The 208,572-nt window shown below is 39.8% G+C and overlaps 4 protein-coding genes and 3 non-coding genes across 11 annotated transcripts in view; 1 reads left to right on the forward strand and 6 right to left on the reverse strand.

Moving 5' to 3' along the window:
• Positions 1 to 8,241: 8,241 nt before the first annotated feature.
• LOC103174934 lies at positions 8,242 to 41,665 on the reverse strand. Of its 5 annotated transcripts, none has more exons than XM_042341491.1 (16): positions 41,519 to 41,665; positions 36,870 to 37,061; positions 34,030 to 34,071; positions 31,875 to 31,948; positions 30,855 to 30,934; positions 30,680 to 30,719; positions 30,132 to 30,212; positions 29,567 to 29,674; positions 27,587 to 27,696; positions 23,007 to 23,055; positions 21,851 to 21,971; positions 18,902 to 18,996; positions 17,559 to 17,624; positions 17,079 to 17,178; positions 14,711 to 14,863; positions 8,242 to 11,613 (listed from the first exon to the last, which is right to left on the reverse strand). In XM_042341491.1, exons 4-16 carry the CDS (start codon positions 31,938 to 31,940, stop codon positions 9,800 to 9,802), a joined length of 2,883 nt encoding a protein of 960 aa, XP_042197425.1. In that variant the 5' UTR covers positions 31,941 to 31,948; positions 34,030 to 34,071; positions 36,870 to 37,061; positions 41,519 to 41,665; the 3' UTR covers positions 8,242 to 9,799. The 5 variants fall into 5 exon arrangements, with proteins under 5 accessions (XP_042197425.1, XP_042197426.1, XP_007885777.1 ...); XM_042341492.1 differs by lacking the exon at positions 36,870 to 37,061 and adding an exon at positions 37,338 to 37,451; XM_007887586.2 differs by lacking the exon at positions 36,870 to 37,061.
• Positions 41,666 to 50,068: 8,403 nt separating this feature from the next.
• trnav-cac lies at positions 50,069 to 50,141 on the reverse strand. The gene has a single exon. It is a non-coding gene; the product is annotated as a tRNA-Val (tRNA).
• Positions 50,142 to 51,561: 1,420 nt separating this feature from the next.
• On the reverse strand, positions 51,562 to 51,634 carry trnav-aac. The gene has a single exon. It is a non-coding gene; the product is annotated as a tRNA-Val (tRNA).
• A 1,136-nt stretch (positions 51,635 to 52,770) lies between these two features.
• trnaa-agc lies at positions 52,771 to 52,843 on the reverse strand. The gene has a single exon. It is a non-coding gene; the product is annotated as a tRNA-Ala (tRNA).
• A 4,100-nt stretch (positions 52,844 to 56,943) lies between these two features.
• Positions 56,944 to 140,880, reverse strand: lrp5 (low density lipoprotein receptor-related protein 5). Its single transcript, XM_007887588.2, has 23 exons — positions 140,745 to 140,880; positions 128,628 to 129,021; positions 121,777 to 121,974; positions 116,826 to 117,022; positions 105,750 to 105,881; positions 101,082 to 101,478; positions 100,622 to 100,793; positions 76,154 to 76,370; positions 75,264 to 75,553; positions 74,695 to 74,921; positions 73,918 to 74,102; positions 73,055 to 73,378; positions 71,774 to 71,976; positions 70,886 to 71,097; positions 70,116 to 70,306; positions 67,137 to 67,346; positions 66,198 to 66,323; positions 65,238 to 65,474; positions 63,094 to 63,204; positions 62,084 to 62,320; positions 61,074 to 61,213; positions 59,816 to 59,913; positions 56,944 to 59,331 (listed from the first exon to the last, which is right to left on the reverse strand). Exons 1-23 carry the CDS (start codon positions 140,803 to 140,805, stop codon positions 59,061 to 59,063), a joined length of 4,830 nt encoding a protein of 1,609 aa, XP_007885779.1. The 5' UTR covers positions 140,806 to 140,880; the 3' UTR covers positions 56,944 to 59,060.
• Positions 140,881 to 164,769: 23,889 nt separating this feature from the next.
• Positions 164,770 to 191,844, reverse strand: LOC103174936 (uncharacterized protein C11orf24 homolog). The gene is given in 5 exon segments (XM_042341601.1): positions 164,770 to 166,065; positions 166,068 to 166,492; positions 167,858 to 167,980; positions 170,846 to 171,080; positions 191,766 to 191,844. Coding segments are annotated over 4 exon segments (1,347 nt in total). The 5' UTR covers positions 171,006 to 171,080; positions 191,766 to 191,844; the 3' UTR covers positions 164,770 to 165,426.
• Positions 191,845 to 202,260: 10,416 nt separating this feature from the next.
• Positions 202,261 to 208,572, forward strand: part of kmt5b (lysine methyltransferase 5B) — a 15,870-nt gene continuing 9,558 nt past the window's right edge. Inside the window, exons 1-6 of the mRNA XM_042341534.1 lie at positions 202,261 to 202,307; positions 202,950 to 203,116; positions 204,399 to 204,418; positions 204,768 to 204,904; positions 205,587 to 205,771; positions 207,106 to 208,511. Of these exons, the coding sequence (XP_042197468.1) occupies positions 203,005 to 203,116; positions 204,399 to 204,418; positions 204,768 to 204,904; positions 205,587 to 205,771; positions 207,106 to 208,511 (1,860 nt within the window). The 5' untranslated portion in view covers positions 202,261 to 202,307; positions 202,950 to 203,004. The remainder of the gene's footprint in view (positions 202,308 to 202,949; positions 203,117 to 204,398; positions 204,419 to 204,767; positions 204,905 to 205,586; positions 205,772 to 207,105; positions 208,512 to 208,572) is intronic.

The following is a 208,572-nucleotide window of genomic DNA, read 5'->3' on the forward strand; positions in this document are numbered from 1 at the left end:
GTTCTTCTTCTATCCGACTAATCCAGGGTTAAGGGTTTTACTACTGTGTTACACAATAGTTACCATCGCTTGGGTCACGTCCTGTGCCCACATTGACGACTGACGCACTCAGGGTTGATGTTAAGGTTATACACAGTGGATTGGAGGGGTTAAGAAACGGCGCCAGGAGGATTGAACGGCGGGATATTACCACAGACTCGTCTTGTCTGATATTTTGATGATCAAAAATGAAATAAAAGGAAGTCACAGCTCAGAACAAAAGAATACAGTTGAGTCTACGGTGCTCCCAAGAGTCTGCAGGACCATCTGAAGCTAATTTGATTCCCACTAATACAGAACTGCAGGATTTACAGAGAGAAAAGTCCTGAGAACTGCCTGAGAACTGCCTGCCAGTTTGAACCTTCGTGTCACCAGTCTGAGATTAATATCTAACTCACTCACCAGGGCAATATCCTCAAAAACATTGACCTTGTTGTGCAGTTGCGCTGGTCATAGACTTACTGATGCTTATAATTTTACATTTTAGCCCCGCTGCCACCCACCCATAGGCTGAACTATCACAAATGCATCACGGTTTTATTTATACTCAAATGCAGTTTCACGCAACGGATTCAAACGCCTTTTACGTGGATTCGTGCGATGGCTTTCAACGCTGCGTCGAGCAAAATAGTACACTACGTACTGCAGTCCTGACCTGTTCTGCAGTTTTGATTCATTTAGATTCCAGTGCCCACAGGGATGGCAATGATAGGTCTTGGAAGGAGATTAAAGAGCTTTAATCGAAATGTTCTACAGATGAAATGCTGGTAAATTGTTAAAATGAGGTGTCAGCCTGGCTCAGCTGCCAGCAATATTGCCTCCGAGTCAGAAGGTTGTGGGTTTAAGCCCCACATCGAGACTTCGAGTTCATAGTCTAGGCTGACACTCCAGGGTGGCCATCCGAGGTGTTAAACCGAGATCCCACCTGACTTTTCAGGTGGACGTTAAAGATCCCAAGGCACTGTGTGAAATGGGTTTCTCCTGCAGTCCATCCATCCAGGTCAGTAATCCCCAGTTAAAATTGTTCATTCACTTCAGAGCAGTTTGCAGGACATATCTGTGCGCATTCACCGACAAAATACAGTCACTACACTGTATGGTAAAATTCTTGGACATCTCGACGACTTGGATATAAAGCCCCTGTATCGAATACGGGGATTATTGTTTGAGATGATTAGGAACAGTGTCCATGCAGTGTTTTTGTTTTTAAATTGATTCTAACCATCAAGAAAACAAAGGTTGGAGTTCAAAAAACGATCTGCATCTCAGCACGTATTTTTTTTCCTCTTCGCTTATGTGTTTAAGTAATGTCACGTAGAAACTATGAACTATTGTTTCTATTGACATCACTGCGCCGAAAACAAATCCAAAGACGATTGCTGGAACCATGCTGCCATCTAGAGCTCGCTACCGTGAACCCGACAGGGACGAGGAGCGAAATAAATGATTAAGAGCAATAAATCAGCCTGGAGAGATCATTTCCAGTCAGCACGACTCTTTTGCTCAAGATTGCTGTGGTTTCTGTGTAGGTCCAAAAGGTTAGGCATTCTTCGGAACTGCGGAAAGCACTAAAAACAATTCAAGCTGGGCAAGGAGATAAAATAATCCGAAAATTCCCTGCCCCCAAACAAATCTGTTCGACGTGTCTCGCCTAAATCGCCCACAGACTCGAGCACTGCAATAACAGTGGGAGCGGAAGAACGACGACTGCATTAAGTTTTTCAGGCATTTCAAAAACCTCTTAATATTTCCCAGATTCCGAAAGGATCCAGGAAAAAGGCAAATGAGCGTTGTCGGAAAATGACAAATCACAATTATTCTACGCGACGATTCAGAGATGTCACGGATTTTAAGTGTCTCTCCTCCCCCTGCCTCCCACCAATTAAATACAATTTGCGTGCGTTCTCTCACGATGGAGTAAGTCAGCCTTAAGGAATCTATCTAATCCTGTCATTTCCAAGCGACTGGACTAAATAGGAGATTTCATTTTGCTGTGCTCTTTTGTACCTACGCAGAAATATATCAACACTGACTTTAATCCAGAGATAAGGCAAAATGTGACCAGAACTGGCAACTACAATAGATTGAAATCTGTATTTTACATTATTCTCCCCACAGTTAACCTCCTTCTACATTGTTCATCAGCAGTGAGAGCAAACGGGTGATTTCACTTCAAAATCTATGAAATTAAAGAATGCAACAAGAAAAGTATATTTATCTCATCAAGACCAATACACCACAGAACCATGTGCAATCTGAATTCTACACAAATTATTTAAACTCCCGAGGAAAAACTGCCAACATTTCTTCCTATAGATTCCAGAATAATTAAATAGAATATTATTTTGCAAGTGTGACAGTAATAGTCCAGTTGCCTTCACCTGGTGAAGCTTCTGGCTTCCTTTCAACACTTTATGCAGTGCTGCAGGTTTTACCATGAGATGAGCTGCATATGCTACAAGAATATGGCGCAGTTGGTTGAGTACTATCCTTTTGGCCACAGGGATCAGACACTGTGTGAGCAATTATGGATCCTAATAACCTTCAGTTAAAACGCATTTTTTTTTGATCTATTAAGACTATACAAAAGCGACACATTTGGTAACCCCAATTCCAGGATTGCAACAACAACTACAAGACCTACATGTTGAACGTTGAGTGGCTGAGTGAAGCTTCCTCTGAGGGTGGGTAGAACTGGAGAGCAAGTCTTGTGAATCCCGAAATAGCCAGTTACAGAGTAGGAATGACAAATCGTTCTTTGCTTTCTGTGACATCCTATATAAACTATGCAAACAATTCCCCACATGTAATTGCATAACGTTCCCTTTGACTAGGACCTCGCTAAGAATAGTCAATCATTTCCCCAAACCGAGCAACGTGCTTCTCCTGCAGCCACTTTGCAGATAGTCAGTTGCAGTCGAAACAATGAAGTTGAGAAATGCGGTGTCGGAGAGTAAGTAGTTGGATACCTGAGGCAGACGTCGGCTGAGTAATGAATTTATAAAGTTTTTTTGTCATATTTAGCAAAGTGCTGCGAGAATGGTGCCGCCAAGGGTCCCAGCTAAAGCAACAGCACTCAAGTTGGAGACAGAATTATGCATTCTGAAGAGTTGATGGGGCCGAAGGAAGTATTTTTACACAGAAAAGGAAATCAAGTTGTTTGAAGGCGGTTTTACCGTCACAAATTTATGTCAAAAAACTGTAAAAGTGTGCACTGAATACCCAAATCGAACTCATAAGGGGTTACCTCACAGTAGACTGCTGCTTGGAATCTTGGATCTAACACAAAACTCATTTTATGGACTTCTTAAAACCAGCTGGATATGCAATTTGTCTAGGAACATAACATTTTCATGTTAACTGAAGAAAACAAAATGTTTCATGGACAAGAACTCTGGGTTATATCTGTAATAAAAATCAATATATCAATTACAAATCTAATTTATCTCTTCATAGAATAAATGACTGTTGGCACATCAGTTACATTAACCAACCACTTGGGTGAAGAGAAATGTTATTGTTTTCATTCTGGTTGAAGAATCTTTGATGAAATAAGAACATTTTATTCTTTAATATGTTGTTGATGATGAGTATTTTACAGGCACCGTATGTCACTTAAAATAAAAGTTCCTTTTCAGTTATAGATTTCATGCTGGTCAATTGGTTTTGTTGGTAGTCTTTTGACATGCATAACCTTTAGACCATAAATTATTGAAATGTAAAAAATATTTGGAACTATTCAATAGACAGCAGACAGGGTGCTTTCAATTTGCCAAGTTTTACATTAGTGACTCAATTGCAGTAAACATTGGTGAAACTGACATTTCATTTAAGTATTCTTACAATAAAACACAATCTTCCTAAATCAATCTTGGTGACAACATGTCAGGTATTTCCTTAGGATCATTGACGTTATAAAACCACAAAAGTTGCAAAAGGTTTAAGAACAGAATTCAAAAATCATTCCAACAATAATTCTTTTCTCCCCTCTCCATAAATCGTTGTTAGTGGTTTTATTGTGTTTTTATGACTAATTTAATTTGCTAAACCTCAACTAATCATTAACATAAAAGTTTAGGATGGAGGGTCGGGGATCTCAGAGATAAAAGGCTGGTCTATTAACTCACTGTACTACACAGTCTCCAAAAGCAAGCTTTTCAATGTTGCTTTATGGTCCTTTTAAAAATCCCATATTCACTATCTATACATACTGGCAGACATGCCCACATTGAGTTTTAAATATAATATTCGGTTTAATCTACACGTGGTCAATATTTTGCATTAAGTAATTATTTTCCACGTATATTACGGGGGTGGGGGAGGAGGGGGGTGAAGCTTTACGCATAATATATTTTAAGAAATCCAGAGCTAATACTCCATTATTATTTATAAATGTCAATATATGAGGCTATGAATAAGCCTCTGAACCCATCGCCGCGTTGAGTGTTCAACATGTACCCAGAACAAGTGCGGGGAAGTGAGGTGGAAGCAGAAGAGCGCCCTCTTGGCCAAGTTTGGGCCTCGGAGCCAACTGCTGATTCACAAACACACTATATATACAACAATTTTATATTTACATTGTGCCTTTCATATAGGGAGGACGTCCCAAGGTGCTGGACAGACCAGCAATGCATCTAAGCTGGGGTTGCAGAGGGGGAAAAAATGACCAAGGGCATGGTCAAAGAGGAACATCTTGAGGTGGACCTTGAAGGAGGTGAGGGAGGGACTGATTCGTAGGGACACTTGAATGGAATTCCAGGGAGTAGGTGGGGGGATAAGATGAAAGAGTGACTGCTGATGGTGAGGCGGGGGGTGTGAAAATAGGTTGGTGTTAGAGGAGTGGAGGGAGCAGGTGAGTTTGTAGGGCTTGAGAAGGTGGCAGAGTTAGGGTGGGGCAAAAACCATGGAGGAATTTAAAGGTTGGGACAAGGTTCTTGAACTCAATCCGCTGGGGAATGGGGAGCCAGGCGGGGATGGGGGCGATAGGTTTGTGGAGCCAAGCGCAGGAAAGGACAGGAGCTGCAGAATTCTGGATAGTTTGTAGCTAGTGATGGTTTGGGTAGTCTGGTGGGCAAGGAGTACTGTTACAAAAAAAGACATGTATGGGAAAATTTGTCCATCAATATTTTCAAACCAAATAACGTGATAAAATAATTTTTAAAAATACTTACAGAATCGGAAGCCTAAGTGGATACACTCTTTCCTCGCCTATTCAGATGGAACAAATTGACTAACTTTCTTTCTGCCAACAAAAATCTTTTGGGTAATAGAGCAGCATTTATGACAAATTTGAAATATTTTGACATTTTAAGACTGAAAACTGGACAAGCATTGGTAAGGTGTGCAGTTTTGGCTAGCTAGACTCCAGCAGTACCCCAAAGTACACTGGATCCCCAAGCCTTAGCTCTTGCCAACCTGCATCTAATAATCTCTGGATTTAGGTAAGCAGGACATGTTTCTCCAGGAAGAGTGCAAAATACCTCGAGAATTTCCATGTATATAGGTGGGATGCACTGAACTCTGTTTGGTTTGGATCTTCTTAAGTACGATGATGGGTTTCCATATGGGTCAGACATCCCCCAAAAATAAGAATTCCAGATCTTTTGACTGAGCATTTGTTTCAATGTACTACAAGCCATGAGAAGGGGATAATTTAACATCTAATAAAAAGTTAGGCCAGTAAATCCAATTCGACAAAAGTTGGTCAAATGTAATTTAATGCGAACAAATTTATTGAACTGATTTAAAAAGATGTAACAAAACTGTTAATGAAGGAAATGTGAGATTATTCATCGGAAATGATTTTCAGAAATCATTTGATATGAGATCAAATGCATCAGATGAATGGCTAAAATGTACAATGAATTGACTAAATAGTAGAAAATAAGATAGTAGTTCATCATAAAGGTTCTTGTTGGGCAACTATGGATGGTTTTGTTTCCCAGAGTAACTGTTCCTGGAACTATTTCATATGTAATATTTATTAATGATCTTAATTCTAAGTATGTCTGTAGATGGCAAGCAGAAACGTATGATGTTTCAAGGAGACAAATTTTGATCAAGCAGATTTAGGAATGAAATCTATACACATCTTATGTCCTTATTGATCAAAAGAAGCAACTTGGGGAGAGGGGATCAATAAGGTGGGTATGGAGTTCTTTATATTCCATCAGAAGAGACGAGAAAGAATAGCTACACTGAAAACTTAAAATAAATATAATTTAAGAATTAACTACAGTTATTGACAATTAGAATTATTACCATGAAATTATTAACATGAAATGCCAAATTCAGATGTAGCCAAAAAAGATTTTATAAACACAGAATTCAGCTTCAGAAGACATCAGATGTAAAGCTTGATGCCAAAGTGAAATAAAACAATTTGAGGCTGGATGGAAGTCTGTAGCCAAAACTATTTCCCAAACTGGATCATTATCCTAAATAACTTTAAAGTATTTTGCTTCGGTTAATTTTGCAGCATAAATAAATGACAATTGTAAATAATGTTGGCTGCTCACAAATTTGAGTGTTTGCTACAAACACATGGTTTGAGAATTGTATTAGAATTGTTTCCATTCTGCTACCCATTTTAAAATGAATTTTCCTCCTCAAAGTACCTTGAACTACATAAGAATAGAATTTCCTTTGGTGTTTGGTTTCCTGCTTGTGTTTATTCAACAAGAACTTTGAAGCAAATTTAGAATGGTGCATTAGTTTCAATGCAGCTGTTTGTTCAATACTTGGACACTTTCCCAAATGGAAGCAGGAAGAGGATAAAGAGCACTCGGTGGCCTTGGCCATTTCACACATTGTATCTCAGTCATCTCCAATTTTACGACTTGGAAGATCTCAAATTGATGCCTTCTTAGCTCCTTGGAATTGCATGTTAAATATTATTGAGCAAAAGCATCAGTCATGGCATCATTTGCACTATAAAATATGTTTATTTAGATTTACGTAAGTACTGAATAAATTAAAAAAGTCTCTTTGTTAATTGCATTAAATTAATTGCAATAAAGTATGAAGGAGATGACACTTGAAGACAGAAATGAACACTGAAGATGTTTGAAAGGGTTGAGTTTTCTTAATTTCAAATATCTTATAGAGAACTTACCTTTCCCCCATCACTTCAAAATAGCTGTCATCACCCCATCTTCAAAAAAAAACTTCTCAAGATCATCTCCAATTGAATGTCAACAAAAGGCTCCCGTCAGCATCTTCTCACCTTAGCATCACGTTTCATGGATGCCCAACTCCAACTCACTGAGCCTGCACAGAAGCCGTGTCTTGTTCAACTCTCATCTGGCTTTAAACCCCATCTCCATGCCTTAACCCATTCAGTTTTCCCCCACCTCAGCCTGCCTTTGCCACTACCTCCGACCATGTCGCCAAGACACCTAGCCATGTTATCACCTCCAGGCTTGATTATGCTAACTCTATGCTAGCTGGACTTCCCAACTTTTCCCTCCACGAGCTGCAGACTATTTATTCAAAACTCTGCAGCTCTATGAGCCTATCACCTCCCCCCCCCCCCCCACCCCCCCATTCTCGTGCAGCTACACTGACCAGTTGGTCATGATAATGTTGTATGATGAACTGTGAAACTATTGTATAGGCTTGTAAACTGCAATATTTCAAAACCTATACAAAACTGCTATGATACCACTGAAAAGGGAGGGAGTCAAGAGGGCCTCTAAGAATTGACCTCGAGAGCGGGGGCCAAAATGGTGAGGCAGTTGGGATGGTGGGGGGGCAGACATAAAGCAAACTGGTGTTTGCCGGGCAAACGGCTGGGTCGAGAGATCGCAGGGGCAGCATGGGGACGTGTGGGAGGGAGGGATGAAGGGTGTAGAAGAGTTTCTCACGAGGGAAGGAGGCATTGTTAGAGCTATTGTCCTTCAGATGAGATGTTAAGCCAACGTCCTGTCTGCCTTTCATTAAAGATCTCATTGCACTATTGAAAGAGAGAAGGGTGTTTCTTTTAGTATCTTGACGAACAATTCTTGTTCAATCATTTTACAGGTTTTGGTTGATCTTTGCTGTGCGTGAAATGACTGCTGGAGTTACAGTCAACTTACTTCAAAACAACAGCTAATCTTGCAAACTAAATGTGAAGCGTTGAGTCATTTTGGTATTACACGCACTAAATCAAATGTCAGTATCACTCTTTAAAGTTGAACCTTGATATTTTCCTTATGTGGTACAAAAAGGAGAAAACATAATCTTTTAATTGTTGAGAATTTAAGTTACAAGGCAACACATCAAAATCTTTTTAAAGCTTTGTTTCCAATGTTGTTGGTGTTCAGAAACAACATCAAGCATGACACTAAATGTTTATACATTATTTCAAATTATTAAATCTGGTTTACAAATATTCAAATAAAGAGACATGGGCAACACCAATCCCCCGAAAAAGTAAATTTACAAAATTCTAACAAGTAGAGTAAAAACATTTTTCTGTTATCAATCTACATGGAAGCCTTTATAGCTTTTTAAGAAAAAAAGCAACTTGCCCATCTGTAACAGGCTTACAAAAAGTGCAAAATTAAGAACCGGTTTTACAAAAAAAAACTATGTACATCACACATCAGTTAAATATATTCATTCAGGGTTTTTTTTCCCCATTGGTTAATATTTTCTTCTACTAAAACATCTATTATTTACTTCCAAGCATTTTATGTGATCAGAGCACCGCTACAAATGTCCTCATCTGTTCACTAAAAATAATAAGTCTCCCATCGATCACCAAAAAAAGTCTCCCATTGGTTACCAAGAAAGAATGTCATATTCCTGAGTTGACCACATACTATTCTTGACAGTGACCGTTAAGTTTACAAAGAATAGTTAGAAGTGAGACAGGGACAATTCAATTATTTTCCTCAGTAATTACAGGTAGTTTCAGCACAAAATTATCAAATGTTTCCCCAAGATTTATAGTAAACATCAACAGCTACACCTCTGGTCCTTGGGCATCACATTAGAATAACTTAACTTAAAACATTTTCACCATCCTTAAAAAGCATAGAAAGTAAGTCATGTCAAAAAACGTTTAACTATCCACTGAACAGTTGTTGTAAAGAATGTAAAATTCTGCTACTTTTGTTAGAAAATAAATTTGTATATATTTACTCCTTTTTTTAGCTGCATATAAATGTTACAATTTTTCAACCAAATTATTATCTGTTTATGAGTCACACAGCTGTCTACTACTCTGTCAAGTTTAGGTAAAAACAACTCCTTAGAAATCCAATGAAAACTGAATCGGTTTAAGAAAATGTAAAAATTGTTTCTTACAAGCCTGCAAATTCTGCTGCTGCAATACACGGAATACTGTGAGCCTGCTCACACCTATTTAAATTTCTCACAAAATTTGATCGTGGTTGCATACCAGTTTAGCATCCACAAAGCACTCTGCCAACAAATTAGATATTTTGCTGAGAGATATTAATGGAAAAAATAATCAAAAGTATTTGATGTACAATGCCTTCATGTTTTCTGAGTGCAGAGTAACGTAAACTAAAATAATTTATAGCCGCGTTATACCAATTATATGCAATAATACAAGGTGCATGGATAAAATATCCATGCAGTTCTTAATAAACCATAATCATAAAAATATTTGAATAATTTAAAAATATATGCATTAACTATTATGGTATAAATGCTTACATGGTATTATGGAACTGAGATCATTGGTAAATCTTGTAGATGTATGTTGCAGTCGTAGATGTATGTTGCATTTAACTCTGCCTGGCTGCTATCATAACATAATAGATTCAGAATCCTGGATCTCTGCGCATGGTGGTAAACAGGTCTCTGCACTCAACTCTGTGGATTCAGCTCTCAGACTTTCTTGATGCATTTGTGTACTAGGAGTAGGATGTTCTGCACTGTATGTTGGTATTTTGATTGGGCTTACATCCTTATCCAACAATACTTTAGGAACTGAAACAGTGAATCCACTTGCAGCATTCTCTTGAATTGCACAAATCCCTTTTTCATCATACGTTGCAAGTAAATGTGGATCATCATCCTCTAAAGTCAGTGCTATATGCTTGAAGTTTAGAAAGTTTTGCTGAGCTGCACATGCCAAGTGAACTGGAGTTATAGACTTGACTATTTTACAGGAGCTATTTAAACATTGCCTGACTGGAGAAGTCTGTGTGATGGGAAGCAAATGTGCAGGATTCTGAGAATTTAAATTTCTGATGGGGTCCAACTCAAGCCCAGCTGGTGAAGATCTGGAAAGACTCTGGTGAGAAGGCATTATATGGTGTACAGGAGTGCAAACATCCCAGGACTGTTTATGTGTAAATGAAGCATGTTTGGTAAGCTGTGGTTTATCTGACAATTCTAAAGACATAAAAAGATTAGGTGTGCTGACAGAAGTGTTCTCTGCCTCTGTTAAAACATGCTCCTTCTGAGGCAGTGCATCGTTTTCATCTGTTACTTCAATAATTTTAATTTCATTTATTGGTTCTGAAATAATCTGATCATATTTATATTCTGTATCTGACAAATTGTCATATTCAGAAACATTTGAGGCCCGTCTTTCATTATGATGCTCTGCCACAGTTTTTGTGCCTTTGCTATCCATGTACATTGAAATTCCTTCTGGCAAACCTCCAAGGGATGGATTCTCTTCTCCAGAGGATGAAAACTGAACTATCGTAGGTTGTGATTGATTAATAGGGGGATGTGGTTCCCCTAGTTGAGGGTCTTTCAGATCTGGATAAATATCCGATGTTTCCAACACTCTTGGGTTTAACAAATGCATTTCATCACATAACATCTCTGGAGGATCTGGAAAATGTATTTCAATTTCATCACAATCCACCACTTCTCCATGACAACTATTTGGAGAAGGCTCATTATTTCTATATTCTTGATCCAGGGACTGTTCATCTACCTCCTCTGTAATAGGTGCCTTGAATTTTTCTGGAGAATCTGTTACATTTTCAATCACCTGAGTTTGATCAATTTCTGAAGAACATAATGGCTCTGTTTGTAGTGATTGGGTTCCAGATATTACAGTTGTTTCTGCAAATTCAGCTTTGCTCATGCTTATATAATTGATTATATTCTCTTCTGGAAAGTCAGCTGTTTCGCTTACTGGAAGTACAAGGTCAATATTTTCTAAACATAGAATTGGATCATTTTCTGCAATATGAGCCATACACTTTTGAGATGAAGTATCTTCCTCTTCTGGATACTGCTTTGTCCCTTTTGCTGGGAACTGAAGTGGGTCCATTTCTGAAGAAACAGCTTCACCTTCTTTTGATAACTGTATCTTGTCTTCTTTAGGATGTCTAGATACATCCTGCAGTGGAGGTTGATCTTTGTACATTTCCAATGTTTGTGCCTGCAACGTCTCCATGGAAGAGACCTTATTACTTTCCGAAGACTCAGGAACAGAAAGCTGGATTTGGCTTTTTTCTGCCTCTCTATCAGGCTGCAAATCATTTGAACGAGATTGGAGCATTGTATTCTTGCCGTTGACCATGACAGTGGTCATCACTTGTAATAAAGAAATTTCCTGCCCTAATGGTGTCTTGGGAAACTCGTCGGGTTTAGCTAAATAGAATAAAAGTGAAAGAAAATGGTGTTTAAGTATGAAAATCTTACAAAAAATTAAAGCAACAAACCGCTAAATAAATTCAATATTGATTCTTGTTATTCTCAATACTCTCTAGACTTAATTCAAACACGTGAAGCAAAACGAAAAACTTTCATGTCACATAAATCCAATGTGGATCTATGTTGGACAACAGCAACAAATTACATTTGAATAGCTCCTTTCACATTGGGAGGACAAGCTGAAAGCAGGTGTTATCAGCCAGAAGACTATAGCAATATTCTGATTTTCTTTCAGGTAGTGAGAATTACAACTGCTTCAGCTAGTGGGAATTATAAGCCATACCATAAGAAGCTTATTGAAAGATTATGCACTCATAACAAATGAAACCAAAATAGCTAACTAAAAACACACAGGAACAAATTGGACACAAGTGTAGCAAACATAATGCCCCACCAGATGTCAACGGAGAGAGATGAGAATGTCATTTGGACACAGGAAGACAGAAATCAACTGAGGAAATAAATGACAGAATAGATGATAAATTAATAAAAAATCAACAAGATTGATAGAGGTTATACAAAGGAAAGAGAAAGAGTGATAGAAAACAAAAAGAAAACAAAGCTCACAATTTTAGCAAATGAAACTCTAGGTTCATCATATGCTAAGTTATGAAAGCAATTAGGTTATAAACTAAATATATATAAAATAACTATTTTTTGATTCATTGTTTTTTGATTCAGAAGTGTGATTGGCAAATGGGCAAGATACAAATGCATCAAACTTTAAAAAGATTTTAAATGGAATAATTGCTCAATTGAAGCAATGCAAGAACTATTCGATTATTCCAAGGTCTGAACAAATGGATAGTAAACACTTTAAAATTAGACTCTCTGTAACATGCTGGAATAGCAACAACAACTTGCATTTATATAGCGCCTTTCACATCGGGAGGACGTCCCAAGGCAAGAAAAATTATTGTGACACACTCATGAACGACTTATGTCAAGAACTGCCTTATACAATCCTCTGTCGTTGTGCCAACATAAGCCAAAATGAAATACAACTTCTGACAATATTAACTGAACAGAGTTCAATGCTCTGAATGCTTTAAGTAGTGTAAAAGATGAACTTAATTTTTTTAGAACTTCTATTTCAAGAGTTTTGAGATCAGAAGAAAAGGATAAAAGTCAAAATGGGCAGCATAATTCATTAGATTGTAAAAGTTAAGCCTAAACAATCAAAAATCACAGCATAATTTGAAAAATGAGGCAGAACACTACAATATGACACACTTGAAAGATGGATGTTTTGTTTTGGTCAGACGGGAGTCTCTAAACCAAACAATTGACAGTTCCACATATAACTTTATTTGACTGTCATGGAGTGTGCACTTTCTCCAGAGAGACACACCCTACTTAACTGAACCCAGAGAGTTTAAGCCCATGTTGGGAAGTTATGTTCCAAGTTGAGACCAGAGCAGTCAAAGAGAAGGGAGAATTTAAAGTTCAAGTCAACATGAGGCCATCAGTTGCAAGATATAGAAGCTGACTCAAAGAAGAACTCAGGGCCTTGGGAGCAGTCAACCTGTTTGCCTTTTCAGCTTGGAGAATGCCATATGGCCTGCCAAGATGCGAAAGGAGAAGCAATGATATAAATGTGATTGAGAATACACACATAAAACTAATTTTCAGAATAAGTTGTGAATTTTTAGGTCTTGTGTTTTAGTTTATCCATTCAGCTAATTCCACTTCTTTGATCTTCCCCTCCTGCTTCTTCACCTCACCTACCTCAAAATCTATTATTATAGATGAATAATATGATCCATACTTTCTTCCCCATTCTTCCCCATAGTTTGTGTTACAACGTTAGTGGAGAAAAAACAAACAAGACTTACTGTATTGCCATCTAGTGTTGGAAAAGTGTTTCCTCCACTTGCTGGTAATTATTATCAAGGGATAGTTTTTTCCAATTAGCAAGCAGTGGTAATAGAACAGAGATGTTCCAGAGACAGTATTACAAGGTATTCTGTAAGAACTCACTGGAAGTGTGTCTGAAGATTTATACTTTAAAATGTATATAAATATGAATTACTAGTTCAATGGTAGAATAAACTAATTATGGATTTATTTGGGGGTATGTTTTATTGCCTTGAGTGGAGACTATCTTCAACTGTTCAACTTTAGCTGATTCGGAGGCTGATTTGCTCTAGCAATATCCTAAAGCAAAGAGGTGCATACCTAATTGATTTGCATTTTGGGGGTGAATTTGGATGAGGAAGCACATATAAACCAAGATCATTAGAAAGAAAGTTGAGATTACTTGGAAGGCAGACAGGTATATTGGCTGTCACGTTCATTGGCTGCCTCAGGTTGGCTTTGAACTCAATCATTGTGACAACTACTTTTACTGACCATGTATCTAAGCATAATGGCAGACAAAAGATCTCAATAACTATTTTTAAATGAAATACCTCACAATAACCACAAGATGGTGTCAGAATCCAAATTTTCAGCAAGTATTTCAGACATATGCGCAGGAAAGAGCACAGGAACGATTAAAAAAGCAGCTCTGGTTTATGACATATTTCACTTAGATACCTAGCTACATATATGAAAAATTCCTTTGGTGCTGTCTATCTGTTCTGCTGATATGGCAATATGAAAATGGCTGCTCAACAAAAATTGAATAGTTTGAGGCTTGATATAGAAATCAAAATTAACAACTTCAGAAATTTCTAATGCGCTCATTGAAGACTTATAGTGCATTCTGCAACCCCTACAAAAAATAGCCACTGAATACAGGTGTAATTGAAGTGTTTATAATAATAAAAATAATCCTTGCATTTGACATAGTGCTTTTCATATCTTCAAGATGCCTCAAAGCGCTTCACAGAATATACTGTAAAGTGAATTGACTGTACATTTTGTGGCCGAAAAGCGGCAGCGACAACGTGTTTTAGCTTGAAACAAAATAATTTGATTTGGTCTTTTGATGTCTTATTTGATAGGCTTCAGCTGTTGTTTTGGCTCTATTAGTTCCCGAGGAAGAGTTCAGTTTTTGAATCAACAAGGGGCACTCTATGAATGTGCATACCTGGTGGTGGAAGTTCAAGCCTTATTTTTCTTAGTTCAGACATTGACTCTTGTAGGTGCTCAATAACATAATCATCTTCATACTGAAAGTTTTTAGACATCAATTCCTGAAGGAATTCTCTGAGGTGTTCTAAAGACATTTTCAGCAAACGCTCTGAAAAAAAACCACACCTTTTGAAGTATCATTCTACTAATTTAATAAGTCCATTACACACATCATATAGATGCTGAAATATAAATGTGTGAATTGAAAACATCAGTTAACAATAGGTTGGTAAGAATAACTACACAAAATAAAACATAAAAGTTCAATGCAAACAAGTACCCGGATATCCCTAAACAATGTTGGAAGCTAGACCCTGCCTCCACCAACCCAATTTCCACTGACCCCGTTCCCCCAAGAAATTATAACTGGCCATAACAGTTTTAGGTTAGAGAAAGTGGAAAAAATTTCAGGCTTCCTGCTCCTAATCACTATGCATATAAAAAATCCTTTGCCGATAAGATGATTGGGGAAAGCATAGTCATAGAATTTTGAGGTCATGTCAAATCTTAAAAGATAATTTTCCCAAGACGACACAGTTAGATTTGGTAACTCTCAACATGGGGAGCTGTGAACTCAAACCCACATCCTTTCTCACTCTGATAACTGCACTCTGTGCCACTTCCTGGAGCTTTTGCTATCTAAAGGTTCAGTATTACATTTCAACCTTCTGAACCAGCAAATATCAGCACTGAAGTCAATTTATTCCACTCTGGTTAATGTTTTTGGCACATGGAAACCTAGGAAAAAAATTACTTATTTTGTAACGCTCTGTTTACTGGTGTGACAAAGAAATGTTCAAACCCAAAATACATTGCACTGATTTTAATTACAGAAATACTGGAAGTAAATATTGTATCTCCATAGCATCCTTCAAGTCCTGCCTCAAGACCCTCCTCTTCGACTATGCCATTGGTCACCCCCCTTCCCCTCACCTCCCTTCTCTCCCCTGACCCCAGCTAGGGTCTGAAATGCTGTATACTGTCCAGCGCCTTGGGACATCCTCCCGACATCAAAGACGCTATACAAATGTAATCTTGTTGTTGTTTTTGTTTTTGTAGCAAGTCTCACTCAAACCTTTGATTTTAAAAAATATATATTATACACATAGCCTTGTACATCTCGAATATTGCTTGGAGGAACACTAGCACAGGTCTGCGGGTTGTTGTCTCCTTTTTGTCAGAGTTTACATTTCACAGAAGACTAAAATGACAGGTATAACCCCACACACACACACACACCTTTTTGATATGGTTCAAAAGAGCAATGTTTAACTCAGAAGCTAATTTTTCTTTCAATACTCTGCTAAGTAATTGTGAGTCTTTAAGTCGTTAGCATTTAGCTTAATTTATGTACAAGATCTGGTTAAATGCCTGAATGTACATTGACACAGGATATGGTTACTGCCTGTAAAAGCTCACGCTCAATGCAGGATGTGTGATAAATAGTGAAAGATTCATTCCGATAGGGCTCAAATTGAGCTAGTTGTATCCATGATGAAATACCACCTATGATTTAGTGTTCATGACTGTTCAGTTCTTTGAATGTGAGAATGAAGGTTACAAAATGAAAGGATACAGTTTCTGTGAAATAATCCTATTGTGAAACATGTCTTGAAAGACATATCTTAACAACTTTTCAGCAGGCATATGTGTCCACAACAAATGTTGTAGTGTGAGATCCTGTTTGTTTTATCTTTGTAAGACAAGGAATTTTTACTAGAAGCAATCCAGATATACTGTAAATGTTAATCTGGGCACTATAAGAAGTAAGAAAAGAATATTGGGTTCAGGAGGGTAAAGTTATTTTCCTTCTTAGTTTCACAATGTTAAGAGATACTGAATTGGGAAATGTGCTTTCTTCCCCCTCCCCATACACAAATTTGTTTCCAACTTGATGTCTCATGCAAGATGCATATTCCTTCAGACGAGTCGTAAATGATCTGTAGATTTCTCCAGTCCTGTCAACATTGTTTTGGGAGTATTAAACATAACCTCCCTTTCTATATCATGGGACTGGAAATGGATTCAGCTTTTCCTTCAGAAACTGACCCATTGTCACACACTGCTCCCTCTTGTGGGCATTCTATCATTTAATGAATTTAAAATGTCTTCTACCACATAAAAAACCTACATTCTATTATTCCCCAGTAACACAAAAAACTAATCATTGAAAGCATTATTTTGGAAAAAAAGATTGTTCAGGCAAGATTAGATATCAATGATATAAAGTTTTCAAATAAATTTTTTGCACTGAAGTACTTTAGTTATGTGGAAAAGGGTTCATTTTCTGACATCATTTCAAAATGTAGCAGGAGTCATCTTACTTTTGTGCAGTTTCAGGATGGTGTAGGCCATAGCAGCAAGGACTCTCTCCCCCTCCAGAATGTAGATATCCCATAACCGCAGAGTGAGCGTGAATGGTGTCTATTTAACAATAAAAATTATATTAACATTCTGAGGGTGTGAATTTGTCCCTTTGGAGGAGCAATGTTTTTTTTAAAAAAATGCAAGAATTATTTTGTATAACAGAATCACCTTACATGCAATCTCATAGCTGATTTATTCAATTGAACTCAATTGAAGCAGAGGAAATCAAAACATTTTGTGAATAAAACATATAAACTTGAAACAACTAGCTGGCAATGGTATAAGTCTTCTGTGTAGTTTTGAAGTCTAAGCCCATTGTTACTAACCAGTTACCTCTAAACTCCTCTACCATTGTAAAGATATTATTCTATTTGAAGGCGCTACATAAATTCATGCTGTTGTTGTAGGAGTAAGACACAGTATAAAATTCAACTTACTCTTTCTATGAAACACTGTAGGAACCATTTGGTGGTATATATTCCTGTAGACATTTGTTCTTTGTCCTACAATACAAAGTTAAGAAAACTGAAATTGTAGCCAAGTACCACTTTCATTTAAAGGTCTGGTTCAGCTTGATTCAGATACCAACATCCTCAGCTCTGGGTCAAAAGGCTGATTGTGCATTGGTTTTGAGGTAATAGATTTGGCATAACTTTTAATGCAGCACTGGAAAAATTGATTGTCAGATGTACCATCTTTTGCATTAGTCTTTGTTAAACCAAAGTGCTGCTTATTCAAGGGCGTGATCTCATAACACAGGTAAAAATTAGAAGGGAGTTTCTTCTTCTATTCATTCATCTCATGGATTTGTGACATTTTGCATACAAAAATAGTCGCTACTCTTAACAGTAAATAGCATTTTATGGAAATGATATATAACATGCTTATGCGCTATTTATTTAAACAATCTTTGTTGACAATTAATTTTACATGACAAATTAAGTTCACCCATCTGTGCCCTATTCTTGTTCCTTGGAGGTCCAAAATGGAAATTTTAAAAATGTTAATGTTTGATCAAAGAACTCAATATTTTATATTGAAATTCCTCCTGCTTCTAAGTGATAATAATAGTAGCATCTTCACTCGCTACAGTAGAAAAGATTTTCTTGTTGTTTATGGTGACAGAAGTTGAAAACATTCTGTACTGTCCATTTGTTTGATTGGGTAGGTTTTCATAAATTGTTGAAAACACTGGAATCTGGAACATGGTAAAAGTAAAACATTCTATTCAATGGTTCAACCCAAAAAGATCCAGTAAGCCAAAATGAAGATGGGACAATAATAAGTAGAGATGCACAATGTCAGCAATACCTCAGCCAAATTATTCTATTATCATTGAAAAGCTATTTGTTGACTATTAGAATATTAGTTCCAAATTATTTGTTTGAAATAAAACTGACAATGAGTTTTGTTGCTTTGCATACTTGAATTCTATTATGATTGATAACCATAACTTTTTCTTTGAAGAATTTAAGTTAACAAATGCATACATGGTCCTTTAGGCTGGTGAAATACCATCATGGACTGCTGTACAATCCTTATATCTAGCAGACAATCTGCAGAGCAAATACTGTACATGTATTTCAATTAATTCAGCCAATTGTAACAAAAGTATTGTTACTCTATCCAAATATTAAATGCGCTAACCATCAAAATATATTGAACAAAATAAATGAATAATGAACCCGCTGTAAAATAAGAGGAAAAAAAAAACAATACAACTGAATGGTTTAATCAAAATTCCAGTCAAAAGAACAAATAATTATTTGTAATTTTTTACCAAATGTTTCTTTAGCTTTGGCAACAGTCGACTCAAAATCTGATCATGGTGTGCCTGAAACCTTTGAAGCTTTGGAAATCCAGGAATGAAAAATCCTTAAGAAAAAAGAACAAAAGAAAACGTATTATGTAAAGGTACTAGTTTAAGCAGACAGGAAGAAAAGTGAAGCACTGTTAAGACTATTCCTGTAGATGACATAATATAAGCATACTGTAAATTAAAAGGTCAACTGATGCTTAGAAAATATCATCCATTGTTACAACAACTTGCACTTATTTAACTCCCATCATGCAAATAGTGCTAACCAAATAATATTTACTACTAGTTCTTAATTTAAGGTTTATGCACCATTTTTACTGGACAGTATAGTTGGGTAGCACTTAGGATATTTATGTCATACTCCACATTTTCAGCTTCAGCTTTTATGCCCCACGCTCAGGAAGTCCATCCCGGAATCCCTCTGCCCCACCCCGTCCATTACCTCCTTCAAGACCCATTTGAAGACTTTCCTATTTGAATGTGCTTTCGATCACCCTCCCACCCTCTTGATTCCAACCCCTGGCTTAGGTGCAAACCCTCAACTATCCAGCACCATGGGACACCCTTCCAACATGAAAGGCGCTATATAAATATAATTTTGTTGTTGCTTTAATCTCCAAAGTTTTTAGTCAAAAGAGAAATGCAATATTTCCAAATGGTTAAGTGCACGTTATATGATTAAATTAATTGAAACATTTATAAATTTGAGAAAGATCAAATCTATCTTTAAGTGATGAATTTAACCCCTTTGTTCCTATTGCAGTAATGCATCATCCAAATGCTTTGATTAAATTCAATGCTTAGATGAGCAAAAACAAACTGCTAACGTTGCATTAAGTTATTACAAGTGACACATAAATCTGAGCTGCAATTCTGAAGCTGAAACAGTAGGAATGGGAAAGAAGGTTCTTTGTTGTTTTTGCTACAGAAATAGCGTTTTTTTTACACAATGTTCTTTGCTAATAACTAGTAAAAACAACTGCGAATATAAAAGGGAAATGCATGGCACAATAGATCAGTGTGCTTTATTTTCTACATAGTCATTGTTCCAATTTGCAGTCACTAGCCCTCAGCGACCCTTCTGTTCTAACAATTACACTTTGTAAACTCATCCTTAAATATATATATCTTGTGGGCGTGCTGATACTTTATTTCCAAGATGACTGAAATTTGGTTCTAATATTTTATTTGGAAGATCAGGCTACCTTAGTTTTTCACATATTGAAAAAATGATTATAAAATGTAGTGCTAAGCAAACTACAGAATTTGAAAAAATGAGATTCATTGTGCAAAGAATGTCACAATTGTGCCTGGGTACAACATGGCATTGACAATTGTATTTTATGCTAAAACCTGCACCTGGTGTTTGCACAGAATAAGAGAGGACTTAACTGTTTCAGTGGCATTCTTTTTGATTGGAGTATCATTTGATTCATACAAGTGAAAGGGTTCAAGATCCCTTGAATGTATGTAAATCTTATTTTGGCTATTGCTGTAAGATCATGAGATAACAAATAACTTTTTGTTTTGCCCACAAAATATAGTCAATTCACTTTAGAGTATATAAAGTATGTGAAGCGCTTTCAGATGTCTCAAAGACGTTTCACAAACGCAGCAGAGTAGGTGGAAATAATATATATGAAAAATGTGTTTCATTTAGATAAAGTACATCAAATTTTTAAAAATAATAATTTTACTTCATTTTGTAGGTGCTCATTTCCTTTACAGGCAGAAGTTTCTTTAGTTAATAGTAAAAAAAATCACAAAATTGACTTCAACGACTCAGCATTGAAAATTGGTATTGTATATTGCATAAAAGAGAGAATAAAAATAAACCACCTTACTAATTGGAGGAGACATTTCTATTCTATTCAAACATATTCTTAACACTGGGTGCAACAGACGCTAAAGTATCAAAACTGTGTGTACAACTGTATCAGGTTTGCCAGCTCCTGGTATTACCAACTGGGAATGCTGTGGCAACACCACTTGCTGTCCTTGATATCCTGATGAGATTTAATATTGGATTCCTATCAAATATTGAATCTCTATTCAGCTATAGTGTTTAACCCTTTACAGGATTTTTCCACTAAAATACAATTGAGATTACTTTGCAGTACTTGTACGGGAGAGTACCTCAATTTTTAATTACTGTATTATGAAGAGCAGGTACTTATACCTGGGCAATAGGCATGTATATTTTTAAAAATACATTACTTCTATAATATTCATGCAAGAAACTGTATTAATCCACCATTTCTGCAGTCCAAATTATTAAATGTCATATAGAAGGAATTTCTGGCAGAATATAGCCACCAACATTTTTTCCATTCTGCCCTGACGGTTTTTGAAAGAGTGAATACTTTGGAGGAAAAATAAAATATATTGACATCAGAGTTGAGAACAGATACACTTCCAAGAAATCCTTTTGACTTATGTTCCTCTTTTCCCCTACCACACAAATTTTCTAAAATGAAAGATATCATGGGGCTCCATGGAGGAGCCGTAACATAACAACTGGTGGTTTAAAAAAAAACTATTATTCATAGTACTTACCCAATGTTATCTTCCCCATTAAAGATGTCACAGAAAAAGGTTAAAAAGTTCAAAAGGATAAGAGGATATTGGTAAGAGTGAAAAAAGTCAATTTGCTGATAATTTTTTTTCACTTACTAACTATACTAAACTATTTTCATCTGATCAGCAATTATTTTGCGCTTTATAAAAACACAAACACTGCTCATATCGGAAAGTAAATATTTTTTAAATTTACAATCATTCATGCAATGTGAAGGACTAAAAGAGGGATATAAACTGATTTGAGTATGCAGAACATAGCACACAATGTAGAAGCTACATCGCTGATATCATCATCCTCGCAATAGCATCACGAGTGCTTAAGACGCTTACCATGCATTGAATGTTTCTTATTGGTCAGTAATTGAGACAATGCCCAGAAAGCATCCTCCTCATTTAAATACATCAGTAGAATAGCTGCAATCTGGCTCATTCCCTGACAGTAGCTCACCTCCTGCAATGAAGATAATTTTGGTTAATTCTCATAAAATACTACTTTATTAAGAATATTTCACACACCCAGAGAACTGGGTGCATTGCAGAGTACATGCAAAATTAATTTTATGTTCCCAGCCTCACCTCACTCAGAGGTATACCTGGCATTGCCCCTAGCACAATTCTGATCTTGCCTGCCTACGTTCAGCAATGGATGGTTCACTCCGGGAATTTTCATTGCAATGCTGATCAGTGCAAGAGGCTTTATCGCTTGGAAGGTTTGAATCTAAGACGGAGCTCTTGTTTCTTGTCTTCTGATCATCCCTTCATACCTGATCTGCAATTTTAATATGCTGCAAAAATGTTCCAATCTTTTGCCTGGTGGAGTGGAGCTGGGTGCAACACTGAGCAGAGAAGCTAACTCAGCACACACCAGGAATCAAACCAAAAATCCTATGGTTCATACTGGATTACTGCTACAGTAACTCAATCATAAGAGTTTACCACTGAGTTCTGGTGAACTGTTAATCTAATTCTCTCTTTCAAATGTTAATCTGCAATCCATTTCCATCAGTTTCTGTTTAGTGTACAAATATATTATGTATTTTTGGAAATTAATTTAATGACTACGTTTACAGTTTCATTCAAATATCTTACGTGGCTCCTGATAGAACCATTCCGAGTGCTGATATCAGCACTTCTCCAGCTGACATCGAGTATTGCTGTCAGCAAAGTGACGATGTACATCTCAAGCCTGCTGGCAGGAGGCATCCACTTAAGAAAACTAGCTGTTCTGGAGATGCATTGCTCCCCCTTCAAACAGAACCTCACCTTTCAAATTTAATAGCAGAGGAAATTTCCATGAAGCAAATGTTTGAAAATACTGACAAATATGGCTGCAAACTGAATCGTCCATAAGATGACTTAAATCCGTAGAGGCGTAACATGAGAGGTTTAACATTCAACAACTGAGTATTGCGCATTAGATTACTTGTATACTATTTATTATACTAATATCCTGCCTTATATTATGAATGTAACTTGATTTCCTTACCGTGTTGTATACTGAATAGGCGGCAAGTACATGAAATAGAGCTTGCTGTCTGTTCAAAAAAATATATAGTTAGATGGTATGCTATATGAAGAAAACACAGATAAAGATTTACACAATTGTCTGTTTCCTGCACTTCAGCTATAGTACATGAAGAACATACTGTACCAGTATTTTGAAGTTCTAAATGGTAATAGTCCAGTACAATGCATTTATCCCATTATAACATATATAAATAGAATGAAATCCAGCTGATAGTTGTCAAGTGTTCATGATTTTTGAAATATGAAAAATGAGTGTTCTCAACGACTGGTATTAGAATTTTAAAATAGATAGATCTGTAATGGTAATTTCTTCAGGTTCCAATCATATATATGTCACCTCATATATATCATAGGTACAAACAGGCTGCATACACTTATCGGAAACTTAATTTGCACAGTGATTCAGAATAACTTGTATCTCAACCTTTTACAGTCCCACAGAATTTAAATAAACTCAGCTGTGAAGGTTTCAAAGTTTGCTGAATAGTCTGAATTTCTCATTTACATTCAGGTTGCTTTCATTTAGACATTACTATTTTTAAACCAAGGCTTAACTTAGATCCATATAGAATTTCAGAAAAAAGGAAGTAGTAATTGGAACATTTTTTTAAAAATGGTGCATTCGACTCTGCCAAAATATTTGAAACTGTTGCCTCTAAGTGACCCTGGAAACCATGCCAAACAGATTAAGATTCCCACTTAGCATTTTGGCTGTAGCTGCCGAAGTGAAAAACTACCTTTAATTTTCAGTCACAATTTAAGTTAAAAAAAATTCACTCTTGACGTTCCCAGAACAACAAGGATATGGGCACATATGGACAAAAAAACTTTACAATCCATCAAAACAGAGTTATAGCACATTTGTTGTTCCATCTACTTTTAAACCAGCTGCTGAAATTCTCAAAGAAACTCGAGAGTGACGAATGTTCCTCCTACTTGGATTTCAGCTTGGCTGATATGTGACTGCAAAGGCCAGAATTTAGGTCATGTTGAGAAAGTGACAAGAGACTAGATATAGAGGGAGGGAGAAGAACGTATTTCTACCAATGACTTACAGAGTAAAGGCACTTCCTGACGTACGCACAGCCATACAAAAAGGGAAGGTTGTAAGGTTTTCTTGGCCAGCTGGGTGTCTGTCACACGTCGAAACCCATCATCGAACTTAAGAGTATTCAAACCAAACAAGGAGTTCCATTACAATAATAATAATCTTTGCATTTGCGCCTCATCACATTGGAAGGACGTCCCAAAGCACTTCACAGGATTTACTGTGAAATGGAGTGACCGTGAATTTGTAGGCAAAAGTGATAGCACAATTGCGCACAGCAAAGTCTCACAAACAGCTATGAAATGAGTGACCAAGTTTAGTTGGGGGATATTGACCAGGACACTCCCTTCTCTTTTCAAATATTCCAAGGGATTTTAACATCCACCTGAACAGGCAGATGGGAACTCGGTTCAACTTTTCACCTGAAGGACAGCACCTACATTCCCCCAATGCTGTACTGAAGTGTCAATTTAGACCAAGATGGGGCTAGAACCCTTCTGACTTAAGAGGCGAGAGCCAAGCTGACACGATGACAGTAGCTCCAGATTATCTTGCATGAATATCAGGATGGTGTTTTAGATTCATAGATTCATAGAATGTTACGGCACAGAAGGAGGCCATTCGGCCCATCGAGTCTGTGCGGCTCTTTGACAGAGCAAGTCACTTTCACTAACCCCAATCACCAGCTTTCTCCCCATAACCCTGCAAACCCGTCTTCCCCAGATACCTATCCAGTTCTCTCTTAAAAGCTGTTATCGAATCGGACTTCACTGCCCTTTCAGGCAGATCATTCCAAATTCGAACAACTCGCTGAGTGAAAAAATTCTTCTAACCTCCCCTCTGCTTCTTTTGGTAGATATCTTAAGACTGTGACCACGGGTCAGACACACCACACCTACCAGCGGAAACAGCTTTTCCTTATCTCGCCTGTCGAAACCTTTCATGATCTTGAAGACCTCTATCAGGTCCCCGCGTAACCTTCTCTGCTCTAATGGGAAAAGTCCTAACTTCTCCAGCCTGTCCTCATAGCTAAGGTTCTCCATTCCTGGTATCATTCTCATGAATCTCCCGTGCACCCTTTCCAGTGCCTTAATGTCCTTCCTGAAGTAAGATGCCCAGAACTGGACGCAGTACTCCAGCTGAGGCCTAACCATTGTTTTGTATAGATTAACCATAACCTCCCTACTCTTATACTCTATGCCCCTACTAATAAAGCTCAGTACACCAAATGCCTTTTTTACTGCCTTATCTACCTGCCCCGCTACTTTAATGATTCGCTTACTTGAACACCCAGATCTCTCTGTACGTTCACCCCCCTTAAGATTGAGCTCCAAGTCTATATTGCCTCCTATCATTTTTCCTACCTAAGTGTATCACCTCACACTTATCCACATTGAAATCCATCTGCCACATGTCAGCCCATTCCACCATTCTGTGTATGTCTGCTTGCAGTTGGTTACAGTCCTCCTCACTATTTACTACCCCACCTAACTTTGTATCATCTGCAAACTTGGAAATAGTGCTCCCTATGCCCAAGTCCAGATCAGTAATATATATTAGAAAGAGCAGTGGTCCCAATACCGATCTCTGGGGGACACCGCTGCACACCTCCTTCCATTTCGAGAAACACCCATTAACCACCCTCTGCTTTCTGACACTCAGCCAGTTCTTAATCCAAACTTCCACCATCCCCTTTCAGTCAGCTGAAAGCAAACAGGAAATTAAAAGAGGCCCCTCCAAATATAGCAGCTGATGACTGCAAAGCAGGTCATAGGTCTGTTCATACCCAAAATTGGAGGAGTAACTTTGGGAAACCTAGAGATATGTCATCAGCAATGACATATCTCTTACATGGCATCACAGAGCACTTGCCAGGTACTGTGCTAATAATGAGAATTTGAATTAAAATTGTAGATCCGAGTCTTGCTAAGGATATTCAATAGGCATAGTTAATGCATAGTTGATGAAGATTGCACAAATGCTTCTCATTTCTATCTTTCAGAGTCACATCCGTTACCAATTTACAAGAAGCTGCACTGATCACTAGCACAAGCAGCAGTGACATCTTTGAGGAGGATTTTGGTCCCCAGGAAGTGGAGGAATTAAGAGAAAGGTGACCTTGGGGTTGATGTCTGACTGACATCCTCCTCCCTTCTAAAGGCTCTGCATGAAACTCGAATTGCAGTAAACTGTACAACCAGTCAGATTAATGCACATCACAGGGCAAAGTAGGTGTTTGAGCAGTACGTGGTGAAGCCAAGCACCAGAGAGATGAGGAGAAAAGAGAGTTGGAAATATGCCTGCAAGTGCACTGTCACGATGGAGGTGGGAGGAAATGGAAGAAATGTCTCAAGTTATAAATATTGTACATTTATCCCTGAGATAACAAAATCTTTTTACCATTGCTCTTTGTTACATGGTTCCAACCTTTATCAACTGTTATTTTGTTTCACTAATGACGGATACTCTGACTTCACTGTTCTGCGGTGAGAAAATCTCAAAGAATAAAATCCCTACTTTGACGGGTTTCTTAAAAGCTAGCTTTTTAGTCACATCTACTCTTCTGCACAATCACTGATTCTATTCCCGGTTGTAACCTTTTGTCAATTCTCAACAAGTAAACCAACTACTCAAACAATAACAGATTTGTAGCAATTTTAAGTATTACTGCATATAAATAAATTACTCAAAAGGTGCAACACATCATGTCATTATAAAGTAAACCACAAAGATTTTTATTTCAAGTTGATAATGTCTTAGTGATTCTGTGACTGTACCACAAACCAATCTGCACTAAAGTACTATAAACCAATCAGTCAGAGCAAAAATAGCAGTGTGTTTTTCCTTTAAATGCTGCTGCTGTTTTGATAAAGCCACAAATACGTGGTTTACCTTTTAGAACCTTGTAACTGGCCACTTTTCACAAATATTAACAGCTGAAACTAAGCACACCATGCAAGACTAATATCCTGTTTAACAACACAGTTAAACATAGTTTTTTTAAAAAAAAGAGAAGCATATTTTTAAACCCCAGGCTTAAACAAAAATTATTAATCTCAGCATGCTTGTTTATTTAGACCAGGTTTAAATTGTTTGTTTCTGGAAATTCTAACAGATATATATCAAGGACTTTACAAAGATTCAAAAGCAGAAAGGTTTGTGCATTCAATATATCCCACTTTCTATCTCATATGTAAACGCACATCCTCATTTTAGATTCTTCTTGAAATGAGATTAGATCCCTTCCAATACATTTCAGATATTCGTCAAACAGTTGTTGGAGATCCACATTTTTAAGATCATAAATTTATGAAAAAAAAGCAAAAGTGGAACACAAAAGTAAAGCTATGCCTGAATCACACAAATTATCCAAAGATAATTATAATTGCCTAAAACATAAACAATCATAACACATCAGAAATGCACTCATGTTCCAGATGCTGAATTACATCTCATTATTAAACAGGAGCATTGAAAATTAAACCACCTACTTCACTCCGAATCGATCCCGAAACATGATGTGGTTTCTAAAGGTGCGATTTACATCAAGATCTATTTGTTTGATTTCTGTGGAAACAATTTGTGCTTGTGCTTTCATTTTCTATAAGAGACAAATATCAAATCCTTCAATTAATTAGAGCATATTTAATTGTCAGGAAGTTACAAAGCCAGGCAATGATATTAGGATAAAAAGGCCTTCAAAACAAACAATTACATCTATTCATAACCACACTGCAACCCCACACTTTGCCTTAATATGAGATTGTTTATAGCGTGTTTTAGGATGTGGAATGTGAACTCCTTGATTTACCCAACAAAAAAGTCCAAATGCATCCTGAAAGCTGGCTGGCCTGCTTAAAAACGACAGCCTGTTTTTTTTATATATAAAGTTCATTTTCAGAGTTATGAGTGAAAAAGGAAGAAACATTGGTGGCACCTTGATGAATCGGAATTTGGATTTTTTGAAAAAAATCATAGGAAGCCAGACACTGTGCAAAAAGCTGCCTGTCTTTCTTTGTGCTCATGCAGTGAATGCTGAAGCACTGACTAAGATTGTGCAATTATAATGCTGGTTGGGATTTTAAGGCCCCAGTCCCATGTCATAATTGGGGTTTTACTGTGTATGTGTTTATTTTGTTAGTTGACCAAAGTACTTAATAAATAAACAAAAGATTTCCAATTCCATTGGAGTGTAAACATAAAATAGTAACAAGTCATACAAGTTGCATTATGCAACAATAACCTGCTATCTGTCCACTCTGCCCCCAACCTCTGGAATTCCATCCCCCAGTCACTCCGCCTCGCCCCCTCCTCAGCCTCCTTCAAGTCCCGCCTTAAGACCCTCCTCTTCGACCATGCCATTGGCCAACCCCCTTCCCCTCCACTCCCTTCCCCTCCCAACCCCAGCTCGGGTCTGAAATGCTGTACTCTGTCCAGCGCCTTGGGACGTCCTCCCGACGTGAAAGGCGCTATACAAATTTAATCTTGTTGTTGTTGTTGCTGTAGATTTTATCTGATCACTGTAATGAAGCTTACTGCTATAGAATACACAGTATCCCCAATAACTTCACATTATGATGGGGCTTTCAGAATGACAATGTGGGGCCTGGTAAGGCATGAGTTACTGCAAAGGGTCTATGTACTGTAATTGAGGGTGACAGTTGGAGCCTGGGCAATATAAAAGCTGTCGAATGAACTGCTGACCACTCACTCTTTCCCCTGGGTCTGGATCAACAAAGGTCCTGAAGGCTGCCAGGTCAGAAAGAACAAAGGAATTCAGCAGCCTTGTCACATGGTGAGACTAGGTCTGCTATGGAGAAGGCCTATGGCTGTTGAGAGCTGTAGCTGAGAGACCAGGAATGCGGATTGAACGAGAGGGGTGAGAACCACGAATGAAAGTAGGTATAGAGGGTGTGCGTGGAACACCAGTCAACTGCACATTCGGGGTGTGGTAAAGCTAATAACTATTTTCTGTCCCTGTTGGGGATACTGGAGGATCCCTGTGGTTCCCCCTTATACCAATAAACCACTGATTTGTAAAGTAAAATAAAAACAGAAGTCACTAGGAAACCTTGCAGGTCAGGCAGCATCTATGGAAAGATGAAAGTGAGTTAATGTTTCAGGTCAATGAACTTTCATCAGAACAGTGCTGACGAAAGACCTACTTTCCTAACTTCATAGGTAATTGCTGTGTGTGGAGACAAAACTGTAAATGAAGTTTCACTCCATACACAGCAATTACCCATGAAGTCCTATGAGATATTTTGACCTTATAGCTGATATCATTGTTATCATTAACAAGTATTATCATTAATAATAGTCACTCATGTACTTTTTTTTACTTTTTTTTGATCCAACCTCTTCTACACAACACAGCTCCATTGTACAATGGTATCAACATAAATTTACATGCTGATCACTGAAAAAAATTGATGACAGCAAAAAAAAGTAAGGTGTATGCAATAATTTACCTCATATTTCCCCTCGTTTTCTGACTTCAACTTTTCTACATCTAATAAGATTGACCAAATCTGCCCCCGAAGCTGAAGTGGGATTCCCTTATAAATTCTGCGGATCATCTGGAATAAAGACACATGCCAGTGTTACGCATAATGAAAATAATAATAATAATTCTTCCATTTGATAGAGCACTTTATCACATCTTCAAGACATCTCAACGCGTTTCAAATATTTTGCACAACAAAGACTTTCTATGCAAGAATTTACCCTATACAAATATCATACTATCCAAGTCAGAAATTTCAACTTACTATATTAGTAAAAAGTTATTCTAAATCTGACACATGTGGAAACCCATCACCAAGCTCAAGAGTACCCAAACCAGTTAAATTGCGACATGATTATGCCACCTACACGTGGCAGCACTTGAAGTTGCAGCGACTAGAAACTGCAGAGTATTTCAGGTGCAACCTAATAAGAGTAATGTACAGCTAGATTGCAACATCTGAAACAACTGATTTGACAGTGTAGCCCAGCATAAAGGTAAAAAACAAGTCTATTGGTAATTAGCATTACCTTGTCGCTATTTCTGTACTTTTCCCATTTCTTAAGCATTTTGACCCATTTGTCTGTTCGCTCAACCTCCAAATGTTTTTGCTGTGAAAACACAAATTGGTTCATTCAAAAAGCTTGTTGTTTTCAGATGCACAAGACTTCAATTTGGTGACAATACAATATGATTGTATGATTGTTGAACAATTTTTGTTTAATATCTGGAAGAATGAACAAAATGACTTTAGCACTTCTTTGTCAACATGAAGCAATAAAATACACTTTTTAAATGTTTCTTCAACAACAATACCAATTAACAAAAACATTCCTATCGGTCTTAAAGATAAAGAGGTGGATGGATTAAGACAGGGAGTTTCAGATTTTGGGCACACAGCGGCTAAAGGCACGACCACCAATGGTTGTGTGGAGAGGTTGAGCAGTCTGAGCCCGCTGGGAAAACAGGATGGGCAGAGAAGTGGGACACAATACAAAGATTAACCAGTACATTATGATATCATTTGAGCAAAAATAGAGATTAATCAGCAAATTGAGGCAGGGGGAACAAATCTTACCTTTTCTTCCAGTGCACTTGGAGTGGGTAATTCTTTCTCACTGAAAACACATGAGAAGATAGCCATCCCTTTAGTAATACTGATAGAATACAACAAAAAGTAGAATAAAAAATTCTACAACTTCACTATTTCCAAAATATTCTTCATTTATATTCAAAGAAAGAGTATAACTTACTGCAGAAAGCCAAATCTGTCCACCACTTTGTATATATTGAAATCTTCCCAAGGATCAATTGCTGCCCCATCATGTCTGCCCTGTGAAAGTTTTACAAAAGATGCATTTGCTATTTTAGTTGGCAACATACTTTATTTTATAGATAGCAACAATGTTGATTACATTGCTTTCAAAGAGTTTGTAAATCGACCTAAAATGTTAACTCACTTTCCTCTCTCGATAGATGCTGCCAGACCTTCTGAGTGTTCCCAGCGACTTCTGTTCTTATGACAGAATTTACAACCTCCTGCTCTGTCATAATGTGACAGCGTACAAAAGGTACTCCTAAACATTGAGTAACCATAACTACAGAATGTGCATTTCTACAGAATGTGCTTGGGTATGATGGCAGAAATCAAAACTGTCAAAATCCTACTTGTACAAATAACAACTTTGCCTCATGATTTACAAAATCATAGTTAATTATAATGGGAAATCTAGACAGGGATATACAAAAATGATTTACGAATCATAAGAATGAGCAGATGCTTGTTCATTCCGGAGCTTAGATTTGTAGCTGTTAATGTGTTGAAATCACGCTGTTACTTTCCATTTGCAATATATTCATGCTGTTATTTTCCATGTGCAATCAATTCAAGCTGCTCTTGGCCAGACAAAAAATTGGAATTCTCATTAGCAGAAGATAGATAAAGGCACTTTCTTTTTCCTAACCATTCAAAAAGTTGAATCCTTTTACCAAATGAGAAGTTTCATATATAAATCTGAAAGAGCTAGCAGAAACAAAAATGCCAAGCATAATGAATAATTAAATATTTGGAGAATTTTTATACTACTGTATGTAGCATCAATTATTTAGGCTGCATATACTATGCTATTTTATAGCATTTGGAAGTGCTATAAAAGAAAGGTTAAATATTCACTATAAAATGATAAGGTGTAAAATAAAAGTAACCCTTAACAATTTTGCATTTGTTCTGCTCTATGTTTCCGTCTTAAATCATTTTATTTTTTGTACGTTACCTTGTTATATTTAGAAATTATTTCAGCTCGTTCTTCTGCAATTAACGACTCTAAATCTTTCTTCATGTCAAAAGCTGCAAAATAAATTTAAATCGTCAAAAATTCTCAGTAAATTATACACACATCCACAAGAATCAAATACAGATGAAAAACTTAGTATTAAAACATCTTCCAGATCTGTGCAGACTTTGCAAAATATTCATCTGCTATAACTTTTTTAATTAGTTAGTTGAAGTCTTTAAGTAGTTTGCTTTCTCTTAAATAAAGCTTAATAGCATTGACTTAATGATCAAAAACAGCATTTGATAAAAGCAGATCCATGCAATGAAAGTATAGAAGATGAAAACTGTAATGCAATTAATAATAATAATAATAATCCTTGCATTTGATATAGCACTTTTCACGTTGGGAGGACGTCCCAAAGCGCTTCACAGAACACACACTGTAAAGTGAATTGACTGTATATTTGTGGGCGAACGTGGCAGCCAATTGCGCACAGCAATGTCCCACAAACAGTCGTAGATTGAAAATGACCAATTTATTATTGTTTTTGGTTTTGGAGGTATTATTATTAGGCTCTGTGTGGAGTGAGGAAACTTGCCCAAGGTTTCGCCCTCTGCCTGGAATTGAACTCAGGTCTCTCGCTTTTAAAGCGAGTGCTCTAACCACTGAGCTACAAGACTCCACAAAGGTGATGATAGATTCAAAAAGGACGGATGAACACAAAGCCGAAAAGCATGTTGTTTGTTTGTTCAGGGGTATAAGTATTCGTCGCTAACTAGCCTGAAGTTCCTACAGTACCATTTAAAGAAAGAAGAAACTACTGAGAAGAAAAGATAAATAATACAATTGTATTCTGTTCTCCAGATCGGTAATTCTACCTTTCTGAATTATGCATACTGCTACATAAAAGTTATAAAAGTTAATTTTTACCTGTCTGTGTGAGATTGATTGTCTTGGGGTTGTGAACCACACAAAGATTAACAAACTTTGAGTCAACAATTTGATTTAAAATAAGTATAATTAAATATAGTGACAATTTGAGTCAACACACCTGAACAGGCACACACTTGGGATAAAGTCTCATCTGAAGGACGCGACTCCAACAAAGCAGCTCGCTCACCCCAGCACTGTATTGGAGTGTAAGCCTCCATAATACAAATTCAAAGCCCTGACATGGGGTGTGAACCAACAACTACTGACTCAAGAGGTGAAAAGGCTATCAAACTGAGCCAGGCTCGTCTCCACTACTCTTGAAACCACTTCCTCAAGGCACATTTTATTTTGGGCAGCCAGGTGTCTGACTCGTGCGGAAAATCCATTACTAGCAGCCTACTTTACGGAATTAGGAAGTGCATTCCATTACAACAATCTATCTCTGGAATTTTCGTGTATAGGTGGGATGCATGGAATTCTTAGTTTGGATACTCTTAAGCATGGTAATGTGTTTCCTCATGGTCAAGACACACAGCTGACCAAAAACAAATGGGTTTCTTCATGCATCAGAAACACAGAAAACCTAAAAAACCTGAAAGTTCATCACTGCTTTCTGGAGGAGGAAGTGTGAGAATACCTTCGAATCTAAATCTTGTGCCTTTGAAATCCTCATCCACCTTCATCACTTGCTGCCTCAATTTCTCCAGTACACTCCTCGCAGCTTTTCAGTCCCTTTGCTCTGAAATTCTGGAACTCCCTGCCTTGTTAAGAGGGCTGAGTGAAGGGTGCTATATAAATGAAAGCGGTTGTTGAATTGTTATTTTTCTGAATTTTTTTCTGCCTTTTGCTGTTTTAGTTGACTAATGCTTGTATTTGGTACATTTTATGGCTTCAGTAATTTATCGTAAGACTATATTGTAAGGTTAATGCTTGGGAAAAAATGTTTAAATACATCTGAGATTAATCTTTATGAAAATAAAGTCAGCTTTTATTTCCATATCTAATAAGTCTATGTAACATAACCAGTAATAAATAACCTCTCTGATCCATAAAGATCGTCAGCTGCTGCTTGGCCCCTATTGAAATAATGGACTGGGCTTTGTCTAGAACATGGTAAACCACAAGATTAAATCTTTTGGGGATATTATCAAATATAAACAAACAGTGGAAATAGACAATACACTGTACGTGCACTAATCAGTAAGCTCAGACTGCTCACCTGAATGCAGATTTCAATGGAAATGTTGACATTAATCCGTTTCTGCAATTAGAGAGTCCAAAGTAACAAATAGATCATGTTATTTGTAAAAAAAAGTTTCATAATCTCAAATATGAACTACAGTTTCAAAATAAAACTTTTACTTAGAAATGTACAATTTTGTTCTTCATAAAATTCAAAGGCTTTCCCCTCCCTCCATCCCTGTCCTAGCTCACCATTATCCTTAGTCCCACCTCCATTATCCACTGCCTTAATAACTAAATACTATAATATAATGATGTTGGTGATAAGGTCGAGACATTGTGCATTTTGTTGTATGGTTATTATCAGTTTTGTTCACACCTTTGTTTATTCAGTGGTTTGGTTTCTATTGTTTATTGTATTTTTACGATCTTTGTAAATTAAAACAATTTTGAAAATGAAACAAAACTTCAATTGAAGCGTCAGCTCTGAGCAACACAAAGTACAGTCATACATTAGTACCAATTATGGAAGATCATTGTAATGCATTCACTCTGTAAAGCGCTTTGAGACATTGTGACTACATGATAAAGCACTATGCCAAATGCAAGGATAATTAAATCATTTTCTTTCACCAAGCTTTATCAAGTCAATATTTCCCCAGTAATGAAATAAAACCTCCTCCTTTTCAATTGTCAAAATACATGCAAAATTAGGGAAAACACAGATTGGTATATTATGAATCAGAACTGTAGAAGTATGTACAATCAATGAGTAAAATTTTCATTCAGCACTTTTGGAATTTTTACCTACATGGGTATTTCTTAAAAGTGTATAATCTTGCATTTTTATTTTGATGCAGCACAGACAGATCGTTTATCTCACTGCTTGCACAGATCTCTTAAAATTGTCCCCTCTTCATTCCACTCTTGCAGTGCTATGACAACAGTCTTGTAAGAACTGTACAAAAACACAAACAAGAACTCTATGGGAAAAGTTGTATTGCTCAGCAACTAAGGATGGGAAATTAAAAACTTGAAATTCAACCTAAATGCAAGTTAATACAGTTTGCAAGTCGAAAATATTAGAGGCAATGTTTTACTCTAAGAGCAACATCCTCTTCCCATTTAAGATTATTAATAGTACTCTTATGATTCATATTATAGCAATGTGGGTGGGGAAATTCTAGTAGCTTGCTTCTAAGAGCAACCCAATTATGGTGCTTCACCAGTTAGCCATAGCAACCACACAAGGGGAGAGTGGCAAGCTGTTTTTTTGTTGTTCAGCCAGATGTCTGACCCATGCAGAAATCTATCACCATGCTTTAGAGTATCCAAACTTGCTGAGAGTTCCAAATCTACACATGGAAATTTCTGTGTCTGGAATGGAATGCAGACTCTCTCCCTGGAGGGATGCATCCTGTGCAAACCTAATTCCAGGTATTATTAGGGGCCCGGAGCTCAAACGCACATCCTTACCAATTGTGCAATACAATACAAGTCCGAAATCAGGACCTTTTTAATAATCTCCAAATGCTAACCTGGCCAATTTCAAAGGTGGTATGTCTTTTGCAAAGTGCAAAAAGAAAAAATATCTGCCCTCTATTCATTTACTACTAATCACACAATGCATTACATAATGCAGAAATACTGTATCAAGCCTGAGAAAAAGCACTTAAATACACTTTATTAGATACAGAATAGGAATCTGTATGGGAACTGGTGTATTCGACTTGAGCATGCAGTCCTTGCAAGAAGGCAGGCCAGCTCAAATTAATACAAGATCTTGAACAGTTCCAAAAACTTCAAAAATGCTTCCCAGCACTTTTAATAGCTATTGGCTACAATCACCAGTGCATCCTCATTCAGAAAATACAAAGCTATTGCAAAATAGTCATGCTCAGCATTCAACGAATGATAGCATTGGGAATACACATAGTCTCTGTGTCTGATCCTTGATGGATTCCTGATAAATAAAAAATAAATAACATAATCCTTGCATTTGATATAGCACTTTTCACGTCTAGATATCTCAAAGTGCTTCACAGAATATACTGTAAAGTGAATTGACCAAAAATTTTGTGGGCGAAATGTGGCAGCCAATTGCACACAGCAGTATCTCACAAACAGTCGAGGATTGAGCGATCAAATTATTGTTTTTTTTGAGGGATTAGTATCCCCAGAAAAGCAATCCGCCAATTGACTAACAACTGGGTTCCTACTTACTGCTAGGTAAACAGAGGCATATGGAGTAAGAAAACTTGCCCAACATTTCTCCCTGTCGGGAATAGAACTACAGGTTCTTTAGGTCCATTGAAACTTATATTTTAACCCACTGGAGATCTACTATCCTATGTACTTTTCAAAATGTTGTGATATTGACTTAAAATTAGTTCCTCTGTTAGTTAATTACAAACTGTATAATCCCCCACACCCAAAAAAAACATAGGATAGACCAGTCTTCATTTGCAACATGTTTGGAATGAATTAAAAATAGTTCCAGTTTGTTTTGGTAATAAAGGTTCCACGTCCTAAAAAGGTTCGAAGAGTTTTTTTGGTCAGCCAGGTATCTAACACATGTCAAAAACCCATCACCTGAAGAGTATCCAAACCAAATAGAGCTCCATTCATCCCAACTACACATGGAAATCTGTGTTTTGAAATGGAATATTAGGCGCAGTTTAGCACAAGCCGAGACTTGGGGACCCAATAATGTGCGCTGGATTACTGCTGGAATCAACCAGCTAAAACCACAGAGCTTGCATTAAAATTACTGTATAGCAAGCCTTCCAGCTGCTTAGCAGTAAGGACCAGCCTTCCTTTAAGGGTTTGGCTTGCAGAGTTGATCTGCAAAAAGAGCCCCAGTTCTGATAGAAATACCTTGAACAAACACATCAAATCTGTCCTCTTCAACAGACGACGACAAAATCAGGTGGAATCCAATCCTGATGAGGAGCTTGAACCCATAACTTATATCTGATGTGAACTTTGGAATTTGATCTGGTATATTACGAGACAGTTTCACACAAGAAGAAAGGTACTTCACTTCTGGGTCAGGTTCTCATTTAGTTCCTGTGACCGGAAATGAAACAGGAGGTTCACACTCTAACCAATAGATGATGCACTTCTATTTATAACAGTGGCACATAAATCATTTCAAAATAAGTTGCATTCTGCATACCTAAATGGATTTGTAAAACAAGTAAACCAGTACCAAAGTTCTAACCTAAAGTACGCTTTAAATGATTGAATTTTAAAATGCCAATTTTAATCAGTAGAAAATAAAATATCACGTGCTTTGAAAAATATCTTCTTAATGTAAAGATTTTTTAAAAAGTCCAAAATTACCTGATGTGTATGAGGCTTCAGTATATTGGTACATTGTACTAGACAGGTGGGACATAGATTCAAAATGTACAATTTTTTATAAATGAGTTCCTGGTCTCCACGAAAGTTGAAGAACTAGAAGAGGGGAGTGGGGGAAGACAATGACAAAATCAGGTGGAATCCAATCCTGATGAGGAGCTTGAACCCATAACTTATATCTGTATTCTGTGCAACTACCAGAGTGAAACTGGTGAGAAATTTACCCCTTCTTACTTTAATATCGAATTTTTTTTAGGATTTACTGTAAAGTGTAGTGATTGCATATTTTGTATGCTAATACAGCAGCCAATTTGCACACAGGTATATCATACAAACAGCCACAAAGTGAATTGTCAATTTTATCTGAAAGGAATTTTAGCCAGGACACCACGAGAAATAATGCCTTGGTATCTTAACATCCACCGTAACAGGCAGGGAGGACCTTAGTTTAATCTCTCATCCGAAAGATATCATCTCTAACAATGCAACGCCCTGAGGACTGCAATGGAGTTTCAGCTGAGACTGTGACTCCCACAATTTCTGATCCAGAGGCAAGTGTGGAACCAACTGAGTCAGGCTGACACAGAAAAAGCATGGAGGCAGTTGTCATCAAAACACGAGAAGGTTAAAACCACAAGTTATCTCCTTTTACTCTTACAATTTAGACTGTCCACTATTAAAGTGTACTTGAGGAAATAGCTATTAAATCATTCATTACAAAAAGTACAATTTGGCAACATTCCCACTCCAATTTGTGATCCTAGAAAAACATTAGATGAGGTTACTGCATCCAAATTAGATGTGAACTAGACTGAAGAAAGAATGACAGCGTCAGTTTGCAGCAAATGTGTTAAGTAGCAGAAATAAAAATATCATGTTAACGTATATTGCAAGGTGATCTATAATTAGAGCAATAAATTATGCAAATAACAGACATTCAAACAAGTACTCAAAATTTAAAACCATAACATCTTTTCCCAATGCTATCACTATGAAATTTTAATCAATTAAACTACATTTAAACTCAAATAATGCTTCTTGGGAAATCAAACATCAATAAGCAGATTTAGCAAAACTGAAAATAACCTTTTAAAAATAAGGCGACCAATATTAGACAGGCAGAAATCATACAGAATTACCAATTAGTCTCAAGTGAGGTCTGAAGAAACATCAATGCTGCAGAATACCATGCTAATGAATGTAGGCTTTTACCATAGTATTTACGGCTAGTGCCTCAACCAATCCAATCGTATTGATTAGTTTATAACATCTGCCATTAGGGAATTTATAGAAAGCAAAGGTCCGCAACAAATGAATAAAGATACACAATGGGTAACTACTGAGTTAAGGTATTTATTCTTTGATTTATAGATGGCAACATTTTCTGCAAAAGAGAATATATTATGTAGTTCCACACAATTCTCAATTAATTGTTTCTTTTAAAAAAAACAATGAATTTCTATTTTGCCAAAATGCTTAATCTGTTTAATGGAATATGAAGAAAGTCTCAACAAACTTGATATTGGATCCCAAAGTGTGCATTTTAAGAAAGCGATAATAAGCATATTATAAAATTATTAATTTGTTTTGGAAATCTTTCATGTTTTTTGTTAAATGGAACGCATCCCAAACAGCAAGTGTTTTTCAACCAAGAAAGTGTGAAGATGCTTCCAATATTTTCATCTTCATCTTTATTGATTGAGACAAAACTCCCCTTTACATGGTATGTTTCTATTGCAGAATACATTGAGAGATTGTCTAACAGTTACGAAAACGACACAACGATAATCTGTTGGAAGATTGACACTGCTGCATTTTTTACATGTACCATTACTATGGTTTATCAAAGGTTTTTCCATGTAGGGATTACAATTTGCTGTTTCAGAAACAAAAACATCTGAATAACACAATGAAAAAAACACTACTTCCTCCAGAACAAGAACAAATTAATCACTAAGTGGTAAATGAAAATATCACAAAGAGCACCGCAGATAGATGAGCTCACACAGAGTCATTAGATCAGACGAAAACTGGTGTGCCCTGGATCAGAATAATGAATAATCAGCAAGGTTTCAAAGGAATAGTGAAGAACTGAATGATCAGTTTTCAAGCCTCATCCTCCCTCAATACATCATTAGGATAGCCATATAACATTGTAAGATTCTGAATAATCTACATTCTTCATCTCAATTTTTCCCAAGAGAAGAATTCCCAACAGAGTAACTCATGTTAGATCCTGAGAAATTTTACAATACAATTATATTGCAGGCATAGAACTCCAAAATTATCAGAGAATAAGAGTGTTCATTAGAATATAAAATGAAAATAGATTCACCGGTTTAATACTTTTTTACAGGAATAATTAAATACATTGGGGCAACATATTATAATATATGTACCTCATAGTTTCCGAAATCAACTCAAAATGTTTCAAGAAATCTAGCGATTGTAATGCAAATGCTTTCAAACAGTGCAAACAGTGCTACAAATGTTTTCAAACAGTGCAGAAGTGCAAATGTTTTCAAACATCTATATCATTTCTCATCAACACAAAAAGCATATTAGCCATGAGTACCCAACGTGAGTTGCCATTTACAATAAACAACATCTCAAATCAGAATACACATCATATATTTTTCTCCAGAAAAAATCCTGAGGTGACGTCAATTCTGTGACATCATCTGTGTTACGATGTCAGTTAATGTGATGTTGTGACAGGTTACAATATCCCTTGATCAGATCGCAACCCTAAATTGACTGGAGACATCCATTAATTATGATGTAATATTTTAAATTTCAGGTGCAGTTTTAAGAATTACATGAATTGGTAAAAAAAGTAACACAGAAGTGTTGCTTGCTTAAAAATAAACATGCAATGGTGAACAAGACAGGACACACAAATTCAAATCTGTGAAAAGTGGTTAATTTCAATATGCACTTTTTAAAAATCATCCAATGGCTGCAAAATAAAAAAGGTGTTTGCTTTGCATTTGGAAAAATTAAGGCACACCAGCATTTTTGTTTAAATGTCTTTTTCGCTGAAAACTTGCTCACTATACTCCTGAAAGGGTCACATACAGTTAACCACATGATGCCATAAAAAGATAATGCGGTGTGTTATTGAGAGACACGAAAAAACAAAACATACATACACATATATATATATGTTTGAAAGCACTTTAAAAAGACAAGTGCAATAGTATAACTGCGGAAACAATTGGATAGAATTGAACAGAAATGTCACCCGGGGTGGGGTCTACGTTAATTCTTAGCATTACCGTAGTCCAGAATTTGGCCAATTCTTACACGAGGCCCTTAACATGTTGTACAAAAATATTTTAAGAATTACCCGAAGTTAAGACTGGATAATTTCAACAACTGCCGATTTCTTTTTTTAAAAGAGGGGGGGCGGGGGGGGGGGGGAGGGGGGGAAGTAAATCTCGACCCATTTTACCGAATTTGTTCCTCCAATATTGCATTGGCAAACGACCACTGACTGACAATCCAAGTGACACGATTACCGACTCCCGTCTCGGGAAAACAATACGGCCATCCACGGATGGAGAAGTAGCGGTGGTTCACATCCTCTGATCATTCTCTCTCTCTTTCTCTCGCTCTCTCTCTCTCTCTCTCACACACACACACAACACACACACACACAAGTCGACATCGACAGTCGGCTCTCGCACAGCGAAGTTCTCCCGTTTCCGAGACCGAAGATCTTTCGTTTGACATCGTGCGGCAACAAGCGATCAGCGCACGAACCGAGGCGAGGCGTCGGTTCACTTGCCTTGGGAGCGGCAAGCGGACGGCAACCTTTACCCAATAACACAGTGCCCAACACGAGCAGGGATGGGCTGATGGCCAGCGAACATCACACCACACACACACACGCCAATACAATAAAGTGGGACTCGAGTTGAAGGTCGAGGAGCCCTGTTTGCATACACACACACACACATACACAAACACATGCGGCCGTTTCTTCCACCGCCCGGAGCGTGACAGTCTCTCTTGTCCGCTGGGGTGGGGGTGGGGGGGGGGTCGCCTCCTTCTTGCGAAGGCGAAGCGGGGAAGAGATATCGAAGGGAGAGGAGGCGGTGTGTGTGTGCGTGTGTGTGTGCGTTTGCGGCGTGTGTGTGTGTGTTGTAGGGTCGGGTTACCTCGTGTCTGAGGGGCTGTGCTTCTTGTCGCTGACAGTGCGCCTCAGCAGCAGCTCTCTCTTCATCCTTCCTCGCGCAGATGCTGCTGCCGCTGCCGCGCTCGCGCTCGCGTCCGGCCAACTGTCACTCCGCCTCGCCCGAAACCTGCGCCGCGCGCGCAGGCGCACACATGTCTCCCCCCCACCCCCGGCTCGCGGCGCCAGCCCCGTCAGCCGTTGACTCGCTCGCGCCTCTCCGCCCCACGCGCGCGGGCACGCACGCGCAGGCGCACCCTCCACCTCTCCGCGCGCTGGCGCTCGCTGGTACCGGGCTCGTCGACTGTCAACCGCCGCGGCGTCCGCTCCAACGCGGTCAGAGGGCGGCCGAGGGATTCGGATACGCTTCTGGTTCATTTTTATTCGTCAAATACGTGTCCGTACACACACACGTTACAGGAATTAAAATACGTCTGTGGCCCAAAGTCAACCCCGATACTACTACCTCCTCCCTCCCCCCCCTCCTCCTCCTCCTCCCCCCAAAACAGGTAGCCCGGTGTGATACTGCGCTGCCTACTACTACTGTAATAATAATAATAATAATAATAATTCTTGCATTTGATATAGCGCCTTATCACGTCTTCAAGACGTCTCAATGCGCTGCACAGATTATACAGTCCAGTGAATCGACTGTATATTTGGTGGGCGAAACGCGCCAGCGAATCGCGCACAGCCGTCATGGGTTGATTGACCTTATTATTATTATTTTTTTTAAGGGATTATTTGACCCCCACCACCACCCACCCCACCCCACCCCACCCCGGAAAAGTGATCTGCCAATCGACTAACAACCGGGTTCGAACTCAACGTGGAGTAAGGAAACTCGCCCAACGCACAAACACTTTGCGGTGCATCGTGTGAAGCGCCTTTGGGGCGTCTCGACGCGACGCTTCAGTGGACAAAAACGAAAAAAATGTGTTTTGTGGGTTTACGTGTCTTTTTTTGTGCAAAAAATTATGAGGCATCAACGAAAAGTACACACCCAATTTAGGTGTGAAACCGCAACCCAATTTGGCAATAGGGCATCGCGCACGTGTGCGGCATCGCATGACTGTGCGGCCGCCTGCACTCCCCGGCCGTCTCTGTCTCTGTGTCCACCTCTGCCTGTCACTCACTCCTCCCCCCCTCCTCCACCTCCGCCTGTCACTCACTCCTCCCCTCCACCTCTGCCTGTCACTCACTCCTCCCCCCCTCCTCCACCTCCGCCTGTCACTGACCCACCTCCGCCTGTCACTCCCCCTTCTCCATCTCCGCCTGTCACTGACCCCCCTCCCCCTCCGTCTGTCACTCACTCCCCCCCCTCCATCTCCACCTGTCACTGACCCCCCTCCATCTCCACCTGTCACTGACCCCCCTCCATCTCCACCTGTCACTGACCGCCCTCCATCTCCGCCTGTCACTGAACCACTCCACCTCTGCCTGTCACTGACCCCCCCTCCACCTCTGTCTGTCACTGACCCCCCCTCCACCTCTGTCTGTCACTGACCCCCCCTCCACCTCTGTCTGTCACTCACTCACTCCCCCCTCCACCTCCGCCTGTCACTCACTCACTTCAACTCTTCAACTCCGCCTGTCACTGAACCACTCCTCCACCTCCGCCTGTCATTGACCCCTCCCCATCTCCGCCTGTCACTCACTCACTCTCCCCCCTCCACCTCCGCCTATCACTCACTCACTCACTCCCCCCTCCACCTGTCACTCACTCACTCTCCCCCCTCCACCTCCGCCTATCACTCACACACTCACTCCCCCCCTCCACCTATCACTCACTCACTCCCCCCTCCACCTGTCACTCACACTCACTCCCCCCCCTCCACCTCCGCCTGCCGCTCACTCACTCCCCCCACCCCACCCCCACCCCCTCTATGTTTATTCTCGCCTCGATCTATTTCGCCGTTTCCTAACGGTGTTAGTTTTATTTTTACTGACGCACACACAGGAAGTTTGTGTCATTTATTTTTTGCTTCTCATTCGACACCCCAAAGCAGTACCCCCGATGCTCGGCGCCTGTGACTGTGCACCTCGCCCAGACCGACCGGGACCGGGACCGGGACCGGGAGAGGAAGCTGGACCAAAGCTCCGGGGGGTTCTGTGTCATATTTTTTTTAAAAAAGAAAAAAGAAAACCAACTCGTCACATTGGCTTTTGTTCCACAGAGAGATGTGGTGCAAACGAAAGCCGAGCTCCTTTTTATCCAGGGATTTGGCACTGCGATCGATTCCACGTTAATTCCTAACCCAAAGAGCATTAGGAGGGGTGTCCGATTGCAATAGATAAAGTCACCCTCTGCAGCAATAAGCCGGAAATTGCTATAAATATAAATGCAGATGTACGCGCATTTAACACAGAGGGAAGGAACTGGTGATGTCGATCGAGATCGGTATAACAGACGGGGGGGGAGGGAGGGGGGGGAGGGGGGGGGGTTGTGTCTGGTCAGTGACATCTCGGTCGGCGGTGCAGCTGTTTTTTTTTGTTGTGTTTTATTTTTGTTGTGTGTTGCGTTGGGGAGCGATCCGACCTCCCAACCGGACTCTCGCTTCGCCGCGAGTCGCTTCGGTCTCGCGCACCGACCGAACCCGACTCCCGTTCCCCGCGCTCACGCGACGAACGCACGAGACGTCACGGAACAGGGCGGTCTGTGCCGCCCTCTGACGCGCCGGCGGGGAATTAGCTCAGATGGTAGAGCGCTCGCTTAGCGTGCGGGAGGCGGCGGGAGGCGGCGGCGGGGTCGATGCCCGCATTCTCCAGCGGGTCCCCCCCCCCCCCCCTCCTTTTCACGCATAATCGTTGCGTTCAATTGTTTAAGGTGTTTCTCCTGTATAAATGATGACTTTTACCGACCAGGAACATTTCTGTTAGGAACGCCTAATAATAATCCCTTCAAAAACCCAAAACAATAATAAAATTGGTCATTTTCAATCTATGACTGTTTGTGGGACATCGCTGTGCGCAATTGGCTGCCGCGTTCGCCCACAAATATACAGTCAATTCACTCGACAGTGTGTTCTGTGAAGCGCTTTGGGACGTCCTCCCGACGTGAAAAGCGCTATATCAAATGCAAGGATTATTATTATGATTATTATTATTTCAACCCCGGAAAACCCATTGGGAATCGGAGACGTCTTTTTTGGGGGACTCTTAGGGCGCAGTCTCCATGCACTCCCCACACAGTGCATTCCGTGAAGCGCTTTGAGACGTCTCGGAGTCGCGATGAGGCGCGGCGCCCAATGCGAGGATTGTTCGATGATTACCCACCGAATAATTCAGTCGGAATTCTCCGCCGTTCAGCCTTCACAAAAAAATTAAAAAAAAAAAAAAAAATCGGTTAAGAAATCTTTAACGCGGAAGACTTTTTTTTTTAGAAAAAATGATTTTGGAAAGCGGTTTTGCTTCTGGTTTTTGATTGCACCAATGACTGCTCCAGTCCTAAAATGATTCAAAGAGCTGTGCTTTCCACTTAAATATTTGCAACGAGTAACACATGCAACGCTGTGTACCAACACTGCTGCACAGTTCTCCCATTTAAAAACACTCAGCTGGTTCATAAACCAGAACCGTTGGAAATGTATTAACCAGTAACAACAGAAGCTTTAACCATAGCTGCAAATGTAAGGGTTGTCCCCTGCGCTTCCCGGTTTAAAGCTAATTGGTTTTTGTTTAACAGCTCGGGGACGTCTGCATGTGTTTTGGGGGAAGGAAGAGGAAGTAGGTCTTGCAACATGTTAACCTGAGATAAGTTACACTGCAGCATCTCTGAAACAAGTTGCAGTTGACTGACCGCTCTTCCAGGCCCACGTAACCTTAGCAAGTTTTGCAAAAGCCCCATCGGGCAGAACCGTTGATTATTTGTCTCGAAACCTCCAGATCTGCACAGCAACAAAGACGTAGACACTTCTCTTGCTTCATTTCGTCAGTGACCAGTTTGTGTCATGGAGGATGCATGACCTTTTTTAAATTGGCATCTCATTTGATTGCGGTGTTGATTAGCATTTTCTAAAAAAATAATTATGAACCTTTACACCCCCAGAAATGCAGAGTGCAGCATTATAGTTGTTGAGATCCTTTCTGTATATGAATAAAAGCTTTGTGGTTGTTTTTATTCAGTTCCAGTAAATACACTATATCACGTTTATCTCCACAGACAAGAAGACAACCAATGAAGCAATGCTGATTTGAAATTGTTTTGAGCAGTAATGTTTTGAATAAACCTCAGAAAGTTTCAAAAAACGACGAGTCGGAATTCTGTTCCAAAATTGAAACTGCCTCTGATTTGAACATTTGTCAGGAGACATTCTCGCACTCAAGGCGTTGGATAAATCAATATTTCCCAGTCTGTTGGTTTGGTAGGAAGAGTTGATAGCCCTTTGCATATCGCTGATAATAAATATCAGTGGTATTCAGGCGTGTGACTTGGTTAAGTAACATCCTATTACAGAGAAAATCGACTTTTTATTGTCTGAAATTATCCAAGCAAGGAACGCCTCCTGAGGCAGGCTAAGGTAAAGAGGGTCAGGCTGTAAGAGTGGGGGCAAATGCTTCAGATGAGTAACTGATTTCAGATTTTGCCCACAAAAATATACAGTCAATTCACTTGTATGTTCTGCGAAGCGCTTGGAGATGTCTTGAAGATGCAATAAGGCTCTATATCAAAGGATTAGTATTTATAACTCTAAAAAGGAGGGACACTCAATAGATATACATTGAAAGAAAATGCAGTTTTCATTCATTTTTATCCCCATAATAAATCTTAACTATTTTGAGGTAAGAAATATCTAAAATTGGGCAATACTTTATATGAAACTCTGGACTGCCCTTGGGACATCCTCCCAACATGAAAGATGCTACATAAATGTAAATTTGCTGTTTTTATAATACATTTGTATTCATAACTTAAAATGACAATGTGGTTATTTTTAGACATTACAAAATTAAATTCTTGATACGTACCAAAGAGAACAGAATAGCAGTTAGAGCATATCAATAAATTTCCCTGGAGTGCATGGAACAGAATAGTCCCCAATGAGATTTTCATGGTCCCAAAGCATTTATAATTAAAAGGAAATTTAGACAGTTATTCCCAGAAGGTTCATTTTGTGAATGCTAATTTCTTAGTGTGTCAGGAATTTCCTCCAAATTCGTCATTTTTAAAACAGAATCCTTACCCTCCTATTGTTTTAATAGATGTACAAGGCAAAAAAAAATCTCTATTTGGACTACTTGACATTGAATACTGCCACCTGACTATGTGAAATGTAAGTCAAGAATTGACACTCCACATGCACTCCTATAAACATCTTGTTACTATTGTGGTAAGGACCGCACTAACTATAAGTGTGGCACAGTTCCTGGACAGGATGTCTTGCTCAAAGGGAAATGGTGTCAATATGCTGATTGCTGATGTGCCAAACATTCAAGCATGTCATTGGAAGTTGCCAGACCACACAACAGTTCCAAAACATTTTGCAAAAAGGTTCTTAATAATCTTTAAATATGTTGTTTTACTTACATTTTAAAATAATTATTATACTTTTATGTTTGCTGACTAATACACGGTATACTGAATTGCAATAATCTGTGAAGCTCTGAAATCTTTCACCATTACAGGCATGCCAAGAATTATATTTTTATCATATTATCCACACTACCTATAAATTACAGTGGCTATTAAAGCACATCACAGAGTATCACTACTTTGTAGATGTTATGTGCCACATTTTACTAAATATATTTATGGTTGGTGCATTGAGGGTTTGCGAATATATGAAAATGATTCATTATCACAAAATGAGATCAATTCATTTATTTTATGCTAATACTGTTGATCGCATCCTACAACAAAACACTCCATAACATCTCATTTCAGAAACAATGATAGCTTTGCATTCTGATATTTTTTAAAAAGGAAACATCATTGCATTTCACTTACTCCTCAGAGTGAACAAATCACAAGTTTTATAAAATAGGATTCTTGGGTTGCCAGGCAATAAGAACCATGCCCATTTCAATAAGTGGCATTTTTTGCATGAGTAATTTTTGAGAAATATTCAGTGTTATTATTTTTCCAATTTGGTAGTGCTTTTCACAGTATCTGTGTGAGTGTGTGTAATTGTCAATGAGGAAAAAATGTTACATATAAAATAATGAAAGAAGAAACACCTGGATAGAGTGAGAGAGAAAGAGAGAAAAGTTTCCAGAGACAGAGGAGTAAAAAGACCCCATAGACTGTAAAGAGAAGAAACAAAGAATAAACCTCCAAGGGATAGCCCAGATCAGAGCTTGTTCAATTTGATGGAAGATTTTGTTTAATTTATTTCCTCAGAATTTGAACATTTACTTCAAGGATTTGTTTTTTATAATTTCTTCCCCGGATTAGTTAAATGATAATGATTATTTTTTTTACTCGCCCGGCTCTGCTGGTTCCCCATAACTCAGAGGATACAGTTCATGATCCTGGTCCTCATCTTCAAGGCCCTCCACGTCCTCACTACCTCTGTGACCTCCTAACTCCCTACCAACCTATCCGCTCCCTCCGCTCAGCGCGCTCCGGCCGGCTTCGCGTCCCCCGCCTTGCACACCCCACCATTGGTGGGTGGGCCTTCAGCCTCTCTACCACTCAGGTAACACTGAACAGTTCTCAAAAATTACACATGCAAAAAAAGCCACTTATTGAAATGGGAATGGAACTGCATCCCACAGTCTCTCCGCCTTGCCCCCTCCCTTGCCTCCTTCAAGACCCGTTTCAAGACCCTCCTCTTCGACCGTGCCTTCGGTCACCCTCTTACCCCTACCCTCCCCGCCCTCCACCCCTCCTGATCCCGACCACCAGCTTGGGTGCGGATCCCTGACTGTTCAGCGCCTTGGGACGTCCTCCTGACGTGAAAGGCGCTGTACAAGTGTTATTATTAGAAATGGTTGCTTGAATATTGAGATGAGATTAAACTTTCAGTTCAAAAAATTCACCATCAGTGACGTTCCGCTTAAGGTACTTTCTTGACTTTTCTTAAAACATATTGAATTGATCAAAATAATATATACCAGAAGTCGTCTAAACTGTATATAATCCGCACAATATGTTTTCTTTATATTTATTGGAGTTACTAATCATAATCACACATTGGTTAATTATAATAAAATATAACTATCAGATCTAAACCAATCTCTTGTCAAACTCTTATTACCCTGCAATTATCCCTTTTTTTATTATATATAAAAAATATTTATTGCAGAAAACATTCATTTCCTTAAAAGACCAATTTGAAGAATCTTCACAAGTACAAGTATGTGTTGCCATCTGCTGGTGAAAACCAGAAGTTTTTCACTTTGAGCAGTACTGCTACTTTCAGCAATTTTGAGCTACAGACGTTAATAGTTCTTGCATTTGATATAGCGCTGCATTTGAGATATCTCAAAGCGCTTCACTGAATATACTGTAAAGTGAACTGATTGCATATTTTTGTGCGTGAAATATTAAAACTAACCTAACATCAAGTAGAAACATAGAAACAGGAGTAGGCTATTCAGCCCTTCGATCCTGTTCCACTCTTTTATAAGATCGTGGCTGATATTGAATAACAATAATTCTTCTTCAGTCACTGAGTTCCAAAATACAATACAGGTTGTTGGGAGTGGGAGTTTTACTGTTTTTTTCACAGTAAAATATAAAGGTGCACAGATGTAACAAGTGGACAAAAAAAAAGGTTGAGACTACAGACAGTTTACTGTGATCCTGAAGGAAAGAATTAAAACTTTGAGAACAGCAACAACAAAATTACGTTTGTATAGCGCCTGTCACATCGGGAGGACGTCCCAAGGCGCTGGACAATCAGTGTCTCGGACCTGAGCTGGGGGTCGGGATCGGGGAGGGCGGGGGTCAGGGAGGCAAGGAGGTGACCGAAGGCACGGTGGAAGGGAAGAGTCTTGAGATGGGTCTTGAAGGAGGCGAGGTGGAGAAGAACAGGGCAAGAAGACGCCTGTGAGATCTCATATTCTCCCATATTGAGTTAGCTCAATAGGTTTCCGGTTTTACCCATAGAATGTACAAAGGAAATATTCTGATTTTAATCTGTTATGTACTGAAATATTGTTTTACCCACAGTTATAGAGTTAAATCAAAACAAATGCCACACTATATTACTAGAAATTGCCATTCAGACCATCAAATTCACAGCTTCTCTAATTTATTACTGACGCAATTTGGTTACTTTACCCCCCCCCCCCCCCGAAGTGCGGTTCTGCATAATTATTCCCAGATATCCGATTGTCATCAAGGAAAACACTCGTCTAATCTCCCTTCTCTCATGCCTCTACTATTCAATTCACTCCATAGACAAAGTCCAATCTTGTTCGAGTTATACTCAACGACACTGTACATTTACAAAGTACTTTTCTCAGCGGGATGGCCTCTCACAGGGTTTGTTTCACAGAGCTGCCTGGGAGTCTGAACTGACTGATAAATTCTCATTTGTATGGACTGAACAACCACAGAAGAAGTGAAAACCCCAAATAAAACTAAACTTGTTTCTGCCCGGTTTCGAACCGGGGACCTTTCGCGTGTGAGGCGAACGTGATAACCACTACACTACAGAAACTCAGATAGATTCTAGGTTTGCCTTCAGCTGTCATATATAATTATTAGATTTCTGAGCAAGGAATCCAATTTAATTGTGTATCCACAGTGGCCACCTATGCTCTGCGCTGCTATTCAAGCACAGCAGAGATTTTTACGGCCCTGTTTGCTGTAACCAACACGAATCACTGGATCCCATGATCTTTAATTTGGGATCTGCTTCCAGCGCCTATATTTTCAGGAATTCTGCGTTCTGTATGTTTGTTGTTAAGTGCAAAATTACTCACGTATTATTTTAAAGTTAGAGAAATGTAAGCTGAAACTGCTTGGAAAAAACTTCGCTTCAAATTGACCGGACGACATGTACAGTCTCTGATCGGGTTTTGAATTTGTTTTTTGAGTTTAGCTTTGAGACTTTCATATTGCATTTGGAATGCGAAAAAAAAACAAGATTTTTTTTTAAAAAAAAATGTTTAAGTTTCGTTAGCACGTAAACTGAAAACCCCGACAAGGAGAGCATGACTGCACAATCCCAATCAGCCACAAAATACATAGTCAATCCACTTTGCAGTATATCCTGTAAAGTGCTTTCAGGTGTCTTGACTATAATCATAATAATCCTTGCATTTCACATAGCGCCGTATCATATCTTCGAGATGTCTCAAAGCACTTTCGCAGAATATACTGTGGACTGAATTGACTATAATTGTGGGCGAAACGCGGCAGCCAATTCCGCGCAGCAGTGTCCCACAAACAGTCGCAGATTGAAGTGACCGATTTTTTTTTTTTTGAAGGAATTTTCAAAATTCCCCTGGAAAGGCAATCCGCCACTCGGCTAACCACCGGGTTCCCACTTCCTGCTGCGTAAGCAGAGGCTTGCGGTGTAAGGAAACTCTTGTGTTAAGGCGCGATATGAAATTTAAGGATTATTATGAATCGTACGAACCCATGTTCCGAGTGCAAAGAACAGAAATAAATCGCACGACTGTCAGGGTAGGTCGAATCTGGCCCTAATAAAAGATAGCATTTGTCATTTCACCGCCTGGCTGTTGGTGGTACGTCGCTGTTGCGTAATAAATTGGCGGCCGCCTGCGCCCGCGAATCGCACGGTCGCCAGACTTCACCGTACATCCCGTGAGGTGTCCTCCCAACGCGAATGGCCCCGTTAACAAATACAAGGATTGTCATTATTATTATTATTATTATTATTATTATATCAATTATTATTAATAATAATAATATTATTATCTCATGACGAACAATGTATCTTTTGGAAGATACGTGGAAAAAAAAATCTTAAAACAGGGATCTGCTCCCAACAGCTATTAATGTATCTTTTTTTTTGGGGGGGAAAAGACACATTTTACATGTCATGTCGCTATTCGGAAGACACATCGAAAGACCACATTTTTAATGTCATGTGTATATAAAAAAATCCCGACTGTTTCCGCCCGGTTTCGAACCGGGGACCTTTCGCGTGTTAGGCGAACGTGATAACCACTACACTACGGAAACTCACGACCTTCGCAAACAGCGCAGCGCCTCACACCTCGACTCCAGTCACGGGAGGGGGAGCCCAAGGCGGCCAGGGTTTGGGCGGGTTCACGCCCAATTGGGCGGATTCACGCCCAACTGGGCGGGTTTTGTTGTTGCTGCTGTGTGAGTGGGTAAAAAATAACTAACTTTATTTTTTTTAACGTGGTAAATTTAAACCTGCAACACATTGCCCCCCCCCCCCCCCTCTCCTCCACCCTCCCTTTTGAAGGTCTTACAGTTTCAAAAGCACTTAAAAAAAAACCCCACACCCCAAACAATAATAATAATAATAATAATAATCCTTGCATTTGATATAGCGCTTTTCACGTCGGGAGGACGTCCCAAAGCGCTTCACAGAACACACTGTAAAGTGAATTGACTGTATATTTGTGGGCGAACGCGGCAGCCAATTGCGCACAGCGATGTCCCACAAACAGTCGTAGATTGAAAATGACCAATTTATTATTGTTTTGGGTTTTGGAGGGACAAGCCCCCAAAGTAGCCCACCCACCACATTATATTGGGCTACTCTCAAGGAGGAGCATTTGAGTGAGTCGATGTTTGACTCAAAACTGGATTTAAAGTACAAGTGTATTTTAATTTCTGACTAAACCCTGGATTGGGTGTGTTTGCCGCCCCCCCATCCAGAGACCAGGGGGCATTTGCCGTGCTTAACGAGCCTCGGGCAGAACTAATCGGCAATAATCCTTGCATTTGATTCGGCGCCTTGTCGTGCTGTTGAGACGTCTCAAAGCGCTTTCACAGGACGCGCCGTCAAGTGAAACATTGAAAGATCCGCGCAATAAGGAGAGTGGGGGGAGGAGGGCGCCCAAATAATGTGACCTGAAGGCGAATCCAGCTGGAATAGGAACTGCTGGAGAAAGGACGTACAATAGACATTCGGCCCTGCACTCTCCCCCCCNACCCCCTCCCCCTTCTCAGTTTCTGTAGAGGGAAAACAGCCGGTTGCAAACGAGCTGCTGCTGTGGGAGATTGCATTACAGTGACTGGCTGCTAAAGTTTGCTTGCGTTGCAGCTTCCCTTTCCTGCGTTAGGTTTCGTTACAGCGGCCTTGCAAAGGTTACGCAACAACCGTGCCGAGTGCTAAAATGCTCTGGAGAATGCGGGCATCGATCCCGCTACCTCTCGCATGCTAAGCGAGCGCTCTACCATCTGAGCTAATTCCCCTGCTGTAAGGGCAGGCCCAGCTGCAATTCTCTTTCTAGACGTAGGCGTGCAGTGGGTAATCCTGCAAGCCAGAAGCTTAAAGGGTGAGGAGGCCCTAACTGAACAAGCAGCAGAATGTTTGCCGGGACAGTGCTCTCAGTGGCATGCTATGTGGTTTTAGATGATTGAACTCCAGCATCAGTGGCGGGAACGGAGGGGAGGGCGCGGGGACTGCTGAGGGTAGGCTCGATGGGTCTTAAGTGGCGCCACTTGTACCCTATCCAAAATTAGAAAAGCAGAGTACATTCCTCGAGGGAGGGAGTGTGCATTCCATTCCAGACGCCGGGAAATTTCCATGCGTAGGTGGATGTATGTACCTATGTGGAACTTAGTCTGGATATACATAAGCATGGTGATGGCATCTGCATGTGTCACATACTGAGCTGACAGAAAAAAATGCAGTGTGCATTCTCAAACAGTAATACTACTCTCAATACAGACACAGTATAAAGTGGAGGAACCCTAATTAATTAGCCTTGAATACATTTTACTGTGTTTCTACTGTACAGTATATAGAAAATCGACGACATGCTCAGCTGCAGGACATCATCTGTCATCGCCACTTCAGATGTGTTACTTTTATTAAAACAAAACCCTGACTACGTTCTTGCTTGGGAACACGACTATTTTCCGTGTGGAAACAGCCTGTGCAAAATTAATTTAAAAATTCTGCCACGTTATTGATCTCCATCAAATCATCACCTCTCCTTATTCTTAAATACTTTATCAGCTACAAATATGAGAACAATCTTTTCTCCCTAATGCCAATTAAGATTTAATTATTCAAGTTTACTTTACTTTGCTTCTTACTTGAATGCATTTCTTAATTTTTTTCTTCGAGGTTCCTTAAGCTTTACACTTAATTTATATAATAAACATTCTTTTCTGCAACATTTTCTTAAATTGCTCATATAATTCATTAATACTTTCCTAACTAAGGTTAATTTTTTCTTAAATTATTTGTTGACTCTTTTGGCTATTCATTTTAATGGTCTGTAACTTGCTTCCATTTTATGTAGTCGTTGAGGTTGCACAATTTTCTGTGAAATGTCTGCAGATTGAGACAGTGTGCATCAAATTCAGGCCCTCACACTTTCTCTCAAACATATAAATTCTGAATGGAGGTACCCTGCATTCCACTGACGGATTTCTGCGACAATATTTAGCAGTGATATTTTTCTAGATCCCAGATATCAATTTTGTGTCTGTGATTTTAGATCGAAGTGGGAGTGCTGCTCACGCAATGCATTAGTATCAGTAATTTGATGCATTCCAACCCTTGCCATTGTGCTCAAATCAGAGGAGTTCAAACTCATATCTGACTAGTGAGATCCCAATCCCCAGAGAATATGGGGGAGCTGACAGATGCTTGAATAAATTATGATTAATCCTTGATGCACTCGACTTTGTATGTTGATTTGTTATATATTGGGGTCAGGAATTAAAAATGTAATTTTTTCTAGCTATCGCAAAGAAGATTTGTTTTGTTCTCAGGTTCCATGGCAACTCCTTTGCTTTGATAAACAAAGGTTGTAAACCATCACCCATCAAAATAATAGTCATTAAAACTAAATCACATGTTAATGGCAAGAAAATGCGCATTTGGAGATGTTCAAATCTTGATTGCATGTAATTGCAGGTCATAGTACAATATTGCAATGTATATTCAACTTCAAAGCTCAGTACTGCAAACTCTATTCATTCTACTAGGAAAGCCAAAAGATTCAATTAGTGAAAGCACCGACATTCCTCACAGAACACTTCTTACAAAGCCTCATTCAATGTCTCAAAGCATTTTTCCCATCTGGAGGAGCACCGCTACAGCTCCTCCCTATATTCACCCTGTGATCAACGTCAAATTGCTGCACACATCAATAAAGCAGTGCTTCTTAGCATCTCATCAATTTGCTAATTCACAATTCTATCTTGATGCCTGAATATTTTTGAGTTACCATTTAACAAAAAGTTTGTGGTTTTGTGGTTCTCACATTCAAACTTAAAATGGAAAGTCATTTCATTAAGTAAATCCTACTATCTTAATGAATGCAATAAAATAACTCAGAAAATCACGGATCACTTCAACTGCAGCATAATATCAGTTCAAAATGGTCAAATAAAATGAAAGCCGCTGCTCTATCACATTTGGAAAAGCATTCTGCAATATGTGTGGTGGTGGTTGTGATGGGCGTGGAGCATTTTTCAAAGCAACATTAAATTATTCAAGTCCTTTCAGGAAATATACCATCATGGCACCATCAGAAACCCATTTCCCTTATTTAGTTCGTTCTAATTTTTAAAAAAATCATAAAGAAATGCACCTGAACATTAGTTCTGCGACAATAAATAAATCTTCCTGGTGGTCGAGCAAATGTGTATATGAGCAGAAGTGTTTTTTTAGGGGCAGAGTAAATAGCTGGTTCAAAATTATACCCAGTTTCTATTGTGCACTGCACAATTTTACCAGGATTTTGGTGCTCCTGGTCCTTCTTGAAGGATGGGGTGGTGGGGGGGGGGGAGGAAATATTCATGTCACGAAAAGTGCAAGTCTTTAAAATAAACATTTTATTATAAAAAATCAACAGCATCTTTATTACAAATGTAGCGATATGATGTCTTTTGCAGGTAGTTTATACACAAAATACAAACAAAGGTTTCGTTAGCGAGTACCAGCAACTGAAGGTGGGAACAGACCAAATGTTGGTCATAAATTTGAAACAGACACAAACTTTATTCGACAGAAAGAAAAACTTGTTGACTAAGGAAGTGAAGCGAACCCCATTGGAGCTGCCAGCGAAAGGTTAAAGAGGCAAAAGGTCACTTACTATTGTAGTCAGTCCATTATATTTGTGTCGAGCCACACAAAGCTGCCAGCTTGGGAAATTCCACGCAGCCAACTGGAGTTTTTGAAGATCAAGCCACATCCCTGATGTCATCCGATTTATCCGGCAATTACTTATGCAGGCGTTGAAAATTATTTGAAAACCTTCACTTTTTGTTTGATCTGAGTCGATGCCAACAACTGGAACTTTCAGGTCACTGATTATGGCACCGTTTTTTGATGGGGGTTGCAGTACCTGATTCCGACAGCTTAACTCAGAACAAATATCACATCAGATTATGTTTACCCACAGCTTATATTTTAAATGTAGTCAAGTCTTTAAATAGATGGATCCTTTTGCTCTAAGGGCTGAAAGTGCTTGAAGTCATTGCAAAAAAACAAATCTTGCCCACATATTTTAAGTTGAGCATTCATCATTGGGGAGACATTGACCTTATTTCTATAAAAACAAAGCTACAGAATTGACTTGTATTTATGATCTGACAAAACAGAAGATAGCCAACATTTGCGAGATACGGTTTTACTATCATCTCCTTGCAACTCAGGGAGTAGTGGTTTATTAAAACTGGAAGTTGGTATTCAACACAAATCAACTTTTAAACATAGTTAACATGGTTGTCCTGCAAACCATCACGATTGCAATTTGTGTTTACTGAGGCTGCTGGGGAGTTTGCCACGAGTTATTAATTCTTTCCACAAAGGCTCATATCTTTGGGTAGAGATCCATAATTAGGACTTTGCAGATCCGCTGGGCAAATTGTACAGTGAGCCAGCGATTAATATCCTATGACCTCAATAGGCAAGTGCTCCTGCTCTCAACCACTGAAACCCACTAACTGGATGCCAGGTGCTTCTCACACAGAGGGAAGAGCAAATGGAAGGGACTCACCCCAGGCTCTTCATTATAGCAGTTGAAAATAAGAGCAGCACTGACAAAAGCACTAACTGCACATGCCCTGTTGGTGCTTTGCTGGCTGTGGATCAGAGTGCTGTGCTTTGGACTAAAATGGTTGGTAATAATAAATATGAAAAAAAGGTATAATATTGCTGAATCATCCCATGCAAAGCATCAACTAGCCCGAGGTGAATGAAGGGCACTATATAAATGCAAGTTATTTTTGTTGCAAAGGGCAAAATGTTTCAACTGGCTTAGAAAGGCTGTTTTTTTTTTACAAGATGTAAATACTCAAATGTTAGGGTTTGAAACACTGTAAGAATTTAATGGGTTAAAACTTTCCCTTTTATTTTTCAAAGATCGGTTGAGGACAGGCAGCTGTAATTTATTACAATTCACAAAAATATACATTTTAATTCAAGGAATAAACAAGAGTGCAAATTGGATTCTTCAAATTGGTAATTGAAGAGTACAAAATATTTCTGTTTTCAGTGGCAAGAAAAAAATTATGGTACGTCAAAGGTGTTGATATTACACTTGCAACAGCATTGCAGACACATCAGGATTACATCTTTTAACATCTGGCGTTTTTTTTAAAAAGTTATGATATTTGTAATTTGTTTGTATATTGTTTCAACGTAAACTGATCAATGAAGACCAGAAGAGTTTCGTCAAAAGTACTGATTTGTTGAAGGGTCCAATATTTCAACATACAACACAAGCTAAACAGGCCATCATCTATGTGTTCTCCATTTGCATAAACTCTGCATCAGATTCTTTAAGCGGGCTTGTGTTTCTGATAAACCAGTACTTTGTGAATGAAAATAATTAATGAAACAAAAATGTCTAAATGGCAGGATTGAGTTAACAAACAGCACCATCTCTGTCGTATGAAATCCTGTAATAATCTTAAACTCCAGGGTTTCACATTTCTCTGCAGTACAATGTAAAGCATGCATGCGCGTACACACACACACACACACACACACAGACACACAAAGTATATTGCGTATATGAAGGAAAGAATGAAAAGGAGAAATAACCTGATGTGCCGACGCTCTGCCTTCATACACAGTGGATATGCAGTATTAATGGGGGGGGGGGGGGGGGTCAGCAGCATGCTCACATTTCATCCAACAGCAACAAGGCACGTTGTGAAACATAAGGACATAAAGAGTCCTCACCATAATAATTAGAACGTTAAAATAACCACAGCCAAAAGATTAAAACCTAATACAATTACAAATAAATAGTGTTCTACACATTTTAGGTGCTTCATCTAACCCAAGAGCACAATTATTATATCAAGATGATACAATATTTCAGAAAGAATGCTTTGTTTAATGCCTACTTGAATAAGGTTGATGCAATTGCAATGGATATAATGATTGAACTGGATGTGGGGTGTCGCTGTCAATGAATACCCACAAAATCTCTGAAAAATAGTATTTATAAATAATTATGAAATTAGTTAAAAAATGTTTGAAATTTTAAACTGTTAAAAAGTAAGTTCTTAAGATCAGGGAGCCCCACAACAGTTTAAAAATTAAATGGGAATTTATGCTACTTTTTCATGAATGGATATTTTTGGAATTAGTGATGCAGTCAGTACAACACGCAGTGCAGACCTTTGAATGTCTATTAACAGTTGCTAGCCTTAAATTCAACACTTGCCCAACAGGTTAATGGTAAGGACATGCACATTCAAACTGTGGCGTAATAAGGCGAACTGCTTTACAACAAAGTCTTAGTCATCTACCATCAGTACGCAAGTTACTTCACTCAAGTTACAAATGGGCACTCTACAAACATTTCAGCAGTGAGGGACTGTAACTAAGTACTCAAATGAAAGCGCATGGTATTAAATCACTATTCCACCCAATCCCCAGTATTTTCAAGAGATCTGATTAATGTTTCACGTAAATTATATTCCGAGTTGTGCGAAATTGTGTATGATTGAATGACGTGCATTAGGAAGAATACTTTCGCATTGTGCATGGCAATGTTGACTTTTAAAAGTATTTCAGTTTGCTTCTGCGGCACCACGATGTACCTTTAGAAACTGGTAGAAAGAGCTAACTTATGTTGAATATCAATAAAACACAGTAATCGTATAGTTTAACTTTTAATATGATTTCCCCAAACTTTATGGGTGTTTTATATTCTTGCTTTTCCATTTGTTCTGTACGCTAAACATATGGCACAAAGATGGAGGTGGTATTTACTTTAAAAATAATTGAATGTTATAAATACTTCCCCCTCCCCCCAAAAAACTGCACAAAATTCCATTGCCCCACATCCTCCCCCCACACACCTCACATTTTCTGTACAATGCCCTTTGGATCGTCCTACCCGTCTGTTATTTTAAAATCATAAAATATACTTTTTCTCTGTTTGTATTTAAAGCTATGTACAGAATTATAAACAGCATCCTTCCCAAAGGGTCATGAGGAATCTGTACAGGGAGAGGGAGGAGGAGGACAGAGATGAAAATAGCTTCGTTCCGTAGATGGCGAAGGTGGGCAACTTTCACAGTTCTCCTCTGCTGACATGTACTGGCTTCGAGGGGTTGGGGGCGGTGGGTAAGGATCCGAGTCAGAGTTCAGGTCCATGTAGTACTTGGGACTTTTCCATCGGCTTGTGGTGTAATCACTATCACACACATCGGTGCTGCAAGGGGTTGTAGGTGGAGCAATACCCTGCAGAATGTAATGTCTGCAGAATTGGGACAACAAAGTAGTGTAAATGATTGGGATTTTTTTCACTCCCCCATGCCACCCACCCCCTCCCCACTCCCGATTCTTTTAAGGTAAAAGCTGTCCAAGTCTGAAAGGTTCAGATGTTACTTAAACTGAGTTGCTACACACTGTGTCTTAAACTGTGGCTACAGTGAGTGAACTAGAAAGAAATTAAAAAATTCTTGCATAATTTTTTTTATTTTTTAATTTATCATTTAATTTCCATGCAACTCTCATCTGCCTGTGTCTCATTGTGCCACACACCTTTGCTGTACTATCGCATGGTGCAGTCGCACTTTTTCAATTTTGTTTTAAAAACTGTCAAAATATTCAGAAGTAGCGAAAGTAGCAAATCCTGCAATACTACTGACATTCACAGCTGCTATTTCCCTCACAGTATCGATCAGGAATCCGAGCTTTAAACACAAACATGAAGGCTTGGATAAGATCTTCATACACACCTGTAAGACCTGGTAGTGGAAGGGCTGTTCGAGGAGTAGAATACTTCTGTATTATAAAGAGAACGATCGGTGGCTGGAGATGGAGGTGGATTTAAAATCTATTAAAAGAACAAATGTATATTAGAAATGTTAAATATTTAGGAAGTCATTTGTGTTTGGTTTTTAGTTTCAGTTCATCCTTCAAACGCCCTAGTGGAGTTCAGGTGAATGCATTTTACCAGGCAGTTTGTCAATGTTATTCTAGACGTGGCCACAAGACAGTGTGCAAGAGCAGTCTCAGGTGACCAGCCTTTTAATTCTTCAATATAGAAGCAACGTTATCTGTGCCTTCTCCTGACAGAAAGGCAAAGGTCATATTGCTGCTTAATGACAGACACATCCGGTATGGAAAAGACATTGTGCAATTAAAATCTGGAAGCATCCAATCGGTGACTAAACTCAGTGTTCAAAGACACAGTGCCACAGTACGGTACAAGATCTGCTTTGTTAGCAGCTTGATTAGGAAATTTAGGCTCTACAGTTTCCAGAAACAATGGGGCTACATGAAACTTGGAAATCAGTGCTCAATCTTAACTTCAAAAGGATGCAGCCACCTGAGCCCTTATTGCTATAAAACACAAGCTTTTTAGGAAAGCCAGGTCCATGTTGGAGTACGGTGGGACAGACGAATGGAAACTGAAAACAGTGTAAACTTTAGGCTGTTCATAGCCTTCAGGTCGTCTTACACCACAGAGAGATGATATTCCCTACTTTAGGAACATTTTGTTTCCTCGATACCAAAGGAGGCTCTGCCTTCAATTCCGATTTGCAGGTGGATGCCTCTGAAACTGGCAAAAAGTTTGCAGTTTCGGTGTGGACAATATTAAACGATGATAACTTAATATTAATCCTTGCATTTGATATAACGCGTTATCACGTTGCTGAGACGTCTCACAGAATATATTGTAAAGTGGATCGACTTGTGTATTTTGTGGATGAAAGAAATTCTTCCAAGAAACTCCAGAGGCAGAGAAGTGTTAACTCACCACTGGGCTTCACTCATCTCTGCCTTTGAAACCCAAAGAACTCATTGAATGGGAGATGTTTACAAATGAAACTTCAAACATTTCAATGAAACGTAAGTGCTGAATTCATTCCATTGTTTAAAATGAGTGAAAGCAAGGTTGTGGCAGGAATTAGTTGGGGGGTGTGGGGTGGGGGGGCGGGGAACTTTCAAAACTTATTGTGAAGGAATAATGCACATCAGATAAGTGCACACCTGTGGGTAGAAAGTTCCTTTTGTACTCGATGAACTGCTGGATGAGGCTCCGGTCACGTGATTTCGATCGTACAGCGGGGCCCCACTGCTGCCTCCCATCAAACTCATGGAACTGATCACAGACTTGCCACACGACATGCCTGCACAGAGCAAAGTAAAGGTTACACACCCGCAGTGTGCACACAAGCTCTCACAGTCTGAAACCCACCCCTGTAACAGTGCAAAAAACGTAGAATCATACAGCCACCATCTCCTTCACTTATTGTTGACATTTGTAGGTTGACAAGCAGGAACAGTCATAGAATCATACAGCACAGAAAGAGGCCATTTGGCCCATGGTGTCTGTGCTGGCTCTTTGAAAAGAGCGATCCAAATCACTGTACTGTAAACAATACAATATAAAATTACATTTGTACAGGTCGTTTCATGTCTGGAGGACTTCCCAAGTCCCAATGCACTCGAAAGCCAATTGGAAACTTTCCCATTTAACTTTGCTGTATCAAAAAAAATCCCGTTTGTTCAAAAGAGAATCTCAAAAGCACACAAATTAATTAATACAGAAGTAGTACAGATTACTCCACTTTGATAAGCTATTTTCAATTCTAAAATTCCTAGCCTTATTACACGACTTCCCCCAACCAAAAACAAGACTTATTGCCCACTGAAAAAGAAACTGTAAACAATGGCTTTATATAAACCTGTTATTCATGCCGAATGCTATAAAACACTTGAACCCTCAAGCAAAATAGTCAATATCTGTAGATCAGGAAAAATGAAATGTAAAATTATGCGACAGTTTAACTGAACTCCTAGTGCTGTGCACAACTTTGGAAATTTGATATGGTAACATATAAATGATCACAATTCTATCTGAGAACCAGCAGATGGCATGTGCTAGCCAGCATATTCCAAACATTTGTCTCGACTATTCAGCAAAGCAAAATGAACACCGAGTTTAGGATTTTACAGTTACTCTCAAGAGAACAAACTAAACCTGAAGGAATCCTTACCAGTGAAAGTTCCGTGCTGGGAACTGCCAGGAGCAATGAAATTAAGGGGAACGTGTGGAGTTCCGCTGATATACTCGTGTGGAAAAGGTCCATTGGGTCCCTTGTAGTGGCGACAGACAACTCGTTGGCAGACAAAGTACATACCACCCAAAACAAAGAGTGAAAGTATTATACCAATGACTGGTCCAATTGCATTGCTATGAGAAGGCAACTCGTCCACTGGAGGTTTCGTCAATTCTGATGGGAAGAAAATAAATTATACTCTGAGAAGCTGCAGCAGAATCGGGTCAATACAATGGGAATCAGATCGTACACATTGATCTTCAATTTAGGCGACAAAAGTCATGAAACACCAAGAGCCACATTGCATGTGGGATTAAAAAGTTCACTTCAATATGATTATGCCCTCGGACAGTTAAAAGATGCTTCAACAAGTTTTAACCCTAAGTGTGCAGGACAATGTGAAGATTATATAGAATTCTTCACCGTCCCATTGCTGCCATAGATGTACAGATGAATGTATGAAATAGTGCAACATAAAATTAATTTGGATTAATCTCAACTGGTTTCTGAATCAATTGAATGGGAGCTCACAGCACAAAAACTCCTGTAACTTGTACAAATATGACATATCACAACTATGAAATATTGGTGGAGATGGAAGTGCTCTTCAGTGGAAGGAGCCGTTCAGAAGACAATTTCCACCCCATTACAATGGAGTACGACTTGATCCTGGGAACTGCCAGGAGAGCAATTAAATTATGAGAAATATGTATGGGTTCCCCTTGATACTGATGGGAACAAATATCCATTGGGCCCCTTGTAGTGGTCACGGATAACTTGTTGGCAGACAAAGTACATACGACCCGTGACAAAGAGTGAAAGTATTATACCAATGACTGGTCCAATTGCATTACTGTGAGACTGCAACTCATCCACTGGATGTACAGGTATTATATTGCGAGGCACAGAGATTTCTAGGACAATGCTGTAGGTAAACATATGCTAACCACAAATAAGCTCATCTGATCCATCGATGCAATCTGAAAATGAGTCACAGCGCTGCTTCTTCAAAATGCACCGGCCATTCCCGCAGCGAAACTGGTTGGGACCACAGACTTCTGGAATCAAAGGGAAAAACCAAATGATTTACTTACCGTAGAAAATTTTAAGAACTTGCGAAAGTGCGAAAGCAATTTGGGGTTTGATGAGTTAGGAGGAGGATTGGAAGTAAAGATGATCGGTTCAGATCAACAAGCGATTCAAATTCTTCACAAAATGTATCACAGTCAATTTGTAATGATAATAGCCATTCATTAAAAGGTGAATTAAATAATGGAATGTACCTGTTCACCATCTAAGCATTTTGCAGATGGGTTCAAGCTCACTAAGCTGACAGAGAATGAAGCCGCGCTCGTTCATGTTGATTTTAAAGCACTAATCAAAAAGAGAAGGGAATTTCTTCTGATGATGTCCTGGGTAACAATCCTCCAGATTAATTGGCGATTCACCTTGTGGCTATTTGTACGACCTTAATGGCACAAATGGCTGACTCCTTTGCAACAAAGGCAGTCACTGTAATTGATAGTACCTGCTTCTAAAGCGATTTAAGATGTTTCAACAGAGTAAGGTATAAAAATGTATTTTTTTTCCCATAAGATCACAAAAAACTAGTAGGTCATTCAGTCCATCAAGCCCATTCTGCCATGGCCCAAATACAACAAGCCTCTTCAATGCCACTTCTCTGACATATCTCTTAATATTTTTATTATCCAAGTAGAGTATCTAACCATTTCTTCTCTTTTAAATCCCTCAACTGTTTTCTCTTCTATGATTTCAGACCATGAATCCAGATTACTATCTGCGAGAAGAAATATTTCCTCAATCTCAGTCCTTAAAGGAGAGGGGAGGGGGGGGTTAAGAAGTCATTTGATATCTTACTTTATTTTCTAATCCCCCTGAGACTGGGTTTCTACAAGCAGCAATGAGCCCGTCAGCTGCTGGCACTGCTGAGACAAGTGATCAGCTCGTCTTGAAACACTGGGGATCAAGATCTTTGTGGACTCTGATCGGATGACATCTCAGCTGGCATAATTCTGCACTGCCGTGTAGTCACTCAGCACTTCTCAATTAAGTAAGGTCGAGGAAAGGCAGGGAAAGGATGGAGATTGGTGACATTTCCAGTGTAGCTGCTGCTGGGGAGGAGGTGTGTGTTAATGTGATCAAGGCTGCTGCCATTTTAACATTAGCTGAGGAGTTGACTCTGAAGAACACATCTGCGGGGACTGGAAGTAAACTTCTCCCTTATATTTGTTTGAGTGAATTATTAAATCTTTTTTGTTTTGCTCAGACGAAATGAGGACTTGTGTTGAAAGTATTCCCTATATTTCCTCAGCTTCAATAGAAACTTCAAATGGTAGATCTTGAAACTTATAACTGCCTTTACGATCAACTCCTCCAGAACTATCCCTATCAAGGGCTCTGAGTCATTATTATATGTGAAGAGCACGCTATAAATGCAAGTTGTTGTTGTGGTAGATATAAGAGAAAGGTTCCTGGAGCTGGTGAAGTTAAGACAGAATGTTGCAGTACTAGCCCTGTGTCACTAGAGGAACTATTTACGTAGGTTACAACAGGAGAAACTGGGTGAAATTTCTCTTCAACCAAAGTAAAGCGAGTTTGACAATTGCACAAAGATTTTTCCATTACGAGTAGACATCACCAAAGCCATATCCTTCGTGATAAAAGGAATGTATCACCACTAGCACTGTAAATACAGGCAAGAGTTGTTCTGCGGCTTTTTTCAGGATCTTACTCCATTTACATCGCAGGGTGGAATCCAAAGTATTGGCAGCAATGTTGGAACAGCTGTGTTTGTGTGAACCTGAGCAAGTGCACCCTTTCCCAAGTGGCGAGTCAGGACTTTGTGTTATTGGCCACAGATTTTTCCTGATTTCCGCACCCTACTCCCTCCAGCACAGAAAAACACAAGTCAGGCTCCAGGCTTTCGTGATGAATAAGTTGAAGAGAAACTTTGTCAATTGTCAATGGACTAAACTTGATTTCTGCTTCCTGCACGTGAAAGGTTAGTCTGCTGTGACCACTCCACCCAAATTACAAACTTTTAAAAAAAGCGCAGAAATGTAGCATTTACCATCACAGTGTTCCTCATCCGATTTATCCTGGCAATTGATTTCCCCGTTACATCGCAACCACGCATCAATACACTGGCCCTTCTCGCATTGGAAATGGTGGATAGAACAGATTGGGCAATTTTCCTCGTCGCTACCGTCGTCACATTCTGCAAAGCCATCACAGCGCCATTCCATCGGGATGCAATCGATGTCTCCGGTAGCACAGGTAAACTGGTCTGGCGAACAGGTGGGTGGTTCTGAAAACAAGTTGCGGAAATTTAAGTTAAAAAAGAAAGACATAAACATAAGAAATAAATAGAACCAAGTATTTCCTCGGGTCACAGGTGCCAAACCTGATAATATCTCGCCCGAGTGGTCAGGTATGGGCAGACTATTTGATCGGGAAAGGAGGGGGTGGGGGGGAGAAAGGAATCACAGTTGAGCACAGTCTGCCCACAAGCAGATTTTATAGGAGAGGTCAGCAAATTACTACTGGGATGCTCCTGTCTGATATTATCTGCTTTAATTCAGGAACAATGTCACAATCCTGCCCCGAGTTAACAAACTCATCCCAAATCCTGGTCCTTCCAGATTTGTACGGCTGAGTTGCAGATGTGTGCTCCGCTCAGGATGGGATACTTACTGAGAGCTAATAGCACTACCTGGAATTGTAGGAAGGGGATTTTAAGGCTTCGCTATTTGCTAAAGAAGCCAACGCACTTTCCAAGCAGGATTCAAGACATCCTGCACAGAACCAGCACAGGTGCAAACTAAACATAATGACAACAGGGAGAGTGGTGGTGCCCATTTCTTCGGCTCTCCCACTCTCGAGTCACCCACTCGCCAGTTGAAACCCAATCTAAACATAATATCCAACAAAGAGCAGCCATTAATCCAGACACTTCCCTGATCCACTTGCAGCGCAAATCCAAATAAAAGAGACTGAAAGCGAATAAAACTGAAAGTGAGATGATTGGTACCTCCGCACGTCAATAGGTTTTGTAAGAGCACCAGATGCACTGGGCATGAGCACCGCGGTGTCCCGTCACCCTTTGCAATGCAGATGTGGGAACAGCCACCGTTATCACGGGAGCAAGGATGTGAACCTGTGAATAAACAACACGTTAAGGTCCTTACATTCAAACTCTCAAAATCGCAATCATCCAGTCACAGTTGGCACACAGCCGCTGACAGTCAAATAACAGGAGCAGGATTGATTGCCCTTATATCACGATGACTAATAACTTATTCTTTTTTTTAATTAAATCACACCGCTTGTTAAACGAGCGGTCATAAAATAATTCTCATCATGAGACCTTTTAGAAACAAACTTTATAAATAACACTTTCTGAAGGTTTAAAACTTCTGAAGGCTGTAGAAACATATAGGTTGCAAGCGAGGATTTGGTAGTAAATCAAACCCCAAAATTTTGCATGCTCTCTTTATCCATTAACTGGAAAATTCATAGTTCACTCCCAAAAATGTTTGTGCTCACTGCATACAAATGGAAATTCACCACAACGAACCATCAACGATTGTACTGGCAGAGTGTGAAGTCCATAGGTATATAATGCAGTACACGTTTGTTGCAACACTGACAATTTAATATTTCACAAGGGGTTCTGAAACTCAGTACAGTTTAGTATACTTTTACCAGGTCCTATAATGCAGACTTTAAAGATTTTTTTTATTAAAATCTTAAAAACTGAAGATAAAAAAATGGCCTGGAGGCAGCATTTGTAAATGCTTGAGAAGAGAGACGGCACCTGTCAGCAACAGTGGGATTGCTTTTATTTAGGAAAGGTGGTTTCCAATATGTTAATACGTGCCTTACTGCAGGGAAAACTTGTGTTGCCACAGTTACACAGTCATTGTACACGAATGCTATAAACTTTGAAAATTAAACAAAGCAAACATACTAAACTCCTGCACATCCAGCTCTTCTACTGCGTGGATGCTAGTAAGATGTGCTATTCGTCCTTGAATTTTGGTGCGTTGGTCCCCACTGGATTTCTCGATACGTTCAATCATCTGCTGTTGGCGATCGATCCAGTAAATGTGGGCTCCAAGTACAGTGAGTCCCATTGGCTGTAGAATGCTGGAATCCTGCAATGTCAGCCTGTTGGCACCTAAGTGATTTAACAAAAGACGAGACCTTTTTAATGAGATCATATTCCTTCCCACAACTGTTACATAAAAGTAGTAAATATGTACATTCTGTGGAGTGTATTGCTCTCGGGTACTTTGGTGATTCATTTGTTATTGTCTTGGGCATTTGTAGGGACAAGCATTGAGCACTTTTACAGGTTATCATCTGTTCGTCCACCCCTAGCTATCTCATTCTCTCCAAAATCACTGTCTGTGGTTATAGTCGATGGCTATAACTCTTATCCCTTCACTCCAGGGGTTTTCCAGGCTCTGTACTCTCTTCCTCTTTGCTCTCTAGATCAATGACATTTTCCATTCCTGATTCAACTCTATCCATTCTTTTGTTGATTCGATTCTACCTTTGCCAACTTCCTTCAGATCATATGCCTCAATGCACACAACCATCACTCCTCACATTGCACTGAGTGAATCACTATACCTGGATCTCCTCCCCAATATCAACAGAGTAGACTTTCTTTCAATTCCTCAAAGATATGTGCCTTTCGCAAGTCTAACCAACTGCTACCACGCCTTACCTTTGATGACTCAACTCTTAATCTCCCTTCATCCATCGACAGTGCTGGCCTCAACTATTTCCTATGATCTCAAATGAAATTCTTACATTTTTTACAAAAAGCTCAGTTTTCTCTTTCCCTGCCAAATATGTACACTGTATTTCCCTTAATAATTCTTAACTCACCTACAAAAGCCCCAAATCACCCGACATTCATACTGTACTAATATCTGGAGACCCTCTTCTAAAACTAATCTGGGGGGGGGGCGGAATCCACCTCGGTCTAGATGTCCTCTGTGTTGCATGTTAGAGCATCGAAAATTTGGCAAATTGCCTTACTTTTGAAGTAGATTTTCTGTAGTTCTTAAAATAATTTTTATGCCGTTTTGCCCCCTGCTCTCTGGAACTCCATCCCATCGCCTTAACCCTTCCAACTTTTAAAATGCACCCATGTCTTTTCAATTGCAATAAATTGAGAGGGGATACATTTTGTAACGGGCTGCATTAACACTTGCTAATGAACAGTGAATGAATTTAGTGAACTTATGACCTTGAACACATCAATAGGCCCTCCTTTTGCAAATTTAAAGAAACTATATTCCACTACAACATCAGAGCCTTTCCTTTGAACAGTTCAACATCACACAAATTCCGAAAAGGGCAAGTTTTTCCACGTTTTTAACCCAAGGGAAGAAGGGGACGGAAAAAGATACCCGACTAACATGTGCAATGAATTGCTTCTGGTTTCTCATTTCTACAACTAACAAAAGACCAGATTACATTTACTTTGGTTGATGCAGGTTTAAAAAGGAAAAAAAATAGTGGGAGGTTCTTTATGTTCACCTGCATGCAAGGCTGTCCCAATGCTGGTGCTTTGGTATGCAGAGTGAAGAGCAATGTAGAATATAAGGTGTACTCCCGAGGCTATGAACACTCAATCTTTTCACACTGTCTTTGGCTGTCAAGAGTAAAGGGCGCCGACATCTGCCTAATACGAATTTAAGATTAAATCACGCTTCCTTTTGATCATTTTACTGAACAAAATCCACACAATACAGTTCATACAAAGAGTGGGGGAGGAGGATTTTACTTTTGGTTTGGAAAAATCCCTTTTAACATGAATCCTAAAAATACTTTGCACCACAAAATGACCGTTTGGGTTTCTTCCTCGATAATTTTGTCAGACAAGAGCATAGGAATATAGAATAAAATAAAACTATCAACTTAACAGGTACAAGCAACAATCCTCTCTTGGGTTTGTAAAAATATTTTTGTATGCAGAGATTTACTCTTGAAACGACCAGACTGGGAAACCACAGTCAGGTTATCAACAGAAATATTCAGCTACAAATCTCGGCTCTCACTCAGTTCTAGAATGGCATTGCCCACAGCGAGGAAGAATATTTCTCTCCCTCCCGGGACTGAGATTTAAAACGTCGCTGCTCAATAAGAAACTGAGCCAGGAAAACCAAGAGCGTCACAAGTTCAATCCTCAGCCTGTCAGCTGATCCCACCCGGAGTGTTAGTAGGAGTACGGCAATTGAACTCAACACCAACTGGGCCGGGCAGGGAAAAGGTTGAACAACAGACGGACAGGGTTTCCACACATAAGCAAAGTAACCACAGGATGGCCAGTACCCTTGGAACCATATCTCAGTACAAGTCCATGAATTTCTGTAGAAAATTAGAAGGCCAATAATTTTTTTTTAATCGTTACATCCTTCCAGGATGCAAAACAAACCATTTTAACTGCATCTTGGCAGGACAGCTCCTTGCAGCTGTAACACCGATGATGTGGTAGAATGAACATCTATTTTTAATATGAGCCTTGCCATTTTGAAATGGGTTACTGCTACTTTGCCTCCATATTGAACTGAATATACTTTTGTCTGCTTAACGCCGAACAAAAATTCAGGATTTCAAAGTGAAAAACATACTCATTCTCAGACAGCCCAAATTGCAAATGATTGCAATTAATGACACTAGGTTTGCCAGCAATGAACACACTGTCTAGCACTGTCAAACAATACCAGAAAGATCAAAGGCAGACAAATGTATTTCGATATTAATAAAAAGTAGGATTTGCTCTTTTAAGCTTTCACCGAATACAAATATAGCAACTCAGAGCTGGAAAACAATTTACATTTCATTGTTAAATAAAAGGTTCCAAGATAAAAGATTACGAGGGAAAGTGGGAGCTTACAAACCCACATTGCTGTGTTAAAAAAAAACTTACCAGACAAGTCGCTGCTTTCAATACGCTTAAGATCTGCATCAATCCAGAAAAGTTTTCCCAATTTGTTGTCAATTGCCAAAGCTACAGGCCGAATCAATCCAGTGGAAAATAACACTTCTCTCTCGGTACCGTCAAGTGCTGCACGCTCAATCTTTGCGGTCCTCTCCTGCATATTCGTGAAGTACAGATACCTGTATACAATTCCAATACAAAACAATATAAGAACTGGAAAATTCACATTAGGATAGAGAGATTCAAACCTAATGCAACCATAAACTGTTTTTCTTAAGAACTGTTTGAAATATTCTATGATTTGTCTTGAGTTATGATGCCCACACTGAACTATTCCCTTCTGCCAGCATGTGGTTGAACAAACAAAATATATTCAACAACAGATTACATCAATCTTTCAATTTCTCCAGCAAATGTTAATTGTATCTTATGAAAAGTAACTCAATGGTGAGGACATGAACACCGTAGAAATATACATTGTTATGTGGATCATCAAAAGAGAAGTAATTTTCATTGATCTTAATGTTCTTGCAAAATATAAAGTGTGATATCTGATGAGTTAATAGAAAAGAACAATCAATTATTTATTTATTAACAATAATCAAATCCTTTCATTCAGATTTTATTGTATATGGTGTCTGGTAAATATTTGTTGCTCTAATTTAAAATTAGGCATGTGAGTTTGCCTTTTGCTTAAGTTTTGACTCGTGGCTATTGAGCTCCATGTAGTGCTGAACATGCAAATAAAAACACATTACCCTCGTTCAGCATTCACCACAATGGCTCTTGGTCGGTCATGCTCTCCACTAAGAACAACCCCGATGGACTTGCCATCGAGCCTGTTAACATTTATGGTGTTCGAGGCTTCACAGGTCCAGTAAACTGTTCGGCTGTAGATATCGAGGTTCAGGTCATGAGGCTGTATATCTGGGTTTTGGCTTTGGTTTGACCCAGTCACAACCACAAAAGCCTAAATACATGAAACAATGGAAAAGCAAAATAAAAAGTGGTTCATAGGATGCCTGAAAATAAAATTGAGTTCCTCACAGCACTAACTCAATAGGCAAGCTTGTTCAACCCTGTAAAGAATTATTTATGAACGCTTAATGGCTAACTCTGCACACAAGTATCTGGTCTCCTTGCTTTATACCTTTATTATTTGCAACTAAATTCTCCGATAGAAATTGGGAATGATAGATTTTGTGCATAATTTTGCCTTCCCTGATATTAAGGTTGCGGAGAAATGCTTGCAATCCAATGTCTTTTCGTACGCCATTTGTCCCTTCAAGCCAGTTCTACCAATTTTTAGTTCGAGGCATATCTGTAAATTTCAGTTCCCTGCCTTTTTATCTATAGATCTAGCTTCCCAAGTATGTTATCTCACTTTTCAATATCATAATCTAGACTGCATCTACGACTTACTGAGGCCAGGCATTCCACATTCTCATAACCTTCTTAGCGAGGAAATGTTTTCTGATTACACTTCTAAGTGGATTAATTTTTTTAAAACTATGCCTCCTGGTTCTGGATCTCTCCACCACAAGCAATAACCAAAGGCACAGGAACGCATGTAAATAGATATGTAAATATTTCTTCATTGCAATTGACAGAGCACTTCTAAAAGATTCCAAGCGCACACGACTTGCCTGAGATCCATCGTCTCGAGCTCTTTTGATAACGTTTTGGCGGCCATCGACCCAATAAATTAACTTATCAACAGCATCATATTCCACTGCCTTCACATTTCGCAAACCATGCACAGGCAGAATAATATCGGGACTTTGTTGTTGATCCAACACCATTCGACTGATCGCAGTCTTCTGACTAAACAGCAAGAAGCTTATGGGTGCTGGGGGTAAAGATTTCCATGTTGTTTAATACAATCAACTGCTTCTGTAAGATCACTTTACAAATGTTATGACTGTTAATGGAGTCTCACTAGTAAGATAATATGGAAAGTGTTACAATTGATTTACAGCGGTTGTAAAATATTGTAATTATTCAAACCATAGATTTAAATTAGTAACTTAAACATGTTAAGACACCTTTCCAGGTATGCAAGTTTGCAAGTGGGGTAAAATACTCCCAGCGAACAATCTAACTTTACAGCAACGCAAGATAACCCAAGGTCACACTGCTGTGCACAATTGACCTCCACATTTCGCCCACAAAGTACACATCAATTTACTTTACAGTATATCCTGTGAAACGCTTTATGATGTATCGAAGACCTGATAAGGTAGTATATCAAACCCAAGAATTATTATTATTTATTATAATATCTCGAATGGTGGCTGCTTCCATAAGAAAGCTATATCTTTTCCAAAAACGTTTTCCTCTGTGTATGCTCCTTTGCCAAACTACCTCAGCTATCCTGATCTCTCTTTATTCTGTTATCTGATCCAATTTCATACTACAGTAAAACACGCATAAGTTTTATCTTTATAAATCATATCATCACCTAAGACGTACATGCACACAGTCCCAGTCAGTATGCATGGAAGAATTTAATTCCCCAAGATTCAATGTGATTTCAATGCTTATTAGTAAGTGTGCATTCAGAGCTGGGTCAAAACTCATTGAAACACGGGGAAGGAAGTCTTGACCCATCACCACATACACACTTACCTGCTGTAATGTGCAGTGTAGATTATTGATTAAATTGGAATTCATATGACTTATACAAGTTTGCCTGCAACTCGGACTTTGTCTAAGTCATATTAAGTGTCATGCTCCCGACTAATAGGACTTGTGTGTTTTATTGTATTAGCAAATAAGGTCAACTTTGACCGGTTAACTGCTTCCACTGTAAATGGCCCATCGTCGACAAAATCCTCTCCTTGCATCACCAATATCCTGCAATTATATTAACGGTGCAGAAGTACAACTAACATATAATTTTGAAAGCAATAAAAATAAATGCTTACAGCTGCAGGTTCTGTTGTTAGCATCAAGTGTGTAATGTGATGTACATCCACACATGTACCCATCTGGCACAGCGAGGCAAAGATGAGAACAATGTCCATTTGTTTGCACACATTTGTTCCAGCCATCTTGACGGGAAGAATGAAAAACTAAAATGTCCATCACATAATCCAAATGTCCCTGAATAAGCGTACGGTTCTGGCCATTGATTTTGTCAGCCCGTTGAATACTGCGAAGGTTCCAGTCCGTCCAGTAGATGTAATCTCGGTACTGAGTTAATCCAAAGGGATGAGGCAGATCATCAGCTATGACCTCACGCTGTGCTCCTGTTTCAGGAAAATACACAATAGAATTAAATCTGCTTTTGTTACTGCGCCATAGACCTCTAGGAGTCAATCTGCGAGGTCCGTATGGATTAATATTGCCCTGGATAGTATTTGGTTTCAACCAATAGACCAGGCATTGCCTAATGCAGTACTTGGTTATCAGAGGTTCCTAAACAGCTTACTTAAACCTTTAACAAGTTAATTTATACATTTCAGTGGAACAAGAGCCTCTAAAAGGACAGCAACAGAAGGACTGCTATATGTGATATGAAATGTCATACATTCTGCTGAAGAATGCTGAAGTGAAAAGAACATTGGTTCATCCATGAACCCCACCAACGTGTGGTATTTGAAGTCAGAATTCAAAACCTGAATTAAAATCTTGCCACTGTTTGTTTAAGTCAGAGACGACTTAAATAAATACATTACCATGACTTCAAAATGCATGCCTATATATACAATAAATCATTACAGATTAAATACTTGATTCACAAGTTCACATCAAAATATTCAGAGCCTAGGTTGGAGTTTTCTCTTACCCAGCATATTTGAAGACTCAATCATTGATGTGTCAAGGTCAGTCCAGTACAGTCTTTGCTCTGCATAGTCGATAGTAAGTCCATTGGCACGCCCCACTCTGTCCACCAAAATAAAGCTATTCATACCATCCATGTGAGCTCGGACAATTCTTGGTTTACCTCCCCATTCTGTCCAATACATGTATCTAGTTTGGGGAACAGATGCAAACACATTTGAGAAAAATATCTATGTTTTCCAAACAATCCTGTTTCGGTTAACAACCTGCAATTATGAGTAACTGTTGAGCGGAGACTCAAACAGATTTTGTAGTTCAACTATTCAACCTGTCTGAATATCCTCCACTTTTAAGAAAATGCTAATTCTTAATCTCATGTGCACGCAAGAGTTTTTTTCCTGTAAAAGAAAAGTATTGGTACAACCCCATTAACCAGCTATCAACTTTAACCCTAAACCCTAAAAAGAAATCCGAATAAGAAAGCTTCCTATTACATTATCTATTTTGTTTAAATTGCTAAATGAAAGACACGAATGCTGGGAAATGCAACAATTGGCATTTTTGGTATCTTATGTCCACATCAATCATTGCTGGGTTGGGCCACAGGACAGAAGCAGAGAAATATTTCCAATACTTTAATCAAACTATTTCCTCTCCCTGCCAAACTGTCTTATTGTGAATTTTCCAGTTCCCACGACAATGACCATTTATGGCCTTTCTTGCTGAGACAAACTCGGAAACTTTAATGATACTTGGTATCAAATGATAAGTGTTGTCTCACCCTTCAGATGGATCCAGAGCTAAGGCACGAGGATTGTCAAGCTCTTTCCATACTAAAACCTGTCGATATTGCCCGTCCAGACGTGCTACTTCAATCCGATTGGTGCCGGTGTCTGCCCAGTAAAGATTTTTGGCTAACCAGTCTACAGCCATGCCTTCCGGATAGTCAAGCCCAAACTCAATCACATGCTCAGAAGAACTTCCGTTCATGAAAGCGCGGCTGATAGTCTGTTGGGATAACAATAAAATGGGATACTATGATGAAGAAAACACAAATTAAGCAAATGTACAGCCTGTTTCATTTCAATCAATCAGAATTTACATACAAATATAATAAATAAATTGATGCACACAATTTTGGAAAAGTTTTAAATAATGCCCACTCCATTTCTCCTTCGTTTTACTGATTTTCTCTCCTGATGAGATTCACTTTTTCTTTCTGCTGAGATATGGTTCAACCAGCACCAATCACCGTCACTCCTAGTGCCTGTTATTTAGGTGTTAGCTTACACAATGTCAAGATCGTTGAGTGGAGAAAGAGTGGTTTCAAACCAGATCAATTCCCCATACCTTTAAACTAATGTCTGTCCAATAAATTCTGTTATCAGAAACTTCAAAATCGAGAGCGGATGCTTCCTTTACTCCTGTTAGTGGAATGGCCACATCATTGTTATTGGTTTCCAAAGAGATCCTTCGGATGTCTGCTCGGCTAGAGAACAGGAGGAAGGCTTCAGGTACAATGCAGGTTTTCATATCCCTGATTAACTCCAGGCCCATTGGGCAAGCACAGCATGGACCCTCAGGCCTGTACAAACACAGGTGGCTGCATCCTCCATTATTCTCAGCACAAGAGTTTGTTCCTGCAATAACAACACACAACAATGCCATTAGCTACAGAATTATTATAGTAAACAGGATGCATAGCAGTGAATTTCCTGTGAATACAGTTGCCATTCTTTTTCAAACTGTTCGTTAGTCCGAGGCTAGAATTGAAATTAATAGACTTTGATTTTAGGTACTTTTAAGGGTTAGTCTACAAAATCTAAATCTAAATAAAATTAATGGCAAAAAGGAAGATTAAAATTAAAGGGAAAATGAAGGATTCAAATAACTTATTCAATGTATAACAGAGTTTCCCAGGTATTGATTTTCTTCGCACAAATTCATTTATCTTTATCCTAGTTTACTGGTCAATGTTGCTTTGAAAAAGTCTTTACTTTATTTAGTTCTTATTTATTGCAGGAAGGAATAGTCAGTGGCTATTAACACTGAAAACTCCATTTATTAAGAACTGAAAATATTTTTTTAAATGAAATCTCCAAGTGAAGAATTCTTTTTTACATTTCCCATAAATTCAACTATATTTTAAACCAGCAAAGCTTCTTTCGTCCTCAAAAGATTTGGACACAGTGCACGTTTCAATCTCTAGCTGGATTGACACTCAAGTAAAGCTTACGCACCAAATGCTTTGGTTACTCTTGCTGCTTTGAGTCCCATGAGATCAGGTAGCTGATCGATGATGATCTCTCTCTTGGCGTGGTGCTTGTGAACACGTTCGATGCTTCGCCTCTGCCAGTCTGTCCAGTAGACGTAATCACCCAATAAAGTGAACCCGAATATGTGAGGAAGTTTATCCTCCACAAGTGTTCTGCGGTCAGTTCCATCCACATTGATTACCTATCGGAAACCAAGGAGCACATTTTTAATTAAGAGAAGGAAGAATTGGTGGGAATGAACCTCCCCGACTGACTGGGCTCAATACAGCACCAAATATCTTTTGTGCAGGTCAGAACATGTCCAGCAGCAATTCCTTCTAAAGGTATGCTCACAATTCAGAACCGGCAATAGACCTTTATTAAAGGTCTTTTCGATGAGCATTTTCAACTTGGCTGGCTTTCTTCAAAGAAAAAAAACTACAGAGATCAGAGCAGTCTCGGGGATCACTTCTCAATTGTACTGAATTTAAAATAATAATCCTTGCATTTGATATAGCGCCTCGTTTAAAACAGAGGAAAATGTGTAGGAAGGAGAGAGATTACGAAATGGGAACGGATACAGAATATCTGCTCAGAGTGGAAGCAGGTTTAAATGACAAGATCCATTAAGAAGCGATTAACAGTAAATGTTGAAGTATTAATTTATCGGAGGTTAAATCACCAAGAAATAATGTAGGAAAGTTTCCAAATTATTTAAACTTTTTCAAATAGGCTTCCCAATGGGTTTGGTCGTTTATAAGAATTTAATGCGACTGATACACACTTCTCTGAGGGTACATATTTACAATGCAGCTAGAAGCGGATGGATTTGCCAGCCTGCTCTGTTTCGGCACGCCATGCCTTGGGTGTGCAAGTTGTCAACTGTCTTCCTAAATTTGACATGGGGTAATAATATGTGGCGATTTCTCGTGACATTCCTTAATAAGAAAACTATAAGTGTGTAATCTGCTTTCAGAGCGGAGTTCCCAAAGGAATATGTCCAGTTAATTGAGAGAGTCCCTTCCCCCTACACACACACACACACACACACACGAGGAAAAGATACAGAACAAGAAACATTAAACTGCCCCTGACACACGATTATTACGTCAATCATTTAGCTCATTGATGCGGTCTCATCTCATTCAGTAGGGATGCCCCAGGCTTCTTTGTTGGTGAACAACAATTTCATTAGCATAGGATGACCAGGTACTCTGGGTTCAAAAGTTCACAAGAATGCTAAGATGCTGAGAACAGGTTAAATTAGATCCTCTAACAAAACCCTAACCCAGGGTTGAGGTCTGAATCACCTTTTCTAAAAGTCACATCATCTAACATACAATGAAAATATTATTCATACATTACAGTACTTTCTCTAAAATTGCCAAACACAAATTGCCGAGGATATCAATGTTCCAATATAAATGACAAACGAGTATATAAAACCTTGAATTTCTACTTAAACAAAACATTTGTTTAATATTATAACATGGATACCTCCAAGATGAAAGTGCTTCCTTACCAATTATGGATAAGATTCACAATTTATGGAACTCAAACATTTGTTAAGTTTCTCAACCTATCTGTGAGGCCAGATATCATTCACTTGACATCAATTTATCTTCATTTCATCTCCACTTACATTTCCGTTTCTCTTCCAATATTCTCCAAAACTTAATAATAATAATAATAATCCTTGCATTTGATATAGCGCTTTTCACGTCGGGTGGACGTCCCAAAGTGCTTCACAGAACACACTGTAAAGTGAATTGACTGTATATTTGTGGGCGAACACGGCAGCCAATTGCGCACAGCAATGTCCCACAAACAGTCGTGGATTGAAAATGACCAATTTATTATTATTGTTTTTGGTTTTTGGAGGGATTATTATTAGGCTCTGTGTGGAGTAAGGAAACTTGCCCAAGGTTTCGCCCTGACCTGCCGGGAATTAAACTCAGGTCTCTCACTTGCAAAGCGAGTGCTCTAACCACTGAGCTACAGGACTCCACTTCAACTTACTATAAGTTATAAAGGATACTCTGGACAACTTACAAGATCCCACATGGAAGATTAGAAGCTATAAACCTAATAAATAGTTATAAGTTTGTACATGATTTCTTTCCATTTACCTGTAATTCGCTGCTGTGGAATGCAACTAACGTATCTATAACGATGAGCATCTATACAGTGTTGTGATTTTATTCATTCTATTTCTAGGGACTGACATATTGTTTCTGTCGGGAGTTGTGAAATTTGCTTTCCAAGAAAGATCAATTGCTGTGCATGAAGCTTGCCAGATGCTTTCAACGACAAGCTTTGTGGTTTAAGCTGGTTAGACTCCGTCAGTACCCCCAATTTACACCGTGGGAGCCCCAAATCTTGATCCCTACCAATTGCCTAATACTCTCCGGAATTAGGTAAGTAAAGATGCATCCCTCCAAAGGAGGGGAGGGGATGTTAAGAGTACGCATTGCTTTTCAAATACGGGACTTTCCGTGTGTAGGTGGCGTGCATTAAACACTTTGTCTGGTTTGGCTACTTTTAAGCATGGTGATGGGTTGCCACATGCGTCAAACACTTGGAGCTGACCCAAAAAATAAGACTGCAGCTTCCTTACCTCCCACAGTTTCCCTGCCTTCTGTAATCTAATAGCTTTTAAAACCTGTGCTGGGTATCACCTTAACATGATTCCTCGATTAATGCTGCTTTCTCTCCTGTGCTTCAGACATGGTGGAGCTTTGAATCTGCACGTTGGTTTTACAACAGACATCACAAAGAACCCTGCTTCTTCATCCAATGTTTACTTATGTATGTTTTTAGAAGAAATCACAAGAGCAGAATCACTGATACAGGGCTCTGGAGCTAGCATCAGTGGTACTGTACCTCAAATCATATTAACATTGACCAGAGATGATATCTGGCCATTTCTGGTGTTTTTCGCTCAGTGGGTGCGTTTACCCAGTGAGTCATGCGGTGATCTGAAACCAGTTACTGTTAGTTGTCAAGTATTTTGCAAAACTATGTTACCTGATCTTCATTTCTTTTTCTCTTCCAGATGTCCCATCAATGTTTGAGTATCTAAACTGCAATCTTGTGTATGTGATATAGGATTAAATGATAAATAAAAGCATGGTATTGATTAAAAAAGCTTGGAATCTAATCTCTTTACAAGAGGCAGATTTACTACCTGTTGACTAAAGACACCTGTGCTCAACAGAAGACCATTTTCTCCTAGCCTGAAAGCATTGCTACATGCAAAATATTCTGATTAAAATAGTTACAAGTTCTAATTTACTTGAGGCTTGCAAACCTTGAAGGGAGTGTTACTTAGATACCCACTACGTAAACCATGTGTATCTGTTTGGACAGCAGATTGTGCCACTCTGGGTACGTTGTAAACAGAAGACTAGAACATTTTGGTCACTGTGAGCCAAGAAGTCATGGGAAACACACATTAGTACTCATAATAATGATAATAATAATTCTTGCATTTAATATAGTGCTTTATCATGTCTTCAAGACATCTCAAAAGTGCTTCATAGAATATACTGTAAAGTGAATTGACTGTATTTTGTGATAGAAATGTGGCAGCCAATTGCGCACGGCAGTGTCCTGTAAATAGTGGTGGGTTGAAGTGACCAATTCATTATTATTATATTTTTTGAAGGAATTATTACCCCCGGAAAAGCGATGCGCCAATTAACCAACAACCGGGTTCTTACTTACTGCTAGATAAAGAGAGGTGTGTAGAGTAAGGAAACTTGCCCAACCTTTCGCCCTGCCAGGAATCAAACCCAGGTCTCTCGCTGGCGAGGCGTGTGCTCTAACCGCTGAGCTCCAGGACTCCACATGCTATTAAAGTATTGTTTGACAACACGTGGTGTCTAGCTTGATGAACACACTCATTTCCCAAAGGCTCATTTCCCTCAAAATCCTGATATCAAAACATGTTTCAGTGGGACGACTTGTATTTGAAATTGGCTTCAAGTACTAAATATGACATAAAAATATCCAAAACATCTATTTTCCGACAATCTAATTAAGATTTACTTGAATAAAATGTTATATTTTGTTGGATCTAGGCAAATAATGATGGTAAATATGAAGAGCTGCCATTTGTTGAGCTGGTTAGAAAAAACGTAAGTTTGCTGAGGAGCTTTATACAGTAAATGAACAACAACAACAACAAAATTAAATTTATAGAGCACCTTTCACGTCGGGATCACGTCTCAAACCCACCAACGTACTCTGCTGAAGGAATCTTCAGCCTCCCTCCTGGAACCCTAAATCTCAGAAAGGTGGGATTGTGGCCTGTGACAGATGGATGAAATTACTGAAAATTTGATTATGGACCTCAATTTATTTAGAGGTTTCAGAACGTCTCAACCGCAGCCCACAAATAGAGACAGACAGACGGACAGACAGAAATGGGGCTGTGTGAAGGAGCAGTATGCTGAGCCAGGCCACAGAGTGGTTGGCTGCAAACGGTTTGTGCCTGATGTTTCACATACAATTTCTGATTTAAGTTATGGTAAATTACCAAGTAAAGCATTGAACCAAACAAAGGTCAGACACACCCTTCAGTCCACAGAGTTTTTTTTAAAACTAAGGTTTTACAAAAGCCCCTATCTAACTCTAGTTCTATTTTACTTTCACGACGTGGTCGGAAAGTGAGAAATTACATTTCACTTATAATATTATGTTACCAATTTTAAGGAGTGGATTTTTTTAAAAAAATTGGGATCAGACCAATATCCCCTTAGTAATTATTGACTCTGGTTCTCATTTCTTTCCTAAAGCAGTCACAGCTCGAAGAAAAAAAAGGGGAAATTCGCCAACATGAACAAGAATACTTTATGAAAGCAAGGAAATCTGCTCAAATTGCATTTCATTGGCTACAGCAAAATGTAGCCCCCACCCCCAAAAAAATCGTCTAGTGGAAACTGGCAAGAATAAAAGATTATGCTCCTGATTAAAAGAAACAGAACAGTAGTAACTTTGTGCAAAACGAGAAAGGAAATTCAGTGCATTTGCAATCAAAATGAGTGTTTTATTTTTAACTGTAGGTCGGTATTGCATCAGCTTGTGAACATCGGTTATGTCACCAATGGCGAAAACATAATGGTAGTCCAACACTCTTAGCTAGTCTCCATTTGCTTTCAATTATTTTGCAATATAAGATTTAACAGTGCACATGAAGAACAAAACCAATGGAAATGCCTCTTTCCCCCCAGCCCCCCGTCCACCCAAATTGAAGTACACAGAAGGACCCAATGAGTTCCTTCGCCCCCATGCAAATTTCTGGTTCAGTCTAGACCTAACAAACACTGATCCAAAGATTGCTCAGCACTTTGCCAAGAAACCTGGCGAAAACTTTTCGAAAGGTCTCATCCAAAATTGTAAATTTAATTGAACACCCAAATTCTTTGTGTCAGCTGCTATTCTCTTTAACATGCTTACAAGCACTTACCACAATCTGTAAATTTATATTTCAAAGTAATTCGGATTACCCTCAAGAGCCTAAGATTTGTTGCAGTGCATCATTGTGTCTTGGGATGGAATAAAATGTAGGTTTATAGTTGAGAGCAAGATCTTTTCTTAATCTATTCAAGATCTAAAAATATTATGTCGCCCAAGTTTTTTTTCAGGAATGCATCTGCGACTTGTTTGACTAATACAATAACTTTTTTGTACCTCTTGAGAGATGATTAAGAGAGTACTTTACAGAGGTTTTAAAGTTCTGAAAGGATTTGGCAAGATTGATACTATAGGCAGTTTCCGTTTGTTGATGAATCCAAGACAAGGGAGAAGATCTACCAGGGAGTTTAGGAGGAACTTCTTTACGCAGAGGGTGGTGAGAATGCGGAACTCACTGCTGTGGTTTAGGGTCAGAAATCACTAATATATTAACAAAGAGAGGGAGGGGTATGAAAGAGGGAATTTGGAGGGGTGGAGGCTTATGTGGAATACAAACAACAGCATGGACTTGCTGGGCTGAATGGCCTGCTTCCATGTTGCAATGTTCCTAAGGAATTCCATATATTACATAAAAAAGTGGGTATACAAAAACTGTCAGGAATACTAAGTTTGATTGTAAAACCTCGACTTTCTCTTCATTCCAAAATAACGCAGTAGAATTATCTGCTATTTTGAACTCCTGACAAGCTTCTGCGAGATTTTCTTTCAGTCTGGCAGAACTCGTGGTTTTAGGGAAAACAGTTTCAGCCGTCTGCAAAAACCTGACTTCAAGGGGAAGATTTTAAAATCAGAGGAAATTTACCATTTTAATTATGCTATTGAAACACGCGGAAGTTTGTTAACTCTGATAATCCACCTACTCACCCAATCCACCACAAACTTATTCCAGTTACCCGCAATTTAATGTCACAAAACAGCAGACACCAAAAAGTTGTTTTTAACACGGCAATTTCGTCACGACTATAAATGAGCAACTCAAACGTAGAGATAATTTTTTTTAATAAAACGCACATTGGGTTCATACAAATATATTTTCTTAGTCCCAAGAACAAATATTTCATTAAACCAAAATTACTGGTCTTCTACAAAAATTATCACCACAGTTGTTAAAATTTGGTTATTGGAAAGTTTTATCCTTATAATTTCTGCAGACGCTTTTGAACCTTCACAAGTTTGGAGTAACGAGACCAGACATATTATTTTCCAGGACTCTACTGAGTCACGGAAGAAAAATTAGTCGAAAATATGGTGCAAAATTACTTTGTACTTTTTTTTAAAAAAAAGAAACACACACATATTAAATTAACTATGGAAAAGTGCACCCTAACTTACCAAACTTATGGCAATATTCTGACATTCGTATACTCTTTCCAGATGTATTGCACATAACTCTGAAGATAAATGTAAACTTAAGCTATAAAGTTTCTTTGTTATATAGTCACAGCATATCTTGCCAAAACTGAAGTTCATTTGCCAACATTAAATTGCATTTGAATGTAGACACAGAGCTCACACGCAAATACTTGCTCCTGCTGTTAGACCCAGTCTGCTAAAAATGGATTTTAAGGGGGGGGGGGGGGGAAGAGGGCAGATGTACACAGAGTAGTGTTTCAAAGCCCATTATTTAAACGGGTTGTACTCCTTAAATTCCAGCAAAACATGGTCTCTGCACATATGGAACCGATTGTGACTTTCCAGCAGCTGCAGTGGTGATGGCAGACCACAAACAAGCAGAGCACATCCCGGTCTCACAAAAATGGTGTTAATAAGCCACCAACAAAACCAAAGCAAAAAATTAACATCACATGTAAGTCTTGTGTCACAGACACCGAGGACAGACACACGCCATCGCGAAGCTGGCAATTATAAAGTGGATATTTAAATGCAGCACGCACAAAAAACAACAGCTTTGCAGTGCAGGAAATTCCTGTACTTAAATGGTCCACTGCCAGTTCTTGTGGTTTTTCAAGTTAGCTGTTGATAGCTTTGCAGTTTCAATCTGTATTACAGTATTCATAAAATGCATTGCTCCAACATAATACAAAGCACAACATGTGTGGAGCTCATTCAAGTATTAAAGAAGGGGATAATTATTACAACAACAACCTGTGTTTATATAAGCGTCCTTCTTGCAGGGCAGCATCTCGGGAGCGCTTATCAGTGGCGGAGCCTGACTCTGAGCTAGGAATGGAGGTGGTTTGTCTCCGTAAGCACGGTCAAAGAGAAATGTCTTCAGTTTTGATCTAAAAGAGGACGTAGGGGGCAAGTCAGGGAAATTGAGGTATAGAGATCCAAAGCTTCGGGTCACAGTGGCTGTATTTAGCATTACCAGCAGTGAGACGTGAATAATTTTCAAAAGCCCTCATTTCATGAAATGTATATTTCACTGGATAAATGAGCGTGTATATATATATATAGATATACATACACATGCATACACTCTTTCATCAACTGTGTAAAATAGGTGAAGTGTCACAGTGACTCAAATACAGTTGCGTTCATATCCAAAGCTAAATTTGCAATAACTATTAAAAGAATGCCAGCTGATCAACCTACTCTTATTTCAGGCTTAATAATGAATTCTTATCCCCTTTTTCGGTAAGCTTTCTTTCAGAAACATTTTACTCTCTATGCTGAATTGTTGCTGCATCTTTGAAACCATGCATGTGTAAGATTATATTTGTGATACTTACTACTTTTAAGGTTTTTAATTAGCCTTTATATACTTCAGAGAATGTATCCAATCTTTTGCTAATCTTTTTAGAAATACCATTCCTTAGTTACTAGAGTACGAACAAGATTGTTTGTTTTAATGACTAGCTGAAGGCCCCTGAGAGAGAGGGTTGTGGTAATCAGTGTTAGCGAAGTTAAAGATATATTGGCAGGGTCTGATAACTTTCCCTCGTTCAGTTCCTGGGTATGTGTGCCAATTAGAGTTAGCAAAGGTAAAGATATATTGGCTTGACCCTGGCTGAGGTCTAATTTCATATCTTCTTGGTAAGATGTTCACTCCTCTGAGATAATTAATCATGTCCTTGAACACAGATGTGAAAACAAGGAGCCTCAGAGGATACTTGTGGACATCTGCTTATCTCAAGACTAAGAAACAGGGAGATGGCAGAATCCTCCCAAAAACATAACATGTAGGAGCAGGAGTAGGCCATTCGGCCCTTCGAGCCTGCCCCACCATTCAATCATGGCTGATCTTCTAATCTAACTCCAGCTAATAATCTGGCCCTGCCTTATCCCCATATCCCTTAATCCCTTTTGCAATAAGAAATCTATGTATCTCAGTCTGTCCATCTTTCCTTTTCTCCCTATCAGTTCTTTTCTCATGGGAAAAGAGCCTGCTTATGATCGCAAGTAGCTTGAACAGGGTGGGGGCTATCTCTGTGACAAGGGGAGGTGAGTTAGAAATACATAAAAGAAAGATGTAACTTTGGAATAGTTGGAATTATTGTAGGAGCAACAGTTGTGACATCCCCAATGAAATCGGGTAATATTGGTTTTGTTGAATCTTACTGCCTTAGTGTAACTTAACAATAAAATAATTGTATGTGTTAAAGCATTAACCTTTAAATTGTATATGATATTAAAAGATCCGTAATTCACACCACCTGAATTGGGTAAAGTCTCTTTCTGGCGAACTAGACTAGAAGCACTGCAGAATATAAAAATTTTTCTCCCCACGTTTCACAATTTCTGACCATTGGAAACTTGCCGATGTGCTTCATAGACAAGTGAGTGAAAAATACCTTTGCTAATTAGTAAAGGGCTGGGTGGGGTTTGAATCACTCAGCTTTTCTGGTTAGTAATGTATGGGTTTTGTTGGTGTGTTCGGATAAAGAAATTTCCAGGATTATGCATGTAAGTGCCAGAAACTACAACTCTGTATACCAACGGTACACAGCGCATCATTGCACCTAAAAGAAGAGGCAGACGTGGGTTCAGTTCTAGACAGAAGTGGAATCAAAGGTAGAATACACAATGCTGACACAGTAGCTGAATCCTGGCTGAGCCTAGTGACAAACTGCTCAATGCTAGTTCCGTATTCCAGCTATCCCCACTTCCTCTCTGTGAGGGCGGATCAAACTCCTTAGATCGGAAGTACTGCAATACCAACCGCAGCCAACAACAGACCAAAGACATAGCTCCTGCCAGGAGCTCATCTTCATATAATGCATTGTGGAGAGATTCGGTTGTGGACGTGTGAACACAAGATAATCTCAACAGGAGATATTTCGTGCAGGCATGTAGCCTAACTGATAAGCACAGCAACTACACTCAGCCACCGAGAGAAGGTATGTTTTAGTTTATTAACCTTAATTTGGGGTGGGGAGGCTCCTTCATGCTGGGGTGATGTCAAATGGGACTAGCCCCACCGTTCATCTCAATTTGCTGGTCTCGGAGATTCACAGCAGTGAGAATTCTCTGATTACCCACATGAGGATCAACAAACATGAAAATCAGGAATAGAGGTCAATGTCATTAAACCATACATGCGATCGGGGGAGTTCAATCTCCTGAACATGTAAAAAAAAATTCCAACAAATCCCTTGATCTTAAAAAAATGATTTCTGGTCCCAAGCCAATTTCTATACATGTCGAGTTAAAGCCTCACCTTGATGAATTATTTTCAGTCTGCCTTTTACATAATTTGGTTTTAACACAATGGGATCCTTTTATCAAACCTCCTGCTCAGACATTTACTGTGATCGCAAGATGGGCTTATTTGTCATTTAACACATTTTAATGTTTCCTACCTTGCAGGTGAGTGTTTGAAGTGGTGAAAGAAAGAAAAAAAAATCCTTGAAGGCAGATAATAAGTGGATTACATTATGAACTGGAAACATGAACAACGTTTGAAGACACTTCAGTTCTTAAATATTCGTTACTGCACCCAATCAAGACATTTCCAAGGTTATGCATGTAAATACCAGGAACAACAAGAGTCCTGTGGTAAATTGGGTTCGTTTCCCGAGCAGGGCGTAATGTTAGGCAACTTTCCTTATGCCACACTCATCTGTTTACTAGCAGTAAGTTCGAACCCAATTGTGAGTTGATTGGCTGATTAAAAAAAATTGGTCACTCAATCCATGACTGCTTGTGGGACACTGCTGTGTGCAATTGGCTTCTGCATTTTGCCCACAAAATATAGTCAATTCATGTGAACAGTATATTCTGTGAAGCTCTTTGAGATGCCTCGTAGACAAAATAAGGCGCTGTGTCAAATGCAGGGATTATTATATACACCAGCAGTGCACAGCACAGCATTGCATGTAAAGAAGAGATAGACTTGGGTTGAGTTCTAAAGTGAAGTGGAAGTCGAAGAAGAAGACAGACACAATGCTGACAAGAGCTGAATTCTGGCTGACACTTTACCCGCTCTTCCTCGGGATAAGCTTGTCAAGCAGAGATTCGCTTAGACCATGCTGGGGAACTCCCTGATGCTGAAGCTTGGCGATCATGTCTCCAAATTCCTGAATGGTCTCGACTTGCTCAGTCAGGTAAAGAGCGTTAGGAAACAGCACAGATGAAGGTCAAGCTTATAGTGGATGCAGATCATGATCTTCTGCATCTCTACTCGTTCACTCTGGTTTATGGTCTTCTTCAGCTCCATTTCTTCATCTCTCTCTTGTTCCATAAGCCCATCTAAAACAAGATGCCCATTCGCTCCCCTCCTCCAACAGATATGGGAATGGGAAGAGGCCATTCTGCCCATCAAGAATGTTTCGTCATTTGATTAGATTATGGCAGATTTCTTTTTCCCACCTTCTCGTCACATCACTCAACAATTTTCTCATCTCTGTTTCAATCTCTAATCTACTGATCATATCATCACAATGCTTTGCATGAAGAAATGTTTTTTGTTCTCACTTCTAATCTAAAATTAAGACTATGTCTTGTTATTCTGGATCCTTATACATGGAAGGTTTTTGTTCCCAGTAAACTGTTTCCTGGTTACTGTCGACGCCTATTACATCTTGTTGGGATATGCATTTTCTGGAGGCTCAACTCCAATTCAATGGATTCAAACTTTACCTTTTCAAAATTAATTTTCCATGGTCAACTTTTTAAATTTACCATAAAAAGCAGAGCAACAAACAGAAGGTTAGCAAGGTGCATTGAGTCTAGCTGCTTATCTAGAGCAGTCTCTTTTAAATGCCAATGAATTGAAACAATCCAGAAGAAAACAGTATGAAATATACTGAGCTAAGTGCGATTCAACCAAAGGTTATCATCTTTTTGGCATAAATCGGGCTGTTTTCAAAAGAAAGTACCCAATGTGCTTTTAATATCACACTGTATTAAACAGTTATTTTGACATGTTTTTCAAATATATATTGGTAAACATTGGTAACAAATTCAATCTTCCCCTTAAAAGGATTTCAAAAGTCGGTCTTCTGGTTCTGCGTTAACCAAAGACAGAGGTCAACCTAAATACTGTTCTGACTGCTCAAGTGAACACAAGTTATGAAGTTGTAAAGAGTTCAATAAGCAAATAACTTACTCCTGCCCAAAACTAAAAATAGCAATTTTCAGCAAGTGAGAGACCAACAGTCAAGGTAGGAGCATTTGTGCTCCTGTGAAGAACTGCCTTAAGAATGTCATATGTTAAGTTTAGATGATATTGCAATCAAATATACAACTTCAAGTAGCCTTTCAAGCTCCCCCGATGTGAAAGGTGCTATACAAATGTAATTTGTTGTTGTTTTTTTAAAAAAAACTCTCCGAATATTTTAAATGGGATTGGAATCTAAGTCACTCTGGTTGATCATAAATGCCATGTACATATCCCAATATTGAGAGATCCAAATCTGATAGTAACATGTCCTCATGCAGCTAATCATTCTAAACATGGTTTTCATTTGACTATTACTGCATTGTAAGTAATGAATACACCCATGGGGATGTATGTACTTAATTTTAAAAAATGCTGAATTGGAAGTTAGGTAAGTAATTTAAATTACCCATTGAAACAAAGGTTGCATTCTGTGGATAACAATTTACATCTGAAGTAGAAACTCTCCTTGGAGGTTTTTACCTCATATGCTTTGTAAGCCTCCAGCTTAAGACCAGCTGACAAAGGGCATTTGAATGACATCCAATATTTGATGCCATCATTTGGTAGCACTTTTGTTTTGGTGTATTCATAACCTGTTAGTATCGGATTTGGATCTCTCAACCTTGTGAAATGCATTCATGATTAACCAGAGTGACTTAGATTCCAAATAATAATGGTTTGGTTTCCCAGGTTACAAAGGCCAATTGCTACTTGCCGTTGCATATTTGATTACAATATATTCCACAGCTTGCATCAGTTGGCTGCAGCTAAAATTATTAATTTTCATCATGATTTAGTTATATTTTTGCCAATTAAGCATTATTGCAAGAGAATAATCATGAACAAAAGCCTGGGGGAGGATGATCATTCATACCTATTTGTTCCCTTCATTCCTACATTCCTCCATAAATAGGAAAGTGCATGAAGCAACAAAATTAAATTGAAATAGAAAGCAGATGCAACACATTGATTAAGGGAGTCCCACTGAAGTACATAAATGTATCATCAGTGTGCGGACTATTTAGAACTTGGAAATTTTATCTCAGTGTTCAGGTGAGGGTAACTGTGTCAATCTACATTGCTACCATTCTGAATAGTCTAATATGCAACTTGCTTCTGATATCTGTTTCTTACAGTAATAAATCAATCAAGTCAGAGTTTTTTTTGTTCAAATCCACTGCATTTGAAGGGCTCTCTACTGCACTCAAAAAAATATTATTTGGACATTCAATCTACAATTGTTTGTGGGACACTGCTGTGCACAAATGGTTGCCACGTTTTGCCCACAAAATACACAATCAATTTACTTTACAGTATATTCTGTGAAGCGCTTTAAGACATCACAACAACTTGATCAGCTTCTATGTCAAATGCAAGGATTATTATTATTATCATCAGCAATAACATACGTCCATCCATGTACTTCACATGAAGGAGTTCCAAAGGAATGATATTTAGAATGATACTTGCATCTTCATAACACCTCAAGCAATTAACTCTACTTACTACCAAATGTGTGCAAGAATTACCCATACCTTTCCTGAATTATTCCTTATGTGATTATAAACTAGTTGTTTCATGTATGTTTCAGCATAAATATGACAAAAGTTTTTTTAAATCAAAGCTGAGCAAATTCACTATTGGCATTTCCCCCCATTGTATATTTTTTCAATAATAATAATAATGTCTCCAAAAAAGAGGGAGGAGAAATCAATGTACATATGAAGAATGAAAAGCAATTAAAACATTTATGGCGTAAAGAAACCACGTCTGTGAGAAAGTCTAAATTTGGTTGTCTCGGAAAGAGAGCTTAAAGAGTCTCAATTGCTGGCAACAAGGTGCAAAAAGGCATAACACAATTTGATTTTAGGACAATAAATTCTAACACAGATTTGTAAGAGTGAATCGAAAGAATGGGGCTGCTGCCACAGTAAGCACATTTTAAGCTATTTGAGGTACTAAGGCAAATATAATACATGAGGAACCACAAAAAAAACCTCACAATTCTTTGGATCACAGAATGTGTTCAACCTGTACAGACGTTGCCACTTGGCTCTGTTCCAAGGGTTATTTTTCATCTCCTGTCATTACAAGCCCAGTAATAAATACTCCAAAAGCTTTCTTGATACCAGAAATTACGGTTCTTGGCATTTGAATGTAAAAAATTATGTTGCACAAATGAATTGTAATAAATGGGCCTTTTTAAATAATCAATTCTTGTTTTATGGACAAGCATGGCTGATAAATGGACAACTTAAGTTACAGCGATGAAACACAATACGTAGTCGTTTTTTTAAACATTAAAAATATTTTTGGAATGTTCCACTACCCGTCACACACTATCACACCTTCGACTTTTGTTACGGTACTGGTCATCACCTTCACCTCCGAAAACACGCTAGCTAAAGTTGCAAGACTTCCTGTATACAGTTAAGATAGCAACCCAAACAGCAGCAACACCATGTAAACAGTTGTGCAAAGTCAAACCTCACTGCTAGAAGTCCATGGGAGCCAGCAAAGCAGTAAGGTTTAGCTTCTGTTAATCAACATCAATGGAGATCAGGATCATTTCCCCCCACCCCACCAATGGTAAGCGATTCATAATAAAAGTATACTCGACTTGCATTGTGCTCAACAACAGCTTCAGAGTATATCCGGAGGGTGTAAAACAATCTCTCGGTTGTGATGACTTTACACACTGGCCAAGCTTCACTTTCACAATTTTGTCATCAGATTCCCCCAATGCACTGTCAGGCATGCTCCTCACCCTCACCTTCAGGCGTCAAGCTTGGTCCTCACTTGCTATTATTCTATATTTTCTACAATTCCCTGAACAAGCAGCGACTGAGTAAGACAGTGTATAGAAGAAAAATGACAGACAAATAAATTGTGGGGGGAAAAAATTGGTTGATTTTTACCCAAATGCATCTGATCAGATTCAGAAGATGTCGTGAAGAAATCCTCTCTGAAGCACAGCTGACTTTCAGAGATGTAATAATAAATAATAATAATGTTTGCATTTGGTATAACTGTTGAGACATCTCAAAGCGCTCCACAGAATGTACTGTAAAGTGAATTGACTGTATATTTAAATGGTGGCCAAAACGTGGCAGCCAATTGTGCACAGCAGTTACCCACAAACAATCTTGGATTCATTGACCAAATTATTATTATTATTTTTGAAGGGATTATTACCCCTGGAAAGCGATCCACCAATTGACAAACAACCAGGTTCCTACTTACTGCTAGGTGTGAGTGTGGAGTAAGGAAACTTGCCTAGGGTTTCACCTGGGAATCGAACCTGGGTCCTCTCACTTGCATAGGGCCACAAGCCAGATTTTATTGTATGGCTCCTCTGCAGAAGGCATAGAGAGTATGTAAATTATCCATTCACGTGCTTGCAACAAGGAGTAGGACTCCTGCTGGAACTTTCCCCCCTCACTTCCACAAGGAATGATGAGGAATATTGGCTTTGTTCTGCAGGAAGCAGTCTTTCTGGACTAGTTACCAAGATAATGTGACCCAAAAAGGATTTGATAATTCAATTCCATTTACCCAATTGCTGCCACAAATGTGATTTTTTTTTAATAAAACAAAAACTTCCCAGAGACAGTAGATCAAGTATCAACAGAGCGCTTTGAATATATTAGATATAGGATAAAAGATAGCTGGGAGGGAGATGCTGGAATAGAACTGATGGGTTCACATGAAGCCAAATTATGAAAGTGAAGCTAAGGTGATATTTTCAAGATATCTGAACCCTAATATTATGTTTCAAGCTTTTAATTACCTCCAGGTACACATTCTTTTTTTTTGAAAAAAACATATCAAATTCAGCCCGAGCTATAAATATTCACTTACTTGTCATGTTAAGTGCTGACACCAGTGATAGTGCCACTCAAATCAAGCCCTATTCATTAGAGAGTCTCGGTGCAAGCATTCAATGAATCTTAAAAAACAGTGACAAATTAGCTATGCTGAGGCAATTTGTCGAGGAGGGAACATCCATGCTTACTTCCTAAGTCAGTATTTGAAGAGTCCATCTTGATCACACTGACCTCAGCAATGGGTAGCATTGTCAATGTGCACAGTGCTTGGCGGAATAAAGTAGAGGGTGAAAAACAACTGAGGTCACCTTCCGAAGGTGTGGTCTTCCTCATTCTTTGAAGGGAGCCAAGTCTCAATAAACCTTCATGTTACGAGAGGAAATCAATTTACATGAAAGGTTCGCCCCCATGCAGAGCCATCTAGATCATGTGACCTCCTCCTCTCTGCTCGGCTACATACAAGGCCTTATTGTGGGTTGCACTCTCCGAGCAGGCGAGACACCACATAGACGCCAACATTACAGTAAGAGCATTGAATGGTAAATTTTAATTCATAATGCCAAGCGGCGTCAGGTCAGAAAGCCAAGGAGGGGTTGGGATGGAGGTTTGAACGTGGCTGAAACTTATGAGAGATGAGAATGACTGTACTAGAACTTGCGATTCCAATATTCTTCTTTATTGGTTCAACTTCTACATAGACGTATAAATATACCAAAGTTGTGCGGAAAAATAGAAATTGGTTCAGAAAATGTCTTTGCCCCACTTGGAGCCCGAGTAGCAAAGTGCTTATATTTCGGAAGCTGTAAAATCAAGACAATGTTGCCTGAAAGCACACAGAAAACTACTGATAGCTTGAGGAGAAAACTTAGCTGAAGACTGCATAAGCAGAGTAAACCCACACTTTGGGTTCCACATCGTAAGCAGGACCTGCTGTCTACGACTGTACCTAATTTGCTTGTTTTGTTTAGAGGGCTGTTTATCCGAAGTATCCCTCCCCAAAAGAAACAAGCAATTGTTCCAATTGATGAAATCCTCCCATGTATCTGTGTTCAAAGCTTTGTGGACGTCAACAACTGATTCTTCTTTCCAATGAACAAAGTGTGTATAAAAATGGTTCAATGTTGCAATTTCTTGTAACAAGTGAAAATCAGATAGCAATTTGGCAATTATAACAAATGTTGTCCAATACTGCTCTGCCTAACAATTAGTCAATTGGGACACACACGTTTGCTAACCATCCGTGTCAACTCCAAGGACTGCAAAGTAATTGAATAGATGCTTAATTTAAATGTTTATTTGTTGAGCCAATGTAACTTCAGAAATTTGTTGCAATTTTATTCCTAACTTTCGCTAGTTAGCTTATTTTCCTCACATTTTTTCAAATATTTTACTATTCGCTAATACTTTCTTCCCCGGTTTCCTTTCATTTCTTCTCCTGAGCAACCAGGACTGAAGGTGGGAGAAAAAAATAATAATGAACTGGACCTATGTGCAAATATTAAAGACTGTAATCTGTCCATGAGAGGCAGGGAATCAATAACACAAACAAAAGTACAACCTTTCTCGAGTGAAATTGTTACAAAACATTTTCCTTGTCGTGCCAAACATACATAGGATGTCAGCTTGGCTGGGAGCAGGGATTTTAAAGTTAAAATGGAAGTAAATCTTTTTAAAGAGTGCCTGCTAGAATCGCATGTTACCAAATTGAACCCTGTGGACAAGCTAAAAACACACAGAAATGAAGCTATAAGTATCTGCTTATTGTCAAATATAGCGATATCAAATTTAGCTTCTGCATGTTGGTAGACTAAGTATCTGCTCCAAGTTTGGTTGCCGCAATGAGGTCATCAACATTCAGTGTTTATATATAGATGAGCAGTAAACCACACACATGCGCGTTCGCCCACCGACAGACACTCTTAAAAAACAGAACAAAACGGTCGGAAAAAATTCCTTCAGAACCATTAATTTTTATGAGGTCTGGATGGTGCCACTCATCCTTTAAACTAATTTTAAATAGTATACTATTAAACATTTTAAAAAAAATGTGGCTTAAATTTGATTTATGTGTGGACTTGGTGGTCAAAAGCACCGTACAACACAATGATGATCAAGAAGAGCCTTGGTTGAATTCCTACCCAATCTCTGACAGGGTGGCAACAGGGTACAATGTTGGCCATGGAGCAGGAGGAAAAAACGAATGCTGGCGAGGGCTGAATGCCGTTGAGAGCTCTGCATTTGATCTCTCGTCAGCGATCTCAGCTGTAGATGTATGTACGAGGAGAGGGACGTTCGTCATAATAATAATCCATGTATTTGATAAAGCGCCTTATCACATCATTTCGTCCACAAAATGTACAGTCAATTCACTTTACAGTATATTCTGTGAAGCACTTTGAGACATCTCAAAGACATGATAAGGCACTAAATCAAATGCAAGGATTATTGTTATTATGCCTCACACAGCTGTGACCCACAAACAGTTTTAGATTGAGTGACCAAAAATGTTTTGAGGGATTATTAGCCCCAGAAAGCAATTGGCCAATTGACTAACAACCAGATTCCTACTAGAAAAACCAAGGCCGTGTGGAGCAAGGAAACCTGGCTAAGGTTTTCACCCTGTCCGGGAATCAAATCCGGGACCTCTCACTTGCGAGGGAGGAACGGTTGCAACACAAGTCACTGAAATGCTCTCAACAAAAATGTTCGGCGGGGGGGGGGGGGGGGGGGGAAGGATGTTTGTAGCTACTTCCAAGTGATCAAAGAGCAGCAATGGAATTGAGGGATTCTTCATAGGGAGGAGAATCCAATCTGAAATAATGGTCCCAGCTGGTCTGACGTGAACAGATTTGAATTTCTTTTGACGACCAAAATCATCTGATGCAGTTTGCAAAAGGGATCCTCAAATGGACAAGTTGGAAGAGGAAGAACAGTACAAACTGAATATTATCAACTTTTAATGTTCCTCATCTGGAGGCTCTATCAGTCATGTTTATTATATGGCAAGTCATGTTTTTCTTCTGACTGGGTGCCCGCTTCTTTCAGCATCGCCACCAGTAGTCTTCAAGGCTAACCTACTGCAATTTTTTCAGCATATGGCTGTGCCGTCACATTCAGCAGCTTGTTCGGAAATTGAATCACGCTGGAACTGGTCTGGCAAGTTCACCTGGAGCAGGTGGTTTGGGCTGCATAGTGATTTGCGCCAGCATAGAAGCAATCGGTTTGGAATAGGTTCAGGCACAGCTCAGAAATGGTCCTTTGTGCTGAACAATGGGCTGCTCATTAACGTTTATGTGACAGAGTTATCTTCAGTGCCAGTGAGAGCAGTTGGGTGTGGGAAGTATAAATGCAACTTGTGCTCCATCAATGTGCTTTTGGAAGTGGTGTTGTGTCACATGAAACAGGAATCACTTCTCCCAGCAGGAATTGCTGCTCTCAATCAGCATCAAGGAGTGAAATGATGGCAATCTTGCACTTTGCCTGCTGGAAATGCTGAATTCATTTTTTGTTTGGAGCTGTGGAGATTCAAGTTCACAGATAGGAACCGAACAAGCAAATGTGTACGAGAGATAGAAGGATGAAAAGTGCTGAACATTGAATGTACTTGCTCCTCCTTTCTCCTTGGCCTACGGTCCCTTTTCCCTTGAAGTTTTGTAATTGATGGAGAACAAAACTTTAATGAGACTACGTCAGACACCATGCTGCTGTAACGCTCACTAAAGGAGAGCACTGAACTTAAGAGTACGGCATCTCCAAAGAATCTGAAAAAATTGCACTATTGAGAAACACTGTTTTGTCAGGCAAGATCAGAGGCTTTTTTAAAAAAGTAGGTGAATTTGACAAGGGAGAAAAAAAACACAAATTACACAAATGACCACAATCCTGGTTCTTCTTTGAAAACCCTGAATCCTGAATACCACTAATTTGGTCTGATTTCCAAAATATGGAAGGAGAGATGAAAGGAGCAATTTTTGGAAGCAAGCCAGAAATCAAGCTTTCAATGGCAAACATTAAGAAGCAAAGTTTGCTCAAGCTGCACTACACACATCCATCCAGGAAATCAAATTAAACTCGGCAGAAACCAACAAGGGGCAGATCTGGATATTTCCCTACACGGTGTATTGACATAACAATCTACAAACCCAAAATATGGTGGTACACAAAACTTGAAATGAAATTTAAGATCAGAGTTCCCTTTTCTCAACGTTGAAAGAGGAAAAATGTAAAACGGATAATTAGTTTGCCATATAAAACTAGGTTTCTTTTAGAGAGCAACTTTCACTGTGACCCACAGAGTGTCTGGGAGGAGAGCTACACTCCCAAGTCTTCCATTTATAGTCATTCAGGCAGTCAATAGGCACATTGCAAATGCCACAAGACATATTCAGAAACCTTCAATCAGCAGACCTGATGTTTATTTTATCTCTGACACCAAATACTATAAAGATATATAGTGTTCCAAAACTATAGAAGAGAAACATGTACATCTTTATTTTATTGCACAATTATTAAATCACAATGCTTCTGCAGGTTACTGGTTGGAAAATTTAGTCTGAAAAGAATAGTCACGCTAATTGCCTTTAATTGTTAGTTTTGTTAAAGATTAGCACTTGAGCTTTTTTTTAATTTTATTTATCTGAGTGGATTCTGAATAAAAGCAGCACAATCTAACAGCTCTGAAGGGCTCTTTTGAAAAGGAACGGTGAAAGAAAGATTGTCAAATGGAAGTTCGAGTGCGAGACACTTCTGCCAAAAGGAGTGTGTGGCGCACTGTGGGGGTTCTCATAAGTCCCAATCAGGCCCCCATTATGTCTTCATTGTTCGAGTAGAAGGTGAGGGTCACCTCCCGTTAAGAAAAGGACAGCTTCCTTTCCCACAGAATCATGCCGGTCAATCAAAAGCCCTGAAAGACGAGCTTCATTCTGGGGCCATGATTGAGCACTAATGTCATTTGGCTTCAACAAAGCCTAAAATGAAAAGAGGAATGTGCATTACTAACATCGCACTTAGAGAGACTGTTAAACACAAAGTGCTACTTTGTAATGGGGGCGAGAGAGAGAGAGAGAGAGAAAGAAAGAGCCGGTTTTGTCGTGATTTTAAAGTTTCTAAAACAAAATGGCCTGTAAGAATATGAACAGTCACAAACTAGATTGCAAAATCGAAAACAGAATTTTCAATTTTCAGAATCTCAGTCCCAATAATTAGGCTAAAGTATTATTTTGTAGCAATGTTTTTTTCTTCACTGAAAGACCACTCTTTCAGAGCTTTGTTTTTAAAGCTTTCAGATGTGAGGTTAAAAGTCAGATACTACACAAATCCATCAGAACACAATAGCTAAAACCAAAACAATTTCCTTTCAATTTGAAGTCAGTTTGGAACTATAATCCCTTGAATGCCGAATCGCTAGGTTTCTGTTTAAATGCTTTGAATTAAAAATTCACACCTAAAGTTACAAAACAACGTTACTCCATCTACCTGCCTCTCAAAACCTGAGACCATTTTATCAGTTCCGATATAGCTCTAAATTGGTAATTTCATTACAAGTTTAAAAAAAGTAAATTGGTTCAAAATGTAGCCGCGGGTTATAGCAACCATCTCTGATGGAGCTCCTCTGACTTTCATGATGGGATAAAATCTACCATTCACATGTGGAATGTGTCTTGAGCACTTGGTTTGTCCACAGCAAATAATAAAAAAAAGCCCCCTCCACTACACAGACTGACAATCATACCCAGAGGTTACAAGAATGGCTTGGTTCCTTAGTGATTGCATGGTATCGATGAATCCAGCAAAGTCCAGCAAACTCCATAATTAGGGATCTCTTTCTTGGCTGTTTGAGGCTCAATTTCCTGGATGAAATTTTCTGCTGGTTGTGAAAGTTTACAGACCTTAGCAATGGAGATTTATAATAGGAAAATCAGAGTTCAAGCAGATGTCATCAAGATGGTAAATGTAAGGAAAATAATTCCCTGTTTTTTTCCCTTTTGTATTCCTATGCCATGCAGAAAACTGAGAGGGGCTGGAAACTCGCTCTCGGGTCTCAGACAATGCTACTCTGAAACTAGCTGCCAGAGATATAGGGATCCTCTGACTTTCTTCCCTGTGGACAGCCAATATGGGGAACAATATGTAGAAGATTGAGGTTGGAGACATATGCTCGTCACTGCCTGATACAGCACATCAGGAGGCAATCACACAAGGTTTAAGCAAAGAAAAGAAGTCACCTGACGCACACACTGAGGGTTTGGGAAGCTCCAGCACCTGGAGCATCGACAAAACTGAAATCACTGATGCAAAGCACCATTGCTGCCAATGAACTGAGATACCTGGCTGCTTATGGGGAAGGATAATAATGCTTATACTTGATCCACATCAGGACATCTCGGAATGCTTCACACAATTACTGTAGAGTGGAGTCACTGTATGTTGTACGCTAATGAATATGAAGCATCTGAACGACACCAGCATGGAATAGGCCCAGATAGCATCATGGGGAATGATCATGTAAATTTGCTGGCTTTGCTGTATATATTCATCTTAATTTATAACTTTGAAGCAAAGTATGGGAGTTCTTCCTCCCAATAAACCAACAGAACTGAAAGCAATTGCCGTTGTTATCATATTTGGACTGTTCTGTAACACAAGGCATCACAGCAGCACTTTGCAACAGCTGAAGCAGCAAGTTAATTTAACTCCAGAACGCAATGCTCTATTCAGACTGCCTGCCAAGTGCTGACAGACTAAATCAACAGAAGTCAATCCTGTCCTCACCCAGCACCCATATAAACTGATCATCCCAGAAGAGAGGGCACAAGCAGGAGGGGAAAACCGTGCCTAAATTTTCCCCTTCCAATAACCCAGGGGGCAAAGCCCAATTGCACTATCCCTACCGTTGTCCTGTCTGAGATCAGGAATTCAGAACCTTTGCCTTCGGTGTACATTTCACTTTTGGTGGCATTTAAAATTTGGTAATGCCATGTTTGAAATGCGCACGTTTAAAAGAACTATTTCCATTACTACTCCAGCATGAAATGGTTTTCACACATCAAGAGGGATGCAGATCACACTCAGGTCTGCTACATTTTGACTCGGATCAAGCTGAAAAGGTACAGGTCGAACCACACAATTTTTTTCCAACAGCAGCAAATCGTGACATCCTCACGAGGTAGATTTCCACAGCTCATAGCTGGGACTTTCACACCGCCACACAACTCATTATGGAGCTACAGATTCAACTATCTTTTGTTTATATGAGAAAAATTAATGATATTGTCTCTCAATAACTGGATTTGAAGGTGCAGTGCGGAGGTGGGGTGGAGCCATGACTTGGAGCAAACACTCATAGAGCAAGGGTTAAATGATAATGGAAAACTAGTGATAAAACAAGGGGTGAGGGGGATAATGAGCTATGCAGAATTACGAAAAAAAAGTCTATTCCCTTCATCTGTGTTACTGGAAGCCTAATCCTTGTAAAACAATATCTCGCTCCTGCAAAAAGTATCCCTTTTCCACACAGATGCAATTTTTAAAAAAAAACAATTTTGTCTCAACTTGTTAGTTGTTCAATAAACACAAGCCGTGCAAAATTTTAATACGCTTCATTTATGGCACTCTTTTTCAGTCTCTGCCAAATTGAAAGGTTTTTTCAGTTGCAAACAATGTTACCACAGGGTGCCAAAGCTTTAGGGAAAGCCCTATAGTCTGCTGTCACGAAAGGTTTGATGAGCTGTGCCAAATGGCTTCTTCAGAATACAAGATTTTAATGAAGTGACTGGGCTCTTTGTGAACAGCACAGATGCAAAGGTTCCTGCCAGGAAAAATAACTGCTGGTCTCACTGCATGAAATTTTACACACACACATGCCTACAACTTTGCCTGACACTAAACCTGTAATCCACTTTACAATACTGACTGTTAACTTTAATAGGTTAAAAATATTACACACGCCAACCTCCAGAAATTCCGCCTCGGCACTTTGGAGAAAATTCTGAAAATCTTAAAATCCCTCTACCCAAACTAAATCCATGGGTGAAATGCAAGTGATAATCATAAAAAGGTTTCAGCTTGCCATGTGATTCAGTTATAGAGTACAGTTGAGCACAAAACAGTTTGAAGCGCTTTGAGGCATCTAGAAGACATGAAAAGCGCTATATCAAATGCAAGGATTATTATTATTATAAAATATCTGAATGAAATCAACCCTGGACCATGCTGAGAGAATTGGGGGGTGGGGGAGAGAAAGAGAACAGTCATTGAACACACTGAATAATACCGGTGGATCGTTAATGTACTGAGTATAAAGCAGATTATATAGATGACACCCAGTCTAAGGTTGGAAATATGTAGCATACACACACTTTGTTTCCCAAGGGAGAGAAGGAGCCTGCAACACAATGACGATCTGACCACGAGGTGGTGGAAAAATTCATCCGTCTTCACAGACGGGCTTGCCTGCACAGGCAAACTAACAAAATAAAAGCGGTACAAATGGTCTTGAAGCAAAAAAAATCCGCACCTCAGATGTTATCATCATTTTGGGATTATCAACATTACCACCTCACATAACCAACCTTCACAACATACCTCAATCTTGTCTGTTTTGGCATCGCCCCAATAAAGCTTGTTTTCTGTGTAGTCCAAAGCCAGGCCATTGGGCCAACCCAGGGATGTGTTGACCAAAATCATTCGCTTGGATCCATCGAGATTTGCCCGTTCTATCTTTGCATTTTCACCCCAATCCGTCCAGTACATATAGCTGTAAAAAACATAAGTATCAATTTTTAAAATACAACAGTACATTTTTTGAACTAAACAGCGATGATACACTTGCAGCGGTTTCTTCTTAATAGAGACACAGGGATTTTGCTGACAAATAAACATCAGCCACAGAATCTCAGCATTTGCATGTGAAACAGCGAAAAAAAAATCTTAGGTGGCTGTTGGCCGTAAATAATGCCAAGCATTGTACAAGACACAATGCATTTTATGTGTGACTAAGTTTGCACACTGAAAGAACTACGTAGTAAAGTTATTCCATACATACCCAGTGACTGGATTGAGCACAATTGCTCGAGGCTCATCAAGACCTTCGGATATTAGAATTTTTCTAAATGTACCATTGAGCCGGGTCACTTCAATCCGGTCAGTGCCTGTGTCAGTCCAATAAAGGTTTCGAGCGATCCAGTCGACAGCGATCCCGTCCGGATGGTTAACCTCAGTTGTCACCAATGTCTGGGCCCCCGAGCCATCAAGAAGCGCACGTCGAATGGCTCGGACTTCATCATCGGTCCAGTAAATGTAACCCTCGACGGGATCATAGTCTATGGCAATTGCGTGCCGAATATCATTCAGCTGAAGAATGATATCTGTGAAATCTGGCATGTCTAAGGAGATGCGTCTTAGGTCTGTTCTTCTGGCAAGCAGTAAAATCTCTTCAGCACCTAATGCAAGACATAAGAGATATTACTTCCGGAGCTAAATATCAAGACCATTTAAACAACAAAACATTGACTTTCCATCTTGTTCATTTTGTGCCAAACCCAGATAAGACCAGGCAAATTTTGAGCTCAAAACTAAAAATACATTAAACACGGAGCTCCCCCCCCCCATTCCTCCTCATTTGGATAGAAGTCAACAATATTGAACAGACAAGGCATCCTAAAACGTCATTCAGAGAGAGAAGGGTCTTGATCTACAATTCGGGCATTAATGAAAGCAATTATTTGTCTCGTGGCAGACTGATCAAGTAGTTATATCAAAACAAGCAAGTGTTGACCTTGCTTCGCTGGTCATGAGGAGTCAATATGTCACAGAATCAAGAATCTGAATGAAGAAAATTAAGTCAAAGTAACAAACAGGCTGAAGTGGATTGTTGGGACTCACTAAGATTTCCAGCTCGCCCCCCACCTCCCACCGAAGTCAATCTCTTCCCCCCGTCCCAACTCGCACACAACAATTTAACACAGTGATAAGATTCCTCATTAAAATGTTTAAGATCATATTTTTGATAGGATTATTATGCCAGAGTTTACTCAACAGGACACAATTTCACAACCCCACCATTAATCATCCGACCTTCATCTATTCTGAACTCCTTATTCATCAAAGTTTCATTTAAATAATTCTAAAAATAATGTTTGATCAAAAGGTTTTGAAAAAGAAGTATGGCAGCAGCATTTGTAAGCACCTTGGCCTTTGCTGCACTCTATAACGTGAGCAGCATTTCACAAAACAGCATCAACACGTCTCCTCTCTGCACTCACCGCTACCCTTTTATCATGACAATTATTTGTTTTGTGATATATTATGCTGGAAAAGATGAAAGTGAGTTTTTTTTTATAGCAATAATTACTCAGTTCAAATACTCGACCAACTAGCTGGAAGGGATCGGGGTGATCTTGAAAGTCATAGAACACAGAAACAATAAGGGCAGCAGCACATCCGTCCAGAATGCTTTATATGGTGTGAACCATGAAGTGATCATTCACCCATGTTTATTATAATTTATTAGGTTCTAAATTACCCACTGTCTGCTTGCCTGAGGCAAATGGATAGTACTTCTGTTTAGCCAAACTGCTCAAGACATTTTCATTGAACAATTGGTGGTTTTGCTGATTAACATATATAAAAGTGTAATACATTCTGTAATACTGCTTTGGATCAACGATGACATCAAAATTGATTGAACACAACACTAAACTCTTTTTCCAAGACCAATGACAGGGTGTATAAACATGAACGATTGCTTGCTTAAACGAAAACACAAGCGCACATTTTTTAAATCAAATTTTTGGGTCGAATTAAGAAAGTGAAGATTGCAGACTCTGGTAGTGATGTGTAGTATAATGGATTGGTAATGAGTTACAAGAGCCCAGCCCAATGGAGGGAGTTCCAATTATATCAATACATGAAAGTGGAGCTCAAATTTATGGTTATCTGAAACTAAACATTAGGTTAAGCCTTTACACAATTTTCTTGCAATTCATTTTAATGCAATATAATTTGGGAATGAAAGTAGACATTAAAATGTTGCTGTTTTTGTTAGTTACCAGAACTTTGGGTGAGTCCTGTACATCTACAGATCGCTAACTGGTACCTAATGGCTTTTATTTGTTTTGATATTGAACATCTGAAGGGCCTTTGGCTCGAACATTAAAACCCATTCACTGTGGTTTAATAAACTACCATTAAAGTACAGCATTGAAGAATACAATATTGAAGACTATTCTGACCCTCCATTGGAAGAAGAGAAGCATGTGAGCTGAGGTAACACTGAAGAACTGAAAGACACCATAAAATAATAATAATCCTTTCATTTTGACTGCAAAGCATAATAATAAGTTCATACTGCTTCATGTGGTCTTCTTAACCTGCCGTCCTTTGAAAAGTAGCTGAAGCCTTCAAAAGAACATTTTCAGAACCCCTCCTCAATATCAATTTTACTTTTTGAACATGTGCTTTGGGGAAACTGCAAATGTATACATTTTTTGCTCGAATGAATATCTGTGGAAATGTTTCCTGATCAATCAGGTTAGTTCAACGAGACCCAATGACGTGGAGTGTTGGACACCAACTTCAGCCTGCGCTGAGGACAAATGTCAAACATTTTATTACAAGTTTGTACTTCCCACTCAGTAGGCAGTCTGATTATGCAGAGAAATTAAAGTTCCAAAGAGGTTTTAATCCCCATTTATCTCTGAATAATTTGTATCCTTTCAGTGGAGGAAAGAGCAGGGGGGGAAATAAGGCCATTTCACCCACAAAATACACAGTCAATTCACTTCGACTGTGCAAGTCATCAACTGCAAGTATTATTATTATTTACTTAAACTCAAATACTTTTATGCATCAATACATGCTGGAATTCTACAGATTATATTTCGTTCATTTAATTAGAATTGTCCAGTATGAAATACTAGCACAAATACTAGCACCAAACAAGTCCCGTTTTAAAACCTATGAAAGAAGCTGAATACGTAGTGCCGGAGGGAGATTGCAATGGGATGGTAACATTGTGAAAGCAGCAGTGAGTTTTCCTTGCTATGAGAGAGTATTTTACATTGCAGACATAAATTCTGCAGGCAGCTGCATAAAAAGTAAATCAATACAGGGACGCTTACTTTTACATTAATTAGTCTTGAAATGTAGCCTGTGCAAACCATCTAAATGGTTATTGACCAAGCCTGCATTGTGAAAGGGTCATGCTTCGGTGCTGAAAATACCAGTTGAATTACATTTGCAAAATTAAGTCCACTCAGCGCTGACAAGGAAAAGGTAGAACATCTCACCAACTTGACAGGGGTGCTTTTTCATCCTTCTCTGCACCACTTCACATTTGACAGGTGACAAGACCGTTTATAATATAGTAACAAATGCGCTAATTTATCAGCCTAACCCAAACAAATGTAAAAAAGAAATCTCAGTTCGCTCTAAGCCCTGCCAGAGCTCCATGCCATTCCTTTCCCATTTGTCTGTCTGCTAATCAGATTAGTACAATGTGCCATTGTTTCATCCAAATTCTCTGTCAACACTGCTGGGAACTCTTGTCCCTTCCACTCACTAACTGTGTAACGAAGAAAACCCTGAACGACATGGTACTAAAACTATGCCTCCCACCCCGATAGTGTGGTAAAGAATGTGGACATTGTATTGCTTACAGCCTGAAAAGGATGGAGTTGCAGAATTCATATGCTCTGTGCCCGTGTCACGAAATGGGTGTTTATTTAAGAATCTGTGGCTCAGTTTTAACTTACAACTAATGAGACAGGAAGATTAAGTTTACAGAGTAAATGCACGGTCACCTCTTTCCATTGACAGGCAAAGTATTTCAAGATGGTTGCTGCCTCAATGAATTTTAGTCTCTCAACGACCAGCATTCACTAAAACCAATGCATTTCAGGATCACTCGCACACATTCAGCATTCACAACCTACTATACTCACACACACACACAGACACACAAAAAAGGTGGGACAAAAAACACTTTGTATAGAAGAACATTTAGCCAGGTGTTGGGCTTTGTAGATGTAATTCATAAAACTGTATAAATGTTTCCACTGCAGAATCGATTTCCATTTCTAAAGAGGGATTTTAAATTGTAATAAATTAATTGATTAAACAATTCCTATGAATGAGCAACATTACACACAAACACAATTTGTGAGGCCTTTCTGTTGGAAATTCACAAAAAAAAGATAAGAATCACACAAGTAAATTATGTTCAAGAAATGTTGCCAATGGGTTTCAACAATTATTCAAAAAGAACAGTCTAAATATGAAGTAAACACAGTCATGAAAACATCAAACTCATTTTTTTTATTCGGAATGGGGTGGGGAAGGGAAGAGAAGGAAATCCACTCAAATGTTTGTTGTTTCGCTTTGGAAACGTATACTTCAAAAGAAATATATGTTTGGAATGACTGCAGCTTTGTTGAAATTTAATGCTAAACTAAAAAACTTTGCTTTTGTCCTCGGTAATTAAGTCCCAAGACCTGAGGGGTTAGTGCAAAAGGTCTTGAGAGAGCGGAAACAAGAAATCTAAACACAAAGAGTAGAATAAAGACCATTTGGTTTCTCAGTCCTTGCTTTGTCAAAACACGAGGCAAACGATTAGAAGCACAATCTCTTCTCCCAAATTGTAGCCAACACTTGGGTGGGGACCCAATGGTCTTCAAAAAGCCATGAGCTGAGCAAAAGAAAAGGGAATTCTTACCCGCTTTACAAATCTTTCCATCTTTCTCCAGCTGGACACCGGTGGGACATGCACATCTGAAAAATGGTTCTTTGGGGGACAGCAGGCATAAATGGGAACATCCTCCATTATTTTCATCACATGGGGTTGGAACTGGTGAAGTAATAAAAAAAAAATCAACAAAAGCGTTTGGTCTGGAATCCAACAAAATTCCCTTATAGTGCCTGTTTTGCAGCAAATCACTGTCATTTCAGTTGCGTCAGGGTCCGAAGCACCATTCCAAACACCACCTGGCAGAGGTGGTTTCCAGAACAACTGGATTCAGAGCCATGAGGGTATTAACACACTGGATTTTACATAAGGCATCCATTACAGTACACAAGGCTCCCATTCCTTTATGTTCTTTGAAATCACTTTGGATGGCCCAAGAATTTTCAAAAAGGGCCACCTTTTCACATTCAGAGTTGTTTGAACTCCACTTTACAGTAAATCCACTAAAACTTTGAGACATTGCGACGATGTGATATGGTGCTTTATCAAATGCAAGAATTATTATAATATTATCACTACTACATTTTGTGGAGTCCTGTAGCTCAGTGGTTAGAGCACTCGCTTTGCAAGTGAGAGACCTGAGTTCAGTTCCAGGCAGGTCAGGGCGAAACCTTGGGCAAGTTTCCTTACTGCACACGCCTAATAATAATCCCTCCAAAACCAAAAACAATAATAAATTGGTCCTTTTCAATCCTTGACTGTTTGTGGGACTTTGCTGTATGCAATTGGCTGCCGCGTTTGCCCACAAATATACAGTCAATTCACTTTACAGTATATTCTGTGAAGCACTTTGGGACGTCTAGAAGACGTGAAAGCGCTATATCAAATGCAAGGATTATTATTATTACATTTTAGAGCGTCCAGAACTCGACAATTTCTTAAATACAGCCTAACTTTGAAGCTTTTTTTGTACATTGCTTTTTACAAACTACAGTAATGTGGTTTCAAAGACAAGATTGAATCGAACAATTTGTTATATTCTGGATACCTCTAAAACATTACGTAAACAGAGTAAATCTAGATCAAGGAGGAATTTCTCCCCAAATGTCTAACAACAGAAACCAGATGCCCTCCTTTTCACAAGTCTATACTACATGTATCTGAATTCAGTAAACAAACCTACAATTTATCATCACATTTGTCATTACAAGGTACAGAATTTCAGTGAATAAATCTTCCCCACATTAGTGAGGAAGCAAAGAAAATACCCAGATAGCTGTAGGACATTGTATAACTGGTAAATCAATGCTTAATATAATGCTGTATTGGATAACTATGCACGTTCCCTATGGGTGGATAGTTTCTTCACGTTTCAGTTGTGTTCTCTTCCCTTATCGTCCCGTCTGTTTAGACCACAGTTATGTAAGCCTTAATCTCCTGACGTAACTCCTATTCCCATTTCTGATAATACACAAAAGGAGACCAGATGGACATAATTGTTCGCCAATAAAAAAAAACAACCTTTGGCTGCACTCTCAACTACAGACCTCATTTTTGTACGACATCAATCTTAACCTAACATCAACACCACATGGGGCAAAAAAAAAAGGCCATTGAATTAAGGGAAGATATCCTTGGAACAGGATGATTAGATGGCGATGCAAACAAATAAAAATTTGCAGAGCAAAGGGATGAAAAATGTGAATTTCCTGTAGCGCCAGAAAAGGCATTTTTTTTGTTCAAAAGGCAGTGTTATCAAATAAAGAAAAGTATTTTTGAAAATATAAGTACCACCAGCTGGCTATTTTTGGGGGTGGACATTTCGAATGCTGTCTTTGCAATGTTTTCCGTAAAAGCACAACCTTGGTTTCAGTCATTTGCACAGCAAAAAGGAACGTCTCTTGTACAGAGATTGTTGACCCGGGTTTCACTTTAGTTCTCTGCACAAACACTTTTAAACCATTATCACTGTGAACCTGCCTGACAAAAACAACAATTCTAAGCAAAGCCTCGATCCTCTGTTCACAAACTTTGTTCTGAAGGCATTTATTTAATTATACCAAAGTGGATTTTCAAAGAGTTTTGTTTTTGGTGGGTCTATCCCAGCTTTCACCAAAGTTAAAGGTACTTTTTGTAAACAGTTTTTTTGATGAGCCCTTCAACACGGGCTGGCTTTCTGCCAATGTTGTGACCATTGGTGGAGTAAGAGAAGACAGCAACGCATTCTTACTGGTCACTGTATCCAGTAGCTATTCTTGGGACATGTCCACAAGTCAAAGACTGTGATTTTTCAATTTGTGGTGAACGTTTGAAAATAAAAATGTGTGGTTTTTATATTACCAGAATGAAGAGGAACTGATTATATCAGGGAAACCAAAGCATGACCCGAAAGAGCCAACATGATATTGGATGGTTGTTTTGTTTTTTTGAGCGATCCTTAGCTAGTTGACATTTGTTGATTAATAAATGAATTAAAATATTTAAGTCGGAGTTTTCAGACTTAAGATAACTTGCATTTTCAATTATTGCTTTGGTAGTTTTATCATTCACGGTTGTTGTGTCTTGCTAGATTAATTGAATTGCATATACTATTACTGTACTGAAGTAGGTCATTCTGTCCAACTAGTCCATTCAGGTGTTTATACTCCAACATGAGCCTCAAACCCTCCTCATCCCCTCTCCTATACCTTTCTTCACCACTTTTGCCTCATCTCCTTTTCAATAATTGACGCCTTTTGCTTCAGTTTAATATTGCTGTTAACCTATGCATAATTATTGTTTCCTATGATGACCATATATTAATGTTTAGTAGTGCTATGCAATAAATGTTAATAGCATTGTTGATGTGCCCTCCAGTTTTGGTAGACTAAGGGAGTACTGTAAGACTGACTGAAACCACAATGCATGGTTTGTCTCAGAGCATCTGGAGGAATTGTTCTGAGTTTACTTCTGCAATCCCATTTAATATGTTCTATGCCTTGTAAGGTCCCTCTGAGACATTTATTTTCCAACAATAATAATCCTTACATTTAATACAGCGACTTGTCACAACGTTGAGGCATCTTGAAGTGCTTCACAGAATATATTGTAAAGTGGGTTGTGTATTTTTGTGGCATAACACAGCAGCCAAGTGTCCCACAAATGGTCATGGATTGAGTGACTGAAAAGCCCAAGGTTTTCTAATTGTTGTTCAGAGCTCATTTCTTTAACACTGGGAATGTCCAACTCTTAATTGAATAACTTTCCTTTAGAATCCTTTTCCTCTTTGTGTTACCTTCCCCACACCCACTTTATTCTTTGCAATTTTAACGTTTGTATTCCACTCAGGTCATAACATCAATTCACCTTGCTCTGTAGGCCACAACTGTACTTTCCTAGAGGTGCAGGTTACAAGCGAGTAAAGAACAAATTGAAGAGGTTTCACTCAGAAACTGCAATGTGGTTCTAATGGAACATATCAGACCATATTCAGGTCAAACAGAAATCTCTGTTCGTTGTGTATTATGCCTCAGGTTTATTAAAGGCATTGGATCAATTTTTCATGCAGTACAGCAATGCAATTTAACAGACTGGAGATACACAGTCAGTTCAACTTTACTCCATCCTTGACCCAAGTCAAATAAAACTGAACAGAAATCCTAGCTAGTTTTTCCACATTCATGGAAGTACGTCTGGTTCTTTACTTAATAAAAAACCTTGAGGGCCAGAAAGCTTTTAAAACATTAAATCAATGGCAGCGGTTCTACAACCATGTGATAAACTGTTCAAAATAAAATTTAGCCTCATCGATAAAACTTTTTCATGCCACTTTTGATATCACTTTTCAGAGCAAGAAGGTTACTATATATATATATCCACACACACACACGCCCAAAAAACACAACCATTCCTGATTCACCATTTGCGGCAATTCAGTTTGTGCAACAGCCAATATTAAAGTTAACAGATCAACATGTGTGAACATTTACGTGCTGTAAAGCCACAGGAAGAGATTCACATTAGCTACTTATACTGACCATTGGCTTTTTAGTTTTGCCTAAATCCACAAACTGAGTTTGGGAGCATTTGGTTGCAGCTTTGATCACAGCGAGTAACTCTTAACTGTTTACAGAATGGGCACTGTACTGTGAACTCGCACTTAATTTACAGTAAATTCCAAAATTATAGTAAACAGAGCTTAAAGCAATACACAATTTTTAATGATAGCTCAAATTGTGAAAGATCATTTTGTTTTTCCAACAACTGGAACAACAAAGGAATGTGAACGTTGAGGAGAACAAAAGTGGAGAAATTAACTTCTTTTTTTCAAAACGGGTATTAAAAAAGGATTAAGAGCAGCAACAGCAAAACTAATTAAGTCTTGAGGACATCTAAGAAGCCGATGCAAGCAACTGTCAACTGGGAAGCCACATGTCTGAATTTACCTTTTTTTTTCTCCCTTTGGTGAAATTTGCACTCGAGCTACTGCATGTTAAGGGTTCATAAATGGAATACTTCACACTTCGGACGATATGTGTCAGCATCAAGCACTCCTAGGTTAAGTATAGCATGGATAGGTACAGAGTAAAGTTCCCTTTGTTCTGCCCAAACAGGTGCCTTAACTCTGAGACTTTATACTGCGTGAAGGGCACTATATAGGTGCAAGTTGTTGCTGTTGTTAACCCCAAATTGGTTTGACCTTGCCGCACCAAAAAATGAACCGGATTCATTATAAAATCACAAATCGATTCAGCGTTGACACACTTGCTATACAAATACTCTTCAAAATTCTCATAGGGTTGGGGTTCACAGGCTCCACCTATTGAAGTTTCAGAGACAGGTTTGCTAGTGTAAGGATGGATCTTACATCACCTGAACTGACACGAGTTTATAGAAATTGTCAAAATTACAATGTCACACACTTCATAAAATATACATTCAATTCACTTTATTCTATTCGACATTTATTATATTCTGCGAAGAGCTTTGAGACTTCTCAATGACGTGATAAGGCACTATAGCGAACGCAGGGATTATTATATTGTTACACTTTTTCTCTTTTATTATTTATCTGGCCAATATTTCTAAATGACAGGGCTCACAGTGGGCAGCAGTCGCTCTGTACCTTTGTGCGCGTGTGCATTTTTACATGCAAGCTTCAGGCAACAGATTTTAGCAAGCCTGTTTCATAACTCAGTCACCCGACAACCATACATGCGCAATCCAGCCGGAGTAAAAAAACAAAATCAGATTGCAATCAAGCTTGCTGATTGCTGGTTTGAAAGGAGTCTGTATTTTAACTGAACACATGTTGTTTAACATATGTGGAAAGTTTATAGATTACATCCTCCCACAACACCATCACAGTACTGCTTGGCTCAGCTGTTAAAAGTTGGATGGTAATCTTGCACTTCGACTATCATGCTTTAGGATCACCGGCACTGAGGTGATTTAGAAGTTTTGCCCCATGTTGTTTGGGATCACAACCTTCCCCCATTACCTGATTCTTATGATTTCAAAACAAATATTGCTGGCTGTGACACTGATCTTTCTTTGATCCCGCACAACAGTGGCTACTGCTCCTGGGTTTTAACTGGTTCAGCAAATGCACCTGTTACAATCTTGATCTTTCAAGTTCAAGAAAACCAGGCATTTGAAGTGCTGAAGCACAGATCAATTAAGAAAAAAGCCACAATAAAGAGCGTATCCATTCTGTTGTTGGGATCTGGAATGCGTTGCCTGAAAGGATGGTGGAAGCTGATTCGATTACAACTTTTAAGAGCGAAGTAGATAATGATTTGGGGAGGACAAGTCTGCAGGGCTATGGGGAGAGAGTGGCGGAATGGGATTGAATTGGGTAGCTCTTTTCAAAGACCTGGCACGGACACGATGGGCCGAATGGCCTCCTTCTGTGCTGTATAATTCTATGATTCTGTTGTGCTGCAGATTCCATTTGATCTCAGCCAAAGTCAAATAGCTCTCAGTTATTGTCAGGCTTGAGAGGATGATGCTCTACAGCTTTTACACTCAAGACAAGAACTGTTTTTCTTTTCTATTTGAGCAAAGGGTCCAGACTTTAATGGTTGCTGAAAGGCAGGAAGGTACGTTATTTTAGGCCAGCTGACTTTAGTACAAACTGCGTCATTTAAAGTAGCACATGGGAAGTAAATGAATAAGCTATTAACGGTCTCCAATACCTCAAAATATTCTATACCTCACCCTAGCCAGTAGCTAAATTAAGACATTGACAAGGTGGGATGGTCTAGATTGGGACAGTTATTATCAATATTAATTAGATTGCAAGATGCAATTTTCACCCCCATAGCTTTTAGCTGAGTTTGAGATTTTTCTTGTTGTTCAGCCAGATGTCTGACATGCAGACACCCATCACTGTGCTTAGAGTATCCAAACCAGACAGAGTTCCACATGTACATGACACCTATGCATGGAAATATTAGAAGGGTTAGCAGAGGAATTCAGAGGGTAAGTCTTAATCAACAAAGTCATAATCATGCAGATTTATGCATTTGTGCCTTTTTCTTCTACACATCACACCGTTAAAACCTTCCTGTGGTGGAGAGACTTCTTGAAAGTGGACTATATTTTTAATGATGTTATTATTATCACTTATAAGTATGTTTTGAAAACACAGATGGTTTGTGACATTGATGGTCAGCGGTTGGAAACTAGATCTCAGTGGTTGATTAGAAACGGGAGTTTTCTCGCAAATTGCCAAGCTGTAGGAAACGATGGGATTATTATAAAATAAAAAAAATAGTCTGACTGAAAGCCCAACCATAGCACTTCAAATAAATCAAAACAAAAGAACAAGGCAGTGCGTTATCCTCTATAACAAAGAATTCTAGACACCACAATGCTCGCCTACAGCTGGAAATATTTGCAGTCATGCCACAACCTGTACTCGGTGAGTTTCGGAGCCGGTTGTTCCAGCTCTACCATTTCCTCTTTTCAATACTCACTTAAACACCATTTTTAGCGGAGGTGGGAAGAGGGGTCTGACAAAAAAAATCATTGCACAGACTGGGAGGCCTAATGCAACCAGCTGTAGCGCAAAATATGCAGCGTTCCAACCCTTAACCTCGGCTTTGCTGACGAGGAAAGTCCAAACACGTCTCTGCTCAGATTTTGTTTCTGCAGCAACAGGTTAACAACAACTTGCATTTATATAGCACCCCTCACGCAGGGTAGCGTCTCAGACAGTTTAATTTTTTTTAAAAAAACGACCTAATGCAAAACCGTGCAAATTTATACAAGTCTTTGTCAAGACTGAAGTGAAAACACAACTCAAGGTTATACAGCGCCCCATCACACTAGGTAATAGCTTGAAGCACTTTACGAAGGTGATTTTTGTTGAACAGGAGTAGGGCTGGAGTTTTGAGGAAGCTGATCAAAGGCAGAAAAGCGATTTTATTTTAGAAAGGTTTTTTTTAAAAAGGCAAGGAGATAGCGCAGCTGTGAATACTTCCCTCCCCCAGTGGAGAAAAGGAAAAGTAATTGGAGGTGGGCGGGGGGAGAAAAGGGAGGGGAGAGATAAAAAAAAGTTGGAAGATATTTTAGCCAGTGCTCTGATTATATTCCAGGCTTTCATTGTTATTGGGCTGAACACTGCTTGCGAGCTGGGGAATGTACTTTGTAAGCTGAAAAGAATGTGGGAATGTAACTAACACAAGGAAGTTGTTGAAATACAGCATTACTGGCGACACATTTACCTGACAGTACACCAGGATTCCTTGCACCTGCTTCTCTGTGTATTTGTCACATTCTGCCTCCTCCTTTTTCATTACAAGCCGTCAGGTTGCAGGCCTGACCTTTTTCATGGAGGACCACTGCCCTCAAGACAGCTGATTGAAGTTAATTCCGGGCCCAGGCCATTCATCTTTTGGAGTCATTCTTAAATCAACAAGCTGGCTTTCAGAAATCACAGGACACTGATGAATGAGGCCGTTGGCCATTCTCTCATGCTGATAGATAGACTAGTCATGCTGACATTTACTCTCAACCAGGAGGCCAGCTCCTGGCCTTTGGAGAACAAGTCATCCAAACTGAAAACCTGATAAAAACATTAAATATTTACTACATCAAATAAAACAACCTAGCAATTAGTAATCTACGACCGTTGGACTTTGAAAACAACACAAATGATTGTACATGCAACTCTCTACCACTGCAGCCAGTTATCTTTTCTACAGCTGTGTACATATTACACAAGTTGGGTTAAAGAAGCTGTGTCATTTAGTCAAACTAGATTCTTTACAAAATAAGTCATTTCATAGTAGGAGTCCAACTAAAAGCCACTTCTCAAGGTAACCATTTGCAGAATGGCAGAGTGAGGTCCACATTCCCTCCCCTTTGCAAAATGGGTTATATATCATCACTTGTACAATGATACTGTTCCTGATTACTCACACTCACCAAAACGATTTCTCATTAGATTTCAAATCCTTGCGTGCCATAGATGAGCAAGTCAAGAACAATCAAGTCACACAGCTTGGATGTTCACTCAACAATTGGCAGAACAGCTAAAAAAAANTGTTGCAATGCTTGAGTGAGCACAATCCATTCATTTTCCTGGATCTCGTTTCTACCAACATCTTCGAAACACACGACAATTTAATATTTCTAAATTTATTTGTTATGTACAGATAATTCCACAATACCCAGAAATAAACTGCCCTAGTCATGTTTTTCTGCAAATTTGTGTCTCATTCTGTCTGATAATCTCATTAGCGGCTGCTCAGAGGCTGTGTGGGCAGGTCGACAGATTCCAGTGTTTTCCTGCTCCCACTGTAACATGTGGCAGTACACGAAGGGAACAGTACAGGGCAGAATGTGTGTCAGGTATCCAGCCCTGCAGCCACCATTCACAACCTCAGAAAGTATTCCCCGCATTAGCATTTCTATTCATTACAAAGAACAAGTGAAGTGAATGAGCAGAGGCCTTGCAAGTGCAGCAGATGCTCCACAGTGCGCTGGCAGAAAAAGCCCTACTGAGCCAGTGTACTTTAGAGTCACAACATGCTGACGTTTAACCCTATTAGGGTCGGACTCTGTGGTTTCCAATGGAATCAGTCATTCCACATTCATTTTTCCACAGAGGACCGTAAGAGTCAAGACATTGTTAAGAAAGCAACATTACCACATCTGGGAGACAAATGTCCTCAGGGACCAACACCTCAATTTGGGAGCATTACTGTATTCACGTTCCAAGGTATACAGCCGTCTAAAAGTGTCTCCTTTGAGAACATCTCAGCAACAGTAGCAGTGCTCTTTGACGCAGTGTTGACCTTACAGTACAGGAAGGTCGATGAGAAGGCAGTACTAATTCTATCAACAATGAGCTCAAAAGAGTTGGTTTTCACCAGTGTGTTTAGAGGTAGCAGTGCTACGATAACAACGTAAAGAGCAAAGATGCAGGCACCCATGTTACAACCTTTTTTAAAAAAAAACTGACATCCTCAAGCCACAGAGTAGTCTCCATCAGCAAGACAATAAAGTTACGACTCACAAACAATTACAACAGAGTTCTGTTAATTCTGCCCCACAATAGAAATAAGTTATATTTATAAGAAATAGAAATAATAGAAATACGACTGTTTGTGGGACATTGCTGTGCGCAATTGGCTGCCGCGTTCGCCCACAAATATACAGTCAATTCACTGTACAGTGTGTTCTGTGAAGCGCTTTGGGACGTCCTCCTGACGTGAAAAGCGCTATATCAAATGCAAGGATTATTATTATTATTATTATTAAGGGGGGGAAAATTCACTTAATTGGCAGCTGTTTGACTACAATGACCGGTTTCCTGAAACGGTTCTGTAATGTTAACCACAGCACAAGCCACTCATTTTCTGGAACTACAGTTTGTGGGGCAGAAGACTCTTGATTTAGAGGCCAATGAAACTTACTGCCACAAGACTTGCTACCGAAAGGTCTGTGCTAAATTCAATAAATGTTGGAATGGGGATGGGGGAAAGCAACAGATGGGTTCAAAGTTTAGAGGACAGAGCAAATCAGATTAAATTTTGTTAGGAATGCTGAAGTTGGAAACAACATTACTATAATAGGCAATGTGCAATACTTAAAAAAAACCTTTTACAAAAAGGGCAAGAGAGACAGGTTCAATGGCCTCCTGTATGTTTTCTACTGACTGAACTTTACCAAAAGGTTCTAGGAATATACAGACCTTATGTTCAGTAGTTAAAACAGGCTGCTCTGAAATAAATTTATATAAAAACAGCAAGCAAGATTGTAAAGCGCTGGGCAATAAATGCCAATGATTAATACTTTTCCATTTATTTCATTAGATTAGAAGACTCGCAGGGTTATATTTGGAATCGAAAGAAGACTTACAGTAAAGCCTCTGTTACACAGGCAGTTGCCAAGCTATTTATTCACCATTTGCAATTACAGTAATGCCAGTTTGCCCAAACATTTAGATTTGTGTATTACTTGCTAATGTAAGAAATGAAATTAAAGCAAGGCAAACCAATCAAGACATAACCAACATTTTCTTTGCTTCCCGATTGCAGACATGGGATGTAGGATTTGTGCCTCTATACCTCACAAAAGAGGAGAGATCTGCAAGTTAAAAATTAGAATAAAAAACATAATAATCATAATCCTCGCGTTTGATGTATCGCCTTATCATGTATTCAAGACGTCTCAAAGTATTTCACAGAATATCCTGTGAAGTGAATTGACTGTATATTTTTTGTGGGTGAAACACAGCAGCCAATTGCACACAGTAGTTTCCCACAAATAGTCATGGATCAAGTGACCAAATTATTATTATTATGCTTTTTTTTAATAAGGGATTATTATCCCTGGAAAGCATCTGCCAATCGACTAACAACCGGGTTGCTACTAACTGCTTGGTAAACAGAGACGTGTGGAGTAAGGAGACTTGCCTAACTTTTCGTCCTGCTTGGGAATCGAATCCAGGTCCTCTCGCTTGCTCTAACCAATACGTTACAGGACTCCACGATATCATAAAAATATTCGATTTTGCTCATTAAATCAATAAAATAAATGTTACATTTAAGGAAAGAACTGAATCAATACTTCCTAATTTCAGCAAGTGAGATTCAACCCTTCCCCAGAACCTACTGTGTGGTTGCCTCTCTTGGCTGAAGACCTGGATGTCCATGGGAGAATAAATGCTGACAAGTATCTCCCGCTTATTCGCCCCCGTTCTCTTGTTGCAGGCATGGATGGAGCGGGTTTGCCAGTCTGTCCAGTACAAGGTTTCCTCAAACAACGTCAGGGCGAATGGATGAGTCAGGGTACCCTCCACCACCTTTTGCCTGTTAAAGGAACAGAAGAGCAGTTAGCAACAAAACAGGTCAACATTGCCTTCTTATTTAGAACCACATAACAGTCTGAAAGGCAACAATAAAAGAGGCCCCAGTTTGGTGGCATCAACACCATGTGGTTTCTAATATCTGCATCTTATGTTGTTGCACAACATTAGGTTTATGTGCCATGGCCTTTGAACCTTAGCATAGGAGGAAAGGAATTTGTAGTTGGGTTCCACCACGAGTACAATTATAAATACTGAGGCTGCACACCTCAGCTCTACATCACTTAGCACTGTCCATTTTGCAGATGGGAAGAATCAGAGTAAAAAAAAGAATTTCACTCTGATGAAGGCTGGGGGAAAAAAGAGGACCGCTTAAAATAAAATGAATGTGTAAATTTTCTTTGCACAACCATTGGAAAGGAAAACATATTATTTTAATAAAACAAACTTCCAGTACAAATCACTTTAGGTTCAATGAAAAAAAAGCTATAATCCCTCTGGCTATGTTCTGAGAGTATTCCAGATGTTTTCATTTCGCAAACTGGTAATTTTTAAATGCAAAGAGTGGCCCTGAAATGACAAAATGCAAACATTTCTCATGTTGAATATGCCTATACATTGTGGTGTGTTTGGCCTTGGTACAGGAATGAGCAGAGGCACTGCATGATAATACACCTTGTTTCTTCCACAATTTCACAAGATGATCCATGTACACTCACACAAAGAGGAAAAATTGTTTGTATTCTGATTGAGGGATAGATTTTATTTAGCAACTTTTATCTCTTGTTTTATCATCACGAGATGCACCACTAAATTACCATATTCTTATTTACAATTCAACTTAAGGCTTTAAAAATGCTTAAAAGCAATAAATCTCTACATGTGATGGCAATAACCTCATCAGTGAAAGAAACCCACAAGACTGCTCCATATTCTAATGTTCAATGAATAATTTGTTTATTCTAACACGTTAAAATAGAATTTAGATGTGCAGCATTTCTATTAAAAGAAAAGTGTTTAACTCTCAGTCATTGTGGCACAAAATAATAATAATAATCTTTGCATTTGATATTGTGAACATCTCACTGAATTCATGGACACTAAAGAAGCTTCGCAAAAAAAAAAAATCCTTCATTTCACTTTACTCTAACCATTCGCTTCACAGAATTTCAGGCCCATTATGTTGTACAGACTTGCATAAATCATGAAAATTAATTTGAGTGTTCAAAGTGTTCCAACTCCATCCGCTGCATTATTTGTGCTCCTTTAGGAAAATCTGGACCTGCTTTTTAAATGCATTACTTGCACCTTTCCACCATACCTTGGTAGACATTGGAACAATCTTGAAACAAGCTTGGCTTCTACTGTATGCACTGCAATGCTCCTCACACTAAGAGCTGAGAGGATCATATTGACACAAGGCAACAACAGCTGGCAATTTGCCAGAAGTCAACAAAACAAGGCTTCAAGTTTTAGCTTCCATCAAGTCAAACTATTTAATGGTAAATTGTTTAAGAATCATAAGCCATTACTTAGGCTATTTCCCCCAATCCCTCCCCCCAAATTAAAACAACTTTATTAACTAATCTGAGTCACCAGTACAAAGTTCCCTCTTGCTGAAAAACACCAATGAAACTTGAGGTCCTCATACAAAGTTTCACAGCGCTTATTTTCACCTCACACCCCCCCACCCCTCTCTCCAATATCCCCTGGAAAAAGTTTGGCGAATGCTACATAATTGGAAAACAAAGGGACATATCACTTGCATTGATGGAACATACAAGTTTGTGAGGTTGTTTTTAGGGAGCTTTGGTTAAATATGCACTAAAGACTTTAAAGTTTTCAGCGGAGGTGGGAAAAACAATTGCCATTTAAGGAAGGTTTAAAAGAGAGTTTAAACCTTGCGGCAACCTGAAGTAGTTAGAGATAAGTGTATTAAATAACACATAAAATATTCTTTTTTCACATTTGTTCCATGAAGGTTTAAGTAAAGAAGTGATCCTCAAATCACCAACAGCGCTGACATCAACAACTTAGCCAGGGCAAGGTAAGAAACTGCAGCTGTGCTGGTCCTGCACACTTGCTGCTTGACCCAGTTCCTTGACTGAGTGACAAATGCCATCATCAGTCTAATATTACTCTTCCTGATCTGGAGGCAGCACAATGAAAAACATATCCGTAGCGAGTGGGGGAGTTTTAAGACTAATACTGCATCTTGATTTCAAAGTGAGCTTCTAAATTACACCATGTTAGTGTCCATACAGCAATATTGTAATCTGCATTTTGTTCTATGGTTGCTCAGAAAGTATCTGCGTCTTTGGGACATCCTCCTGACATGAAAATGCTACATAACTGAACTGTAATGGGTCATATCCTTCATTTCCCTCTCAGATCTCACCCAAAGGACCTCACTGTGGATGTTTGCTTGCTATTTAGCACGCCATTTGTTGATAGTAAAAACACCGCAGAAGGCCAAAATTCACCTAGTCTTAGCCTCGGGGACTTATGCAGAAGTTTTAATACCTTAGTCCAAAACGATTTTAAAGTCTGAATTTTTAGGGTCGATTCCACCGAAAATGTTATTTTGTATAGAATTTAAGACCATGCAGATTTGTAGAATAATAAACATGGAAGGAAAGTGAGAATTTAATTTCGAGTTTCCAAGTTATAAAGTCCTTAATCTGGAGCACAACAATGTATTGCATCGCTAAAGATAATCTCAAAAGGCAACCAAATCAACATGATTTTTCTGTAATAATGTGATTTTTAACTTCAAATCTCCTTTCATCTTTATAGCTGATCTTTTGCTTTTAAGAACCGACTACGAACATTCAGGCTTGAAAATTACTTTTGCCTAAGGTATCAAAACGTCTGAGGATAAATCCCTATAGTTCTTTCTTAAAAACACATGGAAGCAATTTATGTAAGTGTATCAATACATCGGTTACAACTAATCATTTTAATAACTAGGTCTTTAAATATGGGTAATGCTGTTTGCAGTTGTGTGCCTCAGTTATAAGTTTTAAAGAAGGGTTTGTGATTGTGAGTTGGACCATCCATTCTAAAATTGCTCTAATCCAAGGCCAAGTCCAGGTACAAGCTTTGCACATACACAAGTGATTGCAATTGTAAATCTACTCTAACTGGTGCTGAATGCAGATTAATTTTTTAACATTGACAAAGTCCCGACTTCCCCTCCTCGTCCCCCCACTGCCCCCCACCCCGACCCCCAAGCAGTCCAATTGACTGGAAAAGAACACATCAACTTTTGTTTAAAGTTTAAAAAGTTGGCTCCATATCAGCTGCAGCCAAACCAGAATTACACAGTTGCCAGACGCCCCAACTCCCATTAAAAACACTTTCCTGGAGAGTAGCTTCTGCCCGCTCCAAATCGATACCAAATCAAACACTCTGCCAATCAAAACGTAGTTTAGGTACTACATGTTTGGTGGTGGTTTCACATGGATCCTGAACTGTACTGATGCTAACTGTACAAAGGAGGCATTGCCTACCTGCTGTACAAAATAAATCAATGCCTGCACAATCTTAGCACAGTCGGATTCAAGATTGTGGAAGCACATGAAAACATGCCCATTGCACATTCCACAGAATGTTATCTCTTTTACTTTAAAAGGAATACACGGATAGATATCAGAACTGAGGACATTTTAATCTTTGAAACACGACTGGTCAGTGTCATTTCTTTTAGTTATTCGTTCTCCATCCAGTTAGATAATTCCACATCTGTTTTCTTCCAAACCATTCTTTTACAGATTTTTTATTCCAATGCTTCTAAAACACAGCTTTCGACAAAGCTTTCAAAGGCACTGGCAGTGTGGTAGAGACAATGAAACTCTCTCCCCTCCTCTAGTTTGTTTGACCCCTATGACAACAATAAAGCTAGGTGGTTAGAAGATTGGTATGTGTCACAGTTCACAACATGCCTGCCAACTTTTTAAAAAAATATAGGGGGAGAAAGAAAGAGCTTTAACGCTCCGCTGCAAGATGATGCTTCCTCAAGAGAAAGCAGACAGACCCTCCCCCGCTCACTTCAGATCATTTTCCAGGGTGAGTCAGGTGAAAACTGAAGCCAGCAACTCAATTAGGGGTCAAATCCCACAGAACAAACCACGCCGGGCCTGAATGCAAAGAGTGCAGTAATTAGCATTTTTTTAAAAAAATGCTAATAGCACAATGACTGGGCGAGAAAAGGGTTTATATAAAGTCAAAGGCTTAGCAAGGGAGACTTGACAAGTTACTTCTGAATAAGAGATTGTTTACTTTTTCTTTGCAAAGTACCGTCAGCTGAGATGAAATCGAACAGAAGAAAAAAAATATAAAAACGAATTGATCAAACATGCCAATTAAAACGTATTCACATTTTCTTCTCAAGCAGCAAGTAAATTTCATTCTGTAAGAGTTATGTTATGTGTACTAATTAAAATTAAGTTGAAATGGACTCATTCAAATGTGCATTGCAAAGAGGATTCTGCCCTAAGACATCAACAACAACTTGCATTTATACAGAACCCCCACACACAGTAGCATCCCAGAGCGCTTAGCCTCTGAGAGCTCATCAATCTCCTTGTGGCACAGTCTAACGAAATGGGTATAGAAAGTTAGGCAGTGATGAGCTTCACTACCATAACGACAATGTTTTAACAGGTAGAAAGATTCATTTTCCCATGGAATACTTCTGTCATCTGAAGTGACAAAAGGTACAAGTGACAATTTTGCAAAAAGCTACGAAATAGTTACCTGAATGAACCGTCCAAGTTTGATCGATGAATAAAGCTCAACTTTGCATCAGCCCAGTAAAGTTTCTGCTCCTCTATATCAATCGTCAGCCCATTTGGCCAGTAAATATTAGAGTTCACAGTGACCGAGCGACTGCTGGCGTCCATGCCAGCTCGTTCAATTCTTGGTATTTCACCCCAATCCGTCCAATACATGTATCTGTAAAATAATGCAGAAAGGAAATGATGAAATAAAACGTGTTAACAGCCGTGGCTCTTACTTTCGTAATGTACACACTTCTTATCGCTCTCTCTCCGAAACTCTTTTGTCCCTTAATAGTGTCCTGCAGTGTAGACCAGGGCTCTTCATCCAGGTTCTCGATTTTAAAATTACATGCAGCGCAGAAGACGTAAAAATTCCAACCGTGCAGTTTGGACTCTACGCTCACTTCACATGAATGATAGGAGCTGTAGCTCTCAAATAAGCCTTAGTTAGCAATTAATTTATTTCGCCTCTACATTTTATTCCACAGGAATTTACAATAAAGGGTTAAGCAAATCGCTTGCTCATATACCAGCTGTGTTAATACAGACTTCAACCATCTGCATGGAAATTTTCAAAATCACTAAGTTTAGAGCAATTATAATAATCCTTACATTTCGGTATAGATTCTTTCACGTCAGGAGGACATCCCAAAGCGCCTCGCAGGACATAATATAAGTGTTTTGACACTGTTCAGGTGAATGGCATATTCGAAAAGAGAAGGGAATTTCTCCCAGTATCCTAGCAACAAGCCCCAGTCAGTTGACTGGACTTAATCGTAACCTTAAAAGTACCAAACTGGTCCCCGGAAGGCAAGACCTTCTCAGGCTTCAGTGAATATCATACCATAATCAAGCCCCAGTAGGTGTAAGACAGTGACAGTGGGTTTACTCATTTTCTGACATGCAATTTGGAAAAATGGCTTATCTTCGCTTGATGACTGTCTTCTCTCCTCTTACTCCCTCCAATGAAACTAGGCGGAGAATAAAAATCATGTAAACTCATATCCCACTAACTCCACGGTGCATCCGGCAAATGGTTTACAGCATTTGACTGCTTTATTCCCGATTTGTTACATGGGCCATTGAGAGACTGCCAAGCAGTGTAGCACAGTGGCATCAATACTAATATCTTGCAATGGAATGAGATTACTTCCAGATTTCACTATTAGCACCACACGCAATTCCCATACATAAGGAACCACTCTGGTGTCATTTAACCAAAGTCATATGGGAAAAATCAAATAATTCTGACATATAAAAGAATAAATACAGAGCGGATTAGCTAGGTACTGTTCAGATATTCACTTGAATGAAGCAAGATAAACAAAAGACTAAAATGCTGCACAAACGATTCCAAAGAGTATTCAGTTGTTGTACGCAACTTTCCAAATTTTCCAACCCAGGGTGCAACCCTCGAAAACAGAGCAAGAACAACTTGCATTGGTATAGAAGCTTATCACGTTGAACAATGAGAAAGGTGGGAAGAGAGTTGGCCATAGGTGCTTTCAAAGAGGTTTTGAGGTAGGAGTTAAGGACTGAAAGAGAGGGGGCGGAATTCCAGAGGTTTGGGCCCGAGGAACTCATAGCTCGGTTATCAAACAGTAGTGCGGACAGGATGGGAGATACTCAGTAAGCCTGTTAGCGAGTAGAAGGGTGGGTGAGAGGAACCATGGAATCAATGGATTTATCAATAAAATGTGTTTGCTGCCATCCCCTCCATAAATCAGGCATTTTGAATTGACCAATTTCTATGGAAATCATTTTTTTCTACTAAGACAAGAACAGACCCATAACTTAGTATTGCAGCACCAGATTCTCCCTTAACCCCTCTGAACTGAATTTCATGTGGAAACATGCACAGGACACTTGATTTAATTTTCACCATGTAATATGCCAAGATGAATCAATTTGTGCCTCAGACACAAACGTGGAGAAAATACGGCAAATTAACTAATTTTAGTGATAACACCTTCAATGTTTCCACTGTCACCATTCAGACAGTTGTCTTAAGAGTTTTATGTCAGGCAGGTGTTTATTGCTTGTCTGCACTCCATAACTGAAGTTAAGTGAATTTTAGAAATTAGTTATTTAGAAAAACTACAGAACTGTAACTTTAAAATAAGGGGACAATCTAAACCTTTCCTCCAATTGCAAGGATCATGTCTCACATTATCACTTTGTTTTATTTTATTTGCAATTCACTTGAGCACTCACTTTTAAATCACGTATTTTCAATGTTGTTAAAGTGTAAATATTTTGCCAGTTTACAAACCTATCAAAATTGGATACATGGATGTTGATAAACTCACTTGAACCTTTAGATGAACAAATAACCAAATGGTTTCCTAAATTACCACAAACAAACAAATTACCCATGTTGTACATTACAGCACTATTTTGTCTTCCTTTGCACAATTAAAAATGACCAATGAAGCTTTCAAATTAAAATGCTGCAATAAGTGGTTTTGAAATACAAGGGGCGAACAACAAATTTAAATGTTTTGGATCAATTTTCAAACAACTTGATGCAAACATGAAGGAAAAGGGAATGGAGGGGTATATGAGAGGGGATTAGGAAGGTGGAGGTTTATGTGGGATATAAACCCAGCATAGAATAGTTGGACCAAAAGTCCTGTTTTTGTGCTGTTGCTTTCCATGTAATTCTATGCAAATTACGACCAGGCAGAAATGTGATCAACAAGCAAGGAATTCATTGAAGCCCTTATTGAACCGACTTCTTGAACTTTCAATCCATTGAACGCCGAGATCAAGGACTGTGGTAATACAATAAATCAAAATTGCAAAGATATTCTAATGTTGCAGGTTCTATATAAGAGGAACCTGCGAAAGAAAGGGTACGTTTACACTGTAGGACATTTCATATTCATAGTGATCTCAGGAGATACAACATGTGCTTTTCGGTTCAACCCCTAGACTGAGTGGGTTTTTTCAGAGTCAGGGAATTTCCAATATTTAACCACACGTACGAGCCCATAAGCATCAAACAGACATTTTTAAATCAAAAATATTACATCACTCTTTTCTACAAACAATTCCAATGCACAAACCTGAAAGGGCGAAACTCAACTAATTAAATCAGTAATTATGGTATTATTAATTTTGTGCCCCGACTCAGCAAAATTAAGGGCAGGGGAAGTGGTGGGTGGGGGAAAACTCATTTTTTCTCTTCATTATGATTTGGAACAAGGCCTCAGAACTATTGAAGACCGTATGAAACACATACACAACCAAGCAAAATTTACAAGCTAGTAGAACCACAACACAGAATCATCAGTACAGCTTAGCCTAAAGTCATCACATGTCAAAGCTAAAGGAAATCTGGCTTAACTTAGATTGACCCAGAGAGCAATCAAAGCACAGAGAGAAGTGTCTTGTGCTGACATGACTACTCAAGATCAGCCAAATAAATGACAAGTATCACTTATGCCGCTCCATTGGCCCATTTGTACCACAACAGTAGCCACAGTGGTAGTTCATGGAAAGTATATTTAACAGATGCAGACAATTAAGCGGACAGATTTGGGATCTGGGTTTCTGAGACCCTAAGGCAGTTGGGGACCCAAGAACAATTTCTGTGAATGTGTGAAGCAGACAAAGGAAGAATCATTTTTAACAGAATGGGATAATTACCCACTAAAAATCAAACTTGGCACTTCTGGCAAATCACCACAAATGGTTAAATACACATATGCAATAACCTGAAAAATACACAAAAAAATTGAGAATAAAAACTGTGATCTGTAGACCACAGTCTAAGTCAGCTTAAGTCTCTCCCTCACATTTTGCCTCTCAGAATCATTAGTTTTAGGGAGTTTAGAGCTTACGAAGAGGTTCAAGGCTTAGTGATGCATCTATACCTTTGGGTCTTGCAAATCATCAAGCTGTAAAGTTATTGCAAATGTAAATCTATATTTTGCATGTGAATTATCAAAACGAAAAAATACCTGAAGCATATTCTATTCTTGTACATCAGTGACCACTTCCACTTGAAAAGCAAGGGGAAGAGCCCAACCACGACCTACGCGGTCAACACATCGCTACTGAAGAATAAAGCATCGCCAAGTTTGCGGTCTTCTGCCAAACTACATTTAGGAACAGATCAACAGTAATATGGGCTATAATAATGTTCTACATCTAAAGTGCCACAAAGACAGATGAAGTCAATTTACTGCCGGTTAATGCAACAGGTGAAAAGTTCTTTCTTTACAATTTTCAGAAAATTCTGCACAATGGCAAAAATTACAGCCCATGCATGCCTGGCTACTTTAATATGCAAAGAGATTACCTTACAGGTAATCGTACTGCACTTCAATCAACCAGGTGTTAACGAAACTTGGCCAGCACTTGAATGGGGACTGGAATGGGGTTAGTCATCTTTTTCCTCTTTACAGATTTGCAATTTCCAACTGCCCCTCACCAGCTGCTCCCATCCTGGTAATGAAACTGACATCAAGATACTTTGGAGTGCCCCGAGCTTAAAAATGGCTCAGCAAATGTTAATTAATTTTTTAAAAAGTACTTATAAATAATTTGACATATGTGTTAACTTAAAACATTACTATTGGACAGTTAGATGAGACTTTAAATGGGGGGGAAGCTAGTGACATTTAGCTAACATGGGTCATTGGCTGACAGAAATAACATGCTGCAAACATTTTTAAAAATTGCCTTATTGTCTAAAAACTGAAATTCTGACCCAATGTCAATAAATTAAAAAGTTTAGTCCATTGGAGAAAGGGATGATAAGCATTGCTCTTTGAAATAAAGATTGCCTTTAGCGAAGTTAAGTCTACAAAATCTATCAATATAAAAAAAGAGTGACTTGTAAAAGGTTAATTTTATATTTGAATTACCCTCAGTGACAAAATGCAAGGGGGAAAGAATGCAGAGTCAGGATAGGAGAACAAATGTTACGGTGTCTCAACTTGCTGGAATACTGCAGTCTAGTCAAACGGTACAAGAAATGGTTTTCACTGGGGGCAGTTTGTTGCAGACTTTATATAAAAAGAACCAGACAAAATCCATATGGTGCACCACAAATGTACACAGAAACAATCCTGAGGGAACAATCAGCGATTCTCAGGCACAAAACAATATAATGGAAGCATTCTAGAGAGTATATGACTGCAGGATTTTTGCATTAAAAGGAATCTCAGTCATCATGAATGGGCCATTTGTGGAACCCCAAGGCCATTCTAACTATAAACTGATCACTCAATCACCCAATGCACACCTGATTTTCTGAGGCCAACTCTGGACATGTCCATTTATTCTCAGTTGTGATTTTGTCCTTCTGAGAAATCTCCCTTCAAACCTTTGTTTTGTTTTATTAAAAAAAATGTCATGAATGTGGAATAGGAAATTGAACCAGAGTTCAGTTTAAATGCATAATTTCATTCCATTCATTATAATTTCCTCTGCTGGTACACTGAACGCCAATCTGTCATTGTGTGTCAGCCTGGCTCAGTTGGTAGCGGTTTTACCTCCTGGTCAAAAAGTTGTGGGTTTAAACCCCATGTCAGGACTTTAAAGTCACATAGTCTAAACTGACACTCCAATGGCAGTACATGTAATGGGGCAGCACTGGATTGTCGGAGGTGCAATCATCAGAAGAGATGTTAAACTGAGCTCCCAACGTTAAAAATCCCACTGTTTAGAAAGAGTTTCTCTCGGTGTCCTGGACAATCTCCCAGATAAAATTGGTCATTCACTTCATGGCTATGTGCAAACTGGCTGCCTCAATCACCTACAAAAGATCCAGCTAATCCAAATCAAATAGGAGCAAAAATTGATGAATGAACGATTCAGTAACAATTCAAAATTAAAGTTCAACTAACATACACATTGTTTATGAAGGTTTGGACCCCATCACTAAATCGTTTAGTGAATTTAAATTATAGTATAGAACTCTTAAAAGCATGAAAGTTATATATAGTAACAAGAAATAACTCCGTTGTACAGCTAGTCCACTCTATTTTAATAAAAAAGGGCTGCCTGCCAGGTATGATTTTCCCATAGTTAGTGCGTATGGCGAAAAACAAAAAACTGCCAAGGCCCAGAGACAGAAGAGAACCCGAATTCTGAACTATATATATATATATATAGAAAATATAAATAAATTGGTCACTCAATCCATGACTGTTTGTGGGACACTGATGTGTGCAATTGGCTGCCACATTTCGCCCACAAAAGATACAGTCAATTCACCTTATAGTGTATCCTGTGAAGAGCTTTGAGACGTCTCGAAGACATAATCAGGCGCTATATCAAATGCAAGAATTATTATTAAATTACAATAAATCTCAGAAAGAAAGATGCCTCTGCATATACAGCAGACACCTTTTGCAAATGAATGAATGGCTTTTTGAACCAATTTAGAAAAAAAAGTCACCATAAAAACAGGTTAAAATTTAAAACTACCAAATGACTGAAAGGATTTGGAGAGAGAGTATTGATAGCCATGACAGTAAGTTACTATAGTGCAATGTGAGGAGGGTGCTGAAACCAAGAAAGTTAACGTTAACAAGTGGAAGGGGAGAAAATAATTTGTTCATTTTTTCTCCCACATTAGCTTCAATTTAATTGCTACTGAAGGCTGGTATTGTTCAATTGCATGCCACGGCATTTCTGGTTAAGTCTAAACATCTGTTCAGTTGCACAGGAGGGAAATAATACCTTTGAAAGGTTGGAGCAGCAGGGCACAGATATTATACTTCCACGCCAAAAAATGTTGAAATCATAATGCACTCAGCTCCCATAATGAAAAAGCAAAAACAACAAGATTAAGATTATATTTTCCATGCTTACCCGCGCTCTGGATCAAGAGCAATGGCTCTCGGCTGATCGAGATCCTGCCAGAAGAGGACTTTTCTAAACGTTCCATCCAGATTGGCAACCTCAATCCGGTTGGTTTCAGAGTCTGTCCAGTAAAGTTTCTTGCCTAACCAATCGCACGCTAATCCATCTGGTGAAACGAGGCCAGAGATGATCACATTCTGCACGTTCCCAGTGAGGTTCACACGCGTCTGTTTAATGGCCTCTTCGCTCACATCAGTCCAATAGATCATTCCGTCTGCATACATAAAATCAACTGCGGCAGCATCCTCCAGGCCATTGACTACCACCGTAGACTCCGGTCTCGCAGCGCCTGCATCCACCAACCTGACGTCCCGCCGATTTGCAAACAGGAGCAAAGGAGATCCTAGGGCAAAACAGGATAATGAAATTAGTTCCACCAACTTGATCTGTTCATTTTGCAAGTCACTTTCTTTCTTACAAAGCCACACGCGCAGATCCAGGCACCTGTGGCTTAGAGGTTGTATCAAGAGGTGCGTAAAACACATCCCTCTCCATGACTCACCTTCACCTTTGCTAAGCAATTGCTGACATAATCTCACAGGTCAGAAAATGTCTTCGTGTCACTCCTACTTTGCTGTGTATATTGTCAAATCCTGGCATCCAAAACAGTCTTTACAAATCAAATAAATAGTTCAATTCTAGGCATCAACAAAAACAACTAGAAGAATGTTTCTCATCTTTTCCCTAAAATTTACAATTGACACATTTAATGACACATTATACATAGATACATCATGGATACTTAATTTTGCATAAAAAAGACTGGAACTATTATTCCAGGAACTACTGTAATGGCAGAGTGCCCACAATTAGAATGCCAATATGATCTTAATCTGTGAACATCAGTTTCCTCTATAAAACACTATTTTTTTTTGTCATATTTTTGTCTCCATTTTTTAAAAATATAAACACGCACCTCTTCTTTCTTCTGAGAAGTTTCATGGTGGAATAAAACATATCCTTTCATCTAATACAGGACACCTTCTAAAGTGTTTCACAATATTTACTGTTAAAGTGTAGTGACTTTATTTTGCAGCGAAATGGATGGCAGTGATAGTGCTTCCGGGAAGCATTTTATCTCAGGTGGGATTCTCCTTTAATGCCACAAAGTAGTTTCCTCTCTCACGCCAAACATTTATTTTCCCTCCTCAAAAATTGTGAACACTCAAAATGTTTCATACCTCTCCCATATCTACAAAGGCACTTCCATTACCTCCCTCTTCATTCTTGGACAGGATACAGAAAAGACTAGATAGTTCCCTCACTTCTAGCCTTCCTGTCTATCACAACAATTCCTGGTTTTTCCCTGTTTTATCAATAATGTTACGGTTAAAGTTCCTTTGAAATGCCTTCAAGCTTCTCCCAACCCTGAAATGCATTGTGCTACACGCTCTCCCTCAGCGCTGCATTATCAATGTCCTAAAAACATTAGGTTTACGATTCCAATTCAATCGTCATGAAGATCTCAAGGCTGTGGAAGCCTTACCTTCTCAATCTGCCTTTCCTGTTACAAGCTGCACACAGTAAACCTACCACCCAGTCTTGGAAACCAGGAAGGTTTAAGCTGCTGAAACAAATACAGTTCACGCAGTTCTTGCAAGATCCTCATGAGGAAAAACAATCTCAGGAAAAAAAGATACCCAGTGGGGAAGGAGAAGTATTTTGAGGTTAAATATTTCACAAACTAAGAATTCTGCATCTATGATGGAGACCGTGTTTTATTTTGTTTTCAAACAAAACAACTCATGTTGCAACCTGCTGGAGTGGGTTTGTTTCAAATGAGCCATCAGTCACAAAGGAAGACATAACCCTGTAAAAACACACTGAAATAATGTATTCAGTTTCATAGCTGTTGCATATTTTAATCCTTCGCACTCGCCTGGTAATGCTTCAGTCTTTGGGCAAAACTTAAAATGCATTAAAGATGATGAATACTGATGAGCAATGACAGTCTTCACAACAGAATATGGTTAAAATGACTGCTTTCTAAAAAAGAACATCAACAGCGTGCAACTACTTCAACATAATGAACTGGAGTCCATATTAAACCAAAACAGAATGGCTACAAATCCACAAATCAATGAGTGTGCAACAGGGATTTTTTAAAAAGTTAATGTTTCAGCCACAAACTCAATGAAAGCTCATGCCCAAAACATTTACCCGTCCCCTCTCTTCCCCTCCCTCCCCCTGCCCAAACCGATAGAAAACCTAGAAATCCACAAATCTGTTTTTTTTTAGATTTTCAGTTTTTTTTATTTATACTAATTTGGGTCCATAATACATTTGAGATGATAAACCTCAACAGTTTAGGAAGTCACTGAAATTCCTCAGTTAGATTACAGTCTTGTACTTATTCTCCAGTATCTCTTCAGTTTAAAACAGAAATAAAATTCAAAAGTTGCATTCAGAATAATGTCACATCTTGCAACTGAACTAAGTGACACAAAGCAGCAGAAACCACGACTGTAAAGATCAACGGATTACAGTTTCAAATGAAGTGAAACTAGTTGCAGGGAAAGAAAAAGCAGAAACATTCTTGAACAGCAGTTAAGTGCAGCAACTTGAATATCAAATCTCATTAAAAATGCTGAACTGCAGCCATTTCTGTATTACACTCAATCCACTGTGCCAAGCATATTCAGCAATTTTCGATGGGGTGGGGGGGGGGGGAAATAAACTAGGGTTTTCTGATCCACCTCCCAATGGGAAACTCAAAGTTTACAAAAATTACTTTATTTTAGGACTATACTTTGATATTTTACATGTAAACATTTTCTGACATTAACACTGATCCGCATCCTTCTGCAGTCAGTATTTATTCCTTCTTAGTTGACCGAGACCTATTATGTATTTCCTAACTATTTATTTTTTCCCCCATTACTCTCTCTTCTGTTCCCACCACCGCCGCCTTTTCAACTCCAAAAGCAGTCGATTCCTTGTTCCTTGCTGAGATAGAGTTTCATAGGCATCGTTGTCCTCGTGTATACTTTGACAGTGGGACTATCACAGATTGTGTCCTCACCAGCAACCCATAATTCCTCCCAGTCTTAGCTTTTACAACCAGATTGCCTTAAAATTTCAGATTGTACAGAGCTATGGAAAATTCTTTCATCTTGATGTGTTCGGTGCTGTTTATTAAAATTACTTTATCAGTCGTATGTCCATGATGGGACTTCACACTTAACTTTGGTTCCTCGTTTAATTTCCTACGAGCTATTTTCTACTTGTAGGGGACACGTTGAATTTTTTGACCAAATACACCACTATCCAAGTTATTAAACGGTTCTTACGCACCTCTGTAGCCCAGGAACAGATATAAAATTGTATCTACGTACCAGTGCCTATCAAAGCACGATTCCACTCTTACTATAATTGGCTAGTTCCCTATCAAAGCACTCAGCAGCACCTTGTACTCCTTCCTCCTTGTATCTAATTTCAGCAATGAACACGCTGGAACATTCAGCAAGCCACATTAAAAGTTTATAAAATTAAATGGTTCAGTTCATACCACTCCAGGAGTGCAAGTTTCATCTTGTGTAGTCTTCTGTAATACTTTAGCTAAATGTGTAGATTAACAATTAGCAGTCACACAAAAATGATATCCCTGGAAAGAACCTTCATCTTATATTTACCAGTATGTACCTCTACAGAAATGTATTTCAACGTACTGTTTGGTTACCAAAGAATTCAGAGCTCCTAAAAAAAAAAAATTTTCAGCAAGTATTCAAAACAGCTCAAGGTAAATTAGTTTTCAGCATGGTCATATTTCCTTTGTTCCTTTCTCCAATGCTGTTCGGCTGCGTTCACACAATACTCCGTGGCTGTTTGTGGGACATTGCTATGTGCAATTTGGCAGCCACATTCGCCTACAAAATACAGACACTATACTATCCAGCAAAACCCTGTGAAGTGCTTTGAGATGAAAGGTGCAAAATCAAATAAAAGGAAGATTTTATTATTATGAATTGACGAGTGAAATATTTTTAAAAGCCAAGATTAAAATAGATAATTGATTGGGAAATAGTTGTATGACCAAGGGGGGGTTTCTAGTGTGTAACAACCATAGTTCTGGAATGGTCAATCCAAGTGCTGATACCGCACATTAATAGCTTTATGAAGATAGTCCATCCAAAGGTTAACATTTTAAACTTGTCAAGAAACTCTTTAGGCCATTGAGGTACTGTTCTTTCCTTTCCTGGAAAGAGAAGCAAGAGTTTTCATTCGTTCCAAATAAGATGCAATTTTCAAATTTTCTCTTTTCGAATAGTGCCATGGGACCTTTAACGCCTCATCCAGAGGATATGCAATTACTCGTGTTGATTTTCCAAACTGTACCCTATCACACAGAGAAAACTTCAGGCAATTCTTTGTATTTTTTTCATTTTGGCGCTGCTCACAGTCTCTTAAGACTGCTCATTGCCTTCCTAACCCAAACTTCACTTTGAGAAGTTCAATTTATGATATCTGGACTGTCCCCAAAGCTTTTTTTTTGGGGGGGAGGTTACTTAATTCTCTCTCCCTGTTCCCTCAGACATAGATCTTTCTCTTGCATTTAGAGTCTTATTTTTCAGCCTTATTTTTTTTCCCTCCTCATCTGGCATCCACACTGTTTTTTCTCCTCGAGCCAGACAGACAATCCCTACATAGCCTCTCAGTCAGTCGACTACTAGCCAACCTCATCTGCAACACGGTACTATGTAATTTTCTTGTTTTTTTTTCTACTCTCCCAACTGACTCGACTTTTTGGAATTTCCTTGCATAATTTGTTTCCTCAGACAGCTATCAAGACTCCCAAGTCTGAAGATACAGAACCGTACAAGCACACCCCTAAGTGAACCAGCAAGAGATGCCATGACACCTGGCAAGTGCAGCAACTTGCAAAGCATTGTTCAAAACCCCCCAAAAATTTATTTTTGTTAAAAAAACTACCATCTGAAACAAGAAATATTATATTCCCTGTTGGAAAAAATTTAATTTCTGAAAATAAGCTTCCAAATAACATCCCACTAAGAACATTATCAACATGTTTGCATAACTGTTACTGCCAATACTCATATGTTATTGATCATGAGTAGTAATGCATCTAAAAAATAGACAGAATTCATTCACAGGCTGCTTTAGTTAAACAATTATTAGCCTGATAAATGATGGATGAGATATTAAACGTGAACTGATAAACCAAAAGCACAATCGGGATTTCTGCAAGGCAAAGATACTCTTCCACCCGACCAGGATGCACTAACTGGTCAGAAAACATAATGTACAAGTGAAGGAGCGCTCAAACCAAACCTTGATCAAATACAAACTTCCCTATCATCACAGGCAACAAAAAGATGAAATCAACAGGTACACATTTATAAAGTTTGCACTATATTTACACACATTCATACCAAACCTTTGGTTTGAGTGCAATGGTTTGTTTCATCAGAGTCAAAGCACAAGATTGTATATTCCTATAATAAAGGCCTGCCGTCATCTGTTTCCAAATGCCACAGAAGCTCTCTTTCAATCTTTTTAGCCACCACTTCCATCTCTACAATGCAATGAATCTTTTTCTTGATCTCTCTTAAGAGATGAATGAATTTTCTGTCTCCATCCCTTTCACCAACAAAATCCTCATCCATCTTGATTTTTTAAAAAATAATTAAGTATTATTTTGATTTTATTACAAACTACAATCAAAATTTAGGTTCACAAAAAAATGGCAGCTTTCCCATAGCTGTCTCTCTCATCTGCACAATCAACCACATTCCTCACCACAAACATATTCAACATTGACAAAATCAGTGACCAACCCCACAGCCTTGAGAAAGTCTCACTTTTATCATCAGTGCTTTATCTGGCTGAAGAAATCCCTTGAAAAAAAATTCCACTGGATCACAACATATTTTATTTATCTGCTTTCCCTGAACCACCATCTGTGAAACAGTTATAGCTCCTTTGAGACTAAACCAGGTGTACTATCAATCACTGAAGCATACCAAGCAAAGCGTAGATGGATTCTACACACATTGTACCATCAGGTTATTTAACCTGCATTCAGATTGTAGAAACATCTGCACCTTAAACTAGGCTGTAAAATTTTGGAAAAAATTACTTAATGCGATCCAGTTTACCATATTCCCATTCCTCCATTTAAAATTTACGGGGTTACGGGGTTCGTCTGATGACCCAGTAAGTGAAGTCTATCAATACGGATCTTGAGCGAGACTAGATCCGGTTCACTATGATGCCCTTTGTTGCTGAATAACCTAGTGACACTAACTGCCTAGGCTCATGCATGAAGAATAAAGAGTTTGAATAACACTTTATCACATTGAAATACTTCAACCACACTTCACAAGAGAAGTAGCCGTTTCTGTAGTCAAACCCGACAGCTATTTTCACGAGCAAAGTCCAACAAAACAGCAAAGAGATAAAAGATCAACTATATCTGGAAGATTGCTATCCAAGACACTGGAAGAAATCTTCTCTTTTTGAATACAGGCGTGCGATCTTTAATAACTACGTGAAAAGGCAGATGAGAAACTGGTTTAACATTGAATCCGAAAGATACTTTCTCCAAAATTAAAACACACTACAGTGTCATGCTGGATTATCAGCTCAACTCCCACAACCTTCTAACCCAGAGGAAAGAATGCTACCACTGAGCCAGACACATATAGCCACTTGGGTGAGCTACAATTGGTACTTATATATTGGGCAGAGGTTAAATATTTGTACTGCATGTCATGTGCAGTTTTTCGTGAGATGTTTTTGTGAGCAGAAGGGAAATGATCATCTAATTGAATCTCAAAGGAGCTAGAACTACTGCAGAAATAGAAATGCAAAGATGCAAATAGTGGATATACATTGCAATCTTTTGCAAACAACATTCGAAAATCATGGAAGCACAAATGATGAAGAGGGAAAAGGATCCTGGATGTCATGACTTACTTTTGACAGGATTTAATTACATATTACGGGATCAATTGTGCCTAATTATCAGAAAATAACCTCAAACTTCTTCATTAGTTTCATACAGTATTTTGCCCATAATTCAGGGCTGTTGATCTTGTTGCAAATATCAGGTTTCCCTCCCAATTTGGGGGAAGGTGTTCAAGTACACCAGGAAAAGCTATAATCTGCACTGGTTAGTTTTACGTTGTTGGTATCAAACATATTTGCAGAGATAGAAACAGTTGGCTTGTCTGGCCTGGGTTTCATCACAGAACAGAACAACCAAAGTCTCCCAACAGAACAGGAAAAATCTGAGAGGGCTGAAGGAAAATTTCAAATCTGTTGTTTTGGCTTCCTTCACTACATTTCTGAAGTGTAATAAATCAATCCTGCACCTTTTGAACGCACTCCAACACATGCACATCTAAGGCAGATGTTGCACAAACCTATTTGAAGTGAGCGCCTGGCAATTGTACGTTTTCAGGTACCTTAATCAAAAGAGGTCTTTCTTTTTTTAAAATAGTGCAGTATTAGGGAGTCAATTTTCTGCTACGTTTGATTTTCTAGCAAATATTTTACTGTATTTTTTTGTTCCTTCCATCACGTCCTATTTGAATACAATCACTATGTATATCCTCAAGTTATACTCTTTGTATTTCCATCTCTCTTCCATCTAAAAGGAACACTTTAAGATCATTTGAGCTCTCTCTCTCTCTCTGTTCCTTGCCCTCTTCACACTCGCCCAACATTTCCAAAGCACTTTTTTAAAAAAAAAATCTTTGCTCAGGTTCACCCTCAGCTTTTCCGCGTGTCTCAGAGCCATAAAGAACGAGAATGTCTGAGGTTCCAACTGAGATTGGCAAAGGGCACCAGTGTGACACAAAGTTGAGCTAGAATTGGCCTTAGTGCCCAGACTGGAGGGAGAGGGAAGAAGTGGTGATGGGAAGCTCGCTATCCACCAATCCACCAATCCTACTGGAATTGCCCATACGGCTTTATCACGAAAACATGTGATAAAGCCATGATCAGCCTTCGCATTGATGACCCTTGCAGCTGCTGACTGCTGACACATGAATAATCGTTACTTGGGCAAAGACCTAGAGCCAGATCAGCACCTGTGGAACTATTTCCTTTTGGGTGAAGGAATCAAATGCTTTCAGGATAAGCGAGAGGAATATCTGGTGAATAAAAATTGAAGAGAAAAAAATAAATAAAAAATTGATAAGTGCAGTAGTTATCACCAGGTTTCTTTACGAAACCTTTGAAGTTGTACTTATAGAGTTAGAAGTTGAAGTGAAAAATACTTTGGACAACAATTCAAACTTTGAACAGATTCCAGATCTGCAATTTAAACTGTTTTCTGTTTTTCACAGACTGTCCCTTCATCCATGCTGCACAATTGAGTGATATCTCAGGTTGTGAATTCAGAACTCACTAATTCCCGATGATGATGTGTGGATTCAGAATGGGAGAGAAAGTGAAGAAAATCAAGTGGAAAAACTTATATGAAGACATATGAAGGAATTTATCGCAGCACAACAAAGCATTCACCAGATTTTCACCTTAAACCACTTCCTAAGATGTACGAGCTTGGACCAATTAAAGCACTTGGCAGATCTTGAAACAGTTTATTCCTAATAAATCAGACAATCGGAGAAAGTCTTGGCACATCAGAACTGAGGTTTCTTTTATCTGAGCATTTATTAACTGAAAGTAAGCAACAAGTTGGCCAACGGAAAAACTGGTTCGTTTTTTCTTAAAAAAAGGACATCAAGGTATTACAAAATTATATAAACAGAACTAGATACTGAATATTATTCAGCACAGAATTTATAGCTGACTAACTTCACAAGTTTTGAAAATGGAAAAAATGAGTAAACTAAAATACCAAGCTAAAAATCTGACATGAAGCCCAATTGTACGTTTTTTTAAACTAATACAAGTCTGCTTCTATAGCATATATACTGGTGTCAGAGAGACGAGAGGAATGGAATATTGAGTGGCAGTGTCCATCTGGCCCCTCTCAAAACACAGAGACCAAGCACAACACTTGTGAGGAAGCATAGGATGTTGTGAGAAAATTACAGGGGGGGGTGGGTTACAGTCAACCTATGACCAGATTACACACTCTGTTGGTACAGCCTGGGAGTAAATCATCCCCCACACCCACCACCTAAATGGAATGACAGGATCATAACTTATTACTTTGCTTGAGACGAAAACATGCAATAAAATCAAAGGCAGTGAACAGGTTTATAACTACAATTCTTTTATTTCAGTCTTTTTTTTCCTGTAAACCTCTGTATTCTATAAATGTGAGCACATTACCCGAAGCAATACTCCAATCTTATCGGGTTTCATTGTCTCAGGTATGAATGGCTGATCTAAAAAATGATGATTCTCACACATATTTGTCAGAAAATATCCCCCCCCCCCACACACACAATTTTCCTGACTCAAAAGATTCTTTACTTCCAAGAACACAATAGTGCTTGTAAATTTAACAGCAATTATCAGCAAAGTAACAACTTGGAGTTAAATTCAAGAGGAGACATCAACACAAGCAGTTCAGTAATCATGGTTTGTAGTTATGAAGCTGGAGCAATATTTAAAAAAACATTTTTAAAGCAATTTCTACTTCAGAATTAACTCTCGCAATCCTTCCTAATTGGAGCATAAATTTCGCATTTCAAAATGACACACATAGGTGTCAGTTTCGGCAAAAGACAAAACAAAGCAGTTATGCGTTGGCTTAGTGTTTAAAATCTCAGAACCACTGAAATCTCTTCAACCAGTAAAATGAAGCATTTTTAAATATTTAAAACGTATGCCTAGAAAACGATGACACCCACAGATTTGGTGTACATTTCATTGAAAGGAAACATTAAGGGGACCTAAATGCAATGTGCCGGCTTGATGACATGCCCATTTTCTAAATGTACTCTGCTACCCAGTCAAACAATCTGCGTTAAATTTCCCATAATGATTATTGGCAAAACAAATGGTAGCAGCGGAAACCATTTCCCAATTTACGTCGCCCTTATATTTCGCACACCGGACTGCGCTCCAAACTTCCAAGCCCAGCGGAAGATTTCGGGAAAGCATCTTGTAGAATTCAAACAAAAATCAACTGCTTATATAAAACACAAGTCACTGTACGTAAAGTACTCGGGGACTATAATATTTTGATGGTGCTGGACTCAGCGTTGGATCGCCCGACCACCAATTAAATGAAATTAGTTTATTTTTGTTGAGAATAATGGATGAATTCACAGTGAACTCAAACCTCACTCCCCCCCCCCCCCCCCACAGCCCCCCACAGCCCCCCCATCCCCTTACAAACACAACTTCTCTCGCAATTTGATCCCATGGGTTTTACTGGTGATTTTCTGCTCTCAGCAATACACATTCCTCGCCATTTTAAAACGGATTGAAATTTGTCTCGAAACAATATTCTCAGCAGTGAAGTCGGGGGGTGGGGTGGGGGATGGTGGGGGGTTGGGGGTGGATGGCTTTTTCGAGTACAAACCCACGTATAAAGATCTCCTCGGGGATTCCCTGTGTGCAGTGGACAGTTTGTATCCTCTCGAAGCTGATAGTTTGTATCCTCTCACAGCACAGAGGGAGCGTCAGAGATACATTTTATTTCAATAACTCAGTTGTCACACGAGTGTGGTTTATTTTGCTGTGTGTGTGTGTGTGTGTGTGTGTGTCAGTCAGTGCTGCACTTGTTACTTGTATTCCCACTTCCCACAGAAAATGTTTGGGGGGAGTTTGCGAAGTTGCTGTTTGGACTTCGACACAAACTCTCTCAGAAGCTCTTTTTTTTCACACACACACAACACACACACAAGTGACACCCGACACCTCGTCTTATCTTTACCCTTTTTTTTCCTGTCTGAGGCCTTCGGTGGATTGATTGGTTATTCCTTTTTTTTTGGAAACCTTTCACACAACGCGACCTCTCTCTCTCTCTCTCTCTCTTTTTTCTTTCAGAGAGTAAACTATCCAAACACCTCACCATCTTCGCTCAGGGTTATGATTATGGCCCTTAAAATGATATGTATATATTTTTTTTGGGGGGTTGTGGGGGTTACAGCAAATGAAGAGAGCCACCGACACAGACACGACAGACAATGAAACCTACGTGTCCTTTTTTATAAAGAGAGAGAGAGAAGAGAGAGAGAAAAATAAAGCAACTTAATTCAGAAAGGAAACTGAGCCAACGCGGAGCTCCCACCCACAGCCAGTCAGGGCCACACACACACACACAGACAGACACACACACAGACACACAGACACACACACAGACACAGACAGACACACACAGACAGACACACACACACACAGACACACAAAAACATACAGACACACAGACAGACACAGAGACACACAGACAGACACAGAGACACACAGACAGACACAGACACACACACAGACAGACACACAGACAGACACACAGACAGACAGACAGACAGAGACACACACACACAGACACACACACAGACACACACACACACAGAGAGACACAGACACACACACACACAGACACACAGAGACACACAGACAGACACAGACACACACACACACACACGCACAGTGACACAGACACACACACACACAGACACACAAAAATATACAGACACACACACAGACACAGAGACACACAGACAGACACAGAGACACACAGACAGACACAGACAGACACAGAGAGACACAGAGAGACACAGAGAGAGACACACACAGACACACACACAGACACACACACACAGACACACACACACAGACACACACACACAGACACACACACACAGACACACACACACACACAGACACACACACACAGACACACATATAGACACATACACAGACACACACATACAGACACACACACATACAGACACACACACAGACACACACATACACAGAGACACACATACACAGAGACACACATACACAGAGACACACATACACAGAGACACACATACACAGACACACAGCAGCAGCATCAAAAAAAACCCACCCCGTCCGCCTCTCGGGGGACCCAGGACTGAACTGAACAAAAACTCGCGACCAAAGTAAAAGCAAAACACACCACCGCACACATTCATTTACATACGTACGTACCTGTTGCTGCCAAACAGCAGCGAGTGGAGGAGAAGAGCAGCGCGAGGAACACAGTCTCCATTTGGGGGAAGTCGCCTGGTTCTCCCCCTCTCTCTCTCTGTCTCCCCCCCCACACCCCCCCCACACACACACACACACCCAAAAAACTTTCACTCGGGCCCCATGGCTACAGCGGAGAGGAATTGCCCCCCGAGAGAGGGAGAGGGAGAGCTCCGGTCGTCCTTCGCTCTGCACTTTCCGCGCCGCAAGACTTTGGGAACACAAACGAATCGCCGCCCAATGGCGGAAGACGGCCCCTCCCACCCATCCCCAGGCCCCGCCCCCCCGCCCCCGGGCCCCGCCCACCCATCCCCGGGCGGCCCCGCCCGCGAGGGTGGTGGTGGGGGAGGGGCCGCTGACGAACGCGGCGCTCGACCAATCGGCGGCCGCCGCCGCTCAGGGTTACCGTTGATGTCGCCAAATAATCGCCCGGAGCCGACCAATGGGAGAGCCGAGCCGCCGGGAGGCGGGACTCCCTCACACTCACTGCTCTGCTGCTCACTCCCTCCCCCCCACCCCCCAAACCCCCACCCCCCAACCCCCCCACACCCCCCAATCCCCAACCCCCCAAACCCCCACCTCCCACCCCCAAACCCACACCCCCAAACCCCAACCCCCCCAAACCCCCAACCCCCCCAAACCCCACCCCCACACCCCCCAAACCCCCACCCCCAAACTCCAACCCCCCACCCCCAACCCCCCAAACCCCCACCTCCCACCCCCCAACCCCCCAATCCCCAACCCCCCACCCCCCCAAACCCCACCCCCAAACTCCAACCCCCCACACACCCAACCACCCCCCAAACCCCCACCCCCAACCCCCCAACCCCCCACCCCCCCAAACCCCCAACCCCCCCAAACCCCCACCCCCAAACTCCCCCCCCACACCCAACCCCCCCCAAACCCCCACCCCCACCTCCCACCCCCAACCCCCCACCCCCCAATCCCCAACCCCCCACACCCCCAAACCCCCACCCCCCAAACCCAACCCCCCCACACACCCAACCACCCAACCCCAACCCCCCCTGCCACCCCCCCACCCAACCCCCACCACCCCCCCTTTCCCACTCTCCCACCCCTCCAACCCCCACCAGTTGGGGCTGTTGTTGTTGTTGTTGTGGCTCTGACTCTGGGAGAATTTGTGTTGGTGGCTCATTGCCAATGGACTCTGGCAGGGAGGGTGGCGTTTGTGAATCCATGCCTTAATTTAGACTGGGCAGTATTTTCCTATATATATATATTATATATATCTCCCCTTCCCCCCCCCCCACACACACACAAGGTTCAACACGCAATGACGTTCAATGGTGTGTTAACATTAGGAATTGTTTCAGAATTCAAACAGTCTGTGTGTCACTCTCTCCCTCACTCTCTGTCAGTCTGTCTGTCTTGTCTGTCTGAAGCAGGTCTTTCTTGCCTTCGCACACACACAAAAGCAATCTTCTAAAACAACCCCCATTGATGTGACATGACGCGGTCTCCCTCCCTGTCTGTATCGCTGCATTCATTTTAATGTTTCAAGCTGCCTCTTGTCTTTGCCAAACGTGCCCCTTTTGACTGACTTGACTTGACTGACTGATCGGGCACTGACTGCATTGCGTGTTTTTTAAAAAAAACATAATCTCCGATTCACCGGGAAAATAAATTAAAAATACTGCCATCAATTGGTGTTGAGGCAAACAGCAAATTATCTGCATTGACGTGTCTGCTTTTCATTACATTACACTGAAAACACTCAGGTATTTTAGGCTTTCAATTTTTCTTTTCCCATTACTGTCATGAAATTTACATCGAAATTTACAAGCAAACGACTCATAGATACCGGAGCTGCAGTCTGAAATAGCTATCCTTTTAGTACTTGTACCACTCTCCTGACTTTTCCCTATACCCTTTAATATTTCTCCACTACTATTATTTATCTACTTCCTCCTTAAAAGCTATTACGGATTATACTCAAGTATTGTTTTAAGCAGACCAATACCATGTCCCAAAAACATCTGTGCAAAACAAATTCTCTTCCCATCCCTGGTATAATTCCAGGGAATCTTCTCTGGTTTTGATATTCTTCCCTAAGTGTGCGCCCCAAAATTGGACAAGATGCTCTTAACTGTGGATTAAGCAATGATTTACTGTATTATATATTATTATACAGGCTAGCCTTATGAAGTTAGTTAACTTAATGTGTGGCACATCCCCCAGAAAACTGTAGAACCCAAATCAATTGGGAATGTTTAAAAAGGAGATAGATACTTGGGGATTAAAGGAATTAAGGAGACTAGGTGAAAAAAAGTAGGGAAATGGCATCGGCCCTGATTTAATAAACCGACAAAAAGCCCCTGCTGTTTCTATGTACTTCATCCAAGCAGCAATTTTTAATGTGTAGATAGTGAACGTCAGAAAAGATCATAGATCAACCGTACCCTGTAATCAAGAAGAACACAACATAAACTCTCTTTCCAGCAGGAGTCACTGGGCAGCTGTGAGGAGCAGGAATACTTGACTGATTTCCTACTGCACCATCCACTCTCCAACATTTCATTTTTAATGCTGTATTACATAAACATATGTCATTTAAACAGAATTTTGAAAAGCAAACTGGAATATAAACTTGATGCCTTCTGGCAAAGCAGCCGAATTGGAGTTCCAGAACAGGATTTTGAACTCCTTGAACTACAGCTGAAAGCACAATAAACAACATTCTTTATTTTCTTGGTCAAAATAAAGGGACACTTTTCAAAATACACTCAACTCATTGCCTTTGATTTTTGTAAAGCCAGAAATATTTGTAAACCTAATATCACTGAAAGAGAAGTTCAATGAGATGAGATATGTATAGAGACATGAATACAGAGGATACTTTTTAGATGGTACAATGCTGCCATGAATAGATTATTTTTTTATCATTTCACAAGGATCAATGAACACCAGGTGTTTTTTCACTATGAAAAAAGAACTCAATAATTCATTTGAACCTGTAAATTGCTTGAGTTGTATTTGGGAAAGCAAACAAAACAACATTTGTTGCATTTTCCAATTAAATTGCAATCAATTGTCTGATGCATTGAGAGCCAATAAAGCTTGGAAAAAATGGTTATAATGGTGGTCAGTGCTTTGTGTGGGAGACAACTTAACTGCATCATTCTGGAATCATATTAGCTTTTGGAGAGTGGAGCTGAGGAGGTAGGCAAGGAGAACATTGGTGTCCATTGTTGCTAATATTATGAAACGTAGTCTGCACGAGTGGAAAAGGCTGTAAGACTCCAATCCATGTCATATATATTCATAACAGAGGCATGACATAATTGTCACAATACTTTATCAAATGAACAACAACAACAACAACTTACTTATATAGCACCCTCCATGCCGGACGGCGTCTCAGAGCGCTTTACAGTAACGGATCTCGGGAGCGAGCCAGGGGGAGGGGGGGAAGGTGACCAAAGGCGCGGTTGAAAAGAAAGGTCTTCAGCAGAGACCTGAAAATGGGAAGGGAGGGAATGAGACGAAGGGAGTGAGGAAGGGAGTTCCAGAGCCTTGGGGCATAGTGGCTGAAGACACGGCCGCTGAGGGTGGAGCGGAGGCCTCGGGGGACGAGTAGGAGGCCAGACCCAGAGGAACGAAAGCAACGGGTACTGTTGAACAAGGAGAACTATCCTCAAGATGACATAGGTATGGGATAAGAGTTTCAGCAGCAGTGGAGTGAGGTAAGGGTGAAGGATATATGTATCAGAGATGGAAGCAAACCTTGTGTCTTTTTAGTTTCTGGGTTCCCAGAATCAACACTGTCACCACAGGGAGGACCCAGATGGAGGTTGGGTTTTTCCCTACAGAAAGGGAGAGGAAATCAGAGTACCAGTGACCTTATGTCTGATGGCCTAATAGTAGGTTCCATTCAGCATTGGTACAAGCCTGGGTGTAGGTCTTATTCTATAGATGTAACCCAGATTCAAAAAAATTGGAGGGTGTGATGTAGAACAAGAAAATCACAGCTCTCGCCCTACAGAGGTGTCATTATGGTCTGAGGATCTGGAAAGTTCATGGGTTACTGTTTTGTCAATCTATCTCATTTTAACCCTGAACACAATTGAGACACTTTTACTTTGATTGAATAGGTTCAGTTTAAAATAGATGCAGGGCAAACTAGTCTTGCTATTCAATTGGTGAATAAATGCTATTGATGTCCATCGTTGCTAATATTATGGAAATTAGTCTAGGTAAATAACACTGCCATGAAATAATTGTCACAAGGAACTCATTATGAAATGCCTTGTAGTTATCAAAAGGAATGCATTATGAAACACAACAATTTTCACCCCCATAGTCTTAATCAATCCTTCTGTTTACATTGCTTTTCATTGGATCCCAACTGTTTGACTTCACTTGTAGAAATGATTCCATGTTTAAACAAAGTATTTCAACACTGTTCATGAGAAATACAAGTGTGCTCAGATATCTGTCTTCATGTGTACTTGGAGAGGAATGGATTGAACTAAAAATCCTCATATAATGACATGGAATTACTGATAATGTTACACCACAGAAACAGGCCATTCAGCCTATCTAGTCTTTATACTCCACATGAGACTTCACCCCTCCTTATCCCACTTCTCATACACCTTGTTCCTTACTTTCAATTACTATTATAATTTTTTGGCTGTTGTGCCACAAACCATTCCGTATTGATGTTGGCAGCTAGACTTCCTCAACCCATAATGCTGCAAATTTAGTGAAGTGCAGGAAGTACTGAGAACCTTCTGTGCTGACTCACCCTCCAGGTGTCCCACCCTCTACCTATGGCGTAACATGACACAACTCCTCATTTTGGCCATGTGAATGATCTATAACCTGGTAACTGCAAAGTTATGACACCAGTGTCTAACCGCTAGCCCAGACAGGGGTTCCCTCTGCAGGCAACAGATATTAAAACTGTGCTCCGTGCCTTTTCTTGGTAGCTCCTTTGAGAGTGCAAAACACACGGTGCAAAACACTGCAGATATCAAAAATGCACACCACCATTCTGTGATACTATGTGCCATTGTATCATAGAACTCATCGTTTTGCTTAATTTTTTAAAAATAGGACCAATCTTGCAAGATATTAAAATATTTCTGAATATATTTTGTTGGACTCTTCACTGTTGATATCTTTGTTGGACATTAACTCAGAGCACATCTGAAGATGGCAGCTCCTACTTTGCCTGGAAATGTTGACAGACAGAAATGTTGACAGCTGCACTTCTGTAGATAAAATTTACATTTGTCAGTACTACATCATACTGTCATTTTCGGACACTTTGGTTTTACACAGAACAGATTGTGTAGACAGAGGACATGCTGCTAAACACATAGAACTTGGTGTGAAGACTCTCTTAGCAGCAAATTTGAACCAGGTTGTGGCTGGAATAAATGATCACTACAGAGCTCTTCATTAATAAAAGCAGTGCAAAATTCTCTTTGGTTTTTCACAGGTTATAACAATCAGCAATGCCTGTTGAATGTTCCATGTTCTAATCCATGTTCTAATAACCTGTTGAGTTTGTCTCTGGAACACTTACTGCCGACTAAATTCTGGTACAACAAGGAGTTTCCAGTGTAATTTTGCTTTGTTCCTATGCTATCCATTCTCTCTACTTTCCTTTTTCTGAGAGTAGAAAAGGCTCGGCCACAGACCCTGTAGGTATTTCTCAATGTAAAGTAACAGGAGGTACTGTACACTTAACAAGGCAAGATAGCTTTCTCGATTGGTCTTTTCTCTCCCTCTTTCTCCCATCCCTGGACGGTGTACTCTGTTACCATGAAGCATGCCATCTCAGGATTTATTTAGCTTGTGGACTTCTCAAATCAATTAAACTGTTTTTAAGGATGTGAATGCTGTGCAACTCTTATTTAAACGAATAATGCTATTTAAATACAATTACCATAAAATATGTATACAGTAAAAGGGTACTTAAATCGTTGTTGCCAGCCTATAGAAATGTAGGCTGACGGAAAGTCATACACCTGAAACGTTAATTAATTCTCCTCTCTCCATGGATGCTGCCTGACCTGCTGCGCATTCCCAGCAACTTCTGTTTTTATGTAGAAATTGTAGATCGGTTTCAAATCCCAAAACTGCTCTGTGATTGTACTTTTTGTTTTAATGAAGTAAAATTTCTCTTGCAGACAGAAGAAATCATAGAATTTACAGCATAGGAGAATGTTGGTCCATTGATCTTCTTCTGGTACTTATTCAACTGGAGCTAACTACTCTAATCCCAATTATTTGTTCTTTTGTAGTAACCTTTAAATTATTTTTCTTCAAATGTTTATCCAATTCTCTTTCAAACATTGTTATTGCCTTAGCTTGAATGAGTGATTGTAGCGAAGCATTCCATGTTCTAATAACCCTCTGCGTGAGAAAGTTTCATCTCAAACACTGCTTCAAATGGACCTTAACAAAACATGTTTAATGCTCAGTAAAGTGATTCAAAATCATTGCTAGACTTAATTTTGCCCATTCTGCCTTCATTATTATTTAATTGTTGTTTTTTTTACTTGGGCGGTAATGCTTAGCAACTGCAACTAATTCCCCATGCAAAATATGACTCAGTAGTAATTTTCATGCACAAATTCTGCGCTTGGCTCTGATAAAGATTAATGACTACAGCAGACAGGATAATTCAGCCCACATAATGCAACATCATTGCAATGGACCAGTAGAATGAATATCCAGCTTTTCATTTGCTTTCATTCCACATTTCAAACACTTTCTTTGGGCATTGTTATTCAGCTCAATGATGCATACCTTAAACAAAGGTAGGGAGGCAGCGCAGTACATTCTGTTATTCATTTATTTTCCCAGACACTGGCATTTTCCAAGGAAATATGCAGTGAAGCAAAGTGTTGCCAACCACTGAATCAGACAAAGATGTGCACATACCCAAGAATCTACGGCCAAACCACTTACTTTACAAGGCTATTCATTTCTAGCAGGATATTGATAGATTTCTAAAGGATAGAGGGATTAAGGGATATGGGATAGGGCGGGTAAATGGAATTAGGTTAGAAGATCAGCCATGATCTTATTAGGCTCGAAGGGCCGAATGGCCTAACTCTTGCTCCAACGTCTTATGGTCTTATGGTCTTATATTGGACTGGCTCAATGGGTGACTGTTAAAACTGAAAAATGATATTGTTTTAAACTGCATCCAGTAGCTTAGACTAAATGTTAGTATTTCTGCACTCTAGGGGGAGTTTTTCTTCATAAGTCCAATAGAAACCATCAACAATTTGAGCCTCATTTGCCCGAGACGACAGTATTTATTTCTGGTTTATTTTGTAGCTTTCCTTTAAATTCTCCCTAGAGCATTCCTCATAATCCTATAGTTTGCTCTTCTGAAGACTTGTACATCTGTCTGATTATTTTTGGCATTTATTATGATTTTAAAACTAATTATACAACAATGTCTGCCATTAAAGTTGCTTTTTTGACCTCTTTGGGTACCTCTATACAGCACACACATTTCCAATAAAAAGGGCAAGCAATAACCTGCACTCAGATCTCTGCTTTTACTTTTCTGGTCACCACCCCTGATACTATTTTTACTTCAACACCTCCACTCAATGCTTCCTCCTTAAGAGTTTTAAAACTCTTGCCTTAATGCTTATTGGTATAGTACTTTGTGCAATTCAGTACATGCACTGAACCATACACCCTGTCTGCTATTTCAGATGGGGGGTGGGGGCAATTCAAATACAACTAATTGTACCACAAACTTGGAGGATGTGACAGAAAATTAATGGGAAAAATAACTGTTGATGCTTTGACTTTGCAGCTGGAGTTTGTTTCTTGCTGAGGTTTAACTTTAAAAGGCCACTATCTTAAAGAAAGATTTGCTCAACTTTTTTCATGAAAATATGCCCTTTTAAAATTAACAGCAGCTCCTAGCAAAGTTGCTGGATACGTTGTATATATGAATTGTATATTTGAAGAGGCTTGAAATGTGTCTCTTGAGATGAAGATGTTGTGATCATATACAAATCATTGCTTAGGATATGAAATGCCAAACATTCTTTGTGCATTCCTCATGTCTAGAAGATATCAATAAAGGTTTATGGGGCTACAAAACACTGAATCACCAAATAGTGTGGAAAAAACGTGTTTTAGTGTTAACACAGTAAGAAATCTTTTCAACACAGCACAACTTGGATTATCAGGAATGAAATGAAAACCTGGTCTTATTTTATTTAATTTGTGTAATTGCCGCAATATATCACGTAAAATTAATCTATCCTCACCCAATGGTGCTGAAAATCTTGGCTGAAAATGTTTTCCGTGAATCGTGAGTCTTGGGTTTAATGCACGGTTGCAAGTTAGGGTACATTCTTCAGCACTTTGACACTCTTTGCTTTGTAGATCAATCACTGAGCTCTCATTACGATAAGTCATCATAAACAAAGAGATAGTAAACTAAAGGCAAATTCCTTGAAATGCAAAAAAAAAGTTCCTTTCCTGCTGACAGTCACACATGGAATGAAGCTTCAAACTCTGAAATTCAAAACAGTGAAACAAAAATTCAATCACAGGATTATAAATGAAATTACCAAACTAGTAAAACCACTCGAAAATTACTTACCCTTTACTGTTTCACTCTCGGATTTTCTTCCTCGCCTGAAGGCTTCATGCTGGGAGCTGATTGAAGTACTTGGCTACTCAAGAAATTGTCCATCTCAGTTCTCGAACTTAGCCTATGGAAAACAGTAAGCAACACATCACATCGTGGTTAATGGACAGCAATTCTAATTTACAAGGTCTAGCATCTATATATGAACTTAGGAATGTACAGGAAAAGTCCTTTGTAATCTATCGAGCTAGTCCCAAGTCAGCTTCAAGAGTTAGCTCATACAGGCATAAACATGCCAAAATTGAAGAAAATGTACCCTGAATGTCATTCACTTTATGTTGGTGTCAGCCTGGCTTAGTTGGTAGCACTTTGCATATGATTCGGAAAAGTCCATACTGGAACTTTGAGATGACAGTCGAGGCTGACACTTCATTGCAGTGTTCATAGAATCATCATAGAATCATAGAATGTTACGGCACAGGAGGCCATTCGGCCCATCGAGTCTGTGCCGGCTTTTTGACAGAGCAACTGACTTTTATTAACCCCACTCACCAGCTTTCTCCCCATAACCTTTCTCCAGATACCTATCCAGTTCTCTCTTAAAAGCTGTTATCGAATCGGACTTCACTGCCCTTTCGGGCAGATTATTCCAAATTCTAACAACTCGCTGAGTGAAAAAAATTCTTCTAACCTCCCCTCTGCTTCTTTTGGTAGATATCTTAAGACTGTGACCACGAGTCACAGACACACCACACCTACCAGCGGAAACAGCTTTTCCCTATCTCGCCTGTCAAAACCTTTCATGATCTTGAAGACCTCTATCAGGTCCCCGCGTAACCTTCTCTGCTCTAATGGGAAAAGTCCTAACTTTTCCAGCCTGTCCTCATAGCTAAGCTTCCCCATTCCTGGTATCATTCTCGTGAATCTCCTCTGCACCCTTTCCAGTGCCTTAATGTCCTTCCTGAGGTAAGGTGCCTAGAACTGGACGCTGAGGCCTAACCAGTGTTTTGTACAGATTAAGCATAACCTCCCTACTCTTATATTCTATGCCCCTACTAAAGAAGCTCAGTACACCAAATGCCCTTTTTACTGCCCTATCTACCTGCTCTGCCACCTTCAATGAATCGCTTACTTGAACGCCCAGATCTCTCTGTACGTTCACCCCCTTAAGATTGAGCTACCAAGTCTATATTGCCTCCTATCATTTTTCCTACCTAAGTGTATCACCTCACACTTATCTACATTGAAATCCATCTGCCACATGTCAGCCCATTCCACCATTCTGTGTATGTCTGCCTGCAGTCCGTCACAATCTTCTTCACTATTTACTACCCTACCTAACTTGGTATCATCTGCAAACTTGGAAATAGTGCTCCCTATGCCCAAGTCCAGATCATTAATATATATTAGAAAGAGCAGTGGTCCCAATACCGATCCCTGGGGGACACCGCTGCACACCTCCTTCCATTGCGAGAAACAACCATTAACCACCACCCTCTGCATTCTGTCACTCAGCCAGTTCCTAATCCAAACGGCCACTGTTCCCTTAATACCGTGGGCCTCCAGTTTCTTTATTAACCTCTTATGCGGTACTATGTCAAAAGCCTTTTTAAAATCCATGTAAATAATGTCCACCGCATTTCCCTCATCAACCCTTGCAGTCACCTCTTCAAAAAATTCTATTAGATTTGTTAGGCAAGATTTGCCTTTAACAAATCCATGTTGGCTGTCTCTAATTACCTCGTGTTCCTCTAAGTAGAGATTTATTTTGTCCCGGATTACGGTCTCCAGTAGCTTTCCTATTACCGAAGTTAGGCTGACTGGCCTGTAATTTCCGGGCTTGTCTTTCTGCCCCTTTTTGTAGAGTGGGGTAACATTAGCTACTCTCCAGTCTCTTGGCACCACTCCTGTGTCCAATGACGATTGAAATATAATGGCCAAAGCCTCCGCTATTTGAACCCGTATCTCCCACAGCAACCTTGGATGAAACCCATCTGGTCCTGGTGACTTATCAATTTTGAGCCCAGTCAATCTTTTCAGAACTTCCTCTCTGTCTATAGTAATCTGATCTATGTCCTCTACCCTGTCATCCAATACTGTGGCATTTGGGGCATCCGATTCCGTTGTGAAGACAGATGCAAAGTATTCGTTTAGTACATCAGCCACGGCCTCTGCCTCCACAACAAGATTGCTGTCATGGTCTTTGATTGGCCCCACCCTACCTTTAACTAAGCTTTTTNCCTTTATGTGCTTGAGGGCAAGCTGCATTGTCAGACGTGCCATCATTTGCATGAGATGGTAAACTAAGATCCCATCTGCCCATTCAGGTGGATGATAAATATCCCATGGCGCTATTTGAAAAGAATAGGGAGTTTCTCCCCATGTTCTGGTCAACAATCCTCCAGATAAAATTGGCAGCGTGATAAAGTGCCTTATCAAATGCAAGGATTGTTATTGTTATTCAGAACTCAACTCTGCTGCCCTTTTGCATACATGGAACAGTTGTTGACCCCATTTTCTTTAACACACCAACTATTGGTGTGTAAGAAGATGGTACTGACACAACAGGGTATTAATGATTGTTGTGCCGTGTGGGTAAAGCTATGGCCACAATGGATTTGAAGAGGAATGCTGAGAACTTGTAGTCCAAACTCTGGCTTCAGTATCTGTACCAACAGAAAGACAAGCCTTTCTTGTAAGCAACGCTCATGAAGGGCACTTCTGTTGTCCCAACTCAGATTATAGCTCTGCATCCATGAAGCTCTGCCAATATTTCTAGAGAATGCTCAAGTAAAAAAAAGAGGGTTCCCGCAGCTTCAAGAGCTTATTAAATATACACCGGTTTAAGCAGTAATTCCATTAATATAAAGAGGTTTGAAGACTCTGAAAGCCGAAGCTAGGTTTGGGCTCAACACTAATCCCACAAGCAAAAATGAGCCAAGCACAATGGGCCAGTTTGTAAATAATGAAACTAAATAAACTACAAAGCATCTTTTAATACTGGGGAGAACTTCAAGCAGAGTACAGTACTGCATATTTTAATATATTTTCTATAAATCTCAACTATTACATTTCACTGCATTATATTACATTTACTGTATTGTTGATGCTGATAGGGCTAAATAAGCTTACCCACTTAAGGGAAATTTTTTTTTTAATAAAGTAATACAACAGACAGTTCAAAATTGCATGTGGATGGATAACCTGCAGACAAAAGTTAAAAATGTCTTTCACAGATGTATAAATTGGGGTAAAGAGACCTGAAATTTGTGCCAGGCATCGCATTTCCACTGTTATAATTAGGCTTCAGTATATTGTATTGTAGGGAACTACTGAAGACCATTTAACAGCAATACTGTAGCATTCAAATGCGAATCTCTATCAATTGGTTTGTCAGCTGTTAACAATTAAAATAAATTTTGCATCGAGTAATGTAATTACTGTACTTATCATCTATTCGTGTTATTTCTTAACACAAAAATACAACGCGGAATAAAATTAAGTGTTTAATTTCAATGCATACATTTTTTTTAAAAAGTATGCTTTAAAGATACAATATATTAATTTTAATAACAGTTCAATGTTAGTCAGGTTAAGTTATATAAATACAATTATACAAAATAGACATATGATCTGCTATGTAGCTTTGTGTTCTGATTATCTTGCGAGCATAGGAAAAGCAATAGGTGTTTTTTATTTATTAAACTTCTAAAAAGTTCAACCATTTGATCATTAAACAAAATGGAGTATTTCCAACTTCAATGAAATGTTTTGAACGCTCTCATAAAATTTACTAACCTTAGTGATATGAAGTTCTAACAAGATTTTCTCATTATAAGTGTACAGAGTCAAGGTCACTATATTTAACTAACCAGCAGCAAATAATATATGTTCGCCTGCCAAAGGCAATTAATTTACTAATGAATGGAAAATCATTGCCCTCATTGACTGTAGGAATAGGAGGTGATGCAGGTCAGGGTCTGCTTTTGTAGATGGGAAATTAAGGTGCAACATGTTTTCTGATGCCGCAGGTATTATATGTTGTACCACTGTGTTTTGTGCTGCAGTTAGTTCAATATTAGCTCCACACCACTGCTTCCTAACTAAGCTTTGATTTAGTTCCCAGAAATCAGAGAATGGACGTACAGAAAAATGGTGTAATTCTTGTGATGAAAACAGTTGTTACGGTACAGGAATAGGTGTTCCAGAAACATAGACAATTTTGTTTGTATCTAAATTATAGAAAACATTTCAAGAAGATAGAATTTTCCTTCAGAGACCCAAAACATATTTTTTTGTTTTCTAACAGAGTACTCAGATGTATAGTAATGTTGTAGAACTATCTTGTTTTACATTTATTGTAAATTGTTTGAGGTTTTTAAATTCAAATGAAAGTTTGATATAATCTTTACCTTGCCAACGGGCCCTAATCTTAGAGTACATGCCCTCCCTGTATAAATAAAAATGGAGTGTGGGGTTAATTTATATTCCCTGTGTTTTGAGTTCACTGTTGTTGTGGTCTCTGTAAAATGTTATCTAAAACATCTGCAATGATCTCTCATAGCCACATACAATATTTTTCCCAAGCAGTTTAACAGTGAATCAGAGATCATATTTCTTAGCTTAAGGGAAAGGTAGAGGTGCCCCATTGATTTTGCAATTTCCAAGGTGGTGAATATATTTAATATAATGCAGAAAAATTTGTTCAGAATGAATCACTGATCCTTCGTGTCATGTGGTTCTGAGACTAAGGGAGACTATTTTTTATATCCCAATAATAATTATTATTATAATCCTTGCATTTGATCTAGCGACTTATCATGTTAGTAAGACATCTCAAAGTGCTCCACAGGATATATTGTAAAGTGGATTGACTGTGTACTTTGTGGGCGAAAAGCTGCAGCCAATTTGTGCACAGCAATGACCCACAAACAGCTAGGGAGGGAGTGACCAATTTTATTTGTGGGATTTATACATACATCCACAACTATGTTCCCACGTGGCAAACCAGGACCACAGAGAGAGGAGACAGAAGTTAAACAGCACAATGTGGTGGTGGGACCAGATGACAGAAAACAACTGGTAAAATTTGACAAGAGGCTTGAGGATTGGCTTTGCAAGGCAGCCAACTGGCTGTAACACAATCTTAAGATTTGATGACTTATCACTGTTGCAGCTTATGATCTCATCTGATTTTGAGACAACTACCCTTGTCAATATTGCCTCCAGCTGGATCCTGATGTTCAATCTCCTGTTACACAAATAAAAAGGAAAAAAAAGGGCAGCCTTGTTGCAGCCTTGGAAGAAGTTCTCCAGCCAACTATTATTCTATATGTCCCACTTACTTTCAACAAATATACATCACTGAAGTAGATTTATGCAATGTGATATGAAATGGAAGTGTTAATTTTTTCTCAATTTAAGCTTTCCCTACTTCCCTGGATTCACCCCAAATTAAAACGGAAATAAGAGACCAGAAAGACATCTTGTTATAATACGAAGCAAAGTTTGAAAATCTCAAGGAACAAAAAGGCAGAGCACATTGAACAAAGCATAATCCAATTTGTTGAACCCTAATTAACTAAGTATATACTTTACATGAACAATAATATTTTATTTCCTGCCTTATTCAATAACATTACATCAAAATCCACAAAAAACAGCACAATACTTCCTGGGCAATTCATAAGAATTAGCTGACATTACATTTATTCCACTTGTAGAAATGGTATATACTCAATAAGACTAGAGGTAATGACAAGGAAAAGTTGCTCTTAGCCTTCTTTTAAGATCTATAGGAAATCAACTTCAAAGCTGAGATCGAGTTCGACAATTTGCCAAGTTCTGAACATCTAAAAAGCTAGCTTAATTGAGTAAATCTAGACGCTGGTGAAATTTCACCCCATTTATGTGGCCAGTTGTTTTTGTCTTGTGCCGTGCAAATACATGTAATTCAACAGGTCTAACAGGTTCCAGTAAGAATTGTACTTTACATTGTGTCATGCACCAGGCTGAATCAAAGGTAGAAATAAGACAGTGAAACAATAGTGGGAGGAGGGGCAAAGTTCAAAATAAAATCTGACAAACTCACTTTATTACTGCATTTATCCAAGTATTGTTAAAGAGCAAAAATCTTTGTTTGCAGTTGGGCTGCTAACAAAATGCATCGGTATGCCCACGGCTGATGATACCTGGAAATGTGCACGTCACCCACAAAATACACAGTCACGCCATTTCACAGGAAATCCTGTGAAGCTTTTTGAGACGTCTTGATGACGTTCTAAGGTACTATATCAAATGCAAGGATTATTATTGACTTTAAGTGTGAAAACTGGCTAAGGACATGACTAGGCTGGCCTGTGTGTTGACTCAAAGGGCTTATCTGTTGGTTGATCTAATAAAGCTGCTGCCAAGCGTGAAACTTAGTCACGTGCATTAAAGAGCACATTCAATTCAATCACATAGGTTCAATCCCCAGATTGTCCTGACACCAAAATGTCATCAGTGAGAATCCTAATATTGGCCTTGATGACCCTGAGCTAAAGAGCGATAAAATCATCCATTAACCAATGGCTCCCCCTTCCCTCCGAGCTGGAAGGAATACTTCAAGAATGGGAAGAGGAAAGGATTGTGCTTGTGGTCCCATCAGAGTTAAACAGGCCTTTGATACTCACTGTCAGGGTTCATGCTCGATCACGTAAAGCATTCAAACTGGGAGCATTCTTACAATATCTTGAGATGAAAATGTTTATTTTGGAAGAGCATCATTTCAATGATTTCTGAATAAATAATTCCCTGATGAAAGCAATAAAATACAAATGCTATTGCAATCAACTGGATAGTTTATGGATCACTACGTCCAGGCAGACAGCCGAGGCTTGAGTGAGTTCCATTCCCACAGACATCAACCAGGTTACCTTTGGTTGAAAATTTAACTACGTCTTATTGGATGTTTACGTTAATTTACCTCCCACAGAATTTTAAAAACTCCAAATCTATTTTCGTGACAGAGTTCTGGTCAGTTGATTGCGACTGTTGGGAATTTGATGCATCAATCGACATGCAAGACATATGTGATAATACAATAATTATCCTTGCATTTGATTCAGAGCTTAACGTATCAAAGTTTTGCTTTTCGGTTGCTTTGATGTTCATGCGCGCTCCTTGCTGTGATAGATCCAGGTAAACCTCTGCTGTGGTGAATCAAAGGCTTCAGAACAGGTAGGAAGAATAGCCTGGACTTATATTACAAATACCTTTACATTTATGTCTAAAATCTGAGTCATTTGATTTATATGAACAGTTTATATGATAGATTGCGGCCAAAGTAGGTTGTACAGTTTGATGAATAAGAAACGCCATGGTTGAATAGCCTGCTGACACTCAAAGCCTGTCTTTGAACATGAATAATGACCACTTGAGCAAGGTACAGGAGGGCTCCCAGAACCTATGTAACATTACCCAAGCAAGAGCTAGCGCCTTCAGGGGAGTGTGTGTAAAACGAAAAAGCACAAGCCAGTGGCGCAGACCAAAAATGAATGCTGTGGTGTTACTTTATGCATAGTTCTCACCTTTAATTGATTATTAAATGAAGCTGGTTAGGAACATAGGAAATGCAAGATGAAAAAAGAGTTGCATGCACGTGTCATGTCCTGAACTACTCATACACTGTATCCCAAACTATTAACACTTTTTTTTTGTGAAAGAAAAACTCTACTTGATTAGGATCATCGTGCTTTCGTTATTATCTTAAGTTAACTGAACAACTTGTCCACACTTTTGTTGTTGCTTGTGATTTTACTTCAATACTCACTATCCATGAGCTCGTGAATCTCAAAAAGAACTTAAAAATTCTGGAGGCACAATTGAAACAAAACGTTTAGGATATATACAAAAGTGAGGCAAGAAAGGATCATTCTCTAGTTTAGCCTATCCATAATAATCCTTGACTCAATTACAATGCCTAGACTGAAAATTCAGATGACAGCACTGAAGATAAAAGAAACTGGCATCTCAGAGCTGGGGTGAATTGGAGTCCTGAACAAGAGAAAATAATTTGTGGTCACGTCACTCTTTTCCTCATTGTGCAATTTTTTGATTTAAAAATCAAACTGTTTTATTAAAACTTCCTTCCATCACCTTTAATCTCACTGGTCACAGGCAATCAAACCTGAGCTTTGCTCCAGACAGTCCTTTTTATGATAAGTCTGGAATTTGTGTGCTAAAGATTGAAGTTGTTCCTTGCCTTAAACGATACCATACCATCATGAGGCTTTTTTATTCACACGCATTTGATTTTCTTTTATCAAACCTTGTGTCTAATTGCCGCCCTCCAATTGGGCAAAACCCTTGTAATTCTTTATGTTAACTTTTCCTGTTTGCAATCTAAACTGCAACTCTTGTTAAAGTAAATTAATAGTGGCTATGGAATACTACACCAGTGATCCTTTTTGCACTTTTGCAATTTTTAACGTTTTGCTTAAACCATCAGTTAAATCAACATAAGACATGAAAGTTCAGTTTAAAACGAATGTAGTGTAATTCAGTTAAATTGTAACAATTTCCTGTTGCGACATTACTTTCACATTTAACATGTTCATTGTAATCCAATCATACAAACAATTCATAACATATTGCCTGGCTGATTTCAGTTTATGATCCTTTGAACATTAATATTAATTTGAACATTAATATTAATCCGTGGCCTTGCTCCCCACTATCTCTGCGACCTCCTAACCCCCTACCAACCTACCCGCTCCTTCCAGTCTGCTTCACGTCCCCCACCTCGCCTGCCCCACCATCGCCCTCTGTCCTCCCCGATCCCAACCCCCAGCTCGGGTCCGAAACACTGATAGTCCAGCACCTTGGGACGTCCTCCTGGTGTGAAAAATGCTGTACAAATGTAATTTTGTTGTTGTTGTTTATTTCATAACATAATATTCAATCTCTGGGCAAGTGAACCCCAGTTTTCTCTTGTTAATAAAAGTACAGTTAAGCTTAAAATTGAAATTCTTACATCTTTGCGTTTCTTAAACTCTTCTTTCTGCTTCCCATTTCTACCATCCTTCTCAGAAGACACCAATTAATACTGTGGTACAGTTCTTGGGTGTGTTCTGACATCTCTCTAGATAGTGATCAAGAGCAGGAAACAACCCTTCAGATTAATTGATCATTCACCTCATGGCTGTCTTTGGAACAACGCTCGTCCTAATGGTTCCCATGTTTGGCTTCAGAAACAGCCCAAACTGTACAGCCAATACTATAATTACCTGTGAATTATTTTGACACATTTTGATATGGTACAGGGTTATAAAAATCAAGATCTTCCTTTCTTCTTTTACCCAGTGACTACTGCTGGAAAACATTGATGTGCATCAGAGAAGAACAGGATTGGGCTGTCCAGTCTCCCAAATTTGAATAGCTTGCCGACACTCACTGTGAAAGCTCACTCATAAAGAATGAGCCACTTGTTTCTTGAACCAGAGAAGACAAAAAGACAATTTGCAGAGCTAAGTCTATGCATTTAATTTGGTGAAGAGATATTTATAGAACAAAACCAGACAGTAAAATAGTGGGGTAGGATGTTTTAGCTTTCACTTAGCTATTCTACCAGAAACTGCTGAAGGAACGCAAGGTATCAAAGTTGGTTAAATTACTGTATATAAAAACAAGCATTCTCCAGGCAGTAAGAAACTGTCAACAAATTACAGACAGAGGCTAATATAAAAAAAGTATATTTATTGGCTGGGATGGAAATAGCTCAAATAGGGGAAGGGGCGGTTATATAAAAAAAGGAGTGATTTTTAGTGATGGTTCCAATCATTTTATTACCAGTACAAAGAGTGAACACCACATATTGAACCTCTCTAACACAAGGCTTTGGTTATAAATATCTTCTTTTGCCAAATAAATTGCGTTTTTCGTGTGATTTAACATTTACAGGCAAAGGATTATTCCTTCTATTGGACCAAGTATATAATTAATGTATTTGAAGAGAAAAGTGAAGCAGAGTTCCAAAACCCATTGTTTAATGATCTTGCACCCTGTAAATCTCTGCACAGAAATGGTTTGTGCACATATGGAATACATTTTGAACAGAGACTGTCTCCCAGCTGCATTGACAACTGTGGACCGCAAGCAAGTGGATGTAATGCCAGCACGAGAAAAAAATGTTAATAAGCCATGAACAGAACCAAAACAAACACTATCGTGTTTTACTTGTTATGTTACAGCTACCAGAGGCACGACTTTAATGAAGTTGCTAATCCTAATTGCACCTGTCCTTTTGCTTTTGAATTAACCCCTGATATCTTTAATTGGGGAGGGAGGACACAGTTTCACTTGGTTGCATGTTGAAACTCAATATGTACTGTGTACCCAGTACAATAGATGCCTGAATGATCCTGCTCTTAAGGCTCACACATAGAGAACGATTGCTTGCTTGAGATTGATGGGGTGATCAGGATGCCACCCCACGTGAAGGGAGCTATATAACTGCAAGTTGTTTTTGTGGTTGATCAACACCCAGAGACTCACGCTCCAGGAAGGTCTCATTGGAGATAACTCAATTGGAGTCGGAGTCCTGCAGCTCAGTGGTTAGAGCACTCACTTTGCAAGTGAGAGACCTGAGTTCAATTCCAGGCAGGGCAAAACCTTGGGCAAGTTTCCTTACTCCACACGCCTAATAATAATCCCTCCAAAACCCAAAACAATAATAAATTGGTCATTTTCAAATCTACGACTGTTTGTGGGACATTGCTGTGTGCAATTGGCTGCCGCGTTCGCCCACAAATATACAGTCAATTCACTTTACAGTGTGTTCTGTGAAGCGCTTTGGGATGTCCTCCCGACGTGAAAAGCGCTATATCAAATGCAAGGATATATATATATATATATAAATTGTTTGGTGATTGGACCCAAGGAGAGGAAGGGACGGCAGAAAATCGGTGGAGAAATCTTGTCAAAAAAGGCATGTGTGAAACGAGCTGTGTTTAACGCAGTACATTCCTGTTACAGCAGGCTGCTTACACAGCTCCCAAAGACTGGCTGGCACAGAACTTCCACAAAGAACAAGGGGGGGAAGGTGGGGTGGGGACTTGAAAGCAACAACTTTGGGTGACTCGCAGTTTTGAAAGAGCTTGAAGAGACCCCAGAACTGGATCCATTCAAACCAATACTCAAGTGGCCTGCATGTTATCATGCCTAAGTGTGGTGCTGCACTGACTTGCACCACAGTCTAGGCCTTGTGATATGTTACCGGTTACTGCTTGGTGTGCTACTGGAGGCTCTCTGGAGCAGCTGACATTCACTGGTCACGGAGCCAATCTTATATTAACAAAGTAGTAAATCACATAGTCCTTATTTTTATTACTTTCTACTTAAAAAAGTTATTTGATGTTCTGGCATACGCAACGGCCCTGACGGACAATACTGTAGTCACACATTGCTCTTGGTCGCAGTGTAGAATACGCTGATTTGGTTACAATTTAAATGCCTGCTCAACATAAGAGGTGGTTCATTCTCTGTCATGTCTTCTGCTAAGGAGCGTTCAAATAGCAGCCAAAAAAAGCCTTCCTGTACATCTTTAGCAGATAAAATAATCCTTTGGTTAAGAGGCCATTGCCATGTTAAACGGAAGTCATTGGAAAAAGTATTTCGGAAGCTGTGCACCAGATTATCAATCCCACCCCCCATTCCCCCTGCCTGTTTGACCCCCTCAGACAGCAATAAAGCACCTTCGTTAGGAGTGGTTGTATGGTATGTTAATGCTCACAATGTACCAACTGATTTGGGTTGAAAGGAAGAAAAATAAAAGGTCTTTAACAGTCCGATGCATGAATTCTGACAAACTACCACAGCCACTGCACCCACCTCAAATTCTTTTACAGCAAAAAGCCAGGTAAACATTGTATGTGTCATCTTAATTGACCATTACAGAGTGTCACAGATGAGCATACACATGAAAACAGCTGAGGAATCTACATGTAGATACAAGTATTTATGTAGTCACGCGAGCATACAGGCAAACTCTGACATTATTGGAGAAAGCTAATGTATCTTTTCATGCATTTCTTCAACATGACGTAGTAGCCTAGATGTCATGCAGTGGATTATGTTTATTTTATAATTTAAGTTTTAAAATGACTGCCTGGCATATCAGGTCTAGCTGAATGTATTACAATTCGGGAGACTTTAGATTTAATTAGGAGGAACTTTGCAGAGTTGGGAACAAAATGTAGTTTGCTATCTACGCAATAAGATATGTGAACTGCTCACTATGAGATCACAAGAAGGTTGGATGAAGAAAGCTATCCCATTTAATCTCATCCTTTCAAAATGGCTACTATCTTTTTGTTACAGAACCAAGTGGTTTTTTAAATTAATCCAATGTCCTGGCCATTACTATCCTTCCTGGTGACTTATTCCAGGATGTTGATTAATATATAAGGAAATAGTTCCTGCTTTATTGCATTCTTAAATGTTGCCCTTCATTTCAACAGAAAAAGATTGTATTACTCGGAGGGGCACAAAAAATATTAAATAAATAAATTTTTTTTGCTCAGGTACCATTTAATTAAAATTGTTTATTTTAAAAAATTCAAATGTTACAGTAACTACAAACTACAAACCACAATTTGCTTACATTTTCAGAATTGTTGTAAAGATTAAATCAATGATACAAGTGATAGAAACTCCAGGCTTTTTTGATCCAGTATTTTTTTCTTTGTCAGCTGGGTGTCTGACGCATACTGAAATTCATCACCGTGCGTAAGAGTATCCAAACCAAAATGAGATTTCCATGTGTCCCACCTACACATGGAAATTCCAGAGATAGATTGTTGGAATGAAATGCGTACTCTTTCCCTGGAGGGATGCATCCTGCTTACCTAATTCCGGAAAGTATTAGGCGCAGGTTGGCAAGAGCCCAGGATTGGGGACCTCAGAGTCTGGGTCTCTACGCTGAAGTTTAACATTTCCGCTACACAGTATAATCAGGTTTGCACATGGAGGTTGGCTGCTGTATGAAAGGCTGTGGATTGCTGAGCAGTGATCAGCAGCAGCTTTCCCTTATTGGAAAACAAGGTCACACTGCTGGAAATCCAACAGCTTTTTATTTTAAGATCACGTTAACAGTCGAAATGCCAGACGGTCACAAATGTTCTGAAAAATAAATCTTACATTTAAATTAAAAAATGTGGTCACTTGCTGTGTGCAATTGGCTGCCAAGCTTCACCCATAAAATACACAGCCAACCCACTGTACAATATATTCTGTGAAGCACTTGGGAGACATCTCAATGGCATGATTAGGTGCTATATCAAATGCAAGGTTATTATTATTACATTTTCTTGTTTTAGCAAGAGTGTTTTTTTTAATGGCTGTTTAATTTACAGTTAATAATGCTCTAACAGCAATCTTTTTTTGGGGGGTGGGTGGGCGCGGGAGTGGGGCGGACAGAAGGAAGGGGTTAGCAATGCAACAAGGCAACATATTTATCTCCAGAGTTGACCCATTTTCACATGGATTTTTCCATCCCACCTGCGGAGGTAACATTCAACAGTCAGGTGTAGCGGCCGCCAAGTTTCCAAGGAGGCCTGAAGAAAAAACATCCAGACAGGCCAACACTGCAGTTTTGCAATTGCAGGTCTGGCTCGACTTGCTCCCTGTGGAGTTGAGGGGGATAAAAAGTCTGAGATTTTTTTTAAAAAAGTTAAATTGCAATTTAGAACCAGTGGGTGTGCACTGGCTTCCAGATTGTCACGTCTGCCTTGGAATCACTACGCAAACAAAGCAAAGACGCAGATTCCAAACCCCGGCAGTCTCAGGCTGGCTGAGAACTGGCAGTACAAATTGTGCACGTGGGTTGATGCTGTTGTTGTCAATTTTATAATATCCATGGTTGTTGCTGTCCTCATATCATGGTGTACCTACAACAACGACAAATTACGTTCCTCTAAGCCCCTTTCACATCGGGAGGATGTCCCAAGGCCCGACTTGGAAACAGCTGAGCAAACACTGGCTGCACTGAGATTTCCAAGGCTACAAAGAAAAAACCCTGTCCTAAACCCACCCAGGGGCAAAAATATCAATGGTGTCAGCGCCAGAAAACTGAGGTAAAGCTTGTGTCCATCTTACAGTCTCCCTCGTGCCCCCAAAAGGCGGCATTCTCATCTTGTTCTGTCGATGGCAATATTACGATATAAAGATGACCTAAGCCAGCAGTGCGACATCGCAATCCGGTGAGACCCACCCACCCTGCAATGGCTCTCAGTAAGGGGAGAAAATGGAGACTAAACCTCATGTTGATGGAGGCCGAATGTTTTCAGAAACAATATCCTACTTCGGGGGGAAGATAAGCGAGCTGAACTGTCTCTAAGGTGACAATTGAATGTCGGAATCGAGCCAGCCCTCTCTGGTGGTCTCGGTGGTCCGGTTCCAGAGCCAGGCAGGTCCACAATATTCCAGGGCTCATTGGCAGGACTTGCAAAGGCAAACCAGTCACTGGGGGCAGGGAAACCTCCCAATCAGTTTCTGTTAACTCTGCAATCCAAATCCCTAACAGGTAGGGTAGTCCTCGGACAAGCAACAGGAAAGCTCGCCAGACAGCGCTATCAATGGCAAGCCATGCAGTTCAGACTTTACCCAGGTCAATCAGGGTTTGATAACAAATGCTGGCCAGTTTCTAATCAATACAATTTAGAAGCAAATGGTCATGCTTCATACATCTGCAATAATCGTGGAAGGAATTAAGCTATGGGTGAACTGGTTACAATTTATTTGGACTTTGAGAAGGCATTTAATAAAAGTTTCATATGCAAGCCTCGAAGCTCATGGAGTTAATGGTAAATCATCGTTTTTCAGTGCCCCAGCCTCTGGGAGGGTCGATCCATCAGGCCACACAGGGAGAAATAAAATTAAAGATGCATAGGGTAGGCCACTCATAATCATCGCTTCGTAGATGGCTGACATTGGCAGGAATCAAGGAACAGCTGACGGTAGAAAGAAAACATCAGCAATGTTTGGAAGACTGGAGCGGTGGTTTCTGATGAATTTCCTGAAAGGGTCACCTCCCACATACATCAACAGAAGCCAATAAAAATGACATAAAATAATTATGGAATCTTTTGTGCACAACTTAATTCTTATTTTTGAACGTGGCAGGAGGAAACATACTTTTTTTATATAATAAATGTTGTTGTAGATCTTTATTTGGTCTGTGCTGCTGGTCTTCTATGTGAAGTAAGTTGTCGGGAGTGGAATGGAAATTGCACAGGTTTTGTACAAAGCTCACCTGGTCTTCCTTTAAGTCGATGGTTGAGGAAGCAAAGCATTTACAGCAATGACAGTAACTGCTGTAGCATTTAAATAACTGATGGACATTAATATAGTAGACATTTTAATGGTTATTCAATTAACTAATGCAAAGAAATTCCATGAACAAAAAAAATCATACATATGCACCTTCCCCCAAACAGATTTAAAATTCAAGGAACCTAGGGAAAATAAACAAAATGAAAGTTTTAAGGCAAGTAAACTGCATAGTGGTACTAAAATCAATCATTTTATGGCTTTGTGCTCAGAAGCACATCTTTGTTCTTCAACTGTATTGCTTTGAAGAGTATTTTATTTTACTGCATTGTACACTTCGTCGTTTTATTGCAAAAATTCCCTTTTGTCCATTAAATCAAATATATGCCAGACATTTGTTTTATATTGAACAGTAGAAAGTGTTTGTTCATTCAATCTGACCAGTTACAGTCTCAAGGTATAGCTGTCAAGGTTAGCAACCAAGAAGAGTTTAGTCAGTTTCAGCACAACCATGGTTAAAAAAAAATCAGTCCTTGTGTTTAGAATTATAATCCTCAGAGATAAACAATGTACATCCAGGTGAAAATTCAAGTATATTGTTTCACTTTTGGCACACGTTGCTGCTGTTGATCCAAACCGTACTGTATACAAATGTGCTTAGTATAACAGACAGATGAAAAGTTGAAACAAGCCCATTACTATAATGGAGAAGTGTTTTAGTTTGTATTATTCTTACATATCCGAATCTGCATACATTCCATTTATTAAATAGTCCACTTGAACATAGTCTTTCCTCTTGTAACTGCCATATGCCTTTTGGATAAACAATAGAACACTTGCCAAGAAAAAGACCAGTCCCAATATCAGCATCGTTATAAGAAAACTGTTATTGGCTAAATGTTTAGCAATGGCTACCGTGGGCGCAAGCGGGAAAATGTATTCAATCTTATTGCTGGAAGCAGCTGTGGTTTTAAGTTTAGTCTCCGGTAGCTCTGTGGCTACCTTGGATGTGGATGGGATTCTCAAAGTTGAACTGCTCGCCTTAGTTTTATCCCCTTGTTTTGTTGTTGCTGTTGTTTCCTCGATTGGCTTTGTGGTAGACAAAGGTGTTGTCTTCAGAATTGTGGTTGTTGGTGGTGGTGGTGTTGTTGTCACTGATGTTTGGCTCACCGAGGTGGAGAATGAAGATGGGAGTGCCGTTTTCAAAGACGAACCTTCCAGTGTAATGCTTGGGATAGCTTGAGAGGAAACAGACAAAGCTGTGGATTCAGTTTGGTTTGTGGTTATTTCTCCAGCTGATGTGGGTTGTGTCACAGGTAACAGTGACACACTTTCGGCACTGGTTTTGGTCACTCCTTTGGTCGTCCCAGTTGCGGCGATCTGTGTTGTGTATCCACCTGAAATACTGCTGGGCAATGAAGTACCTGGGCTAAGGATGGTTGTAGCATTTGTGGCGTTAGGTGGGGTTGTGTTTGTATGTTGCCTGCTTCTGGCATTGCAGATGTACTACTGTTTGGCACGACTGACATGGTTGCACTCGTGGTTGTTTCTACTTCTGGTATGGATGCATTGGTGGCTGTCGCTGTCATGGTTGTGCTGGTGACTGGGGCAGGTGTTGCAGTTGTCCCAGCGGCTGCCATTGATGTTGGAGTTGTTCCAGTGGTTACTGGTGTTGTTCTGACAATGAATGAACCGTTTATTGTGATTGCTTGAGTTGGAGACTGAACTGTAGATGGTTCATTAGCTCCCATTCCTTTTCGCACACGTTTTAAAAAATCCTTGATGGATGATGTTTTCCCTAGAAAACAAATAATATAATAACCTACAGTGGGAAATGAACAAGTACTTCTATTCAACACTAAAGCCTGTGTTTAACCAAGGATTTATGTGTATGTGAGCCAAGCGGGCCACACCATCTCTTTCCATCTCTACTCTGTTGCTGCTTAAAGGTTCGATATTGCACCTCCTTCAACTACAGGGAGCCAAAGGAACAAAAGATACAAAACTGTGGCAGTGAAAAGATCCGTGCTGGCTCTCATGAAATTTCCAACCAAATTGGGGAAAGAGCAGGCACTGGGCGGTAAACAAAACTAAGTGCAGTTTTTTTTTCCTGAAGGTACTTATTAATAATAATAATCCTTGCATTTGATAAAGCGCTTTTCACATCTTCTTGATGAATCACAGCGCTTCACTGAATATACTATAAAGTGAATTGAATGTATATTTGTGGGCCAAACGCAGCAGCGAATTGCGCACAGCAGTGTCCCACAAACAGTCGTGGATTGAGTGACCAAACTCTTATTGTTTTTTTTGAGGGATTATTATCTCCAGAAAAGCAAAAGAAAATCAACTAGCAACTGGGTTGCTACTTACTGCTAGGTAAACAGAGGCGTGTGGAGTAAGAAATCTTGCCCAACATTTCCCTTATTAAACACAGGGAGCAGAAATCCTCAGTTTCATCCTCAGCTGGAGCTCTCAAAGAGCCGGCACAGGAATGATGGGCCGAATAGCCTCCATCTATGCTGTAAGATTCTGTGATTCTATGAAGGTAGAAAGCTCCAACAAGCCTGATACAGAGACTGGATTAAGCCAAGCCCACTAATATGGAACCACGATACTGAACATAACTGATTCATAGTTTTGTTCAGGACCTGCAATGGCTCCTGCAACATTTAGGAACAAGACTTCTCTCTTGATTCAATTTCATGCAGACATCAAAGTTAAGTTTTCCATCACGGCACAGGATGCAACGTGGAATAGATTTGTGACTGTAATTCCCACAATCAAAGACCCAACGTTTGGTTAGGGGAGGATGGAAGAGGACATTGGGGTGATGATGAGTTGAGGCTACACATCTGTCCTCAAAGGAGTGCAATTGAACAGATGTTCACGTAGCTGCTTGTAACTTGCTGATTGTCAGAAGCGAAGTCAACCCTCTAGCCATAAAGATATAATAAATAGAGTAGAATTTTTTTTCAAAAGTCATTGGGAGTAAGTTAAACAGATGTAAACAACTGTGTGCTATCTGATCAGGAGGAGTGACTGGGAAACTCACTTTCTAAAACCCAGTGATGGTGGGGGGTTTAGAAATTGTCAATGAATAGTTAACATCTACACGCATATTGGACACAGTCACCCTTTGGAAGGTAGATTCTGGTAATACCTGCTTGCAAAGCTCGAACATCTTCCACAGGGGCTAGTTTACAGACAGTCAGGTCAAGGCAGTGTAAATAAAAACAAAGCTTCTCTTTCTCTTCCATCACTACCCAGTTACACTTCAATCCACCTGCAAAAGAAAATGAAAATGAAATATTACAGTTCACGCAGGTTTATCAAGATTTGTTTTTAAAAAAAATCACCTAGTAAATTAATATCAACCAATTGCAAGATCGGTTTGTGTCAGTTGCAAGGAGATGCGGTTGAGATCCATCATGCACATTGGGAAGTGGTATTGCATACAGCTCTCTGAATCATTAACAGGACACTGGAGGATATTAACTTTCATTTTATCTGTGGGCTAGAGTTAAATTGTAATCCCAGGATTCAGTGTTTTTTAAAACTCACAAATGACCCTGTCAACCCAGCTCAGATTTTCTAGCATTTAATAAAAAAACACTCCTACCCCTTTCTACTCCTAACAATATTTCTTTTAACTAAATGATCAAACACCGTAATTAGTTACTTATGTCCTTAAATCATCACCCTAATTAATATGTTCAGACATTGAGACTTGCCTGGGAAATCTACAGATTAGAATTGAGATGATTCGATACAGTTTAATAAGAACAGAGCAGATTTAAAATTGCACACAATTACTTTATTGAAATCTGTACTGTACTCAGCAACAAAACTTACTGCTGTAAAAATGACTTCTGCAAAAGGGTTTGCGATACATGTTAAACTGAAATTTGGCTGTACTGAATACAACTGCTTTTCATTTGCCTTGCTCATAGATCAGTCACGATTCCACCGCACTTGGCCATCACAGAGAGACTGTGGCCAAAGTTAACTTTGATTTGACGGAACACAGGCTTGTTCTGGATCCTTCAATGTGGGTGAATCTGCTCATAAAAAAAGGTAAATCGGGTGAAAATATATTTAAAGATTTATCAATTTTGGTCAACAAATCTTTCAATATATTTGGGGGGATATTGTTGTGTGCAAATTGGCTGCCGCATTTGCTTACAAAATAATAATAATCCTTGCATTTGATACAGCGCCTTATCACGTCTTTGAGACGTCTCAAAGCGCTTCACAGAAATATAATGTAAAGTGAATTGACTGTATATTTTGTGGGCGAAATGTGGTAGCCAATTGCACACAGCAGTGTCCCACAAACACTTGTGGGTTGCAGTGACCAATTTTTGTTTGTTTTACGCAGTCACGAAACTTTACGATATATGCTGCCAAAGGCTTGGAGATGTCCTCCTGATGTAAAAGACAAAATGCAAGACTATATCAAATGCAAAGATTATTGTGATATTACACAGCATAATTGTTCTCAGTGGTAACCAGTCTAGTAATAAAAGCAATGCAGTGCCTTTTCGCAATCTGATCTCACTGCAACTTAAGCACAACTTCGACAAAGTACAAAAATGTCGGCAAGGAATATGTAAACCCATCAGAATTTGGCCTAAAGATTGGCTCTTTACAGTAAATTTAGAGCACATTGCAGTGGAATAATAATTATGTGCCAATACATTTGCCAACAGTTAAATTGATGGCAGATCAGAAGATTGATAATAGCACTGCAAGGCCAAGTGTTCTTTGTTCAATTATTAGCATGAGTACCAAGAACAGTCACCACTTCAAACTACAAGAATCTTCAAGTATTGCACATCTGTCTGGAATAGTGGACTTCAATGCAATTGTTTCAACCAGCATCTACAAGTGGTACAGTAAATAAATAATGCCCGATGGTGCAGAATTTAAATGTACAAGCAGTTTGAGATTTCATCTCTAAATCTCCATGGAAATAATTCTATTAAATCTGACCTGTCGGATACAGGCAGAGATTCCCATACACATTTGACACTTATAAATGAGATGTGCATTACATGACCTATCAAAAATATTTGCATTATTATCACATTAAAACATCTCAAAGTACTTCAGAGTTTTCTGTAAAGTGCAGTAACTGAATTGTGGGCCGGGACATCAGGAAAAACTCCCTTCTCCTTTTGAATAGAGTTATGGGATTGTTTGTGCCCACCTGAAGAGGCAAACAGGACCACAATTTGTCTGAAGGTAGGCACCTCTGTCAATGCAGCATCCTCCCAGCTCTGCTATTGGGAATCCCAGCCTTGGGACATTCCCCCAACGTGAAAGGTGCTATACATATGTAATTTGTTGTGATATTGTCAGAGCTTGTAGCTGAGCAACTGAGCAATTTAAAGGTAAATGTTCAAAAAGGAGTGAACATAAAAACATGTCCCACAGTGACATTGAAAGTGAGATACAGAGGAGAGGTTCCAGAGCTCCTTTGTGAACAAGCATCAGGAAGTGCTCACAGAACTCGTACACGGTCAAAGGTAAGTTAGTTAAATGACAACTTCCTAAACAGTGTTTCACTGAAATGGATGCGAATGGCTGTTTAGATTTAAACAGACCCTATGTCTTGCAAGTGAAGCTATCGTCTACTTCGACAAGTTTCTACTTGGTGTGAACTGTCCCTGATCATCCCTGAGATGAGCTGCAAGAGCAAAGGGAAAGCAGTGACAGAGGATAGGTGTACATTGGGACTATTGGGGAATATAGGGTAGTTTGTTTGCTTTTAGATTATTAAGACGGTATTTACGTTTGCTTTAAGGGTTGGCTGTGTGTGTGTGTGGGGGGGGGGGGGGGAAGGCAGAAAGAAGGTAAAGAGAGAAAAAGAGGGGACAGAGAGAGATTATGTGTTTGGCAACTTCCTAGCAAGTCTGGTCAAGTTGTCATTGTGTACATATATAAAAATAACTATGTTTAAAGCTCATTTTTATTCCTTCTGAATGGCAGAAAAGCTTTTTGTTCCCTGGCTCCCCAAATCAGAAATCACCAACTTAAACCCACCTGACAGATTGTTACGATGTTTTCTTTGGTAAATGTTAAGTATCCATGTACTAAATGCTAACTCAGTAATACATTGCAGATTGGGATTTTTTTTTCTTTTTACCTTGATCCAAAACATGGTCACAAGTTTGGTTACATTCCTCTGCGCTGGACACACGAACAGATTTCAGTAGTTTGACTCCATTACTTTGTAAATTGTTGGTGTAGCTCTCAGACAAAGAGGAGATTAATATTGAGAGGAAGAGAACGGATGACGTCCACATTGTTTTTGAAAATCCAAACAAAGCCCTTGCACAGCTGAGTTACACAGTTCTCACACCGGTTGCTCCTTGCTGAATCTGAAGTAGAAACAAAAAGAGTTTTAGACCTACAGCTTCTGAAGTAACAAGTTACACTCTATTACTCTGAACCCTGACCACTTTTGCAGCAGAAGCCTGGACGAACAGACTGTGATCCTGGGCTCAAGTCCCAACATCAACTAACATTTGAACACAGCTATCCACAAAGGGAAAGATCTTCAGTTCTCCTTCAGGCGACTTAAAGATTAAGCATCTCACAGTGACATTGACTGTGTCTCAGATGGAGAAGGAAGGAACTTTTGCTACCCTGAACAATCACCGCCTCCTGTTAGCTGAACTGACAGCAAGGAATACATACATCTGTGTTGCAGATGGTCCCCACCCACACAGAATGTTGTAAGGCAATATAAAAGGCAAGCAGGTTGCAGTGATGGCTTAACGAGGGAATTAAAAGGAATACGAGACCGCAAAATTAATAAAAGAGAAACATATTTGAAGTGAGTGGAAGACATTAAACCCGAGCTCCCCAGTAACCCCGTCATCTTATGCTGACCCTCGTCACCGTTAAAGCTCAACAATAAAGGGAACAATTCAGCGGATGAGCAACAAAACAATGTCGCACGTAGAACCAGCTCATAGCGGAGATGTATTTCTAAAAAAGTGATCCTAGTCAGGGTCACGATCATACCAGTTCCAGACATGTCACCAAAACTGCTTTCGACACAAAATGAACTGACAACGGCAGCTTCAATTCTGTAGGAATACCTATTTTATGAGCGCTGTTTATTCGACAGATTAATTCAATTTCTGGCCTCATCACAATTTCTGATCCTGGGGCCTGGCTTGTCATCAGATCATTTTGATAGTATTTGCATTTTTAATTCAACAAAAAGTCTTGGAAATACAGCAACAGTAAGAATGCAATGATGACAGTGGTGTTCAGCTCGTGGAGCAGATATGGAGTAGTCCCGCAAGCTATCGAGAGCGACTCAAGAGTGCCCTCTGCTGGGAAAACATCAAATTCCCTCTGCCGAAGCCTCTTGTTCGACCTCACAGGAGAGTGACATTCAGTCAAATTCAATTATCTCACAAAAAGCAAAATGTTTTAGCCTTCCTGACGACAGCCATTTGTCCTGACACTGAGGCAATTCTCACAAATTGATGGATTAATGGGTCTTCTGAATCAAATGTCTCTACTGTGACATTTTGAAGGGCCGTAGATATAACGTAAAAAGCAGTGGGTGGTGGATGTTGCTGTAACCCAACAGATTAGATTTTTACATCTCTTTAGCTGTATTTATCACTACGGTGGAGCCGGAGAGCAGCAGCCGATCAACAGAAATTCATGGTGACTGAGACGGCACACAACGTGCCAGGGGAAGCCATCACACCATGAGCAGACCAAGACGAGCTTCAGATTAATGGTCTGTTCGCTGATAACACACAGTGACAGTCCCCAATACAACTGCAGAGTTAGCCAAATTGAAGCATACCTGTCCTGAGTCAATCAGTGAAGCCTCTCTTCGAGGTGAAGCCCAGGTTAACCTGAAAGGACCTGTTAGAACAGTCGTGTTAGGTGGCTCAGGGACACTACCATACGTGAAGGGCACTATATGAATGTAAGTTGTTATTGTTGTTTACTGCCATGTCTTGATCAGTGTTACATGGAATGATTCAAAATGGAAACAAGTCATTGAGCCCAGCTTGTCCGTGCTAGTGTTAATACCCCACATGAGCCTCCGACCCTCTTGTTTCCCTCTCCTAAACCCATCGATTCCCTTCTCCTTCATGTTGCTATTGAACACATAAGGAAATTCCACCTTGCCTGCAAGTCCATTTTATCTTACAAGTTAAATCGCACAAAACTCTTAAATTCAGTTTTAATATAGAAGTCCGTTTTTTTTAAGAATGACGGAAAACCGTCTCTCAAGTGAAGACTGAACTTAGCAGTTTTACACAATTCTGCACGATCTCAGTTTTAAAACAAAATGGTCTCGCTGATCTAAATAGGTGAAATTTTGTGCCGTTAAAGGGCAATTACTTTTAAAATACATTTTTAAACAATGTATTTGGGGGACGTCCCATATTAGCTGTGAACATTTCTGGGCTCATGTACATTATTACTTCAGTTCCAAAAAAACAGATCAGAGTCCAGACATTAGCTCATTTTCCTGGAAGGAAATTGAGCTGGTTTAAAACTTTTTGTTTTTGGTTTGGAGACAGGAAATGAAAAATCAATTTTTGGTCACTTAAAAGTTTGAATTTCAAGCTTTTGCGCTCATACCATTTTACATAGGAACAGAAGGAGGCCTTCAGCCTTTTGAGCCTGTTCCACCATTGTATTAGATCATCGCTGATCTGTACCTAAACTTCAACTTCCCCAAAGTATCATACACAAAACCTTCACAACAGGAACGAGCTGTGTCCAGACAGACGCCCACCAGTGAAGAACAAGAATTAACAAATTTCAAACAAGAAAGAAAGTGAGAAGTGATTCACAAGTGCAAGATTAAATCCTTATAAAGACATAATCCAGTGTTGAAAACACTGATTATCTGATGATCAATGGACATCTGTATCGCTTACTCCACGTAAAGCCACAAAATCAAAGCAAATAAAAACCTAAAGGGGAAAGCTACTGACTCGGTATTTAGATTTTATCATGGTTACAATTTTGATCTCGCTTTGAGTTTGGGCCCATCTTTTTGATTGCAGTGCCATCCTCCCCAGTTTACAAAACATATCTCTGCTCCAAGGTTTTTCTTTACAAACAAAACTCAGACCGTATCTATCTCCTAACAAGGATTACCCCATCTTTCCCAGCAGACATGGCAAAACGAGACACAGAAAATGTAAATCATAATTAGCACACTTTTATCATGTATTTGCAATTCCTGCTGTCTATGCCCTGAGGAACTAGTGCATCAGCTTTGTGGCTAAATTGCTTGCGATGGGATCTAAATCCTACATTCTGTCATACATCTAGATGAAAAGAATAAAACATGAAATGCGGGTCGATTAAATTGCCCATTTATTCTGACCACTGAAACAGCATTTATTGTTAGGTGTTCAAATCAAAATTATTCTGGGGTCTAATTGAAGTATATTATCAGTCAAAGACTATCAGCCTCATTATAAGTCCGTGTTGCACATCATTTGTCCTTTGAAAGGGACATTAAACCAAGGTCCCGTCTGCTTGCTCAGGTGGATGTTTAGGATCCCACAAAAAAAGAGAAGCGAGTTCCTCCCAGTGTCCTGTCAACAATCCCCCAAATAACAGTTGATCACTCACTTCATGGGTGTTTGTGGCACATTGCTAGGCTGCCAAGTTTCACCACAAAATACACAGTCACTCCACTTTGCAGTGTATCTTGGAGTCCTGTAGCTCAGTGCTTAGAGCACTCGCTTTGCAAGTGAGAGACCTGAGTTCAATTCCAGGCAGAGGGCGAAACCTTGGGCAAGTTTCCTTACTCCACACAGAGCCTAATAATAATCCCTCCAAAAAAAAACAATAATAAATTGGTCATTTTCAATCTACGACTGTTTGTGGGACATTGCTGTGCGCAATTGGCTGTCGCGTTCGCCCACAAATATACAGTCAATTCACTTTACGGTGTGTTCTGTGAAGCGCTTTGGGACGTCCTCCTGACGTGAAAAGCGCTATATCAAATGCAAGGATTATTATCTTCTGAAACACTTTGAGACTTCTCAATGACGTGACAAGGCACTATATCAAATGCAAGGATTATTATAATTATTATAACCAACTCTACATTTGAGTTTATGTGCACAGAGTTCCATGAAGTCAACATTAAAAACATGCGATACAGCTTTTTATCACGTCATTGAAACGTTTCAAAAACGATTCACAATTTACTATGAAGTACAGTAACTGTGCGGTTGAACGTCAACACAGCAATATCCCAAAAATAGCCACTAAGTAAATGATTACTTTTTTCGCCCGGGGGATTAAAGCCAGGACACTGGGAAAAACTCCATTCTCTTTTTGAGAAACGCTACAACATCTTTAACATCCGCATAATTGTCTCATCCATAGGACGGCACCATCCACAATGCAGCACTCTCCCAACACTGCAATAGAGTGTCAGCCAAGATTGCGAGTTCAAAGGGATGAGGGCTCACACCGTTCAGTGGAGAACATAGGCAGAAGAAACAACACCACCAGTACAGGGTGCAGATTGTCTTGGAATATCAATCAGAATATTAAGATGCAGCTCTTGGGTTGCTGATGTAAATGGTGAACTCATTCATTACAAGCAACCTCAGCTTTGAACATCTGAAATGGAGTCACAGAGCACTTTGATTTAGACAAATAGAGGAATTCTTAGACCAGCCTTCGCTGTATCAATTTAATATTTAAAAAAATCAGACAATTGCTCACCGAGAAGAGATCCATAAATATCATTAATCCCAGTGTCACTCGAGAGGTCATTAGGAAGCAGATTAGTGATGCAGGCTCTGGATAACCTGCCTGGCAATGCAATGAGACTCAACAGCTTAGAACTAGGTCTTATCATGAAACTTCACTTATCATTTGTTGAGCCTCCAACTCAATTTATTTTATCTTAAAATAAAACTTCTTATTTGAGAAGATCTGTTTTACAGGTTTGTCCTGAGAAAAAAGGAGGAAGCTCTGATTCACTCTGTTGATCAGTTCCCGAATGGCCTCCTCCACACGCAACAGGATCAAGCACAAAAGATGGATTTATAATTTACTGAAAATACAATAAAAGCGACGTGCGTGTAATAAACTCTAATCTCTCTCCATGCCTTTGTGTGCTGGCAGCCGTCCCAATTGTTTTGCAATTATAGCTATATAACAGGTATAAACCCAGTATCCTAATTCCATATGGCATGCTGGCATTCTTTGCATATTATACACTGGTTCAAAGGGGTGTCCTGGACTTTCTTGGAGTCCTGAGTCACTTAACGTACACCACATTCTGAATTTTCTCCAGTAATAGTGCGTTTTGAATTCTATACTTTCAGAGAAGTGAAATCAACATCGAATGACTTAATAGTGTAGGCAGGAATGTGCAGGCAATCAATGGCTATAGAGCAAAAAATTGATCATGAATGCTTCCAGCAATCTAATACGGTGTCTTATCAAAGCAAACCATCTCAAAGCACCTCACAGGTAATTGCTCCCAGTTTTTGTAAGTAAATATACCAGTGAGGTCCGACAAACAGCCGTGAGGTGTATGAACAAAGATTAAGAATTATTGACCAGGATGTGGTGTCACATGTCAGCCTAGTTTAGTTGGTGGTAAACAATGAGTCAGAAGCCGGACTTTGGGACCTTGAACTCACTCAGTCTAGGATGACACTCCAATGCAGGTCAGAATGAGTGACTGAGACAACCATCAGTCTTACTGAGAAATCCAGAGTGAGTGAGTGTGTTTTGTTAAATTGATTTTTTACCCATATCTGGTTGCTCTGAGAAGGTGGTGCTTATCTTTAAACCCCTGCAGTCCTTCTGGCAATGGTTCTTTCATCATGCTGCTGGGCAGGGAGGAGTTTGACCCAGTCCTGATGAAGGAACAGTGATAGATATCCAAGTCAAAATGGTGAGTGACTTAGAGGTGATCCCATGATACCACAATGACAGTAAATGAGATAGCCTTTAATTTCACAGACAAATCCACAGTGAAAGTGGATGGGAAGACCCTCAGTTTCAGTTAAATAAATGTTGGTATTCAATGGAGTGTGACTGAATTAGAGTTTGTTTGCTGCAGGGTTGAGCACAGCATGAAGGTGCAAAACAGTCTCTTCACTCGGGATTGTAACTCTTAACTCACATTGAGGAGCAGTACAGAATTGCTCATTAAATAACTGTTACTTAAAGCCAAAAGCACTTACTGTGGTTTGACAAGAATTTTTAAGGTATTTACCCTGGATATAGCACAGTGAAATTGATTTTATTAATGTAAAATCAAATGCTACCAGTTAACCCCCCATCGACATGTGAATGGCTGCTGGATTCTCACATGGCATATGCGTTGATGCCACAAAAGCAGAATTCTTGTTTGCGGGGTCACTCAGTTGTATCAAAGAAATAAAAATAAAAATAAATAATCCTTGCAGTCGATATAGCGCTTTTCACGGCTTCTAGAAGTCTCAAAGCACTTCACAGAATATATTGTAAAGTGAATTGTAAAGTGAATTGACTGCATATTTTGTGGGTGAAATGTGGCAGCCAATTGCGCACAGCAGTGTCCCACAAACGGTCATGGATTGAGTGACCAAATTATTATTTTATTTATTTTTTCTTGAGGGATTATTATCAACAACAAGATTCCATTTATAGAGCGCCTTTCACGTCGGGAGGACGTCCCAAGGCGCTGTACAGTTGGCTCAGGACCCGAGCATTGGGGAGGGAAATGGTCAGGATGAGGGGAGGGAAGGAGCGAGGAGGGGTAGAGAGTCGAGAGGGGAGCTGAAGGCACGGTCAAAGAGAAAGGTCTTGAGACCGGCCTTGAAGAGGAAAGGGAGGAGGCGGCGAAGGCATTGGGGAATAGAGTTCCAGAGCCTAGGGGCTGAGAGGCTGAAGGCCCGGCCACCGATGGTAGGGCGGTTGGGGCGGGGGATGTGGAGCAGACCGGAGCCAGAGGAACGGAGGGTACGGGCAGGTAGGTAGGGGGATAGTAGGTCGGAGAGATAGGAGGGAGCAAGGCCGTGAATGGCCTTGTAGGTGAGGATGAGGATCTTGAATTCGATTCTCTGGGGGATGGGGAGCCAGTGGAGGCGAGCGAGGGTGGGAGTGATGTGGTCGCGGTGTCTGGTGCGGGACAGTACACGAGCTGCAGAGTTCTGAATGACCTGCAGCTTGTGGAGGGAGGGCCGGGAAGGCCGGCGAGGAGAGAGTTCCCATAGTACAGCCTTGAGGTGATAAAGGCGTGGACCAGGGTTTCAGCAGCGTGAGGGGTGAGGTAGTGCCGTAGTCTGGCGATATTCCGGAGGTGATGGAAGGCGGTGCAGTTGTGGCGCGGATATGAGGGAGAAAGGACAGCTCAGGGTCCAACAGAACGCCGAGGTTCCTGACTGGCTTTGAGAGGTGGAGAGTGCAGCCTTGGATGCTGATGCTGTCAGCGCCTGAGCGACACCGCACGAGACAGTGCGTGGGCTGGAGGAAAAGCCATTCGTGGAAACAAAGTGAAGAAGGTGGGAGAGGTACGACCTAAACCACTCAAGGACAGGGCCTTGAAGGTTGAGGTGGGAGGACAAGCGGTGGAGGAGGATAGCATGGTGCGTGGAGTAAAGAAAGTTGCCCAAGTTTTGCCCTGCCGGGAATCAAACCCTGGTCTCTTGCTTGCGAGGCGAGCGCTCTAACTACTGCGCTACAGGACTCCACAATCAACCGGCAATGATTGTACAGCAGAACTCTAAATATTATACCATATGACAATGGTAAATGCACTTTTCAGGCATTTGAGCACAGTGGGTAAAGCCTGATCTCAGAATAAGTCTTACATTGGGCACAATGTTTTTGTTTTAGGCTTTATAAAGAACAAGCATAAGAAATTAGGTTTCATTTTTCATCCTGCGCTTGTGTTTTTTTTTGACGGAATCCTGGGTGCGACACACACAACTATCAACTCTCAATCATTTTCCAACTCCAAAAGATGCCTGTCAAGATACTTCAAGAGAGAGATCAGCAGCTGGTACTACTAACCCAAATCAAATTACCTACTTTACACTTCAATTACTCACAAACTGTGTGTGTGAGTTATCAGATGTGGCACATTTGAATTATTCTACCCAACCATGCGCGCGCACACAAATATGTTTAAAAAATTTACACCAATTCATTTCAACTCATTTACATTTTGTGTTGTAAATGACTTTGTGCAGCAGGTCGTGGTGCATAATGTACACAACATCCCTCCCAGATAGATAGGTTTGTGAATGAGCCACAGAGCAATTGCTCTGTTGATTCCCTGATAGAATTAAACATCTAATTAAATCCATTCCACACAGGAGCAAATAAATCAGCTGATTGGAGAGGGGCACTTACCATAAGAACGTAAGAATTAGTAGCAGGAATAAGACATTCGGCCCCTCGAGCCTGCCCCGCCATTCAATAAGATCATGGCTGATCTATTCTAACTCCACCTACCCGCCTTATCCCCATATCCCTTAATCCACAAGAAATCTATCAATCTCAATCTTGAATATGTTCAAGGACCGAACATCTATAGCCCTTTGGGGTAGAGAATTCCATAAATTCACTACCCTCTGAGTGAAGAAGTTTTTCCTCAACTCAGTGCGAAAGGGCTTACGCCTAATTTTAAGACTGTGACCTCTGGTTATAGTTTCTCCAACCAGGAGAAAAGGTCTCCCACTATCTATTCTGTCGTGCACCTTAATAATCTTATAGGTCTCCATAAGATCACCTCTCATTCTTCTATATTCTAGAGAATATAGGCCTAAATTGCTCAACCTATCCTCATAACTCATCCCTGGTACCAACCTTGTGAATCTACATTGTACCTCTTCCAAGGCGAGTACATCCTTTCTTGAATAAGGAGACAAAAACTGCACACAATACTCTAGGTGTGGTCTCACCAGGGCCCTATACAGTTGCAGGAAGACTTCCCTACTCTTATATTCTAATCCTTTTGTAACAAGTGCCAACATACCATTAGCCTTCCTAATTGCTTGCTGTACCTGCAAACTAACTTTTTGTGACTGGTGTACAAGGACACCCAAGTCCCTCTGAACACTAACACTATCTAGTCTCTTCTAAAAAATATGATCTGTTGTTTTTGCCACCTAGGTGGTGATCTCACACTTCCCTACATTATAGTTCATCTGCCACTGATTTGCCCACTCACCTAGCCTATCTATATCTCGTTGCAAACTAAGTGGGGAGGGGGGTTGAGGAAGGGAAGCGAAGAAGTAGAGTGATCGATATGGCTCTTCAAAGTGTACATCCTAACTGGCGATGATTGTACAGCAGTCCTAAGCCTTATGATCTCATTTTCCCTACCGGTGGCAACTCCATACTATAATCTACAACAAGCGTTTTGGTGTTTAGTTTTGCTATAAGACACACTAGCATCACAAACCTGCAATGCACAGTACAGACAGTGAATTGTCTGAATATTTCACTAAGTTTAATACAGTAAAGAGTCTGAAACATCCGAGGCTTTCAGCCGCTACACCCCGAAACTCTTGAAAACTCTTACTCTATCCTCCGCCTTGCCCCTTCCAAACCCTATTTTCAGGTCGAGCCTGAAGACCTTCCTATTCAACCGTACCTACGGTCACCTCTCCCTCCCCCCTGGCTTGGAGTCACTCTCCACAACTTTCAAGCGCTCTGGGACACTACCCTGCGTGTGGGGCACTATATAAATGCAAGAGACAAAGGACAGCAGCCCAAACCACTAGTGTTCTCGAAATATAAGATGTCTGACACATCCACAATATTCAACATTTTTTTTAATTATTGTATTTTACATTTTGAATTTAGGATTTAGCAGAGAAATGGAGCTTGAATATTTTTTGCAACAAACAGAATCTGCTAGTTACATTTCAACAGTATATTTGGTACCTGGTCTTGCTGATCTGTAAGATGACTGGTTAAATACGAAATCCAAAAAAAAAGCAAGGAAACAATGTACGTTTGCAAGTTTCCCTCGCAAAGAAACTGAAGAGACATAGATTTCAGGATTCAGTGTTAAAATTGGGTAGATCCACAAAACATCTGTCCAAATGGAGGGAGAATAACTGAAATTAATGGATATTTGAATTTCGCTTTATCCATTTATTGATATTTAATAATCTTTGCATTTGCATTTCATATAGGCTTTATCACTTCATTGAGATGTCTAAAAGCGCTTCACAGAATTTATTGTAAAGTGGATTGACTGTATATTTGGTGGGTGAAACGCAGCAGCCAATTGCAAACAGTAGTGTCTCACAAACATTCGTGGATTGAATTACCAAATTTAAAAGAAAAATTGTGGAATTATTACCCCTGGAAAGTGATCTGCCAATCGACTACCAACTGGGTTCCTATTTATTGCTAAGTAAACAGAGGCGTGTTGAGGAAGGAATGTTGTCTAAGGTTTCGTCCTGCTTTGGAATCAAACCTGGGTCTTCTCACTTATGAGGCAAGCATGTTAACCACTACACCAGGGGACTCCACAATTGTAGTCCTGGTTGCAAAATATCTGTAACAAACTGTTACCTGAAAATTGTATCTGAAGCATATTTATACAACAGCACCCTGGTTTTTCAGACGTTGTTACGGACAAAATTCCGTCAGCTTTTGCTGGCTTTGTTCTCCAAACAAGTAAACGTTTAATTCAATCCCTGGCATTTTCCCCCAAAAAGTACAAGATGCTAACTCAGTTCAATTGAACGTGGCTAAATGTACATTCAATTATAGAGCAAATTGGAACTGATTAAAAGCAGACTGAATAACAGGCACTGGTAGTAGACTTAACTAGATGTAAAATGCTCAATTTGATCAAATGCAGCTAAATCGGCTGCACTGTTCATTCGTTTAAATTGATCAGAAGCAGACACTAAACTTAAACAATGTGAGGCACACTCCATTTATTCCCCTTTAATTCTGCAAAACAAACAAAAATTGGTATCCATTTTAAAACTGAAAGAGTGGAAAACAAGCTTTTACATTCCTGTAAAAATAATCATAATAATCTTTGCATTTGATATAGTGCTTTATCTTTGAGACAATTCACTCCACAGTATATTCTGTGAAGCGCTTTGAGGCATCTAGAAGACTTGAAAAGGCGCTATATCAAATGCAAGCATTATTATTATTATTTCTAGAATATTTAATATTTAATTTAGCCTTGTGTGGTGCAACTGCAAATAGGGAAAGCCTTTTTTTTCCAAAAAGAAAAGATTTAAAGGATGAACATCTAACATAAAAATCATTGGTCCTAAAATAAACAAGTCACAGTGTGATCATGAAACATTTCCCTGTTCCGGAGACATAAGAGAACCAGCAGAAGTGATGTAGTCAGTCATCCTTGTATTGATATTGATCACACCTCCCTGTTAACATACACTCCATGCAAATCTACTTCAGTACCAATATTCACAGCACCAAACTTTTCAGGGAAGTCACATGTTTCAGTTTTTCTGTTTAGTCCTGCTCTAAATGCACTACATAAAACCATTGCCTTTGACTACTAGCACATTACGTCATGCGACCAAAATAAATACCAGCTGACTACCATTCTGGGACTGTCGCAGACTAGTACCAAACAGGCTTTGGATTAAAAAAGCACGAGATGTGGCTGCAGATGAAGCAGATAAGTCATACAGCTTATTTTCTGCAGCACTTTCTTTCTACGAAATCTTACTTAACATTAATTTGATTATCCCACCGGAGATCAGAAGCCCAGAACGCCAACCTCATCTGAGCCTGTCAGATTAACATGCCTTAAAAATATACAATTGAACAGAATCATGAAAAATTCTTAAGAAATCAATATTAATTTGGAAGTCTAAGAACTACAGAAGACCTGATTTCCAAAGTACGGCTGAATTTAAGATTTTTTCTACAATTTTGGCATTCTTCAATTTTAACAACAACAAATGACATTTGTATAGCACCTTTCACGTTGGGACGATGTCCCAAGGCGCTGGATATTTAAGACTATAAAGATTATACAGGCTACGAGCAGGTGCAATTTTCAGCTTCAGATGTCCTTATTTTCCTAAAACACTCCTAAACACCCCAGGTGTTGGCTGTCCTCCAATATCTGGCTTAAGTGGCCTTTCTTCTTGTACGAGTGTTGGCAGACAATTCAACCATGGCGTGATCTTGTCCTCATCTAACGTCCAAGACACTGGGTTCACTGGATAGCAATTGGGAGCTGGCTGATTTATCCCTCTTGAGCTTATGGGAGCGGAAACCAATGACAGCACCCTCTACTGCTACAATCAATCACCTCACTGAGCACAGCCCAAGGATCGACCTGGAACCTTGCAGGTCGGGATGGGTGCTTAATCCAAGTAGACCAATTATTTATCATTAGGTGCCACTTTCTTTGCATTGCTGCACCGAGAACTACTTCGATCTTCCTCTCGTGCAAACAAAAATGTCCACCAATGTGCACAAAAGAACAAAATAAGAACCTCAGATAAGTGGTTCGAGTCACATTTAGTAGAGACTTAGTTCAGGCTGCGGCCACTGATGATAACAAAGAAATGCGTGCTGCATAAATGCAAATTGTATTAAAAATATAAAATGGTGGGGTTACAAGCCTCTGCTGGAGCTGTAAAATACTAAATGGTGATTTCTCTCTGTGGAGATTTGCACTGCCCTTCCAACAAATGTGGCTTTCACTTTCTAAAATGCATTTGCTAATACTCAGCAAACAAAACACTGCAAACTCTCCATTCTCTGTCATTTACCTGTCAAGCAAGTTAGTCAAGTCAACATGTAAACGTAACCAAAGAAAATCTGTTACAGTCTTGTTAAATGCATCTCCACCTCCCAACCAACGACAGGACAAGTTTTGCTCCTGTTATAATCAGTAGAGGTGCTGGTGCGCACAGCCCACATTCATCCTAACCCAATGAAAGTCAACTACACGCTCTCATAACATACTTAGTCATCACAGCATCATTCTACTTTATAATGCAGCTGGATTTCTGGTTCTACTTTGTCTCACTCCTGGTCACAGGATATTTCTTGCATGATGCTTGCACATCCAGTGGGTTTGCTGGGATTGAGGACGTAAACCCAGAACAATAATTTCAGCGGGGCAAACACAGGTTCAGGCACAGCCAACTCTGATGCTTCCATGGTTACATAGTCTGCTGACACATGTTATCCAGGTTCATGCATGACACATTGTGTTGAACATACACCTGTCAGTGGTTTCACAAGAGATCTATTTTATATCACACAGTGCTCAGGTGGAGCTTCTATAGACAGAAAAATAATGTATTTACTAATACATCTGTAAAAGTTGTGGGCAAATATCTTTCGGTCACTAGATACAAATTTCTAATTGTTTTAACCTTGTGTGAAAAGTCACCTTTAACCCTTCATGTACTCAATAAATACACACTAAATGCGACACTCAGAATTAATGCTTATGTGATACTTTAAATAATGTGGGGGAGAGGGAATAAAATATAAGCTTACAGAAAACCAAACAAATGTGTCCATCTGTCACAGGAAGTCAATCATATTCAATGGCTCAAAATTCCAACAAGTTGACCTGCACAGCAAACATATCCAATGGGTTAATGGTGCAATCAGTCGAATAAATATGCTGGGACCAATGCAAAGGTCATTGGCATGTGTCTAACTGCACGAAGGTGGGTTTTAAACTCCTCCACGCAGTTTTTGTTGACCTCATCTTAACGGTAGGTCATCAGATACTATGAAAGGCTGAACAAAGAAAGAAACATTTCAACAGAAGGCTGACGTGAATGTTTAACTTTCTAATCTTTGGGATTTGGAGCTGTGCCCAACTCCCATCCTGGAGGTTCGGACACAAACTACTGCAAAAAGTGGAAGCAATGACAGGTTAAAAAAGGAGCCAACTATAAACATACAGCAATCTCCATTCATTCTCCTGTACTGAACCACACCACATTCACTGGAGCTAGACGGTCAGTCAGATATTGTCCATTACTTCACACAAACCCTTTCCTCCAAAAGGAACATTTATGTGTGCCATGCAAAGCTTTATTACAATGTTTCAATTCATAAAATAACCACAGCACTTATTGCCTGTACCGAACAATTAGAATGGAAGCAATTAGTTCCTCAAGACTTGAAACGATCATTACAGATTTGTGAGGTTATCAATCAAATATATTTCTCATGCTAAAGAAGTGAAACTGCTTACAAGATAAATGAAAAAAAAGATACAACAAGATTGCAATGAATAAATCACAGACTCGATCTAGGCCCAACAATAACATTATCCTGTATAAACTCCTTGAAATATACAACTTTCCAAATATATCAAGGTTTTTTAATATCATCTGCAGGAATTAATATATATACCTGGCTCATAGTAATTAAGTAAATTCAAGGAAGGAGATTCCACTTGTACGATACAGATTTAGGTTTAAATCTCAAATAAATTAGAAGTGCCAGGTTCAATTTAAAATTCAATCAATTTTTGTCCCACGATATTTCTCGTGATTACAAAACATGAATTCTGTTTAAATACTGTAATCATTAAGGCTTCCTCGTTTCAAATCAGGATCTGAATGCTCCTCCTGGTGCAGATTTTAAACACAAGCAGACTGCACTTTGTATGCTACAAAACTCAACTAATGCATTCCTCCTGGACTGGAGAATAAGCCTGATCCTTTGGCAATCACGAGGATAACTAATAGCGTTCCTCGAATCCTTGCCAAAGCTGCTCTGTCATTGACCCAAGATTAGGATTGGGTTATTCCCTCTCTGATTTCCCTACCTCCTATAAGGAAGAGAAAAATTACACGCGTGACTTTGTGTTGAAGAACAAAAGTTGAAGTTTGACACATGCGGAAACCCATCACCGTGCTTGAGAGTATCCAAACCAAGGTAAGCTTTCCAGGCATCCCACCTACACTTGGAAATCACACGGATAGATTGTTGGAATGGAATGCGCACTCTCTCCCTGGAGGGACTCATCCCGCTTACCTAATTCCAGAAAGTATTAGGCACAGGTTGGCAAAAGCCAAGGCTTGGGAACCCCAGAGTGTGTGTTGGTGTACTGTTGGAATCTAAGCAGCTAAAACCGCAAGCTGCAAGATGTCAGATTTAACATGGGGACAAATAATGTAATGTGATTCTAATGCTGATGCTTGACTCAGGGCAAGAATGCTGCTTTAAACCAGCGCATTCGTGCAGTGTTTGGTTGCTGGGATTAAAGATATGAAAGTGGCAAATGCATTGTTAAAAAGGAAAAACAGGCAGTACTGTTGGCTGCATTATTACAAATTGATGATACTGTGCAAGTCAATGGTGGGCTCCATTTAGAGACGAACATCCGTGGATTGTAGAAACGAGGAGTGTAATAAAGTGTCTGGTAATGAAGCTAAATATTCCTGCTGCTCAGCACTGCCCCGAAACATTCCTGTAGTGTGCTCGTGGCATCATCCTGCCACCAACAGATTGTAGCTCAAAGGACTCCAATCACGTCAGTGAGAACCAGAACATTTTGTAAATACATCTCCCAGAGAACATAAATTTGCTCTCATTTTCAGCAATAAAGCTATACAACATCTATATAAAAAAAACTAAGCGTTTACGCCACGGCGTAAAATATTTATTTCCCTTAACCTCCAGACCAATCTGTCCAGTCATGTTTGACACTCTAAAGTGATCAAGAACAGCTCCCGGGCAGGTGTTCATCAAATGTAGTCAAAATAAACATACATGTCAGAAGTGAGTCAAACGTCAACTCAATGTGCAGTGAAAGGCCCGGCAGGCAAATCCATCAATTAATAGGATACAGGAACATAATAATAAATAATAATAATAATCCTTGCATTTGATATGATGTCTTATCACATCTTTGAGACATCTCAAAGCGTTTCACAGAATATACTGTCAAGTGAATTGACTGTATATTTTGTGGGCAGAACGCGGCAGCCAATTGTGCACAGCAGCGTCCCATAAACATAGGGAATTTAGGATCAAGCAGTTGTTTAGATTTACCGTCACTTCACATGACAGAACACTGCAGGCTCAGAAAGATGGAGCTAAGCCAATATATTCCAAAACTTGGGGAGGAGGGGGAGGAGACAGCTTTTCAAAGCACATTTCGCTTTTAACATCACTGGGTATAACAGGAAAGTAGCCTATGCTGAGTCCGACACTTCACCATTTCTTCTTCACATTCTATATTCTCCAAAGCTATTCTAACTCAGCCATCAAATGCAATATACACCAAACATCGCCTTCCCAGTAACACATTTTGAAATGTCATATATATTTGGATAACAATAGCTTTTTAAAATTTGCCCACACAAACATTTTTTGCCTGAAAGTCTGTCATGGCAAATTATGCGCCCCTCCCCATATCCCTCATCCAAATAACAACATAAACTTGCATTTATATAGCGCCCTTCATACAGGGCAGCATCTCAAAGCACTTAAACAATAACCTCTCTTTACTGGGTGCATCATTGGTCTCAGTGAATGCACGTATTGAGTGTAACTGCGCTGTGCACCAGAAAACGGAAATCAAAGCTGCACTTAATATGCAAACTCAATAGGAGAAAAAAGCCTTTTGCCAAGATCCCTCAAGCAGAAAGCAAATTTTCTGCTCCACAAAGCTCATAATGACATTACTCAAGTCCTAGATTCCAGCATTAAGAATGCGTTTAACCCTTCCACTAACACATTTCCAACATCACATGCGTTTGAGAAAACAATCACCCAAAACAGCACTAACTTCAATTACAGCTACCTCCTCCAGCTTCACTCTTATAACAGTTCGAGATGACAGCAGTCAATATTTTAAATTAAATGGATCCAGTTGCCAATAGCCAAACCTCAATGTAATTCTGTGTGAATCTGCATGATCAGACATTGCTGCTGCAAGGATTAGCATGTCAAACATATTGAGGCCGGCAATCTACAGTTCATACACTTCAGCAAGATTTGTTGCATCTACTATGCAGATACTTTACCAAGAACACCAATGGTGTGTAATGCAGAGTAACAACTGTGCAACTAGGCAGATACACATCTGTTCTCAATTCTGCTGATGACACAGCTAGTCCGTCTCACAACAGCCAACCGGTTGAAAAAAAGGGAAATGTTGCTTTTTTTAAAAACCTAAACAGCCGTCATTGCAGAGCTGCCAGATAAGAGTGAAACAGGGCTCTGAACAGACACAGCAGGTCATTCCGCTGCATGACCACTTCTCCTCGGGACGCAAATAAGTCAGTGCAGATAAAAATGAAATTCAACCACAGCACGAAAGAAACAAGTCTGCTTCCAAACATACCACGATTGATGTGCTGCGGATGAATGCAATAAGATCAGGATATTGGCAATTTGTCTTAAGTGAAGGCGTTGACCTGCCACTCCTTCCAATATTAACAGTACACAGGAAGCGTTCCCCAAGAATTTAGTGCAATAATTGGATCTATTCTATAGAGTGTTACCCAGTATTCACGTCCACTTGCTGGCTGAACTGTGCAGTGCAGCAGCTTCCTGGTAGGGTGGGGGAGGGGGGGAGGGTGGTTGAGGAATGCAGGGTTCCCTTGGAACTGAACTGTGATTTGTTTGGCAGCAGAATGTCGGAGTCGGTAGTCCGGTTCCGGACCCAGATGGGTCCATAGGGCACTGCTGATGATAGCACAGCCAACCTGGCTTATTGGCAGCACTTGGAAGAGCAGTCACTAAGTGCAGGGAATCCTCCACCTCAACCCTGCAACAGGTAGGAACAGTTTGCCAGACAGTGGTCTCAATGGCTAGCTTTGCTGGTTATACTGCTGCAGTACCCCAACGCACACTCTAGGGTCCCCAAGCCGTGGCTCTTGCCAACCTATGCCAAATACTTTCCAGAATCAGTTAAGCAGGATACAGGGAGAGAGTGCTAAAATCTATCTGTGGTCTTTCCTAGTGTAAGTGGGTTGCATGGAATTCTAAGTGTCTGGTTTGGATACTCTTAAGCAATGGAGAAGGGTTTCTGCGTGCGTCATTCCCTGGCTGACTAGAAAAAAACAGCCTGAGACCAGACTTTTCTCTGATTCACCAGAAAGTCGCATCACGAAAAGCTCTGGCCAATAAAAGATACAAATATCCTATTTTTTTAAATCGTAAATCGACTCAATACAATATATGCCACGCGCATACACGCACACAAGTTGAATGCTTCACTCAAATCTGTATAAAGCGGCACATTAAAAAACTCAAATTTCGGCAAGGCAACAGACAGCATTCATACCCAGCAGCTGCCAGAGCAAACACGAAATCAGGTCGGCAAGTTGTGAAAGTTGCAACTTACCACTTGGGATTCCAAAACCTTTCCAATCAGCAAACAGATCAGGGCACAAGAGCATCAGGAAATCTTACCACACCAACACTGACCCACATGAGGTGACAATCTTGCATGACAGACTGAACCTGTCCCAACAGGTACGTTTTTCCAACACAGTGTTAACAGTCTGCAATGTTGACAGATCATTAAAAACGGAGCAGTCACTTTCACACCAACTAATAAAGGTGGCAACCCCCTTGTGTTAATATTGCAAGACTGCTCTGTGACTATTTGCAGGAGTTTCAGGTTAGCCTTCTGTCATCGCAACGGAATTTGAAAATGCCCCAAAATGCACTTGTTGATAGGGTGGAGGGTGGGGGGGGGAGGGTGTTGGGCGGGAGACCAATTTTGATAACGTTCCACGATTCTGATGGATCTTATTAGTTAAGGCTGCAACTTGGAGAGACTCTGACCCTGGGATGTCCAGTCAGGACAATACTGTTATAAGTTTGGCTGATTTAAAATATAGGAAGCAAATTATGTTCATTATGCAAGATAACACAAAAAAAACTATTTGTGTTGGGCACTGGACTCAACAGTATCAGCAGCACCAAAATACAGCAGATAGCATCTTACCAACTCTACCCACATTAACAAAGGAAATTCAGCAACTGTTCTTGGAACTGAAATGTGGTTTCATAATATGAAGTTCAAACAGCAAATCTGTCTTCTATACAAAATGTGTGTGGCAATGGTGTAATTAACACTGCAGAGCAGTTGTTTTGAAGATCATTTTCATACAGTAACAGATGCTCAGTGACTCTATGCTCCAACACAGCCTGTGAATTTTACTGTGAATGCCCACTGAAGAGATTTTTAAAAAAACACAAAACCAACACCACACACACTTCTTGAGAGGTCAGGCTAACCTCACATGATCTATTGAGGTGCGGATTTACTGCAAGTCACTCTGAGAGTATTTCCAGCAACTTCTGTTTTTGTTTCAGCTCATCATGCCTGTCCTGGACCTCTGAAAGAGCTATCCATGTAGTCCCGCTGCCCTATTCCACCATATCCTTTTATATGTTTCCTTTTCCAAATATTTGTCAACTTTCCTGTTAAAAGCTCTTTAGGATTCTGCCTCACACCACAATCCATATTGCCAATAGTCCTCAAAGATGATAATAAATAAGAAGTCTAACAAGTTTTTTGGGGAAGGATTTTTTTTATTCCTCCAATTTCAAGGACATTGACTCTTATCATTTCCCGATACCTGCCACTCACTGGTACGTTATCAAAGTGGCTACTTTTCATCTTTGAGCGTAGATGTCAGAGATACAGCATTTTGACTATGGAGGGCACTTTCCTTGACGGTCAGTGGACAGCAATCTGGAACAGGAACCCATGGTTGATATCCCTATCTCCCACCTCATCTCATTAATAATTTGTTCACTCAGCCCACGACTGTTTGTGGGACACTGCTGTGCTCAATTGGCTGCCACGTTTCGCCCCAAAATAATATACAGTCAATTAATTTAACAGTATTATTCTGTGAAGCGCTTTCTGACATTTTAATGACATGATAAGATGCTATATCAAATGCAAGGATTATTATGATTAATATCTCATATCAGGAATGCTGGGGTCAATTGTACCACTGGTAACCTGCCTAAGATCAGCTGGGCCAGCCCATACCTGGAGTCTGTATGGACAGAGCGGTGACTATCTGCCTTGGCCAAATTTTTTATGCAATGAGTGTTTCACAGATCATGTGGCTTGGGCTGTATCCTTTCTTTGGGCTGGAAGCATGTGGCTGGTCAGCTGATGGTTCTGCAGCTTTTCCTCTCAAATGGTCTAATTCTGTACCAAAGACAGAGAGAGAGAGAGAGAGCATAACAGCACGTCCGACGACACAGCTCTCAATATTGGACCACCGGGACTCACAGCGATTGAGCACAACAGACCGTAACACTTGGGGACATCTGCGTCTGTGCCTCAAACAGAATCAAATACACACACAATTAAATGTTTTCACAGTGCTGCGTTATAACCGTATGTAAATCACTATAAATATTCAGCCGGTGACTTGTCACCACAGCCCACTGCTGGCATTGTTGCAGCCGAACTGTGTGGTGGTCACTTGTTGAATGGAGTTATTCATGGTATTCAACATCTGCCTGCCACACGCCCTCTGCCTGCATTCGCACAAAACATCCTTGCATTTCCCACTGACAATTTGCTTTCGTTCTGTCTGATAAACAACTGAAATGGTTCCATAAACAAAATGAGATGTTCAACACTTCTGAGAAAACCATTGCACTGGGACGGATTAGACCAGACAGAGAGGTAAATACAGTAACTCCTATTTCTTTCGTCATCGCCAAAAGAAGTACTGTACACATACTACACACGTGAGAATGGCTACAGACGAAAGAAGAACCAAAGTCTATCCAGTTCACCTTCCACTATCCTGGCAGTCACATGCAAATGTCATGTCCCAAACTGTGTCCAGTATCCCCCAAAATATTATTTCCTAACAGAAATCTATCTCGATTTGTTCTTCAAAGAATCTTCCCGGGATGATTGAGTGAAGACTCTTATTTGGGGGTGAACTTTGCTTCGCACTCAGGCCAAGCAACTTTTTTTTAGAAAAAAATTAGATAGACACAGATACACACACACATGTACATATATATATAGGAATATATAATATATATATATATATATATATATAACAAAGTTAATTTTAAAGTTCTCTTTCGCTCCCACTTACCATCGCTGACGGAAAAATCAAGAGTCTCCCAAGTCAGACTCAAAGCCGCAGAAGAAAGGAGGAGGAGAGAAGGAGGAGGAGAGGGAGGAGGAGAGGGAGGAGAGGAAGGAGAGGAGGAGAGAGAGAGGAGGAGAAGGGGAGGAGGAGGAGGAGGAGGAGAGGAAGGAGAGGAAGGAGAGGAGGAGAGAGAGAGGAGAGAGGGAGGAGGAGGAGGAGGAGGAGAGGAAGGAGAGGAGCTTTGGGATGGCTTTTGGTGTCCAGTCTTGGATTGCAATACGTAGCAGCTCTTCAGGAAAAAGAGAGAGAGAGAGAGTCAGAGAGAGAGAGTCTGTGTAGTGACTGTTTCCTGGAGACGCTGAGCTGAGCGGTAGGAGGTGAAAGGAGAGCCTTTTTTTGGAGCTCCTGCGGTTTCCACTCGTGAAACGACCCGCAACGTTAGCGCAGCGCTGAACACTCACTCCGGGTTTATAACACGGAAACCAGTCCGCAAACGGCAGCGGAACTGATGTAACCGAAGTGGGAAGAGCGAGAGATCGCTGTGAGCCGACGCGTGTGCGGGGCCGTGGGGTTCACTCTCCCCCTTCTCTCTCTCTCTCTCTATATATATATATATATAAAGTGCCACAAGAGATGTCCAGTGTCTGAGCACAGGGTTTGGGGGTATTCCCCCTCTCTCTCCCCCTCTCTCCCCCTCTCGCTCTCTCTCTCTTCTCGAATGAGGTTCCATTTGCCAAATACCTGACACTGACAGAGACCAATAAATAAACCCCAACGCAATGGTGCGGTAATCAGCCTGAACCCCCCCCCACCCCCCCACCCCCCCCCCCACCCCCCCCACTGACACCCCCACCCCCCCCACCCTGAACCCCCCCACCCCCCCACCCTGAACCCCCCCACCCCCCCACCCCGACCCCCCACCCCCAGCCTGACCCCCCCACCCCCCCCAGCCTGACCCCCCCCCGAGCGAAAAGAGCGAAACAAGTCGGCTGCGAACGCTTTCCCAGGACTGTAATAAATCCGTGCGTTCGGTACAGCGCTGTGTCACGTCGGAAGGACAACAACAACAACTTGCACTTATCCAGCGCCCTCCATGCGGGGTCGAGTCTCAGAGCGCTTAACACTTGTGGAGCCTGACTCTGGAGGGAGGGGGCTGTAATGACGGTCGAACAGGGAAGTTTTCAGGCGGGACTTGAAAGAGGGGAGAGAGGGGGCAAGGCGGAGGGATTGAGGGAGAGTGTTCTGGAGTTTCGGGGAGTAGCGGCTGAAAGTGCGGCCTCCGTTGGTGGGGCAGAGGGTGCGAGGGACGAGCAGGAGGCCGATGCCGGGCGAGCGAATGCGAAGGGTGGTGGATTGGGGAGTGAGGAGGTCGGAGAGGTAGGGAGGTGCCAGGGAGTGAATGAATTTGAACACGAGAGTGGGGATCTTGAAGTCGATCCGTTCGGTGATGGGGAACCAGTGGAGCCAGAACTGGTGAGATTTGGGTACGGAGTTTGGTTCGGGTCAGTATGTGGGCAGCAGAGTTTTGAATGAGCTGGATCTTGCGAATGGTGGAGCTGGGGAGACCGGCGAGAAGTGCGTTGGAGTAATCCAGTCGGGAGGTGACAAACACATGCATGAGCATTTCGGCTTCATTTGGGGTAAGGTGTAGTCGGAGGTGGACAATGTGGCGGAGGTGGAAGAAAGTGGTCCTGGTCAGGGAGGAAGGACAGTTGGAGATTAAACCGGACGCCTAGGTTACGGCTCACTGTTCAGTGAGTCTGAGGGAGAGCCTAGGGAGGCGTTTAGATCTGCAGGAGGACGTCTCAAAGTGCTTCACAGGAATTACTGTGAAATGTCTATTTTGTGGGCAAATGTGGCACAGCAATGTTCCACAAAATAACCATGGAGTGAATGACCAAATTTTAATCGAGGGGATTATAGGCCAGGACACCGGAAGAAACTCCCTTCTCTTATGAAATAGTGCCAAGGGATCTTTTACGTCCACCTGAGTAGGCAGACGGCACCTTGGTTTAACATCTCACCTGAAGGACGGCACCTCCGACAATTCAACACACTCCCAGCAGTGCATTGGAGTACCAGTAATGTCAAATTTCCTCTTTGCCTCATTTTAGACTATTATAACCTATAACTTTAAACATAAAGTATTCAGTACTGAAGTTTGATTACTGCTAGATTTTTGGAGGGTCACCATACTATTTTCAGGCTATCTGCCCCAGGAAGCAACAAATGGTATTCGTGTGGTGTTGATTAATTGTGGTATTTTTGAATACTGTTTTTTTTCCTTAATGATAACAATAATCTTTACATTTGATGTAGCATCTGTAAGATAAAATCACTTTACTTATAACTTGCACACAATGTCCCACAAACAGGCATGAGGTGAATCAGAAATGTATCTGGAGGATTGTTAGCAAAGGCTCCAGGAGAAACTCCCTATTTTCAAATAGAGCAAAGGGATCAGTACTAACACCACAAATAAGGGCGAAACTGTAAACTCAAGGCCTGTTGTGCGAAGCTTGAACCTGCAGCTTCTGCCTCAGAGGCGAGAGTACAACCAACTGACACATGAGGAGCCATTCATTCGATCTTTTCATTCAATATGGCCAATACCATCATAATGGACTTGGGAACAAGGTCAATGCAAACGTGTGTGATGTTGATTTGGCAAATCACAGAATAAGTCTGATTGGTGTACCTGGGGTTGTTTCGTTGTTTATGTCTACAAAACACAGCAATCACCGAAACAGGAGCAGGCTATTCCTCCCATTGAGTCTGCACTGCCATTAAGTCAATGACAACTCTTTCAAAAAAATTCTCACCTCTTCTCCGTGTTCTTTTATCTCCTTACTTACCAAGTATCCACTGCTCTCTTGAACACCTCCATTAACTCTAAGGCAGTTCATTTTCATGACCCTTTGTCCCCACAGGTGCTTGCATTTGCAGTGGTTGTAAAATAATGGAAAGAATGAATAATTCGCTGACTGCTATAAAGTGGACCCTCAGTGATGTTTTCTGAAGTTTTCAATCAGAAAGAAACAGGCTTTTAAATGTCTAACTGCAATGAAAAATTATTTCTTCTCAGCATTCAGTCTAACCACTAGAATAAAAGTGCACCAAAATGAATACCATTTGGCCCGTGATTTATGCCTGTGTTAGCTCTTATGCAAATAGCCCAGATCAAAATATTCCCGATATATAAGTGTGTACGAATTTATTGTTATATGAATGCTCCAGTGTTCAAGAAGTAGGTGAAGGTGATTTTTGTTTGCTGAATTTCTTCAGAATCAGCCATCTTTATGTACTCAAGCCTGATTACAAATCTGCAGGAAAGCAGACATTTTATTTATTTAATAGACCTATTGTTTAACACAGTGTTGCCTTCTACTTTTGGTAATGACTAAACAGGACTCAATAAGATATCTGGGCTTTTTCACTGTTAATATCTGTGCTGCATTTATTTATTAGCTGTAGACTGACAGACGTTCAGATGTGATTTTAAAATCTCTAATCTAACTGAGGGGGAAAACAAGTATTTTGTAAATATTGTGTGAAATCCTTGTTTAGATTACATTGTTGAACCTCACTACTATTTATTTAGAAAATATGCAACTATGACACTGAACTGGAAGTTCAGCCCTATGTTTGTTATTTTTAGAAAACAGCTTTTTTGAAATGAAACATTCTTTCTGAAATATTTCCATCAAACAACAATAATAAACAGTTTATTTTGCATAAACTGCAAAATCTAATAACCCAACATTGTTACAAAATGTATCTCCCGGTGGCTCATTTGGTAAAGGCACAACTCAGAATAAAACCGAACCCTGCAGAACCACATTCATATGTTCAAATCCCAGTTGAATCTGGTGATTTCCACCAAAGAGCAGCATTTTTTTTTGAACAGCCGGGTGTCTAAAACATGCGGAAACCCTTCACCATTCTGAAGAGTATCCAAACCAAACTGAAGATTTCCACGCACCCCACCTACACATGGAAATTCCAGAGACAGATTGTTGGAATGGAATGTGCAACTCTCTCATCCCGTTTACCTAATTCCTCAAATTATTTGGCGCAGAGCAGCATTTAAGTGGAGTCCTGTAGCTCAGTAGTTAGAGCACTCGCTTTGCAAGTGAGAGACCTGAGTTCAATTCCAGGCAGAGGGCGAAACCTTGGGCAAGTTTTCTTACTCCACACAGAGCCTAATAATAATCCCTCCAAAAAAACAAAAACAATAATTAAATTGGTCATTTTCAATCTACGACTGTTTGTGGGACATTGCTGTGCGCAATTGGCTGCCGCGTTCGCCCACAAATATACAGTCAATTCACTTTACAGTGTGTTCTGTGAAGCGCTTTGGGACGTCCTCCCGACGTGAAAAGCGCTATATCAATGCAAGGATAAAGGTGTTACAATTGGCTTGAAAGTCCCTGGATCAGAGGGGGAAAATCAGCCAGGGTTTAACCCCTCCTCATTGCTATCCATTCGGCTCTGTTGAAAGTCTGTCGGCAATCGGGCTTAAGTGTGGTGTGCACACAACAACAACAACAACAACAAGATTCCATTTATAAAGCGCCTTTCACGTCAGGAGGACGTCCCAAGGCGCTGCACAGTTGGGTCATGACCCGAGCAGGCGGGAAATGGTCAGGGTGAGGGGAGGGAAGGGAGGGAGCGAGGAGGGGGAAGAGAGTCGAGAGGGGAGCCGAAGGCACGGTCAAAGAGAAAGGTTTTGAGACCGGCCTTGAAGGAGGAAAGGGAGGAAGCGGCGAAGGCACTGGGGGATAGAGTTCCAGAGCCTGGGGCTGAGAGGCTGAAGGCCCGACCACCGATGGTAGGGCGGTTGGGGCGGGGGACGTGGAGCAGACCAGAGCCAGAGGAACGGAGGGTACGGGCAGGTAGGTAGGGGGATAGTAGGTTGGAGAGGTAGGAGGGAGCAAAAATAGGTTACTAATTATGATCACTTGGAACTTTTAACCTGACGAAAGTCAGTCAGTACTTTCAGGAGAAGATTAGAGCAAGGAATGTTCAAAAAATATTGTTCCAACAACAAAGTTTTAAATGACCCAAATAAAATGACCAAGGGAAATGGATTAAGCTTTTTTTTCCCCCAAGACACTGTGCACTTGCAAACAATGTCCACTGGAGAGCATAAGAGCTACAGCCATGACTGCCATGAATGTATTCTCAATTTTGAAACTAAAATGAAAGCCACATTAAGAATGCTGCTGCAATTGTGTGCACAAAACACACATATAACACCACTCTGAATTAATCGTCATGCAGTAATGTGCATGGTAATTAACAATGTAGAAATTAGTCATATCAGGATAAGTCACGTGAATGTACAATCTCATTTTCTCGCAATTCTTTGTAAGAAGTCTGAGCTTTAAATGGTTAGAGTGAATGGAGTGAAATTGTTCCAGCCTGTTTTCGTCTTCCTCGAGACAATGAAAGGCCTCAACAACAAAATTACTTTCCAAAGGTCTCAATGATTTTAAACTCAATGACAAGAGGGAAACTGAGCCACACAGAACAACAACAAAATTACATTTGTATAGTGCCTTTCACGTCAGGAAAACATCCCAAGGCACTGGACAATCATTGTTTCGGACCCGAGTTGGGGGTCAGGAACGAGGAGGGTGGAAGGCGGGGGGGGGGGGGGGGGGAAGGAGGCTGATCAAAGGCCCGGTCGAAGAGGAGGGTCTTGAAGGAGGCAAGGGAGGAAGTGAGACTAAGGGACTGCAGGATGGAGTTCCAGAGGGTGGGGGCAGAGGGGCTGAAGAGATACCTGCCAATGGTGGGGCGGGCAAGGTAGGGGACATGAAGCAGACCGGAGCCCGCTGAGCGGAGGGAGCTGGCAGATTGGTAGGAGTTTGCAGAGGTAGAGGGGAGCAAGACCGTGGAGGGCTTTGAAGGTGAGGACCAGGATCTTGAACTGTATCCTCTGTGTAATGGGAAGCCACTGGAGTCGGGCAAGGATGGGGATGATAGGGACACAGAGTCTGGTGCAGGAGAGGACACAGGCTGCAGAGTTCTGGATGATTTGCAGCCTACGGAGGGAGGAGTTGGGGAGGCCGACAGGCATGGAGTTTGCATTGTCAAATCTGGATGTTATGACTGCATCTAGATTCTTCCCCCCCCACCCAACTTATTTCTAGTTTACCCTCCAATTTTAACTTTCCCCTATTGCCTTCTTCTGAAGGTGGTGCTCCAGGCCGGGGTATGCTTCTCTGGATGTGGCAGCCCCTCTGTTCCCTCATCCAAATGGAAATTTGTCACCTGTGTGAGGCCAGACAATGAGTGAGGGCAAGCAATTTAACTTTAGAGGCTTGTCAAAGGGCAATATAAATTAAATAGCTTGGTCCTGTGCTCACCTGATCCTCACATCCTTTCAGCTGAGCTCATTAGATAACAATCTAAAACAGGAATCTTGGCAGGATGTTTCTCCCTCTTTAGTTTGGGAGCATTGAGGCCAAGTGACAAAGACTCCTGGACAAAAGCAGAAGAAAGTGCAGTTGTAGACTTACCAAGCTCAGATCTCAAACGTTCAAAGCAGAAAGACCAGCACATACTTCTCACCACTGACAATTATTGTTTGTTGCTTGTCAGGCCATTGAGACTGATGCACCAGAGCCATAAAATGTATACACAAAGCTCATCTTCTGTCTGCATTAACAGTGGCCAAAACCTCAGTGATACAGAAGAATGGATAAAGGGCAAGAAAAAGATTGAATTGTTTTGAAATTTATCATGCAAATCCTGTCATTAGCTGTTAATTATGCAATGAAGGGCACCCACATTTACCCCTGTGCATGTATATTTATACAAGCATTTACACATGATAAATAATAGGCCCAGTGTGTGCATGTGTATAATTATATATGTGCCCTTATAATGTACACACAATTGTTTTTAATTTCTCTCCCTTTTTTTGGTAAGCTGCTGTTCTTTCCCAACACACCCACATATTATTCCCTGATTGAGAAGCCTGGCACATGATCTACTCCCTGCTTCTGCCCTGCCTCCTGGGAGGAGCTGTGGGAAAGACTTGTTATTTCACCTTTCCCTTCCACCTCTCCATTTCTGCTCAGTCTCCCTGGACAGACAACAGAAACACACTGGGGGCTCGTGGAGAGTTATAGGGTTGATAGGGATGTTATTTTCAGGAGGCACAACAGGGTAAAGAATCTTGAACGTATACAATATGACTTCATGTCAGTAATGTTAATAGCACTATATACTGTGTAATTATATTGTACAATTATACTGATCTGCAGTCAGTTGCACAATTACCAATTCGAGGACTAATTACTACATACTGATTGAGTCACAGTGACTCTCTACTCCTGTTTCATAATGTGCACAGCACTACCCAGCTATTCTAATATTAGCTTTATGAATACTCACTCCTATGTTTGTCTTTCAAGCGTTCCTACTATTCAGAGTTATTGCACATTCCATCCTTAAAAGGGTTGAACAGGACCACATTTACAGTCAACTATCCTTTTGAGAGAGAAAGAATGAAATCGAGGACACCTCTAAAAGGATCTCTCAAGCCACCTTCCTTAGATATCTAAATGCAAGCTCAGATACCAAGCATTCAAATAGAAGTCCAGGTTTTTAAATAACTAAAGGTTTCTATGCAGTATACACCTGCTATAATTGTTGCTTAGCAATCAGAACAATTCCTTTGATTGAAACAGACTGGGTTTCAACTTAAGGTGTTTCTTTTTTATTTCAGTTGCTCTATTGCTGGAACAAGACAACAACAGGATTATTTTGCGTGCCACTCAAGATTAAACTCTGAGGGTTAAAAGTGCATCAGGGTAAGTAATAACTTGAGCTGTGACCGAAGGTACTGTTTTGAATTGCTGGTACTGTATAGTATTTTGGGGGACAGGGCAAGATGGAGTGAAGCTCAAGTGGTTGTTGCAAGCACATCCTCTTTCAAAAGACGATCAAGAAAACTTTTACGGTGTCCCACATTAAATCAATATCTGCCCCATCCATTGTAGCACAGCACAACAGAGACCGACAGTACTCATACTGTATGTAGCAAAATTCATTGGTGTTGCGAAATGCAATGCAAGCACATTTTTTGTTATGACCTCAGTCAAAACAAACGTGGTCTCTGCTGATCGCACTGAACAGCAATTGATAAGATTGTGACAGAAATGAAATATCAAAATGAAAGACTGCTATAACCGGCACACTGCACAGTTGCCTGCTTTCCATGCACCAAAGTCAAATGTATTTTCCATAATATCTGAACAATTTCAGATTGAAAAACAGTTCAATATCTCTGACATGCGAAACATGTAAAATGTGACGTGCACTTTTTATTTAAGCCCAAAGAGTCATGTATTGCTCATTATACTTGCCTATTTTTGTATTCAGCATCACTTAAACTGCTGATAATTAAAAAGTCTGTCAATTCTTTGAAATAGGATTCTCCAATGTGAGTTGTGTCTTGTCAGAGAAGTGTGAAATTGAAAGAGCTGACGTGCATTGAAAGTACACATGTGAAAGAAATATTTGGGGGATTCTTTTGTTTTCTTGCTCTATTATTATGGCCTTTGGCTTATAGTCATTTTTCTTTTTTTTCCTTTGCCTGTTGTACCCAATGGCCATAGAGGTGTATTTATTCTGCTGGGTTTGCGACCAAGAAAAAGATCTGAAAGTGCAATTGGCTCACAACTGTATCTCTTACTGGTCTCATGGGCATCCAATTTCAGGTTAAAATGTTCAGGTGAAACTTTAAAAACAGCTGAACGCGCTGGTGTGCAAATGGAGAACCAGGGAAGGTAAGATAAGAGACCAAGGCTACAACAGCAAGAGAAGATATGTAGAAAGATGGAGAGAAGCACAGAAAAAGAAGAGCGGAAAGGCAAAGGGTGAGAGAGAAAAAATTATCAAGGCGAAGGTGGACAATTAAGACGAGGATTTATCTACAGACACGTAGATGTCTGAATCCTAGAGAGAGAACTAAAACACAAAGGCGTAGACTATGACTGGCAAGCGGTCAGAGACTAGAGAGAAACAAAAGTCAGTTTAAGGAAGAACTAGTATTGGAGACGTGTTTAAATAATATTTCTTGTTGTCGTGTGGTGGCACTGAACCTTGTGATCAGAATAAGGGAGAGACTGAGGTATATCCTTGCTCTGCTCACTTACTTCCTGATCCGAGCTGTGCCAAGTGGGGACATATCGAACTGCAATGTCACCAAAGAGTGAGGGAGAAGCAGATTGGAGAATCATGGTTAGGAAGTCTCTCGATTGTCTCCTGGCAGCTTGCTGCAGACACAAAGGTAGTGTTTTTCGGGGAGTCAGCCAGGTGTCTGACAGATGTGGAAACCCATCACCATGCGTAAGAGCATCCAAACCAAACAGAATTCTATGCATCCCACCTATACATTGGAAATTACAGAGTTGTTTATTGGAATGGAAAGAGCACTGGAGGGACACATCCTGTTTACCTAATTCCAGAAAGTATTAAGCACAAGTTGGCAAGAGCCAAGTCTACAGCTCAGATACATATGCCTTCCCTTTGAGTGATGGTTCCACCGACTGGAGCTTAAGAGCTTAAGCAGCAGCTAACGTACCTGCCTGCAAGCCAATAAAGCGCTGAATGTACAAACACGTTTTCATGAACTCGGACCCCAGGTAATTCCATCCAGCAGCTGTCACCCCAAGCCTCAGAGATTCCTCATCAGCTTTCTGGCAGACAACTGGCTTCAGCGTGGTGGGAGGCGCTGTTAGTGGTGTGTCCTTATCAGCAACAGATGTACTGAGTCCAGAAGGGAAGGGATATTTTACAAATGAATAAGACTATAAGTCTGCACTTCACTGTTTAGTAAAATATCAAGTGAAATTACTCTGTTTTTATATTTTGTTGTTTCAATTTAAAGTGTAGGCATGCATAAGAAAATGATAGCTGATTTGCTGGGAAGACATGCAATGTATATTAAAGTCTTACTTTGATGTGTTACAATCATGATAATCCTTGTATTCTGTATCGTACCTAACCACATCATCAAGACATGCCAAAGTGCTTCAGAAGATTTGACTGTGACGTGCAATTTGTAGGTAAATGTGGCAGCCATTCCAGAAAGTATTAGGCACAACCGTGGAGTGAATGACCAGTTTTATTTGGGAGGGGATACAATGCAATACATTGTGTTGAATGCTGAAAGAATCAAAACAGTGTTCCAATGGATGCTGGAAGAGTAAGAAACCAGGAAAAGAATCATGGATAATATAATGGAAGAGAATGGGATAATGACACCAGCCATTGATGTGAGGAACTTTCCCTTTACCATGCTTCAGCTCAACAATAACTCCAATATTAGTAAAGGAGCCAAGTACTTGTAGAGAGGCTCCTCTGGTCACAAAAGGGAATCATTAGAGTCCTTCATTGGAAGAAATGACCCACATTCTCTTGTACAATTCTGTATTTCACACAGGAATGTTTGATTGTGTGCATCTGTGTGTGAGATCGTTATTCGTCAGAGCAGAATGGAGCCAAGATAGTTGCAACAAGGGAATGGTAGGTTTTCGATTCACTCCTAATTTTTAGATAACGTCTTGTTGATGTGTGTATGGGGTTAGTTATAAATGCTTTCCTTGAGTTTGCCATGTCTGGTAAAAGGAAGAAATGCAGTATTTCTGGATCTTTAAGAGAAACCTCACAAAACACAATTCACAAATGAGTTTTAATTTTGGAGGACTAAAGCATTATGTTTTATACAGGGTGGAAATATTGCCTTTATTTGTGCTTCTTGATACCTCCCACATCTACCCTGATTCTTTTGATGAGTAAAACTGCTTATTACAGTACAATTTACATGTATATAGGCCCTTTCAAGTTGGGAGGACATCTCAAAGCATTTATTACATACATGGCGATGTTCTGCTTATGTATTTCTGCCATAGTCAGAATTATTCAGGGTAGGATTGTGTTCTAATCTCTGGAACAGTTACATAAATAATTTAAATTATCATACTTTTAACTGTTAAAGGTTGTTAGCAAATTGTAAAAAATTAATTGGTTGGCTTTTTGAGACAATCAATTCTCAATTATTCCACCCTTGTCAATCTTGCAATATTTGTTCCAAGACTGGGTTATTCTCATGGCTTTATTAACTTTGTGAATTAAAATTCTTAATTTTGTATGATTGATTAAAAATAGGAAGAAGAACGACAAGATCGAGTTGTTGGTTGGCTGCATTGCAGAGCTATCGGAGATGGAGGAAAATATGCTTCTTCGTCACGGAGAAAATGACTTTAGTGTTATGTTTTCAACCAGGAAGAATTGTGCTCAACTTTGGCTTGGACCTGCTGCATTTATTAACCATGGTATGGAGACTTTAGTGTTTCAAAAGGTCACAAAAAGATTTTGTTAGTACAAAATCTATGAGAAGTACACGTAATGTCTCAATTTTGTCTGGATTTCTTTTTGCTATGAACTTTCCTCAAGCTATATATATCCCTCAGAACTTGTTTTTCTCCTTTGCATTTGTTCCCTGATAAACATCGGCATTCTCATGAATTGTGTGTTGGGCCTGATATGGCTTCATATCAAATTACTCATTTGAATTCCTCCTAAATTGTATTTATCAATTTCCTTAAGGATTTTGACCTAGCGCTTCATGAAACACTCATGAAGAAACTGGGAATGCATGGCCAAATCTTGGACTTTATCCAGGATATGTGTCCCAACTCCAAGATGTGCTTAAGACTGTGGTATCCAATGTGTTTGGTCAGCCAACAAAATACACTTTCATGATTGAATATTTCTTGATTTACGCCACAATTATTCAATCAAGAAAAAAACTGGAAACAAAACATTAATTTAAAAAAACATTAATTTATAACACCTAGATTCGTGCAAATGTTTGGCGGGCCACTTCATAATGGCCCCATGGGCACGTCTGGCTTGTGGACCATGTAATAGTTACTACTGGTTTAAGGCTTGATAGAAGTGGAGGTGATGGGGAGCAAGGTCGTCCATTCAATGTGTTCATCTATATATTGGATGGCATCAAGAGGAACTAACTTGCTGTGTCTGATCCAGGCAACTTTGATAGATTTGCAATGCTTCAATTTGCAGATTACATTGTGCTGTTGGGATACTCACCTGAGATCTTGTGTACTGCACTCACCATCTTGAACACTGTGCCTCTCAGTTGGATATGATGGTGTGTGCCCTGATATTATAGCTCTCTTGAGAGTGGATCACAAATTTATCGATTGAAAGATACATACCATTTGTCAATTTTGTATGTGTTGGGGGTTGTTATGGACACCAACTTTTACTTGGACACTGTACGTCGGGACTTTGCTGAGTAAGGGCAAACATGCACTCGGGTTCTTCTCTTCAATGAGAGCAAAGTCTCAATACATCAGTAACTCACAAAGTTATACAACAGCCATATAGTAACTTAAAATTCAAAGTGGTAATTAACATTCTCCAGCACCAACATCCTTTATCTGTTGGGCCAAAGTGCTGACTGATTCCACGTTTATGTTGGTTATTCATGTTTCTACTATAGTCTGTCGTTTTAAAAATAATTGTTTTCACCACGACCAAGTACTAATGACTTGTTTTCTTTTCTTTCTGGTCTGGTGTTCTCTCAAGATTGCAGACCCAACTGTAAAGTAAGTTGTGACTTTTCTCCCCTTTATCAGTATTTTGCCCCCAACCGCCCACAGTTTTTCTTCTCTTTCTCCCATGTGCAGCCGCCACTGCCACCACCACATTGTTTTTGTTAATTTATAATGGGGTATGGATTCTAGCTAAGTAGCCTTTTTTCACTTGGTCAGTGCATGTTGACAGGCTTGACTAGCCAATTCAGCATGTATTAACCTGGCAGTGTCTTGTTTGTGTGGCTTAGCATTACATCTGGCAGTGCCTTTACCCACAAAGCAAACAAAGCCAGTTCAATTTTCTCTTGTGAAACTGAAGATTGGAATCAGACTAAGAACTTTTGATTTGTTTTCTTTACAGTTTGTTTCAACTGGTCGGGATACAGCCTGTGTAAAAGCATTAAGAGATATTGAACCAGGAGAAGAGATCTCTTGTTACTATGGGGATGGATTCTTTGGAGAAAATAATGAATTCTGTGAATGCTATACATGTGAGAGGTATGACATGCCATTTCCTAATTTGATTATGTAACTTCCTATCATGAGAACTGTGACTAAGTTTCATTGGTATAAATTTCCCTGACAAATGGAGAACTCGACCCCTGGTAAAACAGCAAATTATTTTTTTTTTCACCCAGAATGTTGTGCCAAGAGTTCCAAACCATTGTTGTGCAGTGAAAAAATTCAGCTTATATTTTTTCACAACCGCAGGAGGACAGGATAGTACTCTGCTAGGCGATTCTGGGGAGGATGTCGTTACTGTAGATTTACATAGACAGTACAGCACAGAAAAGGGGCTTTCAGCCCAACTAGTCTGAGCGGATGTTTATTCTCCACAAGAGTCCCCCCCCCCCCCCCCACACTCCTTAGTCCCTCCCATACTCTTCTATTCCCTTCTTCCTCATGTGAATGTATAACTTCCTCTTAAATGCCTGCCACAAAGATTTTTAGTTTCAAAATAAGATTTTGACTTCGTTAAGACCCAAAAAGGACAATGAAAAGTTCAATATTAATGCTAAAATTGCAGTTTTTACAGTAGAATTCCTCTACCATATTTTCATTTTTTAGGTCCAATGTCTTAATGTTGGATAGATCAGCGATATGGTAGCTTTGAAAACTAATTCCAATGACTGAACCTTTACTGCAGGAGAACTAAAAATAATTTTCCTTCTTCTTTCAGACGTGGGCAAGGTGCATTCAGGTCAAGGTGCATTCCTGACCCTGCACCTGTAATAAATAGCAAGTACGGACTCAGAGAAACCGACAAGCGTTTGAACAGATTAAAAAAGTTGGGGGATGGTGGAAAGAACTCTGACAACCAATCAGTGAGCTCAAACACTGATGCAGAGATTACTCAGGAAAAAGGTAGTCAATGCATTCTTAATGCTTCTGCTGATATTGGTATATCAGTTTTAAACTTCTTGCAGGCTCCGATCCTGCATATTTGAATTAGAATCATGGAATCAGAAATTTACAAAGCAGAAGGAGACCATTCAGCCCACAGAGTGCATTGGCTCTTGGCATAAGCTGTACTTTCAATCTAACAGCCCTTATCCTCCTTCAAGCCTCAGCTTTTCATATTCATGTGTTCTTCCCTCTCGATACTTGCAATGGACTTTGTCTCTCTCATTTTTATGGGTGGGGCATTCCATATTCTTAACAACTGTGTAAAAATGTGTTTTCCCCAACTCCCCTTTTGTTCTGCTTGTAAGACAGATGACATGAGCCAACAGTCAGTAGTATAAAGGCTGGGAAACACTGCACATGCCTGTTCATTGCCATTTTGCACAACTGGGTCCTCCATGTTGAAAGCAGCCTACCGAGATTGACAGATAATCAACGTGCCATCTGTCTTCAAAAACTTTAGAAGCAGCATCCTGCTTATTTCCACCCCTACCTATCATGTGGTGGTACCACCAGTTCACCTGGGTACCTCTCTACATATAAATACCAAGCCCTGGATAGATGGTCATGTATTCATGATTTCAAACCTCTTTCAGCAGCATGAGACATTGTATCATGACCCTGCATGGAAGGTGCAATGTTTGGATGTATTTTTAAAAATGCATTCTGGAATGTGACTTGTGACAGACTAAGTGATAGCTGAAGTTGGATACATTTTTTTATCTTGAGTGCAGTTAGCACTCTAAAGTAATGAAAATCTCTTTGTCCTTTTGTAGTAAGTTGAGATAGCTGTGAACGACAAACTGACCTTTCCAGTGTGAGATTGTAAACCGGCTTATGATTTCTCTTTAGTTCATTCAGGGGTTGCAATATTATCAATTTGCATTATCGAATGGTCTTGATGCTGAGAAGGAATGAATTCCCTAAAATGAAGCCAAATACACAGGAGGTGGTGCCTTCAGTTGCTCAACTCCAGATTTGTCTGATTTGGATATAAAATTCTGGCCAGAGGAGGGTGCTCTTTGAAAGGAATCCTCCAGGATAAGACTTTAGAATGACCAATCTTTTAAGTATTGGTTGGAAAAATACTTGCAGCAGGGCTTCTGATGGGGGAATGCTAACATCTTGACATTTCTGAGGCTAGGATTTTGAAATGTGATCTCTTGCTCGGTTTTCCTAGGTATAATGTAGTTCTGATTCTCTGAAGAATGCAGTCTCTTGTGAGTTTGATTTTTTTTTTAAAAACTGTGAAATTGCAATATATATTCATTAGTCTTTAATTTTTATTGTAACAGCTTCAAGTAGAAAATCTTCAATCAACATGAAAAAGAACAGCAAAAGCAGAACAAGGCAAACTTTGCCCAGAACATCAGCTGCCACTAGTTCTACCTCATCCTCTTCAAAAACGTGTTCTGTAGGTAATTCCAAGGTACCAAAGAAATTTAAAACCTCAAAGCCCGTTAGGCCTTTGCCCTCAAAATCAAGGTTAAGAAGTGAATCTAGAAGGTCCGAACACAAGACCACTTTTAGAAATCTTGAAATGGATAATTTAGTTCTTAAGGAGCCTAAAGTAGTTCTTTATAAGAATGTACCGCTCGAAAAGGATAAAGACCTAGAGGGACCAGCAAAGGTTGATGGTTTGGGTCGATGCCTGACCAGACATTCTATTCGAGAAAATAACATCAATTCTGTGAAAGAACTGCATAAAAAGGTTTCTCCCTTGCATGATGGAATGGTTTCTTGCACCTACATGACCCGGAGGGCAAAGAGAACGAGACTGGCTCTCGAAGGATCATCTAGCATTGCTTCACTGGAGCTTGAACCAAATATAATGGATCGTGGAAGTATTCATTGCACAGGGGGGATGGAACATCCAAGTTCTGTTCTACACGTCAATGACAACATGCATGTAAATAAATTGGTCCAAGAACCTTTTTCAGATAATGGCATATGTTCAAACAGAAGGAGGTCACAACAAGGGAAACTTGCTGTAAAATTAGATGAATGCCAGCTTGCATTACCTTGTTCTGTAAAGGAGGATGTGAAGGAAGAAACTATACCTGATTTGATCAGTCCTCCTCCAATTCATAAACTTAATGGTAGTGAGAAGGTAGAACTAGTGGATGTACCTGATCTATATCGAGACTGTGTCGGTTCTTCAAATGGTGTTGCTTCAGATTCTTTTGTAGTTTCCCACAAATCAAAAAATTCAGATTGTCATAAAATAAAAGAGGAATATCCCAGAACAACTGAAAGAAACAAAAAGAAAAGACAAATCACAAGGTATGACGCACAATTGATACTTGAAAACAGTTCTGGGATTCCCAAGTTGACTCTGAGGCGAAGGCGTGACAGCAGCAGTAGTAAAACCAATGACCAAGAAACAGATGGAAAGAAATCTAAGATCAGCATCAAACTGAGCAAAGACCATGAAAATGATAAAAATAGTAACAATTATGTAGCAAAGCTCAGCAATGGGTTTACCGCGGGCTCAGGAAGCAGTTCTACAAAACTCAAAATTCAGCTGAAACGAGAGGAAGAGAATAGAGGAATCAAGCGTTCACACTCCAGCATGGAAGAACTCTGTGACAATGATGTGTGCTGTGACGGTGCTGTTTTGTTGAGGTCTGATGGCGAAGTGGTTGAACATGGACGACACACAGAAGAGTATGAAGATGATGAGGATGATGAAGATGATGATTCTTCCTCTTCTTCCTCCTCATCATCCTCTTCCTTCTCCTCCTCATCTTCATCTTCTTCTT

The sequence above is a fragment of the Callorhinchus milii genome, unplaced genomic scaffold (genome assembly GCF_018977255.1).
Source record: "Callorhinchus milii isolate IMCB2004 unplaced genomic scaffold, IMCB_Cmil_1.0 Scaffold17, whole genome shotgun sequence".
In the NCBI taxonomy this organism is placed as follows: domain Eukaryota; kingdom Metazoa; phylum Chordata; class Chondrichthyes; order Chimaeriformes; family Callorhinchidae; genus Callorhinchus; species Callorhinchus milii.

Bases quoted from the DNA above. Each gene is read 5' to 3' on its own strand.
- LOC103174934 (XM_007887584.2), bottom strand. From the start codon at position 33,493: ATGAAGGTGGATGAGGATTTCAAAGGCACAAGATTTAGATTCGAAG. The intron at 30,935-31,874 runs GTAACGTACAAA...AAACTTTCACAG, and splicing joins TAATTTCTAAATATAACAAG to GGCAGACATGATGGGGCAGC. The intron at 14,864-17,078 runs GTAAGATGACTC...GTTTTTTTTCAG, and splicing joins CATCCTGAAACTGCACAAAA to AGCGTTTGCTGAAAATGTCT.
- lrp5 (XM_007887588.2), bottom strand. From the start codon at position 140,805: ATGGAGACTGTGTTCCTCGCGCTGCTCTTCTCCTCCACTCGCTGCTGT. The intron at 75,554-76,153 runs GTGCGTAAGCTT...TTGTTATTGCAG, and splicing joins AAGAGTAACCAAAGCATTTG to GAACAAACTCTTGTGCTGAG. The intron at 66,324-67,136 runs GTATGTTTGCTT...GTTTATTCACAG, and splicing joins GCTGGATGTGCAGGAGTTTA to GTTCACATCCTTGCTCCCGT.